The 288,358-nt window shown below is 46.2% G+C and overlaps 4 protein-coding genes and 3 long non-coding RNA genes across 27 annotated transcripts; 1 reads left to right on the top strand and 6 right to left on the bottom strand.

The window, feature by feature from the left end:
- Positions 1 to 234: 234 nt before the first annotated feature.
- On the bottom strand, positions 235 to 119,866 carry SYT17 (synaptotagmin 17). 14 transcript variants are annotated; one of them, XM_053212932.1, is made up of 12 exons: positions 115,628 to 118,375; positions 115,451 to 115,473; positions 114,622 to 114,770; positions 106,789 to 106,937; positions 103,784 to 104,403; positions 71,138 to 71,258; positions 69,442 to 69,597; positions 21,354 to 21,519; positions 13,844 to 13,937; positions 9,348 to 9,477; positions 7,943 to 8,067; positions 235 to 2,633 (listed from the first exon to the last, which is right to left on the bottom strand). In XM_053212932.1, the coding sequence occupies exons 1-11, from the start codon at positions 115,728 to 115,730 to the stop codon at positions 7,988 to 7,990; spliced, it is 1,791 nt and encodes a 596-aa protein (XP_053068907.1). In that variant the 5' UTR covers positions 115,731 to 118,375; the 3' UTR covers positions 235 to 2,633; positions 7,943 to 7,987. The 14 variants fall into 14 exon arrangements, with proteins under 14 accessions (XP_053068907.1, XP_053068908.1, XP_053068910.1 ...); XM_053212933.1 differs by lacking the exons at positions 235 to 2,633; positions 115,628 to 118,375 and adding an exon at positions 119,089 to 119,866 and having other exon boundaries at positions 7,862 to 8,067; positions 115,451 to 115,468; XM_053212939.1 differs by lacking the exons at positions 235 to 2,633; positions 115,628 to 118,375 and adding an exon at positions 119,089 to 119,855 and having other exon boundaries at positions 7,863 to 8,067; positions 114,622 to 114,756; positions 115,451 to 115,468.
- Positions 119,867 to 124,639: 4,773 nt separating this feature from the next.
- LOC128313675 (uncharacterized) lies at positions 124,640 to 133,676 on the bottom strand. The gene is made up of 3 exons (XR_008294688.1): positions 132,303 to 133,676; positions 129,360 to 129,682; positions 124,640 to 126,871 (listed from the first exon to the last, which is right to left on the bottom strand). It is a non-coding gene; the product is annotated as an uncharacterized LOC128313675 (long non-coding RNA).
- A 12,972-nt stretch (positions 133,677 to 146,648) lies between these two features.
- On the bottom strand, positions 146,649 to 161,587 carry LOC128313673 (uncharacterized). The gene is made up of 3 exons (XR_008294681.1): positions 160,240 to 161,587; positions 158,120 to 158,313; positions 146,649 to 146,799 (listed from the first exon to the last, which is right to left on the bottom strand). It is a non-coding gene; the product is annotated as an uncharacterized LOC128313673 (long non-coding RNA).
- A 5,111-nt stretch (positions 161,588 to 166,698) lies between these two features.
- ITPRIPL2 (ITPRIP like 2) lies at positions 166,699 to 173,685 on the bottom strand. Its single transcript, XM_027043162.2, has one exon. The coding sequence runs from the start codon at positions 172,983 to 172,985 to the stop codon at positions 171,387 to 171,389; it is 1,599 nt and encodes a 532-aa protein (XP_026898963.1). The 5' UTR covers positions 172,986 to 173,685; the 3' UTR covers positions 166,699 to 171,386.
- Positions 173,686 to 194,345: 20,660 nt separating this feature from the next.
- Positions 194,346 to 208,728, bottom strand: COQ7 (coenzyme Q7, hydroxylase). Of its 4 annotated transcripts, XR_008294586.1 has the most exons (8): positions 208,593 to 208,728; positions 203,952 to 204,130; positions 202,409 to 202,523; positions 201,523 to 201,662; positions 200,773 to 200,841; positions 200,272 to 200,350; positions 196,192 to 196,321; positions 194,346 to 194,613 (listed from the first exon to the last, which is right to left on the bottom strand). XR_008294586.1 is itself a non-coding variant. In XM_053213230.1 (7 exons), exons 1-6 carry the CDS (start codon positions 208,663 to 208,665, stop codon positions 200,273 to 200,275), a joined length of 654 nt encoding a protein of 217 aa, XP_053069205.1. In that variant the 5' UTR covers positions 208,666 to 208,728; the 3' UTR covers positions 196,177 to 196,321; position 200,272. The 4 variants fall into 4 exon arrangements, 3 of the variants coding, with proteins under 3 accessions (XP_053069205.1, XP_026898960.1, XP_053069204.1); XM_053213230.1 differs by lacking the exon at positions 194,346 to 194,613 and having other exon boundaries at positions 196,177 to 196,321; XM_027043159.2 differs by lacking the exons at positions 194,346 to 194,613; positions 196,192 to 196,321 and adding an exon at positions 196,359 to 199,687.
- A 4,413-nt stretch (positions 208,729 to 213,141) lies between these two features.
- On the bottom strand, positions 213,142 to 268,610 carry TMC7 (transmembrane channel like 7). 5 transcript variants are annotated; one of them, XR_008294567.1, is made up of 17 exons: positions 268,322 to 268,608; positions 252,185 to 252,428; positions 249,271 to 249,419; positions 246,954 to 247,121; positions 245,319 to 245,401; positions 239,922 to 240,067; positions 236,387 to 236,534; positions 234,854 to 235,027; positions 233,054 to 233,211; positions 230,463 to 230,580; positions 229,934 to 230,031; positions 227,485 to 227,671; positions 225,368 to 225,498; positions 219,644 to 219,799; positions 216,264 to 216,342; positions 215,124 to 215,261; positions 213,142 to 213,843 (listed from the first exon to the last, which is right to left on the bottom strand). XR_008294567.1 is itself a non-coding variant. In XM_027043156.2 (16 exons), exons 1-16 carry the CDS (start codon positions 268,386 to 268,388, stop codon positions 215,181 to 215,183), a joined length of 2,187 nt encoding a protein of 728 aa, XP_026898957.1. In that variant the 5' UTR covers positions 268,389 to 268,608; the 3' UTR covers positions 215,083 to 215,180. The 5 variants fall into 5 exon arrangements, 4 of the variants coding, with proteins under 4 accessions (XP_026898957.1, XP_026898958.1, XP_053069172.1 ...); XM_027043156.2 differs by lacking the exon at positions 213,142 to 213,843 and having other exon boundaries at positions 215,083 to 215,261; XM_027043157.2 differs by lacking the exons at positions 213,142 to 213,843; positions 219,644 to 219,799 and having other exon boundaries at positions 215,083 to 215,261; positions 268,322 to 268,610.
- An 11,578-nt stretch (positions 268,611 to 280,188) lies between these two features.
- LOC113594877 (uncharacterized) lies at positions 280,189 to 285,025 on the top strand. The gene is made up of 3 exons (XR_003415355.2): positions 280,189 to 280,333; positions 282,143 to 282,701; positions 284,915 to 285,025. It is a non-coding gene; the product is annotated as an uncharacterized LOC113594877 (long non-coding RNA).
- Positions 285,026 to 288,358: the final 3,333 nt, after the last annotated feature.

Here is a 288,358-nt window from a genome sequence, read left to right on the forward strand (position 1 = left end):
CTTCTCCCCAGCTCCCCCTGCATCCATGCTTGCAGCACAGCTGGAGACTCATCCCTGCGGTATCATTACTATGAGCCAGGGCTCCCTAGAAGACTGGCTCTGACAGGCCAGCGTTATCGCTGGGGACTTTCTATTGTAAGACAAATAGTAATGACTCCAGCTGGGCGTGGGGAGAATCATAGGCTTCTTCCCAGGGGAAGTTCCCCGGGTGCCTGGTTGTTGTTTGGTTGGGCGGGGGTGGGGGGGTGGGGGGGGGCAGGTGTTAATTACACAGTCCCTGGGTGGTGGGAGGGAGCCATTTCCCAGCTGAGGAGGACTGGAAAATCTGGCACCTTCCTCCCAAGTCAAGATTGCCGAGACCACTATGATCAAATGCTCGTCCTCAGTGGGTGGTAATCAAAGGATTATTTATTTTGTAAAGTCAATACCAGCCATGAGTGTTATTATTTTTGTCATCTTTGCATAGATTGGGGTGGAAATTGGTATTACCTTCTTGAAAGTATTTGACAATAAATATATTAAACATATCAAAGTTTTGTCCCAATTACTGCAGCTGGGCCTGGGTCTGTGGCCAAGTCAAACCAACCCTAGGGGTTATGAGAGAGAACAGGCTGAACTTAGCATAGTTTAGAAGCATCTACATATTTTTAACCACACAAATGATGCGCGTGTATATGATCACTGTGTGAAATCAAACATTACAGATAAAGCTGACATTCTCCCACGGGACCATCGCTCTCATCTCTGAGGTCCACAATTTTATCAGTTTTGTGTGCATCTTTCCAGCTTTTTTCTGCCATATTTACAGATACACGTGTCTATAGAAATATGAGGTATAATTCGATGGGAGAGATTGTGGATATATAAATGATATAATATTTTATCCATTTTTCTACAACTTGCCTTTATCACTCAACAATATGCCTTAGACATGTTTTGTGTCTGTACATAAAGGCTACATAGTGTTCTAGTGACACGTGCATAGTTTATTTAACTGACGGTTTCTTTGAGGGCAATGGTTCTCACCCTTGTGTACTGCCCATCTCCCTATTCCATAGATGATGAAAAATGTTCACACTCATAACACGCTGCTCAAGAGATGCATATTAATTTGTAATAGTCTGGGAACCTCTGTCCTCACTCTGTCCCTTCCTTTCTCTTTTGAGAATGCATATAGGAACGCAAGCCAAGAGTTAGTGTCATTATAATTGGAGTAATCTTGAACTCGGTCTTAAAAAATGAGTAAATCACTGTCAGGCCTTCCATTTTAATTATTGTTACTATTAAACAACTTGGAACATCTAACAACTGGTCTCCGTGTGCTTCCTTAGTCCCATCCAGCTGGAAAGAGAGAAAACCCACTCCGTCCACCATGAAATTGAGTGCTTCCTTACATAATAGGCCACTGCGTTATTCTCACATAGGACCCTAGGCTCCCTTTGCATAGAAGAAAAAATAGCTTTTCCAGGGGCCCATCCTAGCTTATGGAAGAGTATAAGGGTGAGCCTTAGGAGTGAGGGAGTGAGGGGTAATTCTGCTTTTGGTGTCTGCAAATTAAGAGAGAGGACAGGGGGACAAATAATAAACTTGACACTGAAGGCCAAATAAAAAAAGAGGGGGGGGGTGTCAGGGGGTGTTCCAGGCACAGGAAGTGGCCAAGACTGACGAACACCTCAGGACCCAACCACTCTGGCCTGTGTCCCAAGTCGAAATGCAGAAATGAGTCCACACCACGTGTGGCCGAGTTCCGAGAAGACAGCATGACTGAGCAGGCCTTGCGTGGGCCAAGTGCTTAGTCTCATTCACTGCAGAAAGCACCTGCCCAGGGGGCTCTGTCTCAGGTAAGCAGACAGCTGCCTTGGTGCCAGGTTCCAGCAGAGGTGTGTGCCTGGGTCCCCACCAGTGGTCTGGCAGTGGGGAAAGAGGTCAGCTCAGGATCACTAGTGTTGCAGCAGTGACATTAACACGAGCCAAAAGGACCAGGACCCGAGGGCTGCCCATGTGCCTTGAAAGGTTTCTTCCTTTGCGGAGATAAACAGGAATGAACATCCCCTAGGGCTCACAAATTGTCACAGAAGGAAGGTCTGTGGCAACAAAGACAGTCTCAGGTACTCACAATAGGTGCAAAGTCACCCAGGTTGAATACTAAATGGTGGTGTCCTGTCCTTGTCCTAGCTGATGAAGCAGGAATGCCAATCACCATAATGACAGCGAATGTTTATTAACTGTCTACTATGTGCCAGCCACTGTGTGAGCACTTTTTGTGGAGTGTCTCACTCCATCCTCACAGCGTCACAGGAATGTTGGCATTTCCATCTGCATTTCCAAATGGAAGCCTGGTGAGGCGAAGCAGCTTGGCCAAGGTTACACGTTGCTGCAGTGGAGGATCGAGCCACACATCTGCCCCAAACCCACGATCCTCTCACCTTGAGGCTCAGCAGAGCCCCTGTTGTGGGGTTGTTGGGAGGACTGCATCGGCTTCCAGGGCTGAGGTCCCTGACAGTCGGTGGATGTTAGGAAGAAGTGCTGTGCGGCCAGCCTTGGGTTGGAAAAGAAAGCCGTGGAATCTTCTAACATGGCATGTTTGTGAGGACTGGCTTCCTCAAGAGAATTCCCCAGCTGGTCAGAGTCGCCTTAAAAAAGATGGACACTGGGCTGTTGGCTTCGAAATTTTCTTCAAAACAACAGGGGCCTGTTTTCCCTGTTTTTTTCTTTTTTTTAGTATATGTGCTGCTGAAGCGAGCACTGTTTTTTTCTTTTTTTAATGTTATTACTATTATCCTTCAAATTGGGCAAACCACTTAACTATGCCCCATGTGTTTATTTTGACAGCTGATACACCTCCTGATTCTCTTTTGCAGCACCACAGGGAATATCCTACTTCTTCTTCTTTTTTTTTAAGGAATAACATTTAACAATTTTTTTAAAGTATTGTGTTGTCTCCTTTTTAAATTATTTTTGTAATTTAATTAATTTTTTTTTTAAATTTACATCCAAGTTAGTTAGCATATAGTGCAACAATGATTTCAGGAGTAGATTCCCTAATGCCCTCTACCCATTTAGCCCAGCCCCCCTCCCACAACCCCTCCAGGAACCCTCAGTTTGTTCTTTGTATTTATGAGTCTCTTCTGTTTTGTCCCCCTCCCTGTTTTTATCTTATTTTTGCTTCCCTTCCCTTATGTTCATCTGTTTTTTATCTTTTTTTTTCTTTTTAAAAATTTTAATGTTTATTTATTTTTGAGAGAGACAGAGACAGAATGTGAGTGTGTTAGGGGCAGAGAGAGAGGGAGACACAGAATCTGAAGCAGGCTCCAGGCTCTAAGCTGCCAGCACAGAGTCTGACACGGGGCTCGAACTCACCAGCTGTGAGATCATGACCTGAGCCGAAGTCGGACGCTCAACCGACTGAGCCACCCAGGCACCCCACATCTGTTTTGTATCTTAAAGTCCTCATAGGAGTGATGTCATATGATATTTGTCTTTCTCTGACTAATTTCACTTAGCATAACATACTCTAGTTCCATCCACGTAGTGGCAAATGGCAAGATTTCATTCTTTTTGATTGCCGAGTGATTCTCCATTGTATATATATACCACATCTTCTTTATCCATTCATCCATCGATGGACATTTGGGCTCTTTCCATACTTTGGCTATTGTCGATAGTGCTGCTATAAACATGGGGGTGCATGTGTCCCTATGAATCAGCATTCCTGTATCCCTTGGATAAATGCCTGGTAGTGTGCCATTGCTGGGTCGTAGGGTAGTTCTGTTTTTAGTTTTTTGAGGAACCTCCATACTGTTTTCCAGAGTGGCTGCACCAGCTTGCATTCCCAGGGAATATCCTATTTCTTATAAGCTGAGAATAGGAAACAAAAACTACTCCCTCCAAAGGCTCTTCATGGGAGTGAGCTGTGGTCTTGCTCTTCGCTGAGAAGACTGCCCTGAGGCTGCAGTTAGCTTTCTGTTTTCAACCTTCTTCCCAGTTTGAAATTTGGAGTTGGTTCCTCATGACCCTCTTGTACTAGAGATTTTTCGTTGTATCATTAGTGCTTCCACCAGCTCTTTTTTGATAAAACACACCTCCAATTCCTGCTGGAAAGCCATGCCTCTGCAGTTCTCAAAGGCTTGATTGCACAGACCATGATTGGCTGCAGCAATCAAGTTCCTTTACCTCCTGGCCACAGTGATTGGTTGAGTTGGCCAAATAACCCACGTACAACCGATGATATGAAAGGAGATGGTTGCTGGGGCTTCTGGGAAAGAGGCACCCTTCCTGCTCTTGAAGGATGTAACTGTAGAATTACACTGGCCATTTCTGCTTTCCTAAGTGGGGAGACTGGAGCTTCAGGATCAAGCCAATGCCATGGAGGCAGAGCAGGGAGGCAAACATCTTTGGCAATATCATTTAAGTCCCTGGATCAAGCTGAGCCTGAAGCTAGATACCTCAGGACTTTGCAGCTCAATCAGTAAACCAAAGTCTTTTTGTGTTTAAGGCAGTTTGGGTTGGGTTTTCTGTCACTAGCAATCACAACAGCCTCGATGGTGTACTTGCCTCTGAGGACTGGCAAGGGAGCGGAAGGAGTATCCGCCTGCTTGGAGGCTCAGTCTGAAGGTGGGGGTCAATGTGCTGGCAAAAGTGCGGGTAAAGAGGGGCTCTCATACACTGCAGGTATGAGTATAAATTAGTACAGCCTTTTGGGGGGGCTGTCTCATTATACTACAGGTATACGTGTTAATCTGGGTCCTCTGAGAAGCGGGCACCAGGATGGATTAAGTGTGCAAGGATTTTATCAGAGAAAATTGCCTTTGTGAAAGAAAATATGGGGGAGGGGCAGAGAGGGCTGGGAGAGGTGTCAGTCTGTGACACAAGTCTGTCCCCCCCATCCCCCCAGTGAAGGACAGACAGTGGAGGCATCCTAGACTGGCCTGTAGTCTAAGGCAAGTTCAGCAAGGCCATCAAGGTGTCCCTGAGCCGAAGTCCACCAACAAGGGAATGCTCTCCCCCAGAAACAGGGCTGTCTCAGGACCCTGCCTCACTTAGTCATTGCCTGGGAACAGCCTATGGAAAGTGAGGCCTCCAAGCAAACAAAATGATGGATTTCTTTTTTTTTTTTTCAAAATGATGGATTTCAACAGGAGGCCCCGAGGTGCGTTCTCATGGTGGTCTCATGGTCTATGGTGGTCACATACTCAGAAACTACTATTAAAAGTCAGCAGTAGTTAACTCTGGCTGGTGCGATTATGGGAGACACACACAACCTAATACACCTTTCTCTATATATGGTTTTACAGTCCATGTCCATATTTTTATATAAGAAAAAAGTAATCCTATTTTAACATGGGCACACACTTTGAACAGGTAATTCCACTTCTAGGAATATATCCCCAAGAAAATAATTGAACGTGCATACAGAGATGCTTATCACTGTGTTATTTGTAAGAGTGGAAAATTAGATGGTACCTAAAAGGCTAACAATAGGAGTGTTAAATACTTTTTGCTACATCCACATGCTGGGATGGTATGCTTCATTTGCAATGATCCTATGGGTGATATATATTAATTGCCATGCGCTCCAGCATCCCTGTCTGTCTGTCCATCTATCTATACTCCAGGTGTCTAAAAATCTCTCTTGATTGTTTCCACCCCTCCCTCTATCCATCCATCCACTCATCCATCCATCCACTTACCCATCCATCCACTTACCCATCCATCCATCCATCATTCATTGATCTATTTCCCCTCTCTCCACTCCCCCCCACCCCCGCCCCGGATTATTCTCAGGCTTGGTTGCCTGGCTTCCCTGCCCACAGCATCTCAGCAGCAACAGTCTAGAAAAGACGGGAGATTCTGTGGGCTGTCAGAGACTGGTACAGTGACTCCCAGATATGACAGGTGACAAAAATTACCTGAACTAGACAAAGCGCATATGACCCTGAATCGTCAAGGAAAGGCTAATCTTGTTGGATATCATCTGTTTGAGGAAGCAGGAAAATGTATAACGTGGTTTAGAAAGATTCCCATCCAAAGTAGAAAAAACAGAGATATTTGTGACGCCTGTGGAATGAGTTCTAGTTTTCTGGAAAAGTCACCTCGGCCGAGCTCCTCATTCCCCAAAGCTGCCTGATAAATCACAGTCAGAGCTGAAGGGGAGTGTATCTCCATTATATAAAAGAGAAAACTGAAATTCAGGGAGGTTAAGCCACTTAGATGAGGTCACACAGTAAGCCGAAGTGGTGGGATCCGAATCTATGTCTTTTTCATGCCAGTTGTGATATCATGGAGATGTGCCACCCAGATCCCTCCTTCAAGGATGAGGACAGAGAGCTTTCAGCTTTCAGCTCCTTCAGGGTCAGCTGCAGCCACAGAGAGGTCACATCCTTTCTGGGGAAGCCTGCATCACTGACTGAGTGAAGTATGGGTCTAAAGTCCTGGCCACTTCAGCCCTATGTGGTCCACTCCGACGGTCAGGATTTCTCCCGGATCTCCCGGCCAGGTTGGCTGATAATTTGCCAGACTGCACCCCAGTTCCACTCCTTCCTCTGCTTTCTCTTCCCAGGTATTGGTTCCTAATAAACAATCTCTACTCCAAACTCTGTCTCAGCAACCGCTGCCAGAAAACCCAGTCTAGAACCAGTGATGCTGGGAGCAGTCTGAAAAAGCCACAAGACGGGGCTTAGGACCTGGATTGCTCCCCTGCCCCCCTCTAGGATGGCAATCAATAACAGTGGGTGGAACAAGGCCTCTGGCACAAGGTGGTCCAAACCTCCATAGACTGAGCTGGGAGGGTGTACCGGGGGGAGGGAATGTCCTAGCAGAAGCCATGTATCAGGTAGTTGATGAACAAAGAAAACAGTAGCCCTAAGCATAACTAGGTTGGATGGCTATTGCTACAAGGCTTTGCAGGATACTAAACAGCCAAGGACAAGTAACAGGCCCTTCCTCTAGGAGTGAAAACCAGAGAGCCTCTTGGGTTGCAGACAAGGAAGCTGGCAGGAGGGCAGACCAAGCCCGAGACTCAGAGTGACCGAACTTCAAAGGCAGTTAAGCTCCCAAGGAAAGCAGTGTTACACTATGGTCAGGGCCCCGACAGGACACATGGGATGAGGTCATCTGGGTGGTGCCCCCCAAAGATGTTTCCACTTGAGGGGCCATTATGAATAATGCTGCTATGACCCCTCATGTTTGAATACCTGTGTTCAATACTACTGGGTATATACCCAGAATTGGAATCACTGGGTCCTTTGGTAATTCTATATTTAACTTTTTGGGGAAGCACCATACTCTTTTCCAGAATGGCTTCACCATTATGTATTGCCACCAGCAATGTATAAATTTGTTGATATTTTGGGGTTTTGGGGGGAATGACTCTCCTCTTTGGGCCCACATGGTTCAGATGATATTAACTCCCACCACTCTCTGCCCTAGAGATGGGCATCTAAACAACCAGAATTTGCCAAAGCGGAATAGGCGTGTGACCGAGCCAGGCCCGTGAAATTCAACTCTGAATCTCAAAAAACCTTGGATTTGTGTTGCTTACATATATCCACCACCCTTGTTTCTTAAGCCAGTTTCAGTGTGACCAAGTCACCACTCTGTATCATTAAGACTTGCTTGTTTAAAACCTCTGCCTGGGGCGGCACCTGGGTGGCTCTGTCGGTTAAGCATCTGACTCTTGATTTAGGCTCAGGTCATGATCTCATGGTTCGTGAGATTGAGCCCCATGTTGGACTCCGTGCTGACAACATAGAGTCTGCTTGGGATTCTCTCTCTCTCTCTCTCTCTCTCTCTCTCTCCCTCTCTCTCTCTGCCTCTCCTCTTCTCTCTCAAAATAAATAAAAATACACATTAAAAAATTAAAAACAAAAATCTCTGCCCAGGAACTTTATCTCTTCTGTGACTTATATTTATTGAGTGTCAGATTTACACTAGGTATACCTACATGATGTGCTGGAGTTGGGCTCACTTTTGACGGGGCAAGACCGGCTCAGTGAATGGTCAGAGACGCGATCTTGCAGACAAAGGGGAACTTGCGGCTGCATGTGTTATCATTCCATGACCTCAGAGCTGCAGTGAGAAGAAGCACAGAATCCGGGTGAGGGTCCACCTACCACAGTAAAAGTAACCTCACCGCCCCACTGGAGTAAAAGCCCTCTCCCGTGGCCTCATGCCTGCACTGGCACCCCTTTCTGGCTGGTGCTTGATGAGGCTGCTGTCCGGCCCTTCTCTCTCCTAAGGCTGGTCCTGACTTGCTGCTGTCGAGGGGCAGGACACCCTTTACCCAGGGGCTTGGCCCAGCTCTGACTCCCAGGCTCCAGACTGGCTCCCAGGATAGCAAGTCCCTGTTCCCTACCTCCCTATTCGAATCAGGAAAAGAAAAAGGGGCGCAGGAGGAGCAGGAGTTGGGTGCTTGAATCTGGACTTTGGTAGATCCAGGTTTGAAACCCATTTCACTACTTGCTGTGTGACCAAGAACAAATTGTTTAACATCTCTGAGCTTCCATTTCTTCATCTGCAAAATGAGAATATGAATCATTTTCACTTCTCCAGATAGGGTTGAGGAGTGATGATGTTGCTCATGCTGATGGCGGTGATTGCTAATACCACATGCAAATCGTTGTGGCCACTTTATATACATTAGCTTCTTTCCTCTTCACAGCAACCTTGTGCGTTAAGTATCATTAGCCCATTTTGCAGATGCAGACTCTGAGCCAGGAGGTTAAGGCATTCACTTTGGACCATGCGATTAATAAGGGGTGGAGCTGGGGTTCTGAGAACAGCTGGATCAGCTGTGCCTCCTATAATCCTCACGTCTGCCCTGTGGGTAGAACGGTTACTAAATCCATTTTACAGAAGAGGAAGCGGAATCTCAGAGTGAATAAGTGATTCCCTGCAAGGTTACAGAGCTAGAAAGCAGCAAGGCAAGGGCTTGGACCCAGGTGTATATCCTTTTCACTACTTCCACCTCGGTGCTTCTCCAGGCATACGTCTGCTCTGATAGTGAGGAGCACGAGCCTGGGGTCGGGGCTGGCACTCCAGCGCACTGGGGAGCTGACACAGAAGCACCATCTTTTGACTACGGTCTGTGTGACCCCGCCCCTCCAACCTGCCCCATGCTTCTGCCTCTAATGTCTTTTTAATCCAAGCAGGGTCTGCAGGTCAACAATGCCCCGCTACCTACTGTTTAAACTGTATCCACGGCGGAGAAGGGCCCAGCCCCCAACCCCGCCCACTCCGCCCCCACCAGCCCCCTAACGCCCAGGAAAAGGAGGGGGCAGGCAGTCTCTCTGCCATCCCCGGCTCCTCCCCAGCACCCCTGCAAAAGCCCTGATCTCGCGGGCACTCACCACTGGTGGGCCGGTACCATATCTGCACGCAGTCCTCTTCTGGGTCCTTGTGGACGCCGTCGTCCGGCTGGCTTCCGTCCCAGTAGCTGTAGTCATAGGAGGAGCCGTCGGTCCATTCAAACTGCCCTTCCTGGGCAGTCCCATCCAGAGTGGAGGAAGCCAGTCCGTGAGAGAAAGATCTGGCATCAGGGCTGACATTCTAACGCCTCCATATGGAACAGTGCGGAAGTCCTCACTTTGGGGGCGCCTAGGGGCTCGGTCCGTTAAGCCTTGGACTCCTGATTTGGGCTCACAGCTTGTGGGATCGAGCCCTGCCTTCTCGGGATTCTCTCTCTCCCTCTCTCTCTCTCTGCCCCGCCCCCACTCGTGGGCGCACGCATGAGCCTGCATGCTCATGAGCTCTCTCTCTCTCTCTCAAAAAGAATCTTAACAAACAAACAAACAAACTTTTTAAAAAGTCCTGGGGCGCCTGGGGGGCTCACTCAACTGAGCTTCCCACTTCGGCTCAGGCTATGATCTCAAGGTTCCTGAGTTTGAGCCCTGAGTTGGGCTGTGTGCTGACAGTATGGAGCCTGTTTGGGATTCTCTCTCTCCCTCTCTCTCTCTCTCTCTCTCTCTCTGTCCATCTCGCCCAGTCTCTCTCTCTCTCTCAAAATAAATATATAAGGGCGCCTGGGTAGCTCGGTCAGTTAAGCCTTGGACTCCTGATTTGGGCTCAGGTCATGATCTCACAGCTTGTGGGATCGAGCCCTGCCTTCTCGGGATTCTCTCTCTCCCTCTCTCTCTCTCTGCCCCGCCCCCACTGGTGGGCGCGCGCATGAGCCTGCATGCTCATGAGCTCTCTCTCTCTCTCAAAAAGAATCTTAACAAACAAACAAACAAACAAACAAACAAACAAACTTTTTAAAAAGTCCTGGGGCGCCTGGGGGGCTCACTCAACTGAGCTTCCCACTTCGGCTCAGGTTATGATCTCAAGGTTCCTGAGTTTGAGCCCTGAGTTGGGCTGTGTGCTGACAGTATGGAGCCTGTTTGGGATTCTCTCTCTCTCTCTCTCTCTCTCTCTCTCTCTCTCTCCATCTCACCCAGTCTCTCTCTCTCTCTCTCAAAATAAATATATAAGGGCGCCTGGGTAGCTCGGTCAGTTAAGCCTCCGACTTCGGCTCAGGTCATGATCTCCTGGTCGATGGGTTTGAGCCCCACGTGGGGCTCTGCGCTGATAGCTCAGAGCCTGGAGCCTGCTTCGGAGTCTGTGTCTCACATTCTCTCTCTCTCTCAACAATAAATATTAAAATATTTTTAAAAAGTCCTCAGTTTGATGCGAGATACTGCTATTATACCATCACTACTAGCTGCTGTTTATTGAAGGTTCATTAGTCGCCATCAGGGGCTCTACTTATTTTCTCCCAACTGTCGTCCAAGCAGGCATCGTCATGTCTATTGCACAGATGAGAAAACTCAGACTCAGATTGGCCTAGCCAAATTCACATAGCTAATAAAGCATTGGTGCTGGCATTCAAGCCCAGGTCTGTGAGACTCCGTGCCCAAGATTTTAACTACTACACTTTTTTTTTTTTTTTAATTCAATTTACCAGCAGACCGGAGTCACCCTTCATTTCTTTCCTTTTGTCCCTGTACTGTGTATTTTTCTTGCCTGATGTGAGACTTCTCTGTCCAATTACAAGAAAACTCCTGTTGGGAATTTGATTGGTGTTAAAATAAATGTGCAAATTAACTGTGGAAAGAACTATATCCTTGCCATGTTCTGGAACACGAGCCACTTCTGCATTTATTCAAGTCCTTAGAAAAGTCTCCCCCGAAAGACTGATGATTACGGAGGTGGCATCAGATAATGGAAACAGCATGCTGCTTCTGAGAGAGAGGCTAGAGCTAGATGCTACCCACCTCCTCACCGCCATCTGCACAGGTTCCCTAACCTCCCCAGCCTCAGTTTCCACACCTTGACAATGGAGCTAGCCTCTCCCTCAGAAAGCTGTTGTGAGCAGTGATGAAGTAAAGGGCACAAAGGTCTTAGCTAGTGCCCTGCAAGGAAGATTTTAAAAAACAAGCTCTTTTACTGTGTTGTTGGTTATTACTGCACTTAACTGTTGTAATACAAGTTCCTTAAACCCTAAGTGTATTCACAATCCTTTTTTTCTCTAAGTTTATTTATTTAAGTAATTTCTATACCCAACGTGGGACTCACACTCATGACCTTGAGATCAAGAGTCACATGCTCTTCTGACTGAGCCAGCCAGGCGCCCCTATAATCCCATTTTAAAAATTTATTTATGGGGCACCTGGGTGGCTCAGTCAGTTAAGCGGCTGACTTCGGCTCAGGTTATGATCTCGCAGTCTGTGAGTTCGAGCCCTGCATCGGGCTCTGTGCTGACAGCTCGGAGCCTGGAGCCTGTTTCAGATTCTGTGTCTCCCCCTCTCTCTGACCCTCCCCTGTTCATGCTCTGTCTCTCTCTGTCTCAAAACTAAATAAACGTTAAAAAAAAATTAAAAAAAATATTTATTTATTTATTTATTTATTTATTTATTTATTTATTTATTTTTGAGAGAGAGAGTGAGTGGAGGAGGGGCAGAGAGAGAGAGGGAGAGAGAGGAGCCCAAGCAGGCTCTGCGCTGACAGCAGCAAGCCTGATGTGGCTCGAACTCATGAACCATGAGATCATGACCTAAGCCCAAGTGGGATGTTTAATTGACCGAACCACCCAGGTGCTCCTATAATCCCATTTGAAAGTTACTATTACGAATAGAAATTTCGCGGTTCTTTTTTTTTTTTAATGTCTATTTATTTTTGAGAGAGAGAGCATGAGCGGGGGAAGTCCAGAGAGAGAGAGGGGGACAGAGGATCCAAGGAGCCTCTGTGCTGATGGCAGTGAGCCCGATGAGGGGCTCGAACTGATGAACCATGAGATCACAGCCTGAGCCGAAGTAGGACGCTTACCTGACTGGGCCACCCAGGTGCCCATTGTGGGTTTTTTTTTTTTTTTTTTTTTTCAATTACAACTTCTATGTAGGTTCTTGCAAGATGAATTCTATTGATTTAAAAATATATATATCCGGGGTGCCTGGGTGGCTTGGTCGGTTAAGCATCCGACTTTGGCTCAGGTCATGATCTCACGGTCCGTGAGCTCGAGCCCCGCGTCGGGCTCTGTGCTGACAGCTCGGAGCCTGGAGCCCGTTTCAGATTCTGTGTCTCCCTCTCTCTCTGTCCCTCCCCTGTTCATGCTCTGTCTCTCTCTGTCTCAAAAATAAATAAACGTTAAAAAAAATTTAAAAAAATATATATATATCCGTCTCTGTTGAGTGTGGCTACTACTGTTTCTTCTGCTATTTGACAGTGACTTCTACCAGCCCTAGTGAGCTCTTAGAGTGTCCCAAGTGCCAGGCTAAGCTCATTGACTTTTCATAACAAGGCACTGTTATCATTACCCCCATTTTATAGCTGAGGAAACTGAAGCTCAGAGAGGTCAACAAAAAACAATTGCCCAAAGTCGCCTACCAGCCAGTAAGAGGCAGGACGGGGGCTGGAACTGGAGCCCTATTCCCCGCAGTACTCTGGGGGCAGGGCTGGTAGCATACATGCAAAACAGAGACAGTATTCAGCTCCCCCAGGGACAGTCTGGGGACAGAATTCCTAGGGGGACTCTGCTGCGATGTCGCCAGGTATGAGATCTGGCCTTGCTCTTCACCATTATTCCATCGACCCCTGCCCCATTTTGCATCCCAGACCCACTTGTCTTTCAGGTCCTCGAATAGGTCATGATCTCTCACGTCTCAGGACCTTTGCCCATGCTATTCCCTCTACCTGGAATGCTCTTCCTGTGGCTGACTCCTATTTATCCATTAGATACTAGCTTAAATGTCTTTAACTTAGAGAGGCTGTGGCAACCACGGAAGTGCACTGCTTGGAACTCCCTCAGGAGGACCAGCTACAGGGAGCAAGGCTGACCCACAGCCTCAGCTCCCCTGCCCCTTCGGATTCACCGCTGCGTTCACAGCCAGACCAGGTTTCCTCCAGGCTGTGCCCAGTCAGTGACTCAGCAGGTACTCAGGGGTGCTGGTGCCGGCCCATTCCTGCCCCAGGCGGGGTTCCTCTAGTGGCCATCCTTTGCCTGAGGACTCCCCACTGGCCTAGCCAAGTCTTTCTCAGAACTGTGCTATCATCACACTTATGTCCCCTCCTCTTTTTTCCTTCACAGATCTTTCCCCCTCAGAAATATTTTACACATCTAGTCACATTTTTGTGTCCACTGTTTTGGGAACTCACACCCAAACAGAGGCCTTCCCTGATCCTGCTATGTCCCCGTCATATACTCTTTCACAACACTACCTTCTACCTGGGGCATCCCGGTATCTGGTTTCTCTCCACGTGCTGGGCACGCCGCAGTGACCTGCCGTATGGGCCCCAGGTGAAAGGTCGGCTAAGTCAAACTGGCATCCTGGCTGCAGCTGCCAAGAGGGCCTGATGGCCCCTGCTTCCTTACCTGTCTGTGATCGTGAAGCCCCGTCCAGATGTCAGCTGGGATCCCAGGCACACAGCTGTTCACAAGGTCATACACAAAGACATTCTCTTCCCAGCTGCAAACGTAAGAAACGCAGTAGTGTTACTCATCTCTGTTCATAGGACAGAGTCAAAAACTGAAAGCAATCCTTGTTTTTTCCTTCGTTTTTCCTGACAGCAATCCTGTCTTTTCCTTCGCTTTCTTTTTTAACATTTATTTATTTTTGAGAAAGAGAGAGAGAGAGCTCACTCTAGTGGGGGAGGGGCAGAGAGAGGGAAGGGGAGACAGACTCTGAATCAGGCTCCACGCTGTGAGTGCAGAGCCCCATGCGGGGCTCAAACCCATGAACCATGAGATCATGACTTGGGCTGAAATCAAGAGTCGGCCACTTAACCGACTGAGCCACCCAGGTGTCCCTTCTTCTTTTTCTTTTTTTCTTTTATTTATTAAAAAAAATTTTTTTTTAACACTTATTTATTTTTGAGAGATAGGGAGAGACAGAGCACAAGCGAGTGAGGGGCAGAGAGAGAGGGAGGCACAGGATTTGAAGCAGGTTCCAGGCTCTGAGCTGTCAGCACAGAGCCGGACATGGGGCTCTAACCGACAAACTGTGAGATCATGGCCTGGGCCAAAGTCGGGTGCTTAACCGACTGAGCCACCCAGGCGCCCCTCTTTTTCTTTTTTTAATTACACCACCCATATGTGACTGTCTTTTCATGGCCACCTCCAGATCAGATCCATGCCAGTTCAAAGCAGATCTCAGCCCCACTATTCATCCTAAAAATTTACATCTGTCTCAAACACCCCAGCAAATGAGGTGGATTATATTGACAATATCATGAAGAGACAGAGAAAGAGGTTTCTCATGCGCTCTGCACATCAAATAACTTGATGGAAATCTCCACTAGACACTTTCGTTTTCTCTCAGAAGCCCTCCTATGCTGCCAGTCCTTACATATCCTACCAGGTTTTTGTTCACATACCGCCTCCAAAATCTTTTGCCTCCCTGGAAAATTCGGCTCCAGGCTTGAACTTGCATAGCCCACTCAGCAACACCAAAGCCCTTTGGTTAACAGGCCACCCCCACTTAGAAAGTGTCAGCATTTTCAGGCTGCAGTAACAAAATATCATAGACTGGATGGCTTTCAAACAACAGAAATCTATTTTTCACAGTTCTAGAGGCTAGAAGTCCAAGTTGAGGAGGCCAGCATGGTCAGGTAAGGGCTTTCGGGGTCACAGACTTCTCACTGTGTCCTCACACGGAGGAGGAAGGGGCAAGACAGCAATGTGGGGCATCTCGTATAAGGGCACTAATTCCGGGGCGCCTGGGTGCCTCAATCGGTTAAGCATCTGGCTCCTGATTTCGGCTCAGGTCATGATCCCAGAGTCATGGGATTGAGCCCCGTGTCAGGCTCCATGCTGAGCCTGCTTGGGACTCTCTCTCTCTCTCTTTCTCTCACCCTCAAAATAAGTAAATAAACATTAAAAGAAAAAGGGTGCTAATCTCATTCATGAGGGCTTCACCTCATGACCTAATCACCTCCAAATGTCCAACCTCCAAATATGGTCACGTTGGGCATTAGGATTTCAACCTATGAATTTGGGGGGTGGGACACAAATATTCAAACCATAGCAGAAGGCATTGGTGTCTTCTTGGGGGACCCTCACCTCCTATTTCAAAGAACTCAGAAAATACTTCACCTAACAAAAGACATCGGTGGAGGACACTGAAAGCAGTCTGCTGCCCAGAGCAACAAAGAAATGGAGATGGATGGATGGATAGAGAGAAACATAGAGATTTTCCTTGGATCATTAAAATGTTTCCTGAGCGCTGACTTCATGACAGGTACCGTGTTGCATGTTTTGCATATGTGAAGTCACTGCATTGCCTTTTTTTTTTTTTTTTTTTTTTTTTGCATTGTCATATCAATGGGACACTGGGATGGACACCCCTGGTTGCTTACTCCACAGCCATCTCTGGTCTCTTTGCCTGTTGCCTACATAAGAAGTTAGGAGAGGAAGGGCACCTGGGTGGCTTGGTCAGTTGAGCATCTGACTCTTGATTTCGGCTCAGGTCATGATCCTTGGGGATTGAGCCCCAAGTCAGGCTCTGCGCTGAGCAGGGAGCCTGCTAGAGATATTCTCTCTCTCTCTCTCTCTCTCTCTTCCTCTCTCTCTCTCTCTCTCCCCATCCTCTGCCCCTCTGCCCTGCTTGAGCATGCCTACAAGCTTTCTCTCTCTCTCTCAAATAAAAAACACCACCCAAAAAGAAGTTAGGAAAGCTAGGTTTCACTTTCTAGCCTCCTCTTCAGCCACCACTGGCCATCAACCCCAGGTGGGCCAACTGGATGTAAGCGGACTTCCGTAAGGGGCGTCTGGGAAATACTGCCCTCCCTGATAAATGGAGACAGGTGTGCGGAAAAGGCTGCAGGGTCCATCGCGGCCTTTCCTTCTTGGGTTATAGTTGAGGGTGGACCTGATGTTTGAAGCTGCTGCACTGAAGAGCCTGGGGAAGGGAACAGCTCACCCAGCGCCCTGCTACCAGGGAGCCTGGAGAATGCCATCGGCAGAGGCCAGAAGGGCAGGTAAGGGAGGTGAGGGCAACGGACACACAATAGACTCGGCTCAAGGAGCTCACAGACCCAGAGGGGCAGATCCCACCAGACCAGGGGTCCCATTTTCGGCTTCCACGTGGCATTAAGGTAGACTTCAATATGTTCAAGAAATCTTTATCAAGTCATAGTTAGCAGCCTCAGACCGAATAACTAGCAAATAACTCACTTTAGAACGGGACTCTGGTGAGGTGCCCTTTATGCTGCAACAAAGCGTATCTGCTGTCATCGGCTTCACCGGATGGCCACTCTCCACGGGCTGCCACCTTGTCTAAAATGCCCCCTATTAAATTCCCTTTGTCCTGAGGCCCTGGTAGCCAATCAGAGCACCCACATTTATTCTGCTTCGTTCTGTGTTTGCGGAAGACATTGCCAATCCGTTCCAGAAGCACTCAGAATCTTTCTCAACACCGTGCTGCAGGCAATCCCATTCAGGGAGCTGCAGATACAGTTGGGAACTCAATCTTTGGGTCTCCCCCAAATTCATTTGTTGAAACCCCATATTCATATGTTGGGAATATATGAACCCAAATTCCTATGTTAATACCAGTGTGATGGTATTAGAGGGTGGGGACTCTGGGAGGTGATTAGGTCATGGGGGTGGAGCTCTCATGAATGGGATGAGTGCCCTGAAAAGATGCCAGAGAGCTCTCACCCCTTCCCCGGTGAGGATGCAGCTCGAAGATGGCCATCGTGGACCAGGGAGCAGGCTCTCCCACTATGAACCTGACCAAGCTGGCACCCTAGCTTGGACTTCTCGCCACCAAACTGGGAGAAATACATTTCTGTTGTTTGTAAGCCACCCCGTCTGTCGTGTTTTTGTAACAGCAGCCTGAACGGACTAAGCACCGAGATACCGTTGGAGGAAACGGAAGGGAAAAAGGGTGAGTGGGGCAGGGCTTGCTGGCCCTCAGAAAGACGATCTGACATGGGAACCCTAAGTAAGAACTGGCCCCCTTGAGATGCCTAGAATTATAATGAATGAAACTATTAATGGCTCCCTCTCTTGAGCACTCAGTGACGAGCTAACTTTGAAAGAACTTCAGATGCTTGGTCTCCTTGGTCAGACGGTGTAGGGAGGAAGTGGCAGAGCTGGGACTAGTCCAGGACTGTCTGAGTCTAGTGTCCTTGCTTCTTCCTTTGGAACATCTGCTGTTTCCATTCTTTAGGCTTCCTCATCCTTGAATATCCTGATCCAAGATGGTCCTTCCAGGAAACCTTCCCTGAATACCCCCTATCCACTCCGGACCACCTGGAGCACACATTTCTGACTTCCCAGAGGCAGGCTGGTTGGTTTATTTCTCTATTTCTTAAGGTCTGGTGTCCTCAAATGAGCCACAAGGACCACATAAACAACACCAAACCTTACTTCTACTTGACATCAGCAGGGCTCTCGTCAACATTGATGTTCCAAGAGTATGTGTTCTGCCGTGTGAGGGAATCCACTTTCTGGGGACAGGGTGTTCTTCACCCTAGTGGGTCCTTGGGCTTGGTCCTGCCCCGCTGCGTAAGCACTGGCATCTCCACACGCCTCTCTCACGCACAATTTGGGGTCTCCTACATTGACTGCTGAGCATACACGTTGAGCAGTCATCGGGTAGAGTGGCCGCCTAGCCATTTTAGCACTTTGTCATCTTTGTTCAACAGCACCTGCTTGGGAAACAATTTCCATATTTCATTGCATTTTCCCCATAACTGGTCAAAATAATGGGAACATAGAGAAGCCCAAGGTGCTACTGCAAGTAATAAGGAGCATAGAGCAGTTGAACTTAATTCAACTCAACTGCCTCTTGAAACAAAGGCGGAAATGATTAGGTAAGCAGAAAGTATGAGGATCTTAAATTTCAATCAGATGCTCCACAGACAGACATAAGCTGATTGTGTGTTTAATTATGAAAGAAAAAAATAAAAGCATGAAGAAAACACCAGAAATATAGAATTGGATTGTGTCTCAAAGACAAGATGTAATTAGGGATTTTATAATAGCGTCTAGCTTTCTGTGAACTGAACTTCACATACAACAGGTTAAGGAGTTGTTCAGATCCAACTTTCCAAAATGTTTTCATAAAAGTATCATAGACCGGGATGCCCGGGGGGGCTCAGTCGGTTAAGTCTCTGACTCATGATCTCTGCTCAGGTCATGATCTCATGGTTCATGAGTTTGAGCCCCGCGTTGGGCTCTGCACTGACAGAGTTTGGGATTCCCTCTCTCCCTCTCTCTGCCCCTTACCCACTTGCTCTCTCTCTCTCTCTCAAAATAAGTAAATAAACTTAAAAAAAAAGTATTAATACCAAAATGGAAAACTACCTGTAAAAGAGAGGAAAGGGAGAGAATGTTAGTAGTACAAGAAGGAAAAAGAGGGGGCATTCGGAGTTGAGAAGACAGGAAGAAGGTAGGTTGAGGCAGCAAAGGACCAGAATTGGGTCAAGAATTGCCTGGAAACTCCCCACCTTTGCCCAGAATCTTTGCTGATGCCTAGCTAAGGTTGAGGTTATAAGCACCACGAGTGGCTGAACTGTCCTGCCTGTGGGCTGGCTAAAGAGAAATTTTCACTTGGAATCATTTAAAAATGTACTCTTTATTCCGAGTATCTCATTTTCCTCTACAGCCTTGAAAGTTTTGACAACTTCTTTGATCCACCGGTGTGCGGGCCGGTCCTGTGCTGTGCCTGTATCACAGCGGATTTGCCCTGAAGACTGCCTTTCCCACGTTTTCTTGTCAGCTTCCCCGCAAGCAGCGGGAAGGGCCAGAAGAAGAAGGGGGCAGAGAGAAGCCGAGAGAAGCCCGGTATTTCTCTCCCTGCCTCGGGAGTCGCTGGCGGGGGCTGCCTCGCCTTGGTGGCTCCAGCTCTATGAGACTGGTTTGCCTTCCCATTAGGGGTGGAATTGGCTTCCTGCTGTTGTGAATCTCTAGACTGCCTCATTACAATCTTAGATTCCATCACTCGTGCGTATTAAATTCTGTTCTGCATGTCTGAAGTGGTTCCCGTTCTCGTAATAGACCATGACTGCCTCCCATCTTCTTCAGCATCACTGAGAATACAGTGGGAGCTCTATGTATCTGTTGGCTGAATACATGGAGGATTCATTTAAAAACTAAGACGGGGGCGCCTGGGTGGCTCAGTGTGTTGAGTGTCCGACTTCGGCTCAGGTCATGATCTCATGGTTCATGAGTTCGAGCCCCATGTCGGGCTTATAGTGCAGAGCCTGTTTCTCTGTCTCCCTCTCTCTACCCCTCCACCACTCACGCTCTCTATCTCTTTCTGTCAAAAATAAACATTAAAAAAAAAAAACAACTAAGATACAGGACCCCTTCTCTGTTCTTAACAAAAGTCAGTGACTCTAAAGCATAAAGAACCAACTGTCTTTCTGACTTCAAGTCTCTGAGGTCCTTGAAAAGAAGCCATACATCGGCAAGGCCGTCGGGTGTGAAAGCAAGTCAGTTAGAGGTGATGAAGGGGCACCCGGGTGGCTCAGTTGGTTAAGCGTCTCACTCTTGATTTTGGCTCAGGTCACGATCTCACGGTTCGTGAGATCAAGCCCAATGTCAGAGCATGCTTGAGATTCTCCCTTTCCCTCTCTGCCCCTCCCCAGCTCGTGCTTGTTCTTTCTCAAAATAAATAAATAAATATGGGGCGCCTGGGCGGCTTAGTCGGTTGAGCGTCCGACTTCAGCTCAGGTCACGATCTTGCGGTCCGTGACTTCGAGCCCCGCGTCAGGCCCAGAGCCTGGAGCCTGCTTCCGATTCTGTGTCTCCCTCTCTCTCTGCCCCTGCCCCGTTCATGCTGTCTCAAAAATAAATAAATGTTAAAAAAAAATTAAAAAAAAATAAATATAACAAATAAATAAAAGGTGATGAAAAATGGGCTCCAGGAAAGGTGGTCAATGAGTGCAATTACGGTGCCACGGAGTTAGGGTGACTTCAGTGAAGAGATGGAGGAGAAGGGGATGGGAATTCCCAGCAGAGGAAACAGAATGTGCAAAGATCTGGAGGAGTAAAACGGTTGCACCAGACCGTAAAACTTTGAGACGGTCAATGTGGCTGGGGCTTAGGAGACACAGAGGAATGCTGAAGGTGGCCTTGGTGGGTGGTTATTCGACTGTTCAGGTTCCAATCCCAGCTCCACCACTTTAAAGCTATGTAACTTTGAGCAAGTTACCTTCTTGGAGGATCGGGTTCCGTGTCTGTGCAAAGGAAGATACCTACCCAATATGGTTTGAGAGAGCTTCAAAATGATGCTGTACACAAACACTCAGCAAATAGACGTCACTTATTATTCCTCGTATTATATTCTTGGTATATATATATATATATATATATATATATATATATATATATATATATATATAATGCACATTGTATCGCAGGGTCAAGCCCCGTGTTGTCATGCGGGGCACAGCACAAAATCAGCACATGTGAAGGTGGATCCTGTAGCAGCTCTTAGCTTCCCATGCTACACGCTTTGCCTTCAACTGTTTCAATGAGAAATTGGGCTGGATCGGTTTGTTTCTTTCTTCTTCTTTTTTTAATGTTTATTTAATTTTGAGGGAGAGGGAGAGAGAGAGAGAGAGAAAAAGCAGGAGTGGGGGAGGGGCAGAGACAGAGGGAGACAGAATCTGAGGCAGGCCCCAGGCTCTGAGCCGTCAGCACTGAGCCCAGCGCAGGGCTTGAACCCATGAACTACGAGATCATGACCTGAGCCCAAGTTGGACGCCTAACCGACCGAGCCCCCCAGGCCGGATCCGTTTCAATGAGAAATTGGGCTAGATCAAAGTTAGCTTGAATTACCAAAGAGAAACACCAGTGAGAAATGCCAGTTTTCACTCTCTGTTCCAAAGGGGGTGCTTGGTTGGGCTATGGGGGACGGATGTCCACTCACCTGTGTATGGAGGCCAGTTTCGCAGACTTCCTGCCAATGGAGAACTCAGAACAGTAGAAGTCAGCCTCGGCCCAAGTCTTATTGAGAGGGAAAAATCGGTAGCAGTGGCCTTTGAACTCCATCCAGAATAGTGGGCACAGAGAAGCCGGGGGCAGCTCGGGCATGGCTGTGGGCAGAGAAAGAGACTGGCAGGAGGGCTGATGGGGGGAAACATTGTTCCTACAGCTTATGACACCTTTTCAAGAGTGAAAGTAAAACATATCCCATTGTGATTAGTAACATTCTATGCTTGAGGTCCAAAAACTACATGCGTACCTAAAATTTACCAAATGACAAAAGTAATATATGCTCATTATAGAACACTTGAAAAATGTTACTGCTTTGGTGTGTTTTTCTTCGTATCATGCTTGAACGCAGTGATTTGTAAAAATTCAATTATTATATTGTACTATACATACCTGTCAATATTCAGAGTTCCAAAAATTAGAATATATTCCCCTCCTGTTGTTATAAATTTTCATAAACATTGTTTTAAATAGCTCTTGAATACTCCACGGAGTGGTCCCCCTAGAGTTTATTTAATCATTCCCCTATTTGTGGATAATTAGACTGGTTCCCTTTTTTTAAAAACAAATACACATAATGCTGAGATGAACAGCCTTGTACATCAAGCTTTTTTCAGCATTTCTGAAGATTTTCCAAGGAGAGATTTTTAAGGCTTTGATACAACTTGCTGAATTGCCTCCTGAAAGCAATTTATCCTCCCACAGTAATGTCTGAGAGTGCCCATCTCACAGTGCCCTCGCCAGTGCCGGGTGTTGTCACTTTAATGGCAATCTTTGCAAATTTTATAAGCAAAAAAAAGGTGTCTTGTTTCAATGTGCAACTCTGGGCTCTGTGGTGAGGGCAGACATTTCTCCACGTGTTTACTGACAAACTATAGCCAAGCCTATTTATATCTGTAGCCCATCGAACTACTGGGGTTCAGGAAGCATCCTTAATTCTGAAAAAGCACAGATGGAAATCCACTTTTGAGACAATAAAGTTCCTCCAAGCCTCGACCCCCTTGAAGGCCTCTTAGGAGATATCTTTTTTTTGGAAACCACAACTCAAGATGACTGGTTGCGAGGAAGAAGGCGCACTGAGAACCTGCCTTGAGCTATGTTAGGTAGCTTACCCACGGTGGGAGGCAGGGCTAACATCTGTTGGACTGGGACTCTGGAGGTCCGGGTCCCAGCCGCCAGCTCTGCCAGGTGACAATGGCACATTCAGCTGTCAAACTGGTTGATCTCTGGGGCCCCTTTTGTGGCCCCCCAAGGGTGTGGGATCTTTGCCTTTCAAGCCACGGTAACAGCTGGCTGAGCTCTTGAATAATAAAGTAGTGGACAACATTTATGAAGCATTTGTAATGTGTCACACACCTACAGGGAAACTGAGGCTTGGACAGGTTAAGTGACTTGCCCAAGGTCATCCTGCTCGCAAGTGGCAGGTAGGGATTTGAACCGAACCTCCTGACACCAGAGTCTTTGATCTGAAAGTCCACGTGATGCCTCATCATGGGACATCAACGGGGCTGAGAATGGTTCACTGTCTTTCAGCACCTTACTTCATAGAAGTTCGCCAAATGCTTGGCGTCCATGGATTGCTCTGTAATAGTATGATTATTAATGATTAGCTCAGGGTTTCATAGCCGGGGTTGATGGGGTTTCGGGGATCCATTGTGTCCCCTGAAATGAAGTGCAAAATCAAGAGTGTGTACGTGTGCATGTGCATTTATCTGGGGGAAAGAGTCAGATGTCTTAAACCAGAGAGCTACGCTAAGCAGACAGGTTCCATGTCTCCCATCACTGACCAGAGCCACTGGGCTTTCTCATTTGACCAGAACTGCCCTTCCTCCCCGGCCCCAGACAGCCACACCGTCAGTCGTGCTTTGTTCCACCTCTTGAAACCGTGGATGTTGCTGAGCTCTTTGTAGGAAATTTGTGGCACTACCTTTGAAGATGCAGGGAGACTTTAATAATTAAATGAAAGGGGCTGGAAGGGGAAAGGAGGCGGCCAGGGTTCCTACTCCCCTCTCCCCAAGGTCCAAAGGCTTCTCCTGGGCCCTAAAGCCTGGTGGATATTTCCAAAGCAAGTCTCCCTGTGGAAAACAAGCTCCCTCCTTCACCCTCCTGGTTCCTTTGATTTTGTCTACTGAACAAATGGTGGTTATGGATGCCTGGGGTGAAACATACCAGAAAATGGGGCTGTGACAGGTCACTGCTCAATTATTCCCTTTTCCACCTGGGCAGGCAAAGGCCTTTAATTGGAAGGATCTGGGAGGCAAAAAGCCACGTGTTTGCACACGGGATAATGAACTCCACCCTGCCTGGTATCCCACACCCCGCTTCCCTCTGGGATTTCTAGAAACTGAGACTAGAAGGATCTTAGAGGCCTTTTATCAGCCTAAACCCCAAAGTAGCCTTCGCTAATCTGTGTCTCTCTCACGAAGGGATTTCTACAGGTTTACAGCTTGATGAGTCAGGTAATGATGGCAGGTAATGATGGTAACAAACAGGACCAACCCCACTGGCTGTCACCTGAACCAGGCATGGTGTCAGGCTCTTTGTACATATCAGCTCAGTTAGTCTTCACACATCCTACAAGGTAGATACCACAATCACTCTCGTTTTACAGAGGAAGGAACCAAGGACAGAGAGGTTGAGTAACATGCCCAATATCACACAGCAGCTGAGTGGCGGAATTGGTTTTTAAAGCCAGGCTGTATGGCTCCAGACCTAATTTAGAGATTCCTGTCGGATTTAAGCCCGTTTCCTTTTGACTCAGTCTTGATGGTCTGGACATTCATTCATTTTCTTTTTCATTCAACAAATTCTATTTGAGCACCCACTTGGGCTCAGGCAGTTAGCTGGAGATACGGTGGCCAGCTACACAGAGGGGGCTTCTGATCGCTTGGGTTTTACAAGATTGACATAAAGAAAAATAAGAATGGGGGCGTCTGGGTGGCTCAGGTAAGCGTCCACCTTTGGCTCAGATCATGGTCTCATGGTTCGTGGTCTCCCCGCATCTGGCTCTGGGCTGACAGCTCAGAGCCTGGAGCCTGCTTCCGATTCCGTGTCTGCCTCTCTCTCTGCCCCTCCCCTGCTTGCACTCAGTCTCTGTCTCTCAAAAATAAGTGAAATGTTAAAAACTTTCTAAGAAAAATAAGCACAGAAATAAATCATGTCATTTGTGGATGTGGGTCATGCTGGCAAAAACTTGAGAGAGCACCCCCAAATTATTTTTGGAGGCTGGTTATTTGTTTACTCGCTTTGTCTCCCTAGTTGAACTGGTGGCCGCTCCAACTGTCTCCTCAAGGAGCTCATGGGTTGATTAGGACAGGACACCAGAGCCCCCTTCCCAGATGGGGAAACTTCAGGGTGTTGCCACAGGAGCACCTAAAAGTGGCACCTAGGGTTTGGAGATCTGGGAAGCTTCTGGGAGGGGATGATGTCTCAACTGAGAGCTCAAAGATAAGAGTCAGGGAACATGTTTCCAGCGAGGACACAGCAGGTGCAAAGGCCTGGGGGCATGGGAGAATATGGAACATTTGGAGAACTGCAAGCGGTTCAGCCGAGCTGGGAATGGAGCCGGTGAGAAGGTAAGAGATGAGGCCAGAGGTGACAGAGGGAGGGTGGAGGGGAAGGGAGGGGAGGGGAGGCCCAAAAGGGCTCGTTGCTCTGGAAACCGGAGCCTGCCGTGGTCTCTTCCTTCAATTAGCAGCACTAAAGGCCACCAAGTCTCCCGGCTGGGGTGGGAGTCAAAGTCTTTGGGAGCTCTGAGCTTGTGAAGAAAAAAGAACACACCAGTGGAGTTCAGGCCTCATTTTTTCTCTCTCTCCCTCTCTTTTTAAAAGAAGAAATTGTCACCTTCCCACTCAATCTGGCTGCTCGCTCCCCTGGCACCAATCCAGCCGCCCACAGGGCACTACCGTGCTGCCTCCCGCCCAGATCCGCCTTGGGAGCCAGCCAGGAGGGGCGGTGAGGGAGGCTCTGGGGGCCACGTCCCAACCCCCAGCCCCACCCCCACTCCTGGGCCCCAGATGTCCCAGGAGGCCGGGAAAGTGGCCTCTGGGAGGGCTGCCTCACTTCCCGCTGCCTCCCTGGTTCACACAGCCCGCTGTCAGGCCGTCCTCCTCCACTAGTGAGTCCTGGATCCGCACTGGTGGTCCTGGGGCTTCTCATGCCCGAGTTTTGCTCTCCCTTCTCTGGGCCACTCTCGTGGCCACAAGATAGAGAGGAAAGAGCACTGGGAAATGTCCTACGTTCTTAATAGCAGCAGCCATTCATTGGGTGGTGAGTGTATAACTGCTCAGATCAGGCTAGGAGGGGTATCGGTATCATGCCCGTTTTACAGCTGAGCAAACTGAGGCTCAGAGAGCTGAAGTCACTTGCCCCTACAGCTAGCAAATGGTGGTGGTATCAGGATGGACTCAGACATCCCTAAACACTAAGTGCCTCCAGGAAACCTCTTTTTTTTTTTTTTCCTGGTCTTGGTTTTCTCATTTGTAAGACAAATATATCAAACACCAAATTTAACAGTTCATATGCTGAAGCCCTAACTCCTCAATGTCTTTGGACATGGGGCACTTGGGAGGTGATCAGGGTTAGATAAGTTCATGGCGGGGGGGGGACCTATGATAAGTGCCCTTATAGGAAGAGAAAGAGAGAACAGAGCCCCCGACCCTCACCCCCCTCTCTCCACTGTGGAGGGAGACAGCATCTGGAAGAGAGTACTCGCCAGGAACCAAATTGCTCAAGATCTTGATTTTGAACTTCCCAGGCTCCCAAACTGGGAGAAATAAATTCCTATTATTTCAGCCTCCCAGTGTATGGTGTTTTCACCATAGGTTATAGCAGCCTGAGCTAAGACCAAAAGTTAATTAAGCAAATAATTCAATGTTTCCTGGGTGCCTACTGGGCTTTGAGGTCTGTGACCTCAAGTCGCTCAGTATGGAGAGAGGAACACACACATGGCAATGAGATGCACTTCAGAAATATGCAGAGGGCTCCGTGACCGTGGAGGAGGGGTGGGGAACGGGTCAGAGCGTCCATGCGGCACTCTGGGATCTGACTCTATGATCCAGGCTCTGAGATGTCTTCAAGGAAGTAGGGACATCCAGTTGCGCAGACCTCCATGCTCCAGCGTGGACTCTGGAGTCCAACGGCCCCAGCTGGACACTCAGTGCTTTGTGCCTCTGTTTTCTCATCTAAAAATGGACATGACGATAATGCCTACTTCACAGGGAAGCCATGGCCTGGCTCATGGTTGGCATCCTAGTAAGCATTAGATATTACTACTACAGAGACAGCTTGGGCCCCGAAACCTGCCTGGAGCTGGGAGTACAGTGCCAGCTTCCTGGAGGAAAGAGAAGCCCGATTCCCCCTTGCCCACCCCCGGGGGCCTGCGGAAGCAGCCAGTGAGCTTCAGACTTCAAACGCTTTGCTGGAATGTCCTTTGCTGTGAAGAGTACTTGGCCTCAGGAGCCAGGAAATGAAACTTGTTGGTAACGGTTGAAGAATCATAATGGCGAATATTTATGTAGCTTTTACTAGGTGCCAGGCTCCCTTCTAAGCACTTTACACTCATTAATCCACTTAAACAATGTGATCAAAGCCAGGTTCGGAGAAAAGGTTTTACGGAAAGGCTGTAGTCTGGCTAAAGCCTCCCAAGCCTTCCAGAAGTGTCTAAAGTGATCTCAAGCAAATCTAGGGGTGTGGCTCCGATGCACTGTGTGCATATATCTTCACGTGCATGGAAGGTTAGGAGCCCTGGGATCAGTAATAATATGACCAATGCTCTTTTCTGCAAGGAAAAGTTGGGAGTATCCAGGGGAGGATAAACTAGGCCCATTCTCAATAAGGAGGGCTTTGATTGTGCCCTCAGGTTCATGGTCTGCAGGGGCCCCCTGACACCCTAAGATGAGCCCTCCCTAGTCACACATCAACATGCACACTCATACACACACACCTGCACGCACGCGTTCTCTTCTGACTCGAAGTCACTTTCCTCTAGAAGATCTGTCTGCCCAGGCCCCAACTAGACTTGCTGCTGGGCTGGGAACCTGGAGAGAAGGAGAACTACCACTTGGACGGATGATGACCGTGGCAGGGTCACTGGCCTCTGTAGGCCTCGACTTCCACACCTGTAATATCGAAGGGTTGGGCTCCATGGATTCCCCAACCTTCCTGCCAACTTCAGTTCTGAGCTTTCCAAGGTTGCCGGGGTTTGAAGTGATCTCAGTGCCCCTCTCAGCTGAGCTGGGGGTGAGCTGGGGGAGAGATGTGTGGAAGTTCCTTTCTCCAAGGGAGGTTTTTGTCACAGCAGAAAACCGTCTCTGGCCATTTCTATCATCTCATCAACAACTGCAGTAACAGAAGTACTAGCGGTAAGAACTCAGTTTTTAAGCACTTACCGTGTGTTAAGCACTTCACGTCATGACCTCACTGAAGATCCCCCAAATGTTTGGTAGGCACTGCTAATTATCCCCACTTTCTAGAGGAGGAAACTTGACGCTCAGAGATGCCAGGAGCATAAGCAGTAAGAGTAAGAGAGAGAGAGAGAGAGAGAGAGAGAGAGAGAGGAGACTCCCCAGTTGTTTCCACTTGCAAACTCAGCCTCAGGCCCTTTCCACACACTGGATACAAAGGAAAGACTGGAATATACAAGGCAGACTTCAAGGATATTTTGTCCGTCTCTCTCCTGCTTGCCCATTGCATGGATGCACAAACTGAGCCATAAGAGCAAGGATGAAAGACATTATTATGGACTGAATGTTTGTGTCCCCCTGTTCCTCCCCCATTCATATGTTGGAGCCTTAACCCCCAATATAATGGTTAAGTGGGGTCTTTGGGGGGGGTAATGAGGGTTCAATGAAGTCAGGAGGGTGGGACCCCCATGATGGGACTAGTGTCCTTATCAGAAAAGGAAGAGAGGGGTGCGTGGGAGGCTCAGTCGGTTGAGCATCCGACTTCAGCTCAGGTCATGATCTTCCTGCTTGTGAGTTTGAACCCCGCATCGGTCTCTGTGCTGACAGCTTGGAGCCTTGAGCCTGCTTCTGATTCTGTCTCCCTCTCTCTCTGCCCCTCCCCCGCTTGCACTCTGTCTCTGTCTCAAAAATAAATAAACATTAAACAAATTAATACAAATAAATAAAAATAAAAAAGAAGAGGAAGAGGGACCAGAGTGTGCACATGCTCTTTCTCTCTTTGCCATGGGAAGACATAACAAGAGGGTGGTCACCTGCAAACCGGGAAGAGGGCCCTCACCAGGGAACTGAATCAGGCAGCACCTTGACCCCCCAGCCTTGGAACTTCGAGAAGCAGATTCCTGTTGTCGAAGCCACCCAGTCCATCCTACTTTGTGATGGCAGCCAGAGCTGACTGAGACAGATGCTCAGAGATTTTATGACAGAACTGGAGCCCGACACTTGCCCGAATGAACTCATCTCCCACCATCAGGGTGGCCAGATTAAGAAGGAGGCCCAGGTAAATCTGAATTTCAGATAAACAACTAATTTTAAGCCTACGTCCCACGTAATTTTTAAAAAAAATTTTTTTATTTATTTTTGAGAGAGAGAGAGCACGATCAGGGGAGGGGTAGAGAGAGAATTGCACAGAGGATCCAAAGCGGGCTCTGCGCTGACAGCAGAGAGCCTGAAGCAGGGTTCGAACTCACAGACTGTGAGATCATGATTTGAGCCAAGATCAAGAGTCACTCAACCGACTGAGCCTTCCAGGCCCCTGTCCCACGTAATATTTGAGACATGTTTATGCTGAAAGATGACTATTTACCTGAAATACAAATTTACACGGGCACCAGGCATTTTCTCTGGTAACCCTATCACCCCACTGTTTAAGTTGGTCCCAACACTGTAACAGCCCAATAATGTGGTCTTATGGGAGTCTTACAAGTAGTTCATTATTAGTCATACTTTAATGGGGATCAAAACGGTATCTCTGCCATAAAGTTATTGTGAAGGTTAAATAAATCTATACACACAAAAAAGTGCTTAAAACAATGCCCGGCATATAGTAAGGGCTGTGTAAATCTTAATTGGTTATAGGTATTATTTAATTAATTAATTAATTAATTTATCTATTGAGAGAGAAACAGAGTGCAAGTGGGGGAGGGGCAGAGAGGGAGACAGAGAATCCAAAGCAGGCTCCAAGCTGTCAGCATAGAGCCCGACACGGGGCTCGAACTCACAAAAAGCAAGATCATGACCTGAGCTGAAGTCGGACACTTAACTGACTGAGCCATCCAGGCACCCCATTAATAATAATAATTATTATTATTTTCATATATTTTAAACAACATTTGGAAATAACCTTCGCGGCAGAGGTGACAGGCAAGATCCTCAGCCCTGAGCAGGCTGCAGGATTCAGGAATCCTCCCACCTGGACAGGTCCCTCAGAACGAGCCCCAGCCTCCACATTGCCAAGAGGAGAAACTGAGCTCATTTGAAGCCCTGAGACTTCAAGCTGGAGACTGGAACGCCACACGCCAGAGGCTGGTAGGTCCCAATTCCCAGGGACACAGAAAACCCTCAGAAATGGGCCACAGAGCAGTGACCTCCAGGGAGGTCACGAGAGGGACAACTGTGTCCCCTCAGCCTGCCCAACGGTGGTGGTGCAGCAGCAGGTCCGAAAGCTCCCTGGGGGCAGCTGCCACAGCCAGGGTGGGGGTGGGGAGCCCAGGTGCCAAATCCCTAACAGAAACAGCCTTTTCAGATCTTCCTACAGTGCCAGGCACCAAGCATGAAGTACTCCCCCACTTTATCCGACTTCCCTTGCAGAGTAGCCCCAGAGGGTGCCACTCTCACCCCCATTGTCCAAAGGAAGCTGAGCTCAGAGAGGTTGAGAAACTTGGGCAAGGTCACACAGTTTTTAAGTTGCAAAACTGGGATTTAAAATCAGGACTTTTGGGGCGTGACCCTAGCACAATGCCCCTGGGGCCCGGGAGGGGAGATGGAAGGGCTGGGGGGGGGGGCCCAGCTCAGCTCACGCCACACCGTGGGGTCAGGCAGGCCTGCAGCCCAGGCAGCCAGGCCTCACGGATACAACCTCAAGCATCTGTGAGGTGTCCTCCTCTCCGCCTGCTCCAGCCCTGGCCCCTATGCTCACCTGGGCTGATATTGATGTCCGTCTGTGGAAAAGCCTGTGCAGAAAGGAGGGTCAGTGAGGCCGCGGCCCACAACCCCCACCTTTGCATCCTGAGCCCCGAGGAAGCCACCTCCAGGCCTGAGTGGAGGAGAGAAGCCTTTCTGGGAGCTCTTCTGGGCGCAGGCGAGAATTGCTGGGAGCTCGGGACTCGCTGGGTAGACCCCAGTCTCCTCCTCCTCCCCTCCCTTCTCTCCTCCCTCCTCCCGGCACTGGCACTGCTGGAGACAGCTCCGAGTGACAGCTTGAAGGCTGCCGGGGTCAGCCCCCTCCCGGGAACTAAGAGAAACCCGCAGCCCTGCTTCTGAGCCACTGCGTGGCCTTGGGCATGTGCTCACTTCTGTGAGACTCAGTTTTCTCCTCTGTAAGATGGGATAATAACAGAGTTTGTATCTGGGCCTGTCACAGGAAAGAAAGTATCTTGGATCCCGTAGAGGAAATACATACATACCAGAAGATAAAAATGCAAGTCCGAGCCCAGTGCGAAGGAAGTCGGAAGTCGGAAGTCGGAAGTCCACAGCGGGCAGGAGGCTTGCTTCGGCTCAGCTGTCCCTCCACCCCGGCCCTGCAGGCATTAGAACTAGCTGCTTGCGGGGCCTGGGTGGCTGGGCAACCGACTTCCGCTCAGGTCATGATCTCATGCCTCGCGAGTTTGAGCCCTTCACCAGGTTCGGGCTCATTACTGTCAGTGGAGAACCCACTTTGGATCCTCTGTCTCACTCTCTTTACCTCTCCCCTGCTTGCGTGCAGTCATTCTCTCAAAACTAAATAAACATTAAAAAAAAAAAAAAAAAAAAAGGAACTAGCTGCTTGCCTAGGAAGACATAAGTGAGTTAACCTCCTCCCCATCCCTCCACCTTTCAGGGTTTCTTAGGGGTTAAAAGAGGTGCCTGTAGAAGGTTCTTGACACAGAATAAGTGCCCAACAAAGAGAAGCAAAAGTTATCATTCATGCCTAGTTCTAGTGTGTGGTTTGCCCGGACTTCAGTATTTTTTTACAAAAGCAGAAATGAACTACTGGGACCTCATCAAAATAAAAAGCTTCTGCACAGCGAAGGAAACAATCAGCAAAACTAAAAGGCAACCGACAGAATGGGAGACGATATTTACAAATGAAATATCAGATAAAGGGTTAGTATCCAATATCTATAAAAAGCGTATCAAACTCAACACCAGAAAATAAATACTCCAGTGAAGAAATGGGCAAAAGACATGACTAGACACTTCTCCAAAGAAGACATCCAGATGGCTAACAGACACATGAAAAAATGCTCAACATCGCTCATCATCAGGGAAATTACAAATCAAAACCACAATGAGATACCACCTCACACCTGTCAGAAGGGCTAACAGTAACAACTCAGGCAACAACAGATGTTGGCGAGGATGCGGAGAAAGAGGATCTCTTTTGCATCGTTGGTGTGAATGCAAGCTGGTGCAGCCACTCTGGAAAACAGTACGGAGGTTCCTCAAAAAACTAAAAATAGAACTACCCTATGACCCAGCAATTGCACTACTAGGCATTTATCCACGGGATACAGGTGTGATGTTTCGAAGGGACACATGCACCCCCGTGTTTATAGCAGCACTATCCACAATAGCCAAAGTATGGAAAGAGCCCAAAAGTCCCTTGATGGATGAATAAAGAAGATGTGGTATATATATATATATATATATATATATATATATATATATATATACACACACACACACACACACACACACACACAAGAGAGTATTACTCAGCAATCAAAAAGAATGAAATCTTGCCATTTGCAACAACATGGATGGAACTAGAGGTATTATGTTAAGCGAAATTAGTCAGAGAAAGACAAGTATCATATGACTTCACTCATATGTGGAATTTAAGATACAAAACAGATGAGCATAAGGGAAGGGAAGCAAAAATAATATAAAAACAAGGAGGGGGCCAAAACATAAGAAAGTCTTACAGAGAACAAACTGAGGGCTCCTGGAGGAGTTGTGGGTAGAGGGATGGGCTAAATAGGCAAGGGGCATTTAGGAGGACACTTGGGATGGGCACTGGGTGTTATAGGTAGGGGATGAATTACTGGATTCTACTCCTGAAATCATTATTGAACTTTATACTAAGTTGGATGCAAATTTAAAAAGTGGCTAACAATTATGTTTGTTCACTAAATAGGTCCAAGAATTTAATAAATATTTATTTCCTAAAAAAAATACATGTTAAAAAAATTTTTGTAATGTTTATTTATTTTCGTGATAGAGACAGAGCATGAGTGGGAAAGGGGCAGAAAGAGAGGGAGACACAGAATCTGAAGCAGCCTCCATCCAGGCTCTGAGCTGTCAGCACAGAGCCTAACGCGGGGCTTGAACTCACGAACTGTGAGATCATCACCTGAGCCTAAGTCAGGCGCTTAACCGACTGAGTCACCCAGGTGTCCCTAAAATAAATGTTTTCACATCCACTGGTGTTTTCACTGGGAATGTCATTGCATTTAGGAATTAATGTCTCTAAAAACTGGAGTCTTTCACTCCTCCACTTTGTGTATTGTCAGGCAAGTCACTTTGCCCTTCTGAGGCCTCAGCTTCCCCCTTAATAAAATAGGGGACACCAGCAGAACCTACCCCACAAAGATTGAATGAAATAATTTGTTCGTTAAAACTTAGCATAGATGCTGGCAAGTAGTAGATGTTCAATAAATGATAGCAAATGTTGCTAGGATTATCACTGAGCCAGTGCCAGCCCTTTCCTGGCAGGGGACCCTACATGCTCCCTACTCCCCACTCACTGCTTCCACTCCTGAGATGCTCCATCAGGTACTCTGACACTTTGTGTGGCTGGCAGTCACAGGAGGGAGTCAAACCCGTCCCAGTCGCTGGTTTTCTCTCTGGAACACCCACGGCTGTGCCTGTGAGGCATAACTTCTAACTTAGCTTGTGCCCACGCAGCGTGCGTTGCCCTGCTGGCTCTGGGCCGGGGCGGGGGGTGGGGGGGCACGGGGGGCCTGCCAAAGCCTGACTCAGGCTCTGAGCACAGCTTAGGCTCAGTTTCAGCCTACAGTATGCCTCATATCTACCAGTTGCCTCATAACCGGGTGCTGGTGCACATCCCAGCACATGCACGTGTATTTATTTAGGAATGACATACATTTATTATATAAGTGATGTGTGTGGATTACTTACTGTGCTAACATATCAGGTCTTACAGAATACTCTGCCCCCAAATTGAGAATTTTAAAAAAAGTTTTTTTATTTTTGAAACAGGGACAGAGACAGAGAGATACAGAGATAGAGCATGAGCAGGGGAGGGGGAGAGAGAGCTGGAGAGTGAGAATCCAAAGCAGGTTCCAGGCTCCTAGCTGTCAGCACAGAGCTTGACGTGGGGCTCGAACTCAAGAGCAGTGAGATCATGACCTGAGCCGAAGTCAGACGGTTAACATACTGAGTCACCTAGGCGCTCCAACAATTTTTTTTTTAAGATTGATAACAAAACATAAAGTTTGGATAATTTCTCCTTACTCTCCGTCATCGGGTGCACTGCACTTCGGGGCCCCTGCTGTCACGGAAATCAAGCACGTTCAGAGTGTGAACCCACTAGGTGGGGAGGAGGGTGATCAGACACAGGCCACTGGAAATTCTTTTGAAACATGAAAGATACTGGGGCTCCTGGGTGGCTCAGTCGGTTAAGCATCCGACTTCGGCTCAGGTCATGATCTCACAGTCCGTGAGTTCAAGCCCCACATCATGCTCTGTGCTGACAGTTCAGAGCCTGGAGCCTGCTTCAGATTCTGGGTCTCCCCTCTCTCTCTGCCCCTCCCCTGCTCATGCTCTGTCTCTCTCTCTGTCAAAAATGAACATTAAAAAAATTTTTTTAAAAATTGTATGTATTTAAGGTATGCAGTGTGATGACCTGATACACACATCCACAGTGAAATGATACTACAGTCAAACTAATTATCATCTCCTCACATAGTTACCTTCTTTTTGGTGATGAGAGCACCTGAAATCTACTCTCTTAGCAAATTTCGGTATTCGGTCCAGTGTTATTTACCTATATGCATCATGCTGTACGTTAGCTCTCTAGACCTACTCATCCTACATTACTATAACTTCAACTTCTGTAAAGAGCCACAGGGCAAGTATTTCAGGCTTTGCAGGCCACGGGGACCCTGTCACAACTACTCACCTGTGCCAAAGACTAGGAACGGGCCTGGTCGGATGCCAATAAAACTTCATTTACAAAAATGAGCAGTGGGCTTGTCTGCCAAACAGCAGTTTGCCAACCTCTGCTTTAGACCTCAATATACTGACCAGAAGGTAGGTAATTTCCTTAACAAATACGATCTTTGCTGTGATTTGGAGGTTGTAATAGAGATCTCATCATAACATAGTATATATATTTTGTCTTCCTAAAGCTGTATTTATTGTGTGATGGCATTACTGCCCCACCCCCGCCCCAGCCACTCATACACACATTCACACACACTGTGCTCATGGTGACCTGAGGACTCAGTGAAGAATGTCCCCTCCCCTCCCTTCCCCTCCCTTCCTTCCTTCCTTCCCTCCCTCTTTCCTTCCTATCTACCTACCTACCTATCATGTATCAACCATCTCCTTTAGTTTCTTAGCTTTTATTTATTTAAAAATATTTTTTAGTGTTTATTTTTGAGAGAGAGAGAGAGAGACAGAGAGGGGAGAGAGAACAAATGGGGGAGGGGCAGAGAGAGGGAGACACAGAATCCGAAGCAGGCTCCAGGCTCTGAGCTGTCAGCACAGAGTCTGACGTGGGGCTCAAACCCGTGAACTGTCAGATCATGACCTGAGCTGAAGTCGGATGCTTAACCGACAGAGCCACCCCGGTGCCCCTATTTTTTTTTAAAGATTTTATTTTTAGGTAATCTCTACACCCACGGTGGGGTCAAACCTACAACTCCAAGATCAAGAGTTGCATGCTCTACCTACTGAGCCAGTCAGGCACCCCAATTCCTGAGTTATTTTAAATGGTCTTTTTGAACATGAAAAAGGGCAGGTACCCCACTGGCAGTAGAAGACAGGTCACCCAGAAAGGAAAGGAATCCTTTTCTTCATTCCCCTGCAGTGATCCCAGCTTTCTGGAAAAAAATCCCCTATCAGTGCTCCAAATAGAACTTCCTGGCGCCCCGGGACTCATCATGTCTGAGCAGGGCTGGCACAGGTCACAGCACATGTCAAGTCCTAGGGGGTGGGCTGAAATCCTAAGAGGCTCTGGGCCCCAAGAGCCGAGAGGACTCAAGGACCGGGGGTGGGAAAACAGACTCGCCTCCTAAACTTCACAGCACTGCTCCTACCCTACCTCCTCCCCTTGAACTTGGGTCCCCAGGCCCCAAAGAGGGTGTGTAGGTGGCCCATGAATTTCCTTTCCCACCTTCTCGCTGAGGAGGAGGAAGATGCTAACGAAAACAAATGGGGAGCCCCGGCCAGGGCACCTGGGGCTCAAGTTTTATAGAAACCAAGTCATTCCTTCACCTCCCAACACATTTCCCTCGTCCCAGACAAACTCTCTCCTCGGAGACGTGGACGGCTCTGACATCCGTCCTACAACCGTCCCCTCCGGTCAACCAGCAAACGTCGTCTGACGCATGCCTCCTGGGAAGAGCCAGCACGCACCGCATGCTTAGGCTGTGTGAGCATTGTCCAGGCAGATCCTCGCATGAGCCGTACTGGGGGGGGAACTGTCACCCTATTTCAGACAGGACAGCTGGCGGTGCCCGTAGGCCACACACCCGGCCTATCACATGCCCCTCATTCTCTCTGCCTGAGGATTTCTTGGTGCTACTGAAGCTTTCTGAGCCCACACAGGACCGTCCTAAAGTGCCAAATGTTTAAGGTCTCCAGCGACAACCCTCGGGCCCTGAGGGATGAGGGTCAGCAGTTAAATATTCCAGTTTCCCTATCGCGATCGTTCTCAAGTGTGTTCTGTGGGGTCCCCAGCATGACTGAGCCCCAGCTGCCCGCAGTGCCGGTCGATGCAGCCTTCATCAGCTTTTCTCCTCTTACTCTTCCACTTAGGCTTCCGGGGCGGTCACCACCCCAGCGCCCAAGCTGCATCCAAGCCCTTGCTTCGAGCTCTGCCTTTGAGGTGATCTCAACTAAGACAACGAGGGGACCGAAGCCCAGAGAAGTCGTGAGGCTTGGAGGACACGTGGCTAGGGAGCGGTGGGCCCACGATTTGAACCGTGGCTTCTATGGCTCCAAGGCCCAGGGGCCCGAACATGGTTATCACCTCATCTCTAGTGCCGAACGCCTGCTGTGTACCCACCTTCCCTCACTCCCTGTTTCTCTCATGCTTTTACCCTCTTCTGGACAACCATGGGAAGAAAGCCATTTCACTTCATTTCTCCAATGCATTTTTAAAATGTTTATTTATTTATTTTGAGAAAGAGACGTAGACAGCGAGCAGGGGAGGGGCAGAGAGAGAGAGAGAGAGAAAGAGAGAGGGCAGGGAGTCTGACACAGGGCTCACACCCATAAACTGTGAAATCCTGACCTGAGCCGAAACCAAGAGTCAGACATTTAACCGACTGAGCCACCCAGGCGCCCCAAGGAAGTCATTTAATAGAGAAGGAAAGTGCTCTTTTTTCCTCCTAAGAAACTTAATCTAGCCCTCCTGCCTTTTGTCCTTGACCTCCAGGCGATACCAGTGCTCTGAATTGCTGGGATGGTTTGTTACACAGCAGTAGTAACCAAAACACCCTCGCACACTTTATGCCCCGTGTTCATGAAGAAAAAGAGAACTCAAATGCATGGCACAAATAAATAATCTTTAATTTCAATAAATAGCTCCCCATTATGCCAGACAATAGGCTGTGGGAAAGATACAGAAGCATCCAACAGGGAGAGATCTAGCCTAACTACACTAATTCCTTAGCATGAGAAAAATGACTTTGGTTCACACACAAACACAGAGAGATCCTCGGAGTATGACAAGGAAGAAGTCATCTTGGATGGGGGGTGTGGTGGCCATTTTAATCCGCGTAACTGTCCTTTGCAGGTCTTCTGTGTGTCACTGTTACCAGGATTCGGTCAAAGAAGGTTACTTTTGCTCTATCATATTCTATTTACTTGACATACGCACATGCTGTTACTGAAGGTGGGGTCCTGACAGACGGGAGGACACTGGGTGAAATTTCATAGGGAGAGGCAGAGAGAAGGGAGAGCTCAGGACGGAGGTGCTCACCAAGAGGACACACGGGGACACACACACACGTTCACCTGTGAGGGCACCCACGTGAGAACATCGACACACGTACCCACAGGGGTCCCCAGGAATAAGCTAACACAAGGACAAATTCAGTGAAGCCAGGGAAGTTTCCTACACTGGAATATTTTTTGTTGCCATTTGTTTTCTCCAAATAGTCTAATCTATCACGTCCACTAAAGAGAAGGCAAAGTACTTACACTTTGGGGGAAAGGTATCAGGTTGGAAGAACCCCAGGGATCAGCGGCCTGCTCAGAAGTCACCCAGTCAGCGGGTGTGCATTTTGGACATGGGGGTCGGGCCTCCCACACAGTGGCCACGCTCTTGCAGAATTTCGTCTCAAAGGAGGCTGGCGCCCTTGAGGAGGCCCTTTCTCTGGCCTGAGGGTGGAAAGTGCATTTTGAGGCAGGGGTATCAACAGGAACAAACACTGCCAATGAGTCTCACAGCAGAGCCCAGTCAGCTTGTGACATATAGATGGGGTTTCCAGAAAGTTCTCAGGCCTTGCTCATTGAGGGCAGCCATTTTGTGTTCAGTAGTCAGCTTCCTCTCTGTTCTGAGAGGATTTAGTGTGTGTGTGTGTGTGTGTTGTGAGTGTGTAAGTGTGGATGTAACAGGCATGTGACACATTTTTTTCCGTCTTAAATTTTCTTCCCTTTTTTTTTTTTTTTTTTTTTTTTTTAAACAAACGAAAGCTGCTTTTCCCGCAGCCCTCAGGTCACCTCCAGCGAGGCAGGGGACACACGGTCACACTCAGCCCGGGACCTCAGGCTGTGCCACTGCTCCACGGCAGTGCGGTGAGTGTTGAGCATCCGTCGCCAGTGGTTGGACTCGGAGGGGCCCGAAGAATACTGGCCGATGACAATTCTTCCGATGAAGTCGTTGCTGCTCTTCATGTTGTGGCCGAACACTGGGGAGCCAGAGGGGCGGGGGTGGCAGGGGGGAGGTCGCAAGGAAGGAGGAGAACGGAACAGGGGGGCAAGAACAAGACAGAGGTCGTTAGTCTACACGGTCCTCCGCTGCAGACACGGGCTCCTGCTTTCGGGCACCATCTGTTTCTCTTATCGGTGAGAACTCCCCCCGTCCCTCATCCCCTCCTCTCGTGGTCCCTTCACTCCCGTGGCACCAGGTGGCCCTCACCACACCAGGCGTGTTGCAGCCGCTCAGACTTTGTCGTGGCTCCACCAGACAGCCGCATACCCTCCAACGTGCAGCTTCAAACTTATGGCCGTCGCCCCACCCCACCGTCTGTGGAGCACTACAGCTGGGGACTTCTAGCGGGACAGTCAGCTGTCACTGGAGGCTGGCCGCGGACTTAACCCGGGGCTTCTCATTCATGGCATTGCTGACATTTGGGGTCGGGTAATTCTTTGTCATGGGGGCTGTCCTGTGCCCTGCAGGATGGTTAGCAGCGCCTCCGGCCTCTACACACTACATGCCAGGAGCTGTCACAACCCAACGTGTCTCCAGGTGGGGCCAATGTCCCCTGGGGGGCCAGTTCATGCTGGATGAACCACTGCAGGCCACGTGGCCAGACATCCTGGGCGATCATTTGGCAGCTCTAGGACCCCGGGACAAATGCAGACTGAGACTCAGTTTCCTCCTAGGTGATACAGGAACCTTTTTTTGGGGGAGGGGAAAGAATTTTTTAATGTTTATTTATTTATTTCAAAAGAGAGAAAGGGAGTGAGCAGGAGGGAGGGGCAGAGAGAGGGAGAAAGAGAATCCCAAGCAGGCTCCACGCTCTTAGCACAGAGCCCGACCTGGGGCTCAAACTCACGAAGTGTGAGATCTTGACCCGAGCCAAAATCATGAGTCGGACGCTTAACCACCTGGGCCGCCCAGGCACCCCGCAACAGTAATCGTGATAGTACCTGACCTCACAAGTCTCCGTGAGGTTTCAGTGAGATAATGTGTGGAATGCTCTCAGCACACAGTACCTAGATAAGCACTCGATGAATGTTATCCTGCTATTTTGATCCCAGATTTCTGTCTGTGGACCTTTTAAAAAAATTTTTTTTTAATGTTTATTTATTTTTGAGATAGAGACACAGCATGAGCGGGAGAGGGGCAGAGAGAGGGGGAATCCGAAGCAGGCTCCAGGCTCTGAGCTGTCAGCACAGAGCCAGATGTAGGGCTTGAACTCATCAATCACGAGACCACTACCTGAGTCAAAGTCGCACGCTCAACTGGCTGAGCCACCCAGGCGCCCGTCTGTGGACCTTTTATAAAAGAGATTTTATGTTTCCTCTGTTCCAGGCCATGAAGGCAAGTTTCCTGAGAGAAACGGCCATGGCATTGTCTTCTACCCCTTGTTGTAATGTGTGTCTCTTTGGAAGGCTTCCCTGTTAATTCTAATGCAAGCTTAATTTGTGTCTTTCAAGCCTAATGAGATAGTTAGCTTGATTTATCTTCTCGGCCAAGTTCTGCCTAATTCTTTATCTGCGTGTGGGTAGTCCGGGCATGCCATCTCGCAAACGGGAAAGCAGGCTGTGTCTGTGTTATAAATGAAGGACTGCAGAATGGGAAATATCACCCAGCATGAGCCGAGCAAAAGCGGGCTGGATCCCAGGAGGGATGCCGATTATCAAATAAACCAGCTAAAATATGCAGCCAAAAACAGAACTTGAATGCTAATGAGCCTCTGTTCTCCCCTGTGAGGTTCATACCAAGAATTCTAAATGATGAAAATTGGGGAGGGGGGAAATGGGAAGAAAAAAAGAAAAGTGGAAAAACAAAACCCAAAACCCCATCCATTGTCTAAATACCAAAAAGGCCCAGGATGAACGAGGCTAGCCTGTACCAATCAGGTCTAGCACCACTCAAGTGTCCAGCACCTGTCAGTAACGTGGACGAAAATTGGACCATGTATATTTTTTGTAACTTGGTAAAGTGTTCAGTATGCGTGGGTAATCTCGTTTACGTGAAGATCCCTTACAGAAGGGAGAAATCAGGACTGGAATCTTTGCTTAATAAGACATTACTAAGGAGCTCTCTGATGCATTGATGTTTTTTTTTTGAAAAGGTAACACTCAGGATTGTTTTGAACCATGCTTCATGGGCAGTGTAAGGTTTGATCTCACCAAACAAAAACAAGTTACCAGAGTGCCCTTCTCTGTGGGCCTTGGTAAAGCAAGATGACTACCATGAGGCCACTCCAGGCATTCCTTGGGGGCAGAATGTTCTACCTTCCTCTGCCTCTCCAAAGCTCAAGAAGCAAAAAGGAAATATATCCTAGTAAATGGAATGTAGGTTTTCCTTGGGAAAGGGGTTTTAATAAAGAAAGGAAATCTCAAACACTCCCATGTACTGTTGGTGAAAGAGGAAGTTGGTTCAACTTTTGGGAGAGGTTCACAGTATCTACTCAAAATAAAAATGTTATAACTTGTGATCCAGCAATTCTATTTCTTACGAATTTATCTCCTAGATTTATCTGCACAGACAAAGATATACATACAAGGATATATTCTGGATATTAGATATTGGATAATATCTGGATATTAGAGCCTTTAAGCCAAATCTGGCCTAATACCTGTTTTTGTAAATAAAATTTTTATTTATTTTTTTGAGAGAGCGAGCATGTGCCAGTGCATGCAAGCAGGGGAGGGGCAGAGGGAGAGAGAATCTTAGGCAGGCTCCACACCCTGCAAGGAACCCGATGCAGGGCTTGATCTCATGACTGTGAGATCCTGACCTGCATGAAATCAAGAGTCAGACACTAAACCGACTGAGTCAGCAGGTGCACCTGTAAATAAAGTTTTATCAGAACCCAGTCAAATCCGTTTGTTTACATAATGTCTGTGGCTGTCATTACACTACAGTAGCAGAGCTGAGGACCTGCAAAAAAGATTGTGTGGCCCAGAAAGCTGAAAGTAGTTTGTCTCATGCCCTTTCTGGAAAAGTTTGCTGACTCTTGCTCTAGAGCATTGTAAGAATGGAAAATGGAGGGGCATCTGGGTGGCTCAGTCGAGAGCATCAGACTCTCGATTTCGGCCCAGGTTGGGATCCTAGGGTCGTGGGATCACGCCCCATGTTGGGCTCTGTGCTGAGCATGGAGCCTGCTTGGGATTCATTCATTCATTCACTCATTCATTCATTCATTCATCCTCTCTCCCTCCCACCCCCCATCCCCTGCTCCCACACTCTCTCTAAAATAAAATAAATACATTTTAAAAAGAATGAAAATGGAAATAATCAAAATGTCCACGAAGAAACGTAGCTGAGGCTGTGGTCCTCTGTCCACCCCCTCGGTCCACCCTAGAGGCCACCCAAAGCCTCTGTGGGTCGTGTCCTACCTCAAGCACCTAGAGCCCTCTGCCTGGGCCATGCCAGTCTGTGCTAACTATGATTTCTGGCGTAATGCTTGGGCCACTCAATAGCAGGGGCTGGAGACTAGGGTCAGCCAGCCACTGGGATGCCTATGTGACTGATCCCCTAATCAGTATCCCAGACATCAAGGCTTGAGTGAAATTCTCTGGTTGACAACCCTCCAAGTGTGTTTCCACTTAACTGGGACAATTAAGTGCTGTCCTTACAACCCCACTGGGAGGGGCGACTGTAAACTCTGGTCTGGTCTCTCCTGCACTCTGCCCTGTGTGCCTCTTTCCTTTGCTGATTTGAGTCTGTTTCCTTTTTCTGTAATAAACCATAACCGTGAGTATAATAGCTTTTCTAGGGCCACCTTAGTGGCTCAGTAGTCCGAGCATCCGACTTCGGCTCAGGTCATGATCTCATGAGTTCGAGCCCTACATCGGGCTCACTGCTGCCAGCACAGCCCGCTTCAGATCTTCTGTCTCCCTCCCTCTCTGCCCCTTCCCCGCTCACACTCTTTCTCTCTCAAAAATAAATAAACATAAAAAAAATAATAATAATAGCTTTTCTAAGTTGGTGAATGCTTCCAGCCAATCACTTCATGGTCTTAGGGACCTTCCAAGCTGCAGTTATCCACTTACCAAATGTCCCGATTGGCTTGCCTCCCTTTTCTGCCTCACTTCCTCACTTTCCTGTCAATACTTCCTGGGATCACCTCCTTAGTAGTTTACCTGAACCCAAGTCATTGTCTTCAGATCAGCTTTGGGAGGCATCCAGAGTAGGATTGGAGGAGACTAATTAAATCATTCCTGATGTAATAATGCCATGGAAACCAATGTCACTGTTAAAAATGAGATAGACCTATATATATATGAGATGGAAAAATCTCCAAGGCATATTGCTAGGAGACAAAAGAAGATGCAAAATAGTATACATAAACACACTCTCTTTTTTTGTTAAAAAAGTGTTAATATATAGAATAGAAAACAGTCTGGAGGAATTTCACCAAACTGTTGAGAGTGGCTCTCTCTAGAGAGGGAAAACAGGGAACTTTTTGCCTTCTGTATTATATAAGCATGTACAGTTTGCACTTCTTCCAAGCACATATTGCTTTGGAAAGAAAACAAGAGAAAAACAAGTTGCCATTAGAGAATCCACATCTAAATCGCCAGAAGGGGAAGAAGACTAAAAGGAAGTCTAATATCCTACGCTCCTTATCCCACTTTGCAAAGTAACTTGGCTCCGTGAATCATTTGGCCCTCGAAAGGCACGCGCTCCTCAGTGATTCAGCCTTTCTGACGGGGAAACAGTAGCTGCCGGGACCATCTGAGTTAACTGGCAGGCTTCAGCACTCGCACACCATTGGGTAAAGTTATGGCAATCTTAACAGTCTCTTAGACATTGAACATTTAAAATGCAAATGACAGTAAGCCAGAGTGGAATAAAACTAATGACTTCGATTATAAAAAAGGGGCCTGGGAGAGTATCAAGATTTGCCACCACTGCGAATTCTAGGGAGCATGTTGTTGGAGAAACAGGGACTTAAGACCAGATACACGTAGAATCCAGAAAGGGGCCCAGAGACAGTGGGCTGGATACCCCAACCCCTCCATTTTACAGATAAGGAAACCAAGTCACTGAGCTCGTTGTGACAAAACTTGAATATTTGCAGCAAATACCCCGTGAAGGGAGCCAGTTCTTCGTAACTACATCCCTACTTTCTTCCTCTTTAGGAATAATCACAATTGGCATTGTTGTTGTAAGGCATCCCCAAATATTCCTACTGGTTGTTCTGGGGACTCATTCTACTACAGTCACTAGTATTAGTGGACGATGTACCCTAGTCATCTGAAAGCAACTTTCCAATGACCTGCACGGTGGTAGCACAAAGGCATCACAATAGTCAGAACAGATTCCAAGCCCGTGCGTCAAACCCATAGAGAGGGCTCCTCACATATTCTCTAAGAATCTACTTCCTCTTTGTGGATTTAGACATACTCCGAATAAGCTTGGTCATCTGATTTCCCCATGTGCAGTAATTTAAATTAATTTAGTGGATTGTGACTAGCAGACAGATACAAGAGCTTTAAAAAGTACAGCAGAGGGGCACCTGGGTGGCTCAGTCGGTTAAGCGACCGCCCCTAGACACGGGCTCAGGTTGTGATCTCGCAGTCGTGAGACTGAGCCCGGCGTTGGGCTCTGCACTGAGTGTGGAACTTGCTTGGGATTCTCTCTCTGTGCTCTCTGCCCCTCCCCCACGCGCTCACACACACTCTCTCTCAAAATAAACAAATAAACATTAAAAAAAAAAAAGTACAGGAGGGGGCACCTGGGTGGCTCAGCCTTGGTTAAGAGCCTGGGTGGCTCTTGGTTTCGGATCAGGTCATGGTTTCACAGTTTCGTGAGTTCGAGCTCTGCGCTGGGCTCTGCTTGGGATTCTTTTTCTCTCTCTCTCTGCCCCTTCCCCAATCGCACTGTGTCTCTCAAATAAATACATAAACTTAAAAAAAAAGTTATAAAAAAAAGGTACAGGAGAAGGGGGCCACTTGGTAAACGGGCAAACAACCCTGTACTCCTTCATCCAGCCAAGGGATATTCACTTTGTAAGCATTTATTTTTACAGCTATGGCTCCGAATCAGTCAGAATGTTCAGTTTTCCAGTTAGCGGGTCAAAGAAAGTATGAAAAGTTTTCTATTAAGCACAGTTAAATTTTTAAAGCCTTTTTTAAAGTCAAAGGGGAGAGGGTCCAGTCAGTGGAAGATTTACTCACACAAAACCCCTTTAGTGCCCTTTTCCCCCATGGTTATAGAGCAGAGCTGCCACCTTGCCCAGCAACATGCTGTCACCTGTCAGTCACACTGTGTTCTCTCCCTAGCCTTGACAAATCTCAAGCACCCTGATGCTTCTGTCTCTGGGGACGGTCCTCTGTGCAGACAGATGAGGCACCAAAGTCCAGTTCCATCCTCAGACAGGGCTTGGGTACACCTGGCACGTTCCACATCCTAGAATTTTAGGCTCAACTTATCTCTAAAGAATTATCAACAAATCTGTCTGCCTCTGTGGCACCACTCACCATGGCAATTCAGGCGAGGGAAAGAACTCTGGCAAAGCCAAAGCATGATGAGAGGCACCCACTGGGCTCAAGGACCAGGCTTCGAAGGAGCATGGAGAGTAACGCCCCTTTATTAAGCACCTACCATATGCATGGTCCAGGGCTACGCACATCATGTGGATTAACTTGTGAAATCTCCTATCAACCCTCTAGAGTGAGGCTTCTCACCCTTAGCACTAGTGACATTTGGGACCAGATCATTCTGTGTTGTGGGGCTGTTCTGAGCATTGCGGGATGTTCAGAAGCACCTCTGAGCACCGGATGCCATTAGCAAGCAGTCTCCTCCCCAGCTGTGACAACCCAAAGTTATCTCCAGACACTGTCACACATCCCCCAGCAGCAGCATCCAACCCTTCTCCATTGAGAACCACGGCTCTGAGGCAGTTGCTATCACTGGCCCACTTTACAGCTGGGGAGACTGAGGTGCAGGGAGGTACAGGGAGATTGCCCACTGCTCCAGTCAAAATCTGGGTGCCCTGAGTGATTCAGGAGCAAGCTAAGGCTTTCACATGTTGATATTTGCTGTGAAAATGAAGCTGTTCTACTCCCCAAGAGCTAAACTCTTTGGGTTGTTAACTGAGTTTGCCAAGGCAGCCGGTCTGGAAGGGAAGCTGGATGACTTAGCGTGTGGGTGTCATAAACACTGCAAATTAAAAGGAAAAAAAAAAATCTCAACAGCTCCCCATTTTGCATGTATGGTTCCCAAGGTGATACCCCATGTGCAGCCTCAAGGCTGACAGCACAGTGCAGGGGTGCTCTCAGGTCACGGTCAGAACCCCACCTCGTCACAGACCCTGTAGTCCACCTGTTGGGTGCTGAGTTGAGCTGTTCCCCCACTTCTGAAAAAAAAAAATGCATGAAGCCAGCAAAACCCATCCTGGGCTGTTTTCCAGTCCTCCCTAATTCCTCAGCACGGAAGGATCCCCAGACTTTGTCTAGATGTTCAAGAGTTACCTCAACCCTCAGAGAAGCCCCAAAGCAGTCACCCTGGCCCTGTTTCCTCCTGTCTCTCCTCCCCACTGGCCGACTCAGACGCACCCCAACAAAGATGGTACCCATTCTCTTGTCAACCTTCGCAAAACTTCCTCAAACTATAGCACTCCCTTTTGTTTCTTTTTCTCTCTGAATGTTTCAGATGTTTCTTCAAAACTAGGTAAATCATATCCCTTCCCTGGGCCTCAGTTTTCCCATTTTTACAACGGGTATGTCTATTTAGGTTTTAAGGCCCTTTTCAACTGTAACATTCCTTTGGTTCTAAGAAGTTTCATCCATGACTTAAGGGTGAGGTTTCATTTCGTGATTCATAGCAGCTATTCAAACAGCGCGTTCTTCTCCATGTTTTTCCTTCCGACAGTCACAAGGACAATTTAGATAACAGTGTTATTGTAATTAAAAATCAGCAATACCAAATCCTGAGTCCTGTAGCTAGGCAATGAAAAAAGTAGTTTATATACATTTTTTGACTCAATCCCCACCACAATCCTATCAGAGAAGGTACTGTTTATATCCCCATTTTGCAGACAGAGAATTAGAGGCTCAGAGGGGTTAGGAGGTTGAGTGCCCAAGGTCACAGAACCTGCCTGCGGCAAAAAGGACGGACGTTCAGAGCTCAGCATCACTTCTCTTAGAAGGAAAAGTCTCACCCATTCCCCCTTCCACGGACCCTGATATATGACAAGATTGGGAGTAGAAATATTTTGCATGTGAATGTGTTTGTAGGGGAGTTAGGCCCTCCAGCTGGTGTGTGAGGCGCCATGTTGGAGACCTTCCCATCATCTCTCTGAGCTTCAGCAGGTCTGCCTCCAGCATCTGAATGGCTACTTCTTTAGGTAGGCAGCAGACAAGGAAGTTGTCTTACGTCTACCGACTATCGATACGAGAAACAGTGCATATGGTGTGTCAGCCCCCGTTCTATGGATTCGTGATGACACTAAATGATTTCATCCCCGCAACTCTATTTACAAGGTGAGTACTATTATTGTCTCCTTGGGCTCACACACTACCGTCATGGCCTGCTTTCCTGAGGATGCGCTAGAGAGAGCCCCGAGCGTGCGGTGGGCATGTTACCTTGACTCCTTGGACTTGCCTTCAGACCTCTCACCCCACGGAAAGCGTGAGGCCCAGGGGCACCTGGGTGGCTTCGTTGGTTGAGGATTCGACTTCGGCTCAGAGTCTTGCAGTTCGTGAGTTTGAGCCCCGTGTCGGGCTCTGTGCTGACAGCTTGGAGCCTGGAGCTGGCTTTGGATTCTGTGTCTCCCTCCCCCCCTTTCTCTGCCCCTCCCCCACTCATGCTCTGTTTTTCTCTCTCTCAAAAAGAAATAAACATTAAAAAAATTAAAAAAAAAAAAAAAGAAAGAAAGCACAAGGCCCAGGGTGGAAGTCCCTTTTGGCCAGGTCTACAGGATATATACGAGCTTAACGAGTTGTTCGATTCCTTTCATGCAGTGGTTCTCGGCTGGGCCTGTTCTGTTCCCCAAATCTGGCAAAGTTAGGAGACATCTGGACTGTCACAACCAGAGGGGGAATACAGCTCAACACCCTACTGTACTCAGGACAGCCTCACAACAAAGGATCATCTGGCCCCAAACGCCCGCAAGCACTGAGAATGAGCAACCCTGCCTTAAGGGAAAAGCATGTGGCCTGGGGTTTCCCTTCATTAATCCACAACCTGGGAGTGGAGGAAGAGGCTCTGAGAACTGCCACTGTGGCCTTGGAATTAGGTCTTTTCCACCTTCCTCAAAACATAGGACTCAAGATTGAGATTCCCTTTGAAATTCCTTGGGACCACGGCTAGTCCACTTTTTCACTCCTCTGTGCGGAAACTGAGCCATGTGGAGCCTGCGTTTATAAAGATGGCATATGGGTGGAAGAATCACTTTCAGTTCTGGGTGTGAATCACACCGTCTAGGAGGAAGCATTTAAAGGTGTGACTATAATATAATGTGCTTGTTTTTACACGAACAACCACAATGTATGTATCTGAAAGAGGATCATCTTTGTACACTTGTTTCTGAGCTGCTGGCATCCCTCTGGGGGAAATGTTCGCTACAAACTGGCTTCAGAGCTATTTGCAAAACACCTGCTGAACCTCCAAGGGGGTAATTAATCGAATCTTCCCCTCCCAGTCTTCAGAAATAATTGAGAAACAATTGAGAAAATAAAGGAGAAATATCGCAGACATGTGAGTCACTTGGAAGGCTTTGAAAAAGCCTAGTGCCCAGAAACTCAGTCCAAGAGATTCTGTTGATTGGTTTGGGGTCAGGGGCTAGATTGCAGGGTTTTTCAAATGCTCCCCTGGCGATTCTCATGGGGCCAGGTTAGATACACTGTGTTAGATGCAGAACAAAACAGTGGTTGGACTCGTAGTTCAGCTGGACTGTGGGAGGGGGCCTGGCCCTACTAGTTGTTCTGGAATTAAACTTCTCTCACCAAAACCAGTGGAGGCCTTGTCCCTGCAGGGCCAAGCCTGAACAGCAGGTGCCCTGAAGGAGCTACAGAGAATCCCACCCCTCCCCGCCCATTGTAGGCAGGTAGGTCCCAGCGAGAGGAGGGCTGGGACCCACCTTAATCCCATCCAGCAGAAGGCTGTGGACCTCCAGAGGAAAACTGTTCCCAGTCAGGTAAGTCAACTCTTCCCTGGGAGGAGTGGATACAAAATAACAGAGAATAAATCAACTAATAAGATGAATGAAAGAGAGCCCAGAGGTGTTACATCAGGGGAAGGGTAGGCAGACTTTTTCCATAAAGAGCCAGATAGTAAATATTTTAGGCTTCTAGGGCCAACTGTAGTCTCTGTTGCAACCACCCCGCCATTACAGCAGAAAGCAGCCACAGGGGCGCCTGGGTGGCTCAGCTGGTTACGGTCCAACTCTTGATTTTGGCTCAGGTCACGGTCTCACAGTTCATGAGATCGAGCCCCACGTTGGACCCTGGGCTGCCAGCACAGAGCCTGCTTAGGATTCTCTCTCTTCCCCTCTCTGCCCTTCCCCTACTCTCTTTCCCTCTCTCTCTCTCTCTCTCTCTCTCTCTCAATAAACAAACATTAAAAGAAAGGAGTCACAGACAATATGTAAATGAATGCACATGAAGTGACATAATAAAACATACATATTTGGTCTCTGCCGCCACTTCCTGACACAGAGCTCCTAAAACCCTTGTAATTTCCAAGTGAAACGGATGATAGGAGCATCTTTTATTATAATATCTGGTCTTAGTCCCTGGTTCACGACACAAGAGCCTCTAAGACCCATGGAATCTTCAACTGGTGAGTGTCTTCTTGTATACTAATGATATGGCTGAGGTCTCCAGATGGTTTCAGGATGGGATCTAGCTGCCAGAAAGCCCAAGGCATGATTAGAAGGTTGGACCTTTCAGCCCATCCCAACTGCCCAACCTCTGGAGAGAGGAAAGGGGCAGGAGACTCACTTAATCACCAATGGCCAGTGATTTCTTCATAAGTCACGCCTGTGTAACGATTTTCTGTATGTCAAGCTTCAGCAAAAAGTCAACTTTAAACAACAAATGAATGGGAACTAAAGTTTGCCACTGGTCTCGAAAGGCGTGGAAACAATATGAATTGAGAGATACACAGAGAGATGGTTAGACGTGTGACAAAGCAAACAGCAAAATAGTCATTGTAAAATCTAGGTGATGGGGATACAGGTGTTGACTGAATAATTCTTCCAATATTTTCTTAAAGGGTCTCAATAAAATGTTGAGACAGTAAAAGACAAACACACAAACTCAACCATTTTAGTTTCATAGCCGTTAACTTGCTTCTTTCTGCCCCAGAAATCTGTTTCCGGGTCTGTGCGGCTACTCCGTTCACAGGCTGGTCACAGGAGGGAAAAAGGCCACAGTCCCCGGAGAGAAGCCGAGGAGCTCCCGGTGGGTCCTGCCAGGTTATCCCAGTGACCACAACAACCAGACCACACATGGCCAGAAACACCATCCTGGGCCTGAACAGAAGGGTCCAGCACCCTGATGTGCTGTCTAATCACAACAGCAAATGAAAGATTCAAGTCTGCTTTTGACAGATGAGCACGTTGGATCCTGTTCAAGGCGCACCCCTGCCTTAAATGCCTTTCTCCTTCCACAGGAAAAGCTCATGACAGATGTTCCATGCCACGAGACTCCCAAGAAATGCAAATTAAAATCACATCCACATATTTTATTTAAAAAAAAAACAAAACACTGGGGCGCCTGGGTGGCTCAGTCGGTTAAGCGGCCGACTTCAGCTTAGGTCATGATCTCGCGGTTTGTGGGTTCGAGCCCCGCATCGGGCTCTGTGCTGACAGTTCTGAGCCTGGAGCCTGCTTCAGATTCTGTGTCTCCCTCTCTCTCTGACCCTCCCCTGTTCATGCTGTCTCTCCCTGTCTCAAAAATAAATAAAATGTTAAAAAAAAAAAATTAAAAAAAAAAACAAAACACTTATGGGGCTCCTGGGTGGCTCAGTCAGTTAAGCGTCTGACTCTTAGTTTCGGCTCAGGTCACGATCTCCCAGTTCATGAGTTTGAGTCCCATGTCTGGCTCTGCACTGACAGTAGGCAGCCTGCTTGGGATTGTCTCTCTCTCCCTCTCTCTCTGCCCCTCCCTCGATTATGCTCTCTCTCTCTCTCAAAATAAATAAATAAACTTAAAAAATAAAGAAGTCACTAAAACTAAAAAAATAAATAAGATAAAATTAAAAATTAAAAAAAAATTCTCTTCGCTTTTATTTACTAAAGTATTATTTTCACAGAATAAAATCCATCCATTTTAAGTACACAGTTGGATGTATACTGATTATTGTATACGAACACGTAACTACCACTATAATCAAGATCAAGATACATAGTTCTCTCTCTCCAACAAAGTTCCTTCTTTTCCCTTTCCCTTCCATCCTTTTCCCTGACCCAAGTGGGCCAAGTTTTGCTTACGCCAGAATTTCATAAAAATGGAATCACATAGTATATAGTCATTTGCATTATACCGTAATGTTTTTGAGATTCATCCATGTGTATGTGTATTAGTATCTTTTTCTTTTTTATTGCTGGGTAGTAGTCTAATGTATGATGTATCATAATTGGTTTATCCATCCACAAGTTGATGGACATTTGGGTTGTTTCCAGGTTTTTGGCTGTTAACAAATAATACTATTAGGAACATCTGTGTGCATGACTTTTTGTGGACGTATGTTTTCGTTTCTCTTCCACTCCTAGTGGAATGCTGGTCTGTATGGTAAATGTGTATTTAACTTTAGAAGGCCATGCATACTGTTTTCCAAAGTGGTTACAGCATCTTGCATTCCCACCGGAAATGCAGGAAAGTTCTAGTTGCCCCCCATCCTCGCCAACCCTTGGTATTTTCAGCCCTTATTTTTAAATTAAAAAAAAAAATTATTTATTTTTGGGACAGTGTAAGTGGGGGAGGGAAAGAGAGGAGGGCAGAGGATCCAAAGCAGGCTCTGTGCTGACAGGCTGACAGCAGTGAGCCCGATGTGGGGCTCAAACCCACGAACTGAGAGATCATGACCTGAGCAGAAGACGGAGGGACACTCAACCAACTGAGCCACCCAGGCGCCCCAGTATTTTCCGCGTTAGCTGTGCTAGTGGATGCGCAGTGGATCATATGGTGGTTTCACTTTGCATTTCTGATGACTAAGGAGGTAGAGCATCTTTTCTGGTGCTGCTTTCCCGTTCCTGTGTCTTCTTGCGAAGGGCGTCTGTTCAAACCTTGGCCCGCTTTTTACTGAATTGTGGACTGTTGTATTGTTACTGAGCTACTAGGATTCTTTATGTATTCTGGATACAGGTTCTTTATTGGTTATGTTTTGCAAAAAATTCCTCTTTTTTTAAATTTATTTTTGAGAGAGAGAGGAGACAGAGCGAGTGGGGAAGGGGCAGAGAGAGAGGCAGACACAGAATCCGAAGCAGGCTCCAGGCTCAGAACTGTCAGCACAGAGCCCGATGAGGGGCTTGAACCCACAAACCGCGAGATCATGACCTGAGCTGAAGCCGGATGCTGTACGGACTGAGCCACCCAGGCGCCCCCAAAAAATTCCTCGAGGTGTGCCTTGCTCTTTTGTTTTCTTAACTCTTTCAAAGAGCAAAAGTTTTAAACCTTGATTAAGTCCGTATATCCCTTTTTCACACAGTTCATTTCAAAATAAAATAATTGCACACCCTGGGTTCTGGAAGCCAGCAACCAGTGTGGAATTGCTTTGCCGAGGGCAACTGAGAAATGAAAAATTAATCTGAGGCAGATCGGGGTGGGGGGCCGGGGAGGGTGGTGCTGATTGCCTGTGATTATTTTTCTGTACTTTTCCATATATTTGAATTATCATATAATATATATTAAAAATCAAAATGCTTTTTAAAGGTAAAAAAAAAATCACCTCGTAGCTGTTCAGCACTTCAGAATCTTCAAAACTTGTTTATTTCAGCCTTACAAGAATCCTTTTTTGGGCAGCCAGGAGTTGGGGCCTCCCCGGGCCACAAAGGTGCAAAAATATTTGCCAAAACCATCTGTTTCGTTTGCAAGAAGACAGAAAAGAATAAAACTGTGCCACTTTTTTTGGGGGGGGGGGGGGCTTGCAAATTTTGACACTAGCTATCAAAACAGACAAACATCTATGCTTCGACCAAGCAATCCCATGGCTGGGTTTTAGTTCATGGTATATTTGGACACATCAGCAGAGATGCATTGAGGATGCCAACCCCAATGATTCTTCTAACTGCAAAAAAAACCTGGCATTAGTCCCAATGGTACCAACAGGGGACTAATTAAATAACTTCTTCAACTCCTGGACTTAATGAAATATCATGTGGTTGTTACAAATAATTAGGGGAATCTGTGCTCCGTGTCAGCCACGCTGGTCTGCCTGCTATCTCTCCCATGTAAAGGCTTCTACACTTGCTATCCTTTTTGGCTGCAATGCTCTTCCCACACTCACTCACATCCATGTGGCACATCTCCGATCTCCTCTCTGATTGCCTTCACATCCTGGCTCAAATGTCCCCTTCTCCATGAGGCCTTTCCCGGCCACCTTGGAAAAACTTGCAATCCTCACTCCAAAACTCACTATTCTCTTTCCTTCCTTCTGTTTCCTCCTTAGCACCGAACATCATCTCTACATGGCATCATACGGATTTGTTTTGTTTGCTACTTGTCTTCCCATGTTCAAGTAGCCACCTAATGAAACTGGGACTTTTTTTTAACGTATATTTATTTATTTTGAGAGACAGAGAGAGAGAGAGAGAGAGTAGGGGAGGGGCACAGAGAGAGAGGGAGAGAGAGAGAGAATCTCAAGCAGGTTTTATGCTGTGAGTGCAGAGCCCAACGTGGGGCTCGAACTCACAAACTGTGAGATCATGACCTGAGCTGAAATCAAAAGTCAGACGCTTAACCGACTGAGCACCCCCGCCCAGGTGCCCCAAAACCAGGATTTTTGTCTAATTTGTTCACTGATGTATCCACGGTGCCTGGCTCTCCTATATATAAGTATGCTAATATGAAAAAATGCCCAAGAACCATTATGTGAAAAGAGCAAGTTGCAGAAAAGCATATATATTTTGGATACTCACAATAGCAGGTGGAGATACACACATGCACACACACACACACACACACACACACACACTCATGTACACCTGCCAGATATATAGGCACATACATGTGCACATACACATAAATGCATATATTCCTAGAAAGAAGACTTATTAGGAGTAACCACCTTTAAGCAGGGAGAATTTTTACTTTTTATTCTACTCTCTCCTAATGGTTGTATTATATACACATACATGTGCGTATAAATATATATCCTTTATAATTACCGAAAAGCCATCAGAACTCCTCTTCCCTTGTGAACCCTGCACATCACCACATGCAAGTGACACGTACCCATAAACCACAAGGTGGGGAGGAGCAGAGACCGGATTTAAAAATACCCTGCTCCTCTTCCTGAGAGGGCCCCCCACCCCCTCGCCCGCAGAGCCAGGCTGCACTCCATCTGTCCAGGTCATACCACCTGGGAAGGCGGCTTGTTTGCAGAGCATGCTTCTGTCTGTCCACAGTTTTATGGGTGGAAGCAAGGAAGCCATTTGAAAAATCTGCACAGATGAGCACACATTCACCCAAGAGTTTCTACCCCTGAATTCTTCACACTCAGGCAGCCAAAGAAAAACCACTAAGAATGAAGAGAGCTTAAAATGCTGTAAGGAGAAGAAACATGCCTCTAACAGGCACCTAACTGGAGCAGACTGGCTCTGAGCCGGCACCCGCCTGCCCTTCACAGAGGTCACCACCTCACCCCGCAAACTCCAAGACCAGCAGATCCACCTCAGCACCATCGTGGGGGGCTGTCAGTGCATTGTGGGATGCCAGCAGCATCCCTGAGCCCTACCCACCAGATGCCAGTGGCACCCCTGGAGTTGCGACAACCAGAAACACCTCCAGACCCTGCCAAATGTCCGCTGGGAGACATCAGCCCAGCTGAGAACCAGTGGTCAACTCCTTTCGTACGTCAGCAGGTGCCCAGGGCTTGCCAGCCAAAAGGTATCTGGCGAATTCACTATAGGAACTGCTCCCGTTGGGCTGAATTCCCCGAGCTTGGGGTTCGGTGAGGTGGGATCCCCCCAACACTGACGCTCATGGGGAGCTCAGAGGCAGCAGGTGCTAGGGGAGGCAGGGGAGCAAGCTTGTTCAGGGCCCAGGTTGGCTTTTATTTGCCCACTTGGGCCCCTTTGGCAGAGACAGCCTTTTCCTGGACGAGCAGCAGGACTGTTATCTCAGCCTCCCTCTCGCAGGGAGCTGGAGCCAACGGAGTCTGAATGGAAGTGAAAGTGATATTCGTAACTTCCAGGCTTGGCCTATTAAAACTTCCCACACAGGGGCGCCTGGGTGGCGCAGTCGGTTAAGCGTCTGACTTCAGCCAGGTCACGATCTCGCGGTCCGGGAGTTCGAGCCCCGCGTCGGGCTCTGGGCTGATGGCTCAGAGCCTGGAGCCTGTTTCCGATTCTGTGTCTCCCTCTCTCTCTGCCCCTCCCCCGTTCATGCTCTGTCTCTCTCTGTCCCAAAAATAAATAAACGTTGAAAAAAAAAAATTAAAAAAAAAAAAAAACTTCCCACACAATCCTCAACACTTTCTCTCTCTTTCCCAACCACCAGCTGGAGGTGAAACCCTCCATGGCCTGAGAAGACAGCAGAGGCACAAAACAGAAGGGGTCTGGGTCGCTGAATCCTTGCACGGAAGGCTACTCGTGAAGGAGCCCGCAAACACCAGTGTGCAAGCAAGAAAGAAGCTTCTACCGTGCTAAGCCCCACACAGCATGGCTGGTCTACTACAGCAGCCTTCCCCTCCCTTAGTTCATACAGTGACTTTAAGCAAATCATCTGAGCTCTTCCTCCTCTGTAAAATGGGGATAACAGTAGTACCTCCCTCGTCTGGTTGTTGTGAGGGCCAACTCAGATAGTCCTTGGGGCGGTGCCTGGAATCCACTAAGCCTTAATGAAGGTTGCCTGTTATTAAGAGTGGGAAGAGGGGCGCCTGGGTGGCTCAGTCGGTTAAGCGGCCAACTTTGGCTCAGGTCATGATCTCGCGGTCCGTGAGTTCGAGCCCCGCGTCGGGCTCTGGGCTGACAGCTCAGAGCCTGGAGCCTGCTTCAGATTCTGTGTCTCCCTCTCTCTGACCCTCCCCCGTTCATGCTCTGTCTCTCTCTGTCTCAAAAATAAATAAACGTTAAAAAAAAAATTAAAAAAAAAAGTGGGAAGAGAGCTACCACTGAGTTCCTGCCCTTCCCATTATCCCTTCTGTGACTTCTCTTGTGAGGCACCCTCAATAACCTGGGAAAGAATGATTTGCCCCAGTCCTCAAATGCCTCAGGAACACCCTGGGCTTTACAGAAACTTCTTGTAGTAAGGCTGGGGACCCTCATTTGATCACAGAGTTGTCCATGCCCCCCTGAAGTGTCCTGACCCCTCCTGACCAAAGACACCACTGAGAGGGCCAAGATGACCCTGAACGAGGATGGAAGATGATCCCACCCACGAATCATCCATAGGCTGCCTCTCTTCTGCTTCTCCAGCCCTGATAAAATTAGGCAGAATAGAATCTAAAAGCAGACACATAATGAGAAGTTTGGTGCCCGGCCAGCGGACACCTTCCTGGGCCTGTGTAACTCAGGATCACAAAGAAAGCAGCCGTGAGGTAAGCCGCAAAGACCCTCCCTCCCCTGGCCGGAGTGGGGCACCAGTGCCTAAAGACAGAGGGAAGGCCTACCCCTTGTGCCCGCTCTGCTCATTCTTCACCCACCTGTTGGCGGGTGAAGAATGCCCTTGCCTAAGGCTGTCTCCAGAAACGATTGCCATTATAAGCCAACTACATCTTGCTTTCCTGTGGGGGCTGGGGGTTAGGCAGAAACCTAGGGGAGCAGCTTTCATGTCAGCTTACACACATGGAAAGAGAAAATTACACCCACTGAGCATCTGTTATGTGCTAAGTATCCCTACACGCACATCATCTCACTCCTTCAGGAAGGCAGAAGCCACATCTGTCACGTTCGCCAGTTTTCTCAGTGCCTAACAGTCTCAGGGGGGCGGTTTGTGAGATCAGGCCCCGCATTGGGCTCTGTACTGGCGGCACAAAGCCTCCTTGGGATTCTCTCTCTCCTTCTCTCTCTGTCCTTCCCCTGCTCTCGCTCTCTCAAAATAAATAAACTTAAATAAAAGAGAAAGAAATACTTGTCATCTAAGCTTAACAAGTAAGCTTAAGCTACTTTTGCTCTGACCTCTCATGTAACTCACTCCCCTCATTAACTATGCTCTGGCCACTTTCGCCTTCTTGCTCATTCTTGCCTCAGGGCCTTTGCACTTGCCATTTCCTCTGCCTAGACTGTTCTCCCTGATCTTTGCATAGCCAGCCCTTTCTAAGCTTATATTACCCAGTTTAAAGTGATGCTCTGGCCCCTGTCACCATACTCTGTAATTATTTAGGTGTTTCTTTGTCTCACTCCAGCTAGCATACCAGTCTCATGAAAGGATTAGTTATTTCTGCCTCTCTGCTATTTCTCTAGCAACTAGCACAGCACCTCAACATAGTAGGGGCTTGATAAATATTTGAGGCTGTGTAACTCAGTGACCGAGAGTCCAGATTCTGGACCCAGAAGACCTTGAGCACAGTACTTCCCCAATCAGTGCCTCAGTTCCTCCTTCACAACATAATTGCAATTCCTATGTCACAGTGCCATGAAGATTAAATGAGTTAATTCACGTGAAGCACTCAGAGCAGTGCTGGGCACGCAGGAAGTGCCATGTATGTGTTTGCTATCATTGCTAAAGACGGAATGAGCTACCTCGAGGTAGACCTATGTTTTTGTATTTTCATTTTATTTATTTTATTTTATTTTAGGCGCAAGCAAACAAGGGGCAGAGAGAGGGGGAGAGAGAAGTGGGGCTCACCCAAAGTGAGGCTCGAGATCACCCAATGTGGGACTCAAACTCACGAACTGTGATATCGTGACCTGAGCTGAAGTCAGGCACTTAACTGAGCCACCCAGATGCCCCCTCCAGGTAGATCTTATTTAAATCTGACCGGTGGAAAATGGAGGTTCAACAACATGAAAAGGTCCTACTTGAGATGATTCAGTTACCACGCTCTTTGGATCTGATTCTCTGACTTCTAAGCCAAAGCTTGATCCACAAGGTCTCCCCGAGATGCAGGCAGATAAGGGACACTCAGCCTGTGCCCCACAGTCCCTAGTGTTTTAAAGGTTAAGCCTTCTCCCGCACGAGCAGCTCTGGGTTGGTGCAGTCAAGACAAAGAATGGACAGAAGGACTCTCCGGAAAGGATATTCATGGTGTCTGGTTTATTCCACCAGCAAGCCTTCGTCTTACAGCCACCAGGTGCTGGCCTTGGCTGCTGAGCCCGGCGGCTTCTCGCCAGCACTGAAGCACAAGGCAAGGCTGAATCTGGCCTTCGCTGGCTCTCCTTTCCCACTCCTTGCTGAGGCTCTGCAGGGACACGTGTGGTTGGATAAACCCCCAGCCCCCTGATGCTTTCCCCCATGGAGATCTGCCTGGAATGAGGTTCCCTCCAAAGGCACCAAACACATTAAACAGCCATGCAAATGGAGTAAAAATCCCCAGGAGCCCTGGCAGCTGGCCTGGTCTTTAAAGGCTGCCACCAGAACCCAAAATGAATGTTTAAGATCCAGCCAAGTTTTACCACCTGGGTGGATGGACTCTGGCAGCCTCAAGGAGCTCTCCGGAGGAGAAGTGAGGTGGGAGTGCTCTGCCAGGAGAGCCAGGCGTCTGCTTCCATCTGCTGACTGCCTATGCCCACATCCAGGCTCAATGTCACATCCACCGAGCCCTCCCTAAGGGCCAACTGCTGTGCTAATAACATTACGTACATCATTTCCTTTTGTCCCCATGGCACTCTAAGAGTTGGGAGACTGAAATCTACAGACAAGGAAATGTTCATTCAGAGGAGTTAAGGAGCTTGCCAAGATAGAGGAGTGTCCTTTACATCTACACCATGAGCACTTTCTGTTGACTCTGCCTCCTACCTTAGATCTCACTGTTACTTTTTTGAACCCCCTTTTGCCACCTCTGTGGTCCAAGCCACCATCACCTGTCCCTTTGACCAGCACTGTAGCCTTCCACAAGGTCTCTTCGCTCCCCCTCTTGCCTTCTGACAACACCATCCTCCATTCAACAGCTGGGGTGATAGTTTATTAATTCTTTTAAATGTTCACTTATTACTTAGAGAGACAGTGAGAGAGAGAGTGCGCACAAGGGAGGGGCAGAGAGAGAGGGAGACAGAATACCAAGCAGGCTCTGCCATCAACACAGATGTGGGGCTTGAACCCACAAACCACTGTGATCATGACCTGAGCTGGAATCAAGAGTCGGACGCTTAACTGACTGGGCCACCCAGACGCCCCTGGACTGATACTTTAAAACATGATCATAGCACTTCCCTGGCCAAATACCCTCCAAGGGCTTCTCAAGGCACTTAGGAAAAAAAAGTGAGCTTCTCATCCTACAGCCTCTACTTGACCTGCCCTGTGGTACTTTTTCCAAACTCACACTGCCTTCTGTGCCCTGGACATAATGGGGTAAGCTGGGAGAACGGGTGAAGTGTCTTCCTACTATTCAAAGCGTGGTCTTCAGGCCAGCATCGGTGTTACCTGGAGCTTATTAGAAACACAGAGGCTCAGGTCTCTCTCAGACTTACTGACTCAGGATCTGCATTTTAACAAGATCACCAGGAGATTCACACAGTTATCAAAGTGTACTTGGTTAAGAGTGAGGAAGACTTGGGAACCAAACAACTTGGGTTGGAAGCCTGGCCCAACCATTCACCAGCTGGATGACCTCGTGGCCCAAGTGACCAGTTATTTCCTACGTAGTAAAGAATTCATTGTGTCCACAGAGTGATCTGGTCTATGCCCTTGGCTCCTGGGAGGTGATCTCCGGGCTTCTGGAATATCCTGCAGGGGCTGTGTTTGCCTCAGGGCCCTGGCCACTGGACAATGTGATTTATGGGGAGAGCTTTGGGGTCTCCTGGAGGAACTGATGATGAGAGGTATTAGCTGGACCTCTGGGAGGTGCTGGAGGCTGAAGTTCAGCTGTCAGAGAGTGCAAGATGGAGCCCCAGTACAAGTTCTGGACACCAAAGGCTCGGTGAACTCCCCTAATTGGTAACATTCTATGCACAGTGCACACCTGGTGACCAGGAAGAGGCAGCGCCATCCAGGACTCCTTGCGGAGAAAATGACCGGAGGCTCCACATCTGGACCCCTTCTGGACTCTGCCCTGTGTGTCTCCTTCCTGGGCCGATTTTCATTTGTGTCCTTCTGCCACCATGAGACTGTAGTCATAAGTAACACTTTCTGGAGTCCTGTGAGTCATTCTTGTGCATCATTGAAACTGCACGGTCACAGGGACCTGAGTTTCTAGCCGGCTGGTCTGAAGTGAGAACAGGGCAGTCTTGTGGGGACCATTCTCGCAGACTTTGCAGTTGGCTCGACTCACTGCAATCCCTTTCTCTGAGCTTCAGTTTCCCCAATGAATAATGGCCACTTTATAAGTTTATTGAAAGACCAAATGAGATAATGAACTCACAGGGGTTTCACGATAAATATAATGTCCCCACTATTCAGTCAAGGAAACTGAGCCTCACCAAGGCAAAGCCACTTGCCCACAGTCACGGTCTGAGGCCAGGGCTGGCTGAATTCAACCACAGCGTGATACTGCCTCCTCGTGACTTGCTAATGCTTTCTGGGAAGGGAAGGACAGTCGTGGGGCCCCTGAGCTAGTGGTCCAGCAACCTGGTAAGGAACTCATGGGACGTCTGGGGGGTAAGTCCCCCACTCCCATCCTGATGGTCCCCACCATACTTCTCTCTTTTCCCCTTCTGTTCCTCTTTCCCTCTAATCTTTTTACTCTGCTGATCACAGTACATCATTTCTCTTGATCTGTCTGTAAGTTCACTCTTTCCTCCATCATCTCCATTCTGCCTTTGAGCCCATCCAGTGAATATCTGATTTGTCATTCTACTTTGCCGTGCAAAAAATTTCCACTTGGTTCTTTTTTCTGTTTCTCTACTAACCTGCAACATTCTCTCCATACCATTCTTTCCAAGAGGATTCACGCCTACTTCTTGGAGCATGGTTGTAAGAACTTCTCTAACGTCTCTGTGTGATCATTCCAATATCTGGGTCATCTTGCAGTGGGTGCCTGCTGATTATATTTCCTCTGACAATTTGCCAGACTTTGCTGGTTCTTTGTGAACCAGGTCATTCTGGAGTGTATCCTGGACATTTTGAATATTATATCATGAGACTCTAGGTCTTGTTTAAATCCTTCTAAATAGGGGCGCCTGGCTGGCTCAATTGGTTAAGCGTCCAACTTCAGCTCAGGTCATGATCTCGTGGTTTGTGAGTTTAAGCCCTGCATCAGGCTCTGCAGCCTGCGTCCAATCTTCTGTCTCCCTCTCTCTCTGCCCCTACCCTGCTCCCACTCTTTCTCTCTCAAAAATGAAAATAAAAAATTATTTTAAAATAAATAAATAAATAAATAAATAAATAAATAAATAAATAAATAAATCCTTCTAAATATATTGGTTTTTCAGTTGCCATCAGGCAACTGACTAGGTTAGGTTCAGACCACATGTTCTAACTCGCCTTCTATATGCTGTTTTTCCAATGTCAGTTAGTTTTCAAGGTCTTTTCAGTGCTATTCCTATCTGTCCCCAAGGGGCCAGCTCCAGACCCGGGTGGTAGTCTACACTTTGTAGTTCGGTTCTCAAAGTCTCCCATGTACTGCTTAGGGTCATATCCACTCACGAGCAGCTCGGAGTGAGCCCAGGAGTTCATATGTAAGTTCATGGGCTTCCTTCTGGGGCTGCCTTCCTCTCTGCAATCTTCCCCACACTCTGGCCCACAGGGGCCCACTTTCATTACCCTCCGTCCAGAAAGCGGAGGCTTTGGTCTCCATGCTCGGCCGCTCGCTTCCTATGACCGGATCTGGGTCTTGGCTGGAGCCAAGCGCCTACCGCCGGGTCCTCCCACACACTGCCAACCCCAGGGCACTTCAGGGAGCACAAGCCGGTCTGGTTCTATGGCTGAGTTGGCACAGCTTTCGTGTCAATCCCTGGCTCGTGGACACTGTACCAGCTGGCAGCTTTGGGGTGACGATGATTAGGTGAGGGAGCTAGGCTAGGGAGACAGCCACAGGCAGCCGGGCCGAGCCGTTAACCTCAAAAGCGCCAGCATTTCAACTCTTACACACTGGAATTATTCAAATGACAGGCATGATTTTCCAAGGGGCTATTTCTGGGGTGGACAAGGTCACATGCTGATTTGCCTTTACTTCCCATCATAGGAATAATTTGCTACATTTTACACAAGAGAAAGTCCAGACTCAGAGGGGTAGAGTCCTCTGCTTGAAGTCACACAGCGGGCTAACAGTGGGGCCAAGATTCAAGTCCAAGTCTGTATAACTCCAGAGTCCGTCCGCTCCTCTATGGCAACATCCGTCATCATCACCGTCACCATCACATTGGTATTCATGGAGCACGAACTGTGTACAAGGCACCGTGTAAAGCTTTTTATATGATGTACTGAGGTCGGAAGGGTGTAAGAGGAGGAAACTGAGGTTCGGGAAAGGGACGTCCCTGACCCAAGGTCACATGCACTTGCTACATGGTAAGGGTGTCATGTGAACCAAGCCGTATGTCACCCCGATCCATACTCTGAATGGCTGTGCACCCGTTTCTCTAGGAGGCAGAGCTGCGCCTGGTGCCCAGCTAGTTGGGCAGGGAGAGGAGACAGAGGCTGTGGGGAGGCTGGAGAGGAGGCGTGGCAGAGGTGGGCTGAGGCCAGATGCTGGGGAACATCTGTGGCCCTGAACAAGCCCACAGCGTCTCTCCATCTCGAGGGAATTTCTGGCTCTCGCAGAAAGGCTCTGCCCCTCTCAGACTGGCCTCCTCTCCTGTCCTCGGCTGCAAGCCCTCAGCTTCTCCAATGTCCTGCTTCCCAAACCCCAACACTTTTTCCAGCAGGTCCTCCACTGCCCGATCAGCCCTGAAGTCTTCCCAGGCGCGAAGGTAGCAGCATCGCTCCAGACCTTCTATCTCACCCTCCACCACGCGACCCCGCCCACCTCATCATACCAGCAGATTCAATGAACCAATTTGATGCTAGAGCTGCAGAAAGCCAAGCAATTATGGAAGCAGACCAGGTGCCTTGGGACTCACTCTCGAAGAGAGGCCTGGGAGGCCTCCAAGCAGACAGTGGGGTGAGGAGGGAGGCAGAACAGTGTGGGCGAATGCTGCTAACCGAGGCTGTGCAAGAGAATCACCTGGGGAGCCGTGAAACACATACCCCCTTCTCCTTCCCCAAACACAGATGCTCTGGCTCATTCAGTTGCTCTGGCCTGGGGCCTGGGCCTCAGGATTTTTTAAAGTCCCAACACAATATATGTAATTTTTTTTTTCAAAAAAATTTTTTTACATTTATTTATTTTTGAGAAACAGAGTGAGACAAAGTGTGACCGGGGGAGGGGCAGAGAGAGAAGGAGACACAGAATCTGAAGCAGGCTCCAGGCTCTGAGCAAGCGGTCAGCACAGAGCCAAACGCAGGGCTTGAACCCATGAACCGGAGATCATGACCTGAGCCGAAGTCAGACACTTAATCGACTGAGCCACCCAGGCGCCCCTATAAAATAAGTTTTCCTTCCCTTTTTGGGTTTTCCACAGAAACTCTGACTTTAAGTTTATCAAGTGGGTAGAAAATATTATTTATTTGTGTGTACTGCCCTGCTTTCTTTCAGAAAAGCCTTAAGGTGGACCTAGCTATATAAATATGGTGTCTTCTGAGTAATAATAATAATAGCTATACTGATGGGGCACTTTCTCTGAGCCAAGCACCATTCTATGCCTTTGTGTACATTATTAACCCAGTTTGGACTTGACAATAATCTACTGATGTAGGAACCATTATCCCCATTTTACAGATGAGGAAGGTGAGGCAAAAAAGAGGTCAAGGCAAGCGCCAAGATCATAGAACGAACCCCTGGGAATCTGGCTCCAGGGCGTGGCCCCCAACCATGACATTTAGGTCCTTCAGGTGACAATGAAAGGGCAGGGACTTTTCTCAGGAAAACAGTCGGCAAGGGGCCAGCCTCAGCATCCACGTACTACTCTGAACCGCCTGCGTTCTGTGGAGCTCCAGCTGCATTTCTTGTTTTTGTTTTTTAAATTGTCATAAAATATGCGCAACATAAAATTTACACTTACACACTTTTAGGTATTCAATGCAGTGGCATTGAGATGATTCTGATTGTGGCAGAACCACCGCACTCTCCGTCTCCAGAAGCTTTTATCTTCCCAAACTAGAATTCCACACCCGCCAACAAATTAGTCCCCATTCTCCTCCCCCACCCAGCCCCAGTTAAACCTCTATTCTATTTTCTGTCTCTATCGATTTGTCTACTCTAGGCATCTCATATAAATGGAATTATATAGCATTTGACCTTTCATATCTGCCTTATTTCATGTAGCAGGATGCGTTCAAGGTTCATCCGCTTTGTAGCACGTCACCATTGCCCTCCTTTGAAGGCTGGATAACAGTCCACTGAAGGGACAGGTCACATTTTGTTTATCCATGTAGCCATCTATTGACGGACATCTGGGCTGCTTCCACCTTCTAGCTACTGGGAATCATATCGCTATGAGCGTGGATACGCCAAGGTCTGTTTTGAGTCCCGTTTTCGATTCTTTTGGGGATATACCCAGAGCGCAATTGCTGGATCACATAGTAATTCTATTTTTAATTTTTTGCAGAGGCACCATCAATCTGCATTTCTATTTTTCCTTCTTTTCTTCCCCCACTTCCAATAATAGCCCACTAACCACAGTGGCCAAATCCACTTTACTTTCCCCGGAAGACCTTTGGGCTGCATGTTTCTCCCCCATGAGTTGAAAAGCCACCCCACACCCCCTTTTTAAACTTCAGCTGCAGAAGTCACCTGATTGAAAACTGCAGAAGAACCCTCATCCCACACAGGAAAGTAACTGCCAAGAAAGCCCTGCCCGCCAGCTAATTACAGGCTTTTACCAGGATTCTCCACAAATGCTCAAAGTGCAGATCAACCTTACTTTGGTTGGGAAGTGTTTGGAAACAAGCTAATAGGTAGGTTTCAGATCTTTAGCCTGGAGGTGACAGCTCTTTCCCCTAGCTGATAAATAAAGCAAGTTAGAACATTCTAGATTTGAATTCAGGACAATTCCTCAATTGCCTAGATAGATACTAGTTCAGTCTGTATTTCTTTTATTATTGCAGCCAGGGCCCTTCATGAAAAATGTCATCCCAGCTGGGATTTCCACTCATAGCTATGGTTCTCAACCCTGACTGCATTGCTTTAAACATCTGGGGTGCTTTAAAAATACAGATACACATATGCAGAGAGAGAGCTGAGACCCCAGACTCAGTCCAGTTGGTCAGAGTCTCTGGGAGTGGGGTCTGGCCATTGGTAGCACTTTAAAGCTCCCAGTTGATTCTGAAGTACATACAGCCAGAGTTAAGAATCCCTTAGTGAAGAAGGCAGGGAGACCTGAGATTCTTCCTTCTCTAGAAAGAATATTTTCAATGGGCTTTAAGCTGGCAAGAGGTGCCCTCGAGCTAGGAGCCTGAAACCCCAACATTTATAAATTTTTGAAAAATGTTTATTTGAGAGAGAAAGAGAAAACGAGCAGGGGATGGGCAGAAAGAGAGGGAGACACAGAATCAGAAGCAGGCTCCAGGCTCTGAGCTGTCAGCACAGAACCTGACGGGGCCTCGAACTCATGAACTGTGAGATCATGACCTGAGCCCAAGTCAGATACTCAACCGACTGAGCCACCCAGGCACCCCTCAAAAACCCCAACATTTAAACAAGAGAAGCAGGTCTTCCACAAATGGAGAGCACGGGCCTTGTCTGATAACTGTCACCATAAGTGCAGGGGGGTGACTGAGAGATGTATGGGGGTGGGGGCGGGTGAGCTACCCCAGTTTGAGGCTTCTGCCCTACGGTGTTCACACACGGGACTCAAGGCTTCAAAACACCTCTGAACGGATGTCAAAACTTTCTGTCCTTCTGGGTATTTTTCTGCTGCAAGGTTCTTACCACATTATCTCAAGCTCTGTCACATGCCCCTGACCTCCCCACACCCTCCCTCACCCCCCACTATGTGTAATCTCTGCTGTTACTGTACCACACCAGGGGACGGCATATAATGCGATTACAAAAAATAAGGAGCTAGGCCCACTAACATTTGCATTGACCTGGAGGGACTGCTCACATTCGTTTGTTAATGAAACAAAAGCAAGTTTCAGAGTAGTGTCTACAGAATAGTCACAAAAGCTCCATGAGAGCAGGAAGAGCAGGGGCTGTTTTGTTCACTGCTATATTCCCAGCCCTCGGAAACAGTGTCTGGGACAGCGCACGTGCTCAATACATACTTCCTGAATTAATGAATAACTTCTTTTTTTTAAAGAAATGTTTATTTGTTGATTTTGGCAGGGGGGAGGGGCAGAGAGAGAGGGAGAGAGAGAACCCCAAGCAGGCTCTACACTGTCAGCACAGAGCTGGACGCCGGGCTCAAACTCACGAACCCTGAGATCATGACCTGAGCCGTAATCAAGAATCTGACACTAAACCGACTAGCCACCCAGATATCCCTAACGAATAACTTCTTAAAAGAGCTGAATTTTCTGTATATGGATGATGTTTGTGTGAAGAAGGAAGAAAGTGTGAAATGATGCGTACCAGGACGCTCAAGGTGGTGACCGGTGACTTAAGGGAGAAGGGACTAGAAGGGGGATGAAGAAGAGAGTAAAACTGCCTTTTAATAATAATTAACAGGGGCGCCTGGGTGGCTCAGTGGTTTAAGCGTCCGACTTCGGCTCAGGTCATGATCTCACGGTCCATGAGTTCGAGCCCCGTGTCCGGCTCTGTGCTGACAGCTGGGATCCTGGAGCCTGCTTTGGATTCTGTGTCTCCCTCTCTCTCTGCCCCTCCCCCACTCACACTCTGTCTCTATCAAAAATAAGTAAATGTTAAAAAAAATTTTTTTTAAATAATAATTAACAGTTACTGGAGCACCTGGGGGGCTCAATCGGTTTAGCATCTGACTCTTGATTTCAGCTCAGGTCATGATTTCGAAATCGTGAGTTCGAGCCCCAAGTTGGGCTCTGTGCGGACGAGGTGGCATCCGCTTGGGATTCTTTCTCTCTCTCTCTGTCTCTCTCTCTCTCTCTTTCTCTCTCTCTCCCCCTCCCCCATGCACTCTCTCTCAAAATAAATAAACAAAAAATAATAATAGTTAATGGTTACTAAGTGCTTGCTGTGCACTAGACACAGTGCTTAGCAAAGATTATGTCTTGTTCTCATTTAACCCACATAACAATCTTTCAAGACGTCCTTGTGTAGTTACACCCATTTTACACCCTAGTAAGCATATAGCTGTTACAGCAATAAATGCTCAAATTTTAGAAGAGATGATTAAAGACGCAAAAAAAATAAGAACGTTCTTTAAAAAAAAAAGCTATGGATGACCGAGAACTGAAAATAAATCCAGGTAAAACCTAGAGCTATGTTGTCCAACTGATAGCCATCATATCTTGCTCAAGGCCACAAAGCCAAGGCCCAGGCCCTGGCTCCACAGCCCATGCATTTAAACCCCCTGCTCTTCTGATTCTCTGTCCATTCGCATCTTTTGGTTATGACGGGCGTGTGCTACTTTTGTCATAAAATCTTAAGTAAAGTAAAATACACAAGTGTCAGGGCTTTCCTTATGGGCACTCAATGCCCCCTGGGCCCCCTCCTGATCTCCACGTGCAACATTAAGTCCTTTATTTTCAGTAGGGCCTTGGGAATCCATATTCCATGCTTGGATCTTATCTTGGTTCAATAAAGCTCCCACTGCCTGCCCTCTACCATTTAAAGATTCAGGGGAATCACTGTCTTCTGTCTTCACCTGAAACCTTGGGGAGAGTGGGACCCTTGGACAGCAGCCATCGCAGGCTGCAACAGATAGGACTGTCGTGTCTGCTTAGGGCAGGCATCCCCTGAATGGATGCAGACTCTCTGGGTGACAGGCCCTTAGAAAACCCAGAACCAACGTGCCTCGGGGGAGTCCTGGAGCACAGCGCATTTGCAATCTTGGCGATGAGAAGCAATAAGCCCATGCAGAGGAAGCCTCACATGCAACGGCTTTTCAGCCACGGCCTTCTTTCTTGGGAGACCTGCAGCTAAGGGTTTTAGACTAGATCTAAACAGATGAAGCTTCCGACTACTCTGGAGCAGGACTCTTCAGTGTGATGCCAGCACTACCTGCGCGTTTGGGAAAGGCAGACCCCTTCATCTTTGGAGTGAGGAAGACTAGAGCCTGAATCTTGATTCTACCAGTCTGATGCTGGGTGGCTTGCTCAGGTTTTAAGCCTTGGTCTCATCCCCAGCCCTGTAAGTCTACAGGGATGATACTGACTTGACAGGGGGAATCATGATGAGTATTAGCGATAATATAAGTGAAGCCCCTCCTATGACGAGGACACAGGAGATAAAAACCATTACTTCTATTGGTTCTATGCTGCGGTAGCCAGCTTCCAAAATGGCTCCCAATGATCCCTAACTTCCAGTATTCACACCCTCCTGTAATCCCCTTCCCCTAGAAGGTGAGCTGGACCCACTGGGTCGCTTTTACTGAACAGAATACGGCAAAAGTGACGGGACATCATTTCTAAGGTTAGGTTAACAATAAGACTCCGGCTTCCATCTTGCTCCCTCATGTGCCTGCTCTGATGGAAGCCATCTGTCATGCTGTGAGTTACCCCATGGAGAAGCCCACGTGATGAGAAACACAAGAAGGTCACTGGCTGACATCCAGGAAGGAACTGAAGCCTCCAATCCCATGCATCTCCACTGCAAGAAACGGAATCCTGCCAACCGTTGACTATGTGCATAAGCTTAAAAACAGATCCTCCCCCAGATGAGCATTAAGATGAGACTGCAGCCCCAGCCAATACCTTGAGTGCAGCCTTGTGGGATAACCTCAGCCAGGAGCACCGAGCAACGCTATGCCTGGGTTCCTGAGCCATAGGAACTATGAGCTTAATAAATGTTCACTGTTTTAAGCCACTAAATTTGTTTTGCAGCAATAGATAACTAATACACCCTGAAAACAACTGATTAAATTCAACCAGAGTGGCACATGGAGCCTCTACTTAAACACCATGTCCTCTGGGAAGGCTTTCAAAATCCTCCTGAGTTAGGTGACCCTATTTCCTCATGTTTCCCTATTAGACTATAAGCTACTGGAATGATCATGCCACCAAAACTAACATAGTGAGCACTCATTACTATTTCCAGGTTGTAAGTCCCTTAGTCTTCACGACAAACCTATGAAACAAGTACTATTATTGCCAATTTCATAGGTGAAGAATCTGAGGCTCAGAGGGGCCAAGCTACTTGCCCAAGTCTTCAGTAATTATGTGGAAGCGCCAGGAAACCTGGCTCCAAAGTTGACATTTGTAATAATCATGCTGTACAGTTTTATGGATCTTGCCCAAGTTCACAAGTGGTAAATGAATTCAAACCCAGGTAGCTGAATACCAGACATGAAGTTCTTAAAGACTGTCCTCTCTAGATACCTTCTGTTTTTAGGACAATAAGTGGAATAGCCTCACCTGGAGATCATCAGGATCTGGAACACAACGTACCTGTAAACACTAAGCTGGCATTTTCCAGTTCTTCTTGGGGAACTTTGAAGCTGAAGGATTCATTGTAGAAAGGATCAATTGTTCCTCTTAAGAAGGATGTCTTCTTTGTTTTTACAAGCTTGAGTCCATGCACCAGCTGGATTTTCACAAACGGGTCTGGGAATCGGACACAGCATTATAGAATGTTGGAGCTCATGAAACTCAATCCATCCATCCAACTTGCCATCTATCTGATAACCCAACCACCTACCCATCCTTTCGTCACTCTTTATCCCCATCAATCCATTTATCTTTCCATCCATCAGTCCAGGTATCCACCCCTCCTTTTGTTCATCCATCTTCCCATCCATCCGTCCATTATCCATTCCTCTCTCTTCCCCATCCAGCTGCTTATCTGCTCATCCCCTTCTCTCTTCCTCCAGCCATCCAAGATTTATTGAGCTCCTTCCATGTGTCAAGCACTGTATGCATTTAACAGATGAAGAAACTGAAGACTCAAGATAGGAAATGATCTACTTAAGATCAGACTAGTGGGAGAAGAGTCAGACCCAGAGCCTGCCCTCATTTTTCTGCCCCTAGAAACCCATTACCTTGTCAGTGAGCCCATAGCCCATACGTAGGAGTATCAGAATAGTAACTATCATTCTTAGATCACTTTCTAGTTTACAAAGAGATTTGCGTACCTTATCTAATATTTGTTGAAACAATCCAGTGAGATGGATACTATTATTATCTCAATTTTTCAGATGGAGAAATTGAGGCTTATGGAGGTTAAATAACCTCTTCAAGGTCACATCATTTGTAAGCAGTAGAATTAGGACTTGGTTCAGGCACTTTGACTTTGGAACGCTTAATCATTTTATCATACTGACTTTCCCATGGTGATGAGTCTGAAACTCTCCAGCCTTAATACCATCCCCTCCAATGGCCCCTTCAAAACCTCTATTTTTATAATGTGGTTTTTGAGAATGCAAGTTGTCTTCTAAATGCAGCTGTCACCTTATAGCAAAAGTGATTTATTTTAGCTACTGTACTTAGAGGAGACAGTAGTTCCTCCACTGAGCTGAAGAGGTCCCAGAGACCCTGGCTACTTTCATGATAATATCCTTTGCTGTCAAGGGAGAAGCTACATACAAATGGAATGGAATCTGTTCCATTTCATTAAAAGTCATGCTTGAATTGGTTTGCTATACAGTCAGACACTTTAAATACAACAGTCTTTTCAGAGCTCGGATTTAAAAAGATTCACAGTCTACTTGAAATGAGCTAGGGAAAAAAACCTCAGGGTGTACCCCACACGCCCAGAGACCAGAAGGTGTGGTCAGTGCACACTACCGCCACCTGGAGCATAGCATCTGCATTGCAGGCATAGCATCTGGATAGGCAAGTAACTTCCTTGGGGCTGCGTGTATACAAAGAGCATGCAGAGGTCAGTAGTTATCACACGTGGTCTCAGTCAAATCCCTGGTTCAAATGGGTTACTGAGATGGCATCATTTACCTGCCTCATCCTAAGAGACATCTGATTCTTTATTTTTCCTCTTGGTCTAACATCCTAGTTCTAAAAGCTATTTGTTTACCCTCACAGGGTCTTCTTAATAGTCTCAGGAATGCAGGAAAAAAAAAAATCAAGTCCCCATGTCAAACAAACAAAGGTGCTACGTTAAGGAAAGGGGGAAGGAAGGGTCACACTGTACCTGAACCTTGGCTCACATCTGTCTGAAGAAGTTGCTTGGCTCGAATGACGTCAACGTTCAGTCTCCCAGCACTTGGGAGATAATTCAGCGACAGAAGCAGCTCCCCCAGCTCTACCTCATTCTGCAGAGAAAAGAAATGGTTGGGAAGTTGCTTTTTTCTTGTATTCCTTTTTGTACCTATCTTGCAGGAAAGTGATTCCAGCAGCTTATGAATGGGCTTCTGTGGGTGGATCGTTTGACACTGGGTGCCTCTTTCTTGGGCTTCTCTTAGCCTCTGCCCTCAATCATCCCACCTATCTCAGAAAGTTCTTTCTTTTCTTAAAATACTTAGCAGTAGTAACAACAAAGCACTGATAATGATAATAAATACATGCTACATATCAAGTACCGTGCTAAGCATTTTCTGTGGAATAAGTAGTTCAATCTTCACAATGAGTCTGTAACATGTTACTATTAACTTTCATTTAATAGATGAGGAAACTGAGGAACAGGATAGTGAAATCCCACGTTCAAGGCCACACAGCTAGAAAATGGCAGCACTGGTGTTTGGACCCAGGGAGGCTGATTCCAGACACTCTGACCACTGTGCTTTTCTGCCTCCCAACAGAAGTGGGAGCACCTATGTGGGCAAGAAATCTGTTCTCAACCTGGAGTCCACAACAGAGCCCTGGCTTCTAGCCTCACTATGGCAACACTCAGCCAGTGACATCCCTTGTTAAAAAATACCCATTCCGGGGCACCTGGGTGGCTCAGTCGGTTGGGCGACCGACTTCAGCTCAGGTCATGATCTCGCAGTCCGTGAGTTCAAGCCCCGCGTCAGGCTCTGTGCTGACAGCTCAGAGCCTGGAGCCTGTTTCAGATTCTGTGTCTCCCTCTCTCTCTGACCCTCCCTCATTCATGCTCTGTCTCTCTCTGTCTCAAAAATAAATAAATGTTAAAAAAAACAGTTTTTTTAAATACCCATTCCTTTGATGTCAACACTACCATGCTTGTGAGAAATTCACCCAGAGCCTGATTCCACACTTCCAAAAGTACCTGGAAAACAGGAGGCCCCACTTCTCTGTCCCATTAAAAAAAAAAAAAAAAAAAAAAAAAAAAAAAAAATATATATATATATATATATATATATATATATATATATGTTATTGTAAAAACTTGCAACCATATACAGATTTACACAGGCCCATGTAATGAATCTCTATATACCCACCACCCAGTGGTAACAACGATCAACATTTTGCTAAAGGATGTTTCATCGTGTCTTAGTCTGTACTTGTCTTTGTTCATACAACAAAATACCATAGATTGGGTGGCTTATAAACCACAAAAACTTCTCACAGTCCTGAAAGCTGGGAGTTCAAGATCAGGGTGCTGGCATGGTTGGGTGAGGGCCATCTTCTGGGTCACAGGGTTCTTGTTGTGCCGTCACATGATAGAAGGGACTGGGGAGTAATGTGGGCCCCTAATCCCATTCAAGGGGGCTCCACCTTCATAACCTAATTACCTCCCAAGGGCCCTATCTTGCAACAGCATCACATTGGACGTTAGGATTCCAGCATATAAATTTTGGGAGGACACAAGCATTCAGAGCATAGCACATCTATACACCGACTTGCAAAAAATTTTAGCTGAAAGTTTTAAACCATGTCCCAGACATGATGTCATTTTACCTGTATATCCTTCAGAGTGTATCTCTAAATGACAAGAACATTAAAACAAATATTTTTAGTATGGGAAATTTCCAATCATATTCAAAAGAAAGCAAAAAAGTATAAGGAAACTCCTCATGTCCACCATCACTCAGATTCAACAATTATCTTGATTGACTTATACTCTCATTCAACTCCCCATATAATTCTGAAGTAATTCCCAAACATCATATTATCTTATCTATAATATTTTAGTATATATCTCTAAAAGATCAGATTGATCTATTTATCCATCCACGTAACCATCCATGAGCTAGCCATCCTCCATCTATTTATTCATCCATCCATCTTTCAGCCTTCCATCATCCATCTATCCTTCTTTTATCACTCTGTCCATCCATCTGCCCACCCATAATCTCTATCCCTTTCGGTTACCAGTCATTCCAGCAAATTTACGTCAAGCGGCAGCTCTGGAACATAGTTTGGCACATGGTAGATACTCAATAAACATGCGCTGACTGCATCCACAGTCAAGCCAAAAGATTTCTGAGCTGAGTGAGTTAGTCCCCAAACAAGAAGTAACCTCACACATTACCTCAGAGGTTACAAACTGTCAGCCTATAGATAGATGCATTTCATTTGGCCCACATCAAGTTGAAACATAATAAGTTGCTAATTATTATAAAAATCAAGAATCAAGACATCACGCTTTCAAAAAAAGTTCTGGATTTCTTGCCTTTCTTGAACAATGAAGGTCCGGCAAGGCTGGGCTCCACATCCCCACCTCGTAACATCTGGCCACAGCGCAGCCCACCCTCCCCACCCCCGGATGGGACCTGCCTGCTTCATTTCACTATGTCCCCATCTATCCTTCACTGCTTTACAGGCAAGCTTGCAGGTTTTTAAAGACAAGAATGGCCAACTCAGTGTGCTGATTCATCAGGGAAGTTCAGACAGCCCCTATACACAGCTGTAAGGGGTTTCCCCTTTGTTCTTTAAGGCCTGGAAGACGCAGTATCCTCAGAGCCTGACTCTGCAGACATATTTATCCTGAGGCGAGAAATGCAGAGAATTCTCCAGGGAGAAGCATTCATATCCTTGTAGACTTACAGCAAAGACTTCCCTGGTTCTACAACTAACCAGCTGCTCAACTCATGATACAGCTCTCCAGGTAGGGATCATAACATGTACTTCAGTCCACTGAGCTGGTGAAAAATAAATTCAACACATCTAATGTCATCGAGGGTAATTCATTTAAAGATAGGCCCAACCAAGGGACAAAACCGTATGGCAGGAAATCAGCCTACAGAGATAGACCAGTGGTTCTCATATGGGGACAATGTTGCCGCTCCTAACTCCCCCAGGGACATTTTCCACTGTCTAAAGACATTTTGGGTTGTCACAACTGAGGTGGGGGACGCTAGGGAAGCTAGTGGGTAGAGGTCAGGGATGCTGCTCAACATCCTGCAGTGTACAAGACCGCCCCCTCCGCCCCGCAAAACAAAGAATGGTCCAGCCCGAAATGGCAACAGTGCTCAGACTGAGACATGGGTTAGAAGAGAGAAAGGGGGACAGATGTCTCTTTTAGGATAGCAAAAGAAGGAAATATCCGTCGACTCCATAGTTCCATTTCCAGGAATTACCCCATCAATGTACCTCACTGTGTGTCAAGATGTGCACACAAGGTCTCTGACCCTCCCCCATTCATGCTCTGTCTCTCTCTGTCTCAAAAATAAATAAACGTTAAAAAAAAATTAAATTAAAAAAAAAATGGGGCGCCTGGGTGGCTCAGTCGGTTAAGCGGCCAACTTCGGCTCAGGTCATGATCTCGTGGTCCGTGAGTTCGAGCCCAGCCCCGCGTCGGGCTCTGTGCTGACAGCTCAGAGCCTGGAGCCTGTTTCAGATTCTGTGTCTCCCTCTCTCTCTGACCCTCCCTCATTCATGCTCTGTCTCTCTCTGTCTCAAAAATAAATAAACGTTAAAAAAAAAATTAAAAAAAAAAAAAGATGTGCACACAAGGATAATAAATACAGTATCATGACCTTGATAGATTGATTGTGGGCCATGCCATGCAAGGAGTGGGAAACAACATAGTCCCTGCCTCCATGAACATACACTGTGGTTGGACAGAGAGAGAGTAAACAGACTAAAAAAGACACAAATGGGGGCACCTCGGTTGGTTAAGCATCTGACTCTTGGTTTTGGCTCAGGTCATGATCATGAGTTTGAGCCCCATGCTGTCATTGCAGAGCCTGCTTGGGATTCTCTCCCCCTCTCTGTCCCTCCCCCACTCGCACACTCTCTCAAAATAAATAAATAAACTTAAAAGAAAAAAAAAGTCACAAATGAGGTGATTTCAGATAATGCTGAATATGAGGGGTGCCTGCGTGGCTCAGTCAGTTTAAGCATCTGACTTCAGCTCAGGTCATGATCTCATGATTCGTGGGTTCAAGCCCCGCATTGGGCTCTGTGCTGACAGCTCAGAGCCTGGAGACTGCTTCGGATTCTGTGTCTCCCTCTCTCTGTGCTCCTCCCCACTCACTCTCTCTGACTCTCTCTCTCAAAAATAAACAGTAAAAAATTAAAGAAAAAATTTTTTAATTAAAAAAAAAAGAAAAATTCAGCAGGCTAGGGAGATGAGGGACGTTTCTGGGGCGCGGGAAATACTCTGTATCTTGATTATAGTGGCAGTTACATGCATGCATTTGCCAAAAATCAACAAGCTACGTATTTAAAATGTATGTATTTATCGTATGTAAATTATACCTTAATAAAGTTGATTAAAAGGGGAGATATGAAATAACCAAACAGGGAAGAATATTATTAGCATTTGTCAGATCTCGGACATGGTTACCTGGGTATTTGTTTTATTCTTTTAAGTTAGAAATATTTCATTTAAAAACATAACACAAACATTTAAAAAGCAAGCACGAAATCCTAGGCAGGGTAAGAGAATGGTGACTGGTGGGGCACATGTGGGGGCCGTCACGTCAGCCAGGGTGCTCAGGCAAGGCCTCTGTGAGGTGAGGTTTGAGGAAGGCCTAATGGAAGTGAGGTGGAGAGGGGGACACACCAGGCAGAGGGGTGGGAAGAGGGAGAGACGCAGGAAGAGAATGAAGGCCAGAGTGGCTGGAGTGAGCTAAGAGGTGGATTCTAGAAAGATCCATGGCAGCTAAAGAAAGCTGCCCAGAGGCTGACCTGTGGGAGTACGGCCACCCCAGAGGTCCTTACAGGAAATGGAAAAAGGAGCAAGGCCAGCTACAGGGCTCTCAGCGCCTAAGGGGCCCTCAAGCCCTTTCCAGAGTGAAGAGTCGCTCTTTTCCTCTCCGGGGGCCATTGACCAACCTTCAATAAGGCAGCTGCTAGTGTCATCCTCTATCTTCCGCTTTCTAAGAAAATTGTTTTTCATGTCAAAAAAAAAAAAAAAAAAAAAGCTCTTTTATTCCTCTTTCTCCTTGAAGGTTATGAGCAGCTGCTCTCTCCAGCTCTCCCCCACCCTCCCCTCCAACACACACCTATCGAGGTTTTCACGCTATATTTTTCCAAGGGAAGTGGTCCCATTGATCCACTACTCCTTCTCTCTGCCTCACCTTGGGAGTGATCAATTTGCAAGACAGTTGTCTCAAATTCAGGGAGCAGTTGGCAGAAATAAAAAAGAGGGTTAGTTGAGCAATATCCAAGGGTTCACTGATTTAATTAACACTTATTCTACAGTTACTCAGTCCTAGGCACTGGGACATCGTGATCATGATAATTATGGCAAACCTGTATTGCGAAATCACCCTGGGGCAGGCACTGACTCTGGCTCATTTCTGACCCTCAACAGCTCTGGAGGTTCCCATGTTACAGAGGAAAGAATCTGGGCTCAGAGGAGCCGAGTGACGTGCTCAAGATCACATTATAAATAAGGACAGGAGGCAAGCTCACCCCACTCATTAACTCTTATAAAATGTGGCTGGTAACAAAAGTACAATGCCACTAACAATTCGGCTTATGGGTGGGGAGCAGGAAAAATACAAAAACAAATCAAAATTCCAGTGGCCTCACACTCACTGGGTTGGCTAGAAAAACAACAACAACAACCAGAAAATAACAAGTGTTGATGCAGATGTGGAGAAATTGGAAGCCTGGGTGCTGCTGGTGGGAATATAAAATGGTGTCGCCACTGTGCTACTTGCCTGGCTCTTCCTCAAAAGGATAAACCTAGAGTTACCACATGACCCAGCAATTCTTCTTGGTATTTCCATTCTCCCAAGAGAACAGAAAAACTTGTACGTGAATGTTCATGGTTGCACTATTCACAATAGCCAAAAGGTGGAAGTGGGCCAAATGTCCACCAATGGATGAATGGATGAACAAAATGTAGCATAACCATTGGACAGAAAGTTATAAAAGGGAATGAAGTAGTGATACATGCTACAATATTTTGTAGTTGAACCCTGGAAACATTATGGTAGCTGAAAGAAGCCAGATACAAAATCACTTATGGTATGATTCTATTTCTGAGACATCCAGAACAGGTAAATCTAGACTGACAGAGAGCAAATTGGTGGTTGCTAGGATCTGTGGGAGACAGGCTGGGGGCTAGCGGGACAGATATGGGGAGTGACTCCTTAGTGGGCATGGGTCTCCTCTGGAATGATGAAAATATTCCGGAACTAGAGAGAGGTGATGGTTACACAACACCGAGAACGTACTAAATGCCACTGAGCTGTATACACTTTAAAATGGTTAGATTGAGCGGCACCTGGGTGGCTTAGTTCGTTAAGCGACCATCTCTTGATTTCGGCTCAGGTTGTGATCTCGTGGTCACGGGATCAAGCCCTGCATCGGGCTCTGTGTGAGTGAAGCCTGCTTGGGATTCCCCCTCTCCCTCTGCTGTCTCTAAATAAATAAATAACCTTGAAAACAAAAGTTTAGATTGATATTATGTAAATTTTACCTCAGTGAAAACAAATTATGGGTCCTAAGTGTTAATGAGCCACATAAACCTGACCTAGTGCAAGACATAGTAAAGTACAACCCATTCTTGGGAGGGGCATAGTCAGGGAAGGCTTCCCAGAGGAGGCATTCAAGTTAAGTATTTTTTTTAATGTTTTATTATTTATTTTTGAGAGAGAGAGAGAGACAGAGCATGAGTGGGGGAGGGGCAGAGAGAGAGGGAGACACAGAATCTGAAGCAGGCTCTAGGCTCTGGGCTGTCAGCACAGGCACAGAGCCTGACATGGGGCTCGAACCCACGAACCGTGAGATCACAACCTGAGCCAGAGTCGGATGCTTGACCGACTGAGCCACCCAGGTGTGCCCCTTGAGTTAAGTCTTTTTTTAAAAAAATTTTTTTTTCTTAACATTTATTTATTTTTGAGACAGAGAGAGACAGAGCATAAACAGGGGAGGGGCAGAGAGAGAGGGAGACACAGAATCTGAAACAGGCTCCAGGCTCTGAGCTGTCAGCACAGAGCCCGACTCGGGGCTTGAATTCACGGACCGTGAGATCATGACCTGAGCCGAAGTCGGACGCTTAACCGACCAAGCCACCCAGGCGCCCCACGAGTTAAGTCTTTCAAGATAAGTAGGATGGGGGCGCCTGGCTGGCCCAGTCGGTGGAGCACGAGACTCTTGATCTTGGGATTGTGAGTTTCAAGCCTGCCATTGGGTGTGGAGATTACTTAAAAAAAAAAAGAGGGGCGCCCGGGTGGCTCAGTAGGTTAAGTGTTGGACTCCTGATTTTGGCTCAGGTCATGTTCTCACAGTTTACGAGATCAAGCCCCGAGCTGGGCTCTGCACTGAGCAGGGAGCCTGCCTGGGATTCTCTCTCTCTGCCCTCCCCTGCTCATGCTGTCTCTCTCTCTCTCTGTCTCAAAATAAATAAACTTAAAAAGGTAAGTAGGATGTATTAACTAACTGTATCATGGTAATCACTTCAAAATATATGTGTATCAGATCATGACATTGTACACCTTCAACTTACATATTGTTATATGTCACCTATATCTCAATAAAACTAGGACAAAAAAGATAGGTAGGATTTTGCCCAGGAAATATTTCAGGGAAGGACACTCCATGCAGATGGACCTGAGTAACAGAACCGGGCACTGCAGTCCTACTACCCTTTGCTGTTCTGGTCCTGAAGTTCTTGATTTCAAAAGATAAAGTCCCAAGTAACTTGCTATTAACAGTAAAGCAGGCAAAGATGGTTACTAATTTGGATTTCTAAATAAATTAATGAGGATTCTCTTCACAGATAACATCACCCCCACTTATTTGTACTCTTGGTTTTTATATTTTCCTTTGCTTTTTAAATGGGGAAGATGATGCTGGCTTCACCCTCAGGCGGAACAGGTATGTGCTATGGATATCCCCAACCTCCATTTCAAGTAAAAAAAAGAGAGGGGCGCCTGGGTGGCTCAGTCGGGTAAGCGTCTGATGTCGGCTGAGGTCATGGTCTCACGGTCTGTGGGTTCGAGTCCCGCGCCGGGCTCTGTGCTGACAGCTCGGAGCCTGGAGCCTGCTTCGGATTCTGTGTCTCCCTCTCTCTCTGATCTCCCCTGCTCACACTCTTTCTCTCAAAAATAAATAAAAAAACATATAAAAATTTAAAAAAGAGAGAGAAAGACATTTTGGGGCAAGAATTTAATATTTGATATTCAGAAATAATTCTGAAGTAATCACTGTGGAGAAAGTCAACCATTGCTGTTCTCTTGAGTGACTTATGATGACAGGTCCCATAATTTTCAGGGCTTGGGATCTCAAGGTTGTATCTCAGCCCAGCCCCCAAGAAAGTGGAGGGTTCTCACTAAACTCAGGGCCTTTGTTCCAGAATGTGTGACACATCTGAACAATAACATCCACTCAGACATCAAAAACTACGGCTCTAAACAATCTGAAGGCAAAAATGTCCCTGGAGGATTCCTGAAGACAGCATCTTCCTTGTCCCTCCTCCCTAGAAATATCCGATGCTAAATTTGAAAGCTGACCGGCGGCCAGATGGTAAGGAACTTAGATTACAGAACAGAAAAAGCAGGACCATCTAGCTCAATAACTCCCCAACCTGCCCCACCCTCCCTGGAAGAATCATGGAATTTATGGTGATCTTTGTGGACACCTATGAAGTATTGGCCCCTGAAACTTACATCAACCTGGGGCAATTTTTCCCTCCCTCACACCTCTAGGGACATTTGGCAATGTCTGGAGAGATTTTTTGTTGTCACAAATTGGGAGGGGGTTGCTACTGACGTGTGGGGGGTTGAGGCCAGGGATGCTGTTAAAAATCCTAAAAAGTGCAGGATACCTCCACCCCAACCCCCCAACAAAGAATAATCTGGCCCAAAATATCAACAGTACTGAAATATTAACTAATATTCTCTTCATATCCATGATTCTAGCCTGGACAAATGTTAATACCAACCAAAGACTGAATTTTTCTCCAATAGATATGACGAGAGTCTATTCACTACCTCAGCTAAGCTTGTCTTGAGTCGTCTTCTCCAGATTGAAGGAGGCCAAAGTACCAGCTGGAAGCCACATATCAAGTACAATTTCTATCCTTCTGCTTCCTCTTTGAGCCTTTCTTCTTTGCTGTAAGCAGAAACCCAAGCACCCGACACAAAACCCAGCAAGTGGGCTCAGCCTCCCCAGGAAGAACGGATTGCTTATTCTGGGAGATTGCTTATTCTCCAACGCTATGAAGTCTCCCTTCTCCCACCCAAATTTAGTCAGATAAGGTTGGCATGTCAGAGCTGGATAATTTGGTCCAACACTCTGGTTTAGAAAAGAAAACAGAACCGGGCCATTCTCTTGCTTCCCTAATTAACACCCTCCATCCACCGCTCTTAGAATGAAATCCAAAGTCCTTAGCCTAATCTAGGGGTGCCTGGCTGGCTCAGTCAGAAGAGCATGTGACTCTTGATCACATGGGTCATGGGTTTGAACCCCACCTTGGGTAGAGAGATTACTTAAATAAATAAACTTTAAAACAACAACAATAACAAGTCCTTCGCCTCATCTACAACAAGATTTGTCAACCTCGGTACTATCTGGGGCTAGATCATTCTGTCTTGTGGGGGCAGTCCTGTGCACTGTAGGATGTTTAACAGCATCCCTGGTCTCCATCTACTCCATGCCAGTAGCATACCACCCCCAAGTGTGACAACCCCAAATGTCTCTCTACATCACCAAACATCCTCTGAGGGCAAAACCCCCCAAATGGGAACCAATGCTCTGTCAGGATCTAAATAATTTGACCTCAGCCTACACCTCAGACCTCACCCACCAGCCCCATCTGCCTTCTTTCTATTCCTTGAAAACAAGACCATTCCTGCCGCAGGGTCTTTGCACCTGCTATTGCCTCAGCTTGGGAACATCAACTCAAACATCACCGCCTCAACCACGCTTTCCAAGACCACCCAGCTGAAGATAGTCCCCGAGCCTCCCTCCCTCTCAATTGCTTGTTTTCAGCACCTACTTTATTTCTGATAAAGGCACTTTGTCCTTATCTGATATTTTCTGGTTCTCCATGGAGGCAAGGACATTATCCATCCATTATCCACAACTACATTCACAACACACGGTGGAACTTCAATCCAGATGACCATGAGAACGAGCTATGCAGCCCTGACGTGGAGGCCTGCTACCACTACATCACGGTCCAGAGAGGGGGCCCCGTGTCTGTTGCCTGCCCCCCCGACCTCAAGAGAAGTGAAGCGGAGTTGGCAGACAAAAGCCAGGGGACAGGTGCCATTTCTACCTTTTCTCATTTTAACGCAATGTCACAAATAAACAGGCCTGGTTTCCTTTTTTAAGAGTCCGATGAGCTGAATTTGGTTGAGCCACGTGGGGTGGGCTTGGGAGGATGGAAATAGACCATCTGTAAATTACTCAAAAGAATCCAGAAGCCATCCACTCTGCAACCCCCCAGCAGCCGGCTTGTACAAATGCAGCTCCGTTCTCTACCCAGACAAAAATTCGCTCTCCCTGCAGCCTTTGAAAACAGCTAAATTCTAATCAATAAAAAGGAAATCAAAGAAAACCATTTGGGACAAAAGACACTTTCTGGGGAAAACAACAGCCTGGCTCTCCTCCTGAGACTCGTCCTTTTAAGTGCTTCTAAATGGTGCTCTGGCTCTGGCCCTTGCTCACCGAGCAGAAGGTTTCAGAGGTATGCACACAACTTTTAACGAGGCCCGAAGAAGCCTGCTCTGTGTTTCCCTGACTTTATTCTCATGTGTTGGGAGAAACCCTTTGTCTCTTAATTCACTGTGTAAACAATTAAAATAGAAATGGATTTTTTAAAAAGCGAAATCCAACGATAATCCCAGCACTTTACACGTTTCATCAAATGCTTCCTTTTCTCCACTGCTGCCCCACCCCCATCCCAAGTGTGTGGCTTGAACTCATGACCCCAAGATCAAGAGTCACATGTTCTACTGACCAAGCCAGCCAGGCACCCACAAAGCTTCATTTTTAATTAGTTATTTATTATTATTTACTTACTTCTTTTCATTTATTTTTGAGAGAGAGGGAGAGAGAGAGAATTCTGAAGCGGGGCTCGAGCTCACCCGATGTGGGGCTTAAACTCATGAACCCTGAGACCATGAGCTGAGCTGAAGGCAGATCCTAACCTGACTGAGACCCTTAAGTTTCATTTTTAATGTCTATGCAGAATATTCCATTAGGCTGAAATACTGTAACTTATTTTAACCATTTTCCTATCGCTAGGTACTTAGGTTATTTTTTTTTAATTTATTTTTAACATTTATTCATTTTTGAGAGTGAGAGAGACAGAGCATGAGTGGAGGAGGGGCAGAGAGAGAGGGAGACATAGAATCCGAAGCAGGCTCCAGGCTCCGAGCTGTCAGCACAGGGCCCAACATGGCACCCAAACTCACAGACTGCGAGATCATGACCTGAGCTAAAGTTGGATGCTTAACGGACTGAGCCACCCAGGCGCCCCAATTTTTTTTTTTTAATTTGAGAGAGCACAAGCAGAGGAGAGGGACAGAGGGGGAGGAGAGAGAGAGAATCTCAAGCAGGCTCTACACTCAGCATGGAGCCCATTGTGGGGTTCCATCCCATGACCCTGGGATCATGAGCAGAGCCAAAATCAAGAGTCAGATACTCAACTCACTGAGCCACACAGGCACCCTGCTACGCACTTAGGTTATTTTTAATGACCTAAAATTGAGCACTTTGGTATTTTTCTTCTTTCAGATTACATCCTTCCAATAAAACCCATCAGTGATATTACTGGGTCAAAGAATATATCAAGATATATAAAAAACATCCAAATATTTTTATGCTGCTCAATATCAACTGCCAGACCAGCCCAAAGGGCTAAAATAACTTCATGGCAACCAGCAGGATAGAAATCTCCCCACAAAGTCACCAGCACCGAACATTAACATTTTAACACATGGGTGTGGGATCTGTGGGGCTGCTGAAATATTTTTTTGTTTGTATTTCTTTGATTGAATATCTAATCATATATTGATTTAACTGCATTTCCTCTTTTGCATGAAAATGTTGACAGTCTTTCTGGGTGAGTTCAATGCCCTGCTATATGCCCACGGCTGCCTGACAACATACATTTCCCACCGGAATGTGTCTACCTGTTCCTGTCAGCCATTCTAAGTATTCCTGTCCACTGGGTATCTTATTTTGGATTTACTTTGTATTTCCCTGGCTGCTTTCACGTTCATTGGCTATTTATACTTTTAAAAGACTCTGCTCATTTCTTTGTGCCTATTTTCTATTGGGTATTTGTCTTTCTCTTATTAATTTACAAAAGGCCTTTAAATATTATGGATACTAAACTATCCACCTGTTATGTGTTGTTATGGATTGAATTGTGTCTCTCCCCCACCCTCAGATTCATGTTTAAGTCCCAACCCCTAGGATCTCAGAATGTGACATTATTTAGGAATAGGGTCCTTACAGATGTAATTAGTTAAGATGAAGTCATATGGGAGTAGGGTGGACCTCTAATCCAATATGACCATTGTTTTTATAAAAAGGACAAATCTGGACACAGATATGCATATTAGAGACAGTACCATGTGGAACTAAGTTATAATGCTTAGAAAAGATCCTTCCTAAAACCTTCAGAGGGAGCATGACCCTGCAGACACCTGGATCTTATGCTACTGGCCTCCAAAACAGTAAATTTCTGTTGTTTAAGTCACTCAGTTTTTAGTACTTTGTTACAACAGCCCCAGTAAACGAATATACGTGTATAACAAACGTATCTTCCCAGTTTGTGGCTTTCGTTAAAAAACAAATTTTTTTACTGTATTTTCTGACGAGCAGAGTGCATAATTTTAACATGGTAGAATACACCCATCTTTTTCTTCTATGGTTTGCACTTTATGACTTTTTTAGAAATGCTTTGTTATGCTAAGGTTGTAAAGATATTCTCTCTTTTTTTTTTTCTTTCGTTTGTTTGCTTGTTTTGCCTTCTAAAAGTTTGGCCTTTCAAACATAAATCCTTGGATTATCTGGACTCTATTTTGGTATATGGTGTGAGGTAAGGCTGTTTTCATTTTTGAGGTAGTGACCATCTTTTTTTCTCCTGTCTTTCTGCCCCATGAGACAATGACTTTGTAATTTTATATTACTCTGTCCATCCCTCCAGGTACAGAACAGACTCTTGATGAATGCTGACGGACAGAAACATTTGTTTATATCCTGCAAATGAAGCTAAACTTTCCAGGGAAGATAGGAGAGAAGCTCAATCTCTGGATATGGAGAGTTTCTGTACAGCACTCAATGGCCATCTAAATTCAGTCAACATACTTCAGACCTACTCAAGCATCTCAAAAAGAGTGAGATCTTGACTCTATCATAAACTGAACTCCCAGAGAACATCTTATAGCAAAGATGGCTGGTCTAACAGAGATCACTACACAACATGCGGCACTATCAACCCAAACCTAAAGTGACAGCACGAAGCCTTGTCTCCAGCTACCCAGTATCCATAACAAAGGACTAACAGTGGACACAATTATGTTAAGGAAGAGTCTCCCTCAAGTAGAAGGAGCAGCACCCAGGAAAGGCCAGGGCACTAAGGGGCAAGTGGCCGGGAGAAGTTCTACCAGCTAAGGGAGAGCTTTTGAGCCAAGAGGGCCCAGTCCCAGACCCTTCTTCCATCTGCTCATTCCATTTTTGGGTAGGAAGTACCCCTCTGCTTCTCTGTGTCTCCCCAACACCTACCCAACTTCAGATCCAGCCCGAGCATCCTGTCAATAGTTACTTATAGACTATCTACCACATGTAGGGCACACGGCTAGCATACAGGAGGCACTCAATGATTATCCTGACTATCCTGACACCAAGGACCCAGAAGTGAGCAAGACAGTCAAGGTCCCTGTAATGCAGTTCCTGAGAGTGGGGTGGGCCCTAAATCAAACATAATTGGTGTCCTTATAAGACAGACGTGGTCAGAGAAGAACACCACGTGATGACAGACAAGAGATCCAGGTGCTACATCTGTAAGCCAAGGAACGCCGAGGACTGCCTGTCACCAGAAGCTAGGACAAAGGCATGGGACAGAATCTCCCTCAGCCCCTCCAGAAAGGAACCCCTGCCAACACCTTAATTTTGGACTCCCAGGCTCCAGGACTGAGAGAGAATAAATTCCTATGGTGTTAAGCCACCGAATCTGTGGAACTTTTGATGGCGGCTCCAGGAAACTAACACAGTGATAGATTAAGCAAAGGAATCAGGTCACAGAGCTACCTTCCAATGCCAGCTCTAGCAGGTCCTGACTGTGCTGCTGTGGCCTTGGACATGCTGCTGAACCTCTCTGGGCCCCATTTCCTATCCTCCTGGGAAAACGGGGGACAAAATATATACCCCATGACATTCTAGTAGAGAATAGCTCTTTTTTAAATTCCTCTGTTGCTGGCATCACCGGGGTCCCTCCTGGTTTTCCTCTTACTCCTAGCTTCCATTTTTTGGTCTTCACTGTTCTCATTTCTTTTCCTTGGCCCTTAAGTACAGTCTTCCCCAGAATTCAACTCCTGGTCACCTTTTCTTCTTACATTATACAGTGTTTCTTGGCAACTTTGTGCCAGGCACAGAATTCTGAATGCTTTCCTTTAGTCTCCCATTTGATCGTCACTACAGCCCTCTGGGAGAGGGACTACTAATATCCCCACTGTACATATGAGTAAAGGGAGACAATGGATTGTCAAGGCATGCGCCTGACATCACGCAGTGAGCAGGGGGCAGAGCCAGTGTGTGATCTAATAAGAGATACATATTTGGATTTTTGTCCCCTGTTTCTGGCATACAGCTTCTAATACCCTTGGAATCTCTGGGGAGATAAGAAGGGCTTGTGTATGCTAATGAGATGACTAAGGGCTGGGGTTCCCTACATAGTTTCAGGAAGAAGGCTGGTTGCTAGAGAGACCAAAGCACAATGAGAGGGTTGGAACTCTGGGGAGGGGCGGGGGTGGAGGCTGAGTTCAATCGCCAATGGCCAGTGATGTAATCAGTCATGCTTATGTTATTAAACTTCCACTAAAAAATAAAACAAACAAAAAACAAAAAAACTTTCCTAAATAACAGGGTTTAGAGTTAGCACATCGAGGTGCTGGGAGGATGGTGGACCCCGACAGGGAACAGAAGCTCCGTGCCCCTCTCCACCCAATACCTTGCCTTATGCATCACTTTTGTTTAGCTGCTCCTGAGTTTATATCCTTTAAAATAAATGAATAGTAAAGTGTCTTCCTGAGTTTTGCGAGCAATCCTAGCAAATTATGGAAGCTGAGGCAGAGGTCAGAAGAACCCCTAGTTTATAGCTGGGTCAGTGAGAAGTATGGGGACACCTGGGACTTGCAATTGGCATCTGTGATGGGGGCGGTCTGGTGAGACTGAGCCCTTAAACTGTGGGATCTGAACAGACGCCAGGCAGTGAGTGTCAGAACTGAACTAAGTTGTAGGATACTCCGTTGGTGTCTGGACAAACGGGGAATGTGTTCGTGTGAATAAAACACTCCATACATTTAGTGTCAGAAGTGTTATGAGTAAAAACGGCTTATAGGGTATGAGCCTAAGGCGGCTGATTCCAGATTGTGCCTTTTTTTTTTTTTTTTTTTGGAGAGAGGGAGAGAGAGACAGAGTGTGAGCAGGCGAGAGTAGAGAGAGAGGGAGACACAGAATCTGAAGCAGGCTCCAAGCTCTGAGCTGTCAGCATAGGGCCCAATGCGGGGTTTGAACTCACAGACCGCAAGATCATGACCTGAGCTGAAGTCTGACGCTTAACCGACTGAGCCACCCAGGCGCCCCAGATTGTACATTCTTGACAACTGTGCTCTTTGGCTTTTACCCCCACTGTTCCCCACTGAAAACTGAGGCTCAGAGAAGGCAAGTAATTTTCCCAAGGTCGCACAGTGAGTATCCCCTGCCTGGGTATCCCCATAACATGAGTGCCCTGCCTGAGAGCTCAGTAAATATTTACTGAATGGATGAAGGTATATGTGGTCAAATCAGGATTTGAACTTGGGTCTGTCAGGCTTCAAAGCCCACCCTCTTACCTAGTCCAGGGCCTGGCACATGGCAAGAGTCTAATACACCTAGTATCAATTTTAGAAAAAAACCAAGAAAAGCACAGGCATTCCTGTAGCTACTTTGCTCTCTTACGTCAGCTGCCCTCAAAAGCCCTGTTATTAAAAAAATCGCACTTTCTCTCAGCCTCAGTTTGGGGGGGTGGCTATAGGCAGCAAATGTTTCTGTCTACTCGGCATCCTTCGCCGCTTATTCTGGTATCAGAAGCAGTCTGGCTGTGGTTTGGGTGGGGCTGACCTTGGGCACTGGACCCCACGGGAGAAGTCTGTGGAGCTGTGCTCAAGAAGGTCCCAGAGCTTCCCAGGTGCCTCGCGGTTCAAGTCCTCCTTTGCTTCTATACCCTGTCCCAGTGCCCTTTCTGTACTACCCTTGTTTTCTCCCAGAGCTGGTGAATGCCAGCTCCACCATTTACCGGGTTCTCCAACTCCTCAGCCTTCGTGTTTGTCTCTGCACAACGGGACAGAAGGAACACCTGTCATGTAGAGCTCAAGAAAGAATTGAGTGGGTTAATATATGGGAAGAACTGAGAGCCCAGCAGTTAGCAAGCGAATCCGTTATCATTTTACGTATCATTTCCCTCAAGCTGGCCAGAGTCAGTTCTGCGGCTGCTTGAACCGAAGGCCCTTCTCTCAGTCCCACTCTTTCACTTTGCATCCTAGTCACTGATGGCCATGACTTGTTTGGCTGCTGCAGGAAATGAAGATGTACTGAGCTCCAGAGTCACCTAGGTTCGAGTCCTGGCTCCGCCATTTATTCCGTGAACTTCTGAGGAAAGTCATTCATTGCCTGGAGTCTCAGTTTCCTCAGGTGTCAAACGGGGATGATCGCTGTCCCTCAAGGCTTGTATGATTCGGCGGGGTCACGCTGGAAAATGCTTCCTTTGGACGGTGTCAGGAAATAGGACGTATTGACAGATGCTCACTATTTGTTCGAGTGACAAGTCTTGAGGGAAGGGACCAGGTCTCACTCTCGCCTGTAGCCCCAGAACCTGCGACTGGTACAGGCTCAGTCAGTGGTGACAGTCCACCGAAATCTTCAACCTCTGCCTCTCTGAGCAGAGCCCCAGCATTGCCTCTGAAGCTTACCACGAGACACCGGGGCCACCCACCTGCCAGGCACTTAAGAGCTCCAGCTTTACCGCCTCGACCCCTCCCGGGGTTGACAAATCACTTGCTGGCTCATGTTGCTTTAATTTCCTTGGTCAAACTGAGTCACCGTTCCTTAGCTAAGAAGACTTTAGCACATCCCATGGTAGTGATTGCCAGCAACATTTACTTGGGGCTTACCAGCAGTGAGTGCACATCAACAGAAGCCTTGCGATGGGCTGGGCCCGTGCGAACGCCACAGGCATTATCAGATGCCACCCTCACTGCAACTCTTGAGGTCGCATTTGCTTTTCCTGCCATTTTCCATAGAAAATAGAAGGAAGCTGACCTTCAGAGAGAGAGAGAGGGTGGAGGCCAAGAGCAGATGCCAGACTTCGAATGCAGACTCCTCCATTCACTAACTGCATGGCCTTGGGTAAGTTACTTCAGACTTTCTGTGCCTTAGTTTTTTAATTTTTTAACATTATTTTCTTTATTTACCTATTTTTAAGATTTTTTTTTTTTAAAGTAATGTCTGCCCCCAACATGGGGCTCAAACTCACAACCCTGACATCAAGAGTCCCATGCTCCACCAGCTGAGCCAGCCAGGCACCCCTGTGCCTCTTTTTTTTTTTTTTTTTTTCATGAAAAATAGGGATAATGATAGTTCCTGGGTGATTTTCAAATTTATATGGAAAGCCCTAAAACAATATAATCCCTGGTCAATGGGAAGACTCAGGAAGAGTCAGAGATCACCATTATTTTCAGGACAATCAGTAACTGCCCCAGGTCACCTCACTGGGAGTGGCTGGGCTGACTCTGGCCTGAGGATCTGTGGGATGGCTGGGCTGTACTCTTTATATGGCACCACTGTATACATACATCATGCCCTGTGCTTTGAGCCTCAAGGGGCCCTCTTGTAGCCCACAAACACACCCTGAAATAAGTACCACTGTGATCAGTGGTATGTGAATATTTAACCCTCTAGGAGGGGAAAAGGCTCTGATTTGGAGTATTTGTCAATTTCACACACAAGGGCTACCTCAATGTGAAGTCCTTCGGCTTGCAAAATTCCTGACAATTTAAAATGAGCTCTGTGAGCCAGTGCAAGCTAGTTCCAGCACACCATATCATCCCCATTTTATAGACAAAGAAACTGAGGCTTAGACATGATAAGATAACTCTCCCACGACCACACCTCTAGAGGATATAAAAACCAGGACTTGAACCCAGGTCTGTATATTCCAGGGCCTATGCTCTTAGTCACCACAGACCCCTTCCCTTATGGGGTGAAGGAGTGTGGCACAGCACCCCCCACCTAAAAGTCAGGCAACTGACTAGTCTCTGAAAGCTGTCACTGAAAGCTGTATGACCTTGGACAAGTCACTCAACCACTCTGTGCTACAGTCTTCTCATCTAGAAAACAGGCTTGGTGCAAGTCATTACCGGTTCCCCTTCTAGTTCACATTATAACTAGGAATCAAAAACTCATGTTGAGATCAGAAATGCAAACTCTACTTCTTTTCTAGGAGGAGAAAAACAGGAAGGACTACATGAAAAGAAACTTCTAGTTAATGTTCCCTTCTAAGGCTCTGCTCGGGCCGGCCCTGGCTGCACAGTGTTGCCAAAACACTGCTGTTCACCAAAACCTGGGCGGGAAACCCTTTTAACACACACAGAGGCCAGGATCCGACTGAGAGGGTCAAGGCTGACAGCAGCTTAAAGAGGGATGCTCATTAAAAACCTGACATTTGCCTTGTCGAGGGCCTCACCGGTTATGGTATCAGGTGGTGAGTGATCTCAAAATACAATATGCAGTCGGGAGAGGCCGGGGCCGTGTATCACTCCAGGCAGTTTCCAGGAACTTGGCCCAAGCAACACAACTCTGGATACCTCAAATCGTCAACTATTTTTCCTTTTAAAAGATGTCCTAAATTCTTTTGATCTCTGTCTGCCTACACATGGTAAGACCAAAGTATATGCTGAAACACAAACTGGACCCTATGGCCAATTCCTCATGGCCTGGATCTTACTTGCTTCCCAACCTCTTCTTTCTCTTTTTGGCTTCCTCCCTCCTCCTTCCCAGTGCACGAGCTCCCAGTCAATACTTACTCAGTGTATATTATATGCCAGGTGCTTTGCCTGCCTGATCTTGGTTTATCAAGATGTAATGTAGTGGAGTAGAGTGGCTAACAGCACAGCCTCTGGAGCTGGACAGCCTGGGTGCAAATCCCAGTTCTGTGGACTTGGGCATGTTACTTAATGCATGCCTCAGTTTTCCCCATCTATAAAATGGGATGATAACAATAGTTAATACAATAGAAACGCTTAGCACCATGCCTGTCATACAGTGAGTACTATGTCACAGTCAGCTCTCTGTATTTATTATCTGCCCCAAGTCCCCTATGCCGTAAGCACTGCATTATTATCCCTCATTTACAGGTGAGGAGTTGGACTCACGTTCACGCAGCTGGTAAATGGTGAAGCCGGGACATTGACCAGGTCAGTCTAACTCTAAAGCTAATGCTCTTTACACAACAATATTTATTCAGTTCAAAAAACATCTACCAAGTTCTTTCTATGTGCCCCAAATACCAAGAATAAGTAATAGGAGAAGCTGATATTATGGAAAGTCTGGCCAAGCCTTTAGCCGTACATTGACAGGATGCAGAGGGGAACCTTTCCTTTGGCCTCCTGGGCCCAAAGCTGGGGACAAGACACAGGGACTAGGGAGCCAGCAACAGTGGGTCCCAGCACCTCCCTCTGGGATCTTCAAGAGGCAGAGGAGTACTGCTCGCAGTACTCAAGACCACCCCCATTCCCTGCCTCTGTAAGCAAAAAAGTTGACACTGGCTGAGCGGGGAAAGCTGAGGGCTGTCCCTGCCCATCCACCCCAAAGCCGCGAGAGATGGCTGCCAAGCAAGTCATGTGCAAAGTGACTCACGCCCCTACAGGAAGGGGACACTGGTGCCTTCTTCTCTAGGGGCATCTGGTTAGCCAGGGGTCTTGCTCGTCTGTTTGTCACCATCCTGACGAGAGGAAAGGAGAAATGGAGAGAAGCGGCAAGCAGAGAAAGGGAGAGCAGGGAAGATCCTGCATTCAGAGCCCTCAAGGTGGCAAGAGTAAACGTGGGGATGCAGAAGGTGTCACCCCAGCTCCCAGACCGCTGAGCTCCCTGCTGCCAGCGCTGTATCTCTCCAGCCAGGAGTCTCGCTGGTCACCACAGTCCTCTCTCTTCATGTCCACGAAGCAGGCTGGAGGAGCCCAGGGAATTAAGGGTTCCTGAAGGAGCCCTCAACCTATGACTGCCTTAGGGAGCTGGTGAATAAATGCCCTGGTGCCCTCGCCCCTGCACCGAGTGCCTGGGAAAATTGCGCCCCATGGTGGTGACCTTCCTGATAACACGTCCTGCACAGGTCTCACTCCCCTACTTCCCTTCTGGCTTTTCTCAGCAGCACCCCCAAATAAAATACTTGCACTCAAATCTTGGTCTCGGGGTCTGCTTCTAGGAAAGCCCAGGCCAGGTCACAGATGACTTTCCCATGGCCAGTGAGTCCCATAGAAGGCAGTGGGATTGGGCCATCTGATCAGGACCCATCTTTGAGAGCTGGTCCTCCAGTGAAGGTAGCCCAACAGCAAAAGGCCAAAGGCTACACTCCCAGGGCCTGGGCAGCCCCCCTCCACTCCGGGAACTTCCAAGAGGTGACATCTGCCTGCTACCAGGGCCAGGTCTTAAACCCCTGACTGCCAAGGTTCTTTGGTGTGTTAGCCAGGGAAACGGCAACAATACCAAAGAAAGAACTGGAACGGTGGCAGCTAAAGAAAGACATTCACTCTTCCTTCTCCTAAAGCACGCTCCCCCCCCCCCCCCCCACTGTGAGGCCGCTGAGTGGCAGTGACAGGCTGGAATGTGGATGTGGTGACAAGCCTTCTTCTACCAGGTGGACAGGGGCAGGACTCAGGGAAGGACAGGCCCCTGAGAATCCTCCCTGGGACTTCTGGAACTTTTAGAAGACAGGATGTCTCCTCCCACGTGTGTGACCTGGCTGGTGGGAGCTTAGCCTGGGGCATCTTGTGGCTGCTTTTACTTCTGCACAGGAAAGGTCTTCCTGGGAGAAAGGTAATGGAGGAAGGCACGGGTGAGGAACATTCCGGCTGAGAAAGATTCTCAGCGCACAACCTACCTCCTAGACCCAGGGGTGCCAGGAGCCCACACTACCACAGACCTTCCTCTCTGCCCAAAGCTAGTTTGAGATGGGTTCTGTAAGCTTTTTTTTCTTTTAAGCTTTATTTATTCATTTTGAGAGGGGGACAGGGGGAGCGGGGAGAGAGAGAGAGAGAGAGAGATTGAGAGAGACAGAGTCAGAGTACTAAGCAGGGTCCGCACTGTCAGTGCAGAGCCTGACGTGGGACTCGATCTCATGAACAAAGAGATCATGACCTGAGCCAAAATCAAGAGCTGGATGCTTATTAAAAAAAAAAAAAAAAAAAAAAAGGTGGGGGGCACCTGGGTGGCTCAGTCGGTTAAGCGTCCGACTTCACCTGAGTTCATGATCTCACGGTTCATGAGTTCGAGTCCCTCATCGGGCTCTATGCTGACAGCCCAGAGCCTGGAGCCTGCTTTGGATTCTGTCTCCCTCTCTCCCTGCCCCTCCCTGACTCATGCTCTGTCTCTCAAAAATAAATACACATTTAAAAAAAAAAAAAAAGAGTTGGACGCTTAACCAACTGAACCATCCAGCTGCTCTGGTTCTCTCAGTTTTAACGAAGATTCCTGATGAAAACAGACGTTTTGAGGGCCATCCAAGAAAGTAAATCTCTTTACCTCAGAGTCACGCGATTTTTTTTTTTCTATTCCTCAACTTAAAGAAAGGCAGTTCCCACAACGACACCTATCTTGGTCACCAAATCAGACGGTTCTATGCACATTTTCAAAAATCCAATCAGTTTGGTGCTCCTGAGGAAAGCCATGAGCATGCCCCCTGGTCTCTAAAGCCTTTCCTAAACAGGCTCCAAGCAAACATAGAATTCCTTCTAAGGGGATAACTCCAAAGGTAGAAGGAAGCAAGGTACATATTCATATAAAAATGCAGTTATACTTATGAGAGATACAGTCTTATCACATACTCGAGTTACATGGGGGTAGGTCAGTTTACAAAGTCATCGGCCAGGGCTGTCTCCTAAATAGATTATATCATGCGGTCATGGGTGTGGGCTTAGAGTTAGTCGCAGGTTCAATTCCCCATTCCAGCTGTGCAACCATAGGTAAGTTCCTCGAACTCTCTGAGCCTCAGGTTCCTCATCTATGAAATGCAGGTCCCATTACTATCCATCGGGTAGGGTAATGTAAGTATTGCACCCAGCCCAGGGGGCTGGGATGCAGGAGTACCCAGAATACATTTATTGCTAAATGTGGGTCTCTGAATCTTATCTGGCAAAGGCAATATGCACAGACTTCACTTCCTAAGCCACGAGACCCTGAATACTAGGCAACGAGGATCTAAAAGGCGTTCCTTTGGTCAGAGTAAATCTCAGGCTAAAGCAATTTTCAGAAACATAAATATCCAGCATCCCAGTGTGCAAATATCACTTTTGACTAAACACATTTTCTTCTTCTGAGCGCATATCAAACACTTCTCCTCAGTAGGAAATCTGGCTTTGTAATAAAAGATGCTACACCCCTACACGACTCAGAATTATGCCCCAATAACTTTTAAGAGCACTCTAACCTGAGTCTGCTCCTTCCCAAATGGCTCCATAAAACATAATCCTAATGGCAGTCTGTGGGCCACTCGGCTCCTTCAACCATCACAAGAGCCAACCAGTGAGCCATGCTTTAGACCCGTATGCCCGGTTTGGATAGCTGGCCCTTTCAACCTGCCCCCAGCCACCCAGCGCTGCTCAGCAGGAGACCACATTTAGAATCTCCTAGCACATTCGCCCAACTGCGATTCATCCAAGACTCAGCACCTTGGAATCAGTGAGGCTGAAGTCTGGGAGCTGCCACTGCTTGTGAAAATAAGGGCAGAGCCAGCATGGTGGCAAAATTCCCACTCTGTCAGACAGTCTCGTCTACAGCTCCCTGAAGCCAGAGTTGAACATCTAAGGGTTGGTCCTGGACAATAAAGATCGTGCCTTTATTTTTTAATGTTTTTAAATGTTTATTTTTGAGAGAGACAGAGTGTGAGCAGAGGAGGAGCAGAGAGAGAGGGAGACAGAACCTGAAGCAGGCTCCAGCCTCCAAGCTGTCAGCACAGAGCCCGACATGGGGCTTGAACCCACAGACCGTGAGATCATGACCTGAGCTCAAGTCAGACGCCCAACTGACTGAGCCACCCAGGTGCCCCAAAGATTGTGCCTTTAAGTTGTCTCTCCAGCTGGCCCCTCGTGCCCCTGCACCTCACACGCAGGTTGGGGGGCCATCACCTCCTATCTACAAGACTGTACGTAGCAAATGACTCCTAAGTGTGCCTCTGCTTTCTTCTCTCTTTGCATCCCAACACTTTACTATAAAGACGGCTAAATACAGAAGAGCTGAAAGACCTATACATTCACCTCCTTTATACATATCACCTCACTTCTGCACTGCAGCTATTAATATTAATAATTCTACATTAATAATTTAGAGATAGGCTAGACTTGCCTTATTGCGTACCTAACGATCTTTTTGGAAGGCTTTTTATTCTTTTTAATTTTTTTTTAACGTTTATTTATTTTTGAGACAGAGAGAGACAGAGCATGAATGGGGGAGGGTCAGAGAGAGGGAGACACAGAATCCAAAACAGGCTCCAGGCTCTGAGCTGTCAGCACAGAGCCCGACGCGGGGCTCGAACTCCCGGACCACAAGATCATGACCTGAGCCGAAGTCGGCCGCCTAACCAACTGAGCCACCTAGGAGCCCCTGGAAGGCATTTTAAAATAAGTTACAGACATTGGTACGCTTCTCCCTGAAACACTTCAGGAGGCAGGTCAGTAGCCAGCGTTCATTGTGTGTTTACGGCTCTTTGGGTTCGTGTGTGTGTGTGTGTGTGTGTACAAATGACACTTATGTACAACCAGATGCCTGAACCTCAAGTGTACCATGTGAGTTGGACAAATGCACACACCTGGGCATCAAAGTCCCATCGGGATGCAGAACCTCACTATTAGTCCAGAAATGTCCCTCTTGCTCCCTTCCGTTCGATCCCCGCCCCTACTGCTAACTTCCCATAACCAGTGTTCTGACTTTTCACCACAGATTAGTTTTGTTGGTTCTCAAACCAGTCATGCAGACGTGCTCTCCTGGGTCTGGCTTCTACTTAGCGTAATGTTGTTCAGAATAATGCTCTCCTTGTCATACTGTTTGTGACACTCCTCTATGCTGTTGTGCATATCGGTACTTTGTTCCTTCTTATTGCTGAATAATGTTGCATTATATGAATATTCTATAGTTTGTTATCCTTCATCCTGTTGATGGGACACCTGGCTGTGTCCAGTCTGGGGCCTGTGACACGTAAAGCTGCTGAGACTATGTGTGTGCAATTTTTTGTGCAGACATAACATCATCATCTCTCTTAGATAAATACCTAGGAGTGTCACAGCAAGATCATAGGGGCAGATAAATGTTTAGTTTCACAAAAAACTACCAGAACTTCTTCCTAAGGGGTTACACCACCTTATACGCTCCCACTGTCTGAGAGTTCTGGTTGCTCCACATCCTTACCAACATTTGGTGTTGTCAGTGTGTGTAGCTTTTAGGTAGGTGTGCAGTGGTATTTTGCCATGCAGGTCTCTGATGACTCATGATGTCAAGCACCCTTCCATGTACCTATAGACCATGTGTATGTATCTTTTTTGGTGGAGCGTCTGTTCAAAACTGTTGCCCATTTTAAAATTGGAATTTTTTTTTTTGAGTCATTAGAGTTCTTTTTATATTTTGGATATAAGTATCTTGTCTCCCAGTGATTTTTCTCCAGGGCAGCCTGACCAGGTCACCTCTCCTTCTCAAAACTCTCCAGGGCTTGCCATCACACTTAGGAATAGAATTCAAGCCTTTACCTATACTTTTAGCTCTAAGACGGATGTGAAGTGACCTTTTATACCAATTCAACCTCATCTCTCATGCTCTCCCTCTCACTTACTCTACTCCAGTCATCAATGTGCCAAACCAGCCTCAGGGCCTTTGCACTTCCTCAACTCGCTGTTTGAATGCTCTTCCCCCAGACATCCTCCAGGCTGACCCCCTCACTCCATCTAGCTCACCCATTTAAAGCAGCTTCCCCACCCTCACCACCCAGCCCTCCCTCTCCAGCCCCATATCCTACCTGTTTTCTCTCTTGGCATAGACAGTGAAACATGGCATTATTTGCTAACTCACTTATTTGCTACACACCTCCCTCCACCAGAATGTCAACTCCACGAGGGCAGGGACTTGGTTTGGCTTGCTGTGGAGAACCAGTATAACGCTGTGGTTATGGCACTTCACTTTTTAAGTCAAACAGCCTCAGTCCTACAGTCTAATTTAGCCTCAGTCTAAATTAGTTGCACAAATTACTTAACTTCTCTCTGCCCAGTTTTCTCCTTTGTAAAATGGGCCCCTGTTAGGATAAATGAGTTAGCACACGTAAATCATTTAGAGCACTGCTGGACTCACAGGAGACACTGACTTATAGCTACATTAGAAATCCCAGCCCCTACCACACTGATGGTACAGAGCCTGCTTGGGAAAAATCCCAAGTCTCTCCTTCTCTCTGACTCTCCCCAACTTGTGCTCAACTCGCTCTCTCTCAAAATAAACAAGCTTAAAACAAAAAGAAAGAAAGAAAGAAAGAAAGAAAGAAAGAAAGAAAGAAAGAGAAATCCCAACCCCTAGAACCTGATCAGCACCTGACAAATGTATATGAACTAAATACATGAATAATTTATATAGGTACAATATTTGTGTTGTGTATTTACTGGGTCAAAATAATTATAATCTCCCCCCAGTTCGAGGGACTTTCACTTCCAAAAAGTACTTTCTCCTGAGAAGAGTTTAGCTCCATACAGACGCGCTGTAAGGGATGGAAGGTCGTGGGTGCTGTGTCTCTACTTGGGCACAACCAAAGCACAACCCACGGGTTACAGGATTCCAGCCACAAGCTGGAGTAAGAACTCTGGTCCCTGTATTTATTTTATTTATTTTCCTTAGAGAGAGACAGAGAGAGAGAGAGAGAGAGAGAGAGAGAGAGAGAGAGAATCTTAAGCAGGCTCCATGCTCAGCATGGACCCTGATGTGGGGCTCAATCCCACCACCCTGGGATCATGACCTGAGCCGAACTCAAGAGTCAGATGCTCCACCGACTGAGCCGCCCAGGCACCCCAGGAACTCTGGTCCTTCCTAACACTTTGCGAGTTTCTGCTATGTCCATGGGGCACCTCCTCTCCCACCACCTTGCCCACCCTTCCCAAAGCCACATGATCTTAAGAGAAGATAAGCTGCCTTCATCCTTGGATATTTTTCTGGCTTCAAAAAGGCCTGAAGAAATATGTATACACCCATGTTTGTAGCAAAATTATTCACAATATTATCATACATTAGAGCATTATATATTTAAATTATAATAATATATATCACATAATATATTATAAAATATCACAATATATACTGTAACATATATCTCAATAACCAAAAGGATGGAAACAACCCAAATGTCCACTGACAGATGAATGAATGGACAAACAAAATGGGGTATATACATATAAAGGGATATTATTCAGGGGCGCCTGAGTGGCTCAGTTGGTTAAGCGTCCGACTTCGGCTCAGGTCACGATCTTGCAGTTCGTGGGTTCGAGCCCTGGTCAGGCTCTGTGCTGACAGCTCAGAGCCTGAAGCCTACTTCGGATTCTGTGTCTCCCTCTCTTTCTCTCTCTTTCTCTCTCTCTCTCTCTGCCCCCTCCCCCACTCGCGCTCTGTCTCCCTCTCTCTACTCTCAAAAATAAATACACATTTAAAAAAATTAAAAAACAAAAAAAGTAAGGGATATTACTCAGCCTTCGAAAGCAAGGGCATTCGGACACCTGCTACAACATAGATGAACCTCGAGGACACTGTGCTGAGTGAAATAGGCTGGTCATGAAAAGACAAACACTGCGTGATTCCACTTACATGGTACCTAGAGTACTCAGATTCATAGAGACACAAGAAATGGTGATGGCCAGGTGCTGGGGGCTACGGGGCCTGGGGAGCTGTTGTTTAATGGGTGTAAAGTTTCAGTTTGGCAAGATGGAAAGAGTTCTGGAGACAGATGGTGGCGATGGTTGTATCATGAATGTACTTAATATGACTGAAATGTACACTTAAAAATGGATGTGTGTTACTGAGATATCACCTCACGCCAGTCAGAGTGGCCAAAATGAACAAATCAGGAGACTATAGATGCTGGAGAGGATGTGTAGAAACGGAAACCCTCTTGCACTGTTGGTGGGAATGCAAATTGGTGCAGCCACTCTGGAAAACAGTGTGGAGGTTCCTCAAAAAATTAAAAATAGACCTACCCTATGACCCAGCAATAGCACTGCTAGGAATTGACCCAAGGGATACAGGAGTACTGATGCATAGGGGCACTTGTACCCCAATGTTTAGAGCAGCACTCTCAACAATAGCCAAATTATGGAAAGAGCCTAAATGTCCATCAATTGATGAATGGATAAAGAAATTGTGGTTTATATACACAATGGAGTACTACGTGGCAATGAGAAAGAATGAAATATGGCCCTTTGTAGCAACGTGGATGGAACTGGAGAGTGTGATGCTAAGTGAAATAAGCCATACAGAGAAAGACAGATACCATATGTTTTCACTCTTATGTGGATCCTGACAAACTTAACAGAAACCCATGGGGGAGGGGAAGGAAAAAAAAAAAGAGGTTAGAGTGGGAGAGAGCCAAAGCACAAGAGACTCTTGAAAACTGAGAACAAACTGAGGGTTGATGGGGGGTGGGAGGGAGGGGAGCGTGGGTGATGGGTATGGAGGAGGGCACCTTTTGGGATGAGCACTGGGTGTTGTATGGAAACCAATTTGACAATAAACTTCATATATTGAAAATAAACAAACAAACAAACAAACAAATAAATAAATAAAATTTAAAAAATAAAATAAAAGATAAATTAAGTGATTATTATGTGAATAGAAAAAAATGGATGTGTGTTTTGTCATAATCACTAATAATTTTTTAAAAGAAAGGTTTACATGGATTTCACCTTTAACGGCTAAAGTGTCGATTCACTGTGGACCACTTAGAGCAGAATTTCTCTTAGCAGCAAGAGTAACTTCACACCTATGTGATCACCCCATATGCTTCTTATTTCTGTCCCCATTTTCATGATCTCCTAGCCAAGCCTTATCAACAAGCCCCCCAAATTTACAGTAGCTCCATTAGCTACTAGCTTCCTGAATGTCGAGATCAAAGACACAATGTTCAAAGCCACAAAACAGCTGGGACATTCCGCTGTTAGCCAGAGAATGCCTACACGCTGGCCCGACCAGTCACCTGCTCCCATGGGTTCTCCAAGGCACAGAACGTAGAAGTAGACACTGAGATCCTACACCATAGAGGCAGGCTAGGAACAAGACTGGAGAGTTCTGCCTTCACCTTATTGCACAACCCCATCTTCCCCGCCCATTCAACTGGCCAACAGATGCTTTGGTGAAGGTAGATGTTGGCCTGCAATGAAAATCAGCATTGACATCCAATGGCCTCAGTAACACTGTGTGAGGATTTTGTTTTCTGTCTCCGACACAGGCCTACTTTGCTCAATGTGGATTTTTGTTCAGAACCAGTATCTCCTTTTCTACATATGGAATGAAAAACAACAGAGTTACCTGGATATCTGCTCCTAACACCCTCTGACCCTGTCTCTCCCCGCTTCCCAACAACTGTTTCTCCTGGAAAAATGCTCCCCACCCTGCGGGGACCAGCCCTGCCCTCACCCTGCCTGCATGGCAGACCCTGCTGTGGTCCTTGAACCTCCATTCTCCCCTTCTTCCATAGTGGGCTTTCTCACGCTGACACTGCACACATTTTGGGCTAGACCATTCTTCATTGTGGGGGCTGTCCTGTGTACTGCACATGTTTACAGCACCCCTGATCTCCACCTGCCAAACCCAAAATGGTTCCCAGGGCTGCCCAGTGTCCCGAGAGCAAAGCTGTCCCTGGCTCAGAACAACTGTTCTGCAGGAGAGAAGCTTTAAGCAGGCCTGTGGCTGCCCAGCTGCAGATCAGATTTCCCAGGCTTGTCCCAACCAACGTCTGGCAGATACGGGAGTACAAAAGGCTGGCTCCTGGCCTGAGGGAGGAAGGCACTGCAATGCCAACCCACGATCCAGAGTCCCCTCCCCGCCACAGATCAGCTGAGGCCAGGCCTTGTTAACACCATATCTTCACTGGGCTCTCACCCTTTCCCTAGACTGCTCCCTTCCCTCCCCTGCAGGGTTTTCTCCTACATTTGGGTTTGGGCTAAATGACACTCCCCCTCTCCAGAAGATATGTTATCATCTAAACCCCCCACTACCTCAGAATGTGACCTTATTTGGAAACAGGGTTGTTGCAGATGTAATTATTTAAAATGGGAACATAATGGAGTAGGGTGGGCCCCCGGTGTCCTTATATGAAAAGAGAAGACACAGACACACACAGAGAGAAGGTCATGTGATGACGGAGGCAGAGACTGGAGTGACCACCAGAAGCCAGAAAGAGACAAGGAAGGATTCTCCCCCACAGGTTGCAGAGGGAGTGTGGCCTTGATCACGGACTTCTTACATCCAGACTGTGAGACAGTAAATTTCTGTCATTTTAAGCCTCTAATTTGTGACGTTTTGTCACAGCGGCCCTACAAACTAATCCACAGCCAAATCCTTATCTCAAGCTCTGCTTCCAGGGAACCCAACCTCAGACAACTGGCCTGTCTACTCACGGAGGTAAACTGCAACTGAGCCAGCCAGAGACCCCCAGAGTGTGAAGTCCAGAGCCGCCCTCAGTTGGGGGATGGGAGTCTGCTCTTCTCTCTGTCAGTTTCCACGAGACTTTCTTTGAGGGAGAAAGAAGGTGGCGAAGGAGAGGAGGGGAGGGTGGCAGGTGGGAGAAAGAAATTCACTTGGGGGAAACCTTCCTTCCTTCCATCCTTCATTCATTCAACAAATGCCAGGCACTGTTGTAGGTGCAGGGCACAGAGAAGTGAACGAAAGAGACAAAAATCTGTTCTCATGGGGTTTATATACTAGTACGGGAGGTAGACCATAGAATATATGGTCTGCAAGATGATGGTAAGTGTCGTGGGGAAAAGTAAAAGCAGGGGAGGGGGAGGAGTACCTCGGGGGAGGGGGAGGGGGCTGCCATGGCAGCAGAGGGATGCAGCAGACACTGCCTCCGGTGCCAGCTACAGACGGTCTCAAAGCGCCACTTGGGCACATTATCAGCAGCACACGTGGTCTCTTTCTCTTTTCTGTCCCCGCCCCTGCGTGAGGCTATGGGAGCCCACCTGACCAGTGTGCAGGGGCCAGACGGCAGCCTGAAGAGTCACCACTCACTCCAGAGGTGCCCTCCTTCCCTGGGTCTCCTCAGCCCTCACTCCTGCTTCCTGGGATCACCTCCTAAATTAACTGCCTGCACCCGCGTCCTGGCCTTGGCCTCAGATTTCAGGAGATTCGGAGGCAAGGTGTGTGGATGTCCACATTCTCTGTATGTCCAGGGTGTTCCATAGATGTGCAGAATCAGGCTGGCCACAGAGTTTATTTTGTCCAGTGGGTCTCCCTCTTTCAATGGTTTCCCTAATTTCTCAATGGTCGAAAACCCAATGATATCACATATTGAGGAGGATACACGGAAAGCATCCAATATATCCTGATCATGTGATGGGAGGAGGATACGGGATCAGAGCAAGCACTGCTAACACCTTGACCACCACCTCCTGGTCCTGATCACCTCAGTGCACACACACTTGCATCCAGCTGCCAGCTCTAGAGTTTTGTTTTTTGGGTTTTTTTTTTTTTGCACCTGTGGATGTCAAAGGTCTCTTTATTGCCCAGTGTAACAGGCCAGGAATGCCAGGGGAAGAAAGTTCCCATCCCCCAACTGCCCTCATTCAATGGCTGATAGGAGTCAGTGTATAACCCCCCCGGCTGCACCACCCCTCAGGTGGAAAGACTCTTAGGATGTGTCTAACGCTGGCTTCCAGTTTTACAGCTCCAGTCACCCACAGGGGTGGGGGCCTGATAATGCAGACTTTATGTGACCTTCCCACTGCCTCCTGGTATTTCCTCTGGTGTCGCCTCCCTAAAAAATGACTTCCTTTGCCTTGGGATTTTCTTCTTCTGGGAAAATACAAACTAAGAGAAGGATAAATCTCTCTTTGTACGGACCGATGGATGGACACACACACACACACACACACACACACACACACACACAGTAGAGCAACCCCTCCAGTCCCCAAGTTTAAAACCCATACCCCAAATGTGAGGCTGGATCATCAAATCCCTGGCCAGTACGGTTCAGCTCTGAAAAACACCTTGGTGTGTCTGACACAAAATAATTCCGCCTGCATTACACAGAATTGTCAACCTCAGCATGAATGGACCAGACTGGTCTCCAAACGGCTGGGTCTTTTCCTTCCCTCGGACTTCTACCTCATCCTTCCACCCACAGTACGTGCGCTGTCGTCCTCCAGTCCACAGAATGCCCAAGGGAGGGACTCTATCAGCCCACTGGGGACAGAGCCTGGTCCGTGGGTGGTTTCCCAAGCAGCCAATTACATGTCTGTGGGCTGGTGGAGGAAAGAAGCCAATCTCACAATTTGCCTGAAAAATATCCATATATCACCCGTTCTTCAGCCTTCATTTTATTTTTCCCAAATCAATTTCTGAAAGTCAAAATGACTGATTGCTTCATACCCTGGATAATCATTGTCCTTATTAAATACCCCAGCATTGATGACAAAAAAGCTCCCAGGGTGGTAGTGATTACATGAACCTATACATGTGATAAAATTTCATAGAACACACACACACACACACACACACGCGCGCGTACGCAGTGGTGCATGTAAAAATGCGTGAAAATTGAATAAGGTCCGTAGTTTAGTTGACAACGTCAATTTCCTGGTATCGCTAACGCACTCTGGTTGTGTAAGATTTATCACTGGGGTTGCTGGATAAAGAGAGCACAAGGAATCTGTGTTGCATTTGCACCTTCTTGTAAGTCCAAAACTACATCCAAATAAAAAGGTTTCAAAACGCAAAGACACTTTAAATTAAAAAAAAAAAAAAAATCATCTTTTTTTTTTTTCTTTTTTAAAGTCCCCAGCCAAGAAACAGCACAAAGTCACCCCCTTACCTGAGAACTGGGGATCAGCGCCTTCCACCAGTGCCCGCCTTTCACCAGGTCAACCTCGCACAAAGGCACGGAGACCTTCCCAATGACACAGTGGCGGGAGAACTTATCAAAATCCACCACAGTTAGCAGCAGGGTCCTCCTCTGCGCTTCCAGGAAGGGGATCTCGAAGGTGTAACGCTCCTCAAACACGGGCTTCTGGGTCTTGCGTTTGACCCCCGTCTGCTTAGAGTTCTTCTGGTCTGGCAGGAGACAGATCTTGACATAGGGGTTGGAGTGGGCCATGTCCTGGCGCGAGCCATCGTGGGAGATGGGGGGCGGCAGGTCCCTGGCCTCGATCACCCTCACCGTCAGATGGTTGTGCAGCAGGTCGTACTGGGTGCTGAAGTGCAGCATGCCCAGCTGGTACTTGGACAAGATCTCTTCGTCTGTCAGAAAGTCCACATCGTCACTGTCGGAGTCAAGGGAGTAGAGCTGGGGCTCGAACTTTCTGAAGTAGTCATCTGGGGTATAGGTCCGTCTGAGCACCGAGGGCTGGATGGGCTCCTTTTTGGCGCTGAGAACGCCAAACTCGATGGGTTTAATATCAATGAGTGGGGAGCTGGGTCGTCTGGATTCAAGACCTAAACAGCCGCCAAAAAAGAACAATTAGCACCACCACATATGGGGCCAAGCCTGGGCTGCTTCTTGAGATTGGCAACATTTCCCAGACTCCTATATTGTTCACTCTGTTTCACAATGCTCTTCCCCATCTGCTCTCCACACCTTGAGATCCTCTTATTTATTTTATGAGAGGCAACAAGACAGCATTATCACCTCCATCACTGCCAGGCACTGTTCTAAACGCCTTGATATATCAAGTCACCTGATGGCCACAAGGTATTAGGGAATGACTAATCTGACAGATAGTAACTCTCCAAAAGGGACACAAGTACTAAGAGGAGAAGCCAGGAGTCAAGCCCAGGCTGTCCGGCCCCAGAGTCTTGACTCTAGCTGGTACCCTATACTGTCTCCACTTTCAGAGAGTGGACCCTGGAGCCAGAGCTTCTGGGACTCAGTTTCCCCATTTATAAAACGGAGTCAATAATAGCACCTACTTCAAAGATTGTGGTGATTCACAGAGCCAATGCATGGAAAGGGCTCGGCATAGAATGTGCACAGGGTACGAGCTCACTCAATGGTAACTGATGCACTTCTGCAAGAACCATGTTTGGACTTCACCGCTTGTGGGGCACCTCCTCCCTGCCTATCAACCAGCAGAGTTCAATGCTCCCAAGTTCATCATTTGAATCTTTGCTCATCCCTCTATTCTAGCAATAAGCACATGGAATTTTTTTTAAAAAACTATTTAATTGAGGCACAACTGACATACAAAAAGCTGTGCATATTTAATGTACACAATTTGGTGAGTTGGGAGGTAGGCAGGCATCCTGAAACCGTCACCACAATCTATGCCATAAACATATACCATCACCTCCCAGTAGTCCCTCCCCCATTTTTCTCTCTGCTCCTAGGAGTTTGACCATTAGATTCCCCATCTACATGGAGTCATACGGTATTTGTTCTTTCATGACATTCTTGTTAATTGCTTGAACACCGGTCTTGCCTGTGAAAATTGTGAGACTTGTGTCTCGTGCATGGTTGGTATTCTGACAGCTGTGTGCTAAATGGAAATCATCCGTGTATAGAGCTGGGCATGAGAACTAGGAACTATCTAGACCAGTGCTATTCAAGAGAAATACAATGGGGACCAGAAATACAAACCACACAGGGAACATAAAATTTTCCAGTAGCCACAATTCTCTTAAAAGTACAAAGAATTGGGTGAAAGGGCACCTGGGTGGCTCAGTTGGTTAAGTGTCCGACTTTGGCTCAGGTCACGATCTCACAGTCCGTGAGTTAGAGCCCCACGCTGGGCTGTGAGCTGGCAGCTCAGAACCTGGAGCCTACTTTGGATTCTGTGTCTCCCCCTCTCTCTCTCTCTCTTCCCCTCCCCCTCCCCCTCTCACACTGTCTCTCTCTCTCTCTCTCTCAAAAAATAAATGAACATTGAGAAAAAGATTATATAAAAAAAAGAAACAGGTGAAATTAACTTTAATTTGTTTGACATATAATCAAAATAAAAACATTTTAGTGAGACAGTTTAAAGTCTCTTTTATGTACTGGCTTCAAAATCATGGGTACATAACGCATATATCATGTCTCAGTTGGGCTTAACCCCCCATTTAAATGGTCACCAGCAACATGCATTGGACTGCATAGGTCAAGAAGAGCCCTCCCATTTTACAGATGGAAAGACTGAGGCCTAAAGAAGCCTCACATCCCCTCTTTTCCACTCTTTCAAGCCCTCGAACTTTTCTCTGCTTCCTTTTTCTTCCCTATTTACTCCCAGGAAGGATCAGACACCAATATTTCCACCTGAGTGGATTTATTTCATGAATTTTAAGCTTTTTCCCTCTGTTAAGTGAATTGCAAGCAGCTGAATGAGACAGCAGAGACACTTTCAGGAGGTGAGAGGAGGCTGGGAGTCTTTGGGCTTTATCCTCCTTTCTCCTCCCCATCCAAATCATGCCATTTGGTCAAACACATACTCTGCACATCAGAGTGGACAAACTGGGGGGTCTAGAGACCAAATTTGACCCACAGATACATTTTGTTGGAGTTTAAAACAAAGGAAGCTTCATACAGAAACACAGATTACCAGTTTTTCTTTGGAAAAGTCAGGTAATACGGAGCCCACCATCTCCTTCAGCGAGGGCCGAGTAGCAGCTGCCCCCTTCCAATAGGGCATCAGCTCCCATGGCCACAGTCCCCACCCTGCCCTGGTAACTCCGGAGGCTGAGACAACCCCTTCCCCTCACGTGGATCCATGCGGGGATGCTGTCAGCTCTCTTCTTTTGTCCTGGGGACCCAGCTAACTGGATTTGAATCATGGGCTCTGAGCAGAGGCTGAGCAGCATAGGATTGCTGAGCCACGAGCCCTAGACAGTCACAGCAAAGATGCTTACTTGAAATCCTCCGGGTCAGGCTGTAGGTAGACTTAGATGTGTCTGAGGACGAGCATCTTCGATCTGGGGAGTTGGTCCTTGGGGTCAGAGGGACTTCACTGGCTGTATGGACGGAATCCCCATCCTTGTCGCTGCTCCGGCTGGCCATCCTACAGGAAAAGAAGAGGTTCCAATGGTTGTCAAAAAATCTCCAGGGGCTGGCATCTCTCTCTCCCTTAGAGGACAGACCTATGATGAAACTGTCGCGGATCCAATTTATAGTACTTGCAATGAGAGAAACTCGAATCAGTGTGGTAGCCCTAAGCTCTCAAAAACACCTCACTTTTTTTTTAAGTTTATTTATTTTTGAGAGAGAGAGTGTGCGTGGGAGCATGAGAGCGTGTACATGAGTGGGGGAGGAGCAAAGAGAGGCGGGGGGGGGGGCGGTACAGAGGATCCAAAGTGGGCTCCGAGCTGAACAACAGAGAACCAGATAAGGGGCCTGAACTCAAGAACCGTGAGATCATGACCTGAGCTGAAGTCAGATGCTTTAACCCACTGAGCCACCCAGGTGCCCCAATAACATCTTACGTTTTGCACAAAATATGAAATGATATTGAATAAATACCTTCCAATTTAGAACAATCTGTCAAGAATGTGCATAATTTCACATTCACAGACCGGAGGGAGGGAACTTACTCAGGGTATTGCCACATGGGGGCACCACTTAGGCTAAGTCAAGACCAGGCCTGTTGGTCTTCAGTCTGGAAGACACCAGAAGGTTGTTTCTACCCATCTGTTCTTCTGCAGATGGCTTTTGGTGAGGAATGCCCTGGTATTTCAACCTTCACTGTGTCTCTACTTTGATATCTTTAAAAAATATCCTAGGGGCGCCTGGCTGGCGCAGTCGGTTAAGCGTCCGACTTCAGCCAGGTCACGATCTCGCGGTCCGGGAGTTCGAGCCCCGCGTCGGGCTCTGGGCTGATGGCTCAGAGCCTGGAGCCTGTTTCCGATTCTGTGTCTCCCTCTCTCTCTGCCCCTCCCCCGTTCATGCTCTGTCTCTCTCTGTCCCAAAAATAAATAAACGTTGAAAAAAAAAATTAAAAAAAAAAATATCCTATAACAGGGGCGCCTGGGTGGCTCAGGCAGTTAAGCATCCAACTCTTGATTTTGGTTCAGCTCATGATCTTACGGTTCGTGAGTTTGAGCCCCGCTTAGGGCTCTGCCCTGATAGCATGGAGCCTGCTTGGGATTCTCTCTTCCTTTCTCCCTGCTCCTCCTCCCCCACTCACACGCAAGTGTGTGCACACTCTCTCTCAAAATAAATATCTAAAAAATGCCCTATAAGAGTGTCACTCGAGAGTTCTTGGAGCAGCAGGGCAAGAGCTACAAAATGGTGCTGAGAATGAATGACTTGAGAACAATAGTTCGATGTGAAGAAACAGCTAAAAAATGAGCAGCAGCTCTGATTCCATGTGCTCCCAATGAGGATGAAAAATACTGAAAGAATAAAAAACACCATGTCAGGGGGTAGGGAGATACAGGGTGGTAATTAAGAGCACAACCTCTAGGTTTGAACCCCGCCTGGGTGACCTTGGGCAAGGCCCTTCCTCTGTGCCTCCATCTACCCATCTGTAAAGTGGGAATAATAATACTCACCTTGTATGGTTCCAGTGAACACTGAAGGAGTCAACGCATATAATATAATATGCTTAGAACAGTTCTGGGTATGTAGTAGATATGTGCTCAATACATTTCAGCTGGTATTATTACAACCTGTAAGAGCCCCCAATCCCCATAAAGCTAGGTAAGGGTGCTTGGGGAAGGGGAAGTGAGGGGGCAAAGCTGGCGGTGTGGCCTGTGAGATGGATGCCGCTAATAACATGCCCCTAAGCTATTGTGGCTGTAGACTGATACTTTCCGAGACTGCACCTCCCACCCCCCAACTTGACATTTAAGCCTGCGCGGAGCTGGTCTTGAAAAATGCAAGTTTCCAATTCTAGGAGGTCTTCAGATGCATCCTGTGCATGAAATGAGACTGATCTCATGTTCTTCCAAAGCAAGATCAGGGTCACAGCCAGGACAAGACCAGGCATGTTGCAGGGGGAGGGGAGGATGCCCAGTCCTTGCTTGCCTCCTCCTCCTGGTCTGTAAAAGGTGAATATAGCAGATGAAATGTGGAGGGTGGGAGGAGGAGAAGGCAAAGAAATGCAATCATATTCTATCACGCATTCTTCTCTCTCTCCCTTAGATGCAAGCAGCAGCACCTTCCGAAGAAGGCAGAACCACCTCAGCACCTCCACCTGCACCTGTGAGGCCCCACCCAGCTTGGGCGCAATCGCCCCGTGGAGCTCCGGTCCAGTCCTCTCAGCCCTTGTCTGAGCAGCCCCTGCCCTCTCTGCACCCACCATGCTTCCCGGCCCTTCCTCCAACACAGCGAGCTGGGCCACGCTGTTCTCTCTGCTTGGGATGCTCTTCCCGTCTCCATCTCCTGTGCGGCTCCTTCTCATCAGTCAGGTCTCGGCTTCAAAAGCACCTCCTCAGAGAGCCCCCACCCTGTCGCTGTCACCTCCTCCTACCCCATCAGCCCTTGGCCCTGCACCTTCTTTCCCCCCTTTAACAAACCACATAACTCCTCTCTAGTTGTGGCTTGTCTTCTGCGTCTGACACCAGATCCTTGCCCCACGAGGGTGGTGTCTCATTCACCACTGCCCACCTTGCCCTGGCAGAGTCTGGCACGTGCAGAGCCTTCCACATTCATTTTCTCAGTAAATGAATGAATGAACACACCCTTCTTGGGATCCTTATCTGATTTATCTGGTCTCAAGATGATCTGAGTGCTTATCTTGTCCCGCCTCCCACAGCAGGTACACTTCTTAAATGGGGGGGGGGGGGGGGAGGGGGAGATGAGTACTTATCTTGATCAAAGGTACCAGGTGCTGAGCACCAACTATGTGCCAGGCACTGTGCTAAATGCTCTGTCTGAACCATCTCATTTCACCCTTAAAACAATCCGGAGTTTACTTCTGTTACTAACAACCCTCATCCTCTTTACAGACTGGGGAATGGAAGCCTGGTGGGGTGGGGGTTGGGATGGATATTTATTTTGCACCACTGTTAAACTCCCAATGAAGTCCAGCAATACCAGCCTCTAAGCTGCACACCCCAAACTACTGAGCTGGGCATCCCTTGTGAGGCCTGTAAGAGCTATGCATATAGCAGGTATTCAATACATGCTTGATGGACACGGAAATAACCTGAGTAGTTCACTCTTCAATGATGGTCTTTCTGGCATTGCTCCAAAAGGAGCCAGTGGGATTGTACAGTTTTCCTGACCTTCCCCAGCCCAGCCCAGCCAAGGAAAGAATGGGGGATCCAAATGACAGGAGCATATGTGGCAATTAATGGTGTGTCCCCCCAAATCACACACACAAAGGACCAGCTCATCCGGTACCTGCCACCCCACAGAGAGGCATGTCCTGTGGTTCTGAGCTCAAATGTCACAGTAGGAACAGCACTGCAAAGCCTGTACACTTGACATTTCTACTCCCTGCCTGTTTGATAACATGCAACTGCCCACTTGGTAAATAAATGTGGGGAAAGCACAAGCTGTAAATTCACTTTCTGAATGATTTAACCCGCCTCCCCTTTACAGATTTCTCTTAACATTTTGCATTATGTTGCGTGCCACAAAGGTACTAAGTTGCTACCCAGGATGCAAGATATTCATCCTGGGAAGCATGGAAGGTCATGTACCGCTGTTCAGGCTCTAGACTGCAGAGTTCTAGGTGTTATCATTCATAATGACGACCATATGAAAGGGGCCTTCTGGAGTTGTGTCATGCGTCGGCCCTGCTGGGAAGGTTCCAGTGCTCTTCTCTGCTTGTGGCAAAACCAAAGTGTCATCCCAGAGGGTCCCAACTCCTTACCCCCTGAAAGAGTCCCCCGCTTGCACAAAGGGTCAGCAGCCCAGGTAAAGTGCAACTGTTCGCCAGCTCAGTGGTAGAACCCAGGCCATGCATCTGTAATACTTAACATCTGGGTATCTGGGGAAAAAAGGTACCTGACTGATTTTCAATGTCCATCAGGATTCTCCACTAACAGGCGGCTGGGTGGCTCAGTTGGTAAGCACCCCTCTAGATTTTGGCTCAAGTCATGATCTCACGGTTCAGGAATTTGAGCCCCACAGCAGCCTCCAAGCTGGCAGTGTGGAACCTGCTTGGGATTCTCTCTCTCCCTCTCCCCTCTCTCTGCCCCTTCTCAGCTCATTCTCTCTCTCTCTCCCTCAGAGTAAATAAATAAACTTAAAAAAAAAAAAAAAAAAAGGATTCTCCAGTGGTTCAGAAGCAAATTCAAATTCTAACTCCGCAATCTGACGTTCAAAGCCCTACATGCTCTGAGCTTGCAGGCTCATTTTCCATGATTCCCCTACTCTTTCTAGATATTGTGACCATTTGTGGTATTTGCCTACCCTGGGTCCATTCTCTCCTCTCTGGTTACAGTGCTCAAATTGTCTATTACAGAGATCAGCAAACTATGGGGCCAGATTTTGCTGCCTGATTTAGTAAATGAGGTAAGACTGGAACATAGCACGGCCAATCATTAATGCCTCACCTATGGATGCTTTCGCATTATACAATGACAGAAGTGAGTGGCTGAGACAGAGACTAAGCCCACGAGGCTAAAATATTTACTGTCTGGCCCCTTTACAGGACAAGTTTGCCAACCCCTGGTCCACGAGCTGAGTTCATGTGTGTCAGGTGGGAATGAGCCTTTCCCTGGTTCCAGGTGGTCAGACAATCCAGGCATGATCCTAGCACCATTTCCTCCAAGCAAAAGTGATTGGCTCAATGTTTGGCACATGACCCAAACCAGGACAATAAGAGCCTCTCCTGGTTTGTTTGCTGCTATTGAGAATGAAGCAAAGAAGAAAACAAGCTTAAGAATCAGGCAATACAGAAGAAACAGAAAGAGACAGGGAGGTGGAGAGGGCACAAATGCATGCCCATGACAACATTTGTACCCCTGGATCCACCGATGCCCGAAGCCATTATCCCTGGACTTTTTCCACAGTGAGACTCTACGTAAAACTGTCATATTGGTGTGCAGGGTGTGAATGCACAACTCCAGGGGGTAGCTGGACCTATGTACCTGCCTTATCTCCTGTACTAGATTTTAAATCTCCTGAGCACAGGAATGGGACTCTATCTAGCCTCTGCATCCCACAGTGCCTGGCACACAGTGCATACGCGAGAAATAATTACCAAAGAAACAGTAAGGTTTCAACCAGATGACTGGCACTTCCAGGATTCAATTTTTGCCGGTAGGTTAGTCAGTTAGTCAGTAACTATTTTTTGGCGTTAACAACACGGATAAAAACCCTGCCCTCACAGAGCTGGCACTGCCTGAGTACGGCTTTCAAGATACCAAATGGGCTGAGCCAACCTCTGTATCTAGGGCACTAGAAAATGGGAATGACCTCTTGATTAATGAACTGGTTCCACCAAACACCTCAACCTTATGCACACCTGCAGGATTCAGGCTACAATCCATGACTGATGAAATAATTTCTTAACACTATCTTTACACCAGTTTAAAGAATCTCTAGTGGGGCTCTTGGGTGGCTCAGTCAAGAGCATCCAACTCTTGGGGCGCCTGGGTGGCTCAGTTGGCTAAGTGTCCGACCTTGCTCAGGTCATGATTTCCCAGTCTGTGAGTTCAAGTCCCGTGTCGGGCTCTGTGCTGACAGCTCAGAACCTGGAGCCTGCTTCAAATTCTGCGTGTGTCTCTCTCTGCCCCTCTCCCACTTGCACTCTCTCTCTCAAAAATAAATAAACATCAAAAGAAATTTATTTATTTATTTTGAGAGAGAGAGAGAGAGAGAACAAGCAGGGGAGGGCCAGAGAGAGAGAGGGATAGAGAATCCCAAGCAGGCTCAGCACTGTCAGCACGGAGCCTGATGCGGGGCTCAAACTCATGAACCGTGAGATCATGACCTGAGTCGAAACCAACAGTCAGACGCTTAACTGACTGAGCCACCCAGGCGCCCCTAAAAAAATTTAAAAAGAGCACCTGACTCTTAATTTTGGCTCAGGTCATGATCTCAGGGTTGTGAGACTAAGCCCTGCATCGGGCTCTGCATTGGGTGTGGAGCCTGCTTGAGATTCTCTCTCTCTCTCTCTCTCTCTCTCTCTCTCTCTCTCTCTCTCTCTCCCCAACTCACTCTTTCTGTCCCTAAGAGAAAAAAAAAAAAAAAAAGAATCTACAAATAACAGAAATGATTCCTGGGGCCCCTGGGTGTCTCAGGTGGTTAAGCATCAACTTCGGCCAAGGTCATGATCTCACAGTCATGGGTTTGAGCCCCACATCCCACATCAGGCTCTGCTGTCAGATCCTCTGTCCGCCCACCTCGCTGTCCCTCCCCCGCTCACACACACTCTCTCCCTCTCTCAAAAATAAACAATAAAACAGCAATAATAATAATAATAATAATAATAATAAAAGGTGATTACTAACTGCTCTGCGAAGCAGGTTATGCTTAATCACAACCCTAGAAAATAAGTTCTATTACTGTTCTCACTTTACAGATGAGAAAACCGAGACAAAACAGGGTGAGATGGGTCACCTACATTTATGACTGCCGACCAGGTGACAATCATTCTTAAGTGCTCTTCTGTGTACTAATCCATGCAGTGGCCACAACAACCATAGGAGATAAACACTATTGTTTTTATCACCCCCATTTTACAGATGGGAAATCAAGGCAAAGAGATCTAATGACTTGCCCAAGGTCACAGAACTAGAAAAAAAAGTAGGAGAAACTGGATATGAATGCATGGAGCCTGACACAGAGCCATTTTGCTATGGAAATATTTGATGCTTGCTTCTAAGGAGAGCAGGTGAGAGGGGTGAGCCATGACCCGCCAACTTGAAGGGAAAGAGGGGGCATCATGGACTTCCAGAAACGCAGCTAAAACAGCACCGGGTTCCCACTGAGGCTCTGGCTGTGGGCCCTTGCACTGTCTCTTGCCCTCTCTGGACCTCCCCATCTGTGTCGTGAGAACCTGTCCTCAAGGACGGCCAGGCCCCTTCTCGGCGCTGGACCGGCAGACTCAACCCAGACTCTCTGGCCACGTTCCTCTCTCAGCCACAGAGAGGTGGACCAGACACGTGGCTGAGAAGCTTCAAAACTGTGTTCCCAAAATATCTGAGCGACTGGCAGATGGAGATGTTGTGTGCAGGCGCGGGAGGAGCACGAATTAGAAATAAAATGAGAGATGCCAGAGAGAACATAAACAGCGTTGGAGGACAGGATGGAGCCTGGGGGTGCTCTTCTGCTTCCCTGTTTCTGAAGTTCTTGTTCAGACCAGCAAAAAGGCATTTGTTTGTTCATTCCATCTACCACCCATGTAGCAGTTTTTACTGAGCATCGACTATGTGCCAAGCACCAGGTCAGGCGGTGGGACAGTTTGTCATACTGACTTGGATGGGAATCTTTAGAACTTGGACATCCCTTGAAGCATACAGATGTTCACAGAGCTCTTCCTCCACTTGGAGTGACACTCAACGTGATTAAAAGTGCCCACACGCTCGGCACCGCACGGTTCATATCTCAGGAGGACCAACGGGAAACCAGTTCAACGACAGCCTCACCACCAGCTGCCCCCCGCCCCCCGGCCTGCCCAACAAGAGGAGAGGCAGAGAGTATGTCCTCATCAGCAGCAAAGACGTCAACGGACACCCAGCCTTCCCCTGTTTCCTACCCCTATCCTCCTGCCCGCGCCCTCTCTCGCAAACCGAGAAAAGAAAGGTCTTGAGGTTGCCTTCAAGGAAGTTCAGAGCGGTTTTACTTACAGCCAGGGGGGAGTCTGGGCAGGAAAAGGTCCCAGAATTTCAACTTCGTCCTCACTCGACTGGCAACAGCTGGACTCATAACACTTCTGACAGCAATGCCTGAAAGTCCATCTGCACAGCAGCAGATCGGAGATTCTAGAAAGAAAACCCTGAGGCCATTGGGGGGAGGTGGGCAGTGGAGAGGGGGAGAGGGGGAGCGGGGGGGGGGGGGGGGCGTGTGGGAGGGGTGGAGAGGAGGAAAAGGAAAAACACCCGAAATTACAAGCAGCTGATCCCTGATGAGAAATAATGACATTCAGGAGGTCTGTCTCTGCTGCTGAACACTTAGAACAAAATGTTTTCCGTTTCTATTTACCAACTGCAGGCACAAAGATGGCAAACACCAACTCGCTGGAGCCATTAATAGCGAGCAAAACATTCACAGGTATTCCCTTTTGTAGTTTATGTGAATGTCATTCTTGACATGTGGGTGGTTTATACAACATCATGAGGGCTATACAATATGTTCTCGAAAACACAGTGAATATTACTGTCTTCTTAAGCAAAGCAAAAAGATTTTTTTTTTTTAAATAATCTCCGTGACATGAAAGTAAACAGAGGTAATCAAACGGAGTAAGGAGGGGGTGGGGAGGGATATCCACCTCTTCTCCCTTAGTGTGTTTTCATCGGGATCTCCCTTCCACAGAAACGCAGCAAAACTGTGCCGCTCTTAACCTCCAGTTATTGCTTTAATATTCAACGTCCCCACAGCCCCACATAAGACTCCAAAATGAAAGGCAAGCACTTCGTGATCAGAAACCAGACCATACGAATCATCGAATTAACCCACCTCGTTTAAAGGTTCCAACTGCCCTTTTAGAGATCCACGAAGAAGCCAAGGGGCGTCGGGGGTGAGAGGATTACAAAAAGAGAGACAAGACCAGTTTAGCAATATTCCAGCAACTCACAAAAGAAAAAAGAAAGAAAGAGGGAAAAAAAAAAAAAAGCCCTGCATCTTTCCACTTACCATCCTGGGAAGGGAGCTGACTCCCTAACAAGGTGCTGCTATCTGTGGGGCTGCTGGTAGCCTCCTGGCTAACCAACACCGAATAAATGGGAAACTTTAGCATTTCGATTTGATTTGCACCGTATGCTGTTATGAATCAGAGCGGGTGGATAGATAGTCATGCTATCCAATGCAGCCACGCTTGGGAAGAGCAAACCTTCCTATACAGAAATAGCCATAAAGCCAACCCAAAAGGACATGACTAGCTAACATGCAGGCAGGCACAGAGTGGATGTCACTTGGCTCCCGCACCCTCCCAGAGGCCCTACCTTACAATTCTGCTCCAATGGTGATGGTGGGGAGTTCCTATGACCACCCACAAACACAGGGAGCCCAAAAGGAAGCCATAATCTGGTCCTGGGGAGGGCGGAGGGGGTGGGGCTACCTCCCTTTTCAGCCCCACCTCCCACCCCCACTTCTTCTCACAGGTTTCCAAGGCACAGATTCCCTCCCCCTCTTCAAGGGAAGAGACACAGTGGCTTCCAAATGAATGGGCCAAGTAAACCAGGGAGATTAGGAACTCCACATCCCAGTCTGGGATATATCCCAGAGAGGAACTCAAACTCAGAACTTTAAATCAAGAGGGAGAAAGTTACCCTCTTTTTCATTTCCCTTTCCAGGAGGTCTCCCTTTGGTATCATCATGTGTTAACGGGTTTCTAACACTTGCAAATCCCCCCCACCCCCTCTTTCTTTTTTAAATAGAGAGCAAACCTCAGCTCAGAGCCTGGGACCTAACTAATCACGTGGCATTACTATCATCCTGTTTATTCTTCCGGTTGCCTTCTGCTCATATCAAGTGATTCTGGTCTTCCATTATGCTAGTGACATAAAGTTTCCTTTTCAAATGATTTTAAGTAAAAAAAAAAAAAAATAAGCGAGCCCATTTATAGGAAAAAGTATTAAATAAATCTGGTACAAGTGATAGCTCACAAATTCAAAAATCCTTGAAGTGATAAGGGAATGATTATGGCTTGGGAAACGAAGTCTCAGGCACTAATCACAAACTCTTCCAAAAGCAAAACTGGGAACCCTACATGGCAAGGCCTGAAGACGTTTGGGGGCCACGCAGAGTTGAGTGGTTAAGCGTTAGTGCTGCCATCACCACCGGCCAATCACGTGACTTGGGTGAAGTCAGGGGGCCACTCTGAACCTTAGTTACCTCTCTTTCATGGAATGGCTAAGCTAGGACTTGGACTATGCAAATACCCCACTACAAAATATCTGCACCCTTTCTGTGGCTTTATGAGAACGAGGTGGTTTGTCAAGACCAGTTGGAACCTACTAGGCACCACAGACTGTCCAGGCCGGCCCACGCAGGTAAAAGCAGGAAAAAGCTATGCCCTCATGCGCTTACAAATGAAAGTGCTTGAAAATGTTTCAAATCAAGTGCAAGGATAAAGTGCTTTTTTCCAACGGTCCATGCCCATTCTTTTCATAGAGGAAAGCATTTCCTGGGTGTGTGGCAATCAAAAGACACCATTTATAAAACCATGTGAGTAGAGACCAGGCCACTACAGGGGCCCAATCATCCAGATTTCTCAAACGCCAAGTTCGGCAAGATGAGAGAAACCAAGGAAAAGGAAGAGGAGAGGGAAGAAGCTAAGACACGCTTGCCACGCATTGGGTCCACTGGGTTCATGTATTTGACTGGATGGAGGAGCACTGATTCAAGCCAGAAAGAAACAGGAAGGAGAACCCAGACATTCTAGAACAAAGGTTGGCAAGCTATGACTTGCAAGGCTAAATCCAGCCCGCAACCTGTTTTTGCACGGTCCTCCAGTTAAGGATGGTTTGTACATTTTTAAATGGTTGCAAAAAATCAAAAGTACTACTTCTTGACTAGTACAAATAGTTTTATTGGAACTCAGCCACGCCCATGCATTTACTATTATCTATGTATGTGTGGCTGTCCAGCGCCACGGTCAGAGTTGAATATTTGTGACAGGCCACGTAGGTCTCCAAGAAAAAAGTTTACTCTCTGGATCTAGAAAAAGTTTCACACCTTGTTCTAGAAGCAAAGACAGTATCACCAAGCCATTCTCATATTAGCTGTTTAACAAATTCCTCAGATTCCCCATCCTCCCTTCTAGATCCCACCATGACCCCTAAGCAGCTGTGTGACCTTGGGCAAATCACTAATCTCTGTCCTGAAGGTGGTTATTAAAAACCACAGAAGCATGTTCTAATATTGTTTATTTCTCACTGGATTCTGAAGGGCAGAGACTGCTGTTTTCACAGCTGTATCCCCAGGGCCCACACAGAGTAGGTGGTCACTCGGGTGTTTGTTGGGTGACTGCTGAAAAACCCCACAACAACATTCAGCACACAGTATGTGCACAGTAAATGAGACCTTCAGTGAACTTGAAAAGAGGACCTAAAGATTGCATGGAAGCCAATGGAGCAAATCTAAGCCAGGAGAGGGATGGGGAGACCAAGGAAGGTGACAGAGCACAGAGTTCCTGGCAGGCTGAAAAGTCTGAGGACGAGAGAGATGTGACCAGTGGGGAACTGGGAGACCAGCAGACAACCCCCCCCCCCAGCTGTAGCCGAGGGTAGAAGTGAGCCCAGATGCACCCTAAATGAGGGAACCTGTAGGCTTCTCTGCTGGGCTCTGAGGAGCCAACCCCAGAAAGCAAGCGGATCCACGGGTCTGACTGCAGGTCTGACTGCATGACCTTGGCGCTGACCTGTCGCCACTGCCTCCCCCACCCCGCCCGCCCCCCCCCCCCCCCACACCTCGTATAGAAGAGAAAGGTCTGGTAGTCAAGCAGCCTCCCCTCAAGAAGGATGCTTGGAAATCATTTCAGTTCAAGGATTCTTGTGAGAGTTTCCTCAAGGTGATGGGGGTCCACAACTCCCAGACCACAATGCAATGGCCGAAAGTGATCGGTTGTTCCCGCCCCCCACCAACAGCACGCCTATGGTGTGTCCCCCACCCCTCAGCACCCAGGGTCCGGGAGAGACGACGTCCTTGTCCCTCCTGGCCGGAACAGCCGCCTCAGGCTCGCTCCGCCGGCCAATTAGCCAGAGCCGTCGCCACGGCAACGGCAGCTGGCGGGCCGGGCGGCTGGCGCGTCCCGGGCCGCCCTCCCGGCGGCCCCTCCCCAGGGGTGGGGTGCAAGGGGAGGGGGTGGGGTGGGGGGGCTGAAAAGTCCGCCCCAATCCCATTCCCTCCCTAGGAGGAGAGGGCACCCGTGCAGAGTCCGCAGGGGCCGTTCATCCCCGGGTGTGGGGGTCCCCAGCCCCTTCTCCTGGGGCGTACCCCACCGCTGCACAGGTTGCGTGCCCTCGGGCACCCTTTTTCTGGAAGCAAGTTTGTGGGAGCCCAGCCGTGTGCCCTCCCTTGGCGGGCTCACAGCCGGAGGGGGCGCGGCACCCCCCACCCGCACCGCGGACCTTGCCCCCCAGCCTCAGCCCTACCTGGATGTACGCCATTTTCGCCCTCGCGCTCACTCCGGCCCGGGCATGGCGCCGCCACGGCCACTTTGCCCTCGCCAACAGGGGAGTGGGGGGAGAAGGCGAAGGGGGAAAGGAAGAAAAAGGCAGCCGGGTGGCCCCAGACGTGACTGGCGTGGCTGATGAGCGGCGCCCGCCCCTCCGCCGGCCGCCCCGTCCTTGCCTTTCCCTGCGTTCAGGCTCTCGGAGTCGGGGCCGCCTCCCAGGTTGGGAGAGCAAGGGCGCCTGGAGCCCCCGCCTCGGCCACCCTCGCAGTCCGGCGCTCCCCCCGAGGCGCTCCCCTGGCTGGAATGAGGCCGGGGCGCCTGGGGAGGGAGCCCGGGGCGGCCGCGGGGACTGCAGCGACCCCGGCGCAGGCGGGGCTGGAGACGCCGGGGCCGGTGCGCGCCAGAGGCGGGGGAAGGGATGGGGAAGCGGGTGGGAGGGGGCGGTGCGCGGGTCAGCCCATCCGGTCGGCACGCGGGCTGGCACCTACCGAGAGCAGAGCCCCCGGGACAGCCTTGAAGCCGAGGGGGCACAGTCCTGCCCGCCATGGAGTCTGGAGCGGGGAGGGTCCTCCCCACCACCCCTCTCCCAGTCCAGCTCGGACAAACTTTATTCCCGCCCCACCCGACGAGCCTAGAACTGTTGCGGCGAGGAACGCAGGGGCCAAATGAACCGGAGCCTTAAGATAAGGTGGGGCGTGGGGCACCCCGAGGGAGGTGCTGCGGCCGGGGCCGCAGGGGCGTGCGAAGAGAGCGGAGCGCCCCTTTGCCCTAAACCTGCCCGAGTTGCGCCCTCGGCTCAACAGGTCTGGCGCGGGGCGGCCCGGCAGCGCCACCCAGCGTCGCGCCCGCGACGTGCGCGCCTCTGCCGGCTCGAAGCTCCGCGCCAGCGAGCGTGCGCCCTCGGGCGTGTCCATCCTGTCCCGCTTGCTCGCGTCTCTGGGGCGCCCAGGGCCTGGATTCCTCCCCGGAGCCGGTTCTCCCACCCCGGGGCCACAGAATTGGGGCCCACTCTGCACAGAGGGATTTGAAGTGGAACATTGCCCTCCGCCGGTTCTCTTTTTAAAATCCCCAGCCGTCTCCCGTTTATCAACTCCTCTGTCTTTTCATCACTAAAAATGGCTTAAAATCTCTGTCTGCCCTGCCTTTTCTCCAGGGCCAGCTGAGGGACTGAACGTGCAAGTCATAAACAAAAGGTGTAATGTGCACATGTGTATATATTCTTTGTAAAAATCTAACAGGTTTACATTTTTTAGTATGTAATATTTCATTCGAAGCACGTGGCATGCAAAGTGCCCAGCGTTTGTAATCCGGCAGGCACTGTGCTCAACACTTCACAGGCGTGATTGCATTTCATCGTCCTCTGCCTTGCTCGCTATGCGTCAAGCACAGCGCCTGGCCAGAGTAGGCGCTCGGTAGTTTCTGCTGTTGCTGTTGACTCCTCTTAACCGTTTGAGGGGGATGCTGCAGTTGCCCCCGGTTCCCAGATGAGGAAACCGGGGTGCAGTAAGGTAGATCCCCTCTAGCTACAGCTGGTAGCTACACGCACTGGCCTTTGAATCCGCACAGTGTGCGCTCCTGACCACTTAATGGTATTTATCTATAATGTTTCTTCAGCGCTGGATGGAAACGGTGCTTGGGGGGAGAGGGCTGTCTACCGGGATGGGCGTTTGAGCGGGGGAGCGGAGGGTTGGGGGACTTGAGAGAGGTGACAGCGTTTGCCAGGTGTTCCCAGGTGTTGCCAGGAAGAATAGCTAACCTTTCTGAGACCGTGTGCCAGGCTCTGCTTTAAACCTTTTACACAAGTACAACTTTCAATTCTGATAACCATGAGGTGAGCTCTGTTACTATCTCTAGATGAGATTACTCTCTCTAGATGAGACTGGAGGAGGTTGAAAGCGGTGAGGTAACTTGCCCCGGGGGTACTGGCATTGAGGAGCTGAGACTCAAACCCTGACAGCCTACACCAGAATCCTTCCCCTAGCCGCCACACCATACTGTCTCACAGTGCTGGGTATTGGGGGAAGGGGGAGGAAACCCTTGGGGTTGGTTTGATCCCTTAATCCCTAAAGACTTAAAACTGTCTGAGAAAACCAAGCACCCCTCCTCCAATGCAGGCAGTTATTTTAACTTAACTCTCAAGGCCCAGCTCCTCACAGCGGTGCCATTCTGCCTCCAAAGAAAGCATGAACAAGAAGTCAGCTCGAAGTCATTCGTCAGATGTCACTCCAAGACTGGCTTTCCAGGTCCCCAGCTCTGTGAGCCTCTCCCTGCTCTTCACAGGGACCTGTAGTCTGGGCTTTGAGGTATAATCTGGACTCAGACCAAGGCTGTGCCTGTTAGGACAAGGCAGCTGGCCCCCACCCGGGTCTCGGTGGGAAAACCCCCAGTTCGGAATTCTGCGGGGTCCCTGAACTTAGGAAAGAAAAGAGTTACATCTCCCTTGTCACCAACCTCTGCGTGCGATCCATTATCTCCTTTCGTTATGGATGCAGGCAGCAAACCACGACAATCTTAACTTTTACCTGGGTTTGTCACCGATAGAAATAGAAGTCAATAGAAATCAGGTATATTCACCTCACATTACAGTTGTTGTGAATAACTTGAAATTTTATTTACATTCTTTACTGCTTGAAAATCACAACCAGTAGATCTTTCTATTGAATGCATTAATGAAGAATCACATACATTACCATATTTAAATTCATTTTAAATTTTTGATAAGTGTGTTTCATTTAAGTGTGTTTCATTAGAATCATTTCAGGGGCACCTGGGTGGCTCAGTCAGTTAAGTGTCCGACCCTTGATTTGGGCTCAGGTCATGGTCTCATGGTTGGTGAGATTGAGATCCACGTCGGGCTCTGCGCAGAGCCTGCTTGGGATTCTCTCTCTCCCTTTCTGCCCCTTTCCCCACTGTCGTGCTCTCTCAAAATGAAGTAAATGAAAATACATATATAAGCAAATAAACATTAAAAAAAGAATTATATCATTTCCCTATAATCCTATGTATTCCACTCTATGATTTAAAGACATTATTCTGAGATGGGGTCTACAGACTTCAAAAGACTAGCAGGGGGTCCATGGCACAGAAGGGATTAGGAACCCCTGCAAGTGGCAGGTTCATTAGCTTAGGGGTGAGAGTCAAAACTGCCACGCAGTTGTCTGGCTGGAGCAAAGGGAGAGTGTTGCCAGGTGGGGTTAACATGTAGGAGAGGCCAGATGCCTGGCAACCCGGTAAGTTAGCCCGTAGAAGAGCAGGAAGGGTCAGGCCCAGAAAGATTTTGGCAGGGGTGTGTGTGTGTGTGTCTGTGGACATGGGGTACACAAGCCTGGAGGCAGGGAGGATGTTGTAGCAATCCAGGTATGAGGTGATTCGAGACTGAACAATGGTCATGGCAATGAACCGATGGCTGTAACTGAATAAGCAGTGATGAGGTTCTGGAAGGCAGGGGAGGCTGGAGGAAGGCAGGTTTGCTGGGGGAGTAGTTGGGGTTTTATATTTGGGTATGTTGATCTCAGATACGTATTATATAGGGTTCCTGGAAGAAACTCAATTCCATCCAACAAGAAAGAACTTATGGGCTCATTAACTGGGAAGTCCAAGGGCAAATCCTAGTGTCAGGGCTGGATTAGAGATGCAAAAGAAGTCATAAGGACTCACTCTCTCCATATCGCACCTCTTCGCAGCTTTTCTCTGAACATTGGACTTTTCTTTTTCCCTGGGATAGGTTTGCTTCACATGGCAGGAAGATGGCCATTAGTGCACTTGAGTTTAGATTTTAATAGCTTATGCTCCAAAAGTAAGGGGGACTTTTAATGAAATCTTAAGGAAAAACTCTAAGTGGTCCTGCTTGGGTTAAGTGCCTACCTCTGGACCAAGCACTGTGTCCAAAGGAGCCAGCACGCTGCTTGCGTCCACCTGGACCAGGTGCGCAGAGGTCGTGAGCCACCATCTCACAAAGACCATGTGGAGAGGGAAAGGATCGGGTTCCCTAAAACAGTTCAGACCCTCCTAACAGAACGGGGCTCAGATTAGCGGAAGAGTTAAGGCTTCAGCCACCTCCTGGGGGCGCTTGTGGGCTCACCTCAGTCTACAGCCTCTTAGAGGAACCTGGCGCCTCATCAAGACCCAACCCCAGATGGCAGACGCATAATAATGGTTTGCTCTTCAGGGTCCTTCAGAAGGTAGTTAGAAATGGCAGTGCAAACCACAGACCTCAGGGTATCTATTGTAATTAAAAAGTGCCAGAACAGCAAAAAGCAGTCTCTGGCAACCATATAGGCAATACACATTCTGGTTAGGTGACTTTTTATTTCTGCCAAACAGGCTGACGGTACTTGTCTCCTAAGTCAGTTTTAATTATACAGCTTCCCGAACATGCCATTCAGATCCTGTTTTAGCTGTGCCTGTAACCCTGGGCAGTGTTTCTGAACTCTGGGGAAGTAAGAAGTCTCTGGGCTAATTAAATCGCTGGTCTGGCAATAGGAAGGGCAGCCACCTGTTAAGTATGAGCTCCAGGGCTGACATGACCAAGTAATCCCATGTAAGGAGTTGGACCCCTTTCTTCTCCATCTTTACCAAAGGGCAGTGTGGTTTGATGATCACAAGAATCTGGAGTCCAGTCCAGCCTTGTCTACATAATAGCTGTGTGGCCTTAGGCAAGCCCCTTAATCCCTGGAAGCCTCAGTTTTCCTTACCAGCAGAATGGGTATAATACTTCCCTCTGAGGGCTGGTGTGGAGTCAAGCAAATGAGAAAAATGTATGTGAAACACTAGCGTGGGTTCACAGTAAGTGGTTCTCTGTTTCTTTCTCCCATAACATTGAATCTGTGGCTGTGGTGCCTCTTATTCTATTTTAGAGTTGGATGGAAATGTGGGTTAGGGAGAAGGAAGGGACAAAGTGGAGGTTAAAATCCTGGCCTCTAGGATCGGCCAGGACTGGGACTAAATCATGCCACCTGCCACTTAGCAGCCATGGGACTTGAGATAATTCTGCATCTCAGCTCCCTCTTCACTGAATGGGATACTAGCAGCCACTATTTCATGGAGGTGAGGACTCTACAGGCCAGTCTATATCCATCCCTTGGCATGGTGCCCACCACTGAGGATCTGCTCCAGAAATTCTAGCTATCACTATTTTTGGTTTTCAAAATAGAAACAACCACACAAAGTTGCTTTTATTACTAATAACTGTACTAGGTGCTTTACTTACCCTAGACGGTTTTCTCTTTCTTGTTGGTGGCCAACACTCAGAGGAGAGAAAGCCACATCACACACTAGCAGTCATTCCCAAACTTGACTGTACGTGGACGTGGGGGGCGGGGGATGGTGTTTGGTTAACATCCCTATTCTCAGACTCCTCACCCAGACGTTCTGATCACTAGTTGGAGGACGCGGTCTGCAGGTCTGCATTTCCTAACAAGCCTCCCAGGAGATGCTGATGCAGGTGGTCCACAGTTTGACCTTGACCTTGGCATGCCAGGACATCATCTTTGTGATGCTCACACACCCTTCTGCCTAGGAGGACCGGTGCCAATCCGTTGGCTGGAATGAGTCAGGGTGGGGGGCTGCACCGGGGCAGGGGTGCACCTGACGGTGCCCATAACCTCTGAAGATGTCTGGCTCACCGGTGACACTTCACCTCCAGCTGATCTCTGCATGGCACTAGACCTGTCATCTTGTATGCTGCCTGCTGGCATCACTTCCAAGGATCTTGCCGAAATGAAGGAGTCTGATGGCCTAGCTTTTGCAACGCTCACCCCGTCTTACCTCCAGCCCCCACACTGGTTCAAGATTTTCTACCACATATGCCCCCGTCTGAGGCTGGTGACTACATTCACCTCTCCACCCCATGATTCAGAAAAGGGTAGCTAATTATTTAGTCTTCAAGAAGGAAACTCTGAGGGCGATTTAATAATGGGCTGCAAACATCTGAAGAGCTATTAGCAGGGCACTGGTGACCACCTGTTCCCTCTCTGCACCACATACAGGAGAAACAGAGATGGGATTTAACTGCACAAACAGAACAGAGAGCCAGGGGACACACGAGTGTGATGGCACAGATGTGGTTTTAAGGGGCAGCATATAAAATCCACCTTCGTAGGACATATGACAAGGAAAGAGCTTTGAGTCTGATGTGTCATCTTCCCCCAGAGGCCAGCAGCAGGGTCTGATGCTCTGGACAGCTTCAAAGGAAAGATTCTGTCCTTCCTCAGCCCTGCGCCCTGGTGCCAGGCGCACTGTAGACCAGTGGTTCTCAAAGCATGGTCCCTGGTCCAGCAACATCAGCAGCTCTGGGACCTTGCTAGAAATGCAGACTCTCAGTCCCCACCCTGCACCTAGTGAATCAGAAACTCTGCAGGTTGGGGGAGGGGAACCAGCAAGCTGTGTTTCAACAAACACTCCATCCAGGTAATTCTGATGCTGGCTGAAGGGTGAGAACCACTAAGTTTCCAACTTCACTGTGCATTCCACTCACCTGGCGATCTTATGTTCTTGTTTTGTTTTTTAATGTTTTAGTTTTTATTTTTGAGAGAGCGCAAGTTGGGGAGGGGCAGAGAGAGGGGGTCAGAGAATCCAAAGCGGGCTCTGCACTGGCATCAGAGATCCCCACATGGGGTTCAAGCTCAGGAACTCAAGAACCCAAGATCATGACCTGAGCCAAAGTTGGATGCTCAACCGACTGAGCCACCTAGGTGCCCCATCACCTGGGGATCTTGTTAAATGCAGTCTCTGACTCATCAGGTCTGGGGCAGTAGATCCTAAGATTCCACATTTCTAACAGCCTTTAAGAGTGGGCCACAGACCACACTTGGAGGATCGAGGATCCAGAACAAATGCCAGCTCATGTCATTCCTCCACCTGAAACCCTCCAGCAACTCTCATCTAAGGTAAAAGTTAAAAAGGTCCCACATAACCTGGCCCCTCATTAGCTCCCCCGCTGTCCTCACCTCTGCTTCCCTACCCCTTGCACATTCCACTCCAGACACAATGACCTCCTCACTGTTTCTTGAACACCCCAGACAAGTTCCTGCCCCAGGGCCTTTGCACTTGTTTCTTCCTCCTGTTAACACTCCTCCCTCTGAGCTCCCCCTTGGCTTGCTCACTCGTTCACCTCTATGCAGGCAGCCTACGAGATGGCCCATAATGATTCTGCCCCTGGTATTGACATCCTTGCATAAAATCCTCCCATTCAATATGGGCAGAACTTATCACAGGTGATGAGATGTCACTTCTGTGATTAGGTTACATAAGGCAGTAATTTCTGTCTTGGTAGCTGGCTCTTTCTGCATGACGCAAGCTTCCATGTTGGAGAGACCCACATGGCCAGGAGATAAGGATACCCAGCTAGAAACTGAGACACCCCCTCCCCCGCCCCACTCCAGTCCAATAGTCCTAGAGGAGCTAAAATTCTGACAACAGGGGTACATGGGTGGCTCCATTGGTTAACTGCCCGACTCTTGATTTCGGCTCAGGTCATGATCTCACAGTTTGTGAGTTCAAGCCCTACACAGGGCTCTTCACTGACAGCACAGAGCCTACTTGGGATTCTCTCTCCCCCTCTCCCTCTGCCCCTCCCCTGCTCACACGTACTCACTCTCTCTCAAAACAAATAAACATAAAAAATAAAATAAAATGGATACTTCCCTGGTTGAACCTTCAGGTGAGACCCCAGCCCAGCTCACCTCTTGACTACAGACTTGTGGGAGACCCTGAAGCAGAGGACCCAGCTCAGTCATGCCCAGACTCCTGGCCCATCGAAACTGTGAGATAATAAATATGGGTTATTTTAAGCAGCTAAGTCTGTGGTAATTTATTAGATAGCTTCAGACAATACAACGTCCTTTAGGTTTTGCTCAAATGTCACCTTTTCAGTCTGCTCTTCCTCAACTTTCCTCTTCAAAATAGCAACCTCTTGCCTCTCCCAGGAACTCTGTTCACCTTCCCTGCTTAATTTTCTCTATAACACATATCACCATGCGACATACCTTACATCTTTCCTATTTTTTATGGTCTGTCTCCCCAACTAGAAGTGAGCTGTATGAGCTGAGGGGGACTTTTTGTGGGGTTTTTTTTTTTTTTTGGCTGTTTCTCCCACACTTGTATCCTTAATACCTAGAACAGTACCTAGCATGTAGAAGGCACTCAGTAGTATTGCTGAATGAATGAATGGATTTTGCCAACAATATCTGCCTTCCACGGAGAGGAGACAACTTTACATTTTCTCAGCCTAGCCACCCACTGACCAATGAGATTTTTCCAGACATCCATATGTATCAAGCCAGGGAGGAACTAATGGCCCCACCTGGGTCTTGCCCCATCTCGTTAAGAGAGACACGGGGACATGTCCTGTATAGAAACTGAGACCTGCTGACACCCCCTGGGAGCAATTTTGCCTTCTCAGGGGAGCATGTGAGGTTTAACTCTTTATCCATGTTTCAGAGCAAGGCTCTCGGAGGCCTAGTACTCTTCCAAGAAAGAGCTTGTTCGAGGTGAAGAGGCATTCAGCATCATCTAAAGAGCCATTGCCCTGAATGGCAGCTTGTATGTGAACATTCACAGCAGCATTATCCATAATTGCCTCAAAGTGGAAACCATCCAAGTGCCCATCGATGGGTGAATGGATAAACAAAATGTGGTATAGCCACACAATGGAATACTTTACAGCAATAAAAAGAAAGGAACATGCCACAACGTGGGTAACCTCAAAAACATTTTACTCAGTGAAAGGAGCCAGACAAGAAAGACCACGTGTGGTATGACTCCATTCAGATGAGATGTCCAGAGAGGGCAAATCTGTAGAGACAGAAAGGAGATTTGTGGTTGCCTGGGGCTGGGGGCCTGGGGCTGGGAGTGGGGAATGGATGCAGAGAGTTTTGGGGGGTGACGGAAATGTTCGAAAACTGTTTTTGCGGTGATGGAGGCATGACTCTGTGAATTGCTGGAAATCATTGAATTGTACACTCAAAATGGGTGAGTTTTATGGTATGTAAATTACATGTCAACAAAGCTATTTTTAAAAAGAAATTAAAATGAAAGCTCTTGCTTTCAAAAAACCTTTTGGCTTTTTCTTATTGTTCTATGTCTACAGGCTCTTCTCTCAAATTCGCTTTAAGAATTACACTTCCTCACTTTTTAGATACATGTTTCTATGAAAGATCAATGCATAGCCCCCACTGGTGTTCCCATTAATACAAATCAAGGTTATAAACAGGCCTTATTTCTGCCCTGAGTAAGACAGTAAAAGGGGTCATAACATTCTGACACTTAAAAAAACAGTTTTTTTAATGCTTATTTATTTTTGAGAGAGAGAGAGAGAGACAGACGGAGCATGAGTGGGGGAGGGGCAAAAAGAGAGGGAGACACAGAATCTGAAACAGGCTCCAGGCTCCGAGCTGTCAGCACAGAGCCTGACGCAGGGCTCCAACCATGAACTGTGAGATCGTGACCTGAGCCAATGTTAGACACTCAACCAACTGAGCCACCCGGGAGCCCCACATTCTGACATTTTTGAAGTGTTTGCAGACCTTTGGTTGTCTGACTTCACCACTGAGTGAACTGTACCAGCTCTAGGGATCTGTGCGCATCAGAGCTCCCACATTTACGCAGGGAGTAGGAACAGTAGGAGTAACATCTTACATTGTCATTACAGGGGTTGTTAGAAGCACGAAGTACTCTTGATTAGTCTGTTTCTGGGTGACTGTAAGGTCCATCACAATGCAACTTCAGCTTTGGTAGCCCCTAAACTGCCACTGTGAGTCAGTCGCAGACGTGAAGGGGGACGGGGCACTCTGACCCGCCCAGCCTGGCTCACGTCCCCGTGTCTAAGGGGGGAGACGACACACTGTGATTGGCAGCACCACAGGCAACACGTGGAAAACAGAAGGGCAGAGCCCACAAAGAAAATAGGGAGGGTAAAAAGACAAACACCGCATGACCATTATATTACTCTCGTGTGCAGAAAAATCGTAACAGGCCAGGATGTCCCATGGCCAAGGACAGCCAAAGTGGACTTCATAGTAGGTAGGTGATGGTCTAACAGGTGCTCATAGGGATATGCCCTCCTGGTTATATTCAGATCCACCCTGAATATATCCAGGGGCAGCAAGATTTTCTTTTTTTTTTTTCTTTTTTCTTTTTTTTTTTTTTTTGAGAGAGAGACAGGGCCACAAGTGAGTGAGGGGCAGAGAGAGATAGAGAGAATCCCACAAGGGGCACAGAATGAGAGGGAGAGAGAGAAGCAGGACTCACCTGAAGTGGGGCTTGAGCTCATCCGATGTGGGACTCGAACTCACAAACTGTGAGATCGTGCCCCGAGCCGAAGTCAGATGCTTAATGACTGAGTCACCCAGGCGCCCCGATTTTTCCTTCTTAAAGACAGCGCCATACACATCCGTGTCCTCTCTCTTCATTCAAGAGGAATTACAAGTGTTGAATGATTCTGGGAAAGCACGGGATCCCAAGGTGATGGTCGCTGGCTGGCCCACGGGGGTGGGCACTCAGGGTCTGCCAAGCCCCCTCCGCTCCTCACTCTTCTGCTTATACAGGACTGGATGTGCATCATTTTCAGGGCTCTGTGAAAAATGAAAATGTGGGGCCCCTTGTTCAAAATTATTAAAACTCTCGAGACGACAAGGACAACAGGGTATCAAGCCAAGCTTAGGATCTTCTTGAGCACAGGAGCCATACCACTGTCACTAAAGCCAGCCCTGTCCTCGTGATACAAATCTCTTTTTCCTTGTCCTGCTTGAAGGACTCTCGTAACTCCTCTCCTTCTCTGAATCACTCCTGCATCCTCTCCCCCTTTGCCCACACTCCCACTCTTACCCAGTATTGAAAACTAACACATACAAAAACACCTTCCCCGGCAAACTCAAATCCAAATATCTCTGGGGCTGGAGAGTTCTGTGAGGAGAAATAGATTCTTACTGTAAGATTTTTATTCTGGGGAGACTGGGTGGCTCAGTCAGTTAAGCATCCGACTTCAGCTCAGGTCATGATCTCATGGTTCATGAGTTCAAGCCCCACATCGGGCTCTGGGCTGAGAGCTCAGAGCCTGGAGACTGCTTTGGATTCTGTGTCTCCCTCTCTCTCTGCCCCTCCCCTGCTCACGCTCTGTCTTTCTCTCTGTCACAAATAAAACATTAAAAAATAATAAAAATAAGAGTTTTATTCTTAAAAATATATATACATTATTCAAGCATGTCCCACGGTATTTGTTCTCATCCTTGCCCAGAAACAGCCTCAGTATCTTTCATGGGTCTTGGGTCAAAAAAGTCAAGTAGCTTGCTGAGCGGAATCCCAATCACTAGGGCTTTTGCTGCTCAATGGTATTCAATTACTATTCTGTTTTTTGAGCCTTTACTATGTGGCCAAGCACTGCCCTAAACACTTGAATACCTGTCTTCCTTACCATCCTCTCAACTCTGTGAGCCAGACACAGAGGCAGCCCCCACTTTTCAAGAAAAAAAACTGAGGCCAAGAGATAGTCAGCAAACCGTCCCAGGCCAGATAGCTAATAATTGGCAGAGCAGGGATCTGAATGATGTCTGACAGCGAGCAAAATTCCCGCTCTTTCTGTTACACCAAACGACGCCTGATCATTCCATTTCTGACCCCAGAGTTCTGGAGACTAAATATAGGACAGATGAAGGTATTAGTATCTTGTGATATCAATGCCTTTTATAGTGCTCTAATTCCATGAAAATTGATCAACTTTGAAGGTTTTCATGGAAAAAAAGTCAAAGGCCAACCACAGAGCTTTGAGTGAAGACCAATGTCAAACCCCACTAGACTATCCATTGTTTTAGATATTTGTGGGTTCAGAGATAAGATCTGGGAAGCCTGAGCTGCTATCTTCCTGAATAAAGCAAATGGGGGATCAGTAGAAATAAGCGTAAATCATTCTGCAGAGAAAGGGTGGGTGGGAGATTGCTTCAGAGCAGTGGAGAAGAGGCTAAGCTAAAAAAGTGGAAATTTACTCAGTTCTTCCAAAAACACTGCATAGATCATTTATTCTATCAAGTATATTGAGTGAAAATTTCTATAAGCCAAGCATTGTCTGGGTGAGGGTATGGGAAGTTCGAGGCATGCCAATGCTCAGCTCAAAAGTCTTCCACGGCTCCCACTGCCTGCAGGATAACTACCCACCCTTGCCTGGCATGGCAGGCCTTCCCTAAGCTGCCTTCATCCTGTCTTGTAGAGGGAAGGCCCACCGTGCATGGAAAACTGGAGAAGGGGAAGGGCTCCTACAGGGAAAGCTCAATTTAAAAAGTGAGGTCAGACATTAGGAAGGGAAGTATCTCCCAAGGGTCACACCCAGGTTAACAATGGGTTAGTTGTGTCTGGGCTGACTTCACTCCTTGGGGAACCACATGTGCCTCCCTGACCACCAGAGCCATAGAACTCCCTGAGGAGAGGATCAGGTGCCCCCCCACCCCCCACAGTCTCAGAACGAATGGCATCTGACACCCAGAATTGTGCCTCTTGTTTGGGGATAAGTTCAGCTGACAAGCCTAGGCTTTTCCCTGGATCTGTCATGACCCAGAGAGTATTCCTGCCCATCAGGCTCCCTCCCTCTCCAAAGTAAACGCTGAGTTAATAACAGTGTAATTACCGGGTGGGGCTCCCTTCCAGACAGTTTCTCAGAGAGAGGTGCATTTACCCATCCATTGCCCAGCCTCATCAAATCTTTTTTTTTTTTTAATGTTTATTTATTCTTGAGAGAGAGAGAGAGAGAGAGAGAGAGAGAGAGAGAGAGCATGAGCGGGGGAAGGGTGGAGAGAGAGAAAAGGAAACACAGAACCCAAAGCAGGCTCCAGGCTCTGAGCTGTCAACACAGAGCCTGATGTGGGGCTGGAACTGTGAGATTGTGACCTGAGCGGAAGTTGACGCTTAACCACCTGAGCCACCTAGGTATCCCCCGGCCTCATCAACTCCTGACGGATCTCATCCGTAACACATCTGAGCCTCCTACCCAGCTCCTCACCCAAGTTCTTATAAGGCTCAAATCCTTTCTTGTGTCAGACAAATCTTCCTTTGTTAAAAACTTTTTGATGCCACTTATGTCAACTGTGAAACACCCGCTAGCAAACTTGACTCTATGGTCCAGCTGTGCAAAACGCCCACGTGTCTTTGTTTCCTTCCATTCTTCTTTCTGGACCTGACACTCCCTTTCTGGTTCAGGACACTTACCTGTTAATGATAACCCAGTCTCTTCTGATTGAAAACAGCCTTCTTCCAGGAGACGGAGTGAATAGAACACTTTCCACCAGCTCCAGGGGTGTCCCCAGCTCTGAGCCTTTTCCATGACAGATGCAGAGAACATGTCAGAATCCCAACAGCATTGTAGGGAGATCATTGAGTCTGTGGGACCTCCGTTTAGGGGGGGTCTCATCCCTCTTGTCTTTGCACAGGGATGGGGGCTAGGGTGAGGGCTGACCCTGTATTTGTACTACCCTTAAATTTTGTGTCCCAGGTGCCTCCTTTGCCTGACCCTAGTCCTGGCCCTGCTCTGCATGTGGCCTTCTGTTCTTGCTGCTTTTCGCTGAGAAGTGGCAGGTCTATGCTGGTCTGGACTGTACTGGCTCCTGGATCTCACGCTGGAACCCATTCCCAGTGGCTGTGGGTCCTGCCTGTGTCCCTGTGATTGCTTGTGTTTCTTCCCAGCCCCAGACTTCTAATGGTCCCCGGGATGGGGGTAGGGGTGGGTGGATTGTTGTAAATGCCAGGGGACTTTTCTGCAGCAGTCTGGACTCTGGGAGGCTGCCCCTGAGGCCACCCTCACCCCAGATCTTCCCTCAGTCTTGGTTAATCTACCACTGCCATGCCATACTGATGCACTGGGTGCCAACGTGGGTTTCTCCACGAGACATGCAATCCCTCCAGGCTGTGTTATGGTAAACTGAATACCAACTCTCTGAGTCCCCAGAACCTTGGTGGAGGCTCCTACAGCTCACTGGCGTTAGCTACTTCCTCCAGGAAGTAAGAATGAGGACTCTTAAACCTAATCTCTTACCTCACTTCCTCTCTCTCCCCTCCCCCTCCCAGCCCAGATGGTGGTTCTACTTCCCCATTACATATGGTAGGAATCCCCTTCCAGCATTACCTCATGACTGTTTTCTTCCTGCTCAGTAGTTACCAAAGAGTGGTCCCCAGACCAGCACATCAGCGTCACCCAGGAACTTGTAAAAACTGCAAAATCTTAGGGCCTAACTCAAACCTTCTGAATTGGAAAGCGTGGGGGTGAGGCCCAGCAATTCCTATTTTGATGAGCTCTGCAGGGGGTTCTGATGCACGTTCAAATTTGAGAGCCTCTGCTTTAGGGTCTGAATCGATAGTTTTGCCACCCTAGCTGCATCACCTGGGAGCTTTTAAAATTTCTTGATTGCTAAGCTCCATCACAGACCAATTAACTTTGAGGCCCATGAAGAGATACACAAAGGGACACCTGGGCGGTTCAGTTGGTTAAGCGTCCAACTCCTGGTTTTGGCTCAGGTCATGATCTCACAGTTCATGGGTTCAAGCCCCACATTGGACTCCATACTGCCAGTGCAGAGCCTGCCTGGGATTCTCTCTCTCTCTGCCAGTGCAAAGCCTGCCTGGGATTCTCTCTCTCTCTCTCTCTCTCTCTCTCTCCTCCTCCTCCTCCACTCACACCCAAGAATGCATGCTTTCTCTCTCTCAAAACAAATAAACTTAAGAAAAAAAGGAGATACAGTCAAAATCTACCCAGCCTCCTCTAGATCAGCAACCTCCCCAGATGACCCACAGACACGTAAGCATGATTGCCGTTTTAGGCAATGAGGTTTCGGGGTAGTTTATTATGCAGCAGTAGCTAACTGATACACAGCACAGTAAGAACATCTGATGAGGCAGTGACTGATAACCTTACTTTCCTCATTCCCAGCCCTCAGTTCTGTTCTATGCCTGCTCTCCCCACTTTCCAGACACCACAAGCATACCCTGGCATAGGTATACTCCCTATGTCTCTGCCCGAGCCTCAGCAAGCAGACCCACCAGGAGCAGATGGAGCCTCTAAACAAGTTCCGGCCAACAGAAATACAAGGTGAGCCACATTTTCAGCTGGCTGGGCACCTGGGTGGCTCAGTTGGTTAAGCGTCCGACTTTGGCTCATGATCTCACGGTTCATGGGTTCAAGCCCCGCATCGGGCTCTGTGCTGACAGCTCAGAGCCTGGAGCCTGATTCAGATTCTGTGTCTCCCTCGCTCTCTGCCCCTCCCCTGTTCATGCTCTGTCTCTCTCTGTCTCAAAAAAATAAATAAAACATTTAAAAAAATTTATAAAATTTTCAGCTGGCCACATTTTTCAAAAGGTAAGAAGAAACAGTGAAATTAATTTTAACACTATACTGTGTCTTCTTAGATGTGTTATTATATATTTCCTTTATAGATTTTGCATATTTTCTTTAACCCAGTATCTCCAAAATACTGTCATTTCAACATGTGGTACTAGGCACATTGCAGGTGTTGACGAGCTGCATGTGGCTAGTGGTGACCATGTTGGATGGAGAAACTCCATGCAGATCACTGCACCTGTCCCTTCCAGAGCAGGGATGACAGCAGGAGTGAGGAAGAAACAGAAGGATCTGGAAAAGCTGAGCCTCTGCCAACCCCATGTCATACCGAGTCTTGACTCAAGAACAATTACGCCCAGCATGCTGCAAGTTGTAAGACATTTGCTCACGCTGTCCCCCTGCCCTATATGTCTTCCCATTCTGCCTGACTTGGCTCAAATGTCACCACCTCCATGGAGTCTTCCTGGAATGCCCACAGCACTAACTTCAGAATTCTAAAATAGCTCTTCATAGCCTATCCCGACAACAGCTACCATTTGTTGGGCATTTACCTTGGGGTGAGTGCTTAACCTGAATTATACCATATGATGCTGACACAACACCGTGAGGTAGGAATTATTATCCTCATTATAAAGACGAAAAAACTGAAGTTCAGAGAGGTGGAGAAGCTTCTCTAAGCTCGCTCAGCTAGTAAGTGGATGAGCCAGGATTTGAACCTAGAGAGGTCAGGCTCCAGAGCCTATGCTTTCAAAGCCTGTTCCCTTGCTAATCAAAATGTGGTCCTTAAAGCAGCAGCACCTGGAGCTTGTGAGAAACACGGACTCTCAGGCTGTATCCCAAATCTGCACAGAATCTGCATTTTAAGAAGCCTGGGTGGTTCATGGGCATATTAAACTCCGGCCGGCACTGGCCGAGACTAGCCTTTATCTTAGTTACATGTTATGCGTCTGTTTCACCCGCAGGCCACCAGCCCCCTGAGGGCGAGGACTGTACCTTTCCACTCCTGTTTCCTGAACACCTGCTATAGAAAACTGCCTGAAACAGCTATTGAATCAAGTTCTTCTGATCCTACCCATTGGAGTGTTCTTGTTTGTTTGTTCGCTTTTAATTTTTAAAAATTTGCTTTAAATCCTGCGTGGGGAAAAGAGCAAGAATACACTGCGCATGGCCAGTTTAAAAACATCTGTCCGCGTCCTCCACGATAGCCTGTTCCATTTTCAAAGAGCGAGGATGGCAATGTCCTGGAGCTCCTGGTGCCTAAGATAAATGGCACCGTGTAACAGAGCTAACGCCCCAAACCCACCGGGCCAGGACTCAGTGTGCCATTCTGATGGTTGCTGTTCAAGAAAGTATTCTCTCCAAATGGAACCCATTCTGTTTTAGAAAGTGTAAATCTTGGGGTGCCTGGGTGGCTCAGTCGGTTAAGCATCTGACCTTGGCTCAGGTCATGATCTCACGGTTCGTGAGTTCAAGCCTCGCATTGGGCTCTGTGCTGACAGCTCGGAGCCTGGAGGCTGCTTCGGACTCTGTCTCTCTCTCTGCCTCTCCCCGCTCACAGTCTGTCTCTCTCTCTCTCTCAAAAATAAATACACCTTAAAAAAAATTAAAACAAAAAGAAAGTGTAAATCTTTGGGGTCTCATCAGCAGGAGTAGCCCCAGAATTTTTATATGAGGAATGGTTTGGGTCTCTGGAAGGAATGAGGACTTGAAGACGAAGATGTTTAATACCACATGAAATTAAGAAAAAGTTAGTAGCCCATATTAAAGAGTGGGCTGATGAAAACGGGATGGGAAAGGCTGAAGCTCCACAATGCTGTTCCCACTGGTGTTCAGGTCTCAGGAGAGGAAAGCACAAGCCATTGGGAGGATGGGATTTTGGGGTTCAGTGTCGATCTCAACCAACATAGTAGAATTTTAGAACACCAGAGCTGGCTGTGACATGGCACAAAATGGGTGTTTCAGAAGTAGTTGTTAAAAGTTTAGTAAGAATTATCTTGGGTTGGGATTTTGCTCATCTTTTTGATGCCATTGAAGCGGGAGATCCAGAGACACCTGAAACTTAGCACTGTCAATCTCCTTATACCTCCTTCCCTCCCACTCCATCCAACTCTCAAATTTCCTTAGGGAGCCATATACAGGGAATAGAAACTAGACCGGAATCAAGACATTTCTTTTTTTTTTTTTCTTTTCCATCCCTCCCTCCCTCGTTCCTTCCTTCCTCCCCCCCTCCCTCTCTCTCTCTTTTCTTTCTTTTAGAGAGTGGGTGGGAACAGGGGGAGGGGCAGAGGGAGCCAGAGAGAGAGAATCTTAAGGACGCTCATTGCAGACCCTGACATGACCCTAGGATCACGACCTGCGCTGAAATCTGGAATCAAGAGTTGGACACTTAACCGACTGAGCCACCCAGGCACTCCAAGACATTTCTGTATTAATAGTTGAACTTGGACTTAATAATCACCAGTGTGGAACTCCCTAAAAAAAGTTAGATCAGAGGGGCGCCTAGGTGGCTCAGTCGGTTGGGTGTCCGACTTCAGCTCAGGTCACGATCTCGCGGTCCGTGAGTTCGAGCCCCGCATCGGGTTCTGGGCTGATGGCTCAGAGCCTAGAGCCTGCTTCCAATTCTGTGTCTCCCTCTCTCTTTGCCCTCCCCCGTTCATGCTCTGTCTCTCTCTGTCTCAAAAATAAATAAACGTTAAAAAAAAAAAAAAGGTTAGATCAGAAAACTTAGTTTGAGTGCTAGACTACAACAGGCTTCCTAACTCCTAACCTCCAGTCCATGGATATAAATCTTGAGGCCTTACCAAACTTAATATGGAGCCCACCCAATGGCCACCAATTTCCCAATGGGAAAGTACAAGAGTTCAGGCAGGCACTCCTAGATCAGGGTCCTGCTGAGCCCCCTGAAGTGGGAGAGGAGGCAAAGCAAAAGAACAGCCATTGCTACGCAGTGACCCCTCCCACGAGTGACGCATGGCCCAGAAAATGTCCGGGACTCTGAAGGAGCCAACTAGCACCTTTCCCTTGGAGAGGAGCTAGAAGGGTGCTGGGCAATGGGTGGGTAGGCATGAGGTCTGAAGAATCCTCTTTGCCTATGTAAATGAATAAATAAATAACCTCTTGGGCCCCATCAACCGCACCCCATCCACTTTACATGACAAAACTCGATCCCTAAGGGGGAAGTGGCTAGCCTACAGTCATGCAACTAGACCACTGGTGCAGCTGGAGGGGAAAATGGGTTTGTGATTTCTAATTCAGAGTTTAGGTGGATGTTCTTTCCAGCTGGACACAGCCTTCAAGAACTACGAACTCTATGAAAGAATGAAAGGGACTCAAGTGTAACCGAGTATTGTACAAATGAAAGCAACACTCCCACTGGCAGAATAGGATCACATGGCTATCCCTAGGTGCAAAGGAGTCTGGGAAAGCAGGGAATGGGATTGCCGATTGATTGGCATAGTGACCAACCATGATCCATAGTCTAAGTCCACTCCTACCTGGAACGAATTCACAGTATGCAAAGAAGTGGGGTTTGTAGGTAACATTGTACAAGCCAGTGGTAATATTATGTTCATATTAGAAATAAAGAGCTCGATATTAGAACGCAGAAGTGATTTGCCTACAGTCACAGCTAATTAACAATCAAATCACATTTCTTCCTTGATTCCTGAGTCCAAGCTCTTAGCTGCAATGGAATACTGACTTCCAGAAAGAAAACAAAAATATGAGACTCTTCAAAAATTTGAGAATCATGCTTTGCAAAGCTATGCTAATGTTCTTTAAATACTCTCAGTTGAAAGATACTTGAAATTTATATACATTCTTCAATCAAAGCAGCAAGAGATCATTTTCTCTTCACAAGAAAATCATATAGGACGATCGAACTGCATGACCCCAGCAGACACCATTCATACAGAGCCTGCATTAACAGCACCAAGTTGTGCAGTGCACAACCTGCCCAACCACAGATATCAAGCTGTTCTTAATTTAACCTGCATGGTCTCCAGTTTCATCACTGGCAAATTGAGCTGGTTGTTCTAGACTGATTTGGAGGTCCCTTGTGAGACCCTGTGATACAGTAACAGACCATGTGTATTCACACAGGAGAATAATAAATAGGCAAGAACACAATGGTGTCTTTTGCCTTCCCAGGAAGCCTCGCTGTTGCTTTATCCCCATATTGCCCATAATACAGCCTTTATGAATGTAAAACACCCTTGTTAACAATCCAGAACTCTCTGGAGCTTAATTTATCAGAAACAAAGTATGTACTTAGAATCACATGAAAGTATCCCTTCCTCCTCCTCAGACTAACAGCTAACAGAGAACAGGGCCCTGATCCTTGAAGAACACTATTTACGGGTATTATGCCCGCTAGGAATTGGCATGACCTTTTTTCTGCCTGTTTAGTCTCCAGAGGGATAGGCCCTCTTATTACATTTTCCCAGCCTGGAGTTTAGCTCCGCAGGCAACCTCCTGTCATTTGTTTGTCTGATGGGTATTATTTCTTCCAAGAATCTAATTAGGATCTTTTAAAGGATTCAGCCTCAGAGTGCGGGAATTAAATATGACTCAGAGTGTGTGCTTCCTAAAGCCAGGCGAAAGTGAGATGATCATTCATCTGATTTATTCATACATTATTCAGCCCACAAACCTTATAAGCCTGACAGTGCACCTTTTTAAAAAATGTTTATTTATTTATTTTGAGAGGGAGAAAGAGAAAGAGAGCATGCACCCAAGTCGGGGAAGGTCAGAGAGAAAGGGGACAGAGAGAACCCCAAGTAGGCTCCATGCTGTCGGTGCAGAGCCTGACATGGGACTTGATCTCACCAACGGTGAGGTCTTAACCTGAGCTGAAACTAAGAGTTGGACAGTTAACCTACTGAGCCACCCAGGCGCCCCTGACAGTGCACCTTTTGTGTGTGGGCCAACCTATGCTGGGAATTAGGCATGTGGATAGAAATGGACGATCTTTCTCCACCTTGGGTTGTTTAGCTACATATCACAGCTTTGCTCCATTTATATATATATATACGTATATATATATATATATATATATATATATGTATATATACTCATATATATACGTATATATATACGTATATATACACATATATATATATATATATATATACGTATATATATATATATATATATTTTTTTAGAGAGGGAGAGAGGGAAAGAGAGAGAGGGGGCATGAGCAGAGGGGAGGGGCAGAGGGAGGCAGTGAGGGAGGGAATCCCAAGCAGTCTCCACACTCAGCGCAGAGCCCTACATGGGCTCGATCCCATGACCCTGGGATCATGACCTGAGCCCAAACCAAGAGTCGGATACTCAACCGACTAAGCCAGCCAGGTGCCCCCACATGTATGCTCTATTTAAAGGAAAGTAATTAAACACATGACACATGTGTCCACCAAGTCCCCTTCCATTTCCCTCTTTTCTTGGATCAAAGAAGATTACACTCCACAGCCCCTCTGCAGCTCTAGGTGAGGCCATGTAACCAAATCTAACCAAAGGGTGGTAGCACAAGTGACCAATGTCTTTTTTTTAAGTTTATTTAAAAAAAAAAATTTTTTTTTTTAACGTTTATTATTTTTGGGACAGAGAGAGACAGAGCATGAACGGGGGAGGGGCAGAGAGAGAGGGAGACACAGAATTGGAAACAGGCTCCAGGCTCCGAGCCATCAGCCCAGAGCCTGACGCGGGGCTCGAACTCACAGACCGCGAGATCGTGACCTGGCTGAAGTCGGACGCCCAACCGACTGCGCCACCCAGGCGCCCCTTAAGTTTATTTTTATTTATTTTGAGAAAGACACAGAGAGCAAACGGGGGAGGGGCCGAGAGAGAAGGAGACAGAATCCCAAGCAGGCTCCACACTGTCAGTGCAGAGCTTGATAAGGGGCTTGAACTCATGAGCCGTGAGATCATGACCTGAGCTGAGACCAAGAGTCAGATCCTCAACCGACTAAGACACTCAGGTGCCCCAAGAAATGATCGATGTCTTTAAGAAGCAGGGTACAAGCTTCAGTTCTCTCTTACCCTGTTTTGGGGACCAAGAACGATCAAGGTTGAGATGTATGAACATCCTCAGCCTGAGTCTCTGAGTGACTGTGTGGAACAGAGCCCCAGCCCAGTCCCTACTGACCTAACTTAGGTAGCAGGGATAAGAAATATACCTTAGTTTTCTTAAGCCACTGAGATTCAAGGACTCATTTATTGCCACAGCATAATTTAGCTTCATCTAACTAGTTTGCAATCTAGACTTTTAAACCATTTAAACTGGTTGTGGTGGATTTGGGGAGAACAAATATATACTTCATTTCTTTAGTAATTATTTGCAGATCACCTGCTGTATTCCAAGTACTGTGCCCGGGTTACAAAAACGAGTAAAAGATCGTCTCTGCCCTCATGGGGCCCACGATCTGATAGCAGTAATAACATCACTGGCAATAATAATACCTGGCAAGTAGCAATTGCTCAGTAAATACCACCGCTATCATTGCAGCTCAGATTCAGAGCTGCACACACGTGCAACGCACTCCTCTCGGCACACCCAGCTTGTGACCAAGCCAAAACTTGTTAGGTACTAACCAGGGTCTCAGGATGTGTTCTTCTTTTGTGCTGTGGTTCTCCTCTGAACGGTTTGCCAGCCTGTGAAAACTTAAAATAGTCATTTGCAGAATCTCAGAAAGTTCCCCTTTCATAAGAAAAGGCAAACAGACACACCCAGCCTCACCTCCAAAAATACGAAAAGTTAGAAGAAAATCAGAGTTATTAGATGCAGTGCAGTATGTTTAATTGGTCCTGGAGCAGAAAAGGGGCATGGGTGGAAAACTTGGTAAAATTCAAATAACATCTGGAGGTTAGTGACTATTACTGTACCCAACTGAATATTTAAGTTTTGATGAATGCACCACGGTTCTGTAAAATGTTAACATTGGGGGAACTGGGTGAAGGGTATACTGGAACTCTCGATGCTATATTTGCAACTTTTCTGTGAATATAAAATATTCCAAAATAAAAAGATTTTTAATAATCAGTATTAATGTTTTCCAGGTTTCTAGTCTGCAGGGTAAGTCTGTGTGCAGGGTTACCATATAAAATACAAGAAGCCTAGTTAAATCTGAGTTTCAGAAAAACAACTTATTTTTAGTGTAAATATATCCCAAATATTACATGGGATACGTTTATACTGAAAACATTTATTGTTCATCTGAAATTTGAAATTACCTAGGTGTTCTGCATTTTTATTCACTAAATCTGGCAAGCTTCTCCAGATGTACTATTGATAAAGAAACATAAATATGTCTTATCTTACCGACACCTGGGTGGCTCAGTCAGTTGAGCATCTAACTCTTGGTTTAAGCTCAGGTCATGATCTGGCAGCTTGGTGGGTTTGAATCCCGCATTGGGCTCTGTACTGGTAGTATGGAGACTGCTTGGGATTCTCTCTCTCTCTCTCTCTCTCTCTCTCTCTCTCTCTCTTCCCCCCCTCCCCCACTTGCGCTGTCTCTGCCTCTCTCAAAACAAATAAATACACTTTAAAAAAAAAGTTAAAAAAAAAAAAGATTCTCTCCCTCTCCCCCTCTCCCCAGCTCCCTGTGCACTTTCTCTAATTAAATACATAAATAAATAATAAGTCTTATTTCACAATATAAAATGACACCACATAGACTGTATAGGTTTTAACATGTAATTACTAAAGTGAAAGCATTAGTGCACATTTCACTTATTTGATATTAATTAATTATAATGGGGAAGCATTCTATATGACTGTGTAATTAAAGGAGTTAATGAAAAAAATAGGAAGGAAAGAAAGAATGAGTGGATAAAAAATAAATGAGTGAGTGAATAAATGAGTGGTAAATGTCCCCAAATCCAAGAGAGAAAAATGTATAAATATTAGAAATATGATAGGGCTCTCTAAAATACCTATAATCCACTTTATAAATTGAGACAGACTGGGATAAACTGGGAGTCACAGTTGTGTCTGTTAGCATTGGCATCAATGTTGCAGCTCTTTAATCAAGAAGGAAAAGAGGGGGGTGCCTGGGTGGCTCAGTCGGTTAAGCATCCAACTTCGGCTCAGGTCATGATCTCTCGGTTTGAGGGTTCGAGCCCCGGGTTGGGCTCTGTGCTGACAGCTCAGAGCCTAGAGCCTGCTTTGGAGTCTGTGTCTCCCTTTCTCTTTCTGCTCCTCCCCTGCTCACACTCTGTCTCTCTTTCAAAAATAAACATTAAAAAAAATTTTTTTTAATAATTTAAAAAAAGAAGGAGAAGAGGGGTGCCCAGCTGGCTCAGGAGGTAAAGCATGTGGCTCTTGATCTCAGGGTTGAGTTTGAGCCCCATGTTGGGTATAGAGATTACTAAAAACAATACATAAATAAACCTAGAAGAAGGAGGAGAGGGGAGGAGGGGGGAGGAGATGGAGGAGACGGGAAGAGGGGGAAGGCAAGAAGGCGGAGGATAGGAGGTGGGAGAGGAGGAGAGGAGAGGAGAAGGGATCAGGGAGGGGAGAAGGGAGGCAGGAGGGGGTAAAAAAACCCAGGAGCACTATGGAAACTGCTCAAGTTTTTACCTCCAAAATTTAATATAAAAATTTCCAAACATACCAAGAAGTCTAAAGAATGTTGCAGTGATCACACAGGCTCTACGGTTAATATTTTACTGTACCTGCTTTATCATCAGTCTATCCATCCCATTTCCACCTGTTGATCTACCTTGAAGTCTGACGCATTTCAAACAAAGTTGCAGATCTCATTTCTCTTCCTCCTAAATACTTCAGCAAGATTATTATTCCCTAGAGTTCAATATTTGTTTATAGGTGAAATTACATGCAGTAGTTTGCACAGATTTTAAGTACACTGTTCAATGGGCTTTGACAAAGGAACACACAACTCAAACCCCTCTCAAGATACAGAACATCACCAGCACCCCAAAAAGTACCTGTGCTTATACTGTGCTCACCTCTCCTGATCTTCTACCTTAGTAAAAATATCTCCATGGGTAAAATCAAAGACAAATGCATGTAATTCTAAAATAACAACTCATAGTCCCCCAAGCTGTGGATGGCAAGCCAGGAGGGTGCGGGGTGTGGGTCACCATGGGTCCTAGAAGTTCGGGGGGTTCTATGCAAATCTCTGCCTTGAAAGCATCCTGCCATCCATCCTTTTTCTCATACTCAGGAGGATACACTTGAATCAAGTAATGGAGAGGTCAATTACCTCCTCTATCCCTGTGTTTACAGACTTTGGGACTTTGTTACAAATACGTAATACACTACCTGCCACATCACGGCCCCACAGTGAGACCATTCACCTTCGCATCCAGCATGTAAGGATATGTCAGGCCCTTGCTCCCAACACTGAGCCATTTGACAAGCATTGATCCAGCATCAATTCCAGAGCAAGCCTGGGATGAACGTGGAGGGTGCAGGAGTGATTCTGAAATGATCCCGAGCATCTGGTAGGGATGCTCAGGCCAGTATGGGGACAGACTACTTGGGTCCCCAGGTATATCTCAGCTCCTGGCACAGGGCCTGGTGTTAAGTCATAGCTCAGAAACTGCTGATGGGTTGAGTACAGGCATGACCTCATTCATTCAAGATACACTTACTGAGGGCGCCTGGGTGCTTCAGTCTGACTCTGGCTCAGGCATGATCTCACAGTCCATGAGTTCAAGACCCTCATCAGGCTCTGTGCTGACAACTTGGAGCCTGGAGCCTGCTTTGGATTCTATGTCTTCCTCTTCCTCTCCCCCTCCCCTGCTTGTACTCTGTCTCTCTCTCTCTCAAAAAAAAAAAAAAAAAAAAAAAAATATATATATATATATATATATATATATATTATACGCACACACACACACACACACATACTTACTGAGCACTTACTGTGACGTAGACACTGTGGATGCAGTAATGAACAACAACAAAAAAAAACCCTGGCCCCTGTTGCATGCATATCTTGGTGTGGGGAGTGGGTGGCAATAAACACTTAACAAGCAAATATGTGGATTCCCAGATAGTGGAAACGGATTGCAGTTTTACAGAGAGTAACCAGGAAGCCTTGCTCAGCAACAGTGAGGCATGACCTACACGAGGGGATATACAGGGAAGTGTGAATAAAGGAGCGAGTGTTTTCTTCTACTGGGGCTACTGCAACAAAATACCAGACCGTGGGGCTTAAACAACAGAAATTTCTTTCTCAGAGTTCTGGAAGTCCAACACCAAGGTGCTGGCAGGGTTGATTTCTCCTGAGGCCTCTCTCCTTGGCTTGCAGACGGCCTCCTTCTCACCGCATCCTTACAAGGTTGCCACTCTGCCTGTGTCGTCTGTGTCCTAATCTCTCCCAGTAAGGACACCAGTCGCTTAGGACTGGGGCCCACCCATGAGATTTCCTTTTACCTTAATTATCTCTTTTTTTTCTTTCTTTTTTAACATTTATTTATTTTTGAGACAGAGAGAGACAGAGCATGAATGGGGGAGGGGCAGAGAGAGAGAGGGAGACACAGAATGGGAAGCAGGCTCCAGGCTCTGAGCCATCAGCCCAGAGCCCGACGCAGGGCTCGAACTCACGGACCGCGAGATCGTGACCTGAGCTGAAGTCGGACGCTCAACTGACTGAGCCACCCAGGCGCCCCATAATTATCTCTTTAAAAGACTTATCTCTAAAACACAGTCACATTCTGGGTCTCCTGGGTGGCTCAGTCGGTTAAGCATCCGACTCTCAATTTTGGTTCAGGTCATGATCTCACAGTTTGTGGGATTAAGTCTTACATCAGACTCTGTGCTGACAAAGTAGAGACTGCTTGGGATTCTCTCTCTCTCCCTCTCTCTCTCTCTCTCTCTCTCTGCCTTTCCCCCACTCATGCTTGCTCGCTCTCTCTCAAAATAAATAAATAAACATTAAATACATACATACATACAGTCACACTCTGACATACTGGGGGTAGGACTTCAATATACGAATTTGAGGAGGTGAAGGCAATTCAGTACCTAACAGCGAGTGAATGAATGAATGAATGAACGAACCAGTCCTCTGCTTGGTTTCTGAACAGGAGAGTGAGGACGGTCAGAGAAACATGAAGACTGAAGGAACAGAGGACAAAGGACAAGCAGCCACATTAGGAGAAAAGCCAGGACTTGACGTGTGTTAGTTTTTTTTTTTTTTAAGTTTATTTATTTATTTTCAGAGAGACAGGGAGAGTGAGCAGGGGAGGAGCAGAGACAGAGAGGGAGAGAGAGAATCCCAAGCAGGCTCCACACTGTCAGCGGGAGCCACATGAGGAGTTCCATCCCACGGGCGGTGAGATCATGACCTGAGCCGAAACCTAAAGTCGAACACTTAACTGACTGAGCCACCCACGTGCCCCCTGTGTGTTGGTTTTTCAAATCCCTCTTGGCCAATTCAAAATGTGTTTTTTTCTGGCTCTCTTAACTACTTCTGGAAACAATTCTATTAACTGCTGGCCTGCAGCAGCATGTGCTAGAGGAAAGCCCTGAACATGGACTCAGAAGAGCTGGGTTCTATTAGCCTCTCTGCTGGTTGACCTTAAGGAAGTCACCTCCCCACTCTGCACCTTATTTGCTTCATCTATAAAATGGAGATGAGAATCCTGCCCTTTCAGAGAACTGCCCAGAGAAGTAAAGCGAGGCAAGCAGCGAACAGATGAGAGCATGTGGCAACAGGGCTTTGTAAACAGGAAATGTAGTATAAATAAAAACAGACAGTATTACTGTGAAGCTTGCAGTGAAAACCACTGCAGACAGCTCAGAGTTGGGACCTTCCGGCCATTTCAAAGGGTGCTTCGTTATTAAATTCCAGCCCCTTCCTGGTTGTTTCTCCCCTCAACCCTGCCCCCCCTCCTCCAGGGCAATCAGAGAGTACAAGGCTGGGAACAAGAAAAGCTTATAAAAAGGGACAGGGAGGGTGATCCTACCCAAGGTGGAGAGCTGGCCATTCCTGCCTCATCAAGGATTCTTTATAACAGAGGGGCACCTGGGTAGCTCAGTTGGCTAAGCATCTGACTCTTGATTTCAGCTCAGGTCATTATCTCACAGTTCAGGGGTTGAGCCCCACATCGGGCTCTGGCTGACAGCACAGAGCCTACCTGGGATTCTGTCTTTCTCCCTCTTTCTCTGCCCCTCCCCTGCTTGTGCTTTCTCTCTCTCTCAAAATAAATAAACCTTTAAAAAAAGGATTCCTTATAACATAGATACACAGATATAGATATATACAAAAAGCTGTAGCTGTTTAATGTATGCAACTTGATGTGTTTGGAGATAAGTGTATACCCGTGAAACAATCAACACTGTAAGGGCCATAAACTTACCCATTGCCTCCAAAAGCTTCCTCCGGTTCCTTTTGTTTTTTCCCTCTTATGGTAAGAACACATAACATAAAAAAAAAAAAAAAAAAAAGAACACATGACATAAGATCTACCCTCTTAGCCAATAGTTAAGTATATAATACAATATCGTTTAGCATAGGCCTTGTGCTGTACAATAGCTCTCCAGAACTTACTTATTTTGCATAACTGAAACTCTGTACCCTTTGACCAACATCTCCCCACTTCTCCTTCCCTCCTAGCCCCTGACAACCACCTTTTTACTCTCTGCTTCTGTGAGTTTGAGTGTGTCAGTTTCACATATAAGTGAGATCATGCAGTATTTGACTTTCTGTGTCTGGCTTATTTCACTTAGCATAATGCCTTCCATGTCCATTCATGTTGCTGCAAATGACAGGATTTCCTTCTTTTTAGGGCCAAATAATATTCCATTATGTATATATATATATATACACAGACACACACATAACACACACATAACACATTTTCTTTATCATCAAGGATTCTTGGCATTAAGAGCTGTTTAACGGGTACTGTCCTTGCCAGATTCTATGCTAAACCTCCTCCAGGCATCAATATGCTAAATCCTCGCAGTACCCTCTGAGGTTGGAGCCATTACCTATCCATTTTTCTGATAAAGAAACTAAGGCTCAGAGGAATCAAACTGCCCAGAGTCATATGGCTCTTAGGAGGCAGAATTGGGCCTAAATCAGCTCTTCTTTTAACTTCAACTTACTCTCACCCTCACAATTATACAAAACACCCTAAGGTGTACCTGGCATTTAGGCGCTAAAGATATCTAAGATGTCTAAAGCCTCCTGTTTGAATCCCAGCTCTGACATTGCCCAGCTGTGGGACCTTGGACAAGTTACTTACCTTCTCAGAGGATCATCCTGATCATCTATCAACTCCACTACCACCCAAGCGGGAGTTGGGGATTGTTACCTAAACTCAGTTCCCTCAGTTCCCTCCGCTGTAAAATGGGGATAATAACAGCCCATATCCAGTGTATAAAGCACATAGCCCAGCATTGGGCAGCTATCATTTCAAACATTATTATTTTACAATATTATACCTACACCCCATCCAGGGTAAGGAAGAAAAGCAGAGATAGAACCAGAGATTAGAAGAATAAATTAAAATTTTTTCACATTCAGCCCCTTTCAGAACTTAGGATCAAGAAAATAATTATCTCAACTAAAGATGTGTTGTTTTCCTTTGATTAGAAAACAAGAAATTGTGTGTAGCACTGTGTTTCCCTTTTTGCTTTGGCCGCCAGAAGGCTCAAAGAGAAATTTAATTTTTAAATCTTATTAAGAGTAACTGAATGAACCTGGGCCGTCTTCCTTTCTGTCATGCGCACTTAAAATTTTCTGTTCTATTGACTTTATTGTTCCTGTAACATTTAGAATTAATGTAAAACAATTGTTAATGCAACTGCTTGAACAATGGGTGAGATAAAAATGAACAAGACATATTATGTAGTTATAGTTTAAAACAGTGCATTTGAAATCAAAGCACTACCCGTTACTTGAATTTTAGACAGAGATAAAAGACACTGAGAAATCAGAGATGAATTTCAAAGTGGAATTAGTTCAGAAGAAGCATTTAGGGAGAAAAATTGTAAATCACCCCAGACCTCGTCAGTCCTGTTTGCAGGCAGAGGAAGGTCAGCTTTGGTCCCTCTGGGCTCCACCCTGGCTGGCACTTAGCTATTTGAGTCCCAGCTCTCAGAGGAGCAGAGGCCTGCCCCTATGTTCCCATGCCTCAAGGGACTTCCTGTTTATCTTTCCGGATCTTGTGTCCATTCGCACAAGATGTGAATCAGCAGCAGAGGCCAGGATGACAGGAGCTATTTCTGTAAGTCAGTTCGATGTTAACCATGCTGGAGTGAAGAAAATTTACATTTAAATGAAACTTCGATCAAGTTCCCATTGTCTGGAATCTCCAGAAAGAGAAACTGTGGGTTTCTGTGAGAGAGTGTGTATGTGTTTACATCCAAATACGATATTCTCTGTAAAGAGGCTGTGACAGGTGTCCTCATCTGGAGTTGGTGTAATGGCCAAAGATTGGAAACAATATAATTGATGGGAACTGGCAAAATATGATGGAAAAGGATGCAGGCGTTACTAAAGAATGAGGACACAATTAACTATGAAAAATATTTGGCGGTATCTAGTTACTCTCAACATACACCTGACCCAGGATTCTCATCCTCTGCTACCTTCAGGATAAAATCGAAAGTTCTTAGCCTGGTCCACACCAGGCTTCCTCAACATCGGCACTACTGACAATTGGGGCCAGATAGTCTCTGACGGTGGGGGAGGGGGCTGTCTTGTGAGTTGTAGGATGCAGAGGGCATGTCTGGACCCCACCCACCAGATGCCAACGGGACTCCCCTCTGCAAGGTGTGAGGAGAGGGTCTCTAGTCATTGCTGAGTGCTGCTACCTGCAACAACATGACTGTATCTCACAAACATAATGTTTGGCTAAAAAAGCTAAACAAATACACGAAAAGACTACATATTATTTATAAACCCATTTGGTTTGGGAGAGGACATCTAGGATGAGAGGAACGTTCTGTTTCTGGATTTAAGTAGTGATTACTTAGGTGTTTTTCACTTTGAAAGTCACTGTGCTGTGTGTGCACTTTCCTGTAATTACAATGTAACTCAATAAAATGTTTATTTTGTTTATTTATTCAAGAATATTTATTTATTTTGGGGAAAGCACAAGTGGGGGAGGGGCAGACAAAGGGGGACAGGCTGACAGCAGCAAGCTCCCGATGTGGGGCTTGAACTCACGAACCACAAGATCGAGACCTGAGCCAAAGTCTGCCGCTCAACTGACTGAGCTGCCCCAATAAAAAAAAAATGTTTTTCATGAGGCATATCTAGATGGGTTGATATGGAAACATCTCTAACATACATGGCAAGTGGAAACAAAGCAAGATGAAGAATGAACATGTCGTGATTCTGTTTGTAAAGGATCCCCCAACAACATGGGGAAAGCCCACACGCTCCCCGTGGAAGTGTCGACTGCGAATCACTGCAGAGCAGTGGCCCTCATTAATCACACTGGAGTTACCCACACCCCATAACATCTGGACCCCGAGGGCATGTTCCAGAGAGGCTCCTGCCCACTGCCCAGAGAGACACTGACAGGAATACTCACCACAGGGATTCTGAGATAGTAAACAGAAGCTCAGAGGGGTTAAGTGACTTGCTGAAGATCACACAGCCTGTGAATCAGAAAGCCAGGATCTTGGGGCGCCTCGGTAGCTCAGTCAGTTGAGAGTCCGACTTCGGCTCAGGTCATGATCTCACGGCTCATGAGTGCAAGCCCCACATCTGGCTCTGTGCTGACAGCTCAGAGCCTGGAGCCTGCTTCAGACTCTGTGTCTCCTTCTCTCTCTGCCCCTCCCAGGCTTGTGCTCTGTCTCTCAAAAAATAAACATTAAAAAAAATTTTTTTTTTTTTTTAAAGAAAAAAGAAAGCCAGGATCTGCTCCCAGGTGCCCAGGAGCTGCTCTGAGGGCTCTAACACTCTAGCGCTTTCTCCTGGGCCTGTACATGGGTGGAAAATCCCACCCTGGCTGGCTAAGCACCCTCCCACCTGAGCCGCAGGAGGCAGCCTTCAGAGCAGGAGTCACTACAGAGATCCACCACACAGGCTGAGGGTGACCTCTGCCAGCATATACCCTCCCCTGCCCAGACCCCAGTATGCACAATGTGTCTGTCTCCTTCCCAGCCTTGAGTTATTCCACAAAATCCCCCCTTTTATATTGCCTTATCCTTGGGAGGTACCAGCCTCAGGCAAAGGAAAAAAACCCACTCTCCCCTATGCTGTGGGCTCACCCAGAATCCCCCCTCTTCAGTGGGCTGGCCGCCCTGCCCACAGCCCGGCCTAACGGAGAAGCGATGATGGCAGACAGCCCGGGCAGGACAGATCCCAAGGCCTTGTGCGGGGGGGGAAGCCAAGAGTGGTTCTTGCCTTTGGGAAGGGAGAAGATGTGAGCTGCCTGAAGAAGATCAAAGACAGCTCCATCCTCTGTGCAAGTGGTGAGCTACTCACACCTAAAAGGGATAGATGAAATTAACATGGCAACTGTCCCCGGATTGACAAGAAAAGTCACCCACCGGCATGATCACACCTGAGAACCTCTTGCTGGAGCCTGAGCTGTGCCCTGCTTTCTCTTCTTTCGGTTTGGGATCACCCACCCAAAAACTCAAATTCCTTCTCATATTGAAAATAATGATAATAGGGGCGCCTGGGTGGCTCAGTCGGTTACGCCTTCGACTTCGGCTCAGGTCATGATCTCACGGTTTGTGAGTTCGAGCCCCGCGTCGGGCTCTGTGCTGACAGCTCAGAGCCTGGAGCCTGTTTCAGATTCTGTGTCTCCCTCTCTCTCTCTCTGACCCTCCCCCATTCATGCTCTGTCTCTCTCTGTCTCAAAAATAAATAAACGTTAAAAAAAATTAAAAAAAAAAGAAAAAGAAAATAATGATAATAGTAACAATAATAACAGGGCTCTCGCTTTTGAGACTGGTGGGCATTACTCAGGTAAGTGCTTTACATCTAGTGATGTGTCTCATCTTCCCACTTCCCAAAAAGCCTGAGAAGGAGGTTCTATTGTTAGCCCAGTTTTGCTAATGGGGAAACTGAGGTGCAGAGAAAGAACGCAGGTCAGGGGTCACAAACTCAAATGCCTTCAGGAGCACGCAGGCAATATAAATGGGGGCAATGGGAGGATATAAGATATCAGTCTGGATTAGTGAGGACTGTATGAACTGAGAATAAAGGCGACAGCCCCTCCTCAGTCCCATCCTTAGGACTGCCACTTGGGAATGTGGCCCCAGTGTAGCCAGATCTCATTTTTCAAGTGAAAATATAAATTTGTATTTGAATGTGAATATGACATCTTCCCAGTTTTGTTAGCAGCTAAATCACTTAGGATTAGGATTTCCTCCTTATGACAAAACCTCAAAATAAGAAGGCTAAGATAAAAGTATCAGAAAGTATCTGGAGAATCAACAGCTCAGAGCTGGGATGGAGACTCCAAGCGTCAGCAGGGACCCAGACACTATATTCCTGCTCAGCATCCTCAGCTCACGACTTTCATCATCATGGTCACCTCATGGACCAAAATGGCTGCTGGTGCTCTGGTCATCTCTCAAGAGGGGGCAAATGAGCAACCGCCAAGCAGATCACTTGATTCCCCACCCACCCAACGCTACACTTGGCCTTAGTAGGCGTTTGAATCTCTACACCTTGGCAAATCTAGGATGGAAAACAAAACCAAATTCCATGTTAGCCTCTCTTAATGGGGCTCCATCTCACTCACAGAAGGTTGACAGGGACTAATCTGATTATTATCCAAGAACCTGGGATGAATCTCCCATTAGCTAAAAGGCTGGGGTTGCATGTAAGATCAACCTCCTTGCCATCAATTGAAAAACTTTGCCACAGTATTTTGCAGCATCTCTAATCAAGAGATGGAGTCTACTTCTCTATCTCCTGCCCCTGAGCTGGCCCCAATATTTTCTTTGACCAGTGGAATGTAGCAGAGGTGGTGTGTGAGTTCTTGGGCCTGGGCCCTACAGCTTCCACTTTTGCTCTCTTAGAACCCGGAGACTGCCATGCTGTGAAGGAGCCTGGGATGGAAGGCAACATGAAGAGAGGCCTGGCCATCTGGTGGCCCCGGACAAGCCCAGACCCGAGTGGATCTGCCAACTGAATGCGGCTGCCTGAGTGAGCCCTGATAAGACCATCAAAAGAACTGCCTGGTCGGGGTGCCTGGGTGGCTCAGTCAGTTAAGCGTCCGACTTCAGCTCAGGTCATGATCTCACGGCTCATGAGTTCGAGCCTTGTGTCGGGCTCTATGCTGACAGCTCACAGCCTGGAGCCTGCTTGGGATTCTGTGTCTCCCTCTCTCTCTCTGCCCCTCCTCTGCTTGCATTCTGTCTCTATCTCAAAAATAAATACACATCAAAAAAAGAAAAGAACTGCCTGGTCAACCCATAGGAATTGTGACAAATAACAAATGGTCACTCTGTGAAGCCACTACTACAATTTGGGATGCTTTATTAAGCAGCAATATCTAGCGGATGCATTCTTCATCTCTGTCTACCTTCCTGTCCCAGATCCTTACCAGGGTCTATAGCGTTGACTCCGCCCCTAGGGTACCACCATCCCTCTTGATGCCAGTTTGGAGACTTGAACCTGGTCCCTTCCCAGCTCCCACCTCCCACCATGGCCCTCTTTTCTGATCATCTCAGATGATTTGCTGATTTGAGAACCTATCTGTATCAGGTTTTTTTTTTTAATTTTGTAATACTTACTGTGAGAGAGAGAGAGACAGAGTGCGAGCAGGGGAGGGGCAGAGAGCGAGGGAGACACAGAATCCGAAGCAGGCTCCAGGCTCCGAGCTGCCAGCACAGAGCCCGACGTGGGGCTCGAACCCACGAACCGCAAGATCACGACCTGAGCCAAAGTCACACACTTAACCAACTAAGCTACCCAGGTGCCCCCCTATCTGTATTAGTCTTATAGGGCTGCCATAACAAAATGCCACCAGATAGACTGGGTGGCTTAAACAACAGAAGTTTATTTTCTAATAGTTCTGGAGGCTGGAGGTCCAAGATTGGGCGCCAGCATGGCTGGTTTCTCCTTGGCTTGAGGTGACCACCTTCTCACTGTGTCCTCGCATGGTCTTTTCTCTGTTCATATGCATGGCTGGTGTCTCTCTCTCTCTTCTTAGAAAGACACCAGTCCTATTGGATTAGAGACCTACCCTGATAGCCTGTTTTTAACTTAATCACCTCTTTAAGACTATCTTCAAATATAGTTACATTCTGAATACTGGGAGTTAGGGCTTCAACATATGAATTTGGGGGGGGGGGGAGAGACACAATTCAGTCCATAATACTGCCCGTCTCCCCACTCACCTGCTCCTTAAATAATGGTGGAATTCAGGTTTCATCGCAGAAACTCTTGTGTTTTTTATAGATGAGTGCATGTATAATTGGTTGAATGTGACATATATGGTTTATTGGAGTAGGTGTTCAATGTATTAGAAAACTACGTTGTAACTAGCACTGAACCAACGGTTTTACAGATGGTTGTTTGGAATAAGGCTACAGACAAAAGTCAACACTAAGAAAAAACAGATGAAATGAATAAGGCACACTGATGTAGCAAAGACAGTCAAGGTGGCGGCTCAAGGGCCAGAGTTGAGGAAACCTGATACTAAGAGAGCCACCTCTGCAGGCTGGTGACCCTGAGCTTCTTTCCTGGCACTGGTGCTCATTAGCTGTAAGACCCTGGGCAGGCCGCTCAGCCTGTTCAGAGCCCTGGTTTACTCATTTATCTAATGAGGATGCCAAACAGACCTGCTCCAGGTGGCTGTTCGGAGCATCACATCAGCCTCTTGAGGCACGAGGCACAGCACGTGGCTCGGGGACCAGGGCCAATCCTGACTCTGCTGCTTACCAGCTGTGTGGCCTTGAGCAAGTTATTTGCCTCTCTGAGCCTGCTTCCTCTTCTATAAGAAGGGCATAATGGTACCTAACTGCTCGGGTGGTCAAGAGGATTCAGTGAGTTAATTCACCTTCTGAGTGATGTCTGGTACACTGTGAGTGTTTGATCAATTTCATTATTATTAGTTACTCTGGGGACAGCTCTGGACACCAGCTGAAATGGTCCCTCAGAGAGGCCTTCATCAGGGGCAAGTCCCAGCTCCAGGCCAAGCCCTTTCCCATGAGGCTGATGTCAGAATTCCTTAAACTCCATATCCTGCCATTGTCCCCAACACTCCAGCTCCAAGGCGGGAGATGATGTCATGGGAACTGATGGGTTTTTTCCTAAAGGGATGGGCAAGGGTGGGTGGGGAGGGGCCTTGCTAAGGCAGCCCTTCTCTCCAGCTCCTGGTCTCAGGGGGGAAGCTTGGCCCTGAAGATCTTCACTTCTGTCTCGTAGGATTCTGCATTATATGAACTTATTTTATTTATTTTTATTACATCTATGATCACAAACAAGAAAGCTATTTTCGTTTTTCCCCTCCTCCCACCAAAGCTATTTTCATTTTGAAAAATGAATCCAAGGCCAGTTTGACCCTTCTAGATTCCCAGGGTCAGTTCTGATTTATCTGGGTCACTTGCTCCTTGGCCTGGCTCTCTGCAAAAATAATTTAACAGAACCAGGATACTTCAGGGGTTCCTTCACTGAAGACCACTCTGACTCTAAAGTGGAAATAAGACCACCAGCTACCTCCTAGGCCCAAACAAGTCATAGACTTAAAAGTATTTGGCACAAAGCATAAGAGACTGTTAAAAACTGAGAACAAACTGAGGGTTGATGGGGGGTGGGAGGGAGGAGAGGGTGGGTGATGGGTATTGAGGAGGGCACCTTTTGGGATGAGCACTGGGTGTCGTATGGAAACCAATTTGACAATAAATTTCATATATTAAAAAAAATAAAAATAAAAAAATAAAAGTATTTGGCACATAATGAGCACTGAATAAATGGCACCTTTATTATTATTCATGAATGTCAATCATGTTCTGTGCCCAAAACCTTCCATGCTTGATTTTATATAATCCTCACAAGGACCTCAAAGGGGGGTTCCCATTTTACAGATAAGGAAACTGAGGCTCAGAGAGATAAAGGGACTTTACTCAAAGTTCTGAAGTCAAACTACATTGTGTCGTCTGCGATGTCACTTCCTTTGGGAGGCTTGCTTCCCCTGCTCCTTCCCAGCACTGTCCCCCTGGTGGCTAATTCTCTCTTACCTTGCTCAGAGCTCTTTGTTCCTACCTTCACATGGGAATCATCTGGGAGGCTTTTAAAAATCTTTTTCTTGAGCTGCACACTGATCAACGACATCAGAATCTCTGGGGTTGTGACAGTCACTTAGGAGCATGATGGGGAGTGATACTGGGACCTGAGTTATTAATGCTACCCACGTGATTCTAATGTGCAGCTAACATTGAGAACAGGTGTTTTAGAGTGATTGGTAGGTCTGTCTTCCCTTTCTTATAAGAAGGGTCAAAATAGGGTGACTAATGTCCAGTTTGCTCCGGACTGAGGAAGTGTCCTGGGACAAAGGATTTTCAGTGCTGAAACTTGGAAAGCCCTGGGCAGACTGAGACATGTTGGTCACCTTGGCCAAAGCCAGGTCCCACAGTCAGCAAGACCCCAGTGGCTCCAGGTGCCAGGCCAGTAACTACATGTGTGAAGTAGCTGGTGGAAAGGTGATAGAGGATGGTATCTGAGAGCGGACAAAGAGAGCGTGTCCTGCTAGAACCTTTACATTTCAGTGAAATCAACGTACCAAACAGGCCCTACCGGCAAGCCAGACCCATTTGTTTTAAACCCAACAGATGAACTTCACCTTCTACTCTAGAGCCACCAGGAGAATCTTCCACCTATAGTGGGGTCTTGGTGGACCAATGGTTTTCAAGCCCCTGGTGGGGTCACCTGGGTAACTTCCAAAAAAAAAAAAAAAAAACCATGATGCTCAGCTCCAGCCCAGACCAATTGAATCACAGTCCCTACGGGTGGGACCCAAGCATCAATATTTTTAAAAATCCCCCTCCCCAGGTCACTATAATGTCTGGCTAGGGCTGAAGATGGCTGGGATAAATGATGACCAAATGAAGGAGGAAAAATGGGCTTCTCTACATCTTCAGTGTCTCTCTGATGTCCTTGATGTCTGACTCATAAGGTTTGGGGAGCATTTCTGTTCTACCTGCTTTCTACAGTCACAAGCAAAAATGAATGCTGAAGCAACGAAGATGTCCTTCAGTAGGTGAATGGATAAATCAACTATGGTTACATCCAGATGAGAGAATATTATTCAGCGCTAAAAAGAAATGCACTCTCAAGCCATGCAAAAACATGGAGGAATCTTAAATGCATATTACTAACTTAAAGAAGCCAGTCTGAAAAGGACTGTATGATTCCAACTATATGACCTTTTGGAAAAGCCAAAACTATGGAGACATTGAAAAGATCAGTGGTCGGGTTACCTGGGTGGCTCAGTCAGTCAAGTGTCCAACTCTTGATTTCAGCTCAGGTCATGATCTCACAGATTGCGTATGGCTGTGCACTGACAGTGTGGAGCCTGCTTGGGATTCTCTCTCTCCCTCTCTGCCCCTCCCCCACGCATTCTCTCTTTAAAACAATTAATAAGCATTAAAAAAAATATCAGTAGTTGCCAGATGTTATGAAAAAAGAAGGGATGAATAGACTAGACACAGAGGGTTTTCAGGGCACTGAAAATACTCTGTATGATACTCTAATGGTGGATATATGTCATTGTACATTCGTCCAAATTCATAGAATGCACAACCCAAGAATGAACCCTGAGGTTAAAACCATGAACTTTGGGTAATAACGATGCATTAATATAGGCTCATCAATTATAACAAATGTACCACTCTGGTGGGGAATGTGGATATGGGGAAGGCTATCCACATGTGGGGACAGGGGGTATAAATGGAATCTCTGTGCCTTTCGGTCAATTTTGTTGTGAACCTAAAACCGCTTCTAAAAGAATAAACTCTCCTAAAAACAATCCGTACAGAACAAGGACTTCCAATTCATTTATTCATCAAGCACCGCTGAGCCCCAGCACCTAGCCCAGCTGTCAGTGATCACCACCAGCCTAGTGGCTTCTGTTGTGTGACACTGGGCAACGCACTTAACTTCCCTGTCCCTCACGTCTAATATCAACAAAAATGTGTAGGTCTCTAGCCCCATGGCCATTCCGAGTAAGGCTAGGGATCCAAGGTCCCGGGCCTCTGGGCCTCTTCATGTGAAGAGAGACTTTGCACAACGGAAGGAAGACAGGAGGGTTTTCTGGCATCGGAACACCTTGTTCAAAAGAGAGGAGGAAAAGGTCTCTGAGTCATTGGAGGAAATTACCATGTTCAGTGGAGAGGGATCAAACGTGTGTATATGTGTGCCCATGCATGTGGATACATGTGATTCTACACATGGAAGTGGAGGGGGTGTGTGTGAGGGTGTGTATGCCTGGAGTATGTGCATGTGTGTATGTGTGTATATGTGAGTGCTTATGTGCAAATATGTATGCATGTATATGTGAACGTGCATGAGGACTTGGTGTCAATATGAGGATGTAAACATGTGACTGTCACTGTATGCCTGTATGTGAATTGTGGACGTGTGTGTGATGAATATATGTATAATGTGTGAATATGTATGCACCCACATATTTGTGTGAATGAGTGTGTATGAGGTTGTGTGTCACTCCCTGGCTGTTGTGGGCAAGTTATTCAACCATTCTGTGCTTCTGTGTCCCTATGTCTAAAGTGAGGATAAGTACTTACTCTGGTGGATTAAAGGTGGCTGCAAATCCTTTGCTAGTCCTGCCACCAGGAGGTGGAGTCACTTCCTCTTGAACCTGGGCTGGACTTGTGATCTGTTCTGACCAATGGAATCCAGACCTTAGGAGATCTGCCGTTCTTCTGCATTTGCAAACATGACACTGCCTCTTGGAACCCAGTGGCTGAGCTGTGAGATGCTAGAACCGAAAAGTAAGGCCATGAGGAGGGAAACCAGCGCGTGTGGGTTGTCAGTGCCAGCTGAGTTCACAGCGCACAGTAGCACCAACTGCCCTCTGCTATAGAGGACCGTGGTCCTAGCTGACATCACGAGGAGCAGAACTGCCAGCAGAACTCAGTTAACACACAGAAATCATAAGAGACAATAATAGCAGTGGCCGTTTTTAAGCCATTAGGTTTCAGGATGGTTAGCTACGCAGCAGGCATGCCTTGTAACATTTTTAAGCACTTAGAACTGAAGTTGGCAAACTTTTCCTGCAAAGGGCCAGGTAGTAAATATCTCGGGTTTTGCAGGTGATGCAGTCATTGTCACAACTACTCAACTCTGATGTGTAGTGCAAAAGCAGCCAGAGGTAATGTGTTAATGAATAAGCATGGCTGTGTTCCAATAAAACTTTATTTACACAAACAGGTGGCAGGCTGGATCTGGCCCCCTGGCAGTCAAATGTCTGTCCAGAGCTAGAAAGCTGCCTGGGATCCGGTGAGTGCTTTAAAGTGTTGGCTACGAGGCGCCTGGGTGGCTCAGTCGGCTAAGCGTCTGACTTCGGCTCAGGTCATGATCTCAAGGTTCGTGAGTTTGAGCCCTGCCATCAGGCTTTCTGCTGCCAGCGAGGAACCCGCTTTGGATCCTCTGTCCCCCTCTCCCTGCCCCTCCCTCTCTCATGCTCTCTCTCTCTAAAAAATAAAAATAAATAACTATAATGTGTTAGCTATGAGCGTATGTGTTAAAGAGAGTGTATGTCTATGCACCCACGTGCATACGGGCATGTCTGCATGTGAAGCATGTGCCAGAATGAGTGTAAATGTGTCTATATGCAGAATCAGTTTAGTCCTTCTGTAAGACAAAGCAATAGGTTCATATCAGCTAACTTTTTGGTAATGTTTTATTTATTTTTGAGAGAGAGCAAGAGCATGAGCAGGGGAGGGGCAGAGAGAGAGGGAGACACAGAATCCGAAGCAGGCTCCAGGCTCTGAGCTGTCAGCACAGAGCCTAGCTCGGGCCTTGAACCCACAAACAGTGAGATTATGACCTGAGCCGAAGTCAGATGCTTAACCGACTGAGCCACCCAGGCACCCCTCAGCTAACATTTCAACGCAGCTACCTCAGGCCTTCCTGCTTCTATTCTGGGGAGAAAGGGAAGCATGGTACAAAGCCAAGGGAAGAAAGAGCTGGTATGTCCCTATCGTTTTCATCTGGGTTAAGTTTGGAGGGAAGCCATCATCTGTCAGTGGCTGGGCTACTGTAGGGCAGGCAGCCCACGCCTTCCCGTCTGCTGAAAGGAGAAGTCAGTCCTCTGGGGAGAGGGGGAGGGGATGCTGTAAAAATGAAAAAAGAACACTGGAACTTTTAAGGAGGAGCTTGGGAACTGGAGAGAAAGCTATACCCACCCCCACCCCCCCCCACAGTGGGTGGCTTTTCCAGGCAACTTGTCAACATCTGCTTGCTGGTTTCATTCTGATCTCCCACTGTGGGCCTCACGAGGGGTGACTTCCTGCATGACTAACCTCCCTGGCTCGGTTTGCAAGGGCCAGAAATGAGTGTTAGCATTGTAGCCAGATGTGGATTCAAATCCCTGTTTGCACTTACTTACACAGGGCATGTGGCCTCCTTTTGCTGAGCCTCAGTTTCCTCACCTGTAACATGGGGATGATATTACTACTACCTCCCAGGACTCTTGCAACGGTCAAGTGAGGGTGGTGTGTGTCTAGCATTTTGGCAGAGAGCTTTGCACATAGCAGGTGCTCTGCAGGGTGACGTCCAGAGGCAGACCCTCATGGTTAGCGTGCCCGCCAGGCTTCAGAATTTCGGGGAAGCCTTCTCTAACCCCCTGGGCTGCCGTAAAGTCCCTTCTGATTTAGAAACCTCTTTCCTTCAAAGCACTCACCTCTGCTAGTTATTCTGCACTCATCGGCATGCTTATTTGTCGAGCAGCAGTCTCCTCCGACGGACTGAAAGCTGTAGGCAAAGACGAGATGGAGTCCGTTTTGCTAACCATGCAATCCCCAGTGCCAATAAGGGCCCTGGCACATGGTTGGCACTCAATGATTATTTACTGCACGTGTGAATGCCGATGGAGCATTTCGTAACTGGGGAGTCCTTGGGGTCCGAGGAGAGAGCATCTTCTCTCCATCTACTACAAACACATCAAGATAAGAGGCTTGCAGTGGGGTCTTCCAAAATGGGGTGATTATAGGAGCCCTCTTCAGCGTCCTGTTGTATTGATAGGTTAAGTTGGGCTTTTCTGCAGTCACAAAAAATCCCAGTGTTTCATTTCAGAAGGCTAACACCACAGAAGTTTGTTTTTCGCTCATACAAAGGCCACGATGAATCAGGTGACCGTCAAGGGCAGCTGTGCTCTTTGTGGTGACTCAGTTCCATCTTGTGATGGCTTTCATGCGTGACCTTTAGGGTTTCTGCAGGATCATGTACAAGTCCCTTGTGCTCCCTGCCCATTGCTCAGAACCAGTCGGCTGGCCCTGGCAAATGGCAGCGGGGCGGGAAATACAGGGTTACTCGAGGATATTCGGTGAGCAGGAGTGTCTCTGCCTCGAACGTGGGAAGGGCTCAGACATCTAGGCTGGTCTCTCGGGTCTGGGTTTAATGACAGGACAGCCAAATGCATTTCGAATACTTGGAAAATGGAGATCCCTACTAATTAGACTGCTTTTGAAAACCAGGTATTTATCAGAGGAAAAATAATCAATCATCGCAAAGCCTTTACTTAAGATACGAGGAGCAGTGTTTCCAGTCTGCAGTTTCTTGCCATGCAAGACCCTGAGGGCCCCCCATCTCCAGATGCCACACCATTTTCCTCCATGGTTGAAATATGTCTTAGTAGTTTTGATAAGGATCGACAGTCGCCCATCAGAGGCTTAGCTCCTAATTCGAGGGGACCAGTGATTAAATAAACCGTGAAGATAAAAATCTTTTGCCGAGATAAGGTCATTACAACCTTTTAGTTTGAGTCTGGTACACAGTAGGACTCCTAGTTTCCACCACCACCCCCCTACGACATCCGGCTTCACTGGAAGGCGCCTTGATGGACTTTACTTTTTTTTTTTTAAGTGGTAGCTCAAAGTCACTGCATCTAAGATGGTAGTGGGGGGAGGGGGAGGGGAGAGACTGAGACAAAGTGTGGGCAAAACCACTGAATATTCATGAAAAGAGCCAGCAGTTTGTAAAGACAGGCTGTATATGATGTGTGTTCTCACCAGGCTAGAAGACAAAAGAAGAAGGGCAGCGTGCCTCTGAATAGAGATGCTGGGGGTTTTTTTGTTGTTTTTTTTTTTCTGCTGAGAAGTTTCAGGATGACTCTGATGCCTTTTATAAATTAATTTTTTTTTAACTGTTTCTATCTCCCTGGGGTTGGAGAAAAGGGGAAGTGCCAGAGGAATTAAATCCTATGCCTGCTTGGTATTATTTTGCCCCGTATCTCCCAGCTGAAGAATTCCATCCTGGGCTTCTATTTCCGACCCGCCACCACCACTACGGCCAACCATCTCTTTTTGCTGTCTCTACCGCAAAGCAAACCTCACACACACCAGCTGGAGGTTCCAGGTTCTCGGACCTAAGGGCCGTCTCACTAAAGGAAGTGGTTCACCACCCTGGCGGCCTTCTAGAATCATCAAGGGAGCGGCAAAAAGTACCCACACCTGGGCCGCACTCCCCGCGCTTCTGACCTCATCGGGCCAGGGTGGAGTCCCGAGCGTGGATAATTTCACAAAGCCCCTCATAGGTTGTTAGAGAGCCAGGACTGAGAACCACGAGCTTTCACTAAGCTTTCTGCCTCGGACTCAAGCCACGAAAATGAAATTTCGTTTGAGAAATGAAACAGAGAAAGCTTATAAGAAAATGACATAGTTCAGAACAAAGAGATACGGGGGTGCTGGATCCTCTCTCTGGGCGTCCTCCCTCCTGGGAACACGTATAACAAGTACTCACAGCTGCAGCTCACTCACAGGCCTGAAGAAAAAGGTTGGCGGTGGGGGAAGGTGCCGGGCAGAGAGCCAGATGGTGACCATCCCCTAAGAAATGGATTTACCTTCTTCCTGTTCCACAGATGCTGGGGCGCTGCTCCTGAGACAGCAGCTAACACTTGGAGGGCACTTCTCAAGTTCTCGTGCATCGCTCTTTGATGCTCCCAACCAACCTCTAAAAGACAGGATTCTCCTCCTTCATCGCCCCCCCCCCCACCCGCCCTCCCGGCGATTTTGCAAACGAGGAAATTAATGTCCAGATAAGTTAACTGACTTGCCCAAGAGATTACAGCCACTGAATGGTGGAGCTGGGACTTTAGTTCTAACATTTACTGCGCATTTGCTATATGCAAGGACTTAGACAAGTATAAATGATATAATTATGAAATTTTATATTCCCTGATTACATCTTTGACACCACCTTCGGCTATTTGTTCTTAGCATTTCTGTGGCAGAATCTTATTTACCCACTAATATCCATTCTTCCGTTATATTTGGCTTGGGCAGCTGTATGCCATGGGGCAGGCTTTCTCCTCCAGCTTTCCTCACGGCTAGGCGTGGTCACGTGACACCATCCTGACCAATGAGATGTAAGAAGACGGCTACTACGTTCCCTAATCCTGGCCAATGAGATGTAAGATGACGTATACTACGTTCCCTAATCCATTCTCGCTTCTCCTTGCCTTAAACGATGCCTGGAGCTGTAGTAGCAACTGTGGGATCTGGAGATGACAAGTATGATGATAAAAATGAAAATACCCAGGGGCACCTGGGTGACTCAGTTGTTCAAGCGTCAGACTTCGCTCAGGTCATGACCTCATGGTTTGTGAGTTCCAGTCCCTGCTACGGGCTCTGTGCGGACAGCTCAGAGCCTGGAGTCTGCTTCATATTCTGTCTCGCTGTCTCTATGCCTCAAAAATAAATTTAAAGAATTTAAAAAAATATTTTTAAATAAATAAATACACATTTTTAAAAATGTTGGGGGGGGGGGGCTAAAAATACCCAGAATGACAGAGCAGAAAGATGCCTGGGTCCCTGATTCATCCCTGAACTGCTGGCTGTGCACCTCCAGGCTCTGGCTGTTGAGGAAAAACAAGCCTCTGTTTAAGTCACCGTGGGTTAGGTTTTTATAAGGTGTGACCTAATGTATGTCTAAGTGACACAGTCTCCTGCATGCCCTTCATCCCTATGGTGGGTCTTTTCCTTTACAGTTGAGCACCCCACCCACCAGCTCAACAGCAGGCAGCATCTGACTGCAGCTGAAGCTTAGCCACTTGGGGCACATTGAATCAGTGTCCTAATTGTATTACCTTTGGGACCTGTGGCATTTTTGTCACCCGAATCAGCACTTTCGTTTTCCCAGATTCCATTTGTTTTTACAAGATAAGGGCGAATGTAGGAACACAGTCAAACAACTGTGTAAACATTCTGCACAGAGATGGCGACACTGGCCCAACTCATCCACTGAAGGGGGGGCCAACACCCTCCTGCCACAGCTGATGAGGCAAACCAGGATCACTGTGGGCAAGGTGCTTTGGGGCGTCAGTCAAGCACGTGTATCAAAGTCAGGCTGTTTGAAAGTCAAACATACAAAAGTTAAGGACTTCCTGTACACACTCCAGTGGCAGCCCAGTATGCCAGATTGTGGGTTGTTTTTTTTTTTAATTTTTTAACTTTATTTATTTTGACAGGGGCAGAGACAGTTCAAGTGGGGGAGGGGCAAAGAGAGGAGAGACAGAGAATCCCAAACAGGCTCCACATCGTCAGCACGGAGCCTGTCGCAGGGCTCGAACCCATGAAACCATGAGATCGTGACCTGAGTGGAAGCCAAGACTCAGATGCTCAACCAACTGAGCCATCCAGGCATCCCTGCCAGATTGTTTTTTTAAGATTCCAAATCAATTCTCTATTGCTGAGCTACAAATGACCACTAACTCAGTGGCTTAAAACAATACCTATTATTTCTGAGAGGCTATGAGCCGGCTGAATGCTTCTGCTGATCTGGGCCAATCTGTGACTGGTCTTGGCTAGGCTCGCTCAAGTGCTTGGGTCAGTTCGTGGTCACATCAGTCTGGGACGGCCTCATTCACGAGTCTCACAGGAAGCTCGCTGTCAGCTTCAGGGACAGGGTTGATAGGGCCACAGAGTCCCTCATCCTCCAGCAGGCTATTCACACGGTGGCTGCAGGTTTCCAAGAGAACAATCAGAGGCAGACGAGGCCTCTTGAGTCTCAGGCCAGGAACTAGCACAGCATCCCTTCTGCCACATGCTATTGACTAAAGAGAGTCCCAAAGTCCTTCCAGTTTCAGGGGTAGGTAAAAAGGCTCGCCTTCTTGATGAGACAGGCTGTGGAGGCATTGGCACAGGAAGAGAAAGAGGACAGGGGCCATTTTTGTCATCAGTCCACTGTCGTACCCAGAGTGAGGGCTTTCCATCGAGTGGATGGCCATGGACGTCAAGGAAAGAGATAAACCAAATCGGAGTAGAGAGATGGTTGCATCGACAAAAGGGAAACATGCCCTGTAGTGGAGAAAGAATGAGCAGCAAAGGAAACAGAGGAAGAGGATGGAGACACAGATTAAATCAAAATTCCATTCCAATAATTACTTCTACGCTCACTGCCCCTTCCCAGGTGCTTATTATGTTAAACACCATCTCACTGAATCCTCAATCACTCCTGTGAGGGAGGTTCCATTATTAATCCCATTTTATAGATGAGGGAATCAAGGTTCAGAGAGGATTAGGTAATTTGCAGAAAGACACACAGGATGAGTAATGCAGGACACAAGACTTGAAGACAGATCTCTTGGTGTCAAAGCACTGGCCCTAATCAGGACATTGTTCTATCTTTAGGCCAACTTGTTTCTCTATCCCCACCTCAGGCCCCCTGCCCAGGCCTGGACTGTTGCAGGATCTGAAGACTTCCAGCCTGATTACTTCCAACTGATTTTTTTCTGTAAAGGTCCACTGAGTAAGTATTTTCAGGGTTGTGTTGCAAGTATTCTGTTCTACCAGTATAGACAGTATATACACCGTCTATAAAACTTCATTGGCAAAAATAAATTAAATGGCCACCCCCTGCTTAATCCATTCTCCACCTTGCAGCCAGAGTGGGCCAGACTCAAATGTGACCCTGTCATTCCTTACCTGAAGTGTTTCACCAGTATCTCCAGGATCAGTCCAAACCTTTATCGCGGTATGTATGACCTTGTGATCAAAGTGTGGCCCCTGGGCCAGGGGCATCACCATCATGTGGGAGCTTGTTGGGAAAGCAAGTCTCAGGTCCCACCCCGGACTTGCCGAGTTAGAATCTGCATTTAACCAGTCTCCCTGGTGATTTGCACACTCTGGTTTGGGAAGCCCTGTCTTTAGGACCCCCGTCTCCTGGCGCCTGCCTGTCTCCCCCCGCCCCCATCCTTTGCTACTGGAGCCTCTTCCCTCCCACCCCCACTTTCCAGCCAAAGTGAAATTCCCCACTCATCTCTGTTCTTGATACATTCCTCTGCTACCCAATTCCCTCCACTTAGCGAATTCCTGCCTACCTCTAGATCTCACATTAGACTCCACTTCTTCCGAGCAGCTCTCCCGAACCTCCTGAACTGCACAAGGTGCCCCTCTTCTGTGTTTCCATAGCCCTTCCTCATCGCCAACCACCACACTGCATGGAAATGACTGAATTGCCAACTTCTCACAATTAGTGTGCGAGTTCCTAAGAGAGAGACCCCGTCTGCCTCGGTCATTTCTACACGTGTCCTCAACACTGGGGACAGTAAAGACTCAATAACTACTTGTTGAAAACTGAATGAAACACACCCACCGCCTCTGCCCTGGGCAAATATCCTACACAACTACTGTTTAATCAGCCTGTGGCTGCAGGTTTCTCTAAGCTTTCACTTGGCTCCAAGGCTTTGTGGAGTCTTACATCGTCCCCAAGATTCCATCTTTCACTAAGCCCGGTGGTTTTTCATTATTAGCAAACGTTTACTACTTGGAGAGGGCCCAGGGGCCTAAGAGATTTCTGAGCAAAATTCTTGAGCGATAAATTAGCCACAGGCCAAGACTTGAACTGTGTTAGGGAGTGTGTGGGGGAGCCGGGCAGAAGGTTCTAGGCGAGAAAGAAGACTTGAAGGCAGGACCCCAGGCTGCACACCTTCAGGGCTATGAACTAACATCTTTTCCCACCTGTGTATGGTGCCAGTTCTAGAGGAACAATTGTTCTAGCTTTGCTGGGTGGGAAAAGACTCCCAGACACCCAGAGGTGGAAGTCAAGTGAGCTTTGTGTAAGGAATCATAAGCCAGTGCATCCATGGGATGCCCTCCCCAAGGGAAGAGGAGAGCCCTCCCCAAATCAGACACTCAGTCCAGGGTTTTCTACAAGTTCCTTTATTAACAAAGCCAAGTATAAAAGAACAAGGCCCCCCAGATGACCCAAAAGATTAAAAGTGCAAATTTACTCCAACCTGAAATAGAAGACAAATGGCTGGCCTCAACTGCCTGGGCCATGGAAATTTGGTGTGATTGAAAACTCCTTTGAATCACACAACTGTAGCAGCGGAATCATATCTGATTAACTCTTTGGTCTCTGTTACTGGAACAAACCATACACCATGACTGCAGCCAATGGGCTACATCATAATATATAGCTGGGGGTCAGAATACACATTTAAAATAACAATAAAATAAGAGGAATGTTTTAAAGTCAAGTCACTGAATCAAGGCACATTTTTTTTAAAGCAAAAGGTGCTAAAAATATTCCTGAATATCTTTGATACTTCAAAAACCAGATTATATATAATTTTTTCAGTCTATTCTCTCTGTATAGATGATTGCATATTATCTTCACCCTCTCCCAACTTATACTTGCTAAATTTCCACCAAATCATGTGCTATGTAGGTATAAATGGAAACAAACAGTAGTGTCTAAGTAACAGGTGTACGATTAAAAAAAAAAATTAACGAACACCAAGATGATAACACTGAACATTTTTCCCCCCTCTCTAGGGTCACTGGAAATGTTAATGAGGTTCATCTTCCCCACTACTGGGAAGGAAGTCATAGCCTTCCTCCCTGTAGGTAGAGATAAGTTAAGTCTTCACCAAGATCAAAAGCCACATTTTACAGAAAGAGTGACTTATTCCATGAGGTTAAAAGAGATACTTTGGAAGCATGTTAGGTTAATTCCTTCCAAATCCTAGGATGTCCGTTTTGGTGGGACATCCCATCCCAAGTCAGAAAGGGGTAGAAACATCTGATCAGAACGGTATTCTTTGGCAGTAGGAGCTTGAAAACCCAGCACTGGATTTCTGTTGTCCACGGCCACCAACCATCCTTGCTAAAGCACAGTATGGGATCCTACTAAAAACTCACTTAAAAATAAGAACAAAATACAAATAAAAAGGAAACAAGTTCTTCTGCAATCCTTCCTGATTACTCATCTGCGAACTCCAACTGAGCCAAGGAGTTTAGCCCCAACTCACCAGGAAGGAAATGCCAAGAACTGGCCCCCAGCGGTTTGATTGGAGGATGTGACTGGGAATGAACAACTCCAGGATCGAGGGTCCTCCTGGGAATTATGAGTTAAGTGTTATCTGTGGCCATGTTAATTTTTTTTTTTTTTTTTTTTGGTTTGTTTCTACAATAAAGCTTAGCTCTGAGAGATAAAAAGAACTTGAAGTATCACAACCCCAACAATGTATAACAACATTATCTCCATAACAATAAATATAACCTTATACATACTGTGTAAGGCAGGGGCCGCAAACTGGTGGCCCCCAGGCTCCAGCAAATGTTCTGTTCGGCCCACATGGTGTTTGGAACATTTTAAAATTATTTTGTTTAAAAATGAGAAAGTTCCACTTGAAAAAAAGTCCTGACTTCCGGCCTCTCCCTACCCTTTTCCCAGCAGAGCTGAACGTTGGCTGCCCCACTTAAGATGGGCACAGTCCCCACCACCCACCCACCCCTTCCCATATCCATCTCCCTGCCTTACTTCTGCAGGCTGCTGAGTTTGCGACCCCTGGTTTGAAATAGCACATGCCTAAAAATGTGTTTCCTACCCAACCCTCTTGCACCCCATGTGATTTCCACACCGTCCGCCCTTCTCCCGTCTCTTGCTTCACTTCTCTCTTAAGGCCTCCTTCCTGAATTCTTCAGATTTCTCCCTCCCCTCCATGCTTCCATTCTCCCTTCTTTCAGCTTCCATTTCCTTTTTGCAAAAAACATCTCCTTCTCTCAGCGCATGAGCCTTCCGGGACGGCTCCCAAGACTGGTCAGTGGGAGTTACTGAAGGGTGTCTTTGGGCAAAACAGCTGAGTCATCTTCCCTAAAACTTTTTCTTTGGGCACTGGCTGGACAATTCATCTTTTTTCTTTAACATGAGCAATTGTGAGGCTTCTCGAATAAGAATATTTGCATAAATGAATCTCTAGTACCAAGTATACACCAAAAATGTGTATGTACATTTCAGATCAAGGACATGACAGAGCCCTGATAAAATACAGAATTGAGCTTAATTTAAGTGCCTCAGGCAACCATCACACCTGGCTAATATGCCATATTATTTCATTTGTACACAGTACATGTTTGGGATCACTAAACATTGATCAAAATTGATCGACATCTCTAACTTTTGGTTACCATGTGCAGAGAACAACTGCTCAGCATGGCACTTAAATAAAACATTAATATTTTAAAAATTCACAAACACAATGCCCCATTAATTAAAAAATAAGAATAAAATTTAAAAATCTTGAGGATGGATGAGGCTTTGGGTAATTAACCTGAAGAAAAAAAAATAACACAAACACTACAAGAACAGAATGTTACCAGATTTACACTTCAAAAGACTAGTATGATTTAAAAAATAAAAATAAAAAAAGGAACCTATTGACTCAGCTAGAAACATCTGAAAAATTCAGTTTTTAAAGCTTTATAATCCCTCCAATAGCCTTGCTGTTCCCCACTTCAGTAGACTCAATGACTACGGGGGGAATTGGGGCTGATATGGAAACATTATAAATATATATATATATTTATAAAGATCTACGTACTCTTGGCATCTATTTTAAAAAGTAAGTTTAAGAAACACTGTGCAGTTTATATCTTCGCAGGAAGTTGGTAGACGGATCCCTTTACTAAATGCAGTACCTTATGACCTAACACTGACCTCCAAAGCTGGGAATGACCTTTGTGTCATCAAGAGGAACTGTCCCCAGAACAACCTCAAAGAGAAGGCGCAACATTTGCAACTATTTCTCTTACAGTCCAAAGTGACAAAGGACAGAAGTCGTCTCCTCAGCTCCCACGAGGATACCCTGCCAACCATTTATTCACAATGACTTCCTGCAGTGGCCAAGTAGGTCCCCTCAAGCAAGTTTAAAGAATTCCCTCAAAACAACTCAGAAGTTGAACAATGGCCCCATTTAGATGGCTCCTTCTGTCTTCCAAGTTTTACCTTTAAGAATCTAAGGAAGTACATGTCTTTGTCAAAAAAAATAATAAATAAAAGTCCCCAAGTCTAGCACTGGGTGGGACTGGTTACATTTTCTATTTGGCAAGCGAGCGGATGGTGGACTTACTGACACCTCAGCCGAGTTGGGGACATTTATGTCCAAAGAGAAACAACAGCAGACTCCTGACAAGGACTCCCCTCACCTCCCCCTCACTTACTCTCCTCGGCTGATCAGTCAGGGAGCCCAGAACCCAGGATACTGAATTCTTTACGAAAGGCCCTGCAAGATCTGGGCTGAATCAACTACTCCTCAAGTTGGCCTTAGGACCACTTACTTAAAGGCTGCGGGGCGGGGGGGGGGGGGGGTGGGGGGGGGTGGGGGGGGGTGGGGGTGGGGGGAGGAGGGAGTGGCAATGGGAGAGGAACTTTCTAACCCTAACCATTGCCGAGCACTGACTGAGAGAGCTGACCACATCCTAGGCACTACAGCGCGCATTGCCTCTTCGTCATCTCATGACACTCGGAAAGAAATCACCGGGCAGAGGAGTGTGTTAAAAAGGCTGAAAACAAACAAACAAACAAACAAACCAACCAACCAACATGTTTCTGTCTCTAGCCAGCAGCAAGCTATGGTGAGTCATCTTCATATGCGAAGATCGAACTATATCTTCCTCAAAACCCAACACGTTTCTACGTCCTCACCAGCGTCGTGCTAAACATGGATCCTTTGCTACTCTGCACTGTGCCTGGCTCGCGGTAGGCTCTCCATGAATGGGTGTTGACTGGTACTCACCCCATTGTATGCCTGCAGGGATGTTAAGCAAGCCTGCTTTTTAAGACTGCACATTTCTTAATGACAAATGGAACTGGTCTCCCTTTCAGATGCAACAACTTGGCACTGGCCATTAGCACAAAATGAAAGGTCTGATCAAAATACAGTGCTGTTTGCTCTGGGAGTTTCTCTAACCAACTCTAGACGACCTCTCTCTCAACATATGTGACTTCATTCTTTGCAATCCTGTCAGACACCCGTGATTGCACCATTTAAAAAATACATGAATATTAATTTGAGCGGTGGAACCTGTGTTCCTCAGAACATTAGCCCCTAGAATAGAACTTCAATTCCAGTTGTAAAGATTCCGATTTTTAGGAAGACCATCAGGAATCCAGGACCTAGCAAGTAGTTATATCAAAAAAACATGCGCTTCTTTAAATCTGGAGGCCAGAGATCTGTGTCTCAAAAAACGGCAGCGGAAACTTTCTCTGCAGCTATTTCTTGCTTCCTTTACTGGACTTCCCTAAAAGCTGGATCCTTCTACAGAATCATTTCACACAAATCAACATTTGGACCAACTCTTAGCTGCTGGGGTTGGATGTCTTTCTGTAGCTTGCTCCGGACACGCTGGTGGGTGTGAAAAAGATGCCATAACTATACTGGCTTTGGAGCCAGGGATGACATAATAAGTCACCAAATGTCACCTTCCGAATTTTCCAACACCTGTGGCAGCTCATTTCCTTGCCATAAACTGGCTTCGTTGCCATCCCCACCCCCATGGGGGGGGGAGGCTTTAGGAGCTTTTGGCCAGGTGGAGGCGCTGTCAAGGTTTATGGTTCATCTTCAGGGAAGCCCTGGGTGCGCTGACTCCGGGGTGGGGGGCACCTGGCAAGGTAGCGAGGACCCCCATAGACCCGGAGAAGCTGGGGCAGCCTTCGCCACGTGGACAGCAACCTCGCAGCCGCGAGTTCCCGGGCATGTCTGTCGAACGCGGCCAGGAGGTCAACCGGGGCAGCTTCACGCAGAACCTTGGGCAGTGGGCCCACCTCGGCAGCGGCCCCACCAGGGCCCAGGACGCAGTGGAAGAGCGTATGGCGTCGCAGCAGGCAGTCCCTAAGGAACTGCACTAATTCTTCCAACCGCTCACCCAGGTGTGCCTCGTCCCAGCCTTGAACCGGAGCCCCCTCACGCAGCAGCACCGCCAGCAGCACTGTCTTGAGCATGTACGAGGACAGAATGCGTCCCCACTGGGTGGCGGCCGCCGGGTCCAGCCCGCGGGCGCCCAGGTCTCGCAGAGCTTTAAGCAACTGCAGACACTTGAGGTAGCAGGCACCTGGAGGGGCCCGTTCCTGCAGCCAGCTCAGCAGCTTCTGCTCCTGACGCGCTGTATTCACACCCCACAGTGCATCCGTGCGCAGGCCTCCCGGGAGCTCTGACAGGGGCCCGACAGGTGAGGGTGGCGGCGGTGGTGCCACGAGGAAAACGCCATCGCCCAAATGCACAGCGGGGATGAGACGCACTGCCATGGAAAGGCGGCAGCAGCCGTAATCCGTGCGGCACGGCAGGATGTGCAGGGTAGGAGGCTGCTCCAGGCCGCCGGGGGTCAGGCTGACCCGACAACGCCCCTCCAGGCTGTAGCGCACGGTGGCCAGGGAACGCTGCAGGTGCGACTGGAACCAGCGAAGCACCATAGTGGCGGAGAGGTGACGCCGCCCGAGCACGTCCACGCAGAAGCCGTCGGCAAAGGGTTTGCAGTCCCGGAGCCAGTGGCCCCCGGAGGCCCCCGGCGGCGCCTTGAGCGCGCACACGAAACAGCCGTGGAAGGCTGGGGCCAGCGCGGGCTCGGCGCCCAGGCTCCGAGGCTCCAGCGCCACCAGCGGCGGGAGGCGCAGTGGCACCAGCACGTCGAAGCCGTCGGGCCGCCGGATTTTATGCTGCTCGTAGGCGCTGCCCACCTGGATGAAGTCTCCGCGGAAGGCCAACGCCAGCGCCCCGCCGGGTATGGGGCCCGGGGACCCCCGGGCGCGGCCAGCCCGCACCAGCTCGCCCACGATCCGGCTCACGTGCGCCTTGCTGTGGCCCAGCACGTGCGGAGAGAGGCGCACCTCGTGCTCGTAGTAACTCTCCAGCAAGATGCCAAGGCTCGGCTCTCGGAAGTGTCTAGGAGAGAAGGTGGAGTGTCTCCCCAGGCGGGGAGACCCTGGCAGGAAGCGCTGCCGGACGGCGTGGCGACAGCGCAGGAGGATGTAGCCAAGGAGGAGCAGGACGGCCACCTTGAGCAGCGGGAAGCCGCCGTCCGCACCCTCGGGGGGCTCAGCCCGGTCGTCCCCTCTTCCCCGGAGGACATGGTAGAGGCACACAAGGGCAGTGCACAGGCCGGTCACCAGGGGCCAAAAGACGCGCAGATTGAGGGTGTAGTGCACCGACATACCGGGCGCCCGGGACAGCGGCGGCCCTGCAGCCCAGGGCGCGAGCCCCGGCGGCGCCCCCGGCCCAGCATGCGGGCAGCGCCCCGGCAGCCCCGCGGTCCCGGTCTCCTTCGCCTCCGCGGCGGCTCCCCCCTCGCAGGGTCCGGGGAAGGCGCCCTCCAGCTCGGCCTCCTCTCCCAGCTCAAGTTTTCCTTCCAGCTGCGGCCCGCCCTGCGCTCCCGGGCCCCGGGCCGCGCCCTGCGCCGGCTGCGAGCTCCGTCCCGCCCGGCGGCCCTCCCCGCCCCGCCCGGCGCGCCGCCCGCGGCCAGCTTCCGACCCGGCCCGGCTCGCCTCCTACCCTGGGCGGCACTCCCGGGCTCCCCCTCCGCGCTCGTGCCCGCTCTCCTCCGCTCTTGTTCCCGTTACTCGGCCCCAGGAGTTTCCTCTTCCGAGGGGAGCCGAGTCCGCGCCAGCTAGCGGGGAGGAAATGCCGAAGTCTGGAGCCGAGCGCAGAGCGGGCGGGCGGCGCGGCCCCCTCCCCGGCCTCCGCCTTAGAGCGACGCGGGGCGGCGGGAGGGACTTCAGGAGGCGCTCGTAACTGGCTTCCCGCGGGCCACCCCCGTTCCCCTCCCCGAAGGCAGAACTGGGAAGGCCCTGATTCCGGGGCGGTGGCCTTGTCCTGGGAGCTTCTGGAGTTGTGCTCACATAAAGTTACACTGGGAAGTTGAAAAGGAGGAGAAAAGGACTCACACCCAGGGTGTGCCTCCCCACCCCCCAGCCAAGCAAGTCGTGGCGCTGGTGGCGTGGCAGGCTTGGGCACGGAAGCGGCCGCTGCCACTGTGCTGCAGTCCCTTATTCAACCAATATTTACTGAGTACCTACTACGTGCCAGGCAGTAGGCCAGGAGCTGGGGCAATAGCAATCGACAAGGTCCCTGCCCTTCGTAAAGCCTACAGCCTTTCTTAAAAAAGGAAACCAAAAGAGAAAGGATTCCATAGCAGAAAATGCTCTGAAGGAAATAACACTGCGCGACGGAGTGAGAAGGGCGGGGGCGGGGGGTTGCCCTCTAGAAGATGGAAGCTCTCGCCGTCGGCTGACATTTGGTCTGAGATCTGAAGGAGGAGGAGCCAGCCTTGGGAATCACAATAGCAGCTTTTACAGAAGACTTACTGTGGGCCGGTATTGGGCTAATCCTTTTACACACGCTCCCGCCTCCTGTCAATGCTATGAAACGTCCGCTATGATTTTCCCCATTGTTCAGAGGAGGAAATTGAGACACAGGCAGGTTCAGCCCCTTGCCCAGGGTCACACAGCTTTAGCAGAGCTGTGCCTTGAACACCAGCATCCAGCTCCAGAGAAGCCAGGGGGCAAGACTCCAGGAGGTTGACCAAGAAGCCCCTTCTCCACCTACTTACTGGGAGTTGTCTGTGTTGTCGGGACATACACTGGGGCCTCGGTCCCTGAGAAGCTTTGTTTTGTTTCATAACGGGGAGCACTCCCTGAAATAATCGGGATTTCTTTAGCTAACCTGGATTTATTTAAATCATTATCTTTATTTACTTATGTTAGTTGCACCTTCCCTGCTCCCAACACCATTTAAAGAGAGCAAAGGTGGAATGCTTTAAAAATGTCAGAACTCAGCTGCCATCTGGGACTCAGCACAAAGAGGATGGCTCCTGAGTTAAGCACCAAGATGCTTCTCAGGAAATCCTGGATTGAGCCTCTTAGAGCTGAGGAGACCTGCTTTCAGATCCCATCTCTACTACTCTTAGCCACTGGACCCTCGTCTATTAATTAGTCTGGGTTCTTTGGGCTGCGAGTGACAGAAACATAGCTAAAAAATAACTTCTTGTGTGTTTATAGCAGCACTATCCACAATAGCCAAAGCATGGAAAGAGACCAAATGTCCATCGATGGATGAATGGATAAAGATGTGGTATATATATACAATGGAGTATTACTCAGCAATCAAAAAAGAATGAAATCTTGCCATTTGCAACTACGTGGATGGAACTGGAGGGTATTATGCTAAACGAAATTAGTCAGCCAAAGACAAATATATGATTTTAGTCATATGAGGACTTTAAGAGCCAAAACAGATGAACATAAGGGAAGGGAAACAAAAGTAATATAAAAACAGGGAGGGGGACAAAACAGAAGAGACTCTTAAATATGGAGAACAAACTGAGGGTTACGGGAGGGGCTGTAGGAGGGGGGATGGGCTAAATGGGTAAGGGGCACTAAGGAATCTACTGAAATCGTTGTTGCACTATATGCTAACTAACTTGGATGTAAAGTAAACAAATAAAATTTAAAAAATAACTTATTGTGTCATGTTAAGTGAGATACCCAGGAGATCCTGCTTCAGTACAGTTCGATCCAGACACTCTCCATCCTATTCTTGACTCTGCTTTTTTCTAAGCTGGGGCACTCTCTGCCAGGCCTCCTCCATCTCCTGCAGTGGCTCTCCCCTCACGTTATCTTCACATTAAACTCGTCGTAGAGGAAGAGAGAACTGTGCTTGCCTGGAAATTGTAGCAAAGGCCATGCCTAGAGATAGACTTGAGATATATGCTAAAAGTGACCATGTTAGGAGTGCCTGGCTGGCTCAGTTTGTAGACCATGCGATTCTTGATCTTGGAATCCCGAGTTCAAGCCCCACATTGAGGGTTGAATTTATTTAAAAAAAAAAAAAATATATATATATATATATACACACACACACACACACACACACACACACATATATATATATATATATATATATATATATATATGTATGGGACGCCTGGGTGGCTCAGTCGATTAAGTGTCTGGCTTCGGATCAGGTCATGATCTCGCGGTTCAGTTCGGGCCCCCGCATTGGGCTCTGTGCTGACAGCTGGGAGCCTGGAGCCTGCTTTGGATTCCATGTCTCCTTCTCTCTCTATGCCCCTCCCCAACTCGTGTGCTCTCTCTCTCTCTCAAAAATAAATTTAAAAAACATTTAAAATTTTATTTATTTTTATTCTTATTTAAAAAGAATTTTTAATGCTTATGGAGAGAGCACAAACGCACACATGCAGAGGAGAGGCAGAGAGAGGCGGACAGAGTTTTCAAAGCTGATTCCACACTGACAGCAGAGAGCCGGATGTGGGCCTCAAACTCAGGAACCGTGAGATCCTGAGCTGAAGTCTGATGCTTAACCAAATGAGCCACCCAGGTGCCTATTTATTTTTAAATGTTTATTTATTTATTTTGAGAGAGAGAGAGAGAGAGTGAGCAGGGGAGGGGCAGAGAGAGAGGGAGACAAAGAATCCCAAGCAGACTCCACACCATCAGCTCAGAGCCAGATACAGGGCTCGAACTCCCAAACCGTGGGATCATGACCTGAGCTGAAATCAAGAGTCGGATGCTTAACCGACTGAGCCACCCAGACACCTCCCCAAAAACAATTTTAAAAAAATAAATAAGGGGCGCCTGGGTGGCTCAGTCGGTTAAGCGTCCGACTTCAGCTCAGGTCATGATCTCGCGGTCCGTGAGTTCCAGCCCCGCGTCGGGCTCTGTTCTGATTTCTCAGAGCCTGGAGCCTGCTTCGGATTCTGTGTCTCCCTCTCTCTCTGCCCCTCCCCCGTTCATGCTCTGTCTCTCTCTGTCTCAAAAGTAAATAAACATTAAAAAAACCTTTTTTTTAAATAAATAAATAAATAAAAGTGACTAAGTTAGAGAATGCACTGATAAACCTGGTCTGGGCTGGTTCTATAGACTAAATTGTGTCCCCTCAAAATTCATATACTGAAGCCCTAACCCCTAATGTGAGTGTATTTGGAAATGGCTTTTCAGTGGTAATTAAGATGAAATGAGGTTGTAAGGGTGAGCCCTAATCCAATAGGGCTGGTGTCATGGTAAGAAAACATAGGGGTCTCTCTCCATGCACATGCACACCAAAGAAAGGCCTTGTGAGGACACAGCAAGACAGTGGCCATCTGTAGGCCAGGCCAGGAGAAGAGCTTGCACCAGAAACCGAACCCTGAGTGCCTTGATCTTGGACTCTCTAGCCTCCAGAACTATGGGAAAATACATTTCTGTTGGTTGAACCATCCAGTCTATGGTACATGTGGCCCCTACTGACTACTACAGTTGGAGGTGGGGTAAGCCCTGCCTAACCCACGGGGACTGTAGGAGGGGTACCCCTCAAGGAAAGTCCCAGCACTTCTCAGGAAGAAGGGGGAGGCTCAGGCATGCAGAGACAGCAAAGTGGCCACCATTTTGGTATAAACTTCTTTATCTCACTTTGCTTCAATCTCCCCTCTAATCTATGAAATGGGAGGCATATTAACAGAGTGACGTTTGTGTGGCTCAGTCGGTTAAGCGGCCGACTTCAGCTCAGGTCATGATCGCACGGTTTGTGAGTTCGAGCCCCGCATCAGGCTCTGTGTTGCCTGGAGCTTGCTTCAGAGTCTGTGTCTCCCCCTCTCTCTGCCCCTCCCCACCCATACCTCGTCTCTCTCTCTCAAAAATAAACAAACATAAAAAAAATTAAAAAAGAAAAGAAGTGGCAGGGGTGCTGAAAATTCCAAGCTTCTAATCATGGCTTGGTCTCTCTGGTGACCGCCCCCAATCCTGGAGCCATCCAGGAGCCCCCGCCCCAGTCATCTCATTAGAGCAAAAGATACTCTTAGCGCTCTTATCACCTAGGAAATTACGAGGGTTTAAGGAGCTCTGTGCCAAGAACCAGGCTCAGAGACCAATATATACCTGTTTTCGATGATCTCACAGTGGGCCACGATTCACCCCACTACACGGAGTAAATGATGCTTCGCTCTTACTGTTTTTCCAGCCGATAATCGGTTTCCATAGCTCGTTTCCTCCAAAGAGTACAAGGTACAAGCCTCAGAACTTCGCCCTTGGAAAATCTGCTGTATGTGTCAGAACAAACACAAATTCATTTATTATTAATTTATTACACACCTCCATGGGTTCTCACCTTGTGCCAGGCAGAGGGGAAGGTGAAGAAAAACATCCTGGGGCTCCAAGCTCAGGGACTGAAACGCCAGACGCACTGCATGGGAGGGTTCAGAAAACTGCCACTTTTTCACTGACTTTTGATTCTTATTTCATTAAAAGCAGTCTTGTCTCTCTCTCAAAAATAAATAAACATTTAAAAATTAAAAAAAAAAAACAAAAGGGGGCACACCTGGGTGGCTCAGTCAGTTAGGTGTCCAACTTGGGCTCAGCTCATGATCTCACTGTTCCTGAGTTCGAGCCCTGTGTGGGGCTCTGTGCTGACGGCTCGGAGCCTGGAGCCCGCTTTGGATGCTGTGTCTTCCTCTCTCTCTGCCCCTCCCCCGCTTGCACTCTGTCTCTCTCTCAAAAATAAATAAACCTTAAAAAAATTTTTAATTAAATTAAATTTAAAAATAGGCTTTATTGTTTAATATTTGACTAAGGCCACTCCTGTTTTGTTTTGTTCTTTTTAATTTTTTTAAAAGGTCAGCAAATATATACACACAGTCCTCCCAGCTTTTCTGATATCCCAGAGGTGTGTCCCGTGGAGGAAAATGCTAGTAACAGGAAGAGAGAGGGTTGAGGTGACTCGTTTCTCACAGGAGGCTTGGGGAAGGCTCATGAGGACTGGGATGAGACATATGATCAGGCTTTGAAGGATGGGAAAGGACATTGCGTTTGATAGATGTCATGTGCCTCCTGGATGCAGTCCTGCCCATGCAACATCTCCTGAAATAGTCAGAACGAGCCCAGTGAGGCAGGCTCTGTTATTAAGGCCATTCCACACATGGGGAAAGTGAGGCTAAGAGAGGGTAAGCAACTTCTCCCAAGTCACACAGCTGGCAAATCTGACCCCAGAGCTGAGTGCTTAAACCTGGTCCTTGACTCCCTTTCACAGTGTAAAGTGTTTTACAGCACAGAAAGGGAGCATTCTGGAAAGGCAGGTTAATTTACATTTCTATCTCCCTAACCAGGTGATGAGGTTCTTGGAAGCAGGGACTTGGCCATATTCAACTTGGTGTCCCCAGCAAGGGTTGAATGAATGAATAAGATTTTGGGTAGCAGGAATGTGGGGAGTCCATTTCAGGTAATGGCAACAGAATGTGCAAATGCACGGAGGTTGAGGGGCATGTGACAGTTGTGGGGAGCAGGACATCAGGCTTGTTGTCACGAGAGTCTGGAGTTTGTGGGGGCACCTGGGTGGCTCAGTCAGTTAGGCGTCTGACTTCGGCTCAGGTCAAGATCTCACAGTCCCCATGAGTTCAAGCCCTGTTTCAGGCTCTGTGCTGGCAGCTCAGACCCTGGAGCCTGCTTTGGATTCTGTGTTTCCCTCTCTCTCTGCCCCTGCCCCAGTCATGCTCTGTCTCTCTGTCTCTCAAAAAATGAATAAATGTTCAAAAAAAAAAAAAGAGCCTGGAGTTTGTGAATGGACACGGTGGCATTCATTGGCCATCCATTCCAGCCTTCTCCGGCAGCCCTTCTTCTGCATCTGGGACTGGAAACCCAGACACATTCTTGGATTCTCCGGCCCAGGGACAGAATCCGCCCAAGACACCTGCTTTGGTAATATGGCTGGTGGCAAAGGTGGGGTGGTTCTGCGACCCACAGCTGGGCCTTGATTCCATAGGCAGCTCTCCGGTGGAGGCTGAGGCAGCAGCTCCCATGATGGCCCAGTTCTGCTGTGTGGCTGAGGAATCTTCTGGAAGTTGGGGTCACAGTCCTTTCCTGCAGCTTTCTCAGGGCCTCTCAAACCATATACGATAAATGACCTATTACCATTTCTTTAAAAATTTCCTATTGGTTCTCGTACGCACGACTATCACACAGCTCATGTCACATACAGCTCAGAACACCCATGCTGGTCTATCCTCTTCAGAGAGACAAATTCATCAATCACACTTCTTTGGATGTCACAGCAATGTCAAGTTGATGCATATGTTTCTAAATATTCACTCTCAAGTGACTGGACCAGAGCAGCCAGGAACAAGGGAGTCTGCCCCACAGCTTTGCAACAATGCCACCCAGTACTAGGTGGTGACCAAATGCCCCAAACCTATCTTTTCCCATAGGGATTCTGAATGAGACGCATAAGTCATGATGAACCGGGATTCAGAATTAAGCAGAAGTCACAGAATATGCAAAGAACTTGTGGCACCTGGGTGTCTCAGTCAGCTGAGTGTCCAACTTCGACTCAGGTCATGATCTCACGATCTCATGGTGTGAGTTTGAGCCCCACATCAAACTCTCTGATGTTGGCACGGAACCTGCTTCAGATCCTCTGTCCCCACCCCTCCGCCCTTTCCCCACTTGTTCTCTCTCAATAAATAAATAAACTTAAAGAAAAAAAAATATGCAAAGACCTTGAGAAAATAGATACCATGGCAGGTCAGGGGAGGGTAGGAAGAAGCAGGGAGAATAAGAAGTTGATCCAAGAATGGTGGGTGTCCAAGAATGATTGATGTTGGGACACTACAGCCACCGTGTACCTGGATGACATTCCAGACCTCATTCCTATTTGAGTGAGAGGCTCTGGCCTCATTTCTTTGGATCCTTATAATAATCCCCACTGGGGTCTCAGATCACGTGAGTGTGCCTCATCCTCGTAACCCTGATGCAGGGCTGGTCATGGCATGAGGTGGGGAGGCATTCCAGTTCATAGCAGAAGCACAGGTGACAACCTAGTCTTGCAAATGGCACCCAAAGTGAGGTGGTAAGGGGACCTCTTTTGGGACTGGAATCTGACTGTCTCCAGGTACATAATGTCAGAATTGAGTTGAGTTGTTGGACACCGAGCTAGTTTTGGACAATTGCTTGGTGATATGAGAGAACCCCCTTCCATACATTGGAATTGGTCCTAAAATCATACACGGCCTTATAGAATGTGAGAAATAAGGCCACTGACCCAATCAAAGGAGGGACGTGGGGCCTCGGAACACAGTGAAGTGAGGCTTTAATCAATGGTCTTGCAAGAGCGGGTGTCAGATGGACAGGTGCACTCAGGGCAGTTACAGCAGACAATTTATCTCTTAGGGTGCAAGTCCCTCCCCTGATTCCTCATTGGCTGAGTACCACAGAGGTTACAGCCTTACCCCAAATGTCGCCTATGCCCGTGTAAGGCAAAAAGTAGTCTGATCAAAACAAATGTATATTTCCTGACAACACACAGAGACTTTCAGTCCCTCCTTTGTTCTTTGGCTCAAGCTCATCACAAAGCCCATGAAAATAAGCCCGCGAAATGGAAAGGGGGAAAAAGAACCAGGAAGTGAAGTGTGTAAGGGTTTGGGACTCCATTGTGGGTGGGTGGAGGACTCATATATTTCCGGTAGGTGGTAAACCTATTGTTAACTAGACAGCACAGCTTTTATTTGGTATTTCTGAAAATGAACCATCTCCCTTACTTCTCACATAGAACAGCAAAGGAGGCTGGGAAATGTAGTCATTACCCTAGATAGCATGTATCCTGCTAAAAATAAGTGTTTTGTGACTACAGAAAAGAAAGGAAATAAATATTAGGGGACAATTATCAGCCTTTGCCATAGCAGGCAACCAATAGGATCTGCTCCAAGGGCTGCTGTGAGATGAGTTCTATCCTGATTGTGATTCATTATTTGTGTGATTACTAAATAAGTGCTTGTATTTTTAAATATATTGTGAGAGTTTTTGCAAATGGGACCATAACTGTCTTGCACATACTCAATTAGTAATTGTTGAATGGCTGACTGAATGAAAGAAACAATGGATGAGTCTTCCTTCAGAAGTCTAGCAAAGTATCCCTACATCGATAAAGAGCTTGTCCACCAGAAAGTGTCCTTCCCTGATCTCCATTTTCAAAGACACTCTTTGTTTCAGAGTCCTGAATAATGAAACCAACATCAGTCAAAGGAAAGCTTTGGTCCGGCAGAGATGAAGGGCCAAGAGAGAGCTAATGAGTCTGTAATGCAATTTGGTGCCAATAAAATGGCGCAATATTAAATTCAAGGCCATGAGATTTACACTAAAACCCAACACAATTAAAGAGTAAGAACCCGATCCCCCACCTGCTCCAGCTCTTCTAGTTTGAGTCATTTTATGGACACAGACTTCCCACTGACATTGTCTGGTGATGTCATGGTGAGAATTTTGACAGTCATTAAATTTCTGGCTGGAAGGCCAACTCAGCCAGAGAGACTCAGAACGGAGAGGACCATAAAATCACTGAGTTCCAAAAGCCACTGTCTACAAAGTCAATGAGTCAGATACGAGAGCTCCTTCCCTGTCTCTTGCTACCAATGTGGTGATACAGGTCAGCCTGTCCTGAATGTCTGCTGCTTGGTGGGCAATGTTCTAATTAAGGCCGTTATATCATTTAACTCATTCACACAGAACAACCTTATGAGGGAGGTTCTATCTTTACCTCTATTTTGTAGATGGGGAAACTGAGGCATATAGGCACACTACATACTTTGCCCTAGTTCATAGAGCCAGAAACTGGAAAAGCTGGGCTTCAGACCCATGCTTCTTATGCTGATAACTTGAACCACCCCACAAACTGCCTCAATTGCTTCCAAACGGACATCTGAGGATGTTTTCCAGGGTCTGGGGCAAAAAAGCAAAATGTGAAGAGAATGTGAAGAGAATTTTTCATAAGGTTCAATTTACAGTGGAGTCTCGTCTCACTGGGTAGGGGCATTTCAAAGTCATCACATAGCAGAAGAAAAATTGCATTTCGTTTAAATTACCCTTGATAGATCAGCACAGGGATTTGGATTACACATTTGTCAAAACTCATTGAATAGTCCACTTCAGACTTGTGCATTTCACTGTATCTCAGTTTTACCTCAAAAAAAAAAAATCATAAACACAAATTGGATTCTAGGGAGTGAAATGCATGGTGAAGTGTTTAGGGGTGATGTGTACTGATTTCAGCCGCTGCCTTTGAAATGTACCAAGAAGACGAGCTGGGATGATGGGTGGAGAGGGGGCTGGATAAGCGAACAGACATGAGAAAGCAAGTCGAGTTAAACATTCACGGTAGAATCTAAGTGGCAGTAGTGGGCGTCCTCTGCACAATTCATTTGGTTCCTCTGTATGCTTGAAAACTGTTTTCAATATAATGTTGAAAGAAGAAAATACATTTCAAAATCTATTAGAAAGTTGCTGTCTTGGAAACTGATATTCTGTCTCTCGCTGACCCTCACAGTCTGATGTTTCTCCAACTTTGAAACCATCGGTTGAGCACCTGATGAAGGAGTTGGTTTGAGTTATCGACCAAGTTGTATAAATAATACATATCTTTAAGCATTCAGCATGGTGAGGGAGCCATTGTAAGACATGGAAAATGGCAGACCAGGGGACGCCAGCTCTTTAAGTAAAGGAGTGAGCAAAATTGTCCACACTATTTAAAGTGCTCTCTCCCACACCCAAAGCGGTTTTGTTTATGTAGCTGAATCCCAACAACTTATACTTGCATATAATAAGGTTCTAATAAAATCATTGAAAAAAAAATTGTCCTTTAAGAGTATGCCTGGGGAGCCTGGCTGGCTCATTTAGTGGAGTATGTGACTCTTGATCTCAGGGTTGTAAGTTCGAACCCCACATTGGGTGTAGAGATTACTTAAGGGCTTTTAGGGGTACCTGGGTGGCTTAGTCAGTTAAGAGTCCGACTCTTGGTTTCCACTCAGGTCATGATCTCACAGTTCGTGAGATCGAGCCTCACACTGGGCTCTGTGCTGACAGTGCAAAGCCTGCTTGGGATTCTCTTTCCCTCTCTCTCTGCCCCTCCCCCCACTCACACTCTGTATCTCTGCCTTTCAAAAATAAATGGACATTAAAAAAAAATTTTTTTTTAACAAAAGCTTTTAAAAAAATAATCAGAGTATGCCCTTTCACTCTGATGGAGGTTAAAAAAACCATCATCTCCTAAGGAGAAGTTGATAATAATGATGATCACAGGAGGTCTGTCTCTCTCCTTAAGTCCTAACTTAGCAAAGTGAAAGCGGGCAATCTTAGGTCAGAGTCCCAAATCACTTCCCTCTGGCACTGGAATGTGGGCAGGGTTTTTATCTGTGTTGTGCTCTGTTATCTCCTCAGCGCCTGGCACAAGAATCGCTCAATAAATAAATATTTGTTGAATCTATTTTACCAGCCTGCGAAATCTAAAGGCTTGGAGAAAACAAGGGCCTGCACCAGGATGCGAGAACTTTTCTGACCCCACGGAATGCTAGACAGAGGTGACTGTGCTACAGCTTGGCAGAAAGATAGGGGAGCAGGGGATGGGGAGGGGGGAGGAAAAGGGGGACAGGAGAATTACATATTAACATTTATTGCAGGAAAGCCATCCATCTGCCCTTGACTCCATCGGGCACATGGCTCATGATTAAATGTGAGATGGAAGCTGACAATCTGCTTGTCACCTCCCTCTATCTAATTTCCACCTCCTGGGTGTGACTAATATTCAAAGACTGCTACTTCCTTCAGTATGGTCCCAGGAAACAACGTACTGAGCTCGACCACAGAAATGCAGCGACCCGTTCCAGCCCTGGAAAAAAATAAACCAGGTGTATGGAGATAGTAAAATGTTGCATATTCTAGGAATTTAAGAAATTATTTCAAGGGTGTCTGACAACACGTGCCTTTTCGTCATCCTTGCGGACTCGAGCCTCCCGCATCCCATCCCTAGGCTGCAAGGGATGGGGAGAACGAACACGTTGCTCACTTTCTCTGAACCTTCAGCAACTGTCATCCTCTGGGATGTTTTAGTCCTTGGCCGCTTGGAATGCTCTTACTGGAGGGTACGACGCCCTTCAACCTATCCATCTGAGCCCCTCGCAGATGTAGATGTGATTTCTAAGTCTTTGAGAATTAGCTTTGTCAGTGATCTCAGACTCCTGGCTCTGGAGTTCTCGAGCATCTTCTAGAACCGTCCCCTGCCCCAGTCTGATGGTGCTGGAAAGCTGGCGTAAAAGATGCCCCTCTCGGCTGGCAGCCCCACTGTCCGACTCTCGCCAGGCCACGTGAGGCCATCCCAGCCAAAGCAGCATCTTGTTTGTCGCTCTGTGCTCTGGCCATTAGCTTGACAAAACGCCAAGTCGCCTTCACATACATTTCACTTGAACACAAGAGATCCTTCACTTCTCTTCCTTTGTTAAAGGTACATTGTGGGGAGACAAGGAGCGAGCTCGGCTGTCTTTTTATAGCCCCTCTGCAAAGGTCAGGCTTTCTTCTGCAGCTGGAAGTGGCCCATGACACACTGTGTGCATAAAAGGGACGGGTTATAAGCCTTGCCTTCATGTCATGGCTGTGCTGAGCACATAATCTACCTCCCTTTTCTTTGGCAAGGCCACCCGGGGCTCACTTTCGTGTGTTTAATTTCTGACCCTGCATGAGAGGCCCCTTCCCCAACATCCCCGTTCTTTACGAGGCCTTGAACAATACTCACCTCGTTTATCCGGGATGCTCAACTGGTCCATATCCCATACGAAGTGGGTGTTCAATATGTATCACTGAAAACCCCAAACCCAAACTAGGCACAGTTTGCTGTAACCCCGTAGAGGGACCAAAAGCCAGGTATCCAGGCATGTTCGGAGTTATTTTAACAGAACAACCCTCTTCCCACTGTGCGGCTTTTGTTTACGTGGCAGCTACCTGTGTGGGTTACTGATCATCCATTCAACATCCATCAATTCAACACACACCTATTGACCACCTACTTACTATGTGCCATCCTCTGTCCTAGGTGCTTAGAACACCTAGGTGTTCCAAGTGCACTCAGGAAACAGAACAAAGACCTTAGCCCTCACTGAGCTGATATTTTCAGCCTTGTACATTACAGTGGGGACCACAGAATTTATTGTCCGAACTCGCTCTTGAGAGGGAAAACGGTTACCATGGATAAATACGTTGGACAAGAGGCATTGGCCAGGGCTGTCAGCGAGGCGTGCAGTGGTTCAAGATCTTGCCTTGAAGTGGACACAGCTCAACAGTTAGGTGCTTCTATAATGGAGAGAGCATGTGCTTTGGAGGGAAGCAGCATTGGATTTGAGTCCCAGCTCAGGGACTTGGTAACGGTGTCATTGACTACTTATCCCTTCTTTCTGAGCGTCATGTGTCCTTTCCTGGGTAATAAAACTTCAGTGATGTAACACATGGGAAGCATTCATCCCACACCTGGCACATAGTAGGGGCTTAACAAATATTGGTTTCCTACCCTTAACTCAGGGCCAGCTCCCCCGACACACACACACACACACACACACACACACACACTTCCTAGATTTGGAAACTATTCTTTAACAGCTAAGCAATATACTTAGATCTGCAAAAACAAACAGACAACTTATATTCATTAAATAGCTACAGGGAAATTTCTATTGGAAGAAATGAGAATAAGATCAATGAGAAAATCTTAATAATTACCTATGTTTATTGAGGATTTACTATAATACTAAGTAGTTTTTATGTTCGTTGTGTTCCATAATCCTTACAATCCCTGTGAACCAAGGCATGTTTCTATCAATCCATTTTAGAGATAATGAGGGCAAGGTCTAGATCAGAGGTTACAAATGCTTTCTGTAAAGGGCCAGTAGATAAAAAACTAATGTTTGGTGGGCCATACGGATTCTGTTGCAGGTGTCAAAGTCTGTCTTTCTGGAGGGAAAGCAACCATAGACTTGTAAATGAAGGACAGGGCTGTGTTTCAATAAAAATTGATGTACAATAACAGCTAGATTTAGCTCCCTGACTGTAGTTCCCTGACTCCTGACCTACAACCTCATCAGGCTAGTGAAGTGGTTCATCTGGGATTTGAACTATACTTATATATACTTGTAATTCACTGTTCTGCATCTTTGCGTAGCCCCAGTATAGTAAGTCTTAGAGATTTTTCCATATTACAACAGATAGAGCCACCTCATTCTTTTTAATGGTTGCAGGGTCATCCCTGATATGGCCGAGTCTTAAGTTGTTTGGCTGGTCCCCTCCTAACAGGTACTGAGATGGGTTACAATCTTTTGCTGTTACAAATAGCGCTGCAGCAAAAATCCCTGTACATTTTGCACGTGCGGAACTGTGTCTTCAGAACAGATGCTGGAGTTCCAGCCATCATATCCACATCCCTCGTGGAAGCAAGATTTGGGGGAAGGGGAAAAACAAAAGCCAGTTTTAGCTCTTTGCCCCATTCCTTAAGAAGCTTTCCCAAAACCCCACCTAAGAACTTCTGCTTGTATTTTTCTGGCCCAAATATAGTCACGTGGGCACATCCTATTGCAATGTGGAGGGAGAGAATGCAGGCTGCACAGAGCCCAACGTGGAGACTGAGGCATCAGGTAAGAGATGACAGCGGCCAATACTTGTGAAGAGGTGATAGGAATGCAGAGAAAATGGCAGGGGTTTGAATTTTTTTAAATATGATAACAACTTCCAAATACTCTCTAGCTTCACTGCCTAGAAATCAATACCAAAAGCAGCATCTCTTTTGTAAAGTGATTTATTCTTTCTCTCATCTCCGGTCATCTAGAACAAAAAGAAGGAAAGGGGTGGAGGGAGAAAAGGCTTCCTGCTGTTGGATTCACTCAGTAGAGAATGGACAACCTCCCACCTCCCTCACCTGAGATGATCTCAGTCTGAGCGCCTCCCCTGGGCTCCCTTGGAAATCGGTGGACAACATGATACCCTACAGGACTCCAAGGAGACAGGGGTGGTCCAAGCTGTCCCTCCTTGCCGTGGTTTCTTAAGATACCCTTCCCTCAGAGGGGGACAAAGTATGAAGTGTGGGGGCACCCGGGTGGCTCATTCGGTGACTTTGGCTCAGGTCACGGTCTTGCAGTTCATGAGTTTAAGCCACACTTCAGGCTCTGCACTGCCAGAGCCTTGGGATTCTGTCTCCCCTTCTCTCTGCCCCTCCCCCACTTGCTCTCTCTCTCCCTCTCTCTCTCTCAAAATAAATAAAAATAAACTTAAAGGGGCGCCTGGGTGGCTCACTTGGTTGAGCGTCCAACTTTGGCTTAGGGTCATGATCTCGCAGTTTGTGGGTTCAGGCCCCATGTTGGGCTCTGTGCTGACAGCTCAGCCTGGAGCCTGCTTCCAATTCTGTGTCTTCGTCTCTCTCTGCCCCTCCCCTGCTCACAATCTGTCTCTCTCTCTCTCTCTCTCAACAATAAATAAATATAAATAAACTTAAAAAAAAAAGTATGAAGTGTGAGGGGACTCTCAGTCTTGGCTGTCACCCAGGACACCCAGGGCACCTTTTTCCTCTCTCTCTGGAGGTATCCCCTGTCCTCCACCCATCTTTCCCTTACTCTGGGCCCTGTTTTGACTAATGGCATTTTGCAGAAAAATTGCAGATAATTTTTCTTCAGACACCATCTCATCCCCTAACAAACACCTCACATTGTTAGCCACACCCTTCCTTATCCCCTTAATATGGAATTGCAAAATAAACCTTATTTCCACGTACTTTGATGGATACCTGTGACTTTCTATTTTCTAATTCTACGTACAAAGGCTCTCCAAATACCTCAAATATGTCCACGGTCCTGCTGAACCCTGAGTGAAGTCATTACAAAATGTTATGGATCTAAAAGGATTGGGGGAGGGGAGATCCTGGGTGGCTCAGTCGGTTAAGTGTCAGACCCTTGATCTCAGCTCAGGTCTTGATCTCAGGGTCGTGAGTGCAAGCCCCAAACTGGGCTCCATGCTAGGCAGGGAGCCTCCCTAAAAATTAATTAATTAATTAACTAATTAATAAAAAAATAAAAGGGTTGGGGGATGGTAATTCCAACGGAAGCCCTCTCTACCTGCCAAAGAAATGAGTTTGAAAGCAATTCAAGGAGGTAAAATCACAGATCTTGAGATTAATTCAGTATTGAGAGTGAGGCTGGAGATACAATCAAGGATGAATCTGGTGTCTAGTTTAGTCAACTGGGTGGCTCTTTCAATCCCCAGCGGCTGCCACTCTATCTGGTACAGGGCAGATGTTAAATAAATGTTTACAAAAAAAATTTTCCCCAAAGCAACCACTTCCCTTGATTTGATTTCCTTATTTCTGTCCTATATTTTGACTGTTTTCCCAGTCATTTCGCCTGAAACTCATCACTGACTCATCTTTTCTTTAGGTCCTGTGTTAGTCAGGGTCCTCCCGAGAAACAGAACCAAAAGGATCTACATATACAGAAAAAAAGAGACCCATGTGATTCGGGACGCTGTTAAGTCCCAAGATCTGCCGTCTGTAAGCTGGAGACCCGGGAGGGCCAGTGGTTTAGCTCGAATCTGCAAAAGACCAAAGAGCTGATGTTCCAACGCAAGTCCTGAGTCAGGAAAAGACCAATGTCCCCATCCAGCAGTCAGGGAGAAGGGGTTCCCTCCTACTTTCAGGAGAGACAGGCTTTATGTTCTATCTAGGCCTTCGACTGATTAGATGAGGCCCACCCAAATCAAGGAGAGCATACCGCTCTACTCAGTCTACCAATTCAAGTGTTAATCTCAACAAAAAAACACCCTCACAGAGACACCTAGAATCATCTTTAGCCAAACGTCTGGGCACCCTGTGGCCCAGTCAACTGAACACAAAAATTGACAAGTCCTTTCTGATTAGCCAACAATTCCCCCTCTTCTTCTGGAGAGGCAGTCTCTACGCGGTCAGGGTCCTGGCAGCAAAGAGAGGCACACTCAAAAGAGGCTAATACAGGGAATTTATGATGGGACTATTCAGAAAGGCGAGGGCAGGATAAAGGAAACTTAGACTTGAGGGCTGGTCTACAGTCCCCTAGGGCCTACATCAGTCAGAAGCAACCGTGACCTCTGGGCCTGATGGAGCAGGCAGAGAGGATGTGCCAGGTGCAATTAAAAGCACTTGACGCTTATGACTTTTAAAAAAACCCACAATTTGGGGGCACCTGGGTGGCTCACTCAGTTGGGTGTCCAACTCTTGATTTAGGCTTGGGTTGTGGTTCATGGGACTGAGCCCCGTGTCCTGCTTGGGATTCTCTCTCTCTCTCCTCTCTCTCTCTGCCCCTCCCCTGCCCGTGCTTTCTGTCTCTCTCAAAATAAATAAATAAACAATTTTAAAAATCCACAGATTTATTGAGATATAATTCACATACCCTACAATTCACCAATTTAAGTCGCAATTCAGTGTCTTCTATCCATTCACACAGTTGTGCAACCATCCCCACGGTCTTAGAACATACTTCTTACCCCCAAAAGAACCCTGAACCTCGTAGCCATCACCTCCCAACATCTCTGTTGCCCCAAACAAAGGCAATATTAATCTACTTTCTGTATCTATTGATTTGCCTACTTTGGATGTTTCGTGTCAATGGAACCATAATTTGTGGTCCTTTGTGATTGACTTCTTCCACTTCGCATGTTGTTTTCAGGGTCAACCGTGACAACACAGGTGCAATCATTTTACAAGTGGGGAAATTAAGGCACAGAGAGGTTAGCTAACACCCACTAAGTAGCAGAGCAAGAATCCACACCCAGGTGTTGTGAACTGCTATGCCACTCTGCCTGCAACCACAGAGCTCTCACCCAGGTCCTCACCATGCTAAACGGCAGCACTATCCGAATGTCCTCCCACTGGTGTCAGTCCTCCCTGCTGTACATAGTCCATCCTAAACCCGCTGCCCCATTTACCTTCACTCAAGTTTTGTCTCCATCATGATCCCCAGGGCTCAGGGAACAACAGGCCTTTTTCTTCCCCAACATCCCTTCTCCCTCCTCCTGGTGAGGGAATTCTGACTTCCTTTGTGGAAACCACCCTTCCCCTACTCTTGGCCCATGTGGGTTGGGTGGAGGTGTCCCCACTCCATTTGTTTCAAGAGCAACCACGTGACTGGAGGGGCACCTGGGCAGCTCAGTCCGTTAAACATCCGACTGTGGCCTCGGTCGTGATCTCACGGTTCACGAGTTCAAGCCCCACATCGGGCTCTGTGCTGACAGCTGGGAGCCTGGAGCTGCTTCAGATTCTGTGTCTCCCTCTCTCTCTGCCCCTCCCCCACTCGTGCTCTGTCTGGTCTCTCAAAAATAAATAAACATTTTTTAAAAAAGCAACCATGTGACTAAGGATGGCCAATGAGAGCACCACAATCTCCTGGACCACAGTGATTGGCTGATGGTGAGGCGTGTGACCTGATGGGAGAAAAATGAGACTAGAGGTGAGGGATGGCTGTGTGCTGCGGACTCTGGGAAAGCAAAGTTTTCTCTCTTCTGCAGAAGCTAGAGGAAGAGGTCTTCTTCCTAGTGGCTGGAGCAGTGTTAGGAGGTGATGCATGGAAGTGCTGCAGTAATTCTGCCGCCACACGTGGGGAGGGCCCCTGGCGGGTCATTGTGAGCCTGACATCGACCCTGGAAAGCAGAGAGGAGAGAGAGAAGCCAAGTATTTGGTTTGCGCTCCTGGATCAAACCATAGCTGAAGAGAACAACCTCTGGGTTTTTCATTTAGCAGAACGAATAGTTCCTTTTTACAGCAGAGATGAGATGTTTTGGGTCTCTTCTAAATGTTATAAAAAAGGACTGAAGTTCATGTTCTAAAGGTTTTGTTTTTGTTTCCTCCACAGTACTTACAATAATATGCTCCCTTAAAACCAAATAATTGAGATAATTATTCATGTAGTGGCCACGTCTTATTTAAGCATGTATACTACACAGAGCATCAGCAACCAAGGGCAACAGGTGGCATCTCCACACAGTGTTTCATTGTTTCAATAAGGCCAGTTGGAAGCTAGGCATGGAAAACATCACACAAAGGCTGCTCCCCACCCCCTCCCCCAGCAGAACGGGGAGCATCGCTCTTCACCATTGTTTCCACCTGATGAAGAACGCGTTTCCAGCTGTCATGGCACTGAATGGGCCGGAGAACACTGGAACTACAAGTCACATCTCAGCAGAAAACAGCGCAGGAAAGAAATGGAACAGAATGGAAATCCCCAATCAGCCCGGAAAAATAAAATGTAAAGCAGGGGAAAAGCGTCTATTCGGGGGCAGATTTAAAATCAAGCCCTTGGAATGAAACCACTGATTCTTAACCAGGCCTGCACATCAGAGCCCCTATGTGAGTTTTTAAAAGACATTTATCCCCCAGGCCAGCCGTGGAGCTCCTGCTTCGGGAAGGCTGGCTAGAACAGATGCACATTTGTTTTTAATCTCAGGGTTGACTCTGATGGAGCATGCCCAGTTAAGTGTTCCAGGATTAAGAGTTACAAAATTCTGTATAGCCCTAGAAATGTAATCGACATTTTAAAAAAGGAAGAAAGTCAGTTAAGCGTCTAACTCTTGATTTCAGCTCAGGTCACGATCTCACTGTTCCTGAGTTGGGCTCCGTGCTGACAGCACAGAGCCAGCCTGCTGGGGATTCTCTCTCTCCCTCTCTCTCTCTCTCTCTCTGTCCCTCCCCTGCTCACAGGAGCACATGTATGCACATGGACTCTCTCTCTCAAAAATCAATGAATAATTTTTTTTTAAGGAAGAAAGTCACATGAAGAGAAATTCTAAAGAAACAAAACACAGCAGCAAAAAATAAAAGCATTTTGAGGAAGAAGACTTGAGGCACGGCTGCAGGTTAAATGTTGGCCAGGCTCATCCCGGGTTTGGGATGCAGATGCACAAGAGGACACTCAAAGGTTGACCCTCCTGCCTGACTTCATGCTTTCATCCAGAAGTTTCTGTAGAAGCCTCTTTTAGGCCAGAGGCTTGAGCAATGGAAACTTAAGCAAGGTAAAAGTGCCCCCAGTGACCACTGGGCTGAATGCTAACAGGCTCAGGGGGCGACCGCCTCAAAACATGCACGAGCCCTAGCTGACCAATGGGCTACTTCCAACTAGGCACAGGTACCAAAAAAGGAAAATTCCATACATTCCATACCTCCTCACCTCTCCTCCTTAACTCCAGCCTCCCCCACACCCCCCACCACTGCCTCTGGACTGACAGTCTGCTCTTTGCTCCCTTGCAATGTATTCAACAAACTTCTAGCTCTTGTATCTCCTTTGTTCTGCCTTGAGCAGAATTCTTTCACCACCTGCACCTCAGGCCTCCACCTCATCGGGTCCCACCACAGTGTCTAGGTTGTTCATACTGAGATCAGGAGGATTGTTTGTCATTACTCGTAATTACTCGTGTCAATTCACTTTCTTCCACCTCATGCGTTCACATGGGCTTTTTTTTCTTTTAGCTAAGATTCATCTATCACACATTGGCGGAGGGCCAATGAGGTGTGCGAACAGCCCTTGACTTTAATAAGGTCACAACATGTTGGACAGATGTCAGGAAGGCAGGTAGTGACCACACGATGGTAGAATAAAGTACCAGGGCAAGAAGCTCAAGTATGGAGAGATAAGAGAGAGTGTGGGGTGATGTCACTTAAGAGATAAGCGGTTTAGAAGGGCAAATGGCCTTCATCGCCTTCATCGGAAAAAGGGTGGATCGTACAAATGGGAGGAAGGTGTGTGTGACCAAGGTGTGTCCAGGGAGCAGCATGAACTGAAGAATAAATATTCAACGCTGCCCCTTGGATACTGCTTGATGCTTGAAGCTGGTCTCTCCGTGTTTCACTCCTAGACAGAGACTAATCGTCCTGCCCTGTTTTCCTCTCTCTCTTTCCTAAAGAAGAAAATGAATCATCCTCCCTGAATAAGGGATGCTCTCAAGTCAGTGAGCCAGAGCAGACTGGAACAGCCCTCCGTCTCCTGCAGTGTGCAAATGTGACAATCCATTCCCGTTCAACAGCGGAGATCAGGAGGTGGGACTACTGGGGCCCGATTATCACCACACGTAGCAATGACCTCGCCTTGCTCACCAGGCGTTGTCCCTGGGACATTCTGGACTGACTAGCAGGGCAGGCTGCGCGCCCGGACTCAGAACTCGGGGCGAGGGCGCCCTCTGGTGGCCGCAGGCGGGCGCAATGAGGCCCAGGACCTTCCATTGCCCTTGGCGCGCCAGGGAGCTGATCTTCCTACACGATCCCAGATCAAAGGACCTGTCGTGTTCTGTCACAGCCCTGCAGGGCTGCCATTTCGGGAGACAGGAGTGGGAGGAAGCACGTCCCCGAAGGCAAGAGGAGCCTTTTAAACCTTTGAAAATACATTCAGCAGGAAAGCGCCTTGTGCTCTGGCAGAGCCAGAAAAGAGCAGTTTCGTGGAAAGGTTTCTTTTGTTCCTCTCTGTTGGGAAAGGTCAAGTTTTCTTCTCCTCAAATCACCGGATCAAGAAGTTTTAAGGAGGGCCTTAAGGAGGCCCTGGGGTGAGGATTCAGACTTTTTATCACATTCTCAAAAAGTTTGGAATCTCCAAAAAGGGGGAAGAACCCTGAGAGGTCTCTCTTCCTGAAACTCCATAGAACTATGTTCAAAGGTGGTCGCCTAAAGCATCAGAGGTCCCCCAATTTGGTGCTATTAATAGCCCAAACGTCCACCTGACAGAGGAAGAGAGGAAATTAGAAGCCAAGGGACCCGGTGGTTAAGTTCGAGGCTCTCCAGCACCTGCAGACTCTGTTTCCACCTCCTCCTCCATGAAAGGGGTGAGGAAAGTACCTGTTCTGAGGGGCGGTGGTGGGAATGCGGTGGGTGAAGCAGTTAGAGCAGTTGTGCAGGGTGGCAGGAGGCCAGTGTCGCGGTAGTGGTGGTGGCTTAGCGGGTCAGAGGGATGAGGTGGATCTATACATGCTGTCTTAGAAGGATGGCCAGCATAGGTCTCTAAAAGGAAAGCACAAACTGCAGATCAAGACACACAGTATCACTCTGCACAGGGAACACTACAAACCCAAACACTATGAATAAAAGACTTATTATTTTTTTTTAACATTTATTTATTTTTGAGAGAGCGTGAGCAGGGAAGGGGCAGAGAGGGAGACACAGAATCTGAAGCAGGCTCCAGGCTCTGAGCTCTCAGCACAGAGCCGGACGCAGGGCTCGAACTCATGAACAGGAGACCATGACCTGACCCAAAGTCGGATGCTTAACTGACTGAGCCACCCAGGTGCCCCTGAATAAGAGATGTTTTAAAAGGAGTCTGGAAAGGTACACAATGAATTCTTAATAGTGGTTACTTCTAGAGATAGGTTTGGAAACAGTGTTTTTTGTCTGTGTTTTTTAACATATATGTAGTTTATATTGTTTCATTTCGAAGCAGCGATTTCTTTGGGAAGTGGGGGGGGGGGAGGGAAGAAAGAAAAAAATGTACTGTCTTATGTGACAGATTGCTAACAACTAATCACAAAGTAAGGCAAGGGGTCAGTTTCCTGAAAAGCAACAGTGGTCTGCAGAGAGATTCACTTGTCACTGCAAATACCTTTAGCACTGTTGGAATATTTCACCATGTGGATGTGTGCATTTTTTTTTTTTTACAGAAAGTTTTCATTTTTTAAAAATAGCAACTGAAAATTGTATTTAGTCCGGCAAGAATTTACTGAGTGTCAGGCACTGTGCTAAGCTGTGAAGGCATGGAAACGACTAACGTGGTCTCTGCCATCCAGGAGTTCACCGTCTAGTTCAGCTTCTCAAATCTAATGTGCTTAAGTGTCATGTATTGGTTAATTATTGCTGTACTTAACCAATTACCCCAAAACTCAGCAGCTGAAAACAACAAACATTATCTAACATAGTTGCTGAGAGTCAGAAACTGAGGAGTGGCTTAGCTGGCTGATTCGGAATCCGGGTCCCTCATGATGTTGCAGTCAGGATGTCAGCAGGGGCTGCATCATCTGAAGGCACGACTGGGGCTGCAGGATTCACTCCCAAGATGGCACACATACGTGACTACTGGCATGTATGTTTTCCTCAATTGAGTGATCTCAGAGACAAAGGTGAAAGCTGCAATGTCTTTTATGAGCCGGCAGCCTTGGCAGTCACACTCCATCATTTCTACCACTTGTTAGAAACAAGTCACTAAGTACAGCCCACATTCAAGGCAAGGGGAACAAGGCTCCACTGAACAGAGGAGTATCCAGGAATTTCTGGCCAGAGTAGAAAACCACCACATCTTGTCAAAATGCAGATTCTAATTCAGAAAGTCTGGGGAGGAGCCCTCAATTCTGCATTGCTAAAGTGTTGCCAGGTGATGCCACTAGCTGTTGGTCTGTGGACCACACTTTGAACAGCAAGGGAATCCAAGACATGCAAAGAACTATAGTTCAGGTTGCCTCTTTGGAACTATCCTGCTTGCAAGAATAACATCCTTTGTCCTCCTGGCATCATCTTTGGATGGTGTCCAATTTTGAAATCACATTTTCCCTGAAAGGTCAGAGCAGTAAAGTAAGGGAAAGACAAGATTACCTTGTTAATACACGAGGACAATCTGTAATGGAATTATAAACAATCCCGGGAGGATTCAGAAAATCTCTCTGGTCTTGTTCTGGAAGCTCTCAGAAGCATAAAACATCAGCCATCAGTTCTGAAGCAGGTGCTAAACAAACGGCAGCAAATCTGGGCTTTTAATAAGTATTGTACAAAATGTCTTTATATGACTAAGAATCCTGACTGCAATACTTACAGAATTAGCTTTGATATGGGAGGGCAAGAAACAGCAAGAGCATCTCAGAAGATTGAGGCTTCTACAGGCTACAGAAGGGTGGCACGTTAAGGAAATCGTTCCCCCATTCAACAGACTAGATTGAAATTGGCTTTCAAATGCGGCATAAAACTATAAATAACTATAAATTGTCTATTTTTTATTGCTATGATTCACATTCCATAAAATTCACCATTTTAAAGTGTACAATTCAGCAGTTTTTAAAAATTTGTTCACAAGGTTGTACAGCCACCACCACCAGCTAATTCTAGAACATTCATCACCCCAAAAAGAAACTGTATCCAAAAGCAATTGGTCCTCGTGTCCCGCCATTCTTTACAACCCTAGGCAACCACTAGGTTATTTTCTGTCACTATGGATTTGCCTCTGCTGAACATTTTCATATACACAGAATCCTACAATCTTAGCCTTTTGTGTCTGGCTTCCTTCACTTAGCATTTTTTTTTTTTAAATTGTGGTAAGCTATACATAACATCATTTAAACATTTTAAGTTTTTATTTATTTATTTTGAGAGACAGTGCAAATGGGAGGGGCACAGAGAGAGGGAGACAGAGAGAGAGAGAGAGAGAGAGAGAGAGAGAGAGAGAATCCCAAGCAGGATCCACAGTGTCAGCACAGAGCACGATGTGGGGCTTGAACTCATCAACTGTGAGATCATGACCTGAGCCAAAGTCATGAGTCGGACACTTAAGTGACTGAACCACCCAGGCATCCCTATCATTTAACCATTTTTATGTGTAGAGGTCAGTGTCAGTAAGTACATTCATACCACCATCTGCTTTCACTATTTTCCTCTTTCCATTCTGAAACTTTGTACCCAAACGTCATGTTTTGAAGGGTTTTTATGACCAGTTTATATTCTATCGTATGGATAGGCTACATGTTGCTCATCTACTCATCAGCTGGTGAACATTTGGATTGTTTCCACTTTTTGGCTATTATGAATAACATTGCCACAATCATTCGTGAATATGTATTTGTTTGAATATATGCTGTCATTGCTTTGGGGTTTATACCTAGGAGAGGCGTCACCGTGTCACATGGTAACTCCGTATTTAACTGTCTGAGGAACTGCCAGACTGTTTTCCAAAGGGGGCTGCACCACTTCACGTGTCCATTGCAGTGTGTGCAGATCCAATTCCTCTACACCCTTGCCAACACGTTATTTTCCACTATTTGAGCAGCGCCACACTACCCACTGGCCACACTAGTGGTATCTCATTGTGGTTTTCCCTATGACTAATGATCTTACACCTCTTTTCAAATGCTAGTGGCCTGTGTCTTCTTTAAAGATGCATCTATTCAAATCCTTTGCCTATTTTTAATTGGGCTCTTATCGTTGAGTTGTTAAAGCGTTCTTTATATAGTCTAAATACAAATCCCTTATCCGATCTATGATTTGCAAACATTCTTGCTCATTCTTTGGGTTGTCTTTTACCTTCGTGATAGTATTCTTTGAAAGCACCAAAGTTTTTATTTTGATTAAGTCCAATCTATCTGTTTTTTTCTTTTGTTGCTTTATGCTTTTGGCATCCTATGCAGAAAACTAATCTAATCCACAGTCACACAGATTTACTCTTATGTCTTCTTCTATGTGTTTTAGCATTACTATTTAGATTTTTAATCCATTTGAGTTCATTTTTATATATATACTGTGAAGCAGGGGTCCAAACTCATTCTTTTGCATGTTTGTTAGTTTGTTTAATCATCAGCAAGAAGCATAGAGAATGGCCTTTTAAACATTAAAATAAATAAATAGATAAAAGGGGTGCCTGGGTGGCTCAGTCAGTTGAGCATCCGACTTCAGCTCAGGTCATGATCTCACAGTTCATGACCTCAAGCCCTATGCTGGGCTTTGCACTGATAGCTCAGAGCCTGTTTTGGATTCTCTGTCTCCTTCTCTCTCTCTGCCCCTCCCCCACTTGTGCTCTCTCTCAAAAATAAACATTAAAAAAATTTTAAAAAGAGAATGGCCTTGAGTTTCTTGGTAGCGTCTTTTTTTTTTTTTTTTCCTTTTGGCTGGAAGATTTGGAGTTTTATAGCAAATCATATGGTATGGACCCAGAACCCAGGAGCCCAGCCTGGCCCAGTAGCATCTTTTCAATAAATCTGTACTGAATTTTGCTGCGAAGCATATAGTCTTGAATTCTTACATTACTGGTTATGTGAAAATGACTTCTAACAAGGGAGAGCTATTTCTTCATTCAATCCCAGTGAAGACTATCTAGTGATCACCTATTATGGGTCAGTGATTAAAACAAAGATTCCTGCCCTACAGAGAGCTTACACTCTTGCAGGGAGAAACAGACAAAAATAAATAACTAAATACATCATGTAATATGTCAGAAGGCGGTAAGTGTTGCGGGGAAAAACTGCAAGAGCTGAGCAAGTGGGATGAGGCAAGCAGTAGGGTGGGGTTTGCAGTTCTGGAAAAGGTGGTCAGGGAGGACCTCCTTTAAAAGGTGACATCAATAGGGCACCTGGGTGGCTCAGCTGGTTAAAAGGTGACATCAAGCAAAAATCCAAGAGCTGGTGAGGGATCTGGCCATGCAGATATACAGGAAGGAGCATTGCAGGCAGAAAGAGAAGCCACTGCAAATGCCCTAGGACAAGACGGTGCCTGGTATTTTGAGAAATGGCAAGGAGGCCAGTGTGGCCGGAGCAGACTGAGGAAGAAGGAAGTGGCCAGAGGACCAGATCATGCGGGTTCTTAGAGACCATTTTAGGGACTTTGACTTTTGTGCTGAGGAAAGTGGGATAAACCACTTGGGGGGGGGGGGGGGCAGGTTCTGAGCTGAGCAACAGTAACAAGGTCTGGCTTCTGGTTCAAAGGATCACTCTGACTGCTGGGTTGAGAATGGATTGTGGGAGGCCAGGCAGGGCAGGAAGAATAGTTAGGAGGCTTCTGAAATAACCCAGCTGAGATGAGGGTGGTTGGGCCCTGAGTGGCAGCAGCTGAGGCAGCAAAAAGGATTTGGTAGAGTCTGCAGGATGTCCTGACTGACTGGATGGGGGTGTGATAAGAGCAGGTGTCAAAGGTGACTCCAGAGATTTTTTGGCCTGAGGACCAGAAGGATGGAGCGGCTATTAACTGTGATAAGGAAGGCCACTGGGGCGTCAGAATGGTGGGGTGGGGGTCGAGGAGTTCTGCTTGGGGCACATGGAACTTGAGATTCTCTCTGACTTCCAAATGGAGGGGACCGGCTGGCAGGTGGATATTTGAAGATGAGAAAGCTGGGCTGAAACAGGAATGTGAAGGAATCAACCACAAGGCAGGATGAGATACCAAGAAAAAGATGACAGACAGAACAGGGCCAAGAACCACAGCCTGGGACCCTCTGGCACTGAAAAATCCAGAGAAGAGGAACAACAGCTAAGGAGGCCACTGGAAACAATGGAGACAATGACAGTCTTCCATTTAACGATGGATTTGACAGTCTTGCTTTGTCAATCTTCAACACCCACATGTTTTAAATTACCTTTGGTTAGAAGTAAATTCAAATTTTTTTCCCCTTAAAGATTTCTGTTATTTTCTTAATGATTCATTCTTGATGTTTAAAAAAAATAATTAACTATGCCCCAAACAAGCAGCAGCTTCGTCTGTTATTAACTGGAACAGACCTAGCCAACAGTCAGCCTTCTGGCGTAAGGTGGCACAGGAGAAAAAAAAAATCATCACTAGAGACTTTTATTAATGAAAAAAAAAAAAAACCTCTTGCAGTTTATTAACAAAATTCATATAATGACAATTGCACATTTCCTTTTCTGCCAATGCCCCTTGTTTAATTACTACCCTTTTTTATAGACAGAAAAGTGGACATACTTTAAAACCTTTCTGATAAATATATTGCCACGCGGCATCCGGCCTGGATAACGCTCTTCAAAACAGCATATGCTGGAGCCTGTTGAAAACGACAATACGCAAACAAAAGAAACATGTTCTATGTTCACTTGTAGCAGTAAGATATGGCCTGAAATGGCAGGGCTGCAGCTCTCTGGATAAGACATAAGATCTAAACATTTCTTTTAATTCAAAAGGTTGGGAAGCTTCCACTATTGCCAGAAAATCTGAATCATCTGGTTTCTCATCGGGAAGAGGAAAGAAGCTGCTAGGGGGAAATGATGAGAAAGGAAGCAAGAAATAAGACTTCCCACTGGGAGCAATGCTTTTGCCTGATTTTTTATCAAAGCACAGTATTGGTTTGCTATCTTTGGTGGTCACTATGAAATCCATTTTTCTGGAAACAAAAATTTTCCCGTCCTTTAATCTTCCAAATAAGGTGCCCAGGGCAGCACAAGCAAATAGTAAAGAGAGGTTCCCTACCAGCTGTGCGTCATGTTCAAGGCCTATGTCATGGTGCTCGAGCTCTTCATCCCGAAATTTCCTTATCACCTGGTTAAATACAAAGAAATCAAAGAAAATCAAAAGAAATCTGTTGTCCTATCTTCTTCTAGAGGCTAAAGCCTGATTCTACCATCTAAGATAGGGGTAGGCAAAGTTTTTCCTATAAAGGGCGAAAAAGTCAGTTCTTCAAGCTCCCCTGGCTGTATGGGCCTCTCCACAACTACTCAACTCCGCCAATGTTCGGGGAACAGCAGCCACAGACACATTAAAGAATGGGCGTGACTGTGTTGCAACAAAACTTAATTTACAGAAACAGGTGGTTGGCCCCAGGCCAGGGTTTACCAACCCCCAATTTACACTTGAAAAAAAATTAAACAGTTCCCTTATTTGTAATAGAAAATTACATGAAGCTATCTATTGGTTAATTTATTTAAGCTGAAGTATTTGTGCTCACAGCATTGGCTCAGAATCTATCAATGATCCAGAAGTGGAGAGAATACAGTTGTGGGCTCAGGAGACATGACATGGCTTCTGGTCCCAGTTCTGCCCGAGCATGTGACCAGGGCACATGACTTGAGCTTTCTGTGTCTCTTGCCTATAGAATGAGGCACTCACCTAGGTTTCTAAGGCCATGTCATTCCCCAACTTGCTATTTTTTTTCCTTCCCACCAAGTTGCTTACCGACCCTTTTCGCCCTTATTGGCCTATTTCCAGAGTATATTCAAATACCTGAAGAAGTTCCTCATATTTTTCAGGATCCTCCTCCATCAACGTCCTGATCTGGTTGTTGTAGTGATGTGCTATAGACTCTTCCACAGCCACAGTGCAGGCCATTGCTCCCTCCTTCCCAAGCAGGGCGGTTCCCGCACCTGGAATTGTCAAATCCAGCACAGAAAAGGATGGGACAGACACTACACCGGTGCGGGAGATCATATCAGGTCAGGGTTCATCAACCGGAGCACTACAGGCTCTAGGGCTCAGTAATTCCTTGTTGTGGGGGCCATCCTGTGCACTGGAGGATACTTTAGCAGCGTCCCTGGCCTCTACCCACTAGAGGCCAGAAACACCCCTGATTGTGACAACCAGGAATGTCTCCAGACACTGCCAAGCATTCTTAGGAGCAACCTGCCCCCAGTGAAAATTGCTGTTTTAGGTGGTACCAGGTCACACTGTCAAATCCTGAATCACAGAGTAAGAATGCTATTCTCTTTTCCATGTTCTTTTTAGCCCTCTGATTATGGCAAGAAGAAAGTCCTCATCTGGGGTGAGTACATCTTTATTTCTTTCCCAACATTTACTCTTCTCCCTTTTTAAGAGTGAGCAGGTCTTAGAACCTTTGTCAGGGAACATCATCGGGCTACAACTGAATTGCTCTAGCTTTTTTCCTCCTCCGATGTGTTTGTTTTTACTGTACTTTCTATTTATAAAACCACTGATTTAAATCCATAAATATTTAAATAAATTTAAGCCAAAAAAAAAAAGTCAATTTAACTTCAAGAAATATTAAGTCAACAAAAAGGTTGTAAGAGGACACAGAAAGAACTGTGGATTCAGTACTTTAACGATGTAATCGCCCCAGATCCCTAAGCTCAAGCAAGCTCTTCTGGACACATACCCAGTGCAAACCCCACCACGTTCCAGAAGGGCATCAGAATGGTGGGCCGCACCCTAAATGCAACCATCAACTCGTTGAACTTTTTCAAGTGGTCCTTTTCTTGATCCCACATTTTCTGTAAGAAAAACATAAAAATAAATGCAAGCATTACTCAGAGACCACCTGCTACATGCCAAGGAATCTCCATGCCCTGTCCTTGTGGGAGACAGGAAGCACAAGGGAGATGGAGGAAGAATGAGAACCGCTGTTTCTCCCCTTCCCCTTCAATCACCCAAGGAAAAAGCGAAGCATCGGACTAAAAAGCATCTTGGATATGGAGAAGAGAGTACCAGCAAACCAGGAGAAGAGCCATTATCTCCATTCCAGGTTAGCGGGCCATGAACCATGGCTCCAGAAGTTCTGAGACCTGCATGTGCCTTTTGTGTTTTAATGTTTTTTTTTTTTTTGAGAGAGACAGACAGAATGCGAGCAGGGGAGGGGCAGAGAGAGAGGGAGACACAGAATCTAAAGCAGGCTCCAGGCTCTGAGCTGTCAGCACAGAGCCCGATGCAGGACTCGAACTCACAAACTGCGAGATCATGACCTGAGCCGAAGTCAGTTGCTTAACTGACTGAGCCACCCAGGTGCCCCAACACATGCCTCTTTAAGGACAAGGTCCACACTAAAGAGAAATGAGATGCTGAGCCCACTCCGCAATTAGGAGAGCAGAGAATCACCGATTGTGTAATTTCCTTCTAGAATACTAGAAGTATCATTTACATCAAAGGATTAAGTGGGAAAAACAAAAGAGCTAACACTTAGCTGGCACATCCTAAGTGCCAGGTGCTATCAAACAGATTTATGAAGGCAATTCATTTAATTTGCACTAATTGTCATTATCCCCATTACACAGATAAAGTGAGGCACAGAGAGGTTAAGTAACTTGCCCAAGGGCTCACAGCAGGCAATTTAACTTGTGCTGAGTGTCTATTACATGCCAGACATGGTGTTAGCTGCTCTATGCCAGCTCATTTATTCCTCACGAAAACCCAATGAGGTAGGTATTATCAGCTCATTTTGCAAATGTAGAAATAGAGACCCAGAGAGGTCATGTAACTTCCCCAAGGTCACAGAAGTAGGAGGTGGAAGAAAGCTGGAATGTGAATCTGTGTCTTTGTGACTACAGAGCCCAGGCCCCTCCCTCTGCCTCTCAGTATAAAATATAAAATATCTCCACTGGGAACAGGATCACAACCTCTCAGCAACTGGTGCTTTTACCTCATGTGATGATTCTCAAACATTTTTAATTGCCCACCCCACAGTGAAATTTTAATACTTCAGATATACCATATATCTGTTTATGTACTATATGTCTCTACTTGATACATACAAATAATAATATACTTTTCCCTCCCCTGACCCCACCTTAGTAACCAATTTTTGTTCTCTTGGGGACAGTACCTCCCTTGACAGTGCATGACGTAATGTGATTCATGACTTGAAGGCCTTTGGATCCCCACACTATTCAGTGAGGCCAGCCTGAGAGGGATAACAGAGCACCCACCTGAATGACTGGCCCGACACTTGTCCGACCCAGGACGGCCATCTGCCCTGCGTAGATTCGGTTCGCTCCATATTCACCTGCATGATCCACCCGGATTATTCGATCCACAGCTGCCCAATTGATATTGTCTAAGGTCATTCCTGAACTGTAAAATCTGACACTGATTCTTCTTCCATAAGCTGCAATGCAAATGTTTATTCTTCATTACTTTTGGGTAAAAGAGATGTTTCCTTTTACAGACAGAAGAAAGGGGTACCTTGGAACTAAGGTCACAGATGACTTCCTCGTAGGAAGGATATCTCCATAAATGTATTCTGTTAAACCTGTAGTTTTGTTACTTACTTTAAAAAATTTTTTTTAATTTTTTTTTTTAACGTTCATTCATCATTGAGAGACACAGAGACACAGAGCATGAACAGGGGAGGGGCCGAGAATGGAGAGACAGAATCTGAAGCAGGCTCCAGGCTCCGAGCTGTCAGCACAGAGCCCAACGCGGGGCTTGAACTCACAAACTGCGAGATCATGACCTGAGCCGAAGTCGGATGCTTAACCGACTGAGCCACCCAGGCGCCCCATAGTTTTGTTACTTTTTAAAGTAGGCTCCATGCCCAACATGGGGCTTGAACTCAGATCAAGAGTTGCATGCTCTACTGACTGAGCCAGCCAGCCCCCACCCCCTTTTAAAAGTGAATTAATTACCAACACTTAAAACATAGAGTTTACCTAAAGATCTGATTCTTCTGGCTTCATGTTAAACATAAAGATCTGGAAATACTGAGCTTGTCTTTTCATCAGGCAGTGACCTCTAGATGAGCATGCTTCTCCAGTTCACCTCCCCTCAGGCCTCTTCGTTCCCAATGCTGGCTGCACAAGAACTCCAAGGGAGCTGTCAAAACCATGGATGTTCCTCCCCAGTCAATCCCCGGGGTGGGGAGAGGAAGCAGCAATATTTTTAAAAAGTTCTGTGCAGCCAAGGTTGAGAACCATAGATTTAAGTTCTCTCAAAACACACATGGGCATTGGATTTTGAGAGCAGAGCCTTACACCTTGAGTTTCATCTCCTTATGGTACATTATCAGTTCAACTGAACTCTTGTCTTCAAAATGTAAATTCTTCAAGATAGATTAAATTTTGTCTTTAAAAAAATCTCCTAAGAGGGGTGCCTGGGTGGCTCAGTCGGTTAACTATCTGACTCTTGGTTTCGGCTCAGGTCATGATCTCATGGTTTGTGGGATCTCATGCGTTGGAATGTTTGGAATTCTTTCTCTCCCTCCCTGCCCCTCCGCCGCTCACATTCTCTTTTTCTCTCTCAAAATAAATGAAATAAACTTAAAAAAGATCTCCTAATCGTTAACGCCTTGATTGTATTCTCTGAGCCTTGCATTAAGGCATCCCCAAAGTTTTTTCCCCTAAGAGCCTTCCAATGTGTTGTTATGTGTATAAGATGTTATCAGCTCTTTTTGTAGATATGAAAATGCGGACCCCATGGACGCAGCTGTCATGTGAACTTTGACTTGTACTGGTATCATCTTGAGATGTGTCTTAAGGCTCTTATGCATGACTACCATATCTTTAACACATACTTCTATTCATTTAGGCTAACTTCAACACCCTGAAAATGTGTGCAGAACTTCACTTTTTTTTATTAAAAAAGGTTTGAGTGCTTTGGACACAGGTGATGGGGTAGGTCTGCTGAAATCTCAGTGATTCTGTATTCTGGGGTTTTAAATGCCTCACTAAACAAAGGAGCAAGGATATGGGGGTCTGAGGCCTGGTGACCCAGCTCTAATCCACTCTTCTGCAGGACCTGCTCCATCTCACTGTGCCTGCTTGACTCAAGAAACTGGATGGAGTCCAGGAACTGGACACCAAAAACTAGATGGAGTGCAAGTTTTGCTGAGTGTAATGTACCACTCGGATCTGTGCCATCAGACAGTGGGTCACTGTGGTCCAGTTTTTGTGATTTCTTATTATTTTATTATCATTATTTTTAAAAATTTATTTATTTTGAGAGAGAGAGAGAGAGAGAGAGTGAGCAGGGGAGGGGCAGAGAGCGAATCCCAAGCAAGCTTTGCACTGTCATTGCAGAGCCCGACATGCGGCTCAAACTCACAAACCGTGAGATCATGACCTGAGCTGAAATCAGGAATCAGATGCTTAACTGAGACACCCAGGTGCCCCCATGACCATGTTCCCGTATGGAGAACAATTTGACACATTTGACAAAGTCAGGGTTGCCTGTCCAAAGTTTTCTCCTCCAGGTCCAAGGACTGATGCTCCCATGAATCTTACCTCCTTACAGAAATAGGACTCCTAGGAATTGGAATAGAAAACAATGAGCTGGCTCTACCTCTCAAGATAATCTTGTTTGCTTGTTCTTTCATTTGTTACTCACATCCCAAAACATGTTAATAGGAAAGAACTTACAGCCCAGGACTCGTTTTTTAAAAACACATTTCACGAGAAATAGCAAGGGGCTGAGTACACAGGATGAGTGTAAACACACAGCTGACTTCTGATGGGCAGGACTGTATTTGTACTAAAAACATACCTCACAGTTCCCCAGCACTGCACTTTTCCAGGCTCAGGCACCTAATAAATGATTTTTTGTGGGGTGTGTGGAGGATTGGGTTGTATTATTTGCCATTTTTATCTTTTCACAATCTCTGTAAGGTATCTTTAAAAAGTATGGGATGAACCACAGAAGGAGCACAGAGCTAGAGCCAGAAACTGTGTCCTGTTTTTTGTTTTTTTTTTTAAGTTTACTTATTTATTTTGAGGGAGAGCAAGCGAGTAGGGGAGGGGCACAGAGAGAATTGCAAGTAGGCTCCACACCAGCAGAGCTGAGCCTGACATGGGGCTCGAACCCACGAACCATGTGAGATCATGACCTGAACTGAAACCAATAGCTGGACGCTTAACCAACTGAGCCACCAAGGCACCGTATACATGTTCTATTCTCTAACACTAACCTTGGACAAATCAAAATTGCCATTTCTTACATATAAAATTGGCAATAATCAGGTTTTTTTCCTTTTTAAGGAAACCTACAATAGTAACACTTTGCTTACTGAATTATCATGAAGATAAAATGAGATACAGGAAGCAAAGTAACTTTATAAGTGATAAAGAATGATTTTTATTGTTATGCTCATTGGCTCAACAAAGGAGCATTAAAAGTCATGTTTAAAAATCCTGAGTTTTGCCTGCATTGTCACACACTTTAAAATTGCGAAAAAATAAAGTTGAGGCCCTGTGCTAGAAGCTCTCAAATATATCATTTTAAGTTAGTGCTTTCCCACAGTGTGAAAAATCTAATAATGATGGTACCTAGGAGATTTAAAGTAGTATACAGGAAGATCTTAAGTGGCTTATGAACATGCATTTAATAACACCCACGTAGTTAAGAGTTACTCTCTTTTAAATTCTTTTGCAATCCCTTTGATTTCATCAAGGAGAATGTCTCAGTTTACAAATACCTTCCTAATACTTGCTAATCTTTTTTTTTCCCCCCACCCAGAAAGACTGTTCGGGGTTCCGGGGTTCAAGTCTTGGTAGGCAATAGTATCTAATACAATGTACTTTTTGTTTTTAACCCATTCATTTTTTGATTACTCTATTTGGGCCAGACAATACTTGGTTTTCCGTCTTCACCATAAGAACTTAGCTTCCGTGAAATTATTTAATTTAAAAATGGAACACACTGACGTGCTCAGTCGGTTGAGCATCCTGACTCTGGCTCAGGTTATGATCTCTCGGGTTGGTGAGTTGGAGCCCCACCACTGGGCTCACTGCTGAGACTGTCAGCTCAGAGCCCGCTACGGATCCTCTGTCCTCTTCTCTCTGTCCCTCCCCCGATTGTGCTCTCCTCCCCCCATAAAAATAAATATTTTTAAAAGATGGAACACGGTTATAGAAAAAACACATTCGGTAATCAAAAGTACAAGTGGTATTGCTAAAAGGTAAAAATCTTCAGGTGGTATACGAACGACTTAACTTTCAGAAAACGACTTCACAATTTTCTGAGGCAGCTCTGATGAAAAGAGGATAGAAGGACCCAGGATCCTAACTCATCTCCCTACTCCAAACTCTATGCCCCTTCCACTACCCAGGTGCTTCTCAAACTTTCTAGTACGTGCAAGACATTCGAAGATCTAGCTAAACTACAGACAATGCGACCCTGTAAGTCAGGAGTGGGACCTGCACTTCTAACAAGCCCACGCGGCAGGTCGCGCGACTACTTTGCCTAGCAGGGCTCCTAAAGAAGGCTATGATGACGCCCATAGACACTGAACTTGCAAGGTCTCCCTCCACCTGTCCTCAGCCTGAAATGCCGACGACACCGGCAGTGACGGCCCGTCAGAGGTGTACAATTATGTCATTCCCCCGCGCGCCGACTGCGAGCGGACACTCCAGAGCGCCCCAGCCGAAAACCACGCCCTCCCGCCCCACATTTCCCCAGAGCACCACAAACTCCGCCCTTCCTGTCAGCGGTCCGAGTTTCCCATTTCGCAGTCGCGCGCCGTCGCAGCCCTATGACGTCTACGACGTCTGCCCCGTGACCTCTCCAGCCCAAGTCACAGGCGAAAATTCCCTGGTTCGACGGTTTAGCGCGCTTATGCGGCCGCGCTGGCTCTTTACCTGGGAGAGGCCGCAGGGCGCCCGTGCGCAGCCGCCACAGGGAGCGAACCGCCGCCGCCCCCGCGCAGCTCATTGCTGTGACAAGGTAACCGCTGCCCTGAGCGCAACGGCCAAACGTGCACTCAGCGCAGACTGATGACGCATAGCAGACGTAAGACAGACACTGCCCGCCCTGGCAGCGGTGGGAACGCCCCTAGGCCCCTGCTTCCATTCGATTGGTTGGAAAGGGTAAAGGAAAAGATGATATTGGGTATGATCACCATCAATCACTCAGGAGTCCGACGTTTCTAAAGGAGACTTGGGTTGCTAGGGGGTTGAGGATGCTAAATTGCTTTTCCCAAGATGCCGCCTGGGTAAATTCCTGGGAAAGAGGACCAAGAGGGAACTCTTTATTGTCACAGCTGTTGTACTTTCTGTTTTACCAGCATGGAGAGAGAGTTTTCCCTATGTGTATCCCACATCCTGCATCCACTTGTAGAAGTTGCATGACGAAATGAAATTCACCGCATGGTCAATAGTGTCTCTGGGTGATGGTTCTAACGGCCGACTTAAATTCTTACGTTTTTTCTCTTATTTTAGGTTTTGTATAGAGAACATGGTTTTTGTTTCGTTGTTTGTCTCCACTTTACGGTTGCTGTGTATCTCTATTGATGCATTGTTTTGAGGGGTGTGGGGTGGGGAGAAGGAGATTTAGCAACGCATATCATGCTTTTGAAAGTGAATGCCCAATGTGTGCGTGCAGGCTCATCAATTTTGGCAAATGTACCACTCCGGTGGGGGGATGTTGGGAATGCGGAGGTGCTATGCATGTAGGGGCAAAGGGTCATTTCCACCTTCCTGTCAAATTTTCTGTGATCCTGAAACTACTTAAAAATTTTTATCAAAAAATTTTTGTGGAATATTTTTTAAATAACGCATATCCACTGACTACGTCAAGGGATCTAGCCAACAGAAATTTTCCAAATGTGTAGGATATATATTTGAAGGCAAAAAATCAAAGATGGGTATCTGGAAGGAGATATAACATTTAATTTCAGTGACGTCTGAGGGTTGGGATTGTTAAGAAAGGGGCTTTCACTTTCTACTTTACACCCTTCAACTATATATTTTTTCCAAGTTATAAAACATTTAATATTTATATTTTAATAAAATATTTAATACAGTTGTTTCAAACTTTTCTAACACAGTACAATAATTATAAATTATGGCGAACTATTCCATAGCTTTTTAAATCCAAGCATTTAGTGTGAGGATGATGTGACATTCTTATGTAAAGCTGAGTGTAAACTTGTCTCTCAAAAGCCCTAAAACGTTCTTACTAAACCTTTAGTGTAATCCCATCCCACATTGACAAAAATTTATGGAAGTCCAAGTTATTGTCAGGAAAAATTGAAAACAAAATGTTAAGCAGCAAAGGAATGTTAGAAATTATGACCCATCTTTATGATGTTATGTAGCCCATTGAAATGTTTATAAAGAACTTTTGATAACATGAAATAACACGGTAAGTGAAAAGAATACCAACATTTTTTTTCTTTCTTTTCATCCCATCCTCCCTCCCTTCGTGCTTTCTATCTTAAGAGGAATTTGGCAAGATTAGCAGTGAATGTCGATAAATGGTGCTTATATGTGATTTTTTTCTCTGTACCTTTCAGTGTTCTCAATATTTTCTATAACAAACAAGTATAAGGAGAAAACAAAATTTCAGAAAGAGAAAGTGTATTAGTCCCTAACTCCATTCTCAAAAATAAAAGTAACTATATGTATTATTTTCCATTTTAAAGGGAATTTTATCTCAGAAAGGTGAAGACACGAAGCAAGTAGCAAAGCCATCCCAGGTCCCAAGCATCCCATGCATTGGAGAGAAAATACAGAAAATGGAATTTACTAATAAAGCCGTACCCTATATAAAGAAGATACATTCAGAAATCCTGTCTTCCCAGGGATCAGACCTTGCAGCTCCACTCTGGCAAAACGGATGGTCTTCTTCATCATTACTTACTCTGGAGTAGCTGCTATCAGATGTTGCCAACTTAAGAATTAATGCAAACAAAAAACTTGCCCAGCTGGATTCTTCTCTTTGCTGGGATGAGAATATTCTGTGATTGCAAGAACATGCAAGGCTGCCTTGATAAAGAACAAGAACGTGTTCTGGGGGAACCCTCTGATGCACTGTTGGTGGGATTGCAAACTGGTGCTGCCATTCTGGAAAACAGTGTGGAGTTTCCTCAAAAAGTTAAAAAACAGACTACCCTACGACCCAGCAATTTAAGCAGATTTATAGCCTTTGGTATTTATCCACAGTCTACAAAAATACTGATTTGAAAGGGCACATGCATCCCAATGTTTATAGCAATATTATCAACAACAGCCAAATTCTGGAAAGTGCCCAAATGTCCATCAACTGATGAATGGATAAAGAAGATGTGATGTGTTGGGGCACCTGGGTGGCTCAGTCAGTTAAGCGTCTGACTTGAACTCAGGTGATGATCTCATGGTTCATGAGTTTGAGCTCCACATCGGGCTGTGCTGACAGCTCAGGGTCTGGAGCCTGCTTTGGATTCTGTGTCTCCCTCTCTCTCTCTGCCCCTCTCCTCTTCACGCTCTCTCTCAAAAATAAATAAACCTGAAACTTTTTTTTGAAAGAAAGATCGTGTGTGTATATGTATATGTGTATACATGTATATATGCGTATATATAATGGACATTATATATAATGGACATATATATATATATATATATATATATATATAATGGAATATTACTCAGCCATCAAAAAGAATGAAATCTTGCCATTTGCAACGATATGGATGGAGCCAGAGTGTATTATGCTAAGCAAAATAAGTCATTCAGAGAAAGACAAATACCATATGATTTCACTCATATGTGGAATTTAAGAAACAAAACAGATGAACACAGGGGAGGGGGAGAAGGGAGAGAAGCAAACCATAAGAGACTTAACTATAAAGAACAAACTGAGGGTTGCTAGAGTGGGGGGGGGATGGGCTAAAATAGGTGATGGGCATTAAGGAGGGCACTTGCTGCGTTGAGCACTGCATATTATAAGTGATGAATCACTAAATTCTACTCCTGAAACCAGTATTATACTATATGTAAACTAACTAGAATTTATATTAAAATTGGAAATAAAATCTAAGAATAAAAAATAATAGAAAATTAAAAATATATATCTATTTTGTTTTAAGTTTTATTCCTTTGATTTAAAAATTTATGAATTTAGGGGCATCTGGGTGACTCAGTCAGTTAAGCGTCTGACTTCAGCTCAAGGTCATGAGTCTCAGGGTTCATGAGTTCAAGCCCCGCATCTGCTAACAGCTCAGAGCCTGGATCCTGGTTCAGATTCTGTGTCTCCCTCTCTCTCTGCCCCTCCCCTGCTTGTGCTCTGTCTCTCTCTGTCGCTCAAAAATAAATAAATGTTAAAAAAATTTTTTAATTAAGAATTTTAAATTCCAATAAAGCCCTGTTTTGTAGGCAAAAAAAATAATAGTAACAAGAACCTTCTTTAAGAGAATGGAGCAGAACAGGGAAATAGAGACAATAGAGACATGATTGGAGGGATTTTTTTTTTTCAACGTTTTTTATTTATTTTTGGGACAGAGAGAGACAGAGCATGAACGGGGGAGGGGCAGAGAGAGAGGGAGACACAGAATCGGAAACAGGCTCCAGGCTCCGAGCCATCAGCCCAGAGCCTGATGCGGGGCTCGAACTCAAGGAACGCGAGATCATGACCTGGCTGAAGTCAGACGCTTAACCGACTGCGCCACCCAGGCGCCCCTGGAGGGACTTTTAAAACTCCCCATGTTTGCAACGGGAGAGGGTGGAGGGCAGTGTTGGTGAGTGGAAAATAAAGTACCTAGCAAGGAACATATCGTTATGGAAGTATACACTGATACAATGGGATGCTATGTAGCTATTAAAAAGAACAGGTGGCTATTTATATGGAAAGATCTTCAAGATGTTATTAAGGAGGAAAAAGGGAGAAGCTCAGAAATATACATTTTTCATGCATTCAACCACACATATATATCTGTTTGAATATGTATTATAATTTTCTGGGAAAAGAAAATAAACATTAGCAGTGGTTCCCTCTGGGGGGTGGAGGATTGGGAGAGGAGTGCTTGAAATAATTTTACGTGTTTTTAGTTTAAAACACATACCTATACTCCTTCCTGGCTTCGGTAGAGCCAAGGAGTCTTAAAAGCACTCATCTGATGACTGCATTAAACCCTCTGTCATTTGGGGTGCCTGGGTGGCTCAGTCAGTTGACTTCAGCTCAGATCATGACCTCATGGTTGGGGGAACTGAGCCCCACTGGGCTTTGTGCTGAACATGGAGCCTGATTGGGATTCTCTCTCTGCCCCTTCCCTGTGCACACTCTCTCTCAAAACAAATAAACTTAAAAAAAAAAAAAAAAAACACTTCTGTGATTCTAGGAAAAGACAAAGAACAACTTTATAAACTATTAGTTTTCCACAATCACTTCATTGCTGACATGAAACCTCCAGGAATTCAAATATACACAAACACATTTTAAAACCTTCAAGACACTGTTTAATCAGTAGTTTTAAGGCACATTTGTTAGACCTGTACTTCAACAACTATACAGACATCACTTGAAGTTATTAAAGTTATCAAAATATATAAAAACATTCAAGTAAGAGGTATGCAAATCAGCAGCATTTAACCAAAATGAATATATTAGCATACTTCAGTATCAATTTTATAACAGGGAAAGAAAATGGAGTTTCCATCTCACACACTTACATATGTACACACACATGTGCGCACACGCGCACACACACACACACACACACACAAACTTGACTGTTCTCAGAAGCATGGTGAAAGCAAAAACATATAAATAAGTGCAGTAGGTAAAAATACCAACAATTAGAATTTTTTTCAAGTGAGGCTAGAGTGAACTTTTGGTTACTCAAAATTCTGTGATACTAGTTATTAGCCAGAAAAGCTCATTTGTCTCACAGGTACAAAAGTATCACATGTTAATGGTAACTTTGGGGAACAGCAAGAAAATGATCTGGCAAAGGGACAAATATATAGAAATGTGTAAACTATGGAAAGCATTCTTTGCTCCTCAGAGCAAGGGGTCCATCGTTTTGAGTAATGGCGGGTTGGGGGTGGGGATGGGAATACTCTTAGCAGAGCACGGCTTTCCAAAACAGGTACCCAGCTTTAAACTCCAGGTTACTCCCGAGGAAAGGTTTAGAGCCTGTGAAAGGAAGGAAAACAACAGAAGAAAGGCTCCGATGGTCTGTTACAAAACTCAGTACTTTAAAAAAGATTCTGAAGATAATTAAGACACAAACTGATTACGTGAAACCATAACTTAGGCTTACTAAAAGGTTCAGAGCTATCAATTCCATGTAAGTTTATGATGAGGTATTTATTGCATGTGGTTTTTGCTGTAACGGAAATCTTAAGCGGTACTCTGCCTATCATGTAAAATAAAACTTAAAATTTTAGGCACAAGGAAACAATAGCCCTGAACATATGGCATTGCAGATGCCAGCATTCAGTGTCCTCTGGGACACTTGCACAGGCTGGTCTGATGCTGCAACCCGTGATCCTCAAACACTTATGCACATAAACCATGGCCCCCTGTGCTCCATGCACACACTCAACTGCCCTTTCCAGCCTGGCTCTGAAATGTGAAGTGTCCATGAGAAATGGGGACCTCAGTGCAGGAAGGAAAATGGCATTTGGAAGACTTGAAAGACAAGCTTTGCCTCTTAATTTTGATACCCAGGGCCTTCTGCTAAGTCTCAGAACTCAGGACCAGAAGGGAACTCAAGACCTATGGATACCCAGCACCTTAGAGACAGCTCCCCCCCAACCCCAAGCACCTCCCCACCCCCGAGTAATAAGGCGGCAGCAAAATACCCAGGAACTAAGACATCAAGGCCCCCAATCCACAGCATTCCCCTCCTCCCCAAACTTAACCTTATTCACACAGCAGGGATGGCTTTTCTCTCTCATATTACTACCAGGTAACTGGACTTACATAGCCACCCTCTCCATGTTTCCACCATCTGTTTCAAACATCTGAATTAAAGGATTTCTCTTCATGAAAAAAAAAAAAAATCAGGTCTCGGAACCATTTAAAAAGGATTACTACTTCTTAAGGAACACTTCTCAGCCTAAAACTCCAGAACCTGGTTCAAAAGAACGAGCCCAGTCTCATGAACGGATGACTCCCACAATTAACTGTAAAAGACAACACAAATGCACTTTGAAAAATATAAAAGGGCTCTCCTCCTCAAATTTTGTTCTATCAGCCTAAACGGCTAAGTAAGTTAGTTTTGTGGGGGAGTCACCAAGCTGCTGGTCTATAGGCAAACCAGGTTTGAACCTGGTCTTTCTAAGACACTAAAATGAGGGGCTGGGTTATATTAGGGGTGGGTTACAGCCACCGCAGCTGCATAATATGGAGCTACTTTCAGGAAAAATCTCAACTCCAGAAAAATATATTTTAAAATCTCTGCTCCAAACCCAGGTGGACTCTGTAGGCTCAGCAGGTCAGCTTCTGAGCAACACGCAGTAGGATCCTCACTGCCAGTCTAGACGGTTCTTCATATCCCTCTGGGCTTCCGTTAGTTTCTGAATTAGATAACGCTTGTCACGACTTTCCTAAAGACAGAGATGGGTGCAAGAGCACATTCAACATTTTTGGATACATGTATCATCATTTCAACCTAATAAATTGCCTGTCAGACTCACAGTTAATGATCCTAACCCCCGGATGGTTGTAATGGCCTCCAAACTGGTCTGCCTCTGGCACTCTTGCCCCTCCATGGCCCCTTGTCAACAAAGTGGCCAACAGTCTTGTAAAAATGTACATCAGGAGGCGCCTGGGTGGCTCAGTTGGTAAAGCATCCGACTTCAGCTCAGGTCACGATCTTGCAGTTTGTGGGTTCAAGCCCTGCGTTAGGCTCTGTGCTGACAGCTCAGAGCCTGGAGCCTGCTTCGGATTCTGTCTCCCTCTCTCTCTGCCCTACCCCTGCTCATATTCTCTTTCTTTCTCTCTCAAAAATAAATAAACATTAAAAAGAAATGTACACCAGACTGCTACTGAACACATTTCACTGGTTTCCCATCACACTCAGAATTAAACTCAATCTTCTCAACAGAGCCTTCAGACTGGGCTGTAACCCCGGCTGATAAGCCACTGTCCTCCAGCCCCAGGGGTGCCCTCACTGTCCCTCTGCCTGTTACTCTCATCCCCAAGACCTCCCACAGCATTCAAGTCTCAGCTCCAATGTCACCTCCTCAAAGTGGGCTTCAGGGGCCACCATCGACAGCAGTAGATGGCCACTCATCTTGTCTGTGTTCTCTTCATGGCAGTTACCGCTATTGAAATTTATCACTTTTTCTGTAACTATTTAGCAATCTTGTCTCCCTTTATCACCACCGTATCCCAGCACAGTGTGAAGAGCAGGGAGTGATCAATACACATGTTGAAAGACTGGATGAAAGAAGCTGGGGAAGGTCCGGCCTGAGTGCAGAGTTTAGGAAAGTGGTGGTGAGCGGGACCACAGCATTCCACCCTCTCCCTGGGAAAAGTGCCACTTTCTGTTAGATGTCCTGGGTAAAGGTCCCCAGCCATGACCCTCTGGACCTGCTCTTCCTTACCAGGGACAGCTGCTCTCGGAGCTGGACCACCACCCGCTTGTGTGCTCCGGCAAGGGCGATGAAATAAAACATAATGAGGCTGAAACACAAGGTGGAGAGGTCAGTAGGGAGTTTGCACCATTTGAAGGCCACTAGAAAAACCACCTGATCCATTTTGCCCAGGACGGTTTTACTGTTGTTAGGAAAAGAAGGAAGGAAAAAAAGAGAGGGAAGGAGAAAGGAATGGAAGGAAGGAAGGAAGGAAGGAAGGAAGGAAGGAAGGAAGGAAGGAAGGAAGGAAGGAAAGGGAAGAAGAGAAAAGGAAAGGAAAAGGAAAAAGAAAAAGAAAGACAAAACTCATTCATCCTAAGCAGAGGGCAATCAGAAATGGCCCCAGAGGGGCTGTGAGTTGGCAGTGGTAGCAGAGACTGATTCATGCCTTGCTTTTTAAGCTAATATTAAAAGTTGTTGCTGTTCCCTTGGCACATAGAATATGATAGGGAGAGACAAGGAAATGGTCCAGAAAGTCAGCTCAGCATAGAATGCACTGGCTGTGGATAATCACTGTGGAACCCCCCTCGTCTCAGTTTCCTCATCTGTAAAATGGGGATAATATAGTAAACCCCAGGGACAACAAGCCTAGGATAATACATTTTTGAATAAAAGCAACTGGCACTTGGCTCCTATCTTCCATGTAGTCCCAGATCTCAAAGTGGGGTGATTGAAATGACTGTCTTTGGGGTGAGGAACAAGTGGAGTGGAGAGCAAGCCCCCAGGAAAAGAGTAGGCAACTCATTCCATTCCATGAAGGGGAGGTGGTTTCCTGTCCAATCTCCCCAGATAGCGCTGAGGAAATGAGGGCCACTGGAAACACTGATATCAATGAAACTCTTCTAGAAGATACAATGGCCACAGGACAAGAATGGCCAGATCAGGTAACCGCCACCAGATGGCGTCAGCCAAATGACAGCTGGAGTAAATGCACGGGGCCAGGAGTCTCTGCATCCTGGGGTCCTCAGAATTCCAGGCCGGTTGTCTGCACAGCTCCCCCAAACCATGTTGTTAATCTCATCAAAGGTATCATGCCTTTAACAAATACATTTCTGAAGCTCACTTCTTGCATTGGGTGGGGCTTTACTGTAAGAATATCTCCATCATGGGGTAAATTGCGATGATTTCATTCATTACAGTTAATACATACCAGCTACAATCAATTCTAGTTATTTGTGGTAGTTCTATTCTATAAAGCTTCTAGGAACACCTGATTAGTGAATTCTGAACCAATGGCCCTAGGGGAAATACAAGGGGAGGTTCCTTGAGTCACTGGTCACAACATTTTTGTCAACTGATCAATACCTTGTTTTATGTTTCTTATTCATTGAGCAAATCAGCTATCAATACATAATCTTGCTTCTGTCTAAAGATAATTTAGTTACCATTATTGTTGATTCCTTAACTCTGAACTCAGTGTCAACAGTACCATAACCCATGCCTGAATGAAGCTTATCTAACATACAGATTTTCTTTGTAAGGCACATCTCAGCCTCTTTGCACTTAGGAACATGAGAAGCACTTCAGCACTACGCTTGGGACGGTTTTACACCGGGAAATGAGCCACCAAAAGCACAAAATGCAAGAAACATGGCACTAAATAGGTCACCAAAGACATTTGTAGTATGAAAGCGGAAAGAAGATGGCAGGCTTATTGCCTTGTTTGACCTCAGCTGGTTACATGCATGCTATGGTCTCAATGTGTGGCCGCAAAATCCGTACGCTGAAATCCTAATCCCAAGGTGATGGCATGAGAAGGTGGGGCCTCCGGGAGGTGATTAGGTCCCTCACAAATGGCATTAGTGCCCTGATAAAAGGGACCCTAGAGAGCTAGCTCAGCCCTTCTGCTATGTGAGGACACCAGAAGTCTGTAAGCCAGAAGAGGGCTCTCCCCTAATCATGCTGATCTTGGACTCCCAGTCTTCAGAACTGTAAGAAATAAATTTCTGTTGTTATAAGCCACCTAGTCTATGATATTTTGTTATAGCAGACCAAACAGACTAAGACAATGCCCTTTGGGTGACTCAAATTTTTTGCTACTCTGTGCAAGTCCACAAATGACCATGAAACTGATGGTTTGAAACTGATTTTGGGGGTTGTAAAATATTTTAGCAAGTAGGCATATTCACAATACAGAAAAAAAACACCCTGAAATCTATGAATAACGAAGACAGACTGTAAGACTCTAATTAGAACAATGGCCACCACACAGTAAGCCCTCAATGTACATTTGTGATTAGAATTACTTTAACACGCAAAATCAATCACTATGCAGCAATGACTCTTGTCACCCTGACATATAACACCTGTCATTTACTGAACCTTTACTAAGGGCCAGGTCCTCTGCTGGCGTTTTACATTTAAAAATGCATTTTAGGGGTGCCTGGGTGGCTCAGTCAGTTAAGCGTCCGACTTCGGCTCAGGTCATGATCTTGTGGTCACGAGTTTGATCCCCACGTAGGGCTCTGTGCTGACAGCTCAGAGCCTGGAGCCTGCTTTGGATTCTGTGTCTCCCTCTCTCTCTCTGCCCCTCCCCCACACCTGCTTTCTCTCGTTCTCTTGCTCTGTCTCTCAAAAATAAACATTAAAAAAATTAAAAAAAAAAAAATAAAAATAAAATAAAAATGCATTTTATATTAAAAAAAATTTTTTTAATGTTTATTTTTGAGAGAGAGAGAGAGAGAGAGAGAGAGAGAGGGAGGGAGGGAGGGAGGCACAGAGAGTGGGAGATACAGTATCCGAAGCAGGCTCCGGGCTCTGAGCTGTCAGCACAGAGCCCGATGACACGGGCCTCAAACTCACGAACTGTGAGATCACAACCTGAGCTGAAGTCGGACACTTAACCGACTGAGCCACCCAGGCGCACCAGCATTTTACATCATTAACCACATTTCCTTCATGTCACAACCCTATAAGGTATGTGCCATTCTCATCCCCATTTTCCAGGTGAGGAAATGGAGGCGCAGAAAGGACACAGACTACTTAGAAGCAGTAGAGCCAGGGTTCAAGTGCATGTGTCTAACCTGGTGCTCTTCTCTCTGCCCAGTAATGATTTATTTTATCAAAGAGCCAGTGATTTTGTGAATAATCAGTAATATTAATCGACAAAGTTCATTGGATTTATGTCAGGCATTGGGCTCAGGGCTTTACCTGCAGGATCTTAATGAACCCGCTCAACGACGCTCTTAAAGAATCACTATTATTATGCCCATTTTAGAGATGGGAAAGTGAGGCTCACAGAGGTTTAGTGACTTATCAAGCATAACAGGTGGGCTTCCATTTCCCAGTGGAGAGGAGTCCACGTGTCTCAATGGAGAATCCTCGCAAGGGTCTAAGCGGTTCTTACTCACCAGATGATCATGAAGAAAGGCACTGCAAAGGCTTCCGAGGTGACGCCATGGACCAGGGACTGCAGTGAGCTGGGAAAGGTGCTCACTGTCTTGGGGACCACCTCCCAGGTGGTGTTGAAGTTGGTGAACGGCCCACAAGCTTTTGAGGAAGGGACGCTGCCGGGACACAGACCAAGGGGCTCAGGGTGAGGCATGCGGCACAGGCTGTGTGCCACTCCTCCACCCGGCCACAGGCTTTGTCATCCAGTGACCTGTGAGGAACAGCCCGATCTTATGGGCCTTCTGGTATATTCTGGTCAAAAATGCTGACCCTGAAATTCCATCTAATCTGTAGACTGACTTCCAGTGTACAGGAAATGTAGCACAGAAGAGCAAGTTAAATGACACTGTAAGACAGCAATCAAATAGATCCAGAAGGTGGTAGTGATTTTGTGGACCAATCTCTCAGTTTGGAGGGGAGGAAACAGTTGTGGACTCTTCAAAGAATTAAAGATTAAAGGAGAGTAAGGAGACATGGCAATGAAAGCAATGGGTAAAACTCGAAAGATCCTCATGTTATTTTATTAAAAAAATTTTTTTTAACTTTATTTTAAAGAGAGAGTGTATGAGTTGAGGAGAGGAGCAGAGGGGGAGAGAGAGAGATAGAAAGAGAGAGAGAATTCCAAGCAAGCTCCATGCTCAGTGTGGAGTCCCACATGGAGCTTGATCTCATGACCTGAGCTGAAATCAAGAGTTGGACATGCAACCAACTAAGCCACCCAGGCGCCCCAGATAGATAGATCCTCATTTTTAAAAAAGGCTGTAGAGGCACGTGGGTGGCTTAGTCGGTTAGGCGTCTGACATCGGCTCAGGTCATGATCTTACAGTTCGTGGGTTCAAGTCCCACATCAGGCTCTGTGCTGACAGCTCAGAGCCTGGCGCCTGCTTGGGATTCTGTGTCTCCCTCTCTCTCTGCCCCTCCCCCACTCATGCTTGCTCTCTCTCTGTCTCTCTCAAAAATAAATACACACAGTGCTCGCTTCGGCAGCACATATACAAAAATAAATACACACAAAATTTTTTTTAAATATAAAAATAAGGCTCTAAAAGACTATTGGGGACAATTGGAGAAATTTGAAAATGGCAAGAATAAGACAGTATTCATTTTCTGAGATGTGATGTTATTGCAGATGCATGAGGAGGAGAATATACCCTTATTTTTAGGAGCTGCACAATCAAGTATTTAGCTCATATCTTCTGTGCACACCCAGATCTCAAAATGGGGGTGGCTGAGGTTATTATTTACATATGTCATGGTGCCTATAACAATTTCAAATAGGTCACCACACCCATAAAAAGCATATGCATAGAGAGAGATAAAACAAATGTAGCAAAATGTTAACAACTGGGACATCCAGTTGATAGGTATGTGAACCTCTATTACTGCTATTTTTTTTTAACTTTTCTACACATTTAAATTTTTCAAAATAAAAAACTAAATAAAAACTAAATAAAATTCAATGCAAAAAATCTGTAATTAAGGCCTAAAAGAATTAAGTTCTGTGTATGAGCTTTTCCACTGTAGCCCTATTTTTATGGATAAAAAAACATTCTTGGAAGCAACCTAACTATTGTTTAAGGCAATGGATGAACAATTTATGATCCATTCATAAAAGAGAACACTAAAAGAAACCACTGAAAGAGACATTGAGATGTAAAATGACTGGCTCCCATACAGAAAATAGTTGGGAAACAGGATTGGAAAATTAATTTTTTCCATCATATATTCTTATGTTATTTAAATTCCGTGGGATGTAAACATATTTATTACATATTTTGTAGAACTTTATATTTTATATATTTTATATTATATATTATATATATTTATTTACTATATTAAAAAATCAAAGCTAAAAAACATTTTAAAGGAATGAGAGAGTTCTGTATGTGCTGGCATGGAAAAGGGCACATCATAAAATTAACCGAAAAAAATAAGCCACCATCCACTCTCACCGCTGTTGTCTAACATAGTGTCGGAAGTTCTAGCATCAGCAATCAGACAACAAAAGGAAATCAAAGGCATCAAAACTGGCAAAGATGAAGTCAAGCTTTCGCTTTTTGCAGATGACATGATATTATACATGGAAAATCCGATAGACTCCACCAAAAGTCTGCTAGAACTGACACATGAATTCAGCAAAGTCGCAGGATACAAAATCAATGTACAGAAATCAGTTGCATTCTTATACGCTAATAATGAAGCAACAGGAAGACAAAGAAACGGACCCATTCACAATTGCACCAAGAATCATAAAATACCTAGGAATAAACCTAACCAAAGATATAAAAGATCTGTATGCTGAAAACTATAGAAAGCTTATGAAGGAAATTGAAGATATAAAGAAATAGAAAAACATTCCGTGCTCATGGATTGGAAGAATAAATATTTTTAAAATGTCAATACTACCCAAAGCTATCTACACATTCAATGCAATCCCAATCAAAATTGCACCAGCATTCTTCTCAAAGCTAGAACATACAATCCTAAAATTTGTATGGAACCACAAAAGACCCCCAATAGCCAAAGTAATTTTGAAGAAGACCGAAGCGGGAGGCATCACAATCCCAGATTTTAGCCTCTACTATAAAGCTGTAATCATCAAAACAGCATGGTACTGGCACAAAAACAGACACATAGACCAATGGAATAGAATAGAAACCCCAGAATTAGACCCACAAAAGTATGGCCAACTAACCTTTGACAAAGCAGGAAAGGATATCCAATGGAAAAAAAGACAGTCTCTTCAACAAATGGTGCTGGTAGAACTGGACAGCAACATGCAGAAGGATGAAACTAGACCACCTCCTTACACCATTCACAAAAATAAACTCAAAATAGATAAAGGACCTGAATGTGAGACAGGAAACCATCAAAACCTTAGAGGAGAAAGCAGGGAAAAACCTCTCTGACCTCAGCTGCAGCAATTTCTTACTTGACACATCCCCAAAGGCAAGGGAATTAAAAGCAAAAATGAACTACTGGGACCTCATGAAGATAAAAATCTTCTTCACTGCAGAGGAAACAACCAACAAAACTAAAAGGCAACCGACGGAGTGGGAAAAGATGTTTGCAATGACATATCGGACAAAGGGCTAGTATCCAAAATCTATAAAGAACTCACCAAACTCCACACCCAAAAAACAAATAATCCAGTGAAGAAATGGGCAGAAAACATGAATAGACACTTCCCCAAAGAAGACATCCAGATGGCCAACAGGCACATGAAAAGATGCTCAACGTCGCTCCTCATCAGGGAAATACAAATCAAAACCACACTCAGATATCACCTCACGCCAGTCAGAGTGGCCAAAATGAACAAATCAGGAGACTATAGATGCTGGAGGGGATGTGGAGAAACGGGAACCCTCTTGCACTGTTGGTGGGAATGCAAATTGGTGCAGCCACTCTGGAAAACAGTGTGGAGGTTCCTCAAAAAATTAAAAATAGATCCACCCTATGATCCAGCAATAACACTGCTGGGAATTTACCCAAGGGATACAGGAGTGCTGATGCAGAGGGCACTTGTACCCCAATGTTTATAGCAGCACTTTCAACAATAGCCAAATTATGGAAAGAGCCTAAATGTCCATCAATTGATGAATGGATAAAGAAATTGTGGTTTATATACACAATGGAATACTATGTGGCAATGAGAAAGAATAAAATATGGCATTTTGTAGCAACATGGATGGAATTGGAGAGTGTTATGCTAAGTGAAATAAGTGATACAGAGAAAGACAGATACCATATGTTTTCACTCGTATGTGGATCCTGAGAAACTTAACAGAAGACCATGGGGGAGGGGAAGAAAAAAAAAAAAGAGGTTAGACAGGGAGGGAGCCAAACCATAAGAGACTCTTAAAAACTGAGAACAAACTGAGGGTTGATGGGGGGGTGGGAGGGAAGGGAGGATGGGCTATGGGTATTGAGGAGGGTACCTGTTGGGATGAGCACTGGGTGTTGTATAGAAACCAATTTGACAATAAATTTCATATTAAAAAAAATAAATAAGTAAAAATAAATAAAATAAAATAAAAAAGGAAAAAATAAATAAATAAAAATAAATAGTGTGCATATGACTTTCTGGAAGTAATAAATATATTAATATTTATTAATACATTAAACAATTAAATTTTAATATTTTAATACTTTTAAATTAATTTTAAAATTTAAAATCATTAAAAAACTGTAATGATTTTAAATTAAAAATATTTTGTTAATTTTTTTTTAACATTTATTTATTTTTGAGAGACAGTGTGTGAGCAGGGGAGGGGCAGAGAGAGAGGGAGACACAGAATCCGAACAAAGCAGGCTCCAGGCTCTGAGCTGTCACCACAGAGCCCGATGCGGGGCTGGAACCCACGAACTGTGAGATCATGACCCGACCTGAAGTCGGATGCTCAACCAACTGAGCCACCCAGGCGCCCCTAAATTAAAAATATTTTTTAAAATAAATGGTGTTCATATGAATTTTGGGTTGAAATAAATATATTTATTAATATATCAAATAATTAAAACTTAATATTTTAATAATTTTAAATTAACTTAACTTTAATTAATTTTTAATGTTAATGATTTTAAATTAAAAATATTTTAAAAAATAAATAGTGTTCATATGAATTTCTGGAAGTAATATATTTATATTAATATACTGAATAATTAATATATTAAATATTAATATTAAAATATTCATAGTGGTTACCTTGGTGGAGTGCAACTAAGGGAGGATAATGGGAAATTTGTTTCTCTTTCATTTACACCCTTGTGTACAGTTTTTTTATACATAACATCTATTACTATAATAAAAAACAATAAAGATATACAGTCAAATTGGTTAAAAAATAAAATCTGAGAGACAGAAAAGTTCAAGGATCTTAACTGAAAGATGAAGAAATGGAATTCCATGAGAATATAAGTCAGAGAGACTGGTAAACTATAGCCCTAGTGTCAAATGTGGCCCACCATCTGTTTTTTATAAGTAAAGTTTTATTGGAATAAGTCATGCCCATTAGTTTGTATACTGTCTACAGCTGTTTTCGTGATGCCACAGGAGGGTTGAACGGTTGCTACCAACACCATATGGCCACAAAGCCTAAATATTTAGGATTCCTCTTTACAGAAAATGTTTGTTGGCCTTTGGTATAAATGGTTATACTCTTAAGGAGTAGGGTCACTGGGGTCTGAACACTCAACTTCTGATCCCTAGTCTTAAGCATTTCTGCTCCTACCAAATTCTACACTAGACTCAACATTCCTTGTGCCATGTCTGAATCGTCTCCATACTCCCAGCACCGAGCCCAGTGCCTGTCACAATGAAGATACTCCAAATTCTTCTATAATGAAGATGTATTATTTTTGTAATCAGAAACAAAGAAATAATCCAAAAGGATACCAGCAGAGAGGTCCTAGGAAAAGGGAGTGGGGGAGGGCAGACCCAACCAGTACTCTAAAACACTGGCAACACAGCCAGCCAAAGTTCTGGAAGTGGACCAAGACATTCCAGCATCCAGAGAGAGATTCCAAAACAACGATGGGCCTGGCTAAACCAGGAGTGACTTACTGACTTCTGCAGGTGGAACGCCATGAATTTGGAAAACCAATAAAGAACACAATGGGCCCTTTAATATAAAAGAGGAACATGTCAAGAAGCAAGGAAATGTTCTCGAAAACAAAATCATATTTACCGTGCCATGCTGATCGTCAGAGGTATTACTGCCAAACACAGCCCTATCAGCAACACCAACAGGAAGAAGAAATTAGAATTGGATGCTCTGAACTGCCTTGGGGAGGGCCGGCAGGTGTAAAGAAGACTTATCTAAGGGGAGAGAAAGAAAGAGAAAAAAGTAAGAGCATAGCTTCCTTGAAGGTAAATGAGCACATTCATGCATCCCAGTGGAATGTAAACTGATGCCACTTTTCTAGAGGGTAGTCAGCAATACAGATGAAAATGAAACATGTTTAATCCAGACCCCAACGCTGGGAAATTCATCTTGATGAGAAAATAGAATAAATGGGCCAAAGTTCACGTATATGGATGTTTACTGCTATAGTTACTGATATCAGGGAGTAACTGGAAGCAATGAAAGAGCTATCGACAGGGGTCACTTAAAGGTTAAAGTGCATCCACACAATGGAATACCCTGAGCCGGGAGAAAGGATATGGGCTTTGCATCCTGCCCTGACAGTACTATGAAATGAAAGGGCAGATTTCAGAACTCTGTGCTGTATGATCTCATTTAAGTTTTTAAAAAAACTTTACAGGACTTTAAATATGTGTTAAATGGATCCATGAGAACATACAATTCATTACATGAATTTTTTATAAGCATTTATTTCTCCTGTATATTAAAAACAAATATTTCCATCAGGGCCAAAAAGACTTGTGGAAATATCAAGTGGAAAGGGGGTGAAAGGTATAGCAATAGGCATAAGATTTCCCCTTAATATTTTTAAAAAATACATTACTAGGAGGGAGCAGCAAGCCGTTCTGACTTCAGCAGAAGCCAGAAAATCATCTGAGCCAGACGGCAAAGAGTACTAGGGACCCCCGGTGTCCTGTTTGGGGGTGGCTAGCTGGTCAGGCCTGTAGTGTCAGAACTCAGCCATGCGCCCCTGACCTATTCTGTTACTCCCACATATCTTTACTGGGCTACACACCAGGAAAGCACTGGGTAACCAATATTTCCTGGAAAGGGAACAAGTTCCTGTATGTTTTCTCACATCCACCTCTCCTTCGGTTACTTCAACCAATTGAAGTTTCCAAATGAAAGCATCAGAACATTCTTCAACGGCCAAAACATCTGGGTAGGCTCAATTCAAGGCTCTGCTTACCTAAGGATTAAATAGCTTAGGTCTTGAGTGAAGTAAACCTGGAGTCACTTATAAGCTATGTGACCTCGGACCAGTTACTTAACCTCTCTGAACTTCAGCTTCCTGATTTATAAAATATGATTAACGTCAGTACCTACTTCAAAAGATGTGTATAAGCATTATATGATAGCCTATGGAAAGTGTTCAGCGGGGCAGGGGAGTACATGGTATTCTTATCATTATGATTACTGTCATTATGAATATTAATATTATAATTATTATTTCCATTTCTGAATCCTCAGGGCTTAGCATAATAGGTAATTAATAAGTGTGGGGCTTATTAGTAGATGGCACCTCTGGAAGAAGGGATGAAAGTTACTGTATACATATCTGCATTGTTTAAATGTTTGATATTGAGCATCTATTGCTTCTATAATAATAATGATAATAATAACAATAATAATAATAACAACAATAATAATAAAAGAGGCTCAGTAATGAAGCCCAGATCAGTCAGTCATCTGCAGGGCCACTCTATCCATTCAGCACTTAGTTCAGACACAATACTTACTTCCCGTGAGCCCTTCAAGGAGCTACACAAATAACTGACACCTGAAAATAAATACAATGCCTCCAACATCTAAACAGAAAATGACAAAACTTAAATTAATGCTTTGTTAAACATCACCAGATGTGCCACTACCAACTGATGGATCAATTACAACTCAACTTTTAGATGGTTACCTACAAAAACAACATTTAAATCACAGGAGCAAAAAAAAAAAAAAAATCTTAAGACTCTCAAAATTCTAAAAATGTGGAAATCCATTCAAAGTCTTTTTTTCCAGAATAAAAATATGTATCAAATAAGGAATGTAGTTTTGATACATCTTGATGGAACGTGGATAGGCTCCAGTCACACGACTGCCGAATGCCTTGAAAGGTCAAGAATGGTCCAGAATATCAGCCCCCTGCCCAACCTTCTCCTTACCTCTTTCACATAAAAGATGATAATGAGTTTCAAGGTTGCAATTGCAGGGAGAAGAGGGGAGAAAAAGGCTCCAATCCAGCAAATGGTTTGCCCATAAACAATCCCCAGAACGTTATCAGGAATGGCAAATTCCTGCTGTCCCCAGCACTGAACCAGTTTCCATGAGGAACAGTAGGTCACCAGGAGCCTGGAAACAAACAGGACAATTTCTCACCTGGATTGCCAGTACCCTGCCAAGGCCACAGAACCACGTCCCCCAAATCACGGCTATTTCCACATACATTTCTCATGGAAACTGGTTAGTCATATGTTTAGATGCAGAAGACCGTGAACTCTGGAATCACGGAGACCAGAGTCTGAATCTCACATCTACAGTTTACCAGACAGATAAGGTTAGATGAGATTCATTTCCTCATATGGAATGTAGGGGAATTATAACACAACCTACCGCACCAGGTTGTGGTGACCATTAATGGCAGTCTCTGTGTTCTGGCTTGCCACTTGGCTCAAAAAGTAATGTGCATTCACACAGAAAATGGCTTATGAGAATCCTACCACCTAGCATAACTGCTTCCTGGAATCCTAGAATCTTCCCACAGAAACCCCAGAAGCAGGGGCCTGTGACTAACACACATAGTTGTTCACTGCGGATTGCCACGTGTTAGCAAAAATACTGGAAACAGGGGCACCTGTGTGGCTCAGTCAGTTAAGCACTGACTTCGGCTCAGGTCACAATCTCATGATTCATGAGTTCAAGCCCTGCATCAGGCTCTGTGCTGACAGCTCAGAGCCTGGAGCCTGTTTCAGATTCTGTGTCTTCCTCTCTCTCTCTCTGCTCCTCCCCTGCTCATGTTCTCTCTCCCTCTCTCTTTCTCTCTCTCAAAAATACAACAAGCATTAAAAAAAATTTTTTTAAATACTAGAAACATCCTAAATGACCATCAGTAGGGGCTACATTGACAAACTATATGCCACAGACACAGTGGAACATTATACAGTCCTTAAAATGAACAAGGAAAATCCATGTGTCCTGACTGGAAAGTTATTCATGATATTTTGTGTGTGCAAGGGAGGAAAACAAGTAAGCTGCAGACCAATGCAGATGTACCGTGATCCCATTTAAAGGCGGAAAAAGAACACTTCTAGCAAGACTGTGTGTTTACTTATACATGTAGTTATGTAAATGTGTCTTTGTTTTTATTTATTTATTTTTTTGAGAGAGGGAGAGGGAGAGGGAATGCACATATATGGGTAGGGGAGAGGGGGAGAGGGAGAGAGAGAATCCCAAGCAGGTTTCATGCTGTTAGCATGGAGCTAGACACAGGGCTCGATCTCATGAACCATGAGATCATGACCTGAGCCAAAATCGAGAGTTAGATGCTTAACTGACTGAGCCACCCAGATGCCCCAGGACTGCTGGATCTACCCCAATGGCCACGTCTGAGAAATAAGGTAGGACTGGGGAGTTAAGGGGACGGTAACAAAAGAGAAGTCTCACTATTCTCTGGACTTCTGTATTTATTTAAATACTAAATATTTAACATTTTTAAATAAGCACATATTCATGTCATATTTGTGTAGGTTTTTAAAAGAACACTTTCTTTTTTAAGGTTGGTTTTGAAGGGCTTACTGGACTTCTGACATGCCTGAATAATTTGTACACCTGGGTAAAAAAAAGTGGTTAAGTAAACAGTTCCACTTAAGGCTCAAGGAGATGCCAATAATAATATGATGACAAAATAATGGTGATCATGTGGGGCACCTGGGTGCTTCAGTCTGTTGAGTGTCCACCTTCAGCTCAGGTCATGATCTCAAGGCTCATGAGTTCACGACTCACATCGGGCTCTGTGCTGACAGCTCAGAGCCTGGAGCCTGCTTTGGATTCTGTGTCTCCCTCTCTCTCTGCCCCTCCCCTGCTCATGCTCTCTTTCTCTCTCTCAAATAAACATTAAGAAAAAATTTTTTTTAATTTTTTTAAATAATGGCGATCATGTGGTGATAGTATTTTCTTCAGTGCTCAGTACTTATCTCTGCGTTTTCTCATGTGATCCTCACGACGGTGCAGTCAAGTGGCTAATGCTACCATCCCCATTTCGCAGGTGGGAAAAGAGGCACAGAGCTTAAATAATTTGCCCAAGGTCACATGACCAGCAAGTGGCAGTCCTGGGGGATGAACCCAGGTCTCCCCTGACAGTGGCTGTGCTAATGGCTGGAAGCCACCTCCACGGAAGCCCCATGGAAAGCAGCACCATTTCTGTTTATGCTGCCTTTCAAGGGGGCACCTAATGGACCATGAGGTCAATGGCCCAGAGCAAGTTAAAAGTCACCAGATGGTTGTTGGTGATTTCTGTCAGCACTCTGTGAAGCAGCTGTGGTGGGAGCCTCCAGCGAGGACTCGGGAGGGGGTCGGAGGGGTAGGGGAAATAAGAGGGGTATCCCTTACGCTTACTTTCTAGGAAAATCCACAAAAAGCGTCACGGCCAAGATGATGATGAGGTCGAAGATCATCAGCTTGTACATTTCCTGTCCAACTTGGGTCTCCCAGCACTGGAACCAAAGAGATCAAGAGAAAATGAGGCCCTTGGGGCTCCTGGCTGGCTCGGTTGGTAGGGCATGCACTCTGGATCTCGGGGTTGTGGGTTCAAGCTGCATACTGGGTGGAGTGGTTACTTAAAAATAAAATCGTAAAAAAAAAAGAGAGAGAGAGAGTGCCAGGTTCTCAGATTCCTTCCAGAGCCCTTTTCGCCCACAGATCCTGCTACCTCTGGAGGCCACCAGCAGATGCTCCTCTGAGCTCCAGCACAGACTTTGGTTTTCAAGCCTATAGAAGTGTCTCCTGCGTCGGACTGTGCCATACAGCAGGAAAGTGGGCCAATCTGGGATTCAAACCCAGAGGTTTGAGGGTTGTTCTCTTAACCTTGAGCCTGTCACCCCAGGATGACCCACCCTGTAGGACACCCCCATCCCTGCAGCCTCACCGGGTAGAGTTTCTGGTTGTAGCCACAGAGCTCACAGGAGTAGTTATCACAGGATGTAATCTTGGAGCCCAGGGTGAATACCAGCACACAGATGGTGGCCAGGCGCATGAACACACACCTGCAGGGAAAAGAGGGAGGGGAGGGTACAGGACGAGGAGGCCTCAGGGCAGGCCGGCTCCTTGGAACTGAAGCTACGAGTGGAAAAGCTTCAAAGCAAATCTAGAAATATTAGAGAGTTTCTGTTTGGGATTATGAGAACGTTCTGGAAAAGGATAGTAGTGCTGGTAGCAACATTGGGAATGTACTTAATGCCACTGAATTGTACACTTAAAAATATCTAAAATGGGAAATTTCATGCTGTGTATGTAATTTGCTACAATTTTTTAAATGGCGGGGGGTGGGGGGGTGGAGATCAAAAAGCTGGGAATTCCTGCATCCATGACGATGCGGCCACACTACAGAACATTACACATTCCTGAAGGGAACTAATTGTGTCTTCTAAGTAGAAGCTTTGAGAGATGTCTGGTATATTGGGGAGTGGAAAAAGCATGTTACAGAGTGTCACTTAGATAGGATCCTATTTCTGGAAGAACACAAAACAGGCAGATGGACAATGGCAACCATGCAGATGAGAGCTGCCTGGGGGAAGCAGGATTCAAGACAGGAGGGCAGGGGCGCCTGGGTGGCTCAACTGGTCCAGCATCCGACTCTTGAATTTGGCTCGGGTCATGATCTCAAGGTTTGTGAGTTCAAGCCCCATGTCAAGCTCTGCACTGACAGTGTGGAGCCTGCTTGGGATTCTCTGTCTCCCTCTCTCTCTCTGCACCTCTCATGCATTCTTTCTCTCACAAATAAACAAAGACAGGAGGACAGAGTGGGCTAACCTTTTTTAAAGATGCTTTTCTATTGTTTGCTTGTAAAAAAAATGGAAATATGAAAAAGTTAGGAGGGGGGAGCAAAGCACTCTTCTGGATACATAGCCTGCCACCTGACGTTGTGTCCCTCCTGGCAGAATGTGAGTACCCAGCACCGCTGGGGATGGGCCCAACCACTAAAAATGGAATCTAATAAAAAGTCAGATTTGACACAGTTTAGAGCAACTGTAGGCAACAGGAGGATACAATACACCACAAAGAAACAATGAACTAAATCCACACTAGGGGATGTTCTACGGGACAAATGCCCAGTGTCCACCCAAATCAATGGCATAAAGAAGGGGAAGGGGAATTCTTAAAAGACTGAAGGGGGCTTAAGAGACAACCAAACGTAGCATGTGGATCCTGTTTGGATCCTGGTTTGAACAAAACAATCCTAGAAAGCCATTTGCAACTTCATCAGGTAACTGGCTTGATTTTATTAGGTATGATGATAGTATGTTAAGGAAGAAAAAAAAAGGTGAAGTAAGATTTGGGCAGAATAATCCAGCAAAAGTTGGGGAGCGGGACAGGTGAAACAAGATTAGCCAAATGTTGGTAATGATTGAAACTAAGTGATGGGCATATGGGGGGTTCATTATACCTTTTGTTCTGTAAAAGTTTTGGGGGCGCCTGGGTGGCTCAGGCGGTTGGGCATCCGACTTCAGCCCAGGTCATGATCTCACAGTTTGTGAGTTCGAGCCCCACATCGGTCTCAGTGCTAACAGCTCAGAGTCTGGAGCCTGCTTGGGATTCTCTGTCTCCCCCTCTCTCTCTGCCCCTCCCCTGCTTGTGCTCTCTCTCTCAAAAATGAATAAACATTAAAAAAAAAAAAAAAGATTTGTTTTTAAGAAGCAAATGCCCTCTGAGGTATGAAATGCTCTATTTCACACTGTCCCCACCTGGTTCTCTTCAGCTCATTTGTGTTAGCTCCCCAGGCCCTGCTTTACAGCTGTCCTTTCTTTCTTTTTTCTAGGAAACTGAACATTTATTAAGAATGAAGAGAGATATTACAACAAGTTATAAGAAGTCAGCTGAAACACATCTGGTCAGTGACTTAGCCACATTTTCTTGGTACTCACTATACCAGTAGATGCCTCAGGCAGGTTCGTGCAATAAACCCCTGTGACTCTCCTCCCCTCTCCTCCCAAGGCCGTTACACCGGGTAGTGAGGTGACAGTGTGAGGCAATTCATGCCTCCGGGAGCCAGCCACCTTTAGGAAGTCCAGGATGAGTACCTTGTTGGGTGGGAACACTCTTCAGAGCTTTCCTACCCAAACTCCCAGTTGTCCAGTAGGACTGAGCCCCAGCTGCCAACAGCTCCAATAAGATACATTTTATCCCTTCTCTCTCTCTCTCTCATTCCCTCACTCCCCTGCTGGTAAACACTTGTCATTTCTAACATCTTCCGAGCAACACCGCCTCCCAGGGCCCCCACCTCATGCCCTCGGCTGTTGATATGCTGACACATGTACAAAAAATATAGTACTGCTGAGTACATGCTTAAGTCAAAGAGATTTCACTGCATGGGCACACTCTGATTCATTCACAGGGGCTGTCTGAAGGCTGTAGAGGCCTCTTGGCTCAGCAGGAAAAGGTGCCACAATTGATCAGCAATGTCTGCCATGAGCAAGAAAGCGGGCAAGTGGTGATCTGCTTGGCATGTCTAGGCATTACCTAAGGATTGTCAGCCGGATCTCAAAGCCTGGGGAATAATCCTCATAGTGGATGATTTTGGCAAAGATCATTGGGGTGATAAAATTGGCCAGCGTGATCACAATAGAAGGCAGGTACAATATCAAAAGGTTCTCTCCAAAAACCATCTTGTCAATTTCCTATGAAGATAACAAAGGGAAGTTTGCACCCAGATGAATTGACCTTGAAAGAACTTACGTCTGACGTAGTCAAGTCATTGTGCTGAACACCTTATATGCTATATGTCAATTATATTTCAATAAAACTGGAAGAAACAAACAAAAAAAGAGCTCAACTATACATATTTAGAAAACAAACAGAAGAAAACATATATGTCATTCAACATGGCCCATAAACATAAGCCATTTCCTTCCTTGGGTGTTCAAATAGAGGAACTGTGCTCTAGCACCTCAGGAAGAAAAATTAGCTCTATTGGATTAAGGTCAAGTATTGAAAGAAATCCATGGATGGGGCGCCTGAATGGCTCAGTCGGTTAAGCATCTGACTCTTGATTTTGGCTCAGGTCACAATCTCATGGTAGTGAGATCGAGCCTCAAGTCGTGCTCTATGCTGAGTGTGGAGCCTGTTTGGGATTCTCTCTCTCTCCCTCTCTCTCTCTGCTCCTCCCCTGCTCATGGTATCTCTCTCTCTCCCCCACAAAATAAATAAATAAACATTTAAAAAAAGAAAGAAAGAACCCATGGAATCTGTATTAATGGGCAATTTAAAGTATTATTAAGGCCATAGTAGTAATTGATTTGGACTAGCCAGTCCCTCCTTTCAGAGTAATAGACTAATTGGTCACATATGTGGCTATCTGGGATAAAACTATGTTTCCTGGCCTCCCTTATAGCTAGGTACAGCCATCAGGGATGTGACTGGAAGTTTTAAGTACAAGCACTAGGTCTTGCCCTTGAAGGAAAGGGTGCGCCTTCCCCGACCCCTTCCCATTGGCTAGAACGTGAATGTGCTCCACTGTCTCGTACCACATAGAAGAGAACGCATCCTAAGAATGGCAGGGTCACAACAGGAATGAACCTGGGACCCCGATGATTGATTTCATGAAGTAGAGCCACCAGACGAACTTGGCTTTTTTAAACCACTGCTATTAAACTTTTTTAAATGTTTTATTTATTTTTGAGAGAGAGAGACAGAGTACACGTGGGGGAGAGGCAGAGAGAGAAGGAGACACAGAATCCGAACGAAGCAGGCTCCAGGCTCTGAGCTGTGAGCACAGAGCCCAATGCGGGGCTCGAACTCACAGACCGCGACATCATGATCTGAGCCAAAGTCGGACGCTTAACCGACTGAGTCATCCAGGCGCCCCTAAAACAACTGCTATTTTAGGTAAAGCGGGGCCCCAGCTAGTAAGTAGTGGAGTTGGCGATTAAATCTAGGCAGGCAAGCCTGAATTTTGAATCCTGTGGATTCCAGGAGGAATTCCAAACACTCTTTTTGGATGCTTTTGTATTTTTATTAAAAGTGGAAATTGTGGGCTCCTGGGCGGCTCAGTCAGTTTAGCGTCCAACTTTTGATCTCGGCTCAGGTCTTGATTTCAGGGTTGTGAGTTCAAGCGCCACGATGGGCTCCCCACTGGGAGTGAAGCCTACTTTTAAAACCATACATAAATAAATAAAACAAAATCAAAGTGGAAATTGGTCACCTCTGATTTTCCAGTTCTCTGTCATATCAGCCAAATTTATATCCACTTCAGACAATGCACTTGGCCTACAAAATGTCCAGCCAAAGCAAAAGTTAAACTGACTTTCACAGAGTACTCACTTTTTTCATGTGCTCTTGTGAGAATATCGTTGCTCTATAAATTGCATAAAAGCATGCAGCTAAAACAGCCAGAACAATGCAGTTCAAAAACAGTCTCAAAGAGTAAATCCGTATCGTTTCTTCCGAGGTCCTCTCTGCTATCTTCTGCCGTATTCTTTCTTCCTCCAGATCTGCCTGAGGGCCAAAGAAAACTCATCTGTGGGCACTGGGTGAAGCGATATTCAGGGGTTGAACATGTGACTCACCGTCGTGCCCTATCCAGCCATCTATAAGACCTTCCTTAAGCATTCATCTCCCCCCAGGTATCTTCCCAGACCAAGCTCAACTAGTCTTCATGTCTACTAAAGACCTAAGTCAAGGTAGAACCTCCTATTTAAGGCAACAGTTAGACTCCATAATAAATGTGAAAACGGAAGCATAACCTATTCATGACATTACTTACATGCAGTATGTGCCATTCCTTTAAATTTTTATGTTTTATTTTTAAAACATAATTTTTAATTTTTAATTTAAATTTAAATTAAATTTTTAATTTAAAATTAAATTTTTAATGTTTTATTTATTTTTTGAAAGAGAGAGAGAGAGAGGGAGAGGGAGGGAGGGAGGGAGCGTGAGCGGGGGAGGGGCAGAAAGACAGGAGGGCAAAGGATCCAAGGCGGGCTCTGTGCTGACAGGCTGACAGCAACAAGCCTGATGTGGGGCTGAACTCATGAACTGCAAGATCACGACCTGAGCCGAAGTTGGACGCTTACTTGACTGAGCCAGCCAGGTACCCCTGTGCCGTTCCTTTAAACAGATAATACATTTAATTTGATTCCTTCCATCTTACTTTATTATGGTTTTGATATAATTGTCCCCTCCTCTTTTTTTTGGTAGGTTTGGTCAAGATACTATTTGTTCCTCTTTCTCCCCTTATGAATCTGGAAATTCGTTTGTACTTTTTTGTATTCTCCACTCCACCTTATCGTTGTGGCCTCCCCCCTTAGTTGCTTCTCCTGGTATAAGTGATGCATGACAGATTCTCAACAGGTGGAAAAATAACAGCATGAGGTGTGGGGAAGGAGGGAAGATACTCTCCCCTCCCACCTACCATCATGTCCCCACATCTCCTCTAATCCCCAGTCCATCAGCTCCATGTTTAGGGTAAGGGGATCTCTGTGGAAAGCTCTTTTTTTTTTTTTTTAAGTTTATTTATTAATTTTGAGACAGAGCACAAGTGGGGAAGGGGCAGAGAGACAGAGAGAGAGACAGAGAGAATCCCAAGCAGGCTCTGCACCACCAATGCAGAGCCCGATGTGGGGCTTGAACTCACACTATGAAATTATGACCTGAGCTGAAGTCGAACACTTACCCGACTGAACCACCCAGTGGCACCCTCCGTGGAAAGCTCTTGAAACCAACACTGGGGAAACCTGCTGAGTACTGAAGACAGCCTGGCCCCGACCCAGCTGCTCTGCAAGCTACAACCCCCGCTTTCCAAGGCACGACTTTGCTGGCAAGGAACCCGCCCAGGGAAAAGCCAGGAGCACTCACCCGGAGCTCATACCGCAGGCTGCTGTGCTTCAGGTCCGCCATGCTACGGTTGGTGATGCAGAAGTCCCAGCCAGCAAAGATCTTGTTGCAGTAACTCTGAAAGTGCTCCTCGCTCCGGATCAGGTTGATTTTGAACCCTTCCACTGACCTGAGCCCAAGACATGATTCCCCTTCTTTTAAGAACAGCATACAGGCCCACTGATTGGCTTTGTTTACAATTTAAAAAAAAAATGCATGGCTGCATTTTCCACTCATTTTGACATGGACACGTTCTGGACCATTCCAAATATGAGTGGCAGTTAAACAGGTAGCTTGTTGACAATTATGTCATCTTACCAGTGGCTTTTCTCACAGCTGGAATAAATCTAAACTCTTTAACACAGCCTAGAGATCCTGCACTGTGCCATCCTACCTCCCATACGGCCATTCTGCTGTAACTACCATGGCTTTGTTTCCTTTCTATAAACACACAAACTTCTCCGGCCCCAGGGCCTTTGTACTTACAGGACCCTCTACCCACTCTTGGGACAGTTCTTCCCCTGCCTCTTCCCAAGGCTGCTCCTTTTGCATCATTCAGGTTTCAGCTCAAATATCCCTTGCAAAGATTCCTCACTGCCCCATCTAAAGTTGTGACCCCCCACTTCAAATTAGTCTATTTTCTTCAAGGCAATGAACCTAATCTGCAATCATCTTGCAGCCCCTTAACCTGACTCAATTAAAAAAATTTTTAATGTTTACTTATTTTTTGAGAGAGACAGCATGAGCAGGGGAGGGGCAGAGAGAGAGGGAGACAGGATCTGAAGCGGGCTCTGTGCTGAGAGCAGAGAGCCCAATCTGGAGCTTGAACTCACAAACCGCGAGATCATGACCTGAGCCAAAGTCGGACACTTAACTGACTGAGCCACACAGGCACCCCAACCTGACTAAATTTTAAATTCCTTGAGGGCAAGTACCCTGGCTATCTGGCCATTTTTATATCTGGAATGCCTGGACCATAATATGACCAAATATAATTGATGGATAAATCAATGTATAAATGACTTAAATGGTAAAATAGCCAAATATTTAGTGAGCACCTATTTAGGTCAGATGCCACTCGGTGGCACATTTCATAATTTTAATTCATTCAAATGCCTTCCTGGAAAAAATACACCCCAGCCTTTGATGATACGAAAACATCGAATGCCACAGACTGTGTAGAGGCAACAGGATATTTTTAGGATTTGCTAGTGAGTTGTAAAGACAGCTGAAGTATAAGGAAATTACAGTTATCAGTCATTCTGCCAAAAGGTCACAGCAAAAATTGTATATCAGAACCACCAGGGGTGCTCTTCCAAAATGCAGACGCCCAGGAGGCCTCACACTCTGAGATTCCTAATTCAGGAGATCCCACGTGAGGTCCAGAAATACATTATTTTAGCAAGCTCCATGGGGATTCTGAGGTCCTATCCCAGTTGAAACCCTATGATTTAGACCAAAACTACATTTTACAGATGAGAAAGCAGAGATACAGAGATGGGAAAAATTATTTCCCTAGATCCAGAGAGTGAGGGCAAGAACTGGGGCTAATTTGACGGTGACAACGATGGTAATTTTAATTCAATAAATGTCTGGAAGGTGCCAGTACTAAGTCTTTTACCTGCCTTGTTTCAGTTAATCTTCCATTTCACAGGGGAAGAAAATGAGGCTCACAGAGGTGAAGGGGTGTTTGAACCTTGGTCTCTGGACCCCGAAGTCCAGGCTCTTTGCTGTTAATAGCACTTCCTCCTCCTGGGATAGACTTTCCCCATGACATCACACCCAGGCCTCCCTCCAGTCTTCCTCAGGAAGCAATCAGAGCCCTGAGGTGAGGAGCTTGGGCAAGGTCTGAAGGTGGAGTCACTATTCGGCTAATAAAGCTTAAATCTTCTCCAGGACTCCTTCCAAGGTCCTGGGAGAGCCTCCAGCAATGTGTTCATATGGTCCTGTTGTGTTTATTTTTTCAGACTTTACACAAGAGCTTTTTGTATTCTTCATCTTAAAGAGGGCCCCTCCAAACTGTCTAAACCGCAGGTCCATAAAACTTGGATCTGTCCCTGCCATAATCATAGAGTAGCAAAGCCAGACCCCAATCAACTAACATTTCTCTACCATGCATCTCTCTGCTCTCAAAACGAGCCACTGCTTTTTTGCATCAGTATGCTGCCCATTTGAGTGGGCGATGGACACACAGCACTTAATTTTCATCTCATAGATGCCAACACAGGATATGAGTGCCCAGCTAGTCTCTGCGGCTTTTTCTGTGGTGATAAATCCTAGTCTCTGTGGAGGGCAACTCAGTCCTCAACATCCTGGTCCCTTCTAGGCCTGTGATAAGGAGCTTCAGAGCCCCATGGCTTATAGCACCTATGCTCTCATGTAGACAGTGAAGCGGGTAAGAGAGGTGCCCACCCATAACCTTGCCCGCCGACCAACATCGTTGGGGCAGAGCGAGCAAGCTGTCCATTAAAAACTTGCGGTTCTCATATAGTATTATATTAGTGCTAGAAAACAGCTGCCAGCCAGGGACATCTCCCAGCCTCCCCCACAGTTATCTTTGGTCTATAACTAACGGAATGTGAACGATGTGCATCACTTCCAGGCCTAGCCTATAAACACCTCCCATGTGATACTCCTCCATGTCTGTTTTCCCTTCCTGCCTTTCTAGCCAATGCTGAAAATGGCTGAAGTTTGGTAAACTTGAATCCCAGAATGACTGAGAAGGAGTCTACCACAGTAACCTGTGTCTCTATTCAGAACTTCATGTAAGAAAGATATACAACTCCTATTGTTCGGCTGTTGGTACTTTTTAGGACAGTCGTTTGTTAGTAATTAAAGTAATTAATATTCCTTGCTATTCATGTCTTGGGAATTGGCATCTCCCACTGAACCATTGGTCTACCATGGAAAATGAGACGTTCTCCTATGACCTTGACCTGCTGACCTTAGTTGAAGGGTCGGGTTTGGATACCTGAATGAAGCAGAATCAATGAGTCTCTTCAAAAGGATTTCTGAACCTGTGACTGAGAGTCTATGTAAGGAAGCTGCCACCAGGAGAATCAGAGAGGAAGGAGCCCTTGCTTTTGGTTGTTTAGAAGACATACCTATATCCTTACCCTTCCTATAATTTGGAGCTTCCTCCCTACCTTGGTTCTCTGAGCCCCTCAGTTCCCCTTTACCGCAGTTAATCAGAGTAGGGTCTCTAACACTTGCAACCCAGTAGAGACCTGATTAGCATCCACACCAGATCAAAGGTAAGGTTACATTATGGCACTGGCCAATGTGTGTAATTATGACTGACTGAAGCACCCCAGGCTTCTGTTCCAGCTCCCAAATTTTGCTTCCATTTCCTCCAGGTCTCCCCTGCCTGCAAAAGACTCATGGACCTTTCTTCCCAAATACTACTCCTGGCCTCTGCTCATCCTTTGGGCAATGGTTCCAAGAGTCCACAGACCTCCAATAAACCCCAGCCATCAAAGGTAATGCAAAAAGAACACAATGAAGAGATAAATTTTACCTTTTCACTATCCAAAGAAGACTCAGGGCCAGGTAGGCAATCGTGCTTAACAAATAAGCCAGGGGCAGATCATAGGTGAAGTTCTGAAATTTCACCCCATCAATGGTGTAATGTCCATAAAAGAGGCAGGTCTCCTCCAAAAAACCCTGAAACAAAACCAAGGGCATGAGGTCAGACTGGTGAATTCACTTCAGGGAACAGGAGACCAGTCTCTGCCTCAAGAAACTCGCATTCCAGTGTCATTGTTCATCCCTGAATTCCCAGACACCAGAACAATGCCAGAATCATAAGGCATGTTTGGTTAGTGTTTGGGGAACAAAGCACGAATAAAACCCGAGCATTAAAAATACAGAGATGTATGATCCAAGAATGAAATTAAGAAAACAATTCCATGTGCAAAAAGAATAACATACTTAGGTATAGATTTAAAACATGAAGTGTAAATCGCACAGTCTTTTTTTTTTTAATGTTTATTTTTGAGAGAGAGAGAGAGAAAAAGACAGAACACGAGTGTGGGAGGGATGGAGAGAGACAGACACAGAATCCAAAGCAGGCTCCAGGCTCTGAGCTGTCAGCACAGAGCCCAACATGGGGCTCGAACCCATGAGTCGTGAGATCATGACCTGAGCCAAAGTTGGACGCTTAACTGACTGAGGCACTCAGGCACCCCCCTCCTTTTCTTTCCTTCTTTCTTTCTTTCTTTCTTTCTTTCTTTCTTTCTTTCTTTCTTTCTTAACACTATCAAACATTGTTAAGAAAAATTAAACATCTAAATAAGTGGAAAACATCCCATGTTCATGGATCAGGAGAATAATGGCAATCTCCAAAGCGATCTACAGATTCAGCACATCTGTATCAGAATCCCTGGTGGCTTCTTTGCAGTAATTTACCAGCCTATCCTAAAATTCACATTGAATTGTAAGGGGCCCAGAATAGCCAAAACAATCTTGAAAAAGAATAATAAAGTTGGAAGACTCACACATCCCAATTTCACTTACTATAAAACAACACTCATCAATACATTGTGGTAGTAATATAAAAATAGACATAGATGAATGGAATAGAATTGAGGCAAATACATCTATGATGAATTGATTTTTGATAAAGAATGGTTTTTTCAAGAAATGGTACTAAGACAGCTGGGTAGCAGATGCAAAAGAAAGAAAAGAAAAAGAAGTTGAACCCCTACATTACCCTATATATAAAAATTAACTTATGGATCAAAAACTTAAATGCAAGAGCCCAAACTAGAAAACTCTTACAGGAAAATAGAGGACTAAAGTCTCCATGACCTTGAATTTGTCCACGAATTCTTAAGTATGACACCAAAAGCACAAGCAATAAAAGAAAAAATAAATTGGACTTCATCAAAATTAAAAACTTTTATGCTTCAAAGGATACTATCAAGAAAGTGAAAACACAATCCAGAGAATAAAAGCAAATACTTGTAAACCATGTGTCTGATAAGGACCTTATATCTAGAATATATAAAGAATCCTTGGGGATCCCGGCTGGTTAGTTGATAAAGCATGAGACTCTTGATCTCAGGGTTGTGAGTTCGAGTTTCACGTTAGGTGTAGAGATTACTTAAAAAGAAAATCTTAAAAGAAAAAAAAAAGAACTCTTATAGCTCAACAATAAAAAGACAGAATCCAATTAAAAATGGAAGGAGGATCCAAATACACATTTATTCAAAGAAGATACACAATGGTCAATAAGCACATGAAAAGATGCTCAACACCATTAGTCATTAGGGAAATGCAAATCAAAATCACAAAGAGGTTCCACTTTCACACAAACTGGGGTGGCTATAATCAAAAAGTCACTAAATAGCAAGTGTTGATAAGAATGTGGAGACATCAGAATCCTCAAACATTACAGGTGAGAATGGAAAATGGTGCAGCTGCTTTGGAAAAGTCTGGCAGTTCCTCAACAAGTTAAACACAGGGTTACCATTTGACCCAGTGATTTCACTCCTAGGTATAGGTGTGGAATCGCTAGTTGTAAACAATCCAACTGTCCACTGTGAATGGATAAACAAAATGTGGTGTATCTACACAATGGAATCTTATTAATGGAATCTACACAACTGGAATCTTGTTCCAATGGAACAAGACTGAGAAATGCCACAACATGGGTGAACCTTTAAAAACACTCTAAATGAAAGAAGCCAGAGACAAAACAAAACAAAACAAAAAAAAAAAAACAAAAAACACCTATTGTATGATTCCATGTATATGAAATGTCAGGAATGAGCATTTTGTACACAAAGGTAGATTAATGGTTGCTCAGGGCTGGTTAGGATTGGTAGGTGATACTTGAAGGGCACAACATTTCTTTTTGAGGTGATGAAAGTGTTCTAAGATTGGCAATGATGGCACACAAAAAAACCATGGAATTGTGCACTTTAAATGGACTATATGATACATGAACTATATCTCAATAAAGCTCTCACCAAAACCAAACAAGACCAAAACCAAACCAAAACAAAACAAAACAAAAACCCCAAAGGCGCCCTATGTGAAAATATAGCGTAGAAAAGCCCCCAGACTACTCAGGGTGGGAATAACCAAACACCTCACTCTTCTCCTTTGACAGCAGGAAAACTGTAGGAGAGTGGAAAGGGAATATATACAGAAAGCAGGAATAGTATACAAGGTACATAGATGTTCAGTATAGTATCATTTATAAAGGAGGAATATGGAAGCAATAGAAGGCTGTCTGGACCATGAAAAATCCGTATTATAAAATATGAAGTAAGACCATATAAAGTAAGGTTAGGAGTAAAGTCAAAAAAGCTGTGAACCAGAAGGTCACGAGAAAGGTCAAGAAGGCTATGAACCAGTGTTAAAGGTTAGGTGGCCTCTGGGGAGAGGTACTTTCACTTTTTACTCTATAAATTTTGTATTTTTTATGATAACCATATATTATTATATTGAGTATTTAAATACATGTTTACATGTATTTATTTTGAGAGCGAGTGAAGGGCAGAGAGAGAGAATCCCAAGCAGGCTCTGCTTCTAGTCTGATACAGGGCTTGAACTCACGAACCACGAGATCATGGCTTCCCTTAAGTCAATTTTTATTAGAAATAAAAACATAGAAACAGAAGATTCTATCTTTAATTCTTCTGAAGGCTGGGTACACAGGCTACAAAAACTTGCCCAACTACACGAAACCTGTTTTCATTGGCCCAGGTCGGTAACAGGGCTGTCTGTCATCAGTATCTCCCCTTCAAAATAATGTAACATTATAGGGCCAAGATCCAGTGGGCCTGGAAAAAGATTTATCTGATTTGATCATGAGCTCAACTGTTTTCAGCAAAGACAAGCCATTGTTTAACCTCTCTGGCCATCTCTCCTTTTATCATGGTATGCTAAACATTTATGATCAAGGGCATCTAAGCCTCCTATAATTTCTCCTATAAGGAAAAAGGTTATGGTGTGTGGAGATCTATAAAAAGAAATTTTTCTTGTGGAATGTAATTTACAGAAAGGGGCTTAACAGCAGTTCTGGGAATTTGGTCCCACTTTGCTATCATTAGCGACCTTGAGTTACTCACTGAATTTCTTTCCCCCTTGCATATTTTATACAGCTTCTGTTTCTTCTTTTGCATAGTGGACATTTTAACACGTGTCTGATAATTCCTCTCAATTGCTGTGAGAAAAACATAAGCTCAGAGATCTAAAAATCACTTTTTCGAAATCAAATGCAATGGACAAATTCAAAGCTTTGCACATTCGGTAAAGCAGAAGTAACTTTCAGGGGCACCTGGGTGGCTTAGTTGGTTAAGTGTCTGACTCTTGATCAGACCTGAGTCTTGATCTCAGGGTCGTGATTTCAAGCCCTGGGCTGGGTTCCATGCTGGGCATGGAGTCTATTTAAAAAATAAAATAAAAATAAATAAATAAAATGAAGACTAGTAACTTTCAGAAAGACTTTTTATATATTTGTATTTTTTATTTTTTTTAAATGTTTATTTATTTTTGAGATAATGCGAGAGGCAGAGTGCACGCGGCAGAGGGTAGAGAGAGAGGGAAACACAGAATCCGAAGCAGGCTCCAGGCTCTGAGCTGGCAGCACAGAGCCCAACGCAGGGCTCGAACTCACAAACCGTGAGATCATGACCTGAGCCGAAGTCGGACGCTTAACCGACTGAGCCACCCAGGGGCCCCTATATGTTTGTATTTTTTAAACATCTAAAGGAGTGGTTCTTTTTTTTTTTAAGTAGGCTCCATGCCCCACATGGGGCTAGAACTCACAACCGTGAGATCAAGAGTCACAGGCTCTATTTTGAACCAGCCAGGCACCCCTCTAAAGGAGTGGTTCCTAACCAGAGGCAATTTTGTCCCCCAGGAAACATCTGGCAATGTCCGGAGACATTTTTGATTGTCACAACTGTGGCTGCTACGGGCGTCCAGTAGGCAGAGGCCAGGGACACCGCTGTACTTCCTACAGTGCACAGGACGGCCCCCACAACAAAGAAGTATGGCTCTTAAATATCAGTCGTGCTGAGGTTGAGAAAAACTGGTCTAGAAGGCAGAGATGGCCATTTTCCATAGCTGCAATCTCATTTCCTGGAAAAAGTGGAATAAACAAATGGAAGCGCACAAAAAAATCATTTTTTTTTTTTTTAGAAGAAAGAAGATAAAAACCCTTTGGAACTACTATAGCAAGGAGGAGATTAGTTCCACTTTAGAGCAGGGGGTTAACCTGGGATTAATCAACTCCGGATTTCAGGGAATGTGTATGGATGTGTACAAACGTGTGTGTGACTCAGGTCTTTGTGTGTAATTTCTGGGAGGAAGAGTCCAGGCTTTCATCCGGGTGGCTGAAGACCCCAAAATGTAAGGTATTACAATGTCTGAGAAATTAAATAAATTCTCTTTGGGTTTATTTTCACTGAAACTTCTTTCTGTGGGAGAGCTCAGTATTCTGCTATAGGTCAATACAAAGGTGGCAGGGACTAAGGAAAGGCCAAAGGCTGAAAGTGACAAAGCCCATTTCCTGTATAATCTAGCAGCAGGTGGGTGAACATTATCCTTGCCGATGGTGGTCAACTCTTGTGTTTGGCTCACCACAGATACTCAGGAAACTGATCTTTAAGTTAACCTATTTTTTGGGACACCTCGGGGGCTCAGTCAGTTACGTGTCTGACTTCGACTCAGGTCATGATCTCACGGTTCGTGGGTTTGAGCCTCACACTGGGCTCTGTGCCGACAGCTCAGAGCCTGGACCCTGCTTCCGATTCTGTGTCTCCTTCTCTCTCTGCTTCCCCCCTGCACATACTCTGTCTCTCTCTCTCTCTCAAAAATAAATAAACATTTTTAAAAATTTTAAATTAACCTATTTGCAGTATATCAAGGGTCCAAATACAGAATTATGTGAAATACTTACAGTGCCAGAGAGCAAGTCTATGATATAACTATAAAAGTAAATGAGTCCAGAACTACTTATTGGATACACTGTGCATTGAACATCTGTGAAAAAACAAAAACAAGAACGTCAGTGGAAATAGTTTCACAGTCTCTACAATTTGTCTATCATAATTTGTGTACATATGCATGCATATGTATATATATTTATACATGTCACATATAATTATGTGTGGATGTGTTTATGAACTTGTGGTTTTCTGTCTGCAGTCCAAACCTCAATACACCAAGTACAGCAGCATTTTCCCCTCTCGCTATTCTTCCTACACATCTGTGGATGTGTGTCTTTTTCTGTACATGTTTCTGTACATGTATGTGGGTCTACTTATAGCATGTGTTTTGTTTATATTGGTATTTTGTGCTTTGGGGTTCATGTTTGCACGTGTTTTGGAATATGTGATTGATGTATTGTTATTCCATTGTAAGCACATCCAATTTTAAAAGATCTTTCCAGGTGTGTAAATAAACATGCAGCTTCGTTAAAACAACCTATATTTACATATGTACAAATGATCAAGAGATTATCTGAATACTAATTTTAGTGAAACTACCTTATCCTTGAACAGCTAATTCACTTTTTCTGTATCAGTTACCTTTGCTATGTAACAAATAACTTCAAAGCCTCAGTTACTAAACATACTTAATATATATTTTCTCATTCATGGAGCTACAGTTTGAGCTCATGTAGCTGATTTAGGCTGAGCTAGGACAGACTCCAGTCTTCCAGTTGGGCTCAAGTCTACACCATATCACTTCATTCTGGGGCCCAGGCTGAGGCAATGGGCCCTCCCCAGGACTCTTCTCATAGACACGTCAACCACATAAACCATTTCAAGCTAATATTCCTCTGGACAAAACAAGTCACATGGCCAACTGGAGTACCAACAGGGCAGAAAGTATTCTCTGCCACAGTGGGATGCCCTACAAAGTCACAATTACAGGGGAGTGACAAATTGAGGAAAATAACCCAATCTCTGAACCTCTAAACCCTGAATCTCTGAACCCTTCTCTGAACCTCAGTTCCCCTTTGTTAAAAGAAGAAAGTTAATGGTCAGTTAAGCATCTGACTCTTGATCTCAGCTCAGGTCTGGAACTCATGGTGGGGACTTAAAGCCCTGCACTGGGCTCCACAATGGGTGTGAATGCTACTAAAAAAAAAAGTTGTTGCACCAGTTCCTCCAAGGCTAATTTCCAGTTCTCCCATTTTATAATTCTAACATAAGTTGGCACTGACTCAGCTCACCCTACTTCTGGCCCCTAGCACAGAGCTAGGAATCAAGAAGGGAATCGATAAATGTCTGTGGATGACAGAAACCCTCCACATTAGAATAAACAGAATGCCCAAAAGATGTGACTTCCTGTTGAGCATTCAGTAAAGAAATACATGTCCGGCACTTGCTATAATGTCTGGCACATAACTGGTGGGAACTGAGTGTCACCATTATCAGAGATAAAAGTCTCGAAATAAAGTTATTGGAGTAGGTTATATCATGCTTGCTAAATATTCCACTTTCCTAGCCCACAGTGCTCCTCCCAAGTGGTAGATACGCACACAGTGACAAGAACAATCTCACAGCAAACCAGGCCTCAGACTCACCCGTGTCTTTGGACGGAATGAGCACAAAGGTGCTGTTGGTGATGTTGTATTTGGTGAGCAAGACGGGGAGCAAAACCAGCATAAAGATAATCAGAAAGATCACCAAGTTCAGCAACACCAGAAACCGCAAGAAGGAGAAATAGGACTGAATCCCAGTGCCAAACTTCCCTGGAAAAAAGAAATCCAGACATCACCAACCAGGAGCATCGACCCACACCTACTACCCGCGATACATCCAATCAGCCAGAAAGCTGAGGGACTTGGTGGGGGAGGGAGGAAGAAACATTTTGTGTATCTGCTGTTGGCTTTAAGGCTCTCCTTCTTTCACTTGTAAATCTACACTCCATCTTGAATTAGCTATTTGACAATGGTGTGTGGTAGGACTCAGTATCTTTTCTTATATGAATATCTAATTGACTCAGCACCACTTACTAAAAAGGCCACCCTTTCCCCCGTGAATTGCAATAGGTGCTTTTGTAACTGACCATGACTGTATGAACCCGTTTCTGAATTCTCACAAGCCCCTTTCTGAATGAAAACCTCCAGAAAGGCCATCACTAAACCAGAAAGGAAGCTGGGCATGGAAGCTTGACTGCCAGGATCAAATCCTTCAAATCCTGGGGCTGCCTCATCCTAGCTGAGTGAACCTGGCCAAGTATTTTAACCCATCAGAGCCATGCGAATGATAAATACCTATATGAAAAGTTCTTGTGAGGATTAACTAAGCTAGTTATGAGTGAAATCTTTAACACAACACCTACTGGATAATAAAAGCTCAACTGGGGTCAGCTTTTATTATTTTGCTCCAAACATGATGTTGTGCTTAGATCGCAAAAAAAGTACGGCTAAATGGTTAAGTTTGTTTGTTTTTAATGTCTATTTATTTTTGAAGGGGGGAGGAGGGGAAAAGAGAGAGAGAGAGAGAGAGAGAGCAGGGGAGGGGCAGAGAGGGAGGGAGACACAGAATTTCTATCAGCACAGAGCCAGCCCGATGTGGGTCTTGAACACACGAACCATGAGATAATGAACTGAGCTGCAGTCAGATGCTTAACCGACTGAGCCACCCAGGCACCCCCCAGATGGTTAAGTTTTAAGTGAGTCTATGAAGTCCCTTGTGATTGTGTTTATATTCTCCCAATAGAACAATTTTAAAAAGCATTTTATTGAATAAATTACCAAGAGTATTTTATAGGTCTTAAAATAGTAATATTGACCGCATTTCTTCCATTCATCCTGCCACATTCACTACAAACTTTACAAAATTCCCACTTTAGCAGATTTGAGGAGTTGTTTGTAAATTGTTTTTGCTTTATGGCTACGTAACCCTAAGAGGTATTTTCTCCCTGGCCCTGCTATGTCACCCAAATGTTGAAATGTTTCTTCCTAATCTTATATTGTGGCACAACTTGCAATTTTTTGTATACTTGCTATGGAATGAATTGTGTCTCCTCCCTCCCTGAAATTCATATGCTGAATCCCTAAGCCCTAATCTGATGGTATTTCGAGGTGGAGTCTTTGGGAGGTGTTTAGGTTTAGATGAAGTTATAAGAGTGGGGCCCCATGATGGGATTGGTGACGTTACGAGAAGAGGCGTCAGAACTGAAGCTCTCTCACCACCCCCCTCTCTCCTCTTTTCCCAAGAGCACACAAAGATGAGGTCATATAAAGACACAGCGAGAAGGCTGCCTGGTCTTGAACTTCCAGTCTCCAGACTATAAAAAAATAAATTTCTGTCGTTGAGGCCACCCCGTCTATAGTATCTGATTAGAGCAACCAGAGCTGACTGTTGGAATCCTGCAGCCCAATTCCCCCCAATATGGGGAAGGACGGATCCTTGGTATTTTCAGGGCCACGGGCACCTTTGGCAGTCCAGTGAAGCCTAATGAACCCTATTTCAGAATAATATTTTAAACGCCCCAAATACAAATAGACCTATGGTTATAATATTAAAAACCGGTTATAATATGAAAAACCAAATGTGTGCTACAATAATATAGGAGCAACTTCATTAGCACATTAAATAACAAGACCTAGTGGCAGATCCTGCAGGTTAACTGCTACAATTTCAAAGTAGTGATGAGTATAAATGGTGTTCCAAGACAATTACAGCCGGAAGGGATAGGAAAATATCTGATTTTCCTGCGGACAAAGACACAGTTCTGCTAATCCTAACTGGGGCTGTTACTCCCATTCATCATGGAAAGAAGTGCTAAATTTCATCTAGAGGTTAGAGAAAACGAAGCTGTACTTTCCGCCGGGCACGGGAGACTCCTGCCAAGGAGCGCGGAGCCCGTGTGCAGAGTGTGGGGCGTGGTACCTTCTATGCTGCGAATGTCGTCCCGCCACAGCTCCAGGTGGGTCGTCATCTCGCGAGCCTTCCCTATGAACCTCTTCCAAGACTTGCTGCTATACCGTTTCCACTGGTCCCATTCAGATAAATACTTCATCTGGGTCTCCTGAATGTTCCTGCGTTAAAAAACAGTCATGACAGGGGTGCCTGGGTGGCTCAGTCAGTTAAGCGTCCGATTCTTCATTTCGGCTCAGGTCATGATCCCACAGTTCGTGGGATTGAGCACTGCCTGAGGTTCAGCGCTGAAGGCATGGAGCCTGCTTGGGATTCCCTCCCTCCTCTGTCTCTCTGCCCCTCCCCATGTGCCTACTCGCTCTCTCTCTCAAAATAAATAAATAAATAAAAGTCAGACAACGATCATGACAAGGTCATCAAGCCTCAGCATCAAATAAAATCCCAGCCAACAGGATGTGGAAAACCTGGAGCCCTCCCTCATACACTGCTGGTGGAAGTGTGAAATGCTGCAGCCGCTAAGGAAAACAGTCTGGATATTCCTCAAAATGTTAAACACAGAATTCTGATATGACCCAGCAATTCTACCCCCAGGTAGATACCCCCAAAAAGAACTGACAACAGGGTCTCAAACAAAAACTTGTACATAAATTTTCATAGCAGCACTATTCACAAGAACTGAAAGGCGGAAACAACCCAATGTCCACCAATGGATGAACGGACAAACAAAATGAGGCACATCCATACAATGAAATATCATTCAACCATAAAAAGGAATGGCATATTGGGGCACCAGGGTGGCTCGGTTGGTTAAGCATCTGACTCTTGGTTTCAGCACAGGTCATGACCTTTTGGTTCTTGAGTTTGAGCCCTACATCTGGCTCTGCACTGACTGTGGGGCCTGCTTAGGATTCTCTCTCTCTCTGTCTCTCTCTCTCTCTCTCTCTGTCTCTCTCTCTCTCTCTCTCTCTGATTCTCCCCCCCCCCCCGTATCTCTGCCCCTCCCCTGCTTGTGCTCTATCTCTCCCTCTCTCAAAATAAATAAACATTAAAAATTTTTTTTAAAAAGGGGGGGGTGCCTAGGTGGCTCAGTCAGCTTAGCATCTGCCTCTTGATTTCAGATCAGGTCATGATCTCACAGTTCATGAGATTAAGCCCTGCATGACAGTGCAGAATCCACTTGGGATTCTCTTTCTCTCCCTCTCTCTCTGCCCCTCTCCTAGGCTCATGAGCACACATGCACACTCTCCCTCTCTCTCTCAAGATAAATAAATAAACTTACAAAAAAAAAAAAAAAAAGGAAAAACAAATAATCCAGTGAAGAAATGGGCAGGAAACATGAATAGACACTTCTCTAAAGAAGACCTCCAGATGGCCAACAGGCACATGAAAAGATGCTCAACATCGCTCCTCATCAGGGAAATACAAATCAAAACCACACTCAGATATCACCTCACGCCAGTCAGAGTGGCTAAAATCAACAAATCAGGAGACTATAGATGCTGGAGAGGATGGGGAGAAACGGGAACCCTCTTGCACTGTTGGTGGGAATGCAAACTGGTGCAGCCGCTCTGGAAAACAGTGTGGAGGTTCCTCAAAAAATTAAAAATAGACCTACCCTATGACCCAGGAATAGCACTGCTAGGAATTTACCCAAGGGATACAGGAATACTGACGCATAGGGGCACTTGTACCCCAATGTTTACAGCAGCCCTGTCAACAACAGCCAAATTATGGAAAGAGCCTAAATGTCCATCAAATGACAAATGGAAAAAGAAATTGTGGTTTATATACACAATGGAATACTATGTGGCAATGAGAAAGAATGAAATATGGCCCTTTGTAGCAACGTGGATGGAACTGGAGAGTGTTATGTTAAGTGAAATAAGTCATACAAAGACAGATACTATATGTTTTCACTCTTATGTGGATCCTGAGAAACTTAACAGAAGTCTATGGGGGAGGGGAAGAAGAAAAAAAAAAGGTACAGAGGGAGAGAGCCAAAGCGTAAGAGACTCTTAAAAACTGAGAACAAACTGAGGGTTGATGGGGGGTGGGAGGGAGGGGGGGTGGGTGATGGCTACTGAAGAGGGCATCTTTTGGGATGAGCACTGGGTGTTATATGGAAACCAATTTGACAATAAATTTCATACATTAAAAAAATAAAATAAAATAAAATATTCAAATCAGAAAAAATAAATAAATAAAGCCACTCCTTGTTAAAGGCAAAAAAAAAGGGAACTGCATACTGATATACACCACCACTTGGATGAACTTTGAAAACATGATGCTAAGTGAAAGAAGCCAGGTACAAAAGGTCACATGTTGTAAGATTCCATTTATATGAAATGTCCAGAATGGCAAATCTAAAGACAAAGAGTAGATTAGTAGCTGAGGGGAGGGGAAACAGAGAGGAGTAACTACAGACGATGAGGCTTTGGGGGTTTGCAGAGCTACAAGACGGAGGGAGCCTTGGTCCCTGAATGACTACAAAGTTCCCCCTTGATCTGAACCCAGGACTTTTATGTGAACAAGAAATAAACTTCTAGAGGCACCTGGGTGACTCAGCTGGTTGAGTGTCTGACTTCAGCTCAGCAGCTCAGGTCACGATCTCACCATTTGTGAGTTCCAGTCCTGCATGTGGCTCTGTGCTGTCAGTACAGAGCCTGTTTTGATCCTCTGTTCTCTGCACCCCTCCCCGACCTGCTTCTTGTGCTCTCTCTCTCTCTCAAAAATAAATAAAACATTAAAAAAAAAAAGAAAGAAAGAAATTTCTAATATGTTGAGTTATTACATGTTCGGGTAACTTTGTCACTGCAGTATGGATTACCTTAAGTAATACATTTCTAATTACATGAACTCTTCAGGAAATGCATTCCATGCATACAACACACCCGTGCCTAAAACATACATCAAATGCCTTCCAAACCTTAGCCTCCGCTTCTCAGAGATGTTCAGTGCATACTTCCGAATCGATTGGCTATTGAGGTTTTCAGTGATTCCTCCCTCCAACTGGGAGCTGTAAGAGTCTGTCGGCTTTAGCAAAGTGCCACTTTGCTTCTCTCGGGTAGGAATGGTCGTCCTCTTGCGTGCAATGGACCGATAGCTTGGCAATTCTTGAAGGAAATTCACAGGTGGAGAGGAAAAGCAACTGGAGTCCAACGAGAGGTTCTCTGAGCAAGAAAAAAGAGAATCATCAGTGACCCCACTGAGCCTGGGAGCCAAAAACAAAAAACTTGCATAGGAGAACTTGAGTCTCAGAGGCCATACCCAAACCTGGCAGATGGTCACTAGCCTGTGCCACAGACAAAAACATTTGTATCTTTTTTTTTAATGTATTCAAAAAAAATTTTTTTAACATTTATTTATTTTTGAGAGACAGAGTGAGACAGAGCATGAGTGGGGGAGGGGCAGAGAGACAGGGAGACACAGAATCTGAAGCAGGCTCCAGACTCCGAGCTGTCAGCACAGAGCCCGACGTGGAACCCGAACTCACAGGCTGTTGAGATCATGACCTGAGCTGAAGTCGGATGCCCAACTGACTGAACCACCCAGGCGCCCCTAAAACATTTGTATCTAAATTATTCTGTTTACCAGGACGGTGCTCGGGATGATGACATCATCCACAAATGGGTTCACTTTCAGCAGATGTGTGTGCAAATATGCGTTAGGTTACATGATATCTGAGTTCTAGTGTTTGGCTGCAGCCACCAGCTAAATGTGTGACCTGAGACAGTTATGTGAACTCTTCCACATTTGTCAAATGGGGCTGATACCATTTGCCCCAACTCTCTTCACATAGTGTAGGCTATAATGATGTATAGGACAAAACTTTGAAAAGCATAAAGCACTATGCAAATGCACGATGATAACATCAATAGCAACAACAATAATAATCGCATTTACAGAGCATTTCCTGTGCACCAGGCACTGTGTGGAGAGTTTCACATGCACTCATGGATCTGGGTCGGCCTTGTGATCTGCTCGGACCAACAGGATGCAGCAGAAGCGATGCTGTGCCCCTTCCTAAGCCTCGCTGGCTTCTGCTGCTCTCTGGCTCCCAGCTGCTGCCTTGTGAACAAGCCCAATGCTAACCCACTGGAGGATGAGACCATTGCAGCAGAGGATGATCAACCCAGCTGAGATTCGCCACACCCCGCTGTCACCCAGCTGGCCATAGCTGCTCACGCAGACTGAGGGAGGTACTGTTGCCATTCCCATTTTACAGATGAAAAAATAAAGCTGATGGGTTCCCCAACTCCATGCCCAGGCCCCTCAAAGACCTGCCTGGTTGGATTCCCATCTGTGTCTCCAGTTCCTCAGGCTCTCTGCCCTCCGACCACACATTTCTTAGGATCTTTCAGACACTAAGATGGGCCCTGCTCCCTCCTCCTCAGAACCTTTGCATATGCTGTTCCCTCTGCCTGGAATGAACTTGCCACATCTATTTATCCCATTAGCTCCCACTCAAACGTCACTTACTCAGGGAAACCGCCCCTGCCCCATTGCACTATTACAGGTGCCATTCCCCCCTACACATACACTAAGTCCTTTACAGTACTTATCACAATAAGTAAATAAGTAGAGTATTTGTAAATAAATTTATTTGTGTGACTGTGTGAGTACATGTTTCCCTTCCAGTGGACTAGAAGTTCTCGGAAGGCTGGGGCGGTGATGATGTCTTCACCAATGCACCCTGGAACCTAGCACTGTCCCTGACTCAGAGAGGAATTCAATAAAGACTCATTAGGTGGATGGATGGGTGGGTGGATGGATGGATGGATGGATGGATGGGTGGATGGATGACATTCCTAATTTGCCCATGCTTAGCCTAATGAGTGGGGGCGCTGGAAACAGAATGAGGTCTGCCTGACTCAAAAATCTATTATTTGCTCTACCACATCAGGCTACAGCTGGAGGCCAAATTTTGCTGTGCCTTGTGCAACGGTCTAAGAAAGGAGGGCCTTCTGCGGAAGGTGAGGATGCCCCTTCAAGATGGGTTTATGCCTGATCCAATTTTAGTTGTGGGAAAACCACCTTGAGTGGAGACAGGAAACAGGGAGAGGAAATAGGAAACAGCCATAATTACCTAAGCAGCAATTACCCCTACAGGTAGTGAAACTTCTAAGGCTTCATGGATTAAGCCTGGATTTGAATCTTAGCTCTGTCGAATATTAGTGTGTGTGTCTTTGGGAAAGTTACTTAACCTCTCTGAACTTCACTCTCCTCATCTCAAATACTCATTCATTCACCAAATGTGGCTACCACAGGTCAGATCTAGAGCTAGGAACACTGCGGTGAACAAAGCAAACGCCCTACTCACATGGCACTTATATTCTGGGGTGGGGACAGGGGAAGATTAGACAGTAAGTAGGTGATAAATACACCAGGAGGTGAAAAGTGCAAAAACAAAACCAGAGGGGGGTAAGGAGACAGGTGACATGTGGAAGGAAGGCACTGTTTCTGATAAGGTAGGTAGGGTATGATCTTGGTACTAAAGTAGCATTTAAGCCGAGGTTGAATAGAGGACCTGATCCCTGTGTATATTTGGGGAAGGGAATCCAAGGGGAGGGAAACAGCAAACGCAAAGGCCCCAAGGCTGGGGTGTGTGCGGCATGCTTGAGGAAGGGCACAGAGGTCTGTGTTGCTGGAGAGGAGTGAATGAACAGGCAGTGATAGGTTCTGGAGTTGCTGACCTGTGATGAACCACACCAGCCCCTCTGCGGTCCCCTCCCCTTGAATCGGGACTGGATCTGTGACTTGCTTTAACCAAAGGTCGCAACAGAAGTGTTTTTCTGCCATCTGTAGCCCCAATCCTTGAAAGGCCTAGAGGCGTCCGCTTTTGTGTTCGTGGGACGCCGAGGCTGTCGTGTAGAAAGTTGGCAAGTGGAGAGGAAGAAGCCCCGGGTGTCCAAGGAAGAGAAGTGAGGAACCAGCAGACAGTGAGAACCAGAGACCCCAGCTCTGACCCCAGCAGCTGCTGTAGCTGCCCCCAGCCCTTGGGTCACCCTCACTTTTAGCACCACCAGGGGCAGGAAGGGACTACCTGGACGCTCCAGACCCAACAGACATGACATGCGGCCGAGCAAAACATCTCTTCCATGCCCTGCTGATTTCCTGATGCACAGAATCAGCAGAAACCATAAAATGGCCTAAGCCATCACGTTCGGAGTAGTCTGTTAGCAACAATAGGTAACTGGGACAGGGAGCATGGAAAAGTGGAGGTCAGAGAGGTGGCTGGGGCCACACCGAGTGAGACTCTATGGGTCAGGAATGCCCCTTGGATGTGGCAGACAGGAAGCCACTGAGGGTTCAGAGGCGAAATATGTCCCGATCTGACCACATTTTAGAGGATCCCTCTGGGGGCTGCAGAGCTAAGGATGGGACCCACCACAGGGGCCGGCTTATGCGCGTTAAAGGCAACCGCATAGGGAGAAACACTTAGCGCCTGGCACACAGTGGCTCCATAAAGTGTACTTACAGCTATTACGAGGAGGGGGTGCTGGGGAGTGGGGGACCAGCCAAGGCCGGGCTGTCTGAGTTGGAGTCTGACGGTGCAGATCTGTAATGTTTGCCTCTCTGATAAGCACGTTCAGGCACAACGGAACAGCTGTCCCACTGCAGATGACACACAGACACGCGCCTGGAGCCCTGCCAGCTGCCAAGTGCAAGCCTGTGAATCTCACTCAACCTTGCATTTCCCTGCTCCAACACACCCTGAGGAAATGACACACTTCCATTAGTAACAGCAGTTCCTAAAGCAAATGTGGGGAGTGCGGTGGGGGTGGGGGGGGCGCAGTGTGCCTGGAGGCTAAAGGGTCAGAGCCCTGGCTGGAAGCCACTCCTTCTGGCCACCAACAAAGAGCTCTTATTACCACAAACAAAGGTCTTTGAATATGAAGCAGCATCAACCAGTCGAATATTCAGCAACTGTGAGGTCAGGGACCACGGGCTGGAGCTAGAGCCTGGGTTGGCTTTGTTACCCACCAGCCAGGCCACCCCAGGCAAGACGATGACTGTCTGTGAGTCACATGTTTCTCTTCTCAGGAACGGGGCACATAATACCACGGACCTCATCAGCGAGATCATGAGGATGGCGTTACAAACAACGCAAATAATATTAGCTAGGATTACTGAGCACTTACCTTGTGCCAGGCTATTTGAGGTGCTCTGTATGCATCACCACACTAAATACTCTAAACTACTCTTTGAATAGAATCATCCCCTTTTACAGATGAAGAAACTGAGGTTTGGAGAGGTTAAGTGCCTTGCCCACTCACACAGCTAGTAAGTGTTGGAATTAGGAACCTATCACAGGTTTGCCAAATGCCAAAGCTGTAGTCTTCACCACGAAATGGCTCAATGGGCCATGGATTTGAAAGTGCTTCGTGGGGCACCTGGGTGGCTCAGTCAGTTAAGTGTCCAACCGGCTCAGGTCATGATCTTGCGGTTTGCAAGTTCAAGCCCAGCGTAGGGCTCTCTGCTGACAGCTTGGTGCCTGGAGCCTGCTTTGGATTCTGTGTCTCCCTCTCTCTCTGTCCCTCTGCCGCTTGCACTCTCTCTCTCTCTCTCTCAAAAATAAGCATTAAAAAAATTTTAAGAAAGTGCTTCATAAACACTAAAACACAAATTATTTAATTGTTCTTCCACATACTCCTATTCATATTTCATAACAACAGTCCCTGGTGGAACACTATTTTCAAATGGCTGTTATCAAAGAGGAACGACTCTTCCTCTTCAGACATTCTCGGGAAGTGCTTCATCTTCAAATCAAGAAAACAAATAATTACAAGCAACCTTTGAACACAGGCATCATTGTTTTTAACACTACGATCCACCTCCTTCCATTTTCATACGACCACACATTGGTCAGAGCATGACATCACCGGATTTCTCACGCCAACCTGGAGCGGTAGACAGAGGCGTCCCTGCCTGGCTTTTCAACAAGGAAACTGGGGCCCAGAGAAATGGCGGCTTGCCCAAGGCTTTGCTGTCCAGACAGACTCCTGGTTTTACCTTCTTAGAAAGACAGGTTGTATCATCTCGCAGAGACTTGCTTTTCTCATCCTTAGAGAGTAAGAATGTCTCATCATAGTTATTGTCAGATGTGCTCCTGAATTGGTCCAGCTGAAAGTTATCGTCAGCATGGCCAATTAAGTCCTGTGGGCTGTGTGTGGGCTGCCTGTTGGCCATTTATTTGCATGGGAGGCAGGAGCATACTTAAGACATTGGGGTGCCTCCATCTAGGAATGTCTAGAACCCATTGGCCATTGGAGCTGGATTTGGGCACTTAGATTATTATTTAGGTGGGAGGATGACTGGGTAATTACAGAGAATGTGGGGGCCGGGGCGGCCATTAAGTACTTTTTCTGTTTTCTGGTATCCTTCCAGGTTAAGGCCCAAGTTACTCTCTCTGAGACTTACAGCAGTGTCTTGCTGAGGGACAGCCCTCCATCTGAAGGATGGATGAATGAATGAATGAATGAATGCGGAGAGGCAGGTACACCTGAAGAGCATCCTTAGGTCCAACTTCCTTAGCGGCTTTTTCCACAGGCCACGAAATCCTACCCATAAGCATGAACACTGTTAGGACGTGGGCACAGGCCAACTGTGATCTAAATGGCACTCAAACCACCACCAGAGTCCCTCTCATGCTTGCCAAGAATCTAGCCCAGCCGTATTTGGTGCTGGGTTCACTTCAGGGTTTTTGTTCCCACTCACAGAATCGTAGAAACTCCAGGCAAGCAAGGACCTTCTGGGTCATCTGGTCCAGGCCTCTCGCCAGCTGCCGGGGGAATGAGTTCTGTTTGACAAACTGTATGGAGCCCCTGTCTGCACAAGACTCTGAGGCAGGGACTCTGGAGGGGAGGAGGGTTTGCAGACTTGCTTCCTGCCTCAGTGAGCTTTTACTCACTCCTTCAACCCCACTGCACTTTTAAAATTTTTGAAGTTTACTTATTTAGAGAGAGACAGTGCACATGAGCAGGGGAGGGACAGAAAGAGAGGGAGAGAGAGAGTCCCAAGCAGGTTCCAGGCTCTGAGCTGTCAGCAGAGCCCAATGTGGGGCTTGAACTCAAGAACTGTGAGCTCATGACCTGAGCTGAAATCAAGAGTCAGATGCTTAACCAACTGGGCCACCAAGGCACCCCCCATCCCTAATTCTATCCTCCTCACTGTTTACTTGCACCTAGTGTCTCACCCCCTTCCTCCCCCATTAAGACTGTAACCTCCATGAGGGTAGGGGCCCCATCTCTCTCCTCCACTGCCAAGTCCCCAGGGTCTAGCACAGAACCTGACTCATGGTGACTGCTCAATAAACACCTGCTGACTGACTGACTGACTGACTGACTGAATGAATGAATGAATGAATTTGGTGTTTGGGATACAGGCAACATTAGCTAACCCACCAGGCAGACCAAAGCATGTGTTCAGCACACCAGCAAAGCAGGGACACTAAAAAGTGAGAAAAGGGTTTAAGGAACATAAGCATTATTCTTCTCTATACAGATAATATATTTTTTCCATAATTGAAAAAAATTTTTTTAAGGAGAAAAAATAAGCCGTCAAAAAATAATGATTGAGATGTTGACTGAATACTCTATTATTCCTATTTAGGTACTTCACACAAATGAGCCCTGTTAGAAGCATGCTTTGCTGTCATCTCAAGAAATGATCAAATGGCTCAGGCACATCTGGTCTCATATTTCCAACGAGGCAATGTAGACACTGATTTCAGAATTTTGGGGACCTCTTTCCACTCATATTCTTTGACATTGTTTTTATTTTGAATGCTAACTGAAGGTGGGGTACCAAAGTAATACATGCTCACAGCTAACCCTAACCCTAACCCTAACCTTAACCCTAACCCTAACCCAAGGGCTCACAACCCAGGGGATCTAGTGGAAGATGCTATGACAGCTCCCCCAAGTGCTCCAAGGCCAGGGTCTCATCACTGTCTTACTCCTGGAAAGGCCACCCACCTGCCCATCCATCCATCATTCACTCACTCATTCCCTCAGTCACTCAAAAACATTTACTGAGCAACTGCTATGTGCCAGCCAAGCACTGCTCTAAGACTGGGACATAGCCTTGCATATGACATACAAATTCTCTTGCCCTTATGGGCAAGCCAGAGGAGACCAACAGTAAGCAAGTTAAGAACAATATATTTCAGGGGCACCTGGGCGGCTCAGTCGGTTAAGTGTCTGACTTCGGCTCAGGTTATGAAAAAAAGAGTAATATATTTCAGAGGCTGACTGTGTGGAGAAAAGTAAAGCAGGGATGGGTTGGAGCAAAGCCAGCAGGAAGGTGGAGGGTGGGGGTAAGAGCCACATGGTTACTGGGGAGAAGAGCATCCAAGGCAGAGAGAAGGGCAAGTGCAAAGGCCCAGAGGCAGGACCGTGCCCACTCAGTTCAAGGAACAGGAGGGAGGCCACTATGGCTGAAGGAGAGTCAGCAGAGAGGAGAGTGATGAGGTAAGAGTTCAAGGGGAGAGACAGGCCAGACCAGACAGGGTCTGTGAGCCATGGTGAGGACTCTGGCTTTCAGTCGAGTAGGTGGGAGCCATGAGGGGTCTGGCACAGCAGAATGACATATTCTGACTCCGATTTAACAAGATCTCTCTGGCCAGCCCTGTGGCTATTTCTGTCCATGAGCTGCATAGGTTGGCATGGCTATGTCCTATCCCAGGGCATCAAATGTCAAAATGCACTGTCCTGCAATGACAGACATGTTCTATGTCCGCACTGCCCAGTACATGTGGCTACTGACCAATTGAAATGGGGCTGGTGAGAGTCAGGAAATGAATTTTTAGTTTTAGCAAACTTTATTAAATTTATATTTGCATAGCCCCACGTGGCTAGTAGCGACGTACCGGACAATGTGGAGGGGCCTCGTTCTTAGGAGGCCAGAGCCTGGTCTGAGAAGGGAGGATCCAGGGCCTTGGGAGCCTCCCCCATCTGCCAGACTTCACAACTGCCAGGCTAGGAGGGCCTGTATGAGTCACACCGCCTGGCACCTGGGTGGGGCCTAGGGACTGGCTGGGTGCAAGGCTTTACGACCAGATGAGCAAACAGCCTTCAAGAGGAGTGACTAACTGGGCAATCAGAGCCACGCTGGGCCCTGAACCCAAGTGTCCTGGTTTTCAAGTGGGTGGAGCATCCGGTGGGCTATACGTGGGCAATCACTGGGATTCTGTCTGCCTGAGTGGACCACAGACATAGTGGTTAAGAGCACAGCCTCCAAAGCCCACTGCCTGGAGTCAAATACAAGGTCCACTTGCTACTTTGTTGACCATTCCATGCCTCAGTTTTCCACCTGTAAAATGGGGATCCACCTGGCATGACCATCCTGAGGATTGGATGGCTATTATATGCTTAGAAGAGAGGTCAGCAAACCTTACTTTTTACTTACTATTTACCACCCAGTCTCTGTCACAACTCAACTCTGCCGTTGCTGTACGAAAGCAGCCATAATCCATAAATGAATGGGCATGATTGTGTTCTAATAAAACTTGATTTATAAAAATAGGTGGCAGGCTGGATTTGGCCTGTGGGTTGTAATTTGCAGACCCTTGGCTTAGAGCAGTGCCCAGCACATTGTGCTTTATACCCAGTCAGTTAGTAATGAACTCAATGTACAGGGAGATTTTATACGTGCCGTGAGGGATCTCGCTATGGACCGAGCTACTCCTTCTGTGGAGTGTTTACCTTCCTTGGCCAAGATTTCTCCAAAGATTTCCAACATTCCTGGAAGCAACAACAGAAACTAGCCTTTACTGAGCATTTACCATGCACCATGATTATGCCAAGCCCTTTATATACCTATCTCCTGTCATCCTTACAATTACTTCATCCCTGGGTCCTTCTTACATGTGCCTTCATTCTGCAGTAAGGAAAGCTCAGATAACTCTGCCCAAGGTTGAGCTGAAGTCTGAACCCTGAGGGCAAAGACCTCCACGGGTCTTATTCACTCTTACATCCCTGGAGATTGACATGGGGCCTAGCACATCTCAAATCAAACAAACATTTGTCTAATAAACACGCAGACATGCTGGCTCTACAGTCACAACATTAATGTCCTTCTGTTTCAGTACTTTGTCAAGTAACTTCCCAGAGTCTCAGTTTCCTCAGGGGTCAAATGGGCAAATAACACCTCAGGAATTGCTGGAATTCGAGAAAGTTACCCACTTGAGCCCAAAGTCACACTGCTGACCAGGGCCTACCGTATGAGGAACGGGTTCCTGCTCACCTGACCTCCTCCCCTCTCCTCCTCCTGTCGGCTCCAGCCTGAGGCCTCCCCAAAGACACCAACATCACTGCCACCTCCACCCTGTGCTCCCACTGTATGCCCTTCTGGATGCTCTTTCCACCTGCACTTCCTATGGCTGTTCTGTTACACCCTCCAGCCTCTGTCCGCGAGTCCACGGCTCAGAGAGACCTCTCTGACCACCTCAGCTAAGCAGGCCTTTCCCCTCTCTAGCTCATCACCTGTTTACTTCCTTCTCAGCAACCACACTTAGCTGTAACTACCCTATTTCCCTCTTTACCTGTTCAGTGAGTGTCTCCCCCGCTTGACTAGAAGCTTCTTAAAAGCATGTCCCTGGCCTGCCTCTTTCAGCACTAGGTTCCACGCCTGGTACACGGTCATGACTCAGGGTCAGTTCCCTTCCTCCTCTCTCTGCTGGTAGGAGGGGGGAGCCCCACTGAAGGTCTGGGTGGTCCCACACTCAAACAAAGCTCCTTTAAAAAGCAACCAGATTGCAACAATGGTTACAACACTGAGAAGTCATTTCCCCCTTTTATCCCTCTAAATTCTTCACTTCCTGAAAAAAACAAAAACAAACAAAAAAAAAAGCCACCAAGGGCCTTTGGGCCTCATCTGGCCTGAGTTGCTGGGCAGAGATCAGCCTTTTCAGACAGAGGGGAAAAAACAATTCAAGGTCAGACGGCTGGCTCACCAGAGAACTAGTGTGGCCTGAAGTGATGCGTGCCGTCTCCAGCTGTGTCCAGTCCTGCAGAAGATCCCTCCCTCCCAGGGTACCTTTCAGGGTACCACCCTCCCAAGTGACCCTTGGGACATGTGTAAGTAAGGGTGCTGAGTGACCCTGATGAATGGGCTTAGCAGGTAAGGACAACAAACACTGCAGGATGAATGGTTACTTGTCTTCAAGCTTAATACAACCTCTTGGGCTGAAACAACCCAAAGAATTGCTTTAATTATCTAATAGTGTAACTCCAGAGAGTAGAAATACACAGCACGTGAAATCAGCAAATCATATAAGATTAAGGCTACAGAAGCCCCTAATAATTAATAATAATAATAATAGGAACAGCTACCATTTGAGTGCTCAACACCCAAGTCTTCAACATGCTTATCTCATTAAATCCTCTCAGAGACCCTAGCAAATAGGGGTCTGATTATCCCCATTTTATGGGTAAGAAAACTGAACGTCAGAGAGGTAACAGGACTCGCTCAAGGTCACACACCATATAACTGGCCAAGTTGGGATTTGTATCTGGGCCAGGTACAAACTACTACTCTCTTTATCTTAAAAATAAAATAATAATAATAATAATAATAATGACAATAAGAGTAATAATAATAAAATGGGTCCCAGCATCCCCTCACAGAAGGAGTCTAAAGGGGCTGTGTAGTTTTACCCCTTACCCTTCCAAGTGTTCCTGCTCCAAAGGCCCAGACTAAGTCCCACCCTCTGGAAAATGCGGTCAATGCAAATAGTCACAACATCGGGGCCCTTGAGGGCCCCTCCCCGGAGTAGTGCCTCTTGAGGAGGACAGAGGAGGGGTGAGTGGCTCTGAAGCCATCACAGAAGTTACAAGCCTGGCCATGACACAATGACAATCAGGCCATCTTGAGTCACTTAGGTACCACCGATGAACAAAGGGGTAATGGTCACAGCAAACCCCCACATGAGGGTTAAGAGTCCCAGAGGTTGGCCAACCCTCAAATCGTTAAACACAGAATGACCACATGACCCAGCAATTCCACTCTTAAGTACCTACCCAAAAGAGCTGAAAACAGATGTTCAATCAAACACTTGTACACAAGTGCTCACAGCAGCACCTTTCCTAAGAGCTGAAAGCTGGAAACAATCCAGATGTGCATTAACGGATGAACGAATAAGCAAACTGTGGTATAACGATACAATGGAATAATATTCAGCCATAAAAAGGAATGAAGAATGGATACAGGCTATAATGTGGATAAGCCTTGAAAACATTGTTTATGCTAAGCAAAGAAGGGAGTCACAAAAGGTCACACTACTGTATGATCCCATTTCTATGAAATGTCTAAACTAGGTAAACCCACTGAGACAGAATGCAGACTGGTGGCAGCCAGGGGCTGGGTGAAGGGGGAATCAGGGAGTGATAGCTTAATGGACAGAGGCCTTCCTTTGGGAGTGATGACAATGCAACTAGATAGAGGTGATGAATGTACTAAATGCCACTGGATTGGACCCTTTCAAATAGTTGATTTCGTTATGTGAATTATGCCTCAACTTAAAAGTCAATGAATGGGGCACCTGGGCCTGCTTAAGATTCTCTCCTCTCTGTCCCTCTCCTCCTTTCCCTCTCTCTCTCTCTCTCTCAAAAACAAACACTGAAATAATAATAATGAGAATAAATACATAAAAATTTAAAAAATAAATAAATCACTGAATGCATTCTGGTTGAAGATGATGTCGTATGAAGTGCTTACTGACTGGAATATGGCAAATGTTTGGCAAAGGGGAAACACCAAGTCATTCCATTCAACAAACAGCACATGCCAGGAGTCATGGGACTGAGGGGTATGGAGTGGGCAAATGCCTCCTGGGGGCACTTGAGATAGAGGGGGGTCTTTGCTCCTCGGAGGTGACATTTCAGCTGAGATCAGGCAGAACAGAACAATGACCTTCAGACCTGAGGAGAAGAACATTGGAAGGGAACAATGGGTGGCTGGGGCCTGGGGGCATGAGTGGGACAGGAGCAAGGGTCAGGAGAGGTAGCCAGGGGCTGGCTCAGAGTGGCAATCCTGTCTATAGATCCTGGGAGAAGGTGGGCCTCCAGCCTTTACTCCTATCAGAACCTTCACTTCCTAGTCATGGAAACCGAGGCAAGTCAGTGTCTGAACTTGGGTCTGTTCAATTCCAAAATCCCTGCTCTTAAAAATGATATAACTTGCCGGGGCACCTGGATGGCTCAGTCGGTTAAGCATCCGACTTCGACTCAGGTCACAATCTCACAGTTCGTGAATTCGAGCCCCGGGTCGGGTTCTGTGCTGACAGCTCAGAGCCTGGAGCCTGCTTGGGATTCTGTGTCTCCCTCTCTCTCTGCCCCTCCCCCATTTGTGCTCGGCCTCTCTCTCTCAAAAATAAACAAACATTTTTAAAAAACTATTTTAAATGATATAACTCAGGGTGCCTGGGTGGCTCAGTTGATTAAGCATCCAACTTTGGTTCAGGTTATGATCTCATGGCTCAGGGGTTTGAGCCCTGCATCGGGCTTTGCACCAGAGCCTGCTTCCGAGCCTCTGTCTCCCTCTCTTTCTGCCCCTCCCCCACTTGCATGCACTCTCTCTCTCTCAAAAATAAGTAAACATTTTAAAAACTGATAAAACTCAAGAGAAGTGAGAATACAGTCCAATGGATACTTGGACAGGATGAGGCCAATGGGCCATGTGGGCATGAAGCAGGGACAGAGTGTAGCCTATGAAAGGGGAGGCAGTCAGGGAAGGCTTCTAGGAGGAAGTGACACCAGACTGAAAGAAGAGGAGTATGTCTTACAAAGGAATAAGGTAATGAATGGCACCCATGGCAGAGGGAACAGAAGGGGCTTTGCAGGCTCTAGAAGCATCACAGTACCAAATCATGAAAGGTGTGCACTCAACTATTTCCTGAAGGTGTACTATGTACTAAGCACTATACTAAGCATGGGGACATGACGGTGAGCCCAGCCCTGGGCTTATCATCTAGTAGGGAACAGAGACATTAATAACAACAGTTAATACTTACATGGTCCTGTGACAGCCACAAAAGTCTCCAAGGTGGCTGCCGGTGACCCTCTCCCCCAAATACCGACATTCACATCCTTACATAGGTCCTTTCTACACAGAACAGGGCTGCCCCATGTGACCAATAAGATATTGCAGAAGTAACAGGTGTGATCTCCAAGAGCGGATGATCAAAGACATTAGGACTTCTTTGCCCTCTCCTGGACCATCTGCCATGTCAACAGGGCATTCAAGCAGCCTTCTGGGACGTCCATATGGAGAGGCTTCCGGCCAACAGCCAGTGTCGGTTCGCCATCTGAGCAAGCCATCTTTGGAAGGGAACCTCTAGCCACAGGCAAGCTTTCCTAAGATTTGCATCTCTGGCTGATACCATGATTGCAACTTCATAAGAGACCCTGAGCCAGAACCACATAGACAGGTCATCTCCAAATTCCTGACTTGCAGAAACTGTGAGATAAGAAGAGATTATTACTGTTCTAAGCCTCTAGGTTTGGGGATAATTTGTCAACAGTATAGATAACTAATACAAGTCCTTACGAAGTTTTTAATGTAAATTAACTTTTTTTTTTTTATTTTATTTTATTTTATTTTTTCAACGTTTATTTATTTTTGGGACAGAGAGAGACAGAGCATGAATGGGGGAGGGGCAGAGAGAGAGGGAGACACAGAATCGGAAACAGGCTCCAGGCTCCGAGCCATCAGCCCAGAGCCCGACGCGGGGCTCGAACTCACAGACCGTGAGATCGTGACCTGGCCGAAGTCGGACGCCCAACTGACTGCGCCACCCAGGCGCCCCTAAATTAACTTTCTTAATCCTTATACTGACCTCCGAAGTAGGTACTGTCACTACCTCCATTTAATACATAAGGAAACTGAGGCACCAAACACTTCAGTGCCTTGCCTGAAGACAAAACCAGTACATGGAAAATGAGGATTTACATCTGGGAATCCAGAGTCTAGATTCTCAGCCACTACGCTATAGCTGTCAGTGTGGCTTTGGGTACACTTCATTCATTCATTCATTCATTCATTCATTCATTCATTCTTTGAACACATATTTAGCATCTACGTACCAGACACTGTTCTGGGTGTTGGCAGAAAAAGACAAAGCACTTGCTTTTCATGGCACGCACATTGTAAAAGAGACATCTAATAGACAAGAAAACAATCAAACCAGATGACTTCAGAAGGTGGTAAGGGCTTTGAAGGAATAAACAAGGGAACCAATCAGGGGAAGAGAGATGGGAGCACTTCTTCAGACAAAGTCTCCAGAGATCTGCCTCTCTGAGGTGACATCTGAGTAGAGATCTGACAGGAGGAGGAAGAGGCTGCCTGAATGTAGTTCAGGCAAAGAGAACAGCTGGTGCAAAGGCCCCGAGGCAGCAACAATATATCGGAGGAATTTTCATCATTTAGAAAGATGCATATTTCCCAATCTGTAAACCAGATCCCCTTTGTCTCCTGTCACTCCAACTGTGCTTTCGTGACGCCCATAGAACAGGCCACCATTTACAAAGCACAACAGAGTTACAAACACAATCCCTTCTGAGCCTCCCAGTCAGGCTGGTGGATACAAGGTGATAAAACATCATTTGCCCTAAGGACAGGGAAGACCTTTTAGTCAGAGAAGCCAGTTATGACACTCATAAAAAGAGGCTTACAAAGTCTCCGTAAACACCCAGCAGAGATCGAAAATAGATGAATCTCATGCCCTCTGTCTGGGAAACCACGCCTGGCATCTTAAATGTGATGGATTGTGCCAAACTAAGAGCAAGGTAAATGGAAACCAACTAGAAAAACACTTGAATGGCTCTGATTGAATGCCTGAAGTTGAGCTGATGCCAACACTATTAACAATGAGCTAAAAAATAATTAGCATCCAAATGAATCTGACTTCTGTTTTCTGATTCCTGAGCAAGTTCCCAGGGTTTGGGTCTCTCTAGATATCTTCCTTCCTCTTCTTCAAGATGCAGAGAACAATCCAATCAGAAGGGTCCAATGCCCCAATCTACACTCACAGTTTACTTACTGTAAATTCTTGTGACAAAACTTCTATTCTCAAATTGAAATAGAGGAAACGCTGCTTGTAAAACTCACAGCAGGTTCGGGGCACATGTAAGATGCAAACACTATTGGGAAGCCCGCCCGGGTGCTGGCAACTTTTTATCTTGAATGGGTAGCAGTTGTACATATTTATGTAAAAATTCACTATGCTTACACTTCACTGTAAGTTTTACTTGATAAAAAATGAAAAAGAGGGGTGCTGAAGTCAGTTAAGCGTCTGACTCAGGTCATGATCTCACGGTTGTGGGAACAAGCTCTGTGTGGGGCTCTGCACTGAGTGTAGTGCCTGCTTAGGAATATCTCTCTCTCTCTCTCTCTCTCTCTCTGCCCCTCCTCTGCTCACGCACTCTAAAAAAATAAATAAATAAATAAATAAATAAATAAATAAATAAATAAATAAATAAACAAACTTTTTTTTTTTAAAGGAAAAAGACTGTAACACTTGGCTGGCTACCATTTATTATGCCTTTCTGTGTACCAGGCACTGTGCCTGGCACTTCACATATTTTTCTCTCAACTAATCCCACCAACATCCTAGTCCCATTTTACTGCTGAAGAATCTGAGGCACAGAGAAGGCAAGCCATCTACCAAACATCACACAGCAATAAACAGCCAAAGCAGAATATAGCTCCAAGTCTGTCTAACTGTAAAGCCTGAAATGTTACCGGAGGCAGACATCTCGTGCCACAATGTTAGGGCTGGCGAGGCGCTCACAGTCTTTTCAGTTAACAGATTAGGGATCCCTAGAGCAGTGACGGGAAGGCACCACACGGTCAGGGCTCCCATTCCGGTGCTCCTTTGGGGAGGGCATGCGGCCTCTGAATTGGATGAGGATGGCTTGCAGGAAGGAGACCAGGAGAATGAGAGATCCGCTTTCCCCCAAAGCCAGGAGCACCCGGCGCGGGCAGGTGGCGAGGGGCTGGGCCCCCGCCCAGCTCCCGGCAGCTCGCCCGCGGGCCGCCCGGAGCGCGGTCCCCGTCGCCCTACCTGGGTGGCTGAAGGGCTGCCTGCCGGGCCTGCCTGGCGGGAGCGCACTGGCACTGGACTCGCTCATGGCTGCGCCCTGCGCCCCGGAGAGGCCGTCGGGGCCCCGCTCTGGCCGCCGCCGCCGCCGCCAGCTCCCGGAGCCGAAATTCCAGGTTCCGGCGCGGACGTCACAGAGGCCTGGGCGGGGGGCGGGGCGCGGAGGAGGCCCTTTGCACGTGCGCCGCCCGCCCGACCCCTCGGGGGCCCGGGAGCCGGTGGAAGTGCCGGTCGCCGGCGGCGGGAGCCGGGATCGGAGACGCGGCTGCGGCGCCCCCGGCCCCGGAAGGCTCCACCCAGCGGCCGAGATAAGGGGAGGCTTCCCGACGTCTGACTAAACTTAAAAAGGTTGATTAATAAAAACAACCGAGACTCTGAACAAGTGTATCTAGTAAGTTACCATTTGGGTACAAAAAGGGGGAAAAAAAGATACCTGTACCGTTTGTAAATGCGATTGGGGAGCTGGCTAAGGTGCAAGGGAGGATCTCACCATATGAGTGTGTGTTACAAATTTCGCGGCATATCCATGGTTCATCGCTCTACATCTATCCATGTACGGTTTAAAACGCAATTAAAAGTAATTGCCAAATGTAAATAAATGTAGAACGATTAACTAAATGTAATTCTATATGCATTTGTATATAAGTAATTGCCAAGTGAAATAAATGAGGAAGTGTAGATAAAACTCCTGTGCAGGGGCGCCTGGGTGGCTCGGTCGGTTAAGCGGCCGACTTCAGCTCAGGTCACGATCTCGCGGTCTGTGAGTTCGAGCCCCGCGTCGGGCTCTGTGCTGACACCTCGGAGCCTGGAACCTGCCTCGGATTCTGTGTCTCCCTCTCTCTGACCCTCCCCCGTTCATGCTCTGTCTCTCTCTGTCTCAAAAATAAATAAACGTTAAAAAAAAACAACAACTGTGCAGAATTCCAAATAATTTAGATACTTCAAGGAGGTGGAGCCTAATTCTCCACCCTAAATGTGGCCTACACACTGTGATTTCCTTCTAAAGAGTGCATTATGGGTGGGAGGGCAAGTAACTTAACCTGGATAATACTTGGGAAACACTTTGTCAGACAGATATTCAAAATCAACCCCCCACGGTGATAAGTTCACATTGATGGCATACACTCTTGGTATGATGTGATGAGAATCACGCTAACTGTGGGGTCTTTCTCCCCAAAACCTGTAACTATAGCCTAATCAATCATAAGAAAACATCAGACAGCAGTGCCTGGGAGCTTCAGACTCTTGGTTTTTTGGATCAGGTCATGATCCCAGAGTCTCGGGATTGAGCCCCCACATGGGGCCTCAAGCTGAGTGTGGTGGAGCCTGCTTAAGATTCTCTCCCTATGCCCCTCTCCCTCATTCTCTCTCTCTAAAAAAAAAAGAAAGAACAGAAGTGCCTGGGTGGCTCAGTCAGTTAAGAGACCAACTCCAGCCCAGGTCATATCTCAAGGTTTCATGAGTTTGAACCCTTCATCAGGCTCTCTGCTTTCAGCGTGGAGCTGATTCCATCCTCTTGTCTCCCTCTCTCTGCCCTTCTCCTGCTCACGCATGTGCTCTCTCTCAAAATACACGTTAAAAAAAAATTTAATTAAAAGAAATAAAAACAGACAAACCGCAAACGTGGGACGTTTTACAGGATACCTGATAAGTACTCCCCCAATTGTCAAGTTCATCCAAAACAGGGGGAGTCTGAGAAACTGTCAACAGCTAAGAGGAACCTAAAGAGACATGACTATCAAGTTCAAGTGTAGTGGGATGAGGAGGATACAGGATATGGAACCGGAGGGGGTGGGGAGAAGCATCTAAGCAAATCTGAATAAAGTATGGACTTTAGATAATAATGTGTCAGTATTGGTTCATCTACTGTGAGAAATGTATCATTCAAAGGAGTTGGGGGGGGGGGTAGAGAAACTCTTTGTACTATTCTCTCCCTACTGTTCTCTGTATGGAAACTCTGTACTCTCTGGACTATTTTCTGTTACTTTAAAACTGTTCCAAAATAGAAAATGTATTTATTTTTTTTAAGTAATTGCTTGGCTCAAAATAAAGGCTATTTTTATTGTAGTTAAGGGTGGGGTCTCTGGGTTTCCCGTTGGAACCCAGTTTCCAATTATTCCCTGAGTGAGCTGGGCCACATGCCTCCACTTCTCTGGGCTTCTGTTTTTCACATGTAAAATGAAGATATATTAGTAGGTCCTGAGCTGTAGTGACAATACTCTTGTCTGAAATGCCTGGGAGAGCATCTGCTGATGCGGGAGGAATCCTAATCTGGATGCGAATATCACACCTCCACAAAAGAAAATCCAAACAAAGATATAAGTGAGAAAGTAAAACCATGGAAGTACTCAAAAAAATTTTTTTAGAGAAGGGTTTTTTTTTTAAAGTATCATCAAGGGGATAGGCCTTATTGAGCTTGACTGAAACCCAGAAGCCAAAGAAGCATAAATCCAACTATATAAAAATGTAAAGTTCTGCAACACAGTGACATTTGTGCAAGGATATTCTTTGCAGTGTTGTTTATAACAACAAAAGACCAGAAGTAGCCTAAATCTCCATATGTAGGAGGCTGGTTAAATACATTTTGACACAAGTGTCCAGCTATTATATAACTCTACATGTAGACATATAGAAAGTTCTGCATGTAGAAGTATATAATTAAGTGACAAAAGCAAAGAACAAAAGAAGTGTATTAGATAAGCTACCATTTAGGTAAAGAAAGTACATGCTTGCACCGCCTGAGTGGCTCAGTCCATTAAGTGACCGACTCTTGGTTTCAACTCAGGTTATGATCTCATGGTTTGTGAGTTCAAGCACTGAGTCAGGCTCTGTGCTGACAGCTGTTGGAACCTGCTTGGGATTCTCTGTCTCCCTCTCTCTCTCTACCCCTCCCCTGCTTGCTCTCTCTCTCTCTCTCTCTCAAACTAAATAAACATTATTTTAAAAAAAAGAAAGTATATGTTTGTAAATGCATAGTTTATCTCCAAACAAGGTTGTAGGGTGGGGGTATTTAGCAAGTGTTCTTTTTTTGTACTGCATAGACATATTACCTATATGCACGTTTGTATTTTTAAAAAGTAAAAGTCTGAGGCAGAGAAATATTGACAAATGGTGACAATTTCTATCATGACACAGTGCCTCCCTCTTCCCTTCCTTACTAGAGGTTAGTTACCTCCCAGTCCCCTGTCCTGGCCTGGAAGGGCGTGGCTGGAACCCAATGGGGTAGAGGTGCGTGATGACCTTGGAGAAGAGGCTCAGAATTCCAGGTGCAAAGCTCCTTCCTGCTGGTCTCACCTGGCACCTAGCCCTGGCTTGGGTTTGCATCCTGGACTAGGCGGGGCCTGAGATCCTCTCCAAAGCAAGGGAATGAGCCCACCTTGCTGAAGAAGACTCCTTTCTCCCAGGAAAGAACTAATTTTTTTTAATTTTATTTATTTTGAGAGAGAGAGAGCAGGGAGATGCAGAAAGAGAGGGAGAGAGAGAGAGATAGAGAGAGAGAGAGAGAGAGAGAGAGAGAATCCCAAGCAGGCTCCATGCTGACAGTGCAGAGCCCTGCAGTGAGATCATAACCTGAGTCGAAATCAAGAGTCAGTCAGCTAACAGAATGAGCCACCCACGTGTCCAAGGACTAATTTTACAGGAATAGAAATGGGGTAGTTCTTCAGGAAAAAGTCACAGAAATCTCCTGTTTGAAGTAGAAGAGGAAGAAGGCTGTTAGCTGGACAAATTCAGACAGAAGGATGGCAAGTAGGACAGAAAACAGAACAGAACATTGCTTTCATTTTCAAGGGGAGGCACACGTCTTGCCACAGCACCCCATCTTCTTTCTCAGTTTAGCGCTTTGTTTTGTCTATTTTCTACAAGACAATGTAGGAGGCTTGGTGAAGATTCTCTTTTATTGTTAGGGGAATAATGATAATAATAATTACTGCTTATTGAAAAATTACTTTGCATCAACCTTTTGTCATACATTACCTCACTTAACTTTCATCAATACTAAGACAATGGGAGTCTCTAAACCCCATTTATAGAGAAAAGAGTCATGTTTTCCTTAAGAGAGAGGCACAGTGGAATGACTCCCGTTTCCTCCTTCCCACCATCCTCCTCTGGGTCACCACTCAGAGCACCACTGCCTCCCCCAAGGCAGGGACTGCCTCCTGACTGTCTCCCTGACTTATCCAAATGTTGTCTACACAGCAGTCAAAGCCAATTTCCAAAAAGAAAGTTGGATCTTGTCATTTTCTTGCTTAAACAACCCTCCTCCAATGGTTTCCTCTTGCCACTTAGAATACATATGCACCCTGCTTATTGTGTGTGGACCAGGCTTTTGCAGGACCCTTCCAACCCCATCTCCTACCATCACCACTGTGGCTGGCCTCTTTTCTGCTCCTTGGATGCATCTAGCATGTTCTTGCCTGCAGAATTCACGTTTGCTATTTCTTTATGCTTGGAACCTGCATATCACACTTGCCCCTGATTTTGTCCATTTCTCTCTTCCCATGGCAAAAGATGGTGGTGTCTCAGCTCCAAGTTTACATAACCTCTGTGAGGACTGAGTAGAGATCTGAGTCATAATTCCCAAGTCCTGGGAGGGAGCATCTGATATACTTACACTGAAACTGATGTACTTGACTTAAATCAAGAGTAAATTTCTGGCCGTATCACCCAAGTTCTTCATGTAGGTTGTCCTGGTACAAACAGGTTTCCCTGTGCATTGACTGCCTTGGAAACTTCATCCTCCTGCCCCCACCAATTGTCATTCCACACGTTGCCTACAACAGAAATGCTCTGTAAACTGTAAATCTCTAAATACATGTTTATACAGTAGCTTGGCTGTGCTATAGACTTATAACTATAGGTTTGCAAAATTGGACAAAGGAGAGAGAATTTTACACACCAATAGATGCATGCAAATAAAGCATATTGTTTCAGTTAATTTACGAAAAAAGAATTAGCCAAGGTCTTTGCTACTTTGCATTTTTCAAAATCTATTTTGAGAAAGCACGCAGGGGAGGGGCAGCGAGAGAGGGAGAGAGAGACCAAGCAGGCTCTGCACCGTCAGTGTAGAGCCTGTTAACGGGGCTCCATCTCATGAAGTGAGATCATGACCCAAGTCGAAGTGGAGAGTCAGACAGACGCTTAACCGACTGAGTCACCCAAGCCCCTGTTTTTGCAACTTTAAATTTTCGTGGATAATTTGAGTTTGTTGTTGGTTTGTTTGCCTTTTTTACTCATTTGGTTGGTTTTTTAACTCATTTTTTAACTTGGTGTAGGCTGATTCGTTTTTATTTGGCTGCAGTGATAACCCAGTGTGATTCTCTTAAGGGATAACGGGAATTTGTCCGAAGGGTAGTGGGCAAGATGCTACTGGGCTTCAGAAGGAGACAGAAACAGTCACACCAAGATTTTAGCAGTAGTTTTTCTAGGTGATGACGGTAGACATCTTTTTTTTTCTTATTGCCTTTCTGTATTCACCAGCTTCTCTACAAAATTGCACTCATAACCGATAAATGAAAGTTATTATTTTTAAACATATTGTAGGACACCTATTCTTTATCCCTGTGCTTCCTCTTGGGTCAAACTTTTTTTTTTTGGAGGAGAGAGAGACAGAGAGTGAGTGGGGGAGGGCAGAGAGAGAGGAAGACACAGAGTCCGAAGCAGGGTCCAGGCTCTGAGTTGTCAGCACAGAGCCCAATGTGAGGCTCGAACTCACGAACCGTGAGATCATAACCTGGGCTGAATCGGATGCTTAACCGACTGAGCCACCCAGATGCCCCTGAGTCACACTCTTAATAGAAAAACACAAAGATGCTGAACATGTAATTTTTATCATTGCTACAACAGGTAATAATGTATGCCTGCTAGTTTGGCTGTGTGTTCATAAACAATTTTACCCATAGAGTCCCCGGATTTCACATTTGCAAAATCAACAGATTAGAGGAGTGGTTCTTAACCTAAGGTGATACCCTGCCAGGGGGCACTTTGGGAATGTGGGGAGGAATTTAGCAGTTACCTTGGACAGGGGATGCTACTGACTTAATTCAAAAGTGAAAGCCAGGTTACTCCCTAGCAATGAGCTGATGGGTTCCATCCCACACAATAAACATCCTGTTTCCTGGGACACAAAGTGCCCAAGATCCAAGCAGACACGCAAGCAGATGAAAACCCATTCTAATGATCAGAGCCAAAACGAAACCCCATCTGACAAATAAATACCCAGTGTTTTTGTATGATTTGAACCTGTACTGAGTTTCTCAGGAACACAGCCACTGTATACATTGAGGAGAGTGCATGTCTCCTAGCTTCTAATTCTGTCAAGAGTTATTCGCTATTTCAGAAAATCAAAGCTGCTCAGGGTAGTTGGGTCATCACTACTACACCCCTGTATCGCTCTGCTCTTGTAGCTGAAGCCTTTGAGATGTTTCTTCTAGAAGACGTCCACTGTTTCATGACTATTATCCTCTTACAAATACTTTGGTTTTATCCTTTCTTCCTCTTAGGCTTGGGTCAGTATATTGTTTGGTTTCCCACATTATTTGTGCAGGTAGGGTTATACCATGTTCAGGGAACACCTGTAGAGAGCCAAGAGGCTCCCTCCCTTGCTTCTCCTTCATTTAAGTAGATTCACATGCCCGTTGTTCACCAGTCTTCCTCCAGACCACGTGTTTAATACTGCCCCCTTCTGTTCCCCTATCCTCACCACTCTGACCCTTGACTTCAATCAAGAATAAGTTCTTGGCCTCATCACCCATGTTCTTCGTGTAGGTTTTCCTGGTGAGGTGGGAAACAAAGGTAGAAAGAAATATAGGTAATATTAAATTTCCTTATAACCTGCAGCCCCGTTCAGAGATACTTCAGGCTGGCAGAATATGACATTCCTCCTCCAGGAACTCCTGCCTTAATGTTAATGCCTCGCTAGAGGGAAAAACAACCTTAACTTGACAATAGCAAGAACTCCAGGATCCTGTGAGTCTTCTTTAGCATATGAAAGTCCTTCTTTTTTAATTAAAAAAAATTTTTTTAAAGATTATTTATTTTGAGAGAGAGAGTGAGAGCAGGGGAGTGGCAGAGAGAGAAGGAGAGGGAGGATCCCAAGCAGGCTCTGTTCTGTCACCACAGAGCCCGATGTGCAGCTCAATCCCATGAACCGTGAGATCGTGGCCTGAGCCGAAGTGAAGAGTCAGATGCTTAACCGACAGAGCCGCCCAGGTGCCCTAAAAGTCCTTTTGGAAACTTCCCGTTGCTTTTACCTCCCCCAACTCCCAAGTATATCATCAGTCACTCCTCACAACCCCAGTGCAGCTTTTCCTGCCCATGGGTCTGTTATGCCCAGAATTCGTGATCCCCAAAGACCACTAGGGAGCCGAGTCCGATGCAAAAGCAAAGAGCCTTTATTCGAGCTAGCTCAAGCTCAATCCCCTACCTGCACCGACGCAGCGGTGAGATACCAGGGAAAGAGAGCGAGTTTCAAAAGGACAAAGGTTTTATTGGGGCCTAGGGGCAGTTGGTGAGGTAATGGCTATGGCCTCAGCCGATTGGCTGGGGAAGGGTCCTGGGGAAGGGTCGAGTCCTGTTAGGCAGGTGAGGGGGGGGGGTTACTCAAGGGGAGGAGGTGTGGTCAAGGTGAAGGACACAGAACAAGATGGAGTCGGCTGGCGTAGGCCCGCCCTTTCAGGTCCTGTCCCTGTGCTTTAATAAAACCACCTTTTTGCACCAAAGATGTCTCAAGAATTCTTTCTTAGCCATAGGCTCTGAACCCCAACACTTCGAACCACATAAATTCCACAAACTGTCTATAACACTGTAACCTACTCATGGGGTTTTGGGGTGATGGTGGAGTAAGTGGGGTAAAAAAGATGGCAGAGTAAGGCAGTAAGGGAATTTAATTTTTCATTTGCCTTTGTTTCCCACATCACCATGGCAAGCACTTAAACCCCCTTACATCTTGATGAAGGTGATATTAGGGCTCCAGGACATGGGGTCTATAGGTTTCTGGAGATTAGGCTATAGATAAGCTTGCCTTTTTTCTTGCAGTTTACTGAGTTGTCTGAAGGAGACTCCTGTATGACTGTGATCTCTATCAGGCAACCATCTGCTTTCTTTCCTTTCCCTTGTCTTTGGGCAGCCAAGAGTGTCAGGAATATCACACATACCTCACCTTGGAGGAGGGGGGTTGTTGCTAGCCTGTACTTTGCCCTCAGCTTGCCCCATGCTCCCTCATTGCTACTCTGTATGATTTTTTTTCCTGGCAGTCATCACATTCTAACGAAATATACATTTGACTGGGGGCACGTGGGTGGCTCAGTGGGTTAAGGGTCCGACTTCGGCTCAGGTCATGACCTCACAGTTTGTGAGTTCGAGCTCTGCTTTGGGCTCTGTGCTGACAGCTCAGAACCTGGAGCCTGCCTTAGATTCTCTCTCTCTCTCTCTCTCTCTCTCTGCCCCTCCCCTGCTCACACACTCTCTCTCAAAACACGAACATAACAAATACACATACACATTTGACTGTTTTATGTGTATTGTGTGTCTCCCTCACTAAAATGAAAGTCCCACAAGGGCAGGGATCCTGGTGTGTCAGTGGTCACTGACAGATTCCCCTTGTCTCAATTGTCTAGCACACAGGAGGCGCTCAACGATTCCAGCTGATTGCATAAATTGGGTTTGTTCATTTAGGATTATAAAAGGGGATCCAAACTCTGAGTCAGCTCCTGATGAAATTTTCTGTGAAAATGGGAAAAATAATGGGGCGTGGGAGGGGGACTCTCTCTTCCTGGTATGAATTGTCCCAGGATGTTTAAATACAAAACTTCTTTATTTGTAGTCATGAAAACTAATCTTAAGGCAAATTGCAAGGTCATTCAGAAATGGTCAAACACCTCTGAGATCAGGAGAGGCTCAGCCCGTTTTGAGTTTTCCAGGCTCTTGGCTGTCAGCAAAGAAAGGGCTCTTAGCAAAGGACCCCTCCCTGCTGGAGAGAGCTCAGCTGCTATTTTAAAGACCTAAGTGTTTACAGTCAGGCCTCCATGCACTTCCACACTGGCCTGTCCCTTCCCAGGGGGCTCAGAGATGGACCAAGGGCCCATCTGGAAATCGCTTCCTTCCTGACTCTCAGTCCCCACTTGGACTGCAGCCTTAAACCACTCCCTTGCCTTCCTACAAAGCACAGACCATCCCCCTCCCCCCAGGAGGATTCAGTTTTAATCCCCTCCCTTCAAGAGCTGAATCCCAACAAAAGCCGAGAGTATTCCCATAGTCTGCTCACAAGCCTAAAACACAGCTGTTAGAGCTGATCGTGTCCACTTGGGTGACAGGGGAGAAAAAAATCATCCCCTCAGCTAGTTTTGCACACACCTCCAAGCTGTGGGGCATAGGACAATTGCCACATTAAATTTTTATTGTAAATGCCTAGGTTCACCTGTGCCTCTGAGTGTGTCAGGTTGCAAAGCCTTCTTTCTCAGAAGGACTGTTTTATTCTGTTGTTATCCTTTTTCATGTGAAAATGTCCTATTTGCAGAGAGAGGTGGCTGAGAGCATGGGCTGTGGAGCCAGACAGCCTGGGTTCCACAGGCGGCTCTGCCACTCAATAGCTGTGTGGTCTGAGGCCAGTTGCTAAGCCTCTCTGTGCTCCTGATATCTCATCAAAGGATTCTAAAGGCAGTGATGAGGGAGCATAAGACAAGCTGACACCCCGCAAACACCCCTCCCCCCAGGTGGGATGTGTGTGACATTCCTTAGGCACTCATGGCTACCCAAGAACCAAGGAAAGGAAAGGAAGCAAATGGTTAACTCAGATCACAGTCATGCAGGACAGGGGTCTCCATCAGTTTACATGTCTTGGTAAATTACAAGAAAACGGCAATCTTATCAATAGCCTAATCTCCAGGAACCTATAGACTCAGTTTCCTGGAGCCCCAACATCACCCTCTCCTCCATAGTGACGTGGGAAACAAAGACGAGAAGGAAATGGCTGGTAAAATGAAATTTCTTTATAACCTGCAGCCCATTGACAAATACTTGAGGCAAATACAAAGTATAACATTCCTCCAGAACCCCCTACTGTCCTAATGGTAATGCCTTACTAGAGGGAAAACCACCTTAGCTTGACAATAGCAAGGCCTCAAGTATCTTAGGAGTCCTCTTTAGCATATGAAAGTCCTTCTGGAGGCCTCCCTTCGGCCTTTATCTCCTCAACTCCATAGTATATAACCAGTCATTCTCCACAACCCCCCGGGAAGCTCTTCTGCCCACAAAACACCTTTTTTTTTTTTTTTTTTTTTACTCCTATAAAATTACCTTTTTTGCACCAAAGACGTCTCAAGAATTCTTTCTTGGGCAGCTCCGGACCCCCACCACCTCAAAACCCCATCAACATCATCTACCACCAACACAGGGCTGTAAGGCAGGCAGGGGTCCTGGGGGCAACATTTATAGAGACACCCAGCGTTTTGCAAGTGCAGGGTTAGCACCTGAGAGTATCTCCCTCCTCCACCCTCTTCTTCTTCCCCCAACCCTAGTCCCAGCCGAGCTCTTAAGATTGTTGGAATTGATGTGGCTTAAAGTAGAGTCTGAGAGCCAAAGGCCAAGAAAGAATTCTTAGATGTTTTTGGTGCAAAAAGGTGGCTTTATTAAATAAAGCACAGGGACAGGACCTGTGGGCAGAAAGAGCTGCACTGAGGTTGTGAGGAGTGACTGGTTATATACTTTGGAGTTGAGGGAGGTAAAGGCAACGGAAGCTTCAAAAAGGGTTCTCTTATGTTAAAGAAGATTTACAGGATCCTGGAGGCCTAGCTAACATTGTTTTCCCCTCTAGCAAAGCACTGACTTTAAGACAGAAGTTGCTGGAGGAATGTCATATTCTGCCTATCTCCAGTATTTGTCAAGGGGCTGCAGGTTATAAGGAAATTTAATTTTTCTATGTTTCTTTTGCCTTTGTTCTCCACATCAGAATGACATAAGGAGATCAGTTCTCTAAGGCACTTAGAACAGTGCCTGGTCCAGAATAATTGCTATATAAATGTTTGTTAAATGCACTAAACATTTTTTATTAAAGGTTTATATTACTAAATGCTAATGTTTTTTCTTCTTTTTTAAATTTATTTTTTATTAAAACATTTTTTTACATTTATTTATTTTTGAGAGACAGAGAGAGACAGAGCAAGTGTGGGGGAGGGGCAGAGAGAGAGGGAGACACAGAATCAGAAGCAGACTCCAGGTTCGGAGCTGTCAGTGCAGAGCCCCACGCGGGGCTTGAACTCACAAACTGAGATCATGACCTGAGCCGAAGTCGGACACTCAACCGACTGAGCCACCCAGGCGCCCCTTTCTTCTTCTTTTAATTGTTTTTAATGTTTATTCATTTTTGAGAGACAGAGTGTGAGTCGGGGAGGGGCAGAGAGAGAGGGAGACAGAGAATCTGAAGCAGGCTCCAGGCGCTGAGCCCTCAGCACAGGGAGCACCAAGGGGAGCTCAAACCCACAAACCGTGAGATCATGACTTGAGTTGAAGTCCGACGCTTAACGGACTCACCGACCCAGGTGCCCCTTAACCGACTGACCGACCCAGGTGCCCCTCGTTTTCTCTTCTTTTTATGTAATTTTGCCCGGTGTTGGTCATGTGGAAAAAAAGACTGGTTACCCTGGGTTTGCTCCCAAAGTTTAGTCGAGAAATGTTACTGTTTTGTATATTTCAGTCACCACACCAGGAGGCATATGATGTCAGATTGTTCCACTGACACTGATTGATGATGGATGTTGACTTTGTTGAGATGCTAGGTTTGGAAATTTTACTTCCTTGGTTAAGTTTATTCCTTGGCATTTTATTCTTTCAGGGGCAATGCAGATGGAACTGTTTTCTTAAGTTCTCGCATTTGGGAATTTTAAAGCGCCAAGTTTGGACCACTTTGACTTGCAAACATTCCAGGTATATAACCAAACCAACGTGAGTGCGATCCTCGACCAGTCACAGAAACTGCACCAGGTGGGTTGTGGCACAAGGAAAACTTTATTTGCAGCAAATAAGTGAGGTCACCGTAATGGCTTCCAAAGCCCTGACTCCCCAAGAGACGGTGAATGGCTATCTTTCGGATTAGGATGAATATTTAGATAGGGGATCTCTGTCATTGGACGAGAGGCGGGCATAAAATTGCGCATGCGCCATAAGGAAACGTGCCTAGACAACGTTGTATGTTATGTGAATGAGGCTTGTGTTCCTCCTGGGGAGGGGATTTTAGTAGTATAATGAGGTAAAGGTTATGTTGGGTCGTTCTAAGGGGTCACTCCACAGTCCATCTGCGCAGGGCCAAACGGTCTGGCTTGTGGGTGTGGCCAGGGCAGTCGCCATCCCACCCCTGAGGTAGTTTTGGGTTTCATTTGCCAGAGTTAAGAGGAAAGCCGGAAAAAAGCGCTTAAGGAAAAACGTAAGACAAAGGCTAGTGAGTACATGCAGGTGGGCGGTAAAGGTCAGGTCCTGGGGTCTAGCTGGTGACACGTTTGCTCTTTGGTGAGTTACTGGCAGAGACCACTCTAGGCGGAGTTGTGTCACACGGGAAACTTTATTTGTAGCAAATAAGGAGATCAGGAGGAATAACTTGCAAAGTGGTAACTCTTCAAGTGGAGGTGAGTGGGTTGCTGTTCTTTAGGGTTATAATGAATATTCAGAAAAGGGAATCTTGTCACTGCATGTAAAGTTGGGCGTAAGGTTGCCCAGGCCTACTTTGAAAACATGCCTATGCATGTATCCCATGTTGTGTTAATAAACCTGTGTTCCTCCGTGGGCGGGGATTTAATTTTTTTCATGTTTACTTATTTATTTTGAAAGAGAGAACATGTGAGCAGGGGAGGGGCAGACAGAGCATCTCAAGCAGGCTCTGTGCTGTCATCACAGAGCCTGATATGGGGCTGGAACTCATGAACCTGAGATCATGACCTGAACTGAAATCAAGAGTCAGATGCTCAACCAAGGAAGCCATCCAGGTGCCCCTTGGATGGAGATTTTAACGTTAGAATGAGATAGAGCTCGCTGTCAGCAGGTGTGAGTCCGAGTTTGAGCTCAAACTGGTCTAGGCTGGCGGGAGCTCTTGTTTGCCTCTAAAAGACAAGGTTGGGATGCCTGGGTGGCTCAGTCAGTTAAGCATCAGACTTCAGCTCAGGTCATTATCTTGTGGTTCATGGGTTTGAGCCTTGCATCTGGCTTTGTGCTGATCGCTCTTCTGATTCTGTGTCTCCCTCTCTGTCTTCTCTCCTGCTCACACTCTGTTTCTCTCTTTCTCTCAAAAATAATGTTAAAAAATTAAAAAAAAAAGATAAGGTTAATGTTTCTGTCAAGAAGGGGGATGAGTAGGGGACTTGCTGGTGACAGTTTTAACCTCATTAATCCTGTGGGGCACAGTTTCAATCCTGCAGTAGGTCAATCTTTATTTTTGAACAGTGCTGGGAGTTTTACAATTGATTTATTGTGTCTGATATGTTTAGGCTATTTTCTGGCTTGGTAGAGACCATTGGGTTTTGCATTCCCTTTTGTTCCCTTAAGATCTTTAACTACTGAGGTTTTGGTATTTCTTAGTTCTTACACCCCTTAGGAAGAGTTCTGTAAGAAGTGTTGCCAGGGCAAGCAGTGCTGGTGAACTGTAGATCACAGAAGATAGCTGGGGGTCTAAAATGACTTCTGCTGTGCCACAAAAGTTATATATCATCTTTCTTTTTCTAGGGATCCCCCCCCAACTCTTTCTGCTTATAGTTATATCTGTAAATTATATTCCTTTTGTTAACATTTATAATTTTTCTTTAGGGTCCTTTCTCAGGGTCAAGATTTGGGTCAATCACATCTTTGCAATTAAAAAAGTCAAATACCAGAGTGATTTGTGATCATCAGCAAGAAACAAACAATGTCTGTGCATTAGAGAAACTTGTAAGCACCTGATTAAAGAAGATATCAGGTCAACCACACCGGTGGGATGAACCTCTTCCTCTGACACAACATCACCTGTTAACTGGAGCTATTCAGGAAGAAAGAGGCAAATGCAAATTGTGGGATGCTCCTGAGAAGCAACTGGCCAGGGTGTTTCAGCAATGCCAATGTCTTACGAGGAAAAAAAAAAAGATGAGACAAATTAAAATTCAAGGAAAAGGAGATTAAAGAAGGATAAAGAGGCATGAAGCTAAATGCCATTCATGATCCTTCGGGCCTCTACCAGGGCAGCTAGCTTGAGCATCCTCACAACATGGTGGCTGTCTTCTCCCAGAGCCAGTGTTTCAAGAGAGTGAAAGGCAGAAGCACTAGTATCTTTTATGACCTGGTCCTGGAAGTCACATACTATCATTTCCACATTATCCTATTGGTTACACAGGTCAGTACTATTTAGTGCGGGAAGAGTACACAGGGGTGTGAACACCATGGCATGAGGGTCCCTGACTGCCATATTACAGGCTGCCTACCACAAGTACCTACCTCATGGGGTTGTGGAAGGAATGAAATGCATTAATAAATGGAAAGGATTCCAGACCAATGCTCTGCATACAGTAGGTTCTTATCAATGTTAGCTTTTGGTATTATTGGCCCACAGGGTAGCAGTTTGCTTTTCTTTAACTATATATCACTGTCACAAATTTTAAGGCAATAATCTTTCAATCTTAACCTATCTTAACCTAGGACACTCCTCAAAATCACCTGTGGGATTTTTCAGTTTAATACTACTTTTTAGGAGTACCTGGGTAGCTCAGTTGGTTGGGAATCTGACTCTCTTTTATTTCTTTATTATTATTATTTTTTTAAATTTTGATATTGAGAGAGAGACAGAGTGTGAATGGGGGAGAGGCAGAGAGAGGGAGACACAGAATCTAAAGCAGGCTCCAGGCTCTGAGCTATCAGCACAGAGCCTGACATGGGGCTCGAACTTACAAATCATGAGATCATGACCTGAGTGGAAGTCGGTCGCTTAACTGGCTGAGCCACCCAGGTGCCCTGGGAGTCTGACTCTTGATTTCGGCTCAGGTTATGAACTCATGGTTCCTGAGGTGGAGCCCCTGTTGGGCTCTGCACTGACAGCTCGGAGCTTGCTTGGGATTCCCCCCTTGCCCCTCCCCCTCCATCTCTCAAAATAAATAAATATGGGTGCCTGGGTGGCTGAGTCAGTTAAGCATTGGTCTCTTGATTTCAGTTCCGGCTGTGAACTCACGGGTTCGTGGGATCAAGCTCTGAGTTGAGCATGGAGGCTGCTTGGGATTTTCTCTCTCCCTCTCTGCTTCTCTGTTCCATTTCTGCTCACATGAGCATGTGCTCACTCTCTCTCTCCCACTAAATAAATAAGTAAGTAAATAAACTTTAAAAAAATATACTTTTAAAAACAATTTTAAGTGGTTTTTAAATTTATGAAAATAACAATGCTTGTTCAACCTTACAGAAGTATGTATAATATATGCTTGTTTCCCTCCCTGGGAGTAAATACTTTTAAGATTATATTCTTCTGACCACTTTATCCTAATTTATAGATATATTATACTAGTGTTAAATAAATGGGATTCTAGTGTATGTATGGGTGGGTGACTTAGAAACTGGTTGAATGGTTTATCTTGGGAATCATGTATGTTATGTCTGTGCATTTGTGTGACAGTCTCCAGGCCCACCCTATTCCCCAGGGACTGACCATTTAGAGATTTTTTTTCCTAGGGGGTAGGGGCATATTTTCATAATTTACCATTCCACGACGTGGAATGGAATAATGGAGTCATGACAAAGTTTGATCCCCAAATAGGTCGGTAGGCTTGATTCTATTTCAAATCTGTAATGCAAATGTTGGGGAAAGTCTGTGAGCTTTGGAGTCAAGGCAAGTCTGGATTTGAATGTTGGCTCTGATGCTTACCAACAGGGTGACTCTGGACAAGGTTTGCTTCTCTTTGTATCAGTCTCTCACCTTCAGCCTCCATATTTGTAAAGCCACCTCATGGAGATATTAAGTGAGGTCATCCGTGATGTCAAGTGTCAGGCGGACTCCTAGCCTGAATTACTCAGTGTAGGTTAGCTGTGTTTCCTGTCACTGCACCCTTTGGACGGACTGCGGAACTGCCCACAAGAGGGCGCAAGTGAGCAGGCGTGAGTGCCTTGCAGCCCTTTGAGCGCCGCCGTAGGGGCTACGGCGGTTCAGCGGCCACAACGTTGCAAACATCCCTGGAGTGTGTGTAAACACGGTCCTGTCCTCTCCGGAGGTGGCTGAATGAGATTGTGTCGTGAATATAATGAGTGCCCCGGGGGGAGGCAACAGCTCTGCTCTGCCTCTGGGGAGCCTGCCTTCTGGTTGCTATGGAATTTTCACAGCCGTTCTCTTCCCAAAAGCACCGAGTCAAATCCCTTTTGGGACAAAAAGCCTTAGTTTCACCACCTTTAAAATAGATGGCATCATACTTTCCAGTCTCTCCCCATCGGGTTAGCTGGAGCAACTTGGGCAGAGCCGGGGCCACTGAAAAAAGTGAATGACCACGAAATAACATGCTCCTATTTTTTCAATGTTTTTTTTTTTAACTGGCTAATCATGACAGACCTAATCTTACCTCGTTCAACCCTCAGGACAACGTATGAGGAGGATATTATTATCCCTGCTTGATGATTGAGAAAATGGGAGTCACAGAGAGGGCTAGCAACTTTCCCAATGTCACACAGCTAGGGAGTAGTAGAGGTAAGTTTCATGGTCTTGTTTGTTCAAACTCCACAGCTGATGGGTCTAACCACTGCACACACAGCCTTTTTGCTTGAAGTGAAGACTCCTGGACTCAGGGTCAGAAGTCATGGGTGAATCACGGTTCTTCCACTGCTGAGTCAATTTGCAAGTCAATTTGCTGAGTCATAGGCAAGTCTCAACAGTTTTTTTCTGTTTCTCCATGAAAACTTTGGGTCTGGGAAGAGTTATGACTTCACTAACATCCCTCTCTCATGGGGTTGTGTAGGTGTCAAATGTGACACGGGTGTGAATGTGCTTTGCAAACTGTAAAGCGAGGTACACAGAAGAGACAGTGATTAGCTGATGATAGGAAGAAGCAATCAGGGCGGCAGGGTCCTCATTGCATTTGTGGATTGGTTTACTTTTTTAAAAGTTTATTCATTTTGAGAGAGAGAGAGTGCACGCGCATGTGTGTGTGGGGGGGGGTGGGGCAGAGAGAGAGGGCAACAGAGGATCCTGAGCAGACTCCATGCTGTCAGCACAGAGCCCAATGCGGGGCTTAAACTCATGAACTGTGAGATCATGACCTGAGCCGAAACCAAGAGTCGTACGCTTAACCGACTGAGCCACCCAGGTACCCCTACTTTCTTCTCCTGTCTTACTTAGTCCCTTACTTGTATTCCTTTAACAAATACCGAGTGCCTGCTATATGCCATGCTCTGTCGTGGGCACTGGGGATTCAACAATCAGACAACAATGCAGGCACAAGTCTCTGCCCTCAGAAAGCTCCCATTCTAGTGGAGGGAGACAGACAAGACACACACGCACCTGTAATGTGTCGGGGTGAGTGCTTTGGGAAAAAAACATGCAGGAAAGGGTAAGGAGAAAACCTCGGCAGGGGACAAGGTGCAGAGGGAACTGGAGTGTTGAGGAAGATCACTACAGGAGTCTGTGTGAAAGGGATGAGGAAGTGTGTTACGTGCATTTCCGAGGGAATGTTGGTTCAGGCAGATGGAACAGCGCTAGTGCCCTAGGGCAGCAGGTGGTGCTGGAGTGCTAGTACTCTGGAACTAGAAAAGCCAGAGTGGTGGAGCTGAGTGAGCCAGGTGGGGGATCTGTGGTGGATGAGGTCAGAGCACAGGGTAATGGGACGGAACACGGAGGGCCTCACAGGCCACCATAGGGATTTGGGCTTTTACCCTGGGTCAGGCAGGAGCCACTAGAGGGATTTGGGCGGGGGATCCGAGGTGCATCTGCAGGATGGCTCTGACTGCCGGCTTGAGGATACACTGCGGAGGCACAAGGACAGGAGCAGGGAGGCTGTGAAGAGGCCTGTGCAGTCATCAAGAGATGATGGGCTGGACCAGCAGGTGGCAGCGTGGAATCAGTGAGAGGTAGTCGGATTCTGTACATAGAGATCGGAGCACCAGGACCTCACTGTTCTGCTGGCGGATGTGAGGAGTAAAAATAGGAAAGCCAGCTATAGTTGCTGTAAAGTTTCTGGGGTTGCTGAACAACCATTTGCAAAAACGGAGCTGTCATGTTCGGAGACGGTGGGAGAGACGGGGTGGAAGAAGGGCCCTCAGGGATCAAGCATAGCCTTGCTGGGTTTGGGATGCAGCCTGCTTTTATGTGGGAAGATGGATCCTGGTTCTGCTGGTCACATCGTGAAAGGTCTTCTTGCTAGACCTTCTTTCTAGGGATGGGAGGAATTTTCTAGGGATGGGAGGAATTTCTTTCTAGGGATGCTTCTTTCTAGGGATGGGAGGAATTTGTGCCCAGTATGCAACATATCACAGCATGTGAAGTGGTTAGCACAATGGCTTCCATGTAATTAAATTTTATTTACTAAGTACTAATAGCCCCTGCTATGTGGCAGGCGCTGTATACGTGATATAACTCAGTGTAAGCTACCTTATTTGTCCTCACAACAACCCTGTGTGTAGGCCCCGTTACTGTCTTCATTTTCCAGATAAGGGAAACCAAGGCACAGAGATTCAGTAACTTGCCCAAGATTATGAAGCTAGTAAAGATATGGTGGAGCTGGAATGTAACCCCAAGTACCCTGGTTCAGAATCCCTGCACTTGATATTTACATTAAGTACATAATTAACTAAGCGAATTAATTTCCGGCCCATGTTGGCTGTTACTGTCATTATTGTCATTGATTCTACTCCTGAAGCAGGAAGGTTGGAGACAACTGTGGTATATAAAATAAATTCAGACTCGTCACGTGACCTGTTGTCCTGGGGTCTGTGCTGGGCCGCTGCCTCAGCATCTGCGGCCCTTGCTTCTCTCCTGTGTGATTCCGAAGTTAGCTGAAGCATTACTTCCTAATGGAAGCCTTGCCTCGCACCCAGTTAACCCCCCAATTAGTTATAAATTCTCAGAGCATCTTGTACCCCCCTTGGTTGCAATAATCACGACTGTATTTACATTACTGAATGGTTTTTTGAATTGTGGTAAAAAAAAATAACATTAAATTTACCACCTTAATCTTTTTTTTAAGTTTATTTTTTTAAGTTTATTTATATATTTTTGAGAGAGAGAGAGAACACAAGAGAGGAAGGGGCAGAGAGAGAGGGGGAGACATAGAATCTGAAACAGACTCCAGGCTCTGAGCTATTAGCACAGAACCCGATGTGGGGATCGAACCCTTGGACTGTGAGATCATGACCCGAGCCTCAGTTGGACGCTTAACCAACTGAGCCACCCAGGTGCCCCCATTTATTTATTTTGAAAGAGACAGTGAGCGCGTGTGCATGTGCATTAGTTGAGGAAGAGGAGACAGAATCCCAAGCAGGCTCCAAGCTGGTGCAGAGCCCAACATGGGGCTTGAACTCACGTACTGTGAGATCTGAGCAGAAATCGAGAGTCAGACGCCCAAACCAACCGAGCCACCCAGATGCCCCCCATCGTAGTGATTTTTAAGTGTACAGTTCAGTAGTATTAAGTATATCCACATTGTGCAACAGATCTCTAAACTTTTTCATCTTGCAAAATTGAAACTCTATACCAATAAAACATTAATTCCTGCTCTCCCTCCGCCTACCCTTTCTGCTTTCTGTTTCTATGATTTTGCCTACTTTAGATATTTCATATGAGTGGAATGATACACTGTTTGCCCTTTTGTGACTGGCTTATTTCAGTTAGCGTAGGGTCCTCGAGGTTCATGCTTGTTGTAGCGTGTCAAATTTCCTTCTTTCTTAAGGTTGCATAGCACTCCACTGGATGTATATATCACCCTTACTGTATCCATTCATTTGTTGATGGACATTTGGGTTGCTTCTACCTCTTGGCTATAGTGAATAATGGTGCAATGAACATGGGTGTGCAATATCTCTTTGAGATAG

Source organism: Acinonyx jubatus, chromosome E3 (genome assembly GCF_027475565.1).
Source record: "Acinonyx jubatus isolate Ajub_Pintada_27869175 chromosome E3, VMU_Ajub_asm_v1.0, whole genome shotgun sequence".
In the NCBI taxonomy this organism is placed as follows: Eukaryota; Metazoa; Chordata; class Mammalia; order Carnivora; family Felidae; genus Acinonyx; species Acinonyx jubatus.

What these genes read in the sequence shown, in the direction of transcription:
- COQ7 (XM_053213230.1), bottom strand. Translation starts at nt 208,665, where the DNA reads ATGAGCTGCGCGGGGGCGGCGGCGGTTCGCTCCCTGTGGCGGCTGCGC. An exon ending in CGTGGTGGGGTTTGCACTGG is followed by an intron (nt 201,663 to 202,408) that starts GTATGTGTCCAG and finishes TGACAATTCCAG; the next exon opens with GTGCGGGAACCGCCCTGCTT. An exon ending in AATATGAGGAACTTCTTCAG is followed by an intron (nt 200,842 to 201,522) that starts GTATTTGAATAT and finishes GTATTTAACCAG; the next exon opens with GTGATAAGGAAATTTCGGGA.
- ITPRIPL2 (XM_027043162.2), bottom strand. Translation starts at nt 172,985, where the DNA reads ATGTCGGTGCACTACACCCTCAATCTGCGCGTCTTTTGGCCCCTGGTG.
- TMC7 (XM_027043156.2), bottom strand. Translation starts at nt 268,388, where the DNA reads ATGAGCGAGTCCAGTGCCAGTGCGCTCCCGCCAGGCAGGCCCGGCAGG. An exon ending in GCCTGCGGTATGAGCTCCGG is followed by an intron (nt 235,028 to 236,386) that starts GTGAGTGCTCCT and finishes TTTGGCCCTCAG; the next exon opens with GCAGATCTGGAGGAAGAAAG. An exon ending in TTTGTGGATTTTCCTAGAAA is followed by an intron (nt 227,672 to 229,933) that starts GTAAGCGTAAGG and finishes GTTTGTTTCCAG; the next exon opens with GCTCCTGGTGACCTACTGTT.
- SYT17 (XM_053212932.1), bottom strand. Translation starts at nt 115,730, where the DNA reads ATGCTAAAGTTTCCCATTTATTCGGTGTTGGTTAGCCAGGAGGCTACC. An exon ending in GCCCAGACTCCCCCCTGGCT is followed by an intron (nt 106,938 to 114,621) that starts GTAAGTAAAACC and finishes CTTTTCCTGTAG; the next exon opens with GATGGCCAGCCGGAGCAGCG. An exon ending in TGCCAGCTTAGTGTTTACAG is followed by an intron (nt 21,520 to 69,441) that starts GTACGTTGTGTT and finishes CTCTGCCCACAG; the next exon opens with CCATGCCCGAGCTGCCCCCG.